The sequence below is a fragment of the Pristis pectinata genome, chromosome 2, assembly GCF_009764475.1.
Source record: "Pristis pectinata isolate sPriPec2 chromosome 2, sPriPec2.1.pri, whole genome shotgun sequence".
NCBI lineage: Eukaryota > Metazoa > Chordata > Chondrichthyes > Rhinopristiformes > Pristidae > Pristis > Pristis pectinata.
The window spans coordinates 130507849-130796206 of NC_067406.1; the positions used below are offsets into that span (position 1 = coordinate 130507849).

The 288358-nt window shown below is 41.6% G+C and overlaps 1 protein-coding gene across 2 annotated transcripts; it reads right to left on the minus strand.

Moving 5' to 3' along the window:
- Positions 1–26154: 26154 nt before the first annotated feature.
- Positions 26155–173561, minus strand: adamtsl7 (ADAMTS-like 7). 2 transcript variants are annotated; one of them, XM_052039164.1, is made up of 12 exons: positions 173365–173561; positions 93323–93527; positions 74572–74747; positions 72397–72502; positions 70090–70320; positions 56222–56351; positions 54636–54840; positions 51702–51875; positions 45421–45594; positions 44032–44211; positions 41838–41982; positions 26155–28819 (listed from the first exon to the last, which is right to left on the minus strand). In XM_052039164.1, the coding sequence occupies exons 1-12, from the start codon at positions 173479–173481 to the stop codon at positions 28680–28682; spliced, it is 1983 nt and encodes a 660-aa protein (XP_051895124.1). In that variant the 5' UTR covers positions 173482–173561; the 3' UTR covers positions 26155–28679. The 2 variants fall into 2 exon arrangements, with proteins under 2 accessions (XP_051895124.1, XP_051895114.1); XM_052039154.1 differs by having other exon boundaries at positions 70090–70323.
- Between the last annotated feature and the right edge of the window lie 114797 nt (positions 173562–288358).

The window sequence follows — 288358 nt, forward strand, 5'->3', positions numbered from 1 at the left end:
ACTAAGGCTCATAGCAGGAGGAATTTTAATGACATCGTTAAGCTCCGTTTTGCAACGACACCACAAATTCTTACAGAAATAAAATGCATTCATTGGTCAGGAGGCAGGAAGTGTGCATCATTACCACCACCAAGCATCAGTTTTAACTTCTGGCCATCAGACTGAAGACATTTTGCCTGTTCCTACATCAAAGAGGCCGGAGCATCTGCAGAATTTCTTGTGTCTCAAAGAAGCTGGAGCTATTTTGAGTCCTCACACCTCATAAATGGAACCAGCAGGTAGCCTCTCCCAAAATGGCACGCTGATCAGTGCTGGAGGAGTAAAGGAGTAAGGATTAGTTCTGTGAAGTGTTGATGGGATCTCCTGATTCTCTTCGCCTTTCAAAAATAATTTTAAAATTAAGTTAATATGGCCTCCATACCAGGGCTTTCTTTGCCACAAATGTCTTCTTTTAAATTGGGTTAACTTCTTCCAGTGAAATATCCAGTACTTCATCAATGAAGGGATTATTCATTGGCAAGGATGAACAAGGAACATTTGTACAGACCCTTTGTTTTACGACTAATGCAGGAAAGCATGGCAGCCAATCTACACTCAAAAAGGTCCTGTAGTCTAACGATGTCAAGGTCAAATGAGGGATAAATACTGAGCAGTAGATATGGACACCACACTCTGTTCTACATTTGCTGGTGCACACTTCCATTGCACCAGATAACGCAGACACCACACTTATCATCTTCCATTTCCAGCTGGGTTGTACCTCCCAAGTCTTTTGCTAACACTGAACTGGAGTGCTGGTGTTTATATCTCATTATGAAACAAAAGGAGGTCATTCAGCCCATTGAGTCAGAGCACACCCATTAGTCCCATTCTCCTATCTACCTTGCAACCTATTCTCCCTGACCCCCACCCTCCCTGATTCTTCCACCTAGACCTGGGGCGATTTACAGTGGCCAATTAACCTCCCAGCCTGACTTTGGGATGTGGGAGGAAACTGGGGTACCTGGGGGAAACCCACACAATCACAGGAAGAATGTGTAGACAGCACCCAAGGCCATGATCAAACTCAGGCTGCTGGAGCTGGACGGCAGCAACATTAACCGCTACACCACTGTGTCATTTTATCCCTGAACTTCATTATAATCCAAGGTTTGATGCAAGCTACTGGAGGAGTTTGCTTACCCTATGCTTATGGTAATACTTGTAATAAAATATTTTTCCACATTTCTGAAAGTTTTGTCAAAATATTTTTTGGAACATTTTTTGATCATTCCTTGAGGTGTTTGATTTTAAAGTATCTTTATTTCATGGTTTGTACAGATGAAAGGATAGGGATATCGTTTAAAAGACAATTGGACAGGTACATGGATAGGAAAGGTTCAGAGGGATATGGGTTGTCAGATCCGGTTATTTTCGAATCCGCGGTTTCTTTCAGGAGTCTAGGAATGAGTTGAAAACAACTTGGTGCTTCACAAAGTTTTATTGGAAAAGTTTAAAACAAAGAAGTAGTCACAAAGCACATGGCACTAGCTTTACTACTGGGAGATGAACCAAGACAAAAGGAACTAAAGATGAGCTAGGGCCAGTGGGGGAGGGAGGGAACAAGATTAACAAAAAAATGACACCTTTTATACCTGAAATAAGAAGTACTCCTTAGCTAACAGTAGTCCAATCAGGAAACCTATTAGATACCTGTGACAAAACCAACCAATGAGAACACACATATTCACCTGATGGACGAACCAATAAGCTAGGAAGCGGCCATTCCTTGTGCAGTCACTTGAGGTGTATTAAACACTATACATGTTAAAAAAACTAATTAAAACAGTTGAATCCAACAGGGCCAAAAGCGGGCAAATGGGACTTAGATGGGAATCTTGGTCGGCATGGACCAGTTGGGCCAAAGGGCCTGTTTCCGTGCTGCATGAATCTGTGACTCTATATCTGGAAACTATTTTGGAGTCACAGCATACAAAGAAAAAAGAAAAGAGAATTTAATTTATATACCACCCTTGCGAACCTCCTAAAGTGGTTTGCAGCCAATCTTTTTGCCTGAACTTTAGTTGCAATTATAACATAATAAATGTGGCACCTAATCTCTGTATAGCAAGCTTCCAGACACAGGCAGATAGTTGTTTCACAGGTGTTAATTGAGGGATGGATATTGGCCAGTATGCTGCCCTTCTTCAAAGTGGTATTGTGGGATTTCTTTTGCTACCTGATCTGATTGGATTTAATGTCTCACGAGAAGGACAGAATCTTTGACGGTATAGCACTCTTTGAGTACTGCCCAGGTATTAGATCCAGGCAGAAAGTGTGGGAGTCTTGCCCTGTGATTGGTGTTGTCTCTTTCAAATTGCGCTCCATCTCCCTGTTGAAGTGGTTCAATGTAGAACAGAGTAGGGTGTCCAGATCTTCTGGTCAGTATTTATTCCTCATTTGACCTTAACATCATTAGATTGTAGGATTTTGTTGACTGCCATCTTTTCTTGCATTACTTGTAAAACACCTTGAGATGTCGGGAGGCCATGCAAGCCTCTTACAAATGCAAGCTCCTTCTGTCAATTATTCAAGACAACCAACTCAACTGCTTCAGATCAGGAAGACTAAGGGTTCACACCTGTAGCAAAGATACCAGAGCCAGCTTGCAACATAAAGGTTACACTGTCAGTGATTGGCTAGGTCACCACTGTGTTCAGTTGACATCCATTTCCCAGTCCCAGTCTGTTGTGGTTTCAGGCTTTCTGTTTGTCACTGGGGGATCAGAAAGATGACTGCCGAGCTAGTGTCCATTGTTATTGTTTTCCAACCCCTTTTCCACCCAAGATCGATTGGTGGAGTTTGGAGTAATGCAGGAGATCTTTTTTTTCCAATCTTTTTATTAGTTTTCAAATTAATACAGATTGATATATAGCATCAATATTTATACATGTAATACCAAGAGATCAGGATAACAATCATAGCATATATAATCATAAAGAACAATAACATATAAAAAAATCTGTAGATCCAACGATCTCTTAGTAAATGAATATAATATAAAAGAAAGGAAAGAAAAAGATTTATTATATAAATTTAAAAAAAACCCAAATCAATAAAATAAATTATAAACAATATACACTAAACAAAAAAAAAACTTTTCAAAAGAAAAACAAACAACAAAAAGAAAGGGAAAAAAAAACTGGGCTAAGGTTTCTCAGTAGAAACAGAGCAATATTATGTCATCAAGTCCGTTCCTCCAAGTTGGAAAATTATTGAAAGCGGATCTACATCATGTGAAAATATTGAATAAATGGACTCCAAATATCTTCAAATTTAAGCGAAGGATCAACAGTACCACTCCTAATTTTTTTCAAAGTTTAAACATGATATAGTTTGAGAAAACCATTGAAAAGTAGTAGGGGGTATTGGATCCTTCCATTTAAGCAAAATGGATCGTTTGGCCATTAATGTAACAAAAGCAATCATACGGTTAGCGGAAGGAGATAAATGGCCAGACTCTATCCTTGGTAATCCAAAAATTGCAGTGATAGGGTGAGGTTGTAAATCAATCTTCAATACGTTTGAAATAATTTAAAAAATATCTTTCCAATATTTTTCCAGAAGAGGACAGGACCAAAACATATGTGTCAAAGAAGCCACATTCGATTTACATCTATCACATATAGGATTTATATGGTTATAGAAACGAGCTAGCTCATCTTTGGACATATGGGTCCTGTGGACTACCTTAAACTGTATCAACGAGTGTCTGGCACACATTGAAGATGTATTAACTAAATGAAGAATTTTCTTCCAAGTCTTTATAGGTAGAGATGTCTGGAGTTCACTTTCCCATTCATTCTTAATTTTGTCTAATGATTCTAGACGTGTTTTCATAATTAAATCATAAATTATCGCTATCAAGCCCTTCTGATAAGGATTAAGACCTAAAATTTTTTCCGTAGTTTCAATTTTGCAAAGTGTCGGAAAAGAGGGTATAGTAGTTTTTAAAAAATTTCTAATCTGCAAATATTGAAAAAAGTGTGATCTAGGCAAATTATATTTATTAGACAATTGTTCAAAAGATGAAGAACAGTTATCACTAAATAGATCTCGAAAACATACTATTCCCTTCCTTTTCTATATGGAAAAAGCTGAGTCAGCTCTAGATGGATGGAAGAAAAAATTAGATTGAATGGGACTTGACAAATTAAATTTATTCAATCCAAAAAATTTACGAAATTGAAACCATATTCGTATTGTATGTTTAACAATTGGGTTAGTCATATGTTTACTTAACTTGGTAAGTGCAAAAGGGAGAGAAGCACCTAAAATAGAAACTAATGAAAAGTCAGGAACTGATTGTTCTTCAAGGCATACCCATTTGGGGCATTGAATTACATCAGAATCTTGTATCCAAAAAATTAAATGTCTAATATTAATTGCCCAGTAGTATAATCTAAAGTTAGGCAAGGCCAAACCACCATCCTTTTTTACTTTTTGTAAATATTTCTTACTTAACTTTGGGTTTTTATTCTGCCAAATATATGAACGAGAGATCTTTGTTCACAATATACAACAAAGCTGCAATGATTGGGAATTGTGACCATGGCAAGGTTTTAGTTGCATGTGGCATGATGACTGTGTGTCTTGCTGGGACATGGCTGTGAGTTAAATTCTGTCAATGTTTTGTGTGGGAAAGCAAATGAACAGGTGACCCCCTTGCATCCTGTGCCACCTCCCCTGGTATCAAGTATTGTTGGCAATGTATTATTGTTATGTCAGTGTCCTTAAAGTGGAAGATTGATTATTACATTTCGTTTCAGGTGCTGCGAATGTTGTTCATTTCCCCACACCTGGATCATTGCTGTCTTCTGGAGAGAATACCCTTGAGTGCCAGTCACTGCCAACGTCCCCACTGCCACCTCCAACAGCTGCATGCGTCAGTTTCTGTTGGGTTCCTTTACAACTTGTCCGCCATTTATTCTTTCCCGTCCACCTACTCTGCAGTCTGTCACACTAACCAGCCTCCCCTCCATTGACTCTGTCTACACTTCCTGCTACCTCGGAAAGCAGCCAGCATAATTAAGGACTTCTCCCACCCTGGCCATTCTCCCTTCTCCCTTCTTCCATTCGGGCAGAATGTGGAAAAGCTTGAAAGCACGTACCACCAGGCTCAAAGACAGCTTTTATCCCACTGTCATCAGACTCTTGAACAGACATCTTATACGCTAAAGATGAACTCTTGATCTCACAGTCTACCTCGTAGCGGCCCTTGCACTTTATTTGTCAACCTGCACAACACTTTCTCTGTAACGTTAACACTTTATTCTGCATTCTGTTTTCCTTTTTACTACCTCGATGTACTTAAGTATGGAATGATCTGTCTGGATGGCATGTAAACAAAAGTTTTTCACTGTATTTTGGTACATGTGACATGTAATAATAAACCAATACCAGCTTGCTGCTTCATCTTGAGCCTTGAGAGAGGATCCAATCTTTTGTCCTTCAAAGGCAGCCTATTACCTATAAATAGGCACATGCTGTTTACATTGAGTGGTCATGTCTTCATCTGGTTCTTTTTAGGCCTTCTTTCAGCTCTATTGTGTAACTGGTTAATAGCTTTATCTACTTACAGAGCATCACGGACTGAGCTCGGATAAGAGGAAGCCATAGTGGGAACATGGAGAGAGAGTGATGCCAACAGCAACACTAAGGGCAAGCATGTACGAAACCATCTGAGCAAGATAAAGTACAATAACAGCATTAATAGTAGCTGGTGTTGATGCAGATAAAAGTTTTCCTGTAGAACTGGGTTCAGCTAACAGGATGACAGGTAAAACATATATCATGTGAATTTAGTGTAAGTCATTGAAGTGGGGTCCATTTTTTGCTGTCTAAGAGCAGACAGGTTTTGGTAGAGAACAACAGTACCGGCAGAAATAATCTTAAGAAATGGAGGTTTTAATAAAGGCTGGGATCTCACATAACTCGCACCAATTCTCGATGACATTAGTCACGTCATGGGGTTGAAACAGTGGCTGAGTGCATGGTACTGAACTTCCCACATGTCTTTACGTCCCATGATAAAAATTGGATGTACGATGATAACTTGTAAAGGTAGACATCAATGCATTGTCATGAGGTATTCCTGATCAAGAACACACCTGAATGTGTAACTAAGGATCCCTGATGAAAATCTTCTTTCTCATTATAATAGATGAAATTTTGCTTGTCACCACATTTGTGTTCAATGAATCTTGAATGTTAATTAGAGCCTCAGCCTTTCTCTGAATTGAACCAGATGGCCTTTATAGTATGAAACCAGTTAACTTGTCTTCATCTAACTCTTCAGTCTAGGAATGATGACCTCATCAAATATTACTATTTTTTTGGCATTACATCCATCTCAGTGCCAGCAGAAAATCACCAGCCGCCCTCTTGTTTTTATATCTCTGGGGGACCTTTCAGTGACCAGCTTCAGCACCTCCTTTGCTTTGATCTTGTATTGTTTGGTTCAATGTCTGGCCATTATATTTAAAGACCACTGCAATTTCTGTTGCAGTATGTTGGAGACAGGGAAGAGAGGGAATTGGTTGGCAATTATTCTTTTCCCTTAATGTACATAATATAGGTGACAAGCATCCTTGGCCTGTGGAGTTCAGGTGACCCAGGGTGTCCCTCCAGTACTGTCTGCAGGGATGGATGTTCCTGGGTTGACTCACAGAAGGCGGGGAGGTAGTGGGAAGAGGAGAGTCAAGTCCAGGGTGGGAAGGAGATACCTTATCGGCATGGGAGAGTTCAGGACCCAATAAATTCTGGCTTGAGTCTCTTCGGATTGACTTTCACCCAGGGAGGAAGCTGCAGTTGTTTCCTGTTGCAGAATTACAACCTATCACACCTGTTAGCAAATTAAAAAGGATCATCTCTGTTTTTGTGTGCACCTTCACGCATGTGCAGAAACACTGGTAAAATCCTGGCAAGATGACAGCAAATAAATAACTGGTAATTGCAAACTACCCATCTAGAAGAAATAGTGTTAAGTTTTTGTAAAGTATGGTGGGTTAACTCATGGACTAAATGCGCACTCTTCTATTCCCTCTCCCAGGCACCATCATGCAGAGTTAATCTGTTTTATTGCCTTTAGTAGTATTAAATCATGTTGTTACATCTATATCTTAATATATTTTCTCCTGCACTCTTTTTGATGGAACAAAATCATTATAATAGCTCCTTCATCAAATAATTTTGAGACAAATTTAACAATTTTTCACAAATTCTATTCAGACAGGACATACATGGTGAATGATTTGGGGAGTGTTGTAGAACAGAGAGACCTGGGGGTACAAGTACCTAGTTCCCTGAAAGTGGCGACACAGGTAGACAAGGTGGTGAAGAAGGCATATGATGTGCTTGCCTTCATCAGTCAGGGCACTGAGTACACGAGTTAGGTCATCATGTTACAGCTCTACAAGATGTTGGTGAGACTACATCTGGAATATTGTGTGCAGTTGTGGTCGCCATACTATAGGAAGGATGTGATTAAGCTGGAGAGGGTGCAAAAAAGTTTCACAAGGATGTTTCTGGGACTGGAGGGCTTGAGTTATCATGAGAAACTGGATAGGCTGTGACTGTTTTCCCTGGAATAAAAGAAGCTGAGAGGTAACCTTATAGCCTTATAACCTTGAGCATAGATAAGATGGATGACCACAGTCTTTTTTCCAGGTTTGGGGAGTCTAAAAATAGAGGCCATAGGTTTAAGGTGAGAAGGGAACAATTTAAGGGGGCCTGAGGGACAAGCTTTTCTACACATGGGATGGTGGATAAATGGAACGAGCTGCCAGAGGAAGTGGTAGAGGCAGATACAATTACAAGACATTTGGACAGGTTCATGGATAGGAAAGGTTTAGGTAGGAACTTGCAAGCGTAAATTGAGAACAGATGTTCTTGGGGAAGTGCACAACGGAAATGTGGAGGTTGTTTAGGGAGTACTTGCATGGGGTTCTGGATAGGTTTATCCCATTGAGGCAGGGTAAGGATGGTAGAGTGAAGGAACTGTGGTTGACAAGAGATGGAGAGTATCTTGTCAAGAGGAAGAAAGAAGCTTACCTAAGGTTTAGAAAGCATGGATCAGATAGGGCTCTGGAGAATTACAAGGTAGCCAGGAGGGAGCTTAAGAATGGGCTTAGGAGTGCTAGAAGGGGGCAAGAGAAGGCCTTGGCGAGTAGGATTCAGGAAAACCCCAAGGCATTCTACACGTACGTGAAGAATAGGAGGGTGACTAGAGTGAGGGTAGGACTTTTCAGGGATAAAAGAGGAAACATGCCTGGAGTCAGAAGATGTAGGGGAAGTCCTTAATGAATACTTTGCTTCAATATTCACCAGTGAGAGAGACCTTGACGATTGTGAGGATGGCGTACAACAGGCTGATACACTAGAGCTTGTCAACGTGAGGAAAGCGGATGTGCTAGAACTTTTGAAAAACATTAGGATAGATAAGTCACCTGGGCTGAACGGGATATATCCAAGGTTATTACGGGAAGCGAGGGAAGAGACTGCTGTGTCTTTGGCGATGATCTTTGCATCCTCACTGGCCACAGGGGTAGTGCCAGACGATTGGAGGGTGGCAAATATTGTTCATTTGTTCAAGAAAGGGAGTAGGGATAACCCTGGGAATTACAGGCCAGTGAGTCTTATTTCAGTGGTGGGCAAATTACTGGAGAAGATTCTTAGAGACAGGATTTATGAGAATTTGGAGAAGCATAGGCTAATTAGGGACAGTCAACATGGCTTTGTGAGGGGCAGGTCATGCCTCACGAGCCTGACTGAATTCTTTGAGGATGTGACAAAGCACATTGATGAAGGTAGAACAGTGAATGTGGTGTACATGGATTTTAGTAAGGCGTTTGATAAGGTTCCTCATGGAAGGCTCACTGAGAAAGTCAGGAGGCATGGGATCCAGGGAATCTTGGCTGTGTGGATTCAGAATTGGCTCACCCATAGAAGACAGAGGGTGGTTGTAGATGGAGCGTATTCTGACTGGTAGTCGGTGACCAGTGGTGTTCTGCAGGGATTTGTTCTGGGACTCCTGCTCTTTGTGATTGTTATAAATGAGTTGGTTGAGGATGTGGAAGGGTGGGTTAGTAAGTTTGCAGATGACATGAAGATTGGCGGTGTTGTGGATAGTGTAGAAGGTTGCTGTAAGTTACAACTGGACATTGATAGGATGCAGACCTGGGCTGAGAAGTGGCAGATGGAGTTCAACCCAGAAAAGTGTGAAGTGATACACTTTGGAAGGTTGAATTTGAAGGCAGAATACAAGGACTCTTAGCAGTGTGGAGGAACAGAGGGATCTTGGGGTCCACGTCCATAGATCCCTCAAAGTTGCCGTGCAGGTTGTAGGATTGTTAAGAAGGCATATGGTGTGTTGGCCTTCATTAATCGGGGTATTGAGTCCAAGAGCCGCGAGATAATGTTGCAGCTCTATAAAACTCTGGTTAGACCACACTTGGAGTATTGTGTTCAGTTCTGGTCACCTCATTATAGGAAGGATGTGAAAACTTTAGGGAGGGTGCAGAGGAGATTTACCAGGATGTTGCCTGGATTGGAGAGCATGTCTTATGAGGACAGGTTGAGTGAGCTAGGGCTTTTCTCTTTGGAGAGAAGGAGGATGAGAGGTGACTTGATGGAGGTGTACAAGATGGTAAGAGGCATAGATCGAGAGGACAGTCAGAGACTTTTTCCCAGGGCGACAATGGGTAACATGAGGAGGCATAATTTTAAGGTGATTGGAGGAAGATATAAGGGGGAAGTCAGGGGTAAGTTTTTACACAGAGAGTGGTGGGTGCGTGGAACGCACAGCCGGCAGAGGTGGTGGAGGCAGATTCATTAGGGACATTTAAGAGACTCTTGGATAGACACATGAATGATAGATAAATGGAGGGCTATGAGGGAGGGAAGGGTTAGATAGATCTTAGAGCAGGATAAAATGTCAGCACAACATAGTGGGCCGAAGGGCCTGTACTGTGCTGTCATGCTCTATGTTCTATGTTTAGAGGGATATGGGCCAAATGCAGGCAAATGGGATTAGCTCAGGAAGGCACCATGGTTCATGCATGAGTTGGGTTAAAGGGCCTGTTTCCATACCTTGTCATTCTATGACTCTTGTGACTAATTGTTTTCTTTCTCTGCAATGGACTTTGGTCTTCCTGTTCTAATTTTGTTCATGTATTATTTTGTATAATTTATGTTTAATTTATGTTTTTCTTATGAATGTTGTGTCTCTAGTGTTATATGCCTGTGATGCTGCTGCAAGTATTTCATTGCACCTGTGCATACATATGACAATGAACTCCACTTTGATTTTGACTCTCTAAAATAGTTTAGAAAAATAAACCATCATTCAACACCAGGTGGCGCGATTTGTACATTTTCTTAGCAAAAACCATAACCCTTTTTCTTGCTGCAATTAGGAGTCCCTGCTGCTCCCACTGAGCTTAATAAGCATCCTTAGTGTGCAAGGTATTGTAGTTGTTTCAGTATATACTCTACATTGAATTACTCACGCAAGAAACTGCAGAGAGTTGTGGACACAGCTCAGCACATCATGGAAACCTCCATGAACTCTGTCTACACTTCTTGCTGCCTTGGTCAAAGACCCCACCCTGGACATTCTCTCATCTTCCCCCCTCCCATCGGGCAGAAGATACAACAACCAGGCTCAAGGACAGCTTCTATCCTGCTGTTATAAGACTTTTGAACAGTTCCCTAGTATGATAAGGTGGACTCTTGACCTCACAATCTATTTTGTTATGACCTTGCACCTTACTGTCTATCTTCACTGCACTGTCTCTGTAACTGTAACACTTTATTCTGAACTCTGTCATTGTTTTACCTTGTACTATCTCAATGCACTATTATAATGAATTGATCTGTATGAATGATATGCAAGACACGTTTTTCACTGTACCTTGGTACATGTGACAATAATAAACCAATTTACCAATTTTTGTTCAAATAATAGGTCGAACCAAGCTCACCATTCAGACTTGCTTCCCAAGACACCCTATTTGCTAGCTCAGGTTGTCAACTGTTCTACCCAACTATGTCTTAAATATATTTAATGAGGTCGTCTCTACTGCTTCCCTGGGCAGAGAATTCCACAGATACGCTCTCTGGGAAAAGCAGTTTCTCCTCATCTCCATCCTAAATCTATTCCCCTGAATCTTGAGGCTATGTTCCCTAGTTCTAGTCTCACTTACCAGTGGAAACAACCTTCCTGCCTCTATCTTATCTATCCCTTTCATAATTTTATATATTTCTATATGATTCCCTCTCATTCTTCTGAATTCCAGTGAGTATAGTCCCAGGCGACTCAATCTCTCCTCACAGGCTAACCCCCTCATCTCTGGAATCAAGCTGGTGAACCTCTTCTGCACCGCTTCCAAAGCCAGTATATCCTTCCTCAAGTAAGGAGACTAGAACTGCACATAGTACTCCAGATGCAGCCTCACCAGTACCTTGTATAGTTGCAGCATAACCTCCCTGCTCTTAAATTCAATCCCTCCAGCAATGAAGGCCAACATTCCATTTGCCTTCTTGATAACCTGTTGCACCTGCAAACCAACCCACTCACTTAACCTATCTATATCTCTCTGCAGACTCTCCACATCCTCTGCACAATTTGCTTTTCCACTCAATTTAGTGTCATCAGCAAACTTAGATAAGCTACACTCTGTCCCCTCTTCCAAATCGTTAATGTATATCGTGAACAGTTGCGGGCCTAGCACTGACCCCTGTGGCACCCCACTCACCGCTGATTGCCAACCAGAGAAACACCCATTTATCCCCAACGCTCTGCCTTCTATTGGTTAACCAATCCTCTATCCATGCTAATTCATTACCCCCAACTCCATGCATCCTTATCTTATGGATAAGTCTTTTATGCAGCACCTTATCGAATGCCTTCTGGAAATCCAAGAATACAACAACTACCTGTTCCCCTCTATCCACTGTGCTCATTATATCTTCAAATGTCTCCAGTAAGTTTGTCAAACAGGACTTGCCCTTCCTGAATCCATGCTGTCTCTGCCTGATGGAACCACTTCTATCCAGATGTCTTGGTATTTCTTCCTTAATGATAGCTTCAAATATTTTCCAGACTACAGACATTAAGCTAACTGGCCTATAGTTACCTGCCTTTTGCCTACAACCTTTTTTAAACAGTGACGTGACATTCACTGTCTTCCAATCCATCGGGACCTGCCCAGAGTCCAGAGAATTTTGGTAAATTATCACAAATGCCTCTACTATAACTTCTGCCATTTCTTTCAGTACCCTGGGATGCATCCCATCAAGACCAGGGGACTTGTCTACCTTTAGACCAACTAGCTTGCTCATCACTACCTCTTTAGTGACAGCAATTGTATCAAGGTCCTCACCTCCCATCGCATCCATAACATCTTTATTTGGCATGCTAGACGTGTCCTCCACCATGAAGGCCGACACAAAATAGTCGTTCAAGGCCTTAGCCATTTATACATTACCCAATATTAATTCCCCCTTCTTGTCTTCCAAGGGACCTACGTTCACTTTAGCCACCCTCTTCTGCTTTATATAATTATAAAAACTCTTACTATCTGTTGTTATATTTTGTGCTAGTTTACTTTCATAATCTATCTTCCCTTCCCTTGTTGTTTGCTTAGTTGTTGCCTTTTAAAGTTTTCCCAATCTTCCAGTTTCCTACTACTCTTGGTGACTTTGTACGCATGAGCTTTTAGCTTGATGCCTGCTTTTATTTCCTTATCCAAGGCTGCCTCTCTCCACCCTTACTGTCCTTGCTTTTAACTGGAATATACTTTTGTTGAGCACCGTGAAAAATCTCTTTAAAAGTCTTCTACTGTTCCTCAACTGTCCCACCATATAGTCTGTGTTTCCAGTCTATGCAACATCATCCCGTTGTAGTCTCCCTGATTTAGGCATAATACACTGGCTTTAGATCGAACTATTGCACCCTCCATTTGTATGAGAAATTCAATCATACTATGATCACTCTTTCCAAGAGGATCTCTAACTGTAAGATGGTTAATTTTACCTGTCTCACTGCACAGGACCAGATCACATGACCGACTCATGGACACATGGCCTACTCATGGACGCATGACCTACGCAGGACACATGACTGGTTGAGGAAAAGGAGTGGAATTGCTAGAGTCCAATTCAGAATTGGAGTGATTTACAACGACTCAGGCTTTGGTTTCTTTCCAGTTATCCACTTACTGGTTGCCTTTTAGAAATACCCAGCAAAGAGTAGCTGTAGCTGGCTGATTTAGAGCTGATGAGGATATCCAGCAATTGTTTGAAGGATGAGAAAGTGGACTTTCTTCGGACTCGCTCATAAATTAAAGTGGAACAGTGCAGAGTAAATGCCATTTTTATGATGTTAACTCTTCTTAACTTTTGGACAGACAGATAACAAACCTGATTTGGCAACTTTTTTTGATGATCTGTAATTGCCATGTGTATTTCTACAGAAGTTTTGATTTTCCGTCTGCACATTCTGAGAATTGTGGTTGTTTATTACATTTTGCTTGAATGTAACTTTGAATATTTTGTTTTCAGGGGGACTTTCAACAATCCCAGATTTGTTAAAATGACCTGGATCTTGACCTGCCTCTCAAGGTCTCCATCCACGCTAAATTTTCGTGGCCACGTGTCTCCCAACGCAGAAAGTAAGGCCCTGCCCACAGATTGCCCTGATGCCTTCTGAGGGCACAAGCTGTCAGAAGCTCTTTTCCACTGCCTCGAGTGTGTCTGATGGTCTGAGACATATGGAAACAGTTGAAACAAAATATGAATAATTATTAACAAATGTTTAAAATTATGAATTTACTTAGAGATGAAACTGCTGTTAGTAAAAATATAAATGTACATTGAAATAGAGAAATATGAAAAAATACTTAACTTTCCCTTTCAATTAAAACCTGGCAGTCCTATTTAATGAAATGAAATTGTGCTGGATGCATCAACCTTGTCTAGTGGAAAGCAAGGGGTCACATCAGGAAGTGAGTCCAGGACCAAATGCGGGCAGATGGGAGTAGCTCGCTGGGCAATACAGTCTGCATGGACGAGTTGGGCTGAAGGGCCTGTTTCCATGCTGTATGACTGTGTGACTAGAACAGAGGTTGGGTGATTGAGCGTCTGACTTCCCGTCTGTTCTTGCCTTGGGTGCTGCAGAGAAGAGGTGTGGAGGTTCAGCTGGTGTGTGTGTGCTCTGTAGGTAGACAGCAATGCTCTGTGGAACCAACATCTAGCTATCAGTGTATTCTGGGCCAATATCTCTCATCCTTTGCAAAAACCTGTTCAATAAATCCTTTTTGTCTCTGTGCTATAATTCATATGTGCATTTCCTTTTATAGAATCATTTAGAATGTCATTGAGCAAAATCGACTTATGGAGCATAGGGACAGGTATGACCCCCCGGTCCATCAACACCCCACCCATTCATACTGACCCTACACTAATCCCATTTTATTCTCCCCACATTTCTATCAACCCCCCCCCCCCCCCCCGATTCTACTACACACCCACACATTAAGGGCAATTAACAGTGGCTATTTAATCTACCAACCCATGCGTCTTTGGGATGGGGGAAGTAAGTGAGAGCATCCAGCAGAAACCCTTGCAGTTGCATAGAGAATGGAGGTTGGGTGACTACTTTGCAGAACATTTCCACTTAGTCCACAAGGGTGACCCCGAGCTTCTAATCATCTGTCATTTTGATTCTCCATCCCACTCCCTCTCTGAACTCTCTTTCTTTTGGTTTCTACATTTGTCTTACGATTCCCAACCTGAGCTCAAGGAACTTAATCTTCCATCTAGACGTGTGGCAGCTCTTGGAACTCAATATTGAATTCAACAGTTTCAGATAAATAGCTTTCCTCATTGTGTCAGAACTGGCCAGTTCCAATGTAAAGACAAGGTTCCAGCATTTGCTTCTGTATTTTTTTATTCTCAAATAGCCCTTATTCACTTTTCAACAAGATTGTTCTGAAAGTATTGTGTCACCTGGACAACCTTGGTCTCCACCCTATGGTGGACATTCCTTTGTTCTCTCCACCCTCCTGCTCCCCTGTAAGTCAAAACACACCTTTTTCAGTCTTAAAAATACTTTTCTCACTTTTCCAGTTTGGATAAAGGATCATTGACTTGAAACATAGCCTCTACTTCTCTCTCTGCTGCCTGACCTGCTAAATATCTTCCAGTATTTTCTTCTTTTATTTCAGATTTCCAGTATTTGCAGTTTATTGATTTTTCAATCATGGGTGGCAAGTCCTTGTTCTAAAGTGAATAGGCATTCTGGAGAGAGATACACTGGTGCTGTTGTTAGCAGGTCCATTGGTAAATCCAAGGGTCATCACTGGACTGGGTGAATTGCACAGTGAAGGAGAATGGAAAGATCTGTTAAAGCAGGGTGAAATCTGCCACCTCCCCTGATTTTCCTCCTACCTATCCAATCTCCAAATGTGACGCACCAGCCAAGAGATGGTGATATGATTGCTTCATATCCTTCATCTATCCATTATATTTTCTTTGGTTCAGCTTCATGAAGCCCGAAGATAATATCAGGTCAAAGGATATACATTACCATTACATCAGTTTTCTTCTGTCTCTCCATAGTAGATGAAGGATGCATCAATTACTCAAGTTCAGAGAACTGAAATCTCAGGCTATAATGCTGTTATTACAGATCAAATGACAATTCAGGGCCATATTCAGTCTGAGAAGTGTATTCATGAACCTTTGTTTTATATAGTGGCAGAATTGAATGATCATTATTTGGCTGTACGAAAGGAGACCATTCAACTTGTCTTGTATATGCTGGATCTTTAATTCTGCCTCCCAGTTTAGTCTGAACCTTCTGCTTATAATTCTCTGAATTATTTCCCTTTACTTATGTCCCTTAAAGTTTCTGCAGGATCAATTTCTACCACTATTAACTTGAATATGGTTGGCATGGACTTGCTGGTTGGCATGCACTCGTTGGGCCAAAAGGCCTGTATTCGTGCTGTATTGCTCTATGACTACATGACTCCATGTGTAGAAACATTTCTCCTCTCTCACTCTCTAGTTGTGCAGTTAACTATTTTAAACTTCAATTTACTCTCTCAAAAGCACTCATGAATTTGAATACTTCTGCTGGGTCTTTCCTTAACCTTATAGGTTCTAAGGAGAAACTCTCATTTTCTCAAATCCTTTCATGTAGCTTAAATACATCATTTCAGGAAATGTAACACCTGCCTTTTCACCTCTCCTCAACATCCAGGGATCTTTAACAGTCTTTCCAAGTGAAGCAATGATTTACTTGCACTTCTTTCAATCTAGTGTACTGTACTGCGTTTGGTGTTCGCAATGTGGTCTCCTCTGCATTGGGGAAACCAAATGCACATCGGTGATCATTTTTTGGAACACCGACACTTAGTCTGTAGGAGTGAGCCTGAGCTTCCTGTTGCCTGTCACTTTAATTCTGAATCCAACTCCTTTTCTGACCCCTCTGTCTGTGGCCTTCTATGCTGTTACAATGAGGCCCGACCCAAGCTTGAGGAACAGCATCTCATCTTCCTTCCGAGCATGTTGCAGCCTGCAGGACTCACCATGGAATTCTCCAACTTTAGGTAAGTCACTTTGTCTGTGTAGAACTGGCGATTTTCAGCAGTCATCCATCTAGGCTCAGTTTTTCCTCTCTCCAGTAGTATAGCCTGACTTGTTTTGTATATCTCACAGCCCTGTTGCTAGCAACACATATCATGGATAACGAATCATAATCTGCCTTTAACTGTCACATAAATTCATTTGGTCCCATTCTATTAGAGACATTCCTTCTGTTCTACCCACTGACCCCTTCCCCCAACATTCTCTGCAATTAAAAATGAGCTTGTTTTCTCTTTTACCCAGTTCTCATGAAGGGTATGAAACACTAACTTATTAACTCTGTTTCTCTTTCCATAGATGTTGCCTGACATGCTGAGTGTTTCTGTTTTTATTTTAATTTCCTTAGTAGTGTAGTGGTTAGTGTAATGCTATTACAGCACGAGCGACCCGGGTTCAATTCCCACTGCTCTCTGTAAGGAGTTTGTATGTTCTCCCTGTGTCTGCGTGGGTTTCCTCCGGGTGCTCCGGTTTCCTCCCACATTCCAAAGACGTACGGGTTAGGAAGTTGTGGGCATGCTATGTTGGCGCCAGAAGCGTGGCGACACTTGCGGGCTGCCCCCAGAACACTCTACGCAAAAGATGCATTTCACTGTGTGTTTCGATGTACATCTCATCTCGTCTCGTCTCGTCTCATCTCATTCTTCCTAATAAATTAAGTAAAATCTGGAACTTAAAATAAAAATGCTAGTCTCAGTAACTAACCATGAAACTACTGGATTGATGTAAAAACCCATGGTTCAATAATGTCCTTCAGGACAGGGAATCTGCTGACGTACCCAGTCTGAACTGTATCTGACTTTAGATTCCACCATTGCCATTGAATCTTAATTCAGCTGAAGGTCGATCAGGGATGGACAATAAATGCTGGCATTGCCAGCAACAGTCACATCTTGTGAATTAATTTACGAAGAAATTTAATCTTCACTATACCCTTGCCGAGGCTTTAACAATTTTTTAAGGGTTGTGCTCATATTTGCACAAAATACTTAGCTGAATGTCCCAGAAAACCAGCTTCATGTTTGAAACTTTCACTCCTGCTCAGACTGGCTGTGTTGAAACGCCTCTGCATGGCTCTTGCCTCGTTACAATTAACATCAAAAACCACCAATGGTTCCTTAGCAAGTTGCGGCTGATTTGTCAGTCACCTGTGCATCCCATAATTTCCATCCTGGGCCTTGTCCCATCCTGTTGACCTGAGGAGCAATCTATAAAAATTACTGCCAGTCCTGGCTTGAATTTTCAGTGGAATTATAAAAAAATAGTTACGGGGAACAGCATTAAAAATGATTGGAACAGAGTGAGAATGGGGACTAAAATGTGAATGAATTATAAATTTCTGAAATGCTAAACAGAAACTTGGTGATTTAGCTGACATACCATTAATGTAAGACAATAGCATGAAGTTACAGATTTAAGAACAAGGCCATTCAGGCAGTGAATAAGTGGGCAATTTTTTCCCTTATATCTTGTGCTCCTCATGTATTCACAGGCTATAGAACAGCTGCCCTTTCACCTCCTGACAGGAGCTAAACATGCCTTCCATGTTAAACACAGCTTAAGTTTACCGACTCCTGCCCTATACGCCTGGTTCCTGTGGAGAGCAAGTAGTTCTTAGCTGATTGATTTGCCAAACACCTCTGTTCTGCCATCAGGTGTGACCCCCGCGTTCACTGTCTCTCATATATGTACTAATTTATGCCTCCTTTTCCCTTGGCTCTGTTTAATAAATATATATGGCTCATCAATAACTTCTCTTGTTTGAAGAGCGTACATTGAATTATTTATATATATATATGTAGGCCTTTAATGTTGTCCCAAGGTGCCATGCAGGAGGCATTGAAATAAAGAGACTAGGCTACATAAGGAGACTCTGGGGAAGAAAGCCCAAAGCCAGGGCTAAGCAGGATTTTAGGAGCATCATAAAGGAGGAGAGAAAGGCAGAGGCTTAGATAGGGAAAGCCAGGGCTTACAACAACAACCATTTCCATTTATGTGGCATCTTTAACATTGCAAAACACCTCCCAGCAGAGTAATCAGACAAAAAAATTGCCTCCAAACCTAAAAAGCAGGTAACTGGGAAGGTCTTCTGCTTTGCCCCCACTGCAAATGCTGGCACTTAGCTGCCAGTCTATGCAGACATGCCGTACTTCAGCTAAATCGATGATGGCATTTTCTGCCCTGCCTCTGCTGCTGTGGTGATCCGATGGATTCTCATGGAGTCGAACATGATGTCCAGCAGCCATCCCAGCTCTCAGGCTGGGTAATCTGTTCCTGAGCCTTCGCATAGTTAAGCATGGCAAAAGCACAGCATTCCCATCCAAATAAAAGGATGGGAACTTCTGAGAGAAATGTGACATTTTTTACTTATTTAACTAGTTGGTTTTTAATGTGTGTGTGTGTGTAAACATACAGATGATAAATTCAGTAGTTTAATTTTTTTCTACTGATTTTTTTTGTGAGTCTTGAGTATTACTGGACGTTTGCGAATGGCAAAGATGCCCTCAAACATTCATCGGTCCAGGAGGGCCCTTAATGGCATTCAATGCCATTCTGTGACAGCAGCTGCTACCTCTGCTGAGACGGCCACTACGCTGTTCTGGGTCAGCGGAAAACTGTGTTGTAGGTTCCACTAGAACAAACATCATGAGTCAGGGGCAGGCAGCCAGCAACTTTGTGGCATGGAAGATTACACTAATCATTAGCTGGAAGCCCAAAAGCTTGGTTGAAGAGTTGGGTTTTGAAGCGTACCGTTAAGATGGAAAGAGACAGGTGGAGAGATTTTGGAAGGGAATTCCAGACTTAGGGCCTTGGTACTTGAAGCTACCAATTGTGGAGTGTCCACAAGGATGCAATTAACTCCTTCATTCTTTTCACAGGTCCTGCCTGTTTCATCTGGTTATATTTTTTGTATCTTTGCATTTTTCAGATGAACTGGATTAATTTGGGACAATTTTACCAACAAAAAATTATTCTGAAAATGTTGCATTCCTTTTACTTTTTGCATCAAATGTTATATTTTCCAAATTTCAGGGTATTTGCACTGTAAAGATGGGCCTTACTCCAATTTATATGGAAGGAATTAACATAATTTCAACACTAAAGGTCATTGACCTGGAATGTTAGTTCTGTCTTTCTCCATAGATGTTGCATCACCTGCTGAACATTTCTGGCCTTTGCTGTTTTATTTCAGGTTTCCAGCATCTGCAGTATTTTTCTTTTGTGCAAAAGATCATGAGCACTGTCAAAACAACACATCCTAACTCAAACCTCAGATTTCTCCACGATGAATTGTTTTACTTCCTTCACAATCTATGGCTGAAGAAGACTGACAAGATGCTCCAAGCTTCTGCTTCTATTCCAGGGCACTTTGCTGCCTTGGATATGCAATGGCACGGCTGCAGTGTTAAAGCTCATTTTATGTAGGACTCATTGGTAGCGTAGACAGCAACTTGAATACCATTAATTCGGGCAGAAACCCAACATCTCTGAGGTGGTGTGTCCACTCAGTATCGTGCACCAAATCCCCAACTTCATATTCCTAATCAAAAACATACTTTACACAATTAATAGTAAATAATTTTCTTTTATTTAACAATGTAAAAGGAATAAACCTTATTAGCTGCTTATCAGCACAGATAGAGAAGTCCAAACATTTCAGTCCTAAATAGAACCTCCGTTATCCCTCCAGGCAGATAATGGGAATTAGCGGATATGTGACTTCACACATAGGTAAATACAAAACAAATAACAAAATAACATTAGATGTTCATTTCAGCAACATCTCACAAGGGGCTGTCCTATACACATTCTAATTACTAACTGGGAGGATCCACTACATATAAAATAAATTATTTCAAATAAAAACGGACCACACATTTTTACAATCTCCCAAAGGGATATTTTAATCTGTTATTCGATTAAAATTACAATTTTTTTACACATCAAACTGCAATCACAGCATTTTCATAGTGTTAAATACCCCCTGCTTTTTGTTTGTAATGAAACTTCAATCTTAGCTCCTTTACCAGGTAGCTCTATCACATGTTTTCTCACTTCCTGGACCTGTGAGGCAGTGACTGTGTAGCATTGTAGCTTCTTTGTAGCTTCATACCATTTGCTGCCTTCTCCAAAACTGTTGGAAGTGCCCTTTATAAAACCCAGTGGTATTAAATCATTCTACAGTGACTGCTGCAACCTATTTGATTGGCTGATATGATTAGAGGCTCCAGAAGTATGGCAAGATTATTATTTGTCTAAATGATTGAATATTGCATTAAACTGTAGTTGCAATTGGCTCCCCTGTAATCTCATTAGTCAGGGATCCCTGCAGTGTCTTAAGTCATCATCTATGGTTTTCACTTACAGTATCTTTTGCTGTTGTCCTTTAGCAAAAACAGCCATTTATAGCTCCACTGAATACAATGGCAATCTCACCGGCTTTTGACCAGTTTTCATGCTGATATCACTTAGATTAAAAATAATGGTGACAGTGGACAGGCAGTGATGTGATCCACAGCTGCTGGCTTCATTTGTTTTTAATAAAAGGTTGCTCACACAGTTGTACACGATGGATGCTTGCAACAGGATGATGTGCGCTAGTGGAGCCGCCATCCCCCAAACTTGTAACAATTCACAAAAATGATGTCAATCGAATCAGAGGCAAACTGCTGGAGGAACTCAGCGGGTCAGGCATCATCTGTGGAGGCAGAGGGATCACCGATGCTTTGGGTCAAGACCCTGCATCAGGACTGAGGGTGTAGAGGGGAGACAGCTGGTATAAAGAGGTGAGAGAGAGGGGTGAGGCAGGAGCTGGTAGGTTATAGGTGGAACTGGGCGAGGAGGGGGATGATGCGCAGATGCGGGACAGTTGGAGTTGGGAGACCATAGTTAGTAGGTGATTGTTAGAGACAGATAAGGAGAGAGAGAAAAAAGGGGCAGATAGAACCAGGTGGGGGGAGGGAACAAAACTGGGTGGGGAGATGGTGGTAAATCAAATCACGCTGACTGGTCCCATTGAGAAGAGACTAGGCTGGCAAGAATACCGCATTTGGCAGGCACTGTACATTGGGTTCATGCAAATACTGTATTAATACTTTACAGCATTTGGAATAAAATGGCTGTGCTGCTATGAGTGTCAATGCCTTCATATCACGGTTTAGTCTGATTGGAAAAGCAGCCAACTGATGAGCTCAATGACAGTGAAACTCCAAGGGGTATGTCATCGATCTTGCCAAAGCAGGACAATCTGGGCCATGGGGTTTATCCAGTCATCAGCTAAACCATACAAAGCAGGAAGGTCACTAGTCAGGACTGGAATTAGTTCAACTCAGTCAAAGTGGCAGCTGAGAAGCTGTAAGTGCCTTCAACACTTCCGGGAGAGTGAAATCAGTCAGGCCTGATCACTGGCTCCTTTTACGCTATTCCTAAGTACAGTGGTCCATCATTGCCCCCACTTTCTGAGCTCAGGTGTGAATAATGGGTACTTGGGAAGGTTACTACAGGGTAATCTGCATCTTCAGGACAGGAAGAGAGCAAACTGGCAAGTGAAATATAAAATAGTAATTGACACCAGGTTCTGAATGGCTCATTGAATAAATTCACTTTGTGGTCTGACACCATCGAACAAGACCAGGGAATAGCAAGTATCATGGACCACAGAATTCTAGGAAATACTGAGTAACACTGACTTAAGAGAACATAAGCACATAGCCTAGGAGTAAGGAATTAGGGGAACTGGCACAGTCATAGAATAAGTTTGTGGTCTGTGCTACAATAACAAGTAACAAAATCCAGGAAACTGAGTAATACTCAGAGGAAACACTGACTAACACAGATGAAGAAAATCACAGGCCCATGTTTGGGGAAAAATATGACTATTACTGGATGATACCTAACCCAACTGGCAACGTAAAAGTTTGAAGAAATGAACAACCTTTTAACCCCCTTAACTAATATTTTTCAATTCAAGCTCAACAACAACATTGATTAAAAGACTGCTTTGATGTAAATGTTTCCAAATGTATTCCGAGCTCCTGCAATAAGCCAGCACATGCATCTCCATACAGAGAATTATGCAAGAAACACATCTTGGCATAAACTTTTTGAAGGCAACACTATTAAAATCAGAACATGTTTCAAACACCACAGTCTGGAATACATTTAGATTGTTTGCTCAAACTGCCTGCTTTAATCAAAGGGTTCCAGTCAATAACTGGTGTCAGCACGGTGATTACATTAAAATGAAATAGATGTTGAGGACCAATTTGGCTCAGCTTATTTGAACAGTCACAGATTGCTTTTGATCAACAGACATCTGAATGTTTGAGCCGTGAACATATTCACAGCTTTTGAGAAATCAGTTGAGAATGAATGAATCACATCTTAATGATCAAGACAAACGGTGCTCAGAAACATAGTGCAGAGGGAAGTCCAAAATGACTTCTTCATAATCCAACCAAATCATAAGTCTTTGATAGGGTTGGTTTTAACCCTACCTGCTCTGGAAAAGTGGTATGGACAGCAGGCTAAGATGTAGTGGTTCTGTCTCGATAATTCCTGTCTCCCCCCCCTGTAACTCTTCTCAGAAAATGGCAGTGGATAGACCCACATTTCTCCCAGGCAGGGGCTGACTCTAGATTCTAATGTTGCAGCCCAAAGACATCAGCCCAAAGCACTGCAATGGCATTTGAACTAAATGATGTTTGGCTCGTGTCATCAAACACATAAGCAGTCAGTCAGATGCCAGAAACATTTATGCTGGCCTTTATTTGCAGGACTACTCTTACTCTGGTCCTCTGGATGTCCTTGAACCTTTCCAGCCTGGCCTTGCTTCTCCTTGGCACCAACATAACAGTAGGAAACTGCTCACCTTGCTGCTCTTCTTTTTCTTGGACCCTCTAGTATCCTAGGGCTTGTGTCAGCTTGGGGCAGAGACTGATGCTGTGGTATCTCAATGAAATACTGGCTGATAAAGTGGCCTGGGCTTCAGTTTCTAAAGGGATTTCATTGCCTCTTCTCGTTCCACTCAGTCACCCCACCCCACCCCACTCCCTAGTTAAAAAATCAAGGTGACTATGCAATTGAGAGTGTGCTGTGGCCAGTTGTAAGAACCCTTTATGTATCTTGTATTGGAAGTAGCCTTTATGCTGTGAGTAACTATTCCATTCCATACCAGAAACTAATTTCAGCAAAAGTGTCAGGATATGGAGATTTTAATGAACAAAAGCACTGTGTTAGAAATTAAAATGTTTAAAACTGCTGCCAAATCTACTGAAACAGACTTCAATTCCTGACATTCACAGTTGATTCTGTGGCTTGTGGCATCTTATCCCTAATTGGAATACTAATAAAAACATCACATCAGCTCACTTCAGCAATCCGGATTTCCATAAATAATTTGCCCTGCCCATTTTTATTGAGGACTGTATCCACACATTGCTAACATATCTTGAACAGCAGCTTACATTCACATAAATTCCCTACATAGAAATTTGCCTTGGAGCAATTAAGGAAATGCATGGAGGGAAAGTGTTAGTGGCCACGGTGGAAAAGAAAGATTTATAGGAGGTTTTTGTAGGCATGATAAAAGGCTGTGAAGTAGCTTTAGAAGGGAATTTCCAGAGGGGAGGGGTGCAACTGTTGAACAAATGGACTCCCTGACTGTACAATGGCAGTATGAATAGGACAGAAATTTGGTATAGGTTTTGGGACACTTTGGGCTGGAATGTACAGCTGAAGATGGTCATGTTGGTGAGGAGGAATAAAGCCATGGAGAATATAAAGGTGACGGTGAGCATCCTTACAATGATATCCTGGCATTTAAAGGTGCAGTGGTTTTGTGAAAAGACAAGTTACAGCAGGCTGGATCTACTATGGTTAGTAAGGGCTGTAGGATACTTCCTTATCCTTACACAATGGAAAGGACTGGCATTGGAAGCAAACACTATTGAGTTTGTTTATCATTTGCAGCCTGAGATATATTTCCCCTCTGTGGATGTAATAACTCAAACATTCAAATTAAACCTAACGAATGTCTACAGTGTAAAAAAATATTCTACAGGCGACTATTGGATAATCTTGATGACTGGGAAAAATGAGAACACTGTGTATCAGGTGGACTGGTTTTGCAACAGCATGACAAAAATGTAAAGAGCTTAGGCTCGCATTTGTGAGAATAATGCAGGAAAGTAGTCAATCTGCTAAACTAGAAATAGCGCAGTTACAAATGGAACACAGGGACTTGATAATACCCAAGCTCCGTTACATTAGATGAGAAAAGTTGGTCTAATTATTCCCAATTACAGTATTTTCCACAATACCCCTCTCATTCTCTTCTGTGCCTCACAAGTCTTGTCCACTGGATTCTTCCTCCACTCCATGACTCATTGGCGTGTTTGTATAATAAAGGTTTTCCCCTAGTTCTACAAGATTAGCCCTTCAATCTCCTTTCCAATCTGCTCCTTGGCAACTTTACCTTTTCCAAGATATAATGGAAAAGTATTGTGGGTCAGAGCATACTCAGGGTGAGAGATGGAAACAGATTCTGGTATATCCCCTTCTTATTTACTATCTCAGCCCACTGTGACAACAAAGACATAGAAATAACTTTGAGACCAGTAACCACATCCATACAACTTAAAAAAATGACAACCTGACAATTGCTTTGTTGCATCTAAAGATTGAAAATTACTTTTCCATTTGTACAAACACCAACCATTATGGCATGTTACTTATTTAAGAACACAAGAACATTAGGAAAGTAAGGAAAAAGGAACAGTAGTAGGCCATTCAGAACTTTGAACACGCTCCACTACACTAACTACGTTTGGAATTTGCTTACAGATATTGTAAAGCCAGGATCAACTGTGGCCGTCAAGAAGGAATTGCATAAAAATACGGTGAAGAAAATTTGGGCTGGAACTAGTGAATTGCTCAAGTAGCAAGCTGACGAGGACATAATGGGTTGAATGGCCTCCTTTTGTGCTATAACCATTCACTGATTCTATGGTTCAATGATTTCCCCTGTCTCTTAATACCCTAAAATCTACCAACCTCTTTTTGAAAATACTCAGTCACTGAACATCAATTGTCCTTTGAGGGAGAAAATTCCATTAATTCACAATATGAATGAAGATATTTCTCCTCCTCTTAGTCATATATATAGGCAACCTCTGATTCTGAAACTTTTCTGTTCTCACCACTTTAGGGTAGTATCTTCACAACATTTGATCTGTCAAGCCTCTTAAGAATTTTACCTGTTTTCAAACAAATCACTTTCTATACTTTGGGAAATATAGGCTGGTCTGAAACATCTTTTCTCAAAGAATAATCTCCTCATGCCAGAAATTAGTCTAATCAATTTTTTCTTAGACTCCTTCAAAGACAAATGTAATCTTGCATTTGACCTTGGAACAGAAATGTGTATTATACTCTATATATAGTCTCAGACTCCATAATTTTTAAACTCGTATTCTTTTGTAATAAAAGTAACAGACTATTTGGTGTGTCTGCATTTTAACTTCCTTTAGAACCAGGTGCATCTGAATGTCAATATTATCCAGTCTTCCACCTTTTTTTTATAAAGGAATCTGACTGTTCCCATTGGAAGTGGTTAACATCACATTTCTCTAACATTATATTGTTTTTGCCATGTCCATTTCCACTCAGTTAACCTCTCTAAGATTCTTTTGCAGCCTTTGTGCATCCTTACCTTCCCATCCACCTTTGCATTGTCAGCAAATGCAGTCACATTAAATTCACCCCTCTCATCCAAGTTGCTGGAAGGTAAGGATGGTGATCCTCGCAGTACACCAAGATTTCACACTGGCAACCTGTTTAATGTTTCCTATCTGTTAACCAATCCTCAATCCATGCTGTATATTATCTGCAAATCCATGAGAGCTATTTTTTTGTAAGAATCTCTTATGTGGCACATTATTCAAAGCATTTTGAAAGTCCAAACACATCACATTCACTGATTCCCCTTTATTAACCCCTATTATTTACAAACTCAAAGAGTTCTAACAAACGAATCAAATACAATTAACTTTTCACATTGACCCTGAAATCGTATTATGATTGAAGTGTCCTGTTACCATGTCCCTAATAATAAATTTGAGCGTTCTCCTTACTGCTTACGTCACACTTACTGGATTGTAATTTTTGGTTTCTTTTTCCCGTCTTTCATGATGAGTGAGATTATGCTACTTCCAATCTGTGGCAATCATTCCAAAGTTTAGGGAATTCTAGAAGATAGAACCAATCTCTTGGGCAAAAAGGTCAGATTGAAGTAGTGGGCTGAAGGGCCTGTCTCTGTGCTGTACAACTCTATGACTCTGTATATCTACATCTCTTCTAAAGCCCATCATTTTGGCCATCAGATGCAAGAAACTCATTTCATTTATTTCTTTAGTACTATTTTATTACTACTAGATTTGAATCACCAAGATTTTTGGATTAGTCTCCAACTGTGAAGACAGACATAAAGAATTTGATTAATGTCTCTGCCACTTCTTTATTCCCTAATATATTATCTCTTGCCAGGGATGTTGTTTATTTTTGTTAATCTCTTGCTTAAGATTTAATGCAAAGTAGCGTGAGTTAAAAAAAATATAAAGTTTGTCAAGCAAGGTAAATAGAAGTACAACATTGCAACTGTTCAGAATACCATCCAATGGTGTAATGGGAACGCTAATGTATTAGTAACATGGGCTTTGGCTGAAGAATTCATTTACTGGAGAGGTGAGCTTCAGTAGGGGATTTGCCAGAGGGATGACAGTTTAATTACAGCATTGAGACTCTTGGAGGCATGGGTTTTATGGCAAAGATGAACAATTATGGCTAATGAACTGTGGGATATAAAGTACCATAAGGATAAGGAAAATGGAACTTTCTCTGTCCTAAGTATGACATTCTTGGGGAAATTTGTTTAAATTAAATAAAACATTGGAATTTATATCTCACTCTTTACTCCCAACTCTTGACTACTCAATAAATGCACTGAAATACGAGCAAAGAAACCATCAGGTGACTTTAAACTTTTTTTTGCCTGGTTTAGTAAACAATGGGAGGTTTAGTTCCAACACCTGTTAGCTCTGTTGCCAACTGACCATATTGATGCTGACAATGCCATTGTTGTTTCAAACTGATATGATTGGCTCACATTGAAAGCCCGTGTTAGTAAATTTCTGATGAACATCCAGATATGGTTAAATGCTAATAGATGGAATGTGTACATAAAGGAAGGGCAGAAAGCAGGTTCTACTGTATAATTCCATAGAGTTGGAAAAGTTGCTTTAATGGGATAATTCTCTAGTCAATAGATGTAAGATACTGCATTAACACGATGTGAAGAAATTGTTTATCAGTTAAATTAAAAGCAAACCTACAAATGAACCTTGAATTGAAAACCATATTAAAGAAGAAATTTGGTCAAGGAATAGGAAAAGGTTATTGAAATGTGATGTATGCTTTCTCTAACCAGCCTTCTGAAACTTGAGATTTATCCTCTTCTGTTCTGTGTGATGTAGTAATGCTCTTTGAATCCCATTTTTCAAATTTTGTCCCAAGTACTTCAATGGGACTGGATTTCAAAACAGAAATTCAATTCAAATACATTACTACACTGCATGTTAATGCAAACAATGGAGGACAAATTTCTACACTGAGGTTTTACTTCTGCAAAGGAAGATCTCAAAACCTATTATGAATACATTTCATTCACTTGTAGAATGCATTTTATATATCTAAAACAGTAAATTAACAAAAAAAATCAGTATTTTGACCAAAGACCAGCATGATAATGGTATAAGATTATATTAATACTATACAGTATATTTCTTCTTTATAAACTAGCCACATCATACTAAATTTGACCATCTTTCTTTGCAATTATGATGTTGTCAACACAGTAGAGTTTGCAAGTGCTCCTATGGTTAATGTTACTGCATCACGATCTGTGAGGGAGTCTGGGTGGTGAAAGAGGGGAGTTATCTCCTTCTGAGCTGGGCAGCTCTTCTTCTAGCCTTGGCACAGGATGCACAGCACGCTGTTTTGTAGTATGTATAGACACAGAGTCTGGCTTGGACCACAACATTACAGTTGAAGTACATGTCCCTGCAATTTTCATCTGCAACGATAAAAGGAAAGGAAGCAAGACAGAATTAGATCTGCAGACTCAACAGCCCAAATATATCATTGCTTGCTGATGTGGGGAATATATGACATTTTCAGCAGGTTTACGACAAATGTGAGATGCTTGCAAGCACCCTGATAATACTAACAAGGTACAGATTTTCCTCAGCTTACGAATGCCCTACTTATGTACAGCCTGTAGATATGAATGAGTGTTTGAGAGACCAGAGGGATAGATTCGCCAGCTGCTGTGGAGCTGCGGGCATCTCCTGCCATGTGGGAACTCAGTCCGTGGCAGCATTTCCCACTTGCAACCTGTTTGGGTTCACAGGAACGGAACCCTGCCATAACCTGGCGAGGACCTGTACAATTTATACAGCCTTTTCACAAGGATAAAATGTTCCATTGAGCATCACCAGGGCATTCTAGTTTTATTATACTCAGACTCAAGGACACATACCTCAAGGGTATCCCAGTATTAACTAAGCAGTTTAATACTAAGAGCAGGAACATAAGAAAAGAGTACGAATTAAAAGATGATGCCTCATTAGTAGGTCAGACATGACAGAGTCATTAATTATGAAGGAAGTGGTAGCTCAGGCAGGTGCTCAAGAGAACTCAGGGAGTGATTTTTAATTTTAATAAACAGCTGGCAGGAAGTGAGCTGAAAGCCAGTTCAATAGGGAAACAAAAATCAATCCCTTAAAGTGACAATTCCATGCATATCTTATCAAGACTATGTGTATGGAAGACAAAAAGAGCCATCACATTTTATAACATAAAACTCACTCTTGAAAGCTCCATGTGTAGAACTAAATACTCAACTATTTTCTTCAGTTTGTGAAGTCATAGCTTTTTTTACTAGTCCCTTAACCATTCAGAGAGATGGTTTTCATTTTAACTGCTTTTTGAACATTTAATGTATCAACTAGAGGAAGTGATGCCTGATTTTCTGGGGTCACTTTGTCTGAAGCTACACTCAACCAAAGCGTGGAGTGCTTGTACCTCTGAATGTCATTTCTAATGATGGGTATTCTAATGATCTCTGGGGCAATCTCATCACAAAGAATTTTACAATTTGCAGATGAAGGTACTGATGCCTTAAGTATTGTGAACTTCCTAAAGAACACAAAGTAAGCATATGATTTATGCAATATAAAATGTTGCATAATGTAGTTTGCCTGTAGCTGTTTTTCATACAGATAAATTGCTCCTTGTCACATTCTGTGGAATCTTGATGAGTCATTTTATAAGATTATTTCTCTGCTACTTGCAAGCCTGTCATGTGGCCGTTCTTCATCTTGACAATACATTTGACAGGAAAATTTGAAGCTCACAACTGTTGCCCACAAAAAGGCAATACACCTCTCATATCCTTCCTTTTACATTTGTTTAAGTGTGTGGATAAACCCAAATTTACATATATTATTGTCCATGCAATTTAAATTATTTCTTAATATACCCCTGCATGTTCAGCATAGGAGTTAAAACTGGCTTTCTAATTGAATCACATTTATGCATATCTCCTCCAGCATAAAATCCTCAAACTGCCATTCTCCCCTGTATAATATGAGCATCTTTCTCCTCATTGCTGGAGAAAATTCTCCTATATCTGGTTATCACTGGCTGCTTTTCATCTTCGTCTGGTTGCACTCTACAGCAAGGGATGTAGTCCACCCCATTTTAGCTACTCATTGGCTTCAGTCTGCTGCACCTCTTCAGCAGACTTCCTCAGATGATGCCTATTCACGTGGCATGTGGCATTCACCTCACAGAACCTAGTTTGTACATCCCTGATGAATGCAGCTTTCTGCCTCCTTTCTTGTTGGTGTCATGGTTCAATTCCAACCAGCTGGTCTAAAGGGTGACATCTTCTTAGCTATCTTGTTGTTTTCAGAAGCTTGCTCTTCCTTCTCTCTCTCCCTCTCTCTCTCTTTCTCTCTCTCTCTTGCTCTCTGTCTGCTTATTCCAGCTGAAAGTTTAAGCTTCAGCAGCATTGCAGCTGTTGGCAGTATTGTTCTGGTTCAGCAGATCATTTGGGTTGGGCATTGATGTATTGTTATAAGCCAAGAGACTGAGGTATGTGTCCATGTGTGCTTATTTTCCCTTTCTCAGAAGTGACTTGGCTCCTTTTGCAGCTTTCTCTGTCTGGATTGTGGATAGTGTGCAGATGATGTTCTACAGGTCAATTCTCACTTGGCTACAAACTTTGAAAACTCACCTGCAGCGAATTGTGGGCCTTTGCCTGTTACCACCTCACCTGAAATACCACATAAAACAAACTGAGTCTTCAGCTTGTGAATGACAGCTGAAGAGGTGGTCGAATGAATGTATTGACCAAAGGACACTAAGAATGTAAAAAGTTTTTGTGATGTTTTTCTTTCTGTATATATATTTTATTATAAATAAAGTTTATTTTTGAAACAGAAAAAGGTGGTCGAATCAGTTGGTCATTTTCCTGTGCATTGGAAAAATAATTGACAGTCACCAGGTGGTTTTTAGCCTCACATGTGAAGAGATCCACCTCACCCAAGGTCCATTCAGCCCCCTCATGTTGGACTTCCTCCATAGATCTGCACACATCACAATTTTGTGTGAAGTCTCTGATTCCTGTGTTCATTCCCCGTTTTTCACAAGTTTTCCCCAAACTGCCACTCTCTCCCATTTCTCTCCTTAAACACTTCAGCACCACTACTCTCTCGCCTCTGAGAAATGTAGAGCTCATCGGGAAAGTGGAATCACGGGGAAAGACTGTGTCTTGCTCCTGTTGCTTTTGGCCATTCTCTTGGAGCAACTGCAGGCAATTCTTGCAGCATTGCATCAAGTGATGTGCCTTGCTGTGGTTCCTCCATAAACAGCTTTGCTATAGTTGGATCCTTCAGCACGTTCACCTTCTCCAATTCCCTGTGTCTGCAATCTGTCTTTTCTGCAGGAAGATTTGGATGACAGGGTGCTTGTGATGTACATCTGGATAGTAAGACAATCTGTGTATCATATGTCTTTGAAGCTTACAGGAGATTCATTACAATCACTTCAAGGTCTGTAATGAGTACATATCTCCCATATGTGTCCTGGTGCAACCTTTCAAGTCCAAATGTTGCAGCCAATAGCTACTTTACAATTTGAATGTATCATGTCTCATTATCTGTCAGGTCTCCTCTTGCATGTGCTATTGGTTGGCGATCTTTCATGGTTGCCGTTCTTTCGAACTTATCTGAGGTGGCTGCTAGTGATGTCAGCTTTTCTTTTGGTCCTCAAAACAGCATATCACTCGCTGTACCCTGATCTTTTATTTGATTCACTGCAATTCGTGCTCATGGATTTTTATGCAATATCTCCCAAAAGATGTGTTAAAAGTGATCAGAAACAAATTCTCCCTGTGAATCTCCACAAGCCAAAGTCCATTCTTGGCGGCCAGCATACTGAAGGTTTTTGCTCTGCTCACATCTGGCATGATATCTTCAATTGTCTTCACTGGATAATGGTTCCTCTTCATTGCCTTATTCAGATCACTTGGATCCAAAGAGATCATCAGCTTGCTTGGCTTATCCACACACACCAAGCTTGATACCCAAAGGGTAGGAATGTTCACTGGCACAATCACAAAATCACTGCAAGATTACAGTACAGGACAAGGCCACAGTAAAGAAGGAGGCCATTCAGCTTATTAGGATCTTACTGGCTCAATGCACTCCAGCTAGTCCCAGTGTTTCCTCAAGTCACATCCATACTTTTGCTGATCACTTTCACATCCCATGGTCTTGACCCTAGTACAATTGGGAAGTTATCCCCCCCCCTCCCCAATAACCCATTTTTGAAGGAGAACAACCCCAGTTCCTAGTGCAACTAGAGAACCTCATCCCTGGAATCAGTTTCATAAATCTCTTCTGTAATTTCTCTCAAGCTTTCACATCTTTTCCATATGGTGATGACCAGAACTACAGTTATTTCAAACCCCTTTGCATTATGACTTGCTTGCTCTTGTACGCTATCCCTCTCTTTATAAGAGTTTCGAATCCAGTATACTTTTAATCATCTTCTCAACCTAATCTGCCACTTCCTTCTTCCCTTTTAGAATTGTACCCTTCAAGTATTGACTCTCCTCATTCTTCTTATGTAAAATTTTACATTTTACTGCATTAAATTTGACCTGCCACATGTCTGCCCATTCTCACTGGCATGCCAAAATCTTGTCTGAATCTTATATCTGACTCTATCCTTCTCATGGTTCACCATGTTTCCAAATTTTGTGTCTTCTGAAAATTTTTATGTTGTACCAGCTATAGAAATGATGTCAATAAGCTGTAAAGGATGTAGAAAAGATTCATGGGGATGTTACCAGGACTGAAGGGCTTGAGATATAAGGAGACACTGCATAGGCTGGGACTTCTTTCCCTGAATTGTAGGAGGCTGAGGGGTGACCTTACAGAGGTATATAAAATCATGAGGGGCATAAGTAAGGTGGATGGTCACAGTCTTTTTCTTAGGCTAGGGGAGTCTAAAACCAGAGGGGGTGGATTTAAGGTGAGAGGGGAAAAATTTAAAGTGGACCTGAGGGGCAGGTTTTTCACTCAGAGGGTAGTGGGCATTTGGAATGAGCTGCTGGAGGAAGTTGCACAGGTGGGTGCAATTACAATGTTTAGAAGACTTTTAGACAGGTATATGGATAGGAAAGGTTTAGAGGGAACAATCTCCATCTCCATCATTCTTTCAAGCTCAGCTCAGTAGTTCTTAAAGGCTTTAAGGAGTCTTCCAGTGAATCATTAGATAGGCATGATTGTTCAGTACAGCTCTCTACCATGATGACCACCTTCACTTTTGTTTTCTCCTTTTTATTAGCCATCGTCAACTTGTATGGAGAGAAAGTTCCTCTGTTCATTGTTTCCAATCATTTGGCAAGTTCTTGTCTCTAAGTCCAGCCTTAACTGCTCTAATACACAAGTTCATAGTATTCAAACTAATGGATGAATCCCAGATCTGGTGTCTCCAGTCATTCTGTTGGGTGTTTACCACGTCCTTTGTCAATGGGGTCATATATGTCTAGTATTCAGTCACATGGTCAATTGCATCTCAGTCCAGTAGATGAATTCAAAATCTGTCCTTCTAATTCCTTATATTAAACCCTTTTTCTCTTCCAGTGATCTGCATTGTGTTTCTCAAAAGTAACTGGGTGTTGTAAGCAAAACCTCACTGAAGTTGAAAAAATATGTTCAAACTGCTTTCTGATACCATGCTGTGTTATACTGTTTGCCAATAACTGTTCTACCTGTAGGTAAAGTACTCCTTGTTACATCTGGTGGGTTCTTGGGGTGTCACGTTAGCAGGTTATTTCTGAGCTAATCACAAGCCTGAAATATGATCATCTTCCACCTTGGTACAACTTCAGGATGCGTCTGAAGTTCATAACAGTTGCACTACCATGAAATAGTGCCTGATGGTTCTAAATCTCTTGCAAAAGGCAGATTCTATCACTTTTGGCTTGAGTATTTCTACACCTCCCTCCTCTGCCCAACAAGGTCCACGGAACAGGGAACAAACATTGCAATGCAATCTGAGCTGAATTTACAAGTCTGCTGGGGGATGTGATTGGGGCCATGGTGTACGTGGATATGAATCTAATTACAGGTTCAATTACACTTACAGATGGCCCCAAAATTACATTATCCAATCTAGACTAAACGACCGGAGCACAACTGCCAGCGCTTGCTTGTGCTGTTCGTGATGCAGTCGAGGGGGCAGTCATTGCTTTCTACCAGCTATATGAACCTGACCTTCAGACAACATCCAGAGAAGGTTTGCAATCAAGTTCATATCTAAAAAAGTGCCAACCTGGTAAAATTGCAATACAGCATGTCATGTGTGCAAAACAGCAAAAGCAACCTGTTATAGACAGAGCTAACTGATCTCACAGGCAATGGATCAAATCAAAGCATCAAAGTGGTGAATGGTGACAGACAATGAAACAAATAATGGGGAGAGGAGTCTCTATCCTCATCCTTCATGATGACTGAAGCATTCAAGTGCCAAGTGGAGGAACTATCTTGGCTTCCCACCATCACAGAAAGCAGTCTTCAGGCAATTCAGTTCACCCCATGTGGTATCAAGAAATGGCTGAGTGCATTGGGTAGGGCAATAACATCCTGGCTGTTGTACTGAATGGACACTGCGCTCCAGAACTAACTGTGCTTCTAGACAAGCTGTTCCATTGTAGCTATTGACAACTCCCTGACAATATGGACATTTGCTGAGGTATGTCCTGTTCACAAAAGGCAGGGGAAATCCAATCTGACTAATTATCAATCATCAACAAAATAATGGAAGCTGTTGTTGACAATGCTATCAAGCAACACTTACCAATGCTTAGGCTAGTATTTTTCCCAGGGCCAATCGAGCCCAGACCAGGACCATTTGGGCCCAGACCTCAGAGACCAAAGAGGTGAGGTGATAGTGACTGCTCTTGACATCAAAACAGCATTTGACCAAATGTGGCATCAGGGAACCCTGGTAAAACTGAAGTCAATGGGCATCAAAGGAAAAATATTCGATTGGTTGGATGATATGGTTGTTGAGAGGTTAATTATCTTAGCACCATGATATTATTGCAGGAGTTCCTCAGGGTGGTGGTTTAGGCCCAACCATCTTCAGCTGCTTCATCAATGATCTTCCTTCCTTCAAAAGATTAAAAAGGTTTGTTTGCTGATGTTTGCACAATGTTCAATTCCATTTGCAACTCTTCAGCACCTGAAGCTACCCACAATGGCAGCAGTGAAGATGGTTCCCACTACACATCATCCTGCCTTGGAAATATATTGCTATTTCTTCATCGTTCCTATGTCAAAATCCTGGACTTTTCTCTCCAAAAGCATTGAGGGAGTACTTTCATCAAATGGACTGCAGCAGTTCAAGAAAGTGGCTCACCATAACCAAGTCCACAATGAACAGAATGGTCCCATCAAATGTGCAACTAATACTGAAGCATACCAGTTTGACTGCCATCATAATTAACTGTGCTTTCCCGGAGAGTGGGACAATGGAGGTAGGCAAATGAAGGGCTGGAGAGAATATTTGGTCTGTCTCCATTCACCACTGCATCAAAAATGCAAAAGAGCTGGCCCCATAAGTCAGAGGTAGAATCACCAAGAAGGAAGGTCTGGATCTTGGTTTAAGATTTCTTTGCAAAGGCATGAACCTAGTTATCGGGTGTCCATTAATCCAGAGTAAACAGAATCTAGCAATTAATACTTACAACGGTAACTTTTTGTGTTCAGGCATAAACAAATTTGTGTGGTCAAATACAAATCTCCAAAATATCAATTTTTCAAAAAAATGATAATTGGAGACGTCCAGCAATTCCCTGTTTTCTAATTACTAAATCATTAGAGAATACATTGCAAATCAAGGTTTGCAGTTGGCATCAGTGTCACAGAAAAGACACCATTCTTGACCTGATACCTGAAGGAAAACGATCACCTTCAGGATTTTTTCTTCCCACGTCAAAGAGAAAACACTCTTATGACTGAGAGAGTTGTTTGTGATTGTTGGTGTTCTATTCAGTTGGATTCTGAAATTCTGTGTGAGGTTTCCCAATGTATGAGTTTTCTGTGTGATAAACTGAGAGCCAATCAGCATAACACCTGTGGAAGTAGGTGCAGAAGACTGAAAATCAAAACCTTTAGGTATTTCCTTTGAAGCTCCAGTTGTGGCAGGAGATTGCAGTGGGATTTCAGGATCTTTATTACCTGTCTGAGAAGGGTGAAAACACCACAAGGAGTTGTTGAGGAAATCATCAAGGACTGATATCAAAGCAGTTACATGCAAACCTTTCCAGCAAAAATAAAATGGCCAACCTAACACTTCACACATGCCTACAAAGACAGCAGGTGGATTATTTTCTTTGTAAAAAATATTGAACTTGTTAATATTAGGGCCAGCTTCCAACTGTGAATCAAAGTAACCTGCCTGAATCTCTCGAAAGTGGAGTAAAAATAGCCCTCACTCTTCCCAGCTCCAGGGCAGGTGGAAGAGAGAGCCTTATTATTTATTTTTCTGTCTGGCCTGCTTTGTAAAGGCTTCTTGGAACTCATGCCAGCCCTTAGCTGTGGAGAACTCTGTTGAGTTTAATTGGTGTGCAATCTTCAGATAGTGTTGGATATAACCCTTTGAAGTGAGGAATGTTGGCTAATAATTGGCCTGTTCCTGACCACTAGAATTTTTGGGCAGTTGTTAAAACAGGGTGGAGGCCCTTTTAGAATTGGGATCTGCTGGAAATTCTCACCCTCAGCTGCCAATCCACCTATTTTCCATCATCCCAGCTGGCAGATTTTGAAGCCAGGAGAGCCTGCCCCTGTTCTTCCACATATTTATTATGCTCCAAGCCAAGTCTAGATAGCAATCTCTTCTCGAGTTTCTATTGTTTGAAAGCCAGCCTTCCTCATATTTCAGATTGTTAACCTCAATATTTTCAATGGCAGTGTTCTTCAGAAACTCTGTAAACTGCATGTGGTTTTAAACAAATGAGACAACAATTTTTACAATAGATGTATGCAAACTGACCCTCTGTGATACCTGTGCTTGTGCACCTTGTTCTTTCATGTGTATCAAGGGACTGAGGCAGATTTGTACTTTTGACACTGGTGGAACTTAAAACGAAATGGCAAGGGGAATAATGAATGTCCAATGCCTGTTTCTGCAGCATCTTTGAGAGTGCAAATCTACCTTACTCTCTTCACAACCCAGTAAGTTCTTGGGCCATGTCATACATGAAGGCATTTTTAAAGACGAAAGGGGGTTAATTTTCTGCAGGTTTCTCAAGTCATGAATCACCACACTGCTGCATGTTTTACCATATTCTTCAAGAACCATATCCATTGCTTAAGATGAAATGTAATGAGAAAAAAAAACGCACACATTGTTAGGCCCCGTTGAGTGAATTAGTTTGCTGGCTGATAATTGGCTGCTTGCTACTATCACTTCTTTTTGTGCATGAGGAGAGATAGTCAACAGACTTTGCTCAGTTGAGCCTACACATTAGATTGGAGCCTTTTTTTGGTGTGCAACATTGTCACTGCATTTCACACCAGTGCTGATTCTGGCTTGAAATTTGCCAAAATGGAATCTGAAACAGAGTTATAGTGTTTTACACCCAGAAAGATGCAGTAAAAGGGGACCCGCTTATTTTCTAATAAGGCCAGGCTCAATTGATTGCAGCTTCTGACATCTTGCTGTGCAACAATCACAGAAGGGCACACTCACCGTGGCTGTTGGACAGCAGCAACATACACTATGGCTGTGATGGAGGAGAGACAGGCTGTAGGGGAGAGAGAGAGAACTTCCAAATTCATTCACTGGGACATGGAAGTCATCATAAGAGGGATACATGCAAAGAGGGAGATGGAGGACGCTAAGAGGACTAGTGAGATCCACAAGGGCAACTATAAGGAGGAACCTGGAAGGCAGGAAAGCATGATAATACATCGATCACATCCAACTGTGGTGAACAGAGTGAAACACGGTACTTCTACTACAGAGGTTTCATCAATTCTTCCCCAGGTACATCTTGAAATAGTCAACTTCTACCTTGGCTTAGAAAGAAACTTACCCAGTGTTTCATGAGGGATTTCTCATCACTGGATGAGTGTGGAATTTATTGGCTTGAGATTTTAGCCCCTCAAGGTGTGTTCTTATCCATAGCAAGTCAAATCTGATCAATATATTGTGAGGTGCATTGCCCTCAGCTGCATTGGCTGCAATGTTGGATTGTCATCATCAACATTGAACAGCAAGTCCAAAGCGTTCATGCTTTTAAACACTGCAGATTGGTGTTCCTCCAAGGAAAGTGTATTTTGTGTGGAGATCAGAGTTCCTCCAGTGAGATGTCACTCATCAGGAAACCATGTTTCAGTAAGCCATTTCTGTAAAAGGATTAGATTCAGTCTTTCATGTGTTACAATCGGTGTAGGTGGACCTACAAAGCAGGATATCAGGGAATATTGAGTGTCATCTGGGCTCCCCTGCCTCATTATTGGTGTGCCATCCTGTCAGAAATGATTGGTGTGTAGAGAGGGTCACTTGGTTTGCAGTGGAGACTATTATCTTGAAGATTACTTTTTATAAGTATCTGTCAGGAAGTCCTCTCTAATCCTTACATCCAACGTCTGCCTCTCCATCTGTGAGGTGAGGCAGGAACACTCCAAGATCGAGCCTTCTTCCCTGTGCTCCTCTTGCTCTGGATGCTCTCCAGCTCTGCTTCATGGCTCCCCCCAGACTCTGGATGTCCCACTGCTCTTCCTTAGGCACCGGCTGCTTTCTTTGCTTGGAATGTCATGTAGCAAGCAGCATATGATGGTAAAGTCTCCACACTGGCATGGGGAATTCTGCAAGGCACCTCCAGACTAATGCAGGCAATAAAACTCTCATCATTACAAGCTAGCAGCATAGAAAATAGGAGCAGGAGTAGGCCAGTTGGCCTTCGAGCCTGCTCTGCCATTCAGTCTGATAGTGCCTGATCATCCAGCTTCCGTACCCTGCTCCTGCTTTCTCCCTGGGATGTCTGACACTTTCTGCTATGATTCTGGTCCTTTGGAGGCTCTTGCTATGCTCACATGAGCTGCTGCAGAAACAGAGGATAGTACTTGTCCTTGACATTCATCACTCAGGGTAGTGCCAACCGCTGAAAATGCCCAACGGTGCAGACTCCCAGCATGAAGGAGACGCATGTGCTCTAGAAAAGGTGGCACTCATGATCAGGAAATGATTCCCAACAACCTGCACGATGAGGTAGTGGAAACCTCTTCTGTTTTCCACAAAAAAGTCCGGGTTATTAACAAGATCCCTTCTGCTTTCATGAGTACAACCTGTGCTCGTGGGAAGCCAGCGAATCTGGGATCCTCCTGTGCCTGAGGTGCTACTACCTCTCCATCATATCAAGGTGGATGTGATTATTTCCTCATGGCTACAGTTGCAGTAGGTTGGTACACACAGCGAGATTTCCTCAGCCTGTTTGGAATGTTTCTGTGATGAGGAAGTTCAGAATCAACATGACCTCGATTCCCACGGACAGTGCAGTCCAGGTGTGAGAACATGGCTTCAGATCTTCCAGCAGGATGTCACAAACCTCAGTTCTGACAGTCTTGGAAAACCTGAGTCTTTAAATACGTTGTCTGTCAGAGGGGTCTGGCTGCGATACGGTATCTGGTGTATGGTGTATGGTGTGTTGGCCTTCATTAGTTGGGGTATTGAGTTTACGTTGCAGCTCTATAGAACTCTAGTTAGACCACACTTGGAGTATTGTGTTCAGTTCTGGTCGCCTCATTATAGGAAGGATGTGGAAGCTTTAGGGAGGGTGAAGAGGATATTTACCAGGATGCTGCCTGCATTGGAGAGCATGTCTTATGAGGATAGGTTGAGTGAGCTAGGGCTTTTCTCTTTGGAGAGGAGGAGGATGAGAGGTGACTTGATAGAGTGCACGAGATGATAAGAGGCATAGATTGGGTGGACAGTCAGAGAATTTTTCCCAGGGCAACAATGGCTAACATGAGGGAACATAAGTTTAAGGTGATTGGAGGAAGATATAAGGGGGATGTCAGGGGTAGGTTTTTTACACAGAGAGTGGTGGGTGCATGGAACGCACTGCCAGCAGAGGTTGTGGGGGCAGGTACATTAGGGACATTTAAGAGACTCTTAGATAGACACATGAATAATAGAGAAATGGGGAGCTATGTGGGAGGGAAGGGTTAGATAGATCTTGGAGCAGGATAAAATGTCGGCACAACATTGTGGCTGAAGGGTCTGTGTTATGCTGTAATGCTCTATGTTCTATGTTCTATCTCTGAAGTGGGGTATTCATAGATGGGCCTGTATTTACTGCCTAGTCCAAGGAGCCTGACCCACTCTGCATACCGATGGCTACTGAGACACTCAATGAACGAGTATCTCAAATACTAAAGGCCACAGAAAACCCTCACTGTTAGTTTAACATGCCCCTTGGACTTTGGAAGGTGTTTGAGCAGTCTGCAGTCAGTTCTCAAGCTGTCCAACCAGGTCTCACAGTGTGTAAATAGCAAGAAAATAGCAAGAAAAGCAACAAACTACTGCTACAGGCTCCTATTGTATTGAGATGTAGCATGAAGCTTTGAGCTCCAAATCATGTCTGTATGAGCAGGAATGGGTATTGCAGAAATAGTGATATCATTAGTTGAACTTGATACTGGGTAAAGATTAGACACACTTGCATGGATTACAACCAGACATGCTCAGTCCATAGATTCATAGAATTACATGGCAAGGAAACAGACTTTTTAGCCCAACTTGTCCATGCTGACCAAGATACCTATCTAAGCTAGTCCCATTTGCCTGCCCATATCCCTCCAAATCTTTCCAATCTATGTGCCTGTCCAAATGTGTTTTAAATATTGTATTTGTACCCGCTTCTACCATCTCCCCTGGCAGCTCGTTCCGCTTACCCACCACCCTCTGTGTGGAAAAACTTGCCCCAGAGAGTCCCTGTAAATCTTCCCCTCTCACCTTAAACTTATACCCTCTAGTTTTAGATTCCCTTATCCTGGGAAAAAGACTGCGACTATCTACTCCATCTACGCCACTCATTATTTTATAAACCTCTATAAGGTCACCCCTCAGCCTCCTTCACTCCAGGAAAAACAATCCCAGTTGTTCCAATCTCTCCTTATAACTCAAGCCTTCCAGTCCCATCAACAAACTTGTGAGTTTTTTCTGCACCCCCTGTAGCTTAATCACATCCTTTCATGATTGCTGCCTTCACCCAGAAAGAATCATTAACACAACGTATTCCAGGTAAAATCAAAATTGGATCATGCTAAGTTATCCAGTTTCTAGGTACATTTTCTATATAAACATATCTTAACATATGAAGCAGAACATGCACTGAAAAAAAACAAAAATTGTATTTTAACATATCAAGCTACACAAACAGTAAAACAAAACTGATTTTATAAAGGTTACGGACATCTGCTATAGTCAGTGCACTTATACTGTACCTATCTCTGGTATGCATGGGTCGGGGTTGCAAATTTCTCTATCAACTGGCATTAGGAAGGAATCACAATTGTTGCTTTGCGTCATGTCATCAGCAAGGCATCGAACCTCCCGAACCCGGTAACCACCTTCACAGGATTTAGAGCACTGAAAAAGAAAACCTGGCTGGAGTAAGATGGAAATGTGTGGCAGGTAAATTATGCTCATCTTCTAATACAGGTACTGAGAAACTAACATTGCACCATCAGATTCTGAGTGGTTGACTTACCTTGTTGATATGGTCATGGTCATGGTCATGGAGTGATACGGACTGGAAACAGGCCCTTTGGCCCAATGCAACCATATTGACCACCAAGCAACCACTTTACACTAATCCCATTTTATTCTCCCCACATTCCCATCACTCCTCTAGATCCTACCACTCACCTACACGCTTGGGACAATTTACGGGGGCCAATTATTCTACCAACCTTCATATCTTTAGGATGTGGAAGGAAACTGGAGAAACCCACACAAACACGGAAAACATGCAAACTGCACACAGACGGCATTGGGGGTCAGGACTGCACCTGGGTTACCGGTGCTGTGAGACAGCAGCTCTATTAGCTGTGCCACTGTGCCATCCAGTGAATAGTGTATTGTGTTTTGTAACGCTTCAAAATGTAATGTGAGAGTTTCTTTTCATTCAAATATGGGAGAATTCAACAGATAATTCACTCATGAAACAATTGGTTTATACAAGGGCTTGAAAAGACCCCTTATCACATTGGATGCTCAAAAAGAACCGAGTATTACATCTCATCAGTGTTCACACTGGTTACAACTGACTGAAAAGGAGACTGGTGGTTGGGATTGCCAGGAAAGAGAGCACCATTTCCAGCAGATCGTGTTAACCAGACTCCTGTTTTTTGCTCTGGTATTTGCCACACTTCATTCTGGTACAGATCTTTGTGATACTTAATCTATTCTGCTCTGGTACAGTCTTGTAGTTGTAGTAAATATTGTACTCTGCTTGTAATTGTTTTTATTTCTGAATCTGCACTGTGCTCTGGTACATGTTTAAGTTAAGATAAGATATCTTTATTAGTCACATGTACATCGAAACACACAGTGAAATACATCCTTTTGCGTAGGGTGTTCTGGGGGCAGCCCGCAAATGCCGCCACGCTTCCGGCGCCAACATAGCATGCCCATAACTTCCTAACCCGTACGTCTTTGGAATGTGGGAGGAAACCGGAGCACCCGGAGGAAACCCACGCAGACACGGGGAGAACGTACAAACTCCTTATAGGCAGTGGCCGGAATTGAACCCGGGTCGCTGGTGCTGTAATTGCGTAATGCTAACCGCTCAACTACCGTGCCTGGCCTCTGCACTACCGTGCCTGATGTAACTTCACATTTAAAATGTTGTAGCTCTGGTGCATACTGAACTAGTGCAGATTTTTTATTGTGATTTATATATTACTCCTGTTCAGGTATGGAGTCACTGCCAGGATGAGGCTAAACACAAGCTAGAGGAACAACACCTCATATTCCTCCTGGGTAGTCTGCAGTCTGATGGTATGAACACTGAGTTCTCCAATTTCAGATAACTTGCTCCCCACTGTCTCTTTCCTCTCTCTTCCTGATCTACCCAGTTCCTCCCACACCCACCCCAAACTGCACCCCCACAGGCCCCCATCACCCTGTTTCTTTCCCCACCTCCATCCACTCCATCTGCCCATCACCCACACACTCCCCCCACCATGTCTCCACCTCCTACTGTTCCCATCTGCCCACCCCACCTCCGTCATTTGGTTCCGTGCTCCACCTTCCTTTCCTATCAGATTCCATCATCTGCAGCCCTTTGTTGCCTCCACATATCACCTGCCAGCCTCTCTCGCTATCTCCACTCTTCCCCCCTCCATCTGTCTGTCACCCCTCCTCACCTGGATCCACCTATCGCTTGCCAGGTCTTGCTCCACCCCTTCCCCTCACCTCATTGTACTGGCTGTCTCTTTCAATCCTGAAACATCAACTGTCCATTTCCCTGTACAGATGCTGCCTGACCTGCTGAGTTCCTCTTTTCTTCACTCCAGATTTCAGCATCTGTAGTCTCTTGTGTCTCTATGGAGTTAATGCATTCCCCACTGATAGAATACTTCAGTTGTGATACTGCACCCACTACTGACAGAATCCTTTAGTTATTATACTTACTGCACTCCACTCTGTTGTGTACCATTTGACGTCACATTTCCTCAAATGACAGATTTGTTCTGAAGCTGGTCTCTCCAGGTGGGAGCACTGACCTTCTTCTACCACCGTAACTTTGTCATCAGTCTTCTTCAGGCAGACGACACTCCGGAGTTGTGTTCCATTACTACAATCTGCCGAGCACTTGGAAAGGACCAGAAGCAAAACAGGTTATTTAAGTGTTATGGAATAAAGGTAGATAAATATAGATACAAATCAGCTGTACTGTAACTGAACAGCAGACAAGGCTCGAGGGACTGGCTGGCATCCTCCAGCTCCTGTATCTCCTTATTTGTTGCCTCATGAATACAATAGAGCAGATTTAGGGGGGTAAATTTCTGTGCGGTTTCTCCAGCTCATCCAAAATTAACTGGCAGAAACCCTACAGAAGTACACAAACCCTACTAATAAAGCCTTTCCAGGATTTTTTAGGGATGTTCCTGCTAGTTACAGCAGATTAGCTAGAAAATCTCTGTGGAAATTCTCTCCTAGTTCTTCAGAAAAATAACTTAATTGAAGTGAGCAAAAGGAAATAGCCCAGATTCTTTCCCTATTTTTGGAAGTTTTGGAGCCAACTCGATGTCCTTGATTTGCACTAACAGATGGTCAGAATACTGCTGTATTCACTCTGGGCCTAAAATTCAAGCAGTTGTAAAATGGAGATGGCCACAGACAGGTTGTGAGTAACTTTCACCCATTCTGTGGTGTCTCTATGTATTGTCTGTGCTCCTGTGATCAGCCTTGATGTCTCTACCCACAGTCCAGATCCCTTTGATTCATCCTGCGATTTCTCCACAAACAGTCCAAGACCCTATGATCCACTCTTTGACGTTTCCATGTAGAATCCAAAGCTTTTTGACCCATCCTGTGATTTCCTGACAGACAGTCCATCACCTTTGATCCAACCTGTGATGTTTCCACATACAGTCAAGACTGTTTGATTCAGCCTGTGGTGTTTCTATGTAGTGTCCAGGCCCATGATCTAGCGTGGAATGTCCCCATACACAGTGCAGTTCCCTGCGATCAACCCTTGAAATCTCCAGTTACAGCCCAGCCCTGCATGCTTTGTTAACCAGCCTGTGACTTTATTGTTGGCTTTTCCATTTTTACTGATTTTTATCCTCTTCCCTCAACTTTTTAATCTCTGGGACTTCTTCAATGTAACAATCTGCTTCCTAATTGTTGGAATTCATACTATGTTTTGAATTTCTGACTGACCCTAGTTTATAGTAGACTTTAACATGCATCAGAATGTAGAGACATTTATTGATTGCTATCAATATTTTCTTTCCCACAATACTCAGTGATAATTTAATTGACATGACATGTTAAATAAATTAACTTGCATCGTACCTGGCTCCATGGCCCCGTAAACCAGCTAAAATTCTCATTGCAAGGACCAATGTTACAAGGCCGGACGTCTGCTGGCTTCTCATTTCCGCAGCCTTCCAAAGGTAAACTGCTGATGTGATTCATCAAACACACAACTGATCTTGTCTGGATACCATTCCCGCACTCTGCAGAACACTAAATTAAGACAAAAATCAAAAGTGTGGCAACCAAGCAATTACAACAATCATGCCAAAATAACAGTTTTTTCTCGGAGACACAAGAGACTGCAGATGTTGGAATCTGGAGCAATCTGCTGGAGGAACTCAGTGGGTCAGGCAGCATCTGTGGGAGGAAAGGAATTATCGACAGCTTTTACTTTCTTTCTCTTTCTTATACAGGGGATAAAGGCTATGGAAGCTAGGGCAGTGGTATGCAGGATGTGGGAAATCTGAGGCATCTCTAGTGTCCCTGGTGACTATACCTGCTGAAAGTGTGTCCAGCTGCAGCTCCTGTCAGACCACAAGTGTAGGTAGAGGAGCTGCTGTTGTACTTGCTACGGAACATTTAGGATGTGGAAAATGTGGTAGATAGTATGGTTAGTGAGTTGATCACACAACAGGTACACAAATAGGAGACCGGTGAATATGGAAAACATAATGGCAGTATTTAGAGAGGATATCCGGAGGTATCGTCAAATAGGGGCAGGCATGGTAGTGTCGTGGTTAACATAATGCTCTTACAGCACCAGTGACCTGGGTTCAATTCCAGCCGCTGTCTGTAAGGATTTTGTACGTTCTCCCCGTATCTGTGTGGGTTTCCTCCGGGTGCTCCAGTTTCCTCCCACATTCGAAAGATGTACATGTTAGGAAGTTGTGGGCATGCTATGTTGGCACCGGAAGCGTGGCGACACTTGCGGGCTGCCCCCAGAATACTCTATGCAAAAGATGCATTTCACTGTGTGTTTCGATGTACATGTGATGAATAAAGAAATCTTATCTTATCTTAAATAAGGCTTATGGATAGAACTTAGGAATAAGAGAAGGGCTGTCATTTGACTGGAGTTATACTGTAAGCCTCCCAACAGTGAGCAAACCACAGAAAGATGTAAGAGCAACAGGGTTAGAGAAGTGTGGGATTTTAACTTTCCCAACATTGACTGGGATTGTCTTAGTGCAAAGGGCTTGGATGGGGCCGAATTTGAGAAGTGCATCCAAGGAAGTTTTTTTTATATAGAGAGTCTAAATAGAGACAGGGCAGTACTTGACCTTATCTTAGAAAAAGAAACTGGGCCGGTGATGGAAATGTAGGTAGGGGAACACTTGGGGAACAGTGCCCATAATTCTGTAAGTTTCAAGGTTGTTATGGAAAGGGCTGGGTAGAGTGTTGTCAAATAAAATTTAATCCTGTCAAGTACAAGATGATGCATTTTGGGAAGTGATAATAGGAGGGGTAGGACATATACAATAAATGGTAGAGTGCTAAGGAATGTTGATGAACAGAGGATCCTTGGGATTCAAGTCCATAGATCCCTGAAAGTGGAAACACAGGTGGATAGGATGGTGAAGAAGGCATATGGTATGTTTGCCGTCATAAATGTTGGAATGTTATGTTGCAACTTACCCACCTGGGTCATTCTCTCTTCTCTCCTCTTCCATCGGGTAGAAGGTACAGGAGCCTGAGGGCACGTACCACCAGACTTAAGGACAGCTTCTACCCCACTGTGATAATACTATTGAACAGTTCCCTTATACGATAAGATGGACTCTGACCTCACGATCTACCTTGTTGTGACCTTGCCTCTTATTGCACTGCATTTTCTCTGTAGCTGTGACACTTTACTCTGTACTGTTATTGTTTTGACCTGTACTACATCAATGCACTCTGTACTACCTCAATACACTCTGTACTAACTCAATGTAACTGCACTGTGTAATGAATTGACCTGTAAGATCGGTATGCAAGGCAAGTTTTTCACAGTACCTCGGTACAATTGACAATAATAAGCCAATACCAATACCAATACCAATGCTGGTTAGACCTCACTTGGATTATTATGTGCAGTTCTGGTTACCACACTATAAGAAAGGTGTGGTTGTGCTAGAGAGGAAATTCACCAGGATGTTGCCCAGTTTGGAGGACTTTGCTTATGAGGAGAGATTGGATAGGTTGGGTTTGTTTTCCCTGGAGTGAAAGAAGCTGAGGAGTGACCTAATAGAGATGTATAAAATGATGAGGGGCATAGAAAGTCAGAATCTTTCTCCCATGGAAGGGGTATCAAAAACAAGAGGGCATATGTTTAAGCTGAGAGGAAGGAGTTTTAAAGGGGAGCTGGGGGAAAGATTTTTACACAGAGAGTGGTTGATGTCTGGAACTCGATGCCAGAGGAGGCGGTGGAATCAGATACATTCACTACCTTTCAGCGGCATTTAGATAGGCACTTGAATAGGCAAGGCATACAAGGAAACAGACCTAATGCAGGCTAATGAGAGCAGTGTAGATGGGCAAAAGGTTGGCACAGATATGGTGGGCTTGTTTCTGTGCTGTACAACTTTATGACTGAATGACTCTAATTGGCTATATTTATCACTACTGCATATAAGTAAACTTCTGAGAGATTAAATCTCCCACAATTTAAACCTTCAGAGATTAAAACTCCCACAGATCAATTTCCCAGAATTTAATTCTTCCAGAAATTAATCTTCCCATGGGAAAATTTTCCAAGAGTTGCAATGATCAAATCCCCCCACAGGTTAACCCTGCCAGAGATTAAACATCCTGGAGGTTAGTTTTTCCAGATATATCACATCGAAGATAATAAATGTTGTCCCTCACCTCCTCAACAAATTAAACCTCTTAGTGATAAAAACATTCCAAAATAAAGTGACCTAAGATAAAACCCTCAGAGGTAAAACCTGAAGATGAAATCACAGAGATAAAAAATCTCTATCATAAGACTGAGAAATTTTCACTGAACTGCTGTGATTCCACGTATGGGCCAAATGGAAGACGATCACTATTTTGACGAATCCTTCCCTTTAACTGGAAATTACAGGGAAGAATGCATAAAACCTTTATAATCTGGAAACGGGGAAATTTTGCAAAGATGGCAGATGGAGTTAATGCAAATTTGTTCTTTGAATCCTGCCCTCATAGTTTTGGTGAGCTGCAGTACACAATTGGACTTGACATAACTCGTCAGGCTGGATTTTTCAGGTCGGATCTGGCTTGAATGTTGAACTGGTCTACTGGCACCACTGGAGATGGTGAGGGGGTTGGGGCGGGTGAATGGTGCAGTATGGCCATTGACTAATAGAGATGTGCAAAGAGGAGCACTCCTCCTCTTCCTGGTTCTAACATCGTGGTAAGCAAAAATTGGAAAACTTCCCTCTTCCTTGGCAGAATTTAACAACCCCTTAAAGGACTACTTTATTTGCCAGAGTTTGGCCCATAACCTTCTAAACTTTTCCTATCCGTGAACCTGTCTAACTATCTTTTACAAGTTGTTATTTTACCTGCCTCAACCACTTCCTCTGGCAGCTCATTCCACATAGATACTACCTTTTGTGTAAAAAAGTTGCCCCTCAAGTTCCTATTAAATCTTTCCCCTCCCACCTTAAACATATGCCCTCTAGTTCTTGATTCCTCAACCCTGGGAAAAAGACTGTGGGTCACCCTGCAAGACTAAAGCTGCCCAGGCCAAACGTTGACAACTGATCTTCAGGCATAGATTCAGCAAGGGAAACTTCAATGCTATTTTAATATTAGTCTTTTGTTTTATGCCAGGAATCTGGTCCAAACAAGACTGAATTTCTCCATTAATTTTTTTTCTCTCCAACAATACTGCCCAATAGGTTGGGTGCAAACCTAATCAGTCATAGGGTCTCCACGGTTACATTCCTGACAGAAGAGTGAATCTTAGATTGTGGTTATTTACTGATCTCTATGGATAACCATGGAACAAGGTAACAACATCTGATAACCCACTGGACATTAAATGACTTCTGCATTACTTGATAAAGACTGCAGATGTTGGAAACCTTAAATAAAACCAGAAAATGCTGGAAATACTCATCAGACTAGGCAGCAACTGTGGACAGAGAAACAGAGTTAATGTCTCAGATCAATGAGCGGACAGCATCTATCAAAAGAAGCTGCCTGACCTGCTGAGTATTTCACAGAGTCATAGAGTTATACAGCACAAAACAGGTGCTTTGGCCAAACTGGTCCATGCTGACCAAGGTGCCTTCCTGAGCTCGTCCCATTTGCCTGCCTTTGGCCCATCTCCTTTTAAACCTTTTCTATTTATGTACCTGTCCAAATATCTTTTAAACATTGCAATTATGCCCGACTCTACCACTTCCTCTGGCATATATCCACCACACTCTGTGTGAAAAACTTGCCTCACAGATCCCCTTTAGTTGTTTCCCCTCTTACCTTAAACCTATGCTCTCTAGTTTTAGACTTCCCTATCCTGGGAAAAAGACAGTGGCCATCCACCTTATTTATGCTCCTCATGATTTTATAAACCTCTCTAAAGTCACCCCTCAGCCTCCTTCCCTCCAGGGAAAACAGTCCCAGCCTATCCTGTCTCTCCTTATTACTCACCCTCCAATCTGAGCAACATCCTCATGAATGTTTTCTGCACTGTCTCTGGCTTAATCACGTCCTATGGCAACCAGAATAGCACACAATACTCCAGGTGTGGTCTCATCAACGTCCCATACAGCTGTAACATGACTTCCCAACTCTTGTGCTCAGTGCCCATCCGATGAAGGCAAGCATACCATGTGCCTTCTTCACCACTTTGTGTACCTGTGCCCATCATTTTCAGTTTTAATTGATTACAGTGGTGTTGTTTAAAGGGGCAACGCTGGGCAACATCCCGGGAGAACTCACTTCTTTTTAAACAGTCCATTAGAAATCTATATTTCTACCTGAGCAGCAACTCAAGGCCAAAGTTTATCATCCCATCTGACTGTAGTAATTCATCAATGATACACGGAGATGGGGGTCAGGCCAGATTTTCTGCTTAAGTTCATTTTGGGGTTTGGATCAGCAAATGTATGACACATTGGCAAGATTATTACCGGCAATTTGAAAATCCTTCAAGGTTTTTAAGCCATAACTTTGTGATCTTTCTTTCCAACCTAAAAAAGTGTGAAGCTGAATTTTATCTCCTGGTCTCTTATCTCCAGACGCACTCTTGTAAATAGATCACCAATATCCTTCATAACTAAATTGAAAGATGTAGGCTTCCTCTACAGTTACGCAAAGGAAATGATGCCAATGCAATATTGGTTTTACTTCAGTGAGGTTTTTGACAAAGGTCCAACATGGCAAGCTGATCAAAAAGTACAAGCCCACAGGCTCCAAGTGAGAGTGGCAAAGAGAATCCAAAATTGGTGTTTTTTGTGACTGTAAGGCTGTCACCACTGACATTCCGCTACATCATGGTTGAAATCTTTAGTCTGTTGGACTGGTCAACCAGGCAGAGAAGTGGCAAGTGGCTTCTACCCTGGAGAAGTGTAAGATACTGCAGCTGGAGAGATGCAACAAGACAATGAATGGCAGGATACTGAGCAGTAAGGAAGAACAGAGGGAGCTTGGAGTGTATGTCCACATCAGACAGGCCAGATCGATAAGGTGGTTAAAAAGGTACATGGTTTGCACTGAGCCATAGAATACCAAGCAAGAACGTTATCCTAGACCTGCAAGAGTTAGAGCACAGCTTGAGTACATCATACACTTTTAGTCACCACATTACAGGAAAGGTATGATTGCACTGGAGACTGTGCAGAGGAAACTTACGAGGATGTTACCAGGACTGGAAAATTTTCGCTCTGAAGAAGGAGTGAACAGGCTGGAGTTGTTTACTTTGGAACAGAGGAGGTTGAAGAGAGACTTAATCGGGTTATGTAAAATTATGAGAGGCCCAGATTGAGTAAATAGAAAGGACATATTTCCCTGAGTGGAGAGATCAAAAATCAGGGGCATAGACAGAAAGGTAGAAGGATTAAAGGAGAAACGAGGAAAAATGTTTTCAATCAGAGGGTGACAAGGATCTAGAACTCATTGCCTGAGAGGGTGGTGGAGGCAGAAACTCTCAGCACATGAGAAAAGTAGTTGGAGGTGCACTTGAAGTGCTGAGACCTGCGGGGCTCCAGATCTAGTGATGGTAGGTGGGATTTCGGCTGGCTAGATTTTTTTTGACTAGCATTGATGTGATGGGTCAAATGGCTTCCATCTACCCGATGGTATGATTGTAGCATGAAGTGATGTGATTACAAAACAACGTTCTTTACCCTTGGACTCCAGTCTGTGTGGAACCAACTCTTTGCACATGGGCCCATGTCACAATTTTCGGTATCGGCAGGTTTCAGCTTCATGTTGCATTCTTCATCATCAACGATGTCGCCGAGGTTGTCAATGCACTTCACATCCCGGAGTCTCTGCCCCACACCACAAGGCACTGAGCACTGCCAGAGGGGAGAAGAATAGAATAAGCTGTAAATAACCTGACAGGAAGAAGTTCTTGAAAACAAGTAATGTCAGGACCAAACTATTCTGCTCTCACTGTTCTGACCAACCGCTAAGAATTTTACATTCATTTTAATTAGAAGAGGTTGACATTCCTGCGGCTCACTTCTCTGATAAAAATATGGCAGAGTAGAGGCTACAACTGCTTTAGACTCAGGGTGGAGACCCCAAACCACTCACTTTAATGTTAATTGACCAATGTAGATTGCCCTGAGTGCGCATGTGAGTGGTAGAATCTGGAGGGATTTGATGTGAATCTGGGAAGAATACAATAGGATGAGTGTTGGATTAGTATTAAAGGGTTCTTGGCAGTCAGTGTGGACTCAGTGGGGCTGAAAGGCTTATTTCAGTGCCATATGACTCTTGCGCTTGATTTCAATCTCAAAGGGTGGGGGCATGAAGGGGGAAGGGGTTTTGGGAATTGGGTTACTGTGAGAAGGAGGGAATTAATGGATGGGGCACTGAAGAAGAGAGATTGTGTGTGTGTGTGTGTGTGTGTGTGTGTGTGTGTGTGTGTGTGTGTGTGTGTGTGTGTGTGTGTGTGTGGTGTGTGTGTGTGTATATATGTGTGTGTGTGCCTGTCAGTTTGTGATCGGAATGCACCAACATGCAGGAGCATGAACACTGGCAGTACAAAATGTTCTCAATCTAAAGTTTGTTCTACCCAGAATTTTATTTTCATGGTCCAGCTTTCCCAGTCTTGTTCCTGCTGACCCACAATGTCTGCAGGTTTTCATTCAGATAGAGCTCTTGCATATTAAATTGAACCCTAAATTCAATAATTTCCTTTAGCAAAGGCAACTAAAATGCTTAATAATTGATCACACTATTAGTGCAAGTAATGGCAATTAAGTCATTGAAACTTTGGAAGGCAACCTGTGGATATAATTGGTTGGTAGGAAGATGATCAGTAAAGAGAGACACAAGCGACCGCAGATGCTGGAACAACAAACAATCTGCTGGAGGAACTCAGTGGGTCGAGCAGCATCTGCAGGAGGAAAGGAATTGTCAATGTTTCGGGTTGAAACCCTGCATCAGGACCAGTAAACCCTGACGTGGTCAAATGTACTATTGGTCTTCAGAAGGCAGTGAGCTATTGTTTTTGGGACCTGCAATCAAAAGGTTTAAGAATCTAAAATGTAACAAATTACAAGTTAATGCAAATACAAAGAGGAATTTAAGTCTCCTAGTGAATTCTAATCTCTAATATTGTCCCGAATGAAACTGTTAAATTTTTTGTACTCCACCCAACAGTACAGTTGTCATTAATTATCCTGTCAAATACTGTGCCTTATGTATGGTCTGCACACACCTCCTGTAAAGTACTCTGGATCATGATAATGGGGCCATAATGAGATAGTCAACCTCACCTAACCTCTTAAATACTGCGCTGCCTAGGCAGCTATCAGATTCAGGTAAGAGCCTCATCAATCTTGGAAAATATGGGCAGCACAATGTAACTAGAGCCCTTAAGCAGTTTTTGAGGGCCGACTGTGTGAATTGTGCAATGCACACACAATCATAATGATGGGTCCCAAAATGATATCTGAAATGTTGGGGTCAGAGGGACCAATAAAGGTTCAGGGTAATAATACAGGCTGCTGTTGATCTGGGCTCCCACCATGTGAAATACCCAGCTCTTTCTGGACCTACTGATGTGCAGGTAGGGATGAATTCAGGGCTAGCTAGTCCATTACTGGTTACCTGCAGTAGAATGACTATTTGGGAAGTATAGCTAGCTGGCGGCCTCTTAATTAAGTCTGACTTGTCAAATGGTCAAGGCCTACTCCAGGAGGGGTTAGCTGGCTGCCCATTTACTGGCTAACAACTCTCGTTTCCAGTCAGTTCCTCCCTGAAAATGCTTGAAAAATCCATTAACTCAGGACATTCCAGTTGTATCTCACTAAACTTAACCAAATTTCCACAGCTGCAAGAGATTATGGGATAGTAGTTGATAGTTGATTGGTAAGTGGATGCTTTCAGCAGTATGATGGCCTGCATAGGAATCAGGCTGGACTGATGGATGATAGGATACTGGTTCAGGTGCTTGAAAAGCATCCTGAGCATTGCCTTATCAAATTAACGCACCAATGTTGAAAAGGATCTTGCCTTCACAGTTTCAATGAAATATATGTTTGAGCCTCTGCTTGTCCATATTTTTGATATCTGTCTTTCCACTGAGTGTACAGTCCGCATTGTTTGTTTTCCCACCCAACCATTTTAGCTGCTGGGAGATTTATGGTAAGTGCACTGATTGGTGGCTTATGGGTATTCACGATTTTAAGTTGCTGGCTTTCATGAGCTGTGTGCATGTAAAAGGTGTCCTGGTATTGGATTGATGTCTCAAAATCAGACCCAGGACAGCCACGACTAAGTAAGTTGTGGCAGGAGTTGGAGCTGGGGTGTGGTGGACGTGATAATGGATGCATAGATCATAAGTGCAACTACCAAATTTGATTGGTATTTGAATGTTTTGCTGCTGCTTTCAGGTAAAACCCTGCACATGGGAGGCAAATCACTTGCCCTGGGCTCTGACCACTCTGGGCTTGGATTGACTTACGTTCAGTACCACTGAAAGAAAATGGTTCCTCGGTTAACGTACCCCAGAGGTTCAGCTAGAGATGATGTCGGTAGAAAACTTGGTGTGCCCTCTATTTATGCCAATTGCTTCTGCCCATCCTCCTATGAGGTTGCTTTACCTCGCTCCACTCTGTCCTGATGTGCCATTCACTGCAGATTTTCAACTGGCAAGTCGCTGTAGTTTCAGGTCTTTCCAGGTGCCGGCATCTCTCAGGTTGAACACTAGTCGTTCGATTGGCGTAGACCTGTCTGCAAAGAATTTGCCGATGTTGTATCCCAGGCCCACATGTTTTACTGCATTCAGACCATTCACCTAGGTCCCAGCTTTGATAAAAGCAATAATATGGGTTACATATGAGAGATCCCTCCACATCAGAAACTGTTGCTTCCAGCATTGTAATTATCATCAGTGGCAACAAGCAAGCAAATGCAAGGAAACCTAGGTGCACGTGAGTGAACATGAGATAATATTTCCAGCTCTCACTTGTCTGTGATGCATATAAAGTTAGGAAAGAAAGAACAACAGGAAATAGGAGCAGTGAAAAGGCAGATGGACAGTAAGCAGGCACTCTTTTCACATCCTCAAGAATCCTAACCTCTTTGATAGCCAATGGATGAAGTTTCTAAAACTGAATGGTTGATTTAAACACTTTTAAGCTAAATGGGTTCACATGGAGCTCAATCCTTGGTGCTCTTTTCAAGCTCGTACATTGCAGGACTGAAGGTTTCACCTTTCCACCAAAATTTTCAGGGATTCTGAAGAAAATCGTGCAGATGATGGGGAAAAGGCATGCAGGAAATCCATCCCCAGTATCTTTAAGACCTTCATGCCACATGCAAAAGTCAAAGCAGAGGAAAGGCATTGTTTTTCATACCTGAAGATTTCCCTGAGACCCGCTGAGTGATATAAACAATGCACAGAATCAAGAATGAAAAGCAGGTCATTCAAACCTATCTTTAAATGAGCGAGTGGGTTTTTGATTGAAGAGTTTTATTCCTGATTTTCATGAAAGTTGAGATTTACTGGTGGAAAAGTTTTGCAAGTTGCCCCAATTTGTGTCTTTGAAGATGCTAAGTACATTTTTTTATTTCAGATTATGGCTGATAGGGGAAATGGAAACTCCTTCAATGGTGTGGTGGCTAGGATTAAGGTATTTTACTGCACCACAGGAGAAAGAGAGCTTTAATTCTGCTCCCCTCCTCACCACCCCACCCCATGCTTATCCTGGGCAATAACAATTTTTCCATGCCTCCCCAAACCAGCCTACCAATCCTCAACTTAACGAGCAAGACACAGATCTTCCCAAAAGATCATATCAAGATTGTTTATGTCATGACCACTGTCATTCAATAGAACCACCAGTGAAGAACATTTGTTATATGTTTAAGCAGAAAACATTGCTTCCATTTTTACTACATCTGCTCAATCTCCAGTGGTTACTTGTTATTACATTGCAATTTCATAGCCTTCATGGGGCTTTGATTAAGTCTCTGTTTCTGCTGGCCCCTGGTTGGATTGCATCCAAACTGTGGAGACTGCTCTCCAGGTTTATGAAGGGTTCCATTTAAAGTAAAATTAAGTAAGGTTTATTCTGCGTGCGACTGCACTGCACTTCTCCTTCAGATCAACAGCAGATAAATACAAAACAGGTATATTTTTAACTTCAGACCATTTATGTAATAAGCAACGTCTCTGTGAACGTACTATGCTGGACATGGCTGGATGTTGCAAGCTTCTTCCTCTGGTGTTGGCCTCATTGCAATTTCACACAAGTTTTCTGATACTTCTTCATGAGTATTCCTGTTAACACACTTAAAAATGAGAACACGGCTCCCTAAAAGTCAAGAAAAGATATTTATTATTAACAGGAGCATTCCCTACTTGTTTAATGAATGCATTACAGCAGATTAAGCAGTCAACAAAAGTTCTTGGCTTCAGGGAAGAAGCAATTTTCTTCACACAGAGGGTGGTGCGTATATGGAAAGAGCTGCCAGAGGAAGTGGTTGAGGCAGGTGCAACAACAACATTTAAAAGACACTTGGATAAGTACGTGGATAGGAGGGGTTTAGCGGGATATGGGCCAAACGCGGGCAAACAGGACTAGATTGGTGGGCACCATGGTCTGCATGGACGAGTTGGGCCAAAGAGCCTGTTTCCATTTTGTATTAATCTATGACTCAATGCACCAGGACTGCCATTTTATGGAGGTAATTTTTGTTAATCTAGGTTATTGAGGTACCAGTCAGCCATGATCTAACTAAATGCAGGAGCAGATTTGAGAGCCTGTGTGATCTACTCTTGTTCCGATGTTCCTACATAATTTGGTGAGCATGTTTGCTTGGCAGGATACTTCATGGAAATTTCAACTACTGACTTTAATGATTGAGAATCAAGAGCAGCTGAAGCCCAAGTTTCCCAGTCGCTGCAGCAATATGGACTTCCATCACAAACACAAATAGGGAAAGTTTAGGAATTTCGGATGGAATCCAGCCTTATTACTGGAAATGAGTGATGAGGTTGTTGTCCAATTTGCAACCCGCGGTGTACTTTGCATTTTACACAGGTTTCTTATAATTTAGACAGGATTCTGAACTGCTACATTTGTTTATTATAAAGGAGTGTGCAGTGTGAGTCATACAGCACTGATCACTTCTCAGTGTGCTGAGTAAAATGGGTAGATGCACTCAATCCTCCAGATCATCTGAAATGTAATAATGGTTTTCTCTCTGTGGTTTTAGATTCTCAACCACCATTCAAAATATTCTACTTGTAGTCTTTTTGTACAATGACAATTGAGTTGGTTGCCCTATTTCCAAATCTGATTTACACCTGATATGATTAAAAGTAAGATCTTGATTTTACTCAGTCAAGAAGACATACAGCAGAGCTGTTCAGCCCTGGGTTAAAGCGTACCTTAATGCACTGTCAGGATCTCTACATTGCTAATTACTCCCTAGAACATTTGCCTGGTTTTATTTAGATTAAAAGGAAAAAAAAAACATAGTTCATAGACTAAACTGTATTTCAAGTTGGGTTGAATATAGGAAAGTAACTTTCACCTTTACATTTGGACTAATTCTTAGAAATGCACATTGTCCACTATACAGCAGAATGGCAGCTGCTTGGTATTTTCAACTGGATGTAGAAATATAGGGACAAATCACCTCACCTGCTGCTTGCCAGTTTTTTCCTCTGGAATTACTACAATTTGATGAACCCTCACAGGCTTTTGACGAGTTTCTGAGTGAGTTTGGCAGTCCGTTTCATTTGTGAATCTGGCACCATGCTGACCTCACAGGCACAAGTGGGAGGCCATGTGCCTGGCTCTCACAGTTGCTGATGATATACTTTATTTCACGTCATTGTTATTGCAGGCTTGATGCGTCTGAAGCAGATTATAGTTTATGGTGTATAACCCACTGCAGAATTCTGATAGTACTTCAGCTGAAGAAACCAGTGAATCATTTCATAAATGATTACATGTATACAGGCAGTCCCCAGGTTGCATAAAGGTTCCATTCCTGAGAACTGTCTGGAAAGTTATTTTTCCCTAAGTCAGAAGGGAACAAATTCATTGAGTTTCAGTTGAGGCGAACATTCATTTATTGTCCTCCCCTTTGTCGTTACAATGGTACAGAATCAGAATGTCCCACATCCAATGGCTAGTTTCGATAGCCTTGGGCAGGCATGGTAGTGTAGCGGTTAGCATAATGCTTTACAGCGCCAGCGACCCGGGTTCAATTCCCGCCACTGTCTGTAAGGAGTTTGTACGTTCTCCCCATGTGTCTGCGTGGGTTTCCTCTGGGTCCTCCGGTTTCCTCCCACGTTCCAAAGACGTACGGGTTAGGAAGTTGTGGGCATGCTATGTTGGCGCCGGAAGCGTGGCGACACTTGTGGGCTGCCCCCAGAACACTCTACACAAAAGATGTATTTCACTGTGTACTTCAATGTACATGTGATTGATAAAGATATCTTATCTTAATGGATGTTACATTTTTTGATCGAGTCTTTTACAAGTGTCAATAAGAGAGATTTGCCTGCAGACAAAAGAGGCTGCAGATGCTAGAATCTGGAGCAATAAACAAACTGATGGAGGAACTCAGCCAACTGAGTAGCATCTGTGGAGGAAAGGGGATAGTTGACGTTTCTGATCGAGATCCTGCACCAGGACTGGGAGTGTAGAGGGGAGATAGCCAACAGAAAGAGGTGAGAGAGAGGGGTGAGGCAGGGGCTGGCTGGCGATAGGTGGATCCAGGTGAGCAGGGAGATGATGGGCAGATGGAACCAAGTTTTTTGGGGGGGGGGTGGGTGGGGTTAGGAGGGATGGAGTCAGGAGACAGTGGTTAGGTAGGTAAGGAAAGAGAAAAAAGGGGGGCAGATGGGGAAGGGGAGGGGAGAGGTAGAGACAAGGCTGACAGGCTTAGTGATTTAGGAACAGCTTCTTCCCCTCTGCCATCAGATTTCTGAATGGTCCATGAACCCATGAACACTACCTCATTATTCCTTTTCTTTGTACTATTTATTTTGTAATTCATAGTAATTTTATGCCTTTGCACTGTACTGCTGCCACAGAACAACAAATTTCACAACATACAAGTCAGTGATAATAAACCTGATTCTGATTCTGAAGGTGATAAGAGGCTGCCGGTGTGGAATCTGATAAGTAAGGAAGTTGATACAGTGGAACCAGGTAAGGGAGGGGTGAGGGGCAAATTAAACCAGTTGCGGAAGTGGATAGGAGACCTGGAAGGTGTAGTTTGTGGGTGATACGTAGGTAGATGGAATCATGTGGAGTGAGGGGGATGAAACTGGGTGATGGGGGGGGGGGTGCAGGTCTGGGGTGGGGGACCAGAGGGAAAGAGAAAGGAGCATACTCCCTGGAGCCATTTGTTTTTTGGAAGAGATTTGCCTTGTCAGTTTCCAAAACAAATCTCTTAAGTGGCCTTGCACTGTGAACCACCAACTGCATTCTTAAAGACAAAGTATCTGTTTGATTACTGTGGGGAGGTTACATGTAAATAGTTATTTTTGAAGACTGGTTGTCTTTTGAATTAACTAACTGCTACCTCTGTTCCATAACTTCTGAAGATGTTTGCATTTCTGTAACTAACCTTGAAAAATGCTTTAAAAGTTTATGGGGGAATTTGCATAAAGTCGATTTCTCAGGTCTTCCATAACCCATGGAGCCTCTGTAATACCCTCTATGCTTGTACTTTAGTTGTCTGACATATATAATTATATGCAGACCACAATTAAATTGGGAGTAGTCTATCCAAGTCATCACCAGGACAACATTTAACTACAGAATGAAACATCATCACTTTATTATCATGACATCACCATTCCAATATATACAAAATAAAAAGTCCAGTAAAATGATTGCAGAAGGTTGGTAATTAATTTTCTTACCTTGCTAAAAATAATCTCTGGAATTAAAAGAAAATTCCAAATATCAGTAGTGATCCCCAACTTGTTGGTTTTATTAACTCCACTCAAGGCCCATAAAATTTTAACTTTTTGACTGAGCCAGGGATACCCTTCCTTCCTAAGGACTCACTCAGTCCATGACCTCCCTGCATTCAGCAGAACAGGTGCATTGAAAAATATCAGCACTGCCTGGGTTCATGGGAACTCAGCAATGCAGCAAGGGAAGGTGTGGTGAGAAGGTTAGCAGACTGGATATTGGTAATAACTGCCATTAATGAATTGTTCTCTACCGCATCCCAATGGAATGTTTTTGCAGGTGGATTGGCCACTGCAGATTGCGCCTAGTATGTACAAGTTGGTAGAGTTGATAGCAATGCAGACAGAATAAAGTGGGATTAGTGTAACTGGATGGTGATGCTTCATGCAGACTCATTCGGCTGATGGTCCTGTTTCTGTGCTGTGTGACCCTGACTCTATAAAGAATATTAATGAACACATGTAGCTTGCTTTTTATGGTAATGTACTGCAGTTATGTTATTACATGAATATGCACTGTTGTATAGTTTAAAACTAATTGATGTATATTCATTGTTAGTTTGAGTAATGTAAGACCAATGGATTTTGGTTGTATCCTAGCTAGTTGTTGCACGTCTTCATAATAGAAGCTGTATAAGGACTGGATGGGGGAAATTTGATCCATTTTACAGGAACCTCACAATATGAGAGAATCAATGTTCGCAAAGATTCCAAGCCCTTGAAAACCATAAATTGAAAAGTCTTGTTCCTCTGGAGGCAAGGTGAGAGCTGGGAAATAAAATAGAATTGTACCCAGTTAAATCCTGTAGCCTTAGACTTAGCTGTGTAATTCCAGTTTACATAAATTTACCCCTCCTTATCCCCTACACTAGTAATAATGTCTAGTGCCATGGTAATGTGATGTCAGGATGCTGAAAGCTTGTGTAAAACAACTTGGTGAGACCCTTAAAGATACTAAGATTCCCTTTCTGTGATCATGTGGAGTGGCTAGTGAAGGGCAATCATTTCAATATTAAAGGTTTTTAGTTGTTGGCGAATTATAAACTCACCCTGCCCTGGCCTCCCCATTATCAGGCCCTTCCTCTGTTGTTTTGATGCCCAGAGAAAAGCTGCTAGTTATCCTGAATGAGCTGGCAGTCCTTCTCTGGACACTCCTTCTTCTCTTGTTACATGCCAGAAATACCTGATAAACACTGGTATGAATCAATTTCACATTCTCAGACAAGGTCAGCTGCCCTATTTACAGGTGCAGGCAGGACTGATGCTGCCAGCAAGAAAAGACCTGCCTTCATATAGCATCTTTCATGACTTTAGGAAGTCCAATCTATTTTTCTGATAACATACTTTTGAAGTGTCATCACTTTCAATAGGTAGGGGAATACAGTAGGCAAATTGTGCACAGCAAGGTCCCATCATCACTAATAAGTGACCAAACAATGGCCATTATTGAAGGATATATTGTGGCCAGGACATCGGAAGGACTCAGTGTCAAAAGGTGGATGGGATCTTTTCTGTCTTACCTTGGAGGACAATGAGGATTCAGTCTAATATCTCATCCAAAAGACAGAAGCCTATTCTATCCATTGCGTGTGTATCTCACCCTTAGGATGGCATTTTTCATCCACTGCTTCTAAAACTTTGGTCAGCACTAGTGATAAGAATGCCATGTTTCCTGTCTTTGCAAACATTAACCCATTCTGCACACCACAGTTTCTACCACTTAGGTGTTCCTTGCACATTTCAGAAGGTCATAATATGAAAAGAAAGGCTTTGCATTTCAAGGACCAAGTACAAACAGATCTATTATTCTTTTGTAGGTCACCTATTTGTCAGGTATTTTGGAATGGCTTATTAGAATACTAGGGAAGAAGAGAAATCTCCCGTTATTAAAAACCATCGGCTGTTTTTTTTGGCAATGTGTGACCAGGTGCATTGTTCCACAGAATGTGAAGGATGCACTGTCTGAAAGGCAGCAGCTTCAAAATGTAAAAGTATATCTCTTATTATAGACCATCCATTGATCCTATTTTTTTTTTAAAAAGGGTTCCAAACAACCTGGCCTTTATTACAGGGAGTTTTGTCTGCAATGGTATTTGATTAAGTTTGTCCATCAACTTCCGACCTTGCTGCCTGCCCAAAAGAGCCCACTTCTCATACACAATGCACAATGTTATTTTTCACCATATTGATGTGGCTATCTCGAGATGCCTAAACAATTCCTTGCATCAGGTGACTCAAGAAGGTACTTGTATGGTGAAAATATGTTTATGGTACCACTCCAGAGTACCTCTGCAGAAAGACATGGAAGGTAATTTTCACCCAGCAGTAACTGGATAGAGAAGATCTCAACTGGATGAAAATTGTGTGGGTTCTACAACAGATGGATAATCTGATCCACCAGATCACCGTCCTGAAGCAGGATGAGTCTCATTGACTCTAAACTCTCTCTGTAACATTCTGTTGGATTGACCATTTTAAAATATATGGCCAGATACCATTGATAAAATAGCAGAATAAATTTTTTAATGAATGTGTACCATGTATAACTCTGGCCCCTATGGATTAACAAATTTTAGACAACAAATGTTCTTACTAATTTGCCAGTGATGTTTGTACTTTATCCTGATAGTAGAGTCTAAAATAGTTGCAACTTTGATTAATAGATTCAGGAGCTTACTAAAAGTTGCAGTTTATAAATTCAGCCATATTATATACATATTTGGATACATACATACCTGTATTGGCCCACTAGGTACCCAAAATGACTGACAGGAAGTGCTAGAATTGGATAAGTTGAAATTGCTGTAGTCAGAGGAGCAACTTGGAATTATTTAAATAGGAAAATAATTTATTTAAATTAGGTTCCGACACTACTTGGGCATTGCTGTTACTTCATGATAACATTAAAAGAAGCAACACCAAATTTGGAACAAAAACTCACTTAGCAATCAACAAGTTATATCTATACTTAATAACTAATGGAAAAGGTTAGAAATAACCTTCATGAGATCCTCAGTGCCAATCTTGCATGTTTGTTCCTCTTCCCTAATGCCCCAATGAAATGTTAGTCTGTGACTATTGGCTGAGGGAAGGTAGGCTTCTGGTCTTCCATAAGATGGACAACCTCAAGCGTTGGACACTGATAGCTTGGTTGTATGATGTATTGTAGGCAGAAGCAATATGGTGCTGTGGCATTAACAAGACACTGGCAGAATGGGTGTGGCAGGGTAGGCATACTGTCATATTAAAAGGACAGAGGGTGCCGCTACTATGGGACTAAGATCATCTCTTGGCTTGGTGATTCAGCATCTCTGTGGCTTTGTGTGAGAGAGTAGAGTTTAGGGCTATTGGCTGATAACCACTGGGTGGTAAATGTGAACATGACTGTTGTTGTCTTTATGTATTGTTAGAGTGGAAGGATATGCTGGAGGACTGCTAAAGAACTAATTATTTCTGAGAAAGCACCATGTACCACCAGGCTCAAGGACAGTTTCAATCCAGCCATTATCAGACTCTTGAATGGACCTCTCATATGCTAAAAGGTGAACTCTTGATATCCCAATCTACCTTGTAGTGGGCCTTACACTTTATATGTCTGCCTGCACTGCACTTTCTCTGTAAAGAAAAGCTTTTCACTGTATCTCTGTACATGTGACAATAATAAATCAATACCAATAATAAAACAATATTGAGTACCTAGATGCAAGAAATTCTGTCATCTTGATGCAGTTGTATTGGAGACAGAGCAGTGAAAGATAATTGTGCAGTTGGTTAAAAATAGCTTTTTATGGCAGGCAGTAAACTTTACAAAGTTGCCTTGTACATCTAACTCAGGCTTTGAAGCCCCTGATGACCTTGACAACCAGCACCAAGAAGGCAGTCACTTGAGCTTCCTTGGCACCAGTCATTGCTGCTGTTGTCTGCAGAGGCTGCTTCAAGGAATGTGTTGGAAAAGAAATATCAATGAGTAGCAAGGCATAACTTAATGCAGCCCTGTGTAAAATGCAACATAAATCTTAAAAGAATGCAAAAAATCTTAAAAGAATGTGAGAAATCTTAAAAGTAAAAAAGTTAAAAGAGACCTAGTAGTTTTATTCGACTTTACTCTAAATCTATTCACCCAATCAGCAGAAATTAACAAAGGCAATACAATGGTAACTGCACAGTTTGGACAGTAGAATATAAATCAGAGGAGATAGTGAGCCAGCTTTATACTTTGAATCTTGCATCTCATTCTGGTAAACAAGAAACAGAAAAGTATTCAAACTTTGCAGACAAAGAAACACAAGGATGTTCCTAGAATCAGAAATCTAGCTTATGAGGATATATGGGAGAAACTTGGAAATGGAACGCTTGTGAGGAGATATTAAAGGTACTGAAAAAAATTAACACAAATATTTAAGTATGATAATAGAGTAGAACAAAGGAACCCTCAGATTAGGAAATGAGAACTTTAAGAGTGACCATCAGGAAATTTTCTTCAAACTAATGGAGTAAATGTGACTGTGTGAAGGTCTAAGACTGGCTGTGAATTTGTTACGGCCAGATTTATCCAATCATAAATTATTTCAAAAGAGCAATTGAAGTATAAGAGAAAAACCCTGGAGTCCTTTAATGAAATAGCTGTAGGTATTGCTCTGGAAGGAAAATTATAGATGGGCCAAATGGCTTCCCTCATCCATAATTATGTGATCCCTGCAAATCCTGGTATCCTAATCTATGACTTTTACACCCATTAACACGAATGACCATAAAATCAGCTTGGCACCAGTTGATTTCCAGAGGCAGACCCCAGCACAAGGTCATTGAATATGCAATGGAAGTTATAGAAGCACTATGTTAAGATTAAGTTATGAAACTACTTGAAATCGAGGACACAAAATTAACGACAAATTAGACAGCTGGAAGAAAAATCGGTTGGGTACCGGAAGGAGGAATTGATACGTGGAAGCAAGCTCAAAATGAAGGGTGACTAGAATTCTAAAGGGAGCTATTCTGGACCCATTCTTATTCACATTATTCATAAAGAATACAGCAGAGAGACTTCTTGTAAGATTGTAAAATTTGTTGCCGACAGCTAGCTATGTTCAGGAATGACTTGTGCAGGGCAGTTTGCTAGACAGAAAATCTGGACAAATTTAACGGATGGGCCAAGGAATGTAGGAAGGATTCAATGAGGATAAAATGTACAAAGACAGCGGAAATCTGAAACATATGCATAGGGAAGGAATTGCAGTTTGGTTTTGATTAGTTAAGGCAAGCAGGATGATGATTTGGGCACAAATTATTCACCATAAACTTAAATACATAGGTGTGGATATTATTCATAAACCTGACTATGCAGTAGGATGCATAATGAAGCAATTAGTCAATAACTGAACACATTCTACTTTAACACAGCATTAGTTATAGTAAGGCTTAGATTTAATATGCAGGTTAGATTCTCAATGTAGATTGCTGGGCTACCCAAGCATTCATGCGTTGAAAAATGACATTCAAGCCAAGTTAGTTGGTATGTTAGTAATTATACTTACATTGCTATTTCATGATCTCAGGATATTCAAAGCACCTCCCAGTCAACTAATTACTTCTGACGAGTAGCCAGTTGCAAAGCCCCAAAACTAGATGGTGCATAGCAAGGTTCCACACAGAGCAATGAGGTAAATGAAATAGTGATACTTTGAGGCAAAGCTGTGTCTACTGAATCACTCCAGACACAATATCTTACAAAGAAGATTTTGGGTTCACTTAGAAATAACTAATCTTGAAATACTTAACCTGTGAGGATCATGGTGTGCGCAGAAAGCTCAGCTAGTCAAGAGTTGTAAAATCTCATGATCTTACAGCCCCGGTAGAGGGGAGGAAGAATTGACATATAATGTGCAATATATCCAACCTGGATATATGAAACAAGAGCCTGAAAGTTCTTCTGTGCTTCAAAAGACATGTTAAACCAGTGATGTGTTTGGGTCAATGCACATTTTGTTCCTGGACTCATCATTGCAACAGTCTAATGATGCTTAATTACACATTACACCTTTGAACCCCACTGCACACGTCCAAACATTTCCTTACATATGGACCCAGAGCAAATTTGAATTGTACAGTAACCACACAGTCAAGTTTCTGTTAAGTCTCTTGTGTAACAATTAACAACATTGAATCATGCAAAGATTTTCTAGGTCCTATTCTGTTTGCAAGGATCAATACATTTGTGAGCAAAGCTGAGATGGTACTGTATCAGAGCATATAAATACAGTTATATTTTCCACCCTTCTACAGATGACCATTAGAATGGAATGTGCCGTTTTCTGTTTCCATCTACGTGCTTATATTTTGATTCTGAATGGGCAGCAGAGTCATGTGGTCTGCCTACTTCTCAAACAAGGTAAGGTTTCATAGACATTGCAACAAAGCTGGAAGCAGGCACAGGAGACAGTGCCACACTATAAGGAACGTACAATCTACAAGGATTCCTAATTCCCATGTGTGTTAGGTACGATGCCAACAATTGCATGCCACAGAATACTGCCAGCCAGTATAACTCAGGTTCATCAGTCACCGAGCTTTCACACAGCCTCATAGATCACTTCTTACAAGAACATGTATTCTGGCTGCAACCTACATAATTGGATTTTCTAAACTGTTCTTTCTGTGACTTTTTGCAGGATTTTACTCATCCCCCTTTGAGTTGTCAAAAATAATTCAGGTTCAGGTAAAACAGAAGTGCTTCCCATGTTGTAGCTTCCGTTTCATTAACTTTTCTCACAATCAACATCTTTACACATTAATTCATTTAACCTCTCCATGTGTCAAAACCCTTTAAACCATCAAAAAGTGTTGATGTCCAGATCAAAAAACTTTCACACCAAAAATTATTCTACTGTCAAATCAGATTTTCTATTCCATGCTCGACTCCCTAACCACAAGACAATTGACCATGTGATTAAAGCCTTTGCATAAAGGGAGTGCTGCTAATTACTTTATCAGTATTTACATTATCCATCTCAAAACATAGAACATAGAAGAGTACAGCACAGGAACAGGCCCTTTGGCCCATGACGTTATGCTGAACTAATTAAGCTAATGACACCCAATCCCTTCTGTCTGCACATGGTCCATATCTCTCCATTCTCTGCATATTCACGTGTCTAAGAGCCTCTTAAGCACCTCTATCATATCTGCCTCCACCACCACCCATGGCAACGCATTCCAGGCACCCACCAACCTCTGTGTAAAAAAAATACTTGCCCCGCACATCTCCTTTGCACTTTCCCCCTCTCACTTTAAATGCACACCTTCTAGTATTAGATATTTCAACCCCGAGAAAAAGATACTGGCTGTCTACTTTATCTAGAAGTTTTATAAACTTTTATCAGGTCTCCCCTCAGCCTCCGCCATTCCAGAGAAAACAATCCAAGTTTGTCTAACCTCTCCTTATAGCACATGCCCTCTAATCCAGGCAGCATTCTAGTAAACCTCTTCAGAATCCTCTCCATAGCCTCCACATCCTTCCTATAATGGGGCAACCAGAACTGAATGCAATACCCCAGATGGAGCCTAAGCAGAGTTTTATAAAACTGCAACATATCTTCCTGACTCTTGAACTCAGTGTCTGGACTAAATGAAGGCATGCTTTACTCCTTCTTTACCATCCATTGACTTGTGTGGCCACTTTCAGGGAGCTATGGACTTGTACCTCAAGGTCCCTCTGTACATTAACACTGTTAAGTGTGATTAACTGTGTACTTTCCCTTTACAGCTGATCTCCCAAAGTGCAACACCTCACACTTGGTTGGATTAACTTCATCAGCCATTTCACCCCCTTATCTGCAACTCATTTATATCCCGCTGTATCCTTCAGCAACCTTCTGCACTATCCACAACGCCACCAATTTTTGTGTCATCAGCAAACTTACTAACGCACCCATCCATGTTTTCATCCAAGTTGTTCATATATACTATAAAGAGCAGAGGTCCCATTATGGATCAAAAAGGTGAAACATAAGTTTGCCAGTCAGCTCTGTGCTGCAGTGTAGCAAACATTATAATCAAAGGAGGTTGGTGCCAGCTAGTTTTTACTATAGAAATTCAAAATAAAAAAAAGTGCTGGAAATACTGAAAAGGCCACACAGCATGTAGAATGATAAAGGGAATGTTTCAAACTGATTACTTTTCGTCAGAGGATGAAAATCTCTTCATCAGTTCTACAAAACTCTGGTTAGACCACACTTAGAGTACTGTGTCCAGTTCTGGTCGCCTCATTATAGGAAGGATGTGGAAGCGTTGGAAAGGGTGCAGAGGAAATTTATCAGGATGCTGCCCGGTTCAGAGAGTATACATTATGAGGAGAGACTAACGGAGCTAGGGCTTTACTCTTTGGAGAGTAGGAGGATGAGAGGATACATGATAGAGGTATACAAAATATTAAGAGGAATAGATAGAGTAGACAGCCAGTGCCTCTTTCCCAGGGCACCAATGCTCAATACAAGAGGGCATGGCTTTAAAGTAATGGGTGGGAAGTTCAAGGGAGATATCAGAGGGAGGTTTTTTACCCAGAGAGTGGTTGGGGCATGGAATGCGCTGCCTGGGGTGGTGGTGGAGGCAGGTACATTGGTCAGATTCAAGAGATTACTAGATAAGCATATGGAGGAATTTAAAATAGAGGGATATGTGGGAGAAAAGGGTTAGATAGTCTTAGGCGAGGTTTAAAGTTTGGCACAACATTGTGGGTTGAAGGGCCTGTATTGTGCTGTACTATTCTATGATTCTATGATATGCTCGAGGGCTGGATGAAATGGGGTGGAAGGAAGTTTGTGGTGGAACACAATTCCCAGGATAGATCTGTTGGGTTTAATGGTTTGTCTCTACCAGTAACTCAATGCAAGTCTGTTGCTATCAGGAAAAAGCCAAATTTGTGGAATTTATTGTAAAGGTCACTTGAATATCAAGGCACCATGCAATGAAAATAGAATCAATGACATTCAGTTACTGTAAGTAAGTGCCATTGATGTTGCATCACACATAATCTGTGGTTTGGTTCAGAAGCTGTGGGCTGTGCAGCTGCTGAGATCATGAGGGGGGGAAATGGCAATTGGAAAACAGTCCTGAAGAGGGTGAGCGGCGATGGTTAGGGGTGTCCTCAGTCTGGGAGTGAGTGGGTGGCAGGCAGCTGGAGAAATGGGGAGGCTAGGGTGGTGGGGAGTGGGGGAGAGTACCTGTGAATGGAGAGGAAAAGGGTGCGGGAAGAGCTGTGTGAAGGGTGAGGGAGCCCGAGGAAGTGGGAGGTTGAAGGAGGTAGTTAGGAGATGGTGTTAGATATCGGGGGACTGAGGAAAGAGGTATTAAATGAGGGTGGTGTTAGGGTAGGGACGCCTGTAGAAATGGGTGTGTGCGTGGGTGCATATGTACGTATGTGTTGGGTGGGTGTGGGGAGGGGGTGTGATTGCCAAAGAATAATACACAAAATTTACAGCACAAGAACAGGCTTGTCAGTGTTAATGCTCCCTGTCAACATCTTCCCACTCTTTTCATTTTAACTTATTAAAGAACACTGTAAATCTTTTCTCCCTCAGCTACTATCAAACTTTACCTTGAATGTGCATGCGTTATCCCATTCAACCACACTTTATATTGGCAAGTTGCATATTTTCACCACCCTGACCGTATCCGATATCTATACTTGTTTCCTCAATTTCAGAATTTCCTCAATTTACAAATTCAAGGCAATTCCTTTGCTTGAGTGGCAAAATGATCGAGGATACAAGGAAACAAACAAGAACTGGAGCAGAATGACAGGGTCCACACTCAACCTGAAGAAACCAGCTTCATACAAAACACAGGGGAACTAAAACTAACAAAATCCTAACCCTGGCAACCGTGTTTTAAGGTGCCTCTAAGGTGCTGCCATTTCAGTATGGATTTTCCCATTGTAAAGCTATCCGATAGGCATTCACATCAGATGCACTTCGACCATTATGCAGTGTTTCAGAAAACCAAAAACTGGAAAATCCTAATAGCTCTGCTTATGCCAACATTATTCTGACAGGTCTCTGCCAACACTCAGAACTTTATTCCTGGATGGCAGTAAATTTGGAACGATTTCTCACCTGTACCGCAAGTGACGGTGCATTCTGTGCTTCCAACTTGTTTCCAGTTGAACTCCCTCTTTTTCCTTGGCCCCTCTCCCCAAGAGTTCACCCTTTCTTCAGGATTCTTCTGGTAATCTCTGGATTGCAGCTGATTTGCATGGACCCCACTTACAAAGTTTCCCACCTCTCTTTCGCGGAGAACATACACGTCACCGTCGACTCCATATGACAACTGACCATTGAGAGCTTCTTCTGGAACAGGGAAAAAGGTTTCAAAATTTGCATTGCAGGCTTTTATCAAAATCCAAAGTAAGTCATCTAAGTGGAGCATCTGGGTACAATGGTGGTGGAGTGGTTAGGTTCCTGGACTAGTAATACAGAGACATGGACTAACAACTGAGAGACACGAATTCAAATCCCACCATGGCAGCTGTAGAATTTGAATTAAATGAATCTGGAATTGAAACATAAACAGCTTGGCTCAGCCATGATGACCACACAACTATCAGATTTCTTTAAAAACTCATCTGGTTCACTACAGTCCTGCAAAATTGGAAATCTGTCATTCTTACCCAGTATGGGTGGGTCCAGAGCAATGTGATGGATTTTTAAAAATAATCCTCTGAAATGATTCAGTAAAGCACTTAGTTCAGGAGCACTGAGGGATGGGCAATAAACATTGGCTTAGCCAGCAATGCCCCATTCTGAGAAAGGAATAAATAGAAGTGAATGTGCTATTCAAACCAAGAGGGAAAAGCTCCACATTCCTCAGAACAGATCTCAGTTGTCAACAAAACAAGGTGTACATAAATCATCATTTATGATATATTAACCACCAAGACTATGAAGAAGCTGAAAAATCATTTAGCCCCAAGGTTTTTATGTTCTATAGCATTCCTACCCCAACCTTAGTAACTATTCTACATCACTGTTTTCACTTTCTCTTTGTAGGAAAGGACATAAAATGAAGTTTTTGACTTTGGACATACTGGCAAATAGAATAAGCGAAGGATGGCTCTCTGACGCAAGTATAAGCCTCCCTCTACAGTTCCGTGAAGTAGCTGGGAGAGGAAGAGGAGCTCTGAGAAACTGCATGGTCTACAATTAAGTTGGAAGTCGAGTTTATTGTCGTGTGCACAAATATGGTGAGGCACAGGTACAATGAAAATCTTGCTTGTAGCAGCATCACAGGCACATAGGTACAGACAAAACACAGAATATAAATTAAACAAGACAGTCGAGAGAGAGAGAGAAAACTGTGCAAAAACGAGACCTTAGTACAAAAATAAAATCCAGAGTCAGAGACAGGTCTATGGTAGTGCAAGAGGTAGTCCGTGGTGTTCCGTGCTGAGGTAGGGCTAGGGTTGTGCAGGTCGGTTCAAGAACTTGATGGTTGTAGGAAAGTAGCAGAAGATCACAATGTGAAAACAAACAAAATTTAAAACTAAATCATGAAATGGAAGCTTAGTGGATATACTGTATGGGTTGATAAGTACCCAGATAGCTATGCCAGACTGGTGCTGCCAATGGAGTGCCAAGGAACATGTTGATCATGAGATCCAAGGTGTAAACTTCAATTGCACTACAGCCAAAGGCTTTTGCCTCAGCTGGACAGCCATCTTATTTGAAAATGTGCCACCTGGGAATTTGGATTGAAGCTGGGTTGGAAGGATTTGAGGGGGTGGGAGTGGGATTGCATGGTAGGAATGGCCACAGGTCCTATTGGGTTGTAGAGGGTTGGGGATGGGGGTGAATGATGGGAACCAGTACTTTTAGTGGTAGGTGGGGAAAGAATGATTGCGGTCTGTGCTGTGAATTGGACTGCTGGGATGGGGAGGGTGGGGGAAGATTGATCATGACCAAGTTTGGATAAGGTGTTTAGGTGGGTGGGGCAGGGGTGGCGGGAAGGTATTGGAGATCAGGTTCCCCATCAGGGCCTCCTGGGACGAGGATGTTTGGAAGGACTGAAGGAGTCTATATGACTCCTTTTGTTAGTAAGTGCCTTAAATCTACACACCCGTTTATTAACCTTTCTGCTCAGGAAAACGTATCCTTATTATTTCTCCCAAACCCCTGCTGCTCTCCAGGAAACAACCACAACCTGGCAATCCTTTGCCTTAACTAAACTTATCTATCCCTGACAATATTCTTGTAAACCTCTACAATGGCCATTGGCAATGATTATGAACACATTCTATTTGCTTTTCTTTTGCCATTTTCTTTTGATTTTAGAGAACATATTCATGTACTCTCATGCAAATAGCATTATAGTAAAATATCCTAAAAGCAACATGGTCTTGGAAGGAAGGGAAAAAAGACTTTTACCTAGATGGTGACCTGATGTATGTGACAGTGAATGGCTGCTGACTACATTGTCAGTTGGCAAAACATATTCAAAATGCACCTTTGGGTTTGCTTGTTGATATATCACCTGAAAAAAATGTAAATAAAGTAAAATTGTGCATCTAAGTAATAAAGCAAAAGTTGTTTGATGAATCAGAAAGAGTTTGCAACATAAAAAAGTATAAAATTTTAGCAGCCAGAAAAGAAGACACAAGAGACTGCAGATGCTGGAATCTGGAGCAACAAACAATCAGCCAAGTAGCATCTGCTGCAGGGTTTCGACCTGAAACGTCGACAATTTCTTTCCTCCTGCAGATGCTGCTTGTCCCACTGAGTTCCTCTAGCAGACTGCTTGTTGCAGCCATAAATGAGTTTGATTTTTTTCAAATGAAAATTTACATTATTTTACAGTATTACATACTTAATACTTTCTTATATTTGTATTCTCTCTGCTTAATTTTCCAAAATGTCCAAGCATTTTGCTGTCTTTCTTTTCAATTGTCATTTGCATTTTAGAGAATTTGCTCATAGGTTGCTTGTCTCAATGCTCAGGGTTCTCTTTATGTGTTTAGTCGTCCTATGTGCTGATGAACATTTGCTACGATAAAGGCTTCTAAAGACGATAAATGTATAGAAACCTGTAGGATTTTTTTCCACGCTAAGATCTAATGTCATTTGGAACCAAACAAGGGCCTTAGAATTAGACATACAATGTGGTGATAGTCACTTGCATTATTTAGCATTCTCTGTGATAATAAACTTATGTTAATATCCTGTCCAAGAACAGATGGCATTCATTGCCTTGTTATAGCAATAAGGCCAATGACTTCCTCTCTAATTGCTGAAAGTGCTGTAACTTTTTCTCAGTACTTACTGTGATAATTTCATTTCTCCTGTTGCATTTAAAGGTCCCATTTACTGTTCATGAGAGAATTTGAATCAATAGCAAGGATGTATTTGTGAATACAGTCAATCTGGCAGCATCCATGATCACTGGTTTTATATTGATATTCACTTCCCTCACAATCAGTGACCTGCATTTTATGACAGGAATAATGCTGATGTGGTCATTGTCCCTTCTTGCCAGGAAAATTGGCCTACGTCTTCCAGAACTCTCACAAGTGTAATTAAATGCTTTGCCCAACCTGTCCAATGGCTGTGCTACATCTTACTGAAATCCATGGGAGGGTATGCTTGACATAGTCACCCACTTGATGTGACAGAAAAAGTTAGAGCAGGTGTATTAGATGTACATGAATTTGACACAATGTGATGTCTTAATTTCTGCCAAATAATCTTGCTGGCACTGAAAGTTTGCAAATGTGGAATATTTCCTTCTGAATTTAGTAAGTTACTGGAGAATTCGAAAAGAAATCTGGCTCTGTGATCACTGTTAATCACTCTCTGTATTCCACTTTACAATGAATTGAATGTTCTAACTTATTCTTCCAGGTTTACATCCTTTGTGTTCCAGTGAGGATATGATTGGTTGGGAGAGAAATTCATTCTCAGATCGGTATTGCTAAATGAGTGATACAAAAGCTTCCAAGAGTCGATCTTGCGGACAGTACTATATTGCACAATTTGGACAACTGATTCAAGGACAAATTTCTCGGTGATTCTGTTGCCTGCCTACTTACACACTCAAAAGTTCCCTTATATTGGGCATTGAAGTTAAAATGATCTCAAGTGACCATATAATTTTCTGCTCAAAAGCTCATGAAAGTCTGTGGGTAGCAGTAAGTTTGATGAATGGCAACTACCCACTGACCACAAAACGCAGGTTGTAAATTCAACACTCTCTCAAATGTTACAATACCAGTTTGTTCAATCACCAGAATCATATCAACATTCTTTCCAGTCATGGGCATCACACTGACAATCAATTTATCACTGATATTGTGCCAATATCCCTTTCTATCACTCATATGCTATTGACACTTTATGTTTCTTATTCCTTTTTATTTTTCTGGGGTTCTACAGCTGTTCCCTCCAGTTATTATTGACTGATTGCCAGATTTTTGCAGTTTTCGTTTGCTGGAAGTTTTCTATTCAAACCTCAGAGGATTATAGCCTTTGATTTATGAACAGAAGCATTGTGAAGCTTTGTTGGCATTTTGAAGGTATTGCCCGCTCCGAGCTGAAGTTTAGACTTACGTAGACATTCAGAATTTCACTGGTTGGCCCGTCAGCAATGAAGGATTCCCCCGCTGTGGTACTGATCTCGTTTGGCCTCTTGTACTTGAACAAAGTTCCTGCAGCCTCGTAAGAGCCCGGCCTATCGATGGCCCAGTTTCCATTAATGATAGGCTGGCCAAAGTGACTTCTCAAAGCTGCAAATATGTGCCAGTTAATAAAAGTCAGTTCACCAGATAACAGCACTATGCACTAACAGTCAGAAACAATCTTAGGTATTGCTGTGCATCTAATGCAATTCTAAACAAGATATCTGATTACTATGGGAATGACTGAGAAAATGAACAAGCAGAGAACCTTGAGCCTTCTTCAGATACTTATTGTGATAACACAGAAGGCAGCAATTAGCCACCACCCCATGCGGCTCCCAACAGAACAATACCATCCATTCTACTTACTTCTCTGTAGACCTGTAACTTATTCTCATTTACCTGCCCATTGATCTCCCATTGATTCTTTTGCCATTTACCTACACTAGGGCTAATTCACAGTGAACAATTAACCTACCAGCACCACCTTTGGAAGTGGAGGACCGAAATCCACCTAGTCTTAGAAAATGCAAACTCCACACAATATCGAACCTGGCTCCCCGCAGCTGTGAAGAAGTAGTTTCAACTGCTGTGTTACCACGATAAATATAAGGAGGAGCCGAGGATCAACCAGAGGTGCCCAGACTACTTATGGCCTCAGGCCCTGATATTTTGGCCTTTGAGACAGAAGCAACTTAATTCAAAGTGCCGATTTATTTTATCAATCTACAAAAGTGGAAAGAATACTTTAGATAGTTTTCTCTCTTTTTATTTTGCTTTATGTTTGCAATTTTACAATGAATTAAATATTCTAATTTCCTGATTTAGAAACTGTATGTCTCATCAGTAAAGAGAGGGAGTTGTTGCCTGGGTCAAAAACATTTAAAAATGTTGTCGTCAGCAATTTAAAATCTGTGAAGATCAATGGGAGCAGTCACACTGTTAAAATGAAAGTGGTCCTGAGACCCTATTGTGCACACGCACGCACACACACACACGCATGCACATACACACATGCGCACACACACGCATGCATGCATGCACACAAGGTGCAGATTAATAAAGTTCAGACACCCTTCATCTTTGCTCGTATAATATGGGAATCTCATACTATAAATTGAAATTTATTCTTCCACTTCATGTCTACAGGATCAACAATGTACCTTAAGTTATGCATTGGACACGAGATGCCAACTATTCCCTCTGATGCATCAATCATGCAGGCATGGCACTGACATATTGTGTTTAAAAATTGAGTTTATTGTGTAATAAAGTTAATCAGAAATAAAATAAATCAGCAGGTATAGGGAATAATAGTCTAAAGATAACAATAACAAAGATTACAAATTCTTTAGAGGCCTCCTTCTATTCTCTCGTTCGCAGACTCTGTCCACAAACTGCGGTGCAGGGCCAAAGAGTTGAAATGAGAGAAGTGATAGTTTTCCCAGGAAGCTTCTGACATCTTGTATCAACAGCAGATACATTACAACAGACAATTGTAGTTTAAAAAAATCAAACCCTTTCGAAAAAATCCAGTAATCAATTTGAATTATTTCTCTCTTATGGATGAAGAATCATTCCCTTGGGTTCTATCTAATGGCTTATTACTTCTTGTGAAGTGTCACATTTTGGAATTTCTGGCTTTGCTGCCAGTGGAGAGCCTTGGGATTATATGAAATAGGAATGTTAGCCCTCTGGCAATTAAATTCATTGGACGACAGGCCTGGGAGATGTAGACAGTTGAGGTTAAAATTCAGATGCACTGTTTAAGGCTGTGTGTTTCAAACAGATAACATTAGTGTGGATTTTCAGTGACAAATTCTGGCTGACATGGTTCCATTTTTTTGAAATTAGCAGCAGCTGTTGTTAAGTCAGTCTGATGAGGTTCCAGTTCTTGAGTTAATGAAGGAGGGTAGTTTTGCCCATATGGTCCAACCAAGTTGCAGAAAGGCTGGCATGCAGAATTGGCAGAATATGTTTTGTTCAAGCAAGAGATGTCTGTCACAATTTTCCTAGTCTTTTCAATTCCATTGATTGCATTCCACATCAAATTACCTTTAACGGTTTTATAGATAACTCCCCTTCTGTCATAAGTTCAGATGACAGACCATGTGCTGGTGAGTGCGTAACTCCATTCAGTACATCTCTAACAATGCAGCAATTGATGACCAGATACAGCAACATTTACAGACAAAATCCATGCTTTGGATGAGCAAACGTGCCACAAAATGAACAGTGTCAACAAGAATGGGTGATGCATAACCATTCCACGAGCCCCACCATCAACATCTTGGAATTGACCTGGACCAAAAACTCAAATGGAATAGCCATATTAAATCTGTATCTGCTATAGCAGGACAGAAGAGTCAGAGGCTCTCTTAAGCTGTAAGGCACAATAGAAGTGTGCTATAACACTCTACACATCTCATAAAAATTGTTGAGGAATTAATAGACAGAGCAGATGAGGAAAAGAGGAAGGGCGTTGGTCACGTAGAGATGAGGAATGTCTTGACAAGATATCATATGGAAGATTACTCATGAAGATTAAAGGCGGTGGGAGAGGCTAGCAAATGGAATTCAACATTGTTTGGAAGGAATGGTCTGTGTCATTATGAAATTTTCAGGATAGTTGAGTGCACCACTTACTACTTTCAAGAGTTCTGAAGCAGATTCAGTTCACTGTATATCACTGATTTGGGCATGGTTCTCAAAGAAATGGTGTTGAAGTTTGCAGATGATATCACAATGGAAAAGGCAGTTAGGTCTTTAAAACACTGTAAAAACTGCAAATAAACACTAATAACAATAATAAGAGGGAATAGAATAGAGTGTGACTGATGGACTTTAATGTCAACAAGTAAGATGTTACTTTATTTACTTTAAAAGGAAACAGCAACATTTATTTAATTAATGTGACTTTAGGTTGTGTAAGAGTAGGGGAGTTAGGGAGTTGGAGCATTAAAAGTAACAAAAAACAGAATTGTTGGTTATGTCACAAGATGCATAATCTATTAAAGCAAGAAATAATTATAAGCCTGTAATAAGATCTTGCATTCAATGTCTATAACAGTGTTCAATGCAGAATTGAGCTCCACACTACAGAATGGATGTTGAAGTATAGGTACAGTGCAGATACATTCAGATGCTGTCTTGACATAACACAAATAGCTCCATCACGGGCACAACCCTCCTAGCCATCAAGGACATCTTCAAGAGGTGGTACCTCAAGAAGGCAGCATCCATCATTAAGGACCCTCACCATCCGGCACATGCCCTCTTCATATTACTTCCATCAGGGAGGAGGTACAGGTGTCTGAAGACCCACACTCAACATTTCAGGAACAGCTTCTTCCCTTCTGCTATCTGATTTCTGAACCCATGAACACTACCTTGTTATTCCTCTTTGCACTATTTTTTTAATTTTTGTAACTTGTAGTAATTTTTATGTCTTTATGTCTTGCCCTTAAAAACAGCTCCTAGAATTTCATATGTGCTGTTTTTCCAGTGTTAAAACATCACTGTATCTCTCATCAATGCTGTTCCATGAAGGTCAATAATCTCTCTTATGCAATGGTGACCTTCAAACGGGGGCAGCACAGTGGTTTAGCTAGTAGAGCTATCACCTTACAGCACCAGGGACCTTGATTCAATCTTGACCTTGGGTGCGGTCTGTGTAGAATTTGCATGTTTGCTCTGTGACCACATGGGTTTCCTTCTGGTGCTCTATTTTCCTCCACATCTGAAAGATGTGAAGGTTAATTGGCCACTGTAAATTGTCTCTAGTATGTAGGTGAGTTGTAGACTCCAAGGGGAATTGATGAGAATGTTGGGAGAATAAAAAATGGGATTAATGTGGGATTACTATAAATGGGTGGTTGATAGTTGGGGTGGATTCAATGGGCCGAAGGAGCTGTTTCTGTGCTGTTATCTCTCTATGACTCTATTCATGACTAACTTGGCATTCACATCTATCCACATTAATCTTTCACCCCCTGTTAATCAAGTGTCTATTTACTTCAATCCTAAAAATATTCAGACTCTCTGGTTCCATCATCATTTCAGAAAGGTAGTTCCAAAGACTCAGGAACCTTTGGGAGTAAAAATTCACCCCACCTCTTAAATGCGTGGACCCTTATTTTTAAACAGTGATCCCTTGTTCTGGATTCTCTCACAAGAGGAAATATCCACAGCACAATCACACTGTCAGGATCAATCAGTTTCAATCAAATCCTGTCTCAACTATTCTAAACTCCAGCAGGTACAGGTGTAACCAGTCCAACATTTCCTCAGAAGACAACCTGCCCATTCCAGAGCTTCTCTGAACTGTTCCATCACTTTAACATCCTTCCTCAAATAAGAAGACCAGTCCTGTACACAGCAATCCAAATGTAGTCTCATTAATACCCAAAATAAGTGAAACACAACTTCTCTCGCAATAAATGAAAAGATTTTGTTAGCTTTCCTAACTATTTGCAGTATCTGCATACTATCCTTTTGTGAAGGATACACTGGGACACCTAGATTCCTCTACATCTCAGAGCTCTTGTCATTCAGATAATATGCTTCTCTTTTATTACTTCCTGTTGAAATGGACAACTTCACATTTTCCCACATTATACTCCTTTTGCCAGATCCTTGCCCACTCACTGAAGCTACTTAAGCTACTCACTTAAGCTACCGATATCATTGCTGGATTATATCTGCAGAAATGGGTTGCAATGGGGTAGGAAGTTGAAAGGAAGGGTGACTTTGGCTTCAACTGTGAAAGCAGTCCAGTTACATGCGAGAGCTTGTGCGTGCAGTTTTATGAGGTCACAGATATGACTGAGGGCTACCTTGTGGAAGTGTATGTTGCATAGATGTTGCTCCTCAGAAAGGTATTAGGTAAGAGTACAGCTCTCTCTGTTAAGCCTGGCTGAGCCCTTGTACACCTGAGGCACGCCCCCTATAGGTACCTGAAAAATGTCTTTTGCATTCTCACGTCATCCTTGAAAAGGAGCATTAGGTCCAGACAAATGGGTTTTGTGTGTCAGTTTTGGCTGCAGCAAAAGGTTTGAAGCAGCAAGGAGGGTTTAGTCTTCAGTATAAGCAGTGTGTGGAATATGTTGTCAGCTTGCAGAGTAGAATGTGAATGCAAGTCTAATAAACTTGGCTATTTAAATAATATTTTTGAGCCTAGCCCTAGTAAAAGCAGGTTCTTCCGGGAGTAAATAGTAGTTGGCACTTTAACAGGCCAAATTGGTTGAAAATCTTGCAGATATTGAAGTTTGGGTTAATGCTCACTGTGGCATCATTAGGGAAAACTTGATGTCCAAAAGTCAATGCTGGCGAACATGAAAACATTGCCTGAATATAAGTATGTGACGGTAACAACTAGTGTTAAGATGCTGAGAAGTGTGGGCAAAAGAACTTTACTCTGAGATAAAGCAATTTTCAATTTGCAATGCCTTTTTACAGTGTTACACGATTTTTGCCTGTGGACTCTTTTATTAGAGTAAGCAAATTACAGTGTGATAATCAGTAAAGGATTAAAAACTATGAAAGGATGGGACAGGGTTGATATAGAAGTAAACCATGATGTTCTGAGTGATGGAACTACTGAGCACATCACGAAAGCCAGCCTCCCCTCCGTACACTTTGTCTACACTTCCCGCTGCCTCGGTGAAGCAGCCAGCATAATCAAAGACCCCACCCACCCCCAACATTTTCTCTTCTACCCTCTCCCATTTGGCAGAAGATAGAAAAGCCTGAAAGCACGCACCACCAGGCTCAAGGACAGCTTCTATCCCGCTGTTATAAGACTATTGAATGGTTTCCTAGTATGATAAGATGGACTCTTGACCTCACAATTTACCTCATTATGACCTTGCACCTTTTCGCCTACCTGCACTGCACTCTGTACTGTTACACTTTATTCTGCATTCTGTTATTGTTTTACCTTGTACTACCTCAAAGTACTGTTGTAATGAATTGATCCGTAGGAACGGTATGCAAGACAGGATTTTCACTGTACTTCAGTACATGTGACAATAATGAACCATTTTACCAAACTATATCTATTTATTGACATATCCAGAACAAGGAGTAATAGATGTAAAATTAGGAGAAGAAGGTAATAAAGTAAGAGAGCACTGTGTGGCACAGAGGTGCAGCTCGTTTAGCTGCTACCTTGCAGTACCAGAGACCCCGGTTCGATCCTGACCTCAGGTGCTGTCTGTGTGGTGTTTGCCTGTTCTCCCTGTGACAGTGTGGGTTTCCCACGGGTGCTCCAGTTTCCTTCCACATCACATGTTGGTAGGTTAATCAGCCACTGTAAATTGTCCCTTATATGTAGGCAAGTTAAGTGGTAGAATCCAGGGGTAGGGGGTGATGAGAATGTGGGGAGAATCAAATGGGATTAGGGTAGGATTAGTGTAAAAATAGGTGCTCGCTGGTCGACATGGACTCGGTGGGCCCAAGGTCTGTTTCTGTGCTGCATGTCTCCGTGCCTTGATGAGAACAGGTGAGGCTATGGATTTACTTCCAGAGTTAGAGAATGAAGCAGAAACACTATCAGGATCTCAGATCACCTTTCAATAAGTGGATGGAGAGAATGGGATGCAAGGAGATCGGAAGAAAGCAGGCAAAAATAACCAAGGGTATTTGCACGCATGGTAGCCAAACACCGACTCAGACCAGTGGAGCAAATGGTCTGTCACTGTGTTGTATTCAGCATTTTTCTAAGCCTTTTCAATGTATTTCTATGTATTGCATGAAGTATCTGTGGAACACTAAGGACAGGGTGATGCTGGACTGGTAATGTATCTGCCAGTTTCCTCAGGTTCAACACCCCCTTGCCCTCCTGTACTCTCACCTACAGGGGGATGTGGAGGACTGATGGCGCTGGCCCTCTGTACCTTGGAAACCAGTGGTGTTGCCTTGGCAGTGGGAGGGTCTTAGGAAGACCAGGCCTGCCTATAAAACACTCCTGACAACCTCTGAAATTGTCAAAGCTGGGCAATGAGGCTTGGTCTCTAACATGTAAAAACTATTGAAACTAAAGTAAATAATTTAAAAAAAACATTAAAAATTACTTTTATTTTAAATAGAAAAAAGTTAACAAAAATCATAAAAGCACTTTTAAACAGTTACGTTACCTTCCCTTTTTCTCCTATAACTTTGCCCTACCATCCCTATTGAAGTGAATGGGATCACAGATCGTGCGGCAGCTTTGACCTGTTGTAGGCTCCAAGAGGCAATTCCCTGGTGCATTGCTGGGGAATCCCAGTAAGTCCAGGCTTTCCAAATCCATCAGTACATCTCAGACTTCTGTGTTTCACTAAGTGTGCACCCGAGTCCAACACTTACTTCAGTTTCTACGGCTGAGCGCCAGCAATTCTGATCAGAACCACCGGCAAAAGACAACATGATCCTGCCCGATTAAACATGAATGTGCAACCACCACTGCCTTTGTACCAACAGGAAATAAAAGGAGATGAGAAAGAAGGCTGGAGGAGGATGAAAAATGTGTGATAATTGCTAACAGCAGTGAGATGGCCTAGCTTGTGACCCTGATCTCTGTTTAGCACTACAAGTACAGTTGCCCAAGTCCTGGCCCCAGACACCCTGCTTTACCACGTATCATGATCAGGTCAATACAAAAATCAGTTAACTTGTTGAGATATTCATGGAATGCGAGGTGAAATTAACAAAACATGAAATTGTTTGGAAAATCACTGCTAAACATAACACAAGCTTAAATGACAAATGAAGTGTCAAATAATTAGAAAGGATACCATTGTTCAGTTTGGACAGGGACACTATTTTAAGATTCATGTGGTTTTCTTCAGATTTTTTCTTGGACAAATATTAACGAGTACTAAATCAAACAGTCTCTTCCACTCAGTCTAACTGCTCCTTTCATGGCTACATGACCATTATTTTCTAAAGGATGCTCAACTGGAGAGTGAGTATTCCCACGGCAACAATTAGTCATCCAACTTTAAGAAGCTAAATGACACTCAAAAGTTCATTACTTTGAATGATGTTTTCAGATGCTGCTGAAGCTTTTTCTTTAAAGCAAAGCTGAAAAATTACAGATAGAGATTAAACAAATAATCATGGTTTGCCTTGATATCTGATATTTCATGAGGGAAACCGGTCAGGCAATATGTCAACTGATGTTCTCATACAGTGTGGGAGGGGGGTGTGTGCAGTTATAGAGGGAACATGGGTCATTTTGTGAGGAAGGGTCCTGGTGTGGAGCCTTATTAGTTGGAAACGTGCATCGGCGGAATTGCCAACATTGTGATTATTCTAAATATGTGCTCATGCCTGAGTGAGCAGATCTCTGTAAGTATACCCACTGATAACACACTCTTGGTGGTGAGTGCTTGTAACACTTCTCAGTTGGTTTTCGACTGAAAACCTGGAATGTCGCATTTCTGATACTCCTGTCACCCAAGCACAGATCATTTACAACACTAATGCCAATGCATTTTCCAGCTCTTCTGCTGAGGTTGTGTCCAAAGTGCATTACAACCTTCACAGAATTCCCACTCCCAACCAAATAAAGCCCAGGTGATTGTCCAAGTGAAGGGAGAAAGCTGAAGAGGAAGGCGAGACCACTGCTTGTTCACTGCATAAGGGAGAAGATCCATAGGGAGTTAATTCCTGGAAAAACATCTAGCCCATTGCCTTACATTTGTTGGATGCTTTATGTTGGATATTAAAACATGCACCAAAGTCATTTGCTGTACAGGAACAACTGAAGTGGAGGTCTCTAAAACCTTGTATAAATCCTGGGGAATTATCCTCAGTGTGACTGATATTAGTCTGCACTCTCACCCTGTACTTAGTTCATTTCTGTTTGTTTCAATAAACTGCTTAAAATGAAAGAAAGTAGATGTAAGAATCCTGGTTATTATGCTTTAGAAATAAAACTAGAATGCACAAATTCTGAAATTATATTTACCTTGCCTCCTTGGTTAAATAAACAATAGAGGGGTATGCAGGTTTTATTTTAAATAGACCCTTTATTTACCACAAGCCTTCAGCAAGGCAGAAATCAGAATGTTTTTCCTCCACAGGAGAGAGGAAGTGGGGATCAAACTCCCACAGAAGGGCGTGGAATCAGAGTCAACCAACATGTTTAAAAGGAGCTGGATTGATGAATGTTGAGAGGCAGATAGAGGATCAGAGAGTTATTAACAACATCATCTGATGTTTTCTTTCAGAGAAGGAAATTAAAGGGTGGCTTTTTTCGAGTGGATGTGATTTCCTGCTATACGCTCTCAGTGGGTAGTGTTGAGGCTACATATTTGGAACATCATCCCTTCAGTGTTCTTTAAAATAAAGGATCAAAAGGGGCAAAAGATCAATGGAGGCTGGGGCGATGGTACAGGATATAATAATCAGTTGTGGCCTCTGGGCAAAGCAGGACAGGAAGAATCCTTATTTCAGTATTTAGACATGGACTCTGGGTGGAAGAAACAGAAGAGGCAAGTCCATGGCAAAGGACTTGCAATTATGTAGCACCTTTCACAATCCCTTCAAGTCATTCCAGATCACTTTACAGCCCTTGAAATACTTCTTGATGTACAGTTCCTATTGTAATGCAGGAAACACAGCAGTCAATTTACATGAAGCAAACTCCTGTAAACAGTAATGCAATAATGACTGTGTAATTTGTTTTAGAAATGTTGATTGAGGGAGAAACATTGGTCAGGGCACTGGGAAGTTTGTGCTTCTTTGAAGCAGTAACATTCGTTGTAGATGACACAAGGATCGGTGGCGTTGTGGATGGTGTAGAAGACTGCCAAAGGATAGAGTAGGATATAGATAAGTTGCAGATATGGGCAGAGAAATGGCAAATGGAGTTTAATCTGGGCAAGTGTGCAGTGTTGCACTTGAGGAGATCAAATGTAATGGAAAAGTACACAGTTAATGGTAGGACCCTTAAAAGTTGTTGATGTACAGAGGGATCTTGGGGTCCAAGTCCATAGATCCCTAAGAGTGGCCACACAAGTTGATAGGGTGGTAAAGAGAGTACCCTATCAGATTTGCCTGTATTAGTTGAGACATTGATTTCAAGAGTCAGGAAGTTATATTGCAGCTTTATAAAACTCTGGTTAGGCTGCAATATAACTTCCCATATAATGGTCACCCCATTATAGGAAGAATGTGGATGCATTGGAGAGGGTACAGAAGAAGTTTACCAGGATGATGCCTGGATTAGAGGTGATGTGCTATAAGGAGAGGATGGACAAACTTGGGTTGTTTTCTCTGGAGCAGCGGAGGCTGAGGGGAGACCTGATAGAAGTTTATAAAATTATGAGAGGCAAAGATAGAGCAGACAGTTGGTATCTTTTTCCCAGGGTCAAAATGTCTAATACTAGAAGGCATGCATTTAAGGTGATGGGGGGAATAATCGAAAAGAGATGTGTGGGGCAAGCTCTTTTGTTTTACACAGAGAGTGGTGGGTGCTTGGAATGCGCTGCCAGGGGTAGTAGTGGAGGCAGATATGACAGAGCCATAGATAGGCACATGAATATGAAGAGAATGGGGGGATATGGACCATGTGCAGGCAGAAGGGATTAGTATAATTAGGCATCATTAGTTTAATTAGTTCACCACAACATCATGGGCTGAAGGGCCCGTTTCTGTGCTGTGCTATGTTCTTTGTTCCAAAATGCGATCTTTTGCTTCTACCTGGGAGAGCAGGTAGTGCTTCAGTTTACAAAAAACACCAGCCTTTTTGCAGTTTTGGTGTAAAAAGAAGTCCACGATTCAATAGTCAGACCTGGCCACTGTGTAGTGCAGGGAAGAGAGAAAGGTTTAAGAATATGAGTGCTACTTGATGCATCCAGACATGTGGCAAGCATCAACTGGACGTTTTTCACCATAACACAGTAGGTGTTTTAACCAAAGTGCGCAATAGTAAGTATTTTCCAAAAATTATATTTTTACCTGTAGGGATGATGGCAAGACAAATGGGCCAAGTAACTGCATTGCTACCTGTTGATGTATTGGACAATGCTTTATATGCACCTTAGGTGAACTTGTTGTTTATTTAAAAGATGATCAGTGAAAAGATAAAATGGAACTCGTTGAGGGCAGATGGAAATTCACAAAAGGAACTGTCAACATTGCACAGGACAAAAGAAGTATCATTACGGTGGGGCTGTCAATACTAAGAATGATGAGGACCTTCTCTATACCTCTGACATTACAGTTTAATTTCATTTTTTTCTTTTCATTAACTTTTTGAAAAGAGGGTATAATGAGGGCAAGATCTCAGAAGATAAAACAATAAAGAGATATTAGATTGTTAACATTATGATAATTCTCAGTGATAATTTGCCAGTCAGTACAGAATGGACAATGTGGTTTGGCACAGATCAGAGCTATGATTTTGACTGTCTCCCCTGCCCAGAAAGAGGAGACTTCAAAAAGGTGTGTTCAAATAGGGACACCACATTTTCCTCATTAATCCTGCTGTAAGTCTGCCAGCTGCTATTTTATCTTCTGGGAATCATGCGTCAATGTCAGCAGTTTCTAATGTAATTTGGGGACCAACCTTCTTGCAACCCCAGAGCATGCACAGGTCACCAAGTGAAGGCAGGGCCAGGAGAAACCTGGTAAGGTAAGATTTTATAAACTTTAAATGGTCTCCTAGTGGGCCAGAAAGAGCCTCCCCACTTGACCTTGATTATCAGCCAAACCCATGCTCCTCCTAATGACATATCTTAGTACCAGACACCATACCTGTGGACCCTGGTAGTGGTGTCATTCCATCTGAAATTTTGCCTTCCCCTGACCTTGTTTCATTACCACTGACAATGGGTGGTACCAGAATACAGAGATGCTGGGCTGGGAGTTAAAGTGGTTGGAATGATCATGTGAGCTTCTTGCCCATACCTCACCCCACCCCACCTAACACCTTACCTGTGCCCCAAGTTAAACATGCTGCTCAAAATTTCTGCACATGCTGTAATTCAAAGGAAATGTGGTCAACCAACAGTTGGGTAATGTTGAGCAATTCTAAATAGTACCAATAGAGCATGGTTTAATATCCTAACATTATCAACAGCTAAAAAACGTAGTGCTAAAATACTCTAGGGTATGTTGATTTGTTTTTCTCTTCTGTCAACATCAGACCTGTAACGTATCGAGGTTGGATTTGCAATCTGGGCCTCCCATTGGAAATGGTGCACAAAAGAAATACAAGTTACTGGTGAATGTCAGTGCCAGAACTAAATTGTGCAATCAGTCTTAACATCATAGAGTCATGGAAGCAGGACCCTTGGCCCACCAAGTCTGCACTGAATATCACACCCAATTACATCAATACTATACCAGTCTCATTTTATTCCCCCACATACTCATCAACTTCCCCCAGATTCTACCACTCACTTACACAGTGGGGCAATTTACAGTGAGATATGGGAGGAAATCAGCACACTCAGAGGAAACTAAAGCAATCACAGGGAGAATGTGCAGAATCCATACAGGTAGCACCAGAGGTCAAGATTAAACCTGGATCACTGGAGGTGTGAGCCAGCAGCTCTACCAGCTGTGTCACTTTGCTAACCTGAGCATCTATAGATGCTTTAACACCAATAAAAATCAATGTTACATGTGCGATGGAGTTCATAGGTTAAAGACATTCTCATAGCAGTCAGAATGAAACTGTGCCAATTATTCAAGCTAACTCCAGCTGTTCTATCAGAAGACTGAAGCTGGAGCCTGTTTGCAGAAGCTGAAATAAATTAGGGTTTATTAAAACCATCATAAACCTCTTGCCTTGGCTTAGTAACACCTGTCTAGCCACTGAGGCAGATGATCATGGACCACAGGCCCCACAATAAGACTTGAGCACGTAATCTCGGATGAAGTAGGAAATACACCAGTGTTGGGGGTGTCATCTTTTGGATGAGATATCAAATTGAGGCCCAGTCCACACACTCAAGCGAATATAAATGCATCAAAGGTATTAATCAAAGATTAGTAATCAAACAATGGAGTTATCTTGATTTTACAGCCATATTTACTCATTAACTGACCTCACTAAAGAAAGATTACGTGACCATTTATTTCCTTACATGGGACGTTTGTTGGGAAAATCTGTTGCCATATTTCTTACATTATAACAGAGATTGCATTTCAAAGATACTTCATTGGCTATGAAGCATTTTGGGTTGCTCTGAAGCTGTAAAAAGTACTATAATTGAAGAAAAGTTTTACTTGTTTCTAATGTTACCTTTCCATTCAATCATGGATTTAAGTATTTGAAAGTTACCTAAACACAACATTATTTAGTCAGAATAAATGAATGGCAAAAGACAGACAGAAAAAAATATCACATTAAGTTAAAACAGAACCTTCTGCAGTTAAATTCAAAAGGCAAATGTAACTTTCACCTGGATTGCAAATCAGTGGGAACCCAGCCAAAAATTGGAACACTTTTAAGCAGCACTGTTTTGAATCACAGTAAAATGTCCTGGAATGGGGGATAGTGGGGAAAAGAAAGTGGAATACAAACACTAAACACCAAAAATTCAAAAAAGATGCATGGCAAGCGAGGTTGGATGATATAATATCCAAATTATGCAGATGAGTGTTAAGAGGTTGACTCTGATGCCAGATGAAAGGCAGGTTTTAATGTTTCAGAAGGTGAGTTTGAAGTTGTGTTCACCTCATATGCTGCTGTTTCTGAACCAGGTAAAGTAAGAGAACCACAGAATGGTTACAGTATGGAAAGAGGCCATTCGGCCAGCTAAGTTCATTTGGGCTTTATGGAAAAGCAATCCAGTCAGTCGCAACCTCCGGTCCTCTCCCCGTGGCCCTGAAATTCTTTCCTTTCAGAGACTTAACCAGCTCCCTTTTGAATGTTACAATTGAATCTGCCTCCACTTACTCCTGGCAGTGCATTCCAAACCTTAATCTCTTCCTGTTTGAAAAAAACTCATTTTACTTTTGTTTTTTCAGCCAATCATCTTCATTCTCTGTACCTTGGAGGACTTTGACCCTTCTGCCAATGGGAACAATTTCTCTCTATCTACTCTGTCTGTACCCTTGGCGAATCTAAGTACATTGAACTTTGCAGTAACCTCTGTTCCAAGAACAACCCCAGCATCTCCAGTCTATTCCCATGACTACTGTCCATCATCCTTGGAGTCATTTTGGTAAATCTCTTCCACACCATATCCAAATTTTTCACTACTTTCCTAAAGTATGGCATCTAGAATGGAGCACAATACTTCAGTTATAGCCAACTCAGGTTCATTCCAACTTCCTTGCTGTTGTATTCCACTTATAAAACCCTAGATCTTGTATGTTTTTCAACTACTATCTCAACCTGCACTTTCATTTTTAACGAACTATGCAAATATACTCCCAGATCTCTCCTTTCTTTCATCCATTTTAGAATTGTTCCCTTTAGTTTATATTCCCTCTTTTTATTCTTCACACCAAAATGTAACACTTCATATTTCTCAGCATTAAATTTCATCTGCCACCTTTCCACATATTCAATCAGCTTCCTTTAAGGTTATTAACATTCTCCTCACAGTTCACCATGCTTCCAAGTTTTGTGCCATCTGTGAACTTGGAAATTGTGTCCTGTACATCCAAGTCATAGAGTCATACAGTTATATAGCACAGAAACAGGCCCTTCAGCCCAAATCATCCATGTTGACCCAGGTGCCCATCTAAGCTAGTCCCATTCACTTGTGTTTGGCCTGTATCCCTCTGAACCTTTTCTATCTGTATCCTCATCCAAATCATTAATATATATTGAGAAAAATTGTGGTCCCAGAACCAGCTCATTAGGAACTCCATTGTATGCCCTCCTCCCCTCTGAAAAAGAACCAATCACTTCCTCTGTTTCCAGCTACTCAGAGCCAATTTTCTATCCCTGGTGCTACAACTTCTTTTATTCTATGGCCTTGAATATTGGTAACAAAGCTGTTATGAGGCACCCTATCAAATGTCTATTGGAAGACCATATGTGCAACATCAATTGCAATTCCTCTTGGTGCTCTCTGTTACTTCATAACAAAACTCATGTTAGCTGGAGACAATTTTCCTTTAACAAATCCATCCTGTGCTGCCCAAGGATGCTGAACTACCTTTAACGCAGAGTGTCTCCATCTTCTAAAACGTAATCTCATCATAAAGGTTTGAGTGACTATTAGATCCAGCTGCCCGGTTGGGTGGGCATTTAAAATTTCTGAAGTTGGTTAGCAATCTTGAAATTTGCTGGCTTTATATTTTATAGCAGATAGTGATCTCTGCATCATGCTCATGGGATCCTTTATTAACAGTGTGTCAGGTCTCAATGCCACCTATGGGCTCAGAGTGCAATTTTTACTGGACAACTGTAAAGGAAATTGGCAACAAGTTTCCCACCAGACCATTCCAGCATCCATTTTATGGGACTAGGAGAGTCACAAAACTATTAGTTTAAAAATATTTATTTTGTTTCCTATGAAGGCAGGAAGAAGTTCTCAGCATTCATTTTGAGTTCAGCTTTGTCCTCACTTTCTGTCGATCAGATAGACCGTTATGGAGTGGCCCCACCAGCCTATCAGTGCACGTTCTTGTCAGTCTCCATACTATATGAACTGCTATTTTGCATTGACTTCCCATCGAGAATGGCTACAAAAGTGGTTCATGCAACATCAATGAGGCACTGGATCTAAGATACCAGGATGTCTCAGTTTGGCTGTGGTGGCTAATCTTAAACTGACATGAAAATGCACCCATTTAAAAATTGTCCCCCAGTTAAAATCAGGGACATTGTGGAGAAGATCTATGTGATATAACGATAGGTTTCAAGGACTGGATTATTCACCAAGTCAACAGTGGATCCCAGCAATCAATGATCCATCCATGTAAGAAAACCCATCCTGAGAAAAAATGGAGCTGGGCAGCATAAAGGACTTAAATGTTACACAAATGAAAATGAAAACCTGTTAACAAGTGTGACAAAAAGGATGATAAATTGCAAGTGAACTTGGATCCCAGAAATGTTACAAGGCTATTAAAATACTATATTACAATTTTCCAACAGATTAGAAGTTTATGGCGGTTAAGTAAAATGTTTTAGCAGGTTAGATGCCTCCTATAGTTTCTGGCAAGGAAAGTGGATGATATAAGATCCAAGCTATGCATATTCAATATTCCTTATGGGAGGTACAGATTCCTACAGTTTTTCCTTGATCTTACTTCATACTGAAGGTGTTGACTCATTAGAAGGTGATGTAACTGTTCTCGTCCAAAGAGGAACAGAATGATGACCTTATGAAAGTAATTGAAGTTATTAGATGAGGTAATCAAGAAGTTAAAAAGGAGAACTATGCAGTTTTGGTACAAATGAGGGCTGTCATTTAACGATGATGTGATCATTAGTCAAAGCACTGGGTAGGTGTAGGATTAATGTCTCCGCTATTGACCCAAGATTAAAAAAACTTCTAGATTTAATCAATAAACAATCAGTTCCAACCCTTTGCAATGTCATCATGTTTAATGAAAGGCAAAATATGCACAGATTAATAAGATCACGATAAATATTTATACTTTCAAAAGCAAGCACAAACCTTTGGCACATGGACATATTACTGTCATTGAAACAAACCACATAGAGCTAATTGTTCTGTTGTATGTATAAGAGCTTTTGAAAGATTGCCCTTTGCAAATGCAAAGAATTGTACGCAGGATCCAGAAATATGACCCGAGGGTGTCGCATACACCAAGTGAATTTATGTACACTACTTAGTATGGGAGTGCCAAGAATCTGACACCATGGACTTGTCAGTAATGTAAAATGAAATTCAATGACCTCACCACAGCTGCTTGGGTAAGAGGCTCCTGTACAGCTTTCTTACAATTGTAACAAACCTGGACCACTCTACAGTGTAAGCCTTGTCACTCCATCTCCCATCTCTCCCCTTCAGTCACAAAACCACACTTTCTCTTGCAGACTCTGCACCTGCTGCTGCCCGCTCAATTGCTATCCAAATTTTCCCAACACCTGCTGCAACTTTCTCTCACAGTACACACAACATAAGCCGCCACAGGCATCATCACTGTGCTTCAGCAGGTCACATTGACATACTCCCACTCTCCTTCCAGAACAAGGTGTCACACAATAGGGGGAAGCCCTGCAGATTCAGAAAAGGGCCATCATCATTCCAAGAGGTTTCCTAATTACAGAAGGCACTGATCAAGAGTATTGACTGTAGCAGACACTGAAATTGGAGAAATCACTTCTTTGTATAGTCCTTCTCCATTACGTTATCATGCAGCTACTCAGAAAAAGTAGACGACCTCTGGGTTGTTGGTCTGGGTGAAAGAGAGCAAAGGACGTAGCTATCAGCAAACCTGGCAGAGATTCTACTACTTGTTTCACACTTGAATAGCACAGTGTAAATCAGACATTGTGTTAAATGGTCATGATATAAACTGGGAGTTGCCCTAATTTGCATAGTTCCTATTTTACACTGTACCTGAGTGAAGTTAATAGATAAAAAAAAACAAGCACATTGTAAAATGGACTGCCATCTGTTCAAAGCTCATTTCCCATTTCTATTGTAGACCAATTTCACTTACTTATTTGTGGATGTCTCCACTTCCTTTCCAGTTGGCAGTCTTCCAGTCATGTTCTTTTCTGCTCCATTCGGGTTTAAATTAAATTTTCTTTCCTTATTAAAATAATTGATTCTACCCCTTCTAATCTTGATTTTCATTCTTCAAACTTACTTACCTCTGGGGATAGTAATGAAAATTGAAAATAGTTGGTTGAATGTCTGCAACCTCCAAATGTGCTCAATCAACTAGCAAAACTTCTAGCTTATTGTAAGAGATCAGAAAATGGCCTCCCTGTTTCAATGGTGTGTGGGAGGACCCATTTGAAAATGATTACCTGATTAGCCAGAAAAGCAGCACTTATTTCAATGACAATTATCTAGGAGTTGACATCTGTCATAATACATTGATTGCCCTCTGTTATCGCGTAGTGCTCTTAAGAGTGGTCTTGATAGGAAGCAATTTATAGCAGCCTTGACAATTATTCAATAATACTGAGAAGTGCAAAGGGAAGGTACCCATAGCAATCAGTTAATTGAAGTACAGGTATCCTTGAGTAAATGCAAAGAACACATATTAACACTTATGTTTCAAAGACAATTACTTTCTGCCACTCTGAAATATTCTCTCTCAAATTTACTAGAGACTGTGATATGAATCCAGGATAATATCAAAACAGATTGGCAGGAACTGAGAACCTTATAACTATAGACTGTCACGGGTTCCCAGGTGGCAGAAGACGCCCACAGCCACGCAGCAGCTGAATGCCAACCTCTCACTCGTAAATGCGGGTGTTCGTAAGATGGGGAGGACCTGTATCTGGTGTGAACCCTTCAGATGAAATGCAGGAATCATTTTGGCTGGTTTAAAGGTGGACCGATTGAAACTTAGTAAGAAAATAGGGAACTTTGAAACAAAACCCTGGCCTTAAAATTCTGCATTGATGCCTCTGATTTTCCAGCATTACTTTGCCAGGATATATGTGGAGTACCCAGAGATATAACATGAAGCGCAAGTCCATTTGTGTCCAGTAGCAGGAAACTGGGACAAGCCTGGCACAAAATGCTGTGTATAAATCAAGCTCAGTTAATATATACAGAAGCCAGATAGCTTACCCAGATAGTTTCTGCTTTTGGTCATCTCAGTGACATTAATTTGTGTTGCTCCTTCAGGAATCTCAAGGATCTTGTGATATCCCACGGACATGATGGTTTGCTTGAAGATTCCAGATATCACTTTGCATGTGGTGTTGTCACCCCCACAAACACCACATCTATCCATGACTTTGTTGGAGCCCAGTATCTCATCGCAGCCAAGGCTCTATAAAGAATGGAGTGAAATGAGACATTAATATATTTATCGTTTAACATAACACCACTTACTTTAATATATTTATTCATGTGCCATGGGCATCAATAACAAGGCTGTCATTATTGTCCATGACCTAGGACGTTTCTAGGGCAGCTAAGAGCCAATCGCATTGGTGGGTAAGGACACCAGTAAGTCAGGTGTAGTGGTTTCTTAATCACCATTAATGATGCTAGCTTTTTAATTTGGGATTTTGTATTAACTTGAACTTAAATTCCACAGCTGTTGTTGCAAGACACAGACTCATATACAGTATCTGAATTGAAAGTCCAGGCCTCTGGTTATTAGTCTGATAAATTAACTACAAAGCTACTGTCCCATTTCTTAGCCTATCTACTGCACAGAGTCCTACAATTCTTCATCTCAGTATTTACTTACAATCAAGTCACAAATCTTTCTTTGTACATAATACTTTGTTAACTTGAGTATGTTTCTAATTCCAATTTCTAATTGTGTCTTTTTGGCATGCATTGGGATTTAACTTGCTGGATTTGGGATTTAACTTGTCATACATTTGGGATTTAACTCATTTAGTGTCTCATAATTTTCAATACAGTTTCTTTTCATCAATGTGTGAATGTTCCCTTTGCACCTTGTACCGAGAGGTAAATATAGTTCTCAGGTGTATCCAGATCAATGCCTGAGTTAATGATCTTGAAAGAGTGCAGAGAAAATTTATATGGATGTTGCCGGGACCTAAGGACCTGAGTTACAGGGATAGGTTGAATAGGTTAGGCCTTTATTCCCTGGAGCGCAGGAGAATGAGGGGAGATCTTATAGAGGTATACAAAATCATGAGGTGTATAGATAGGGTGAATGCATGCAGGCTCTTTCCCCTCAGGTTGGGTGAGACTAGAACTAGAGGTCATAGGTTTAAGGTGAAAGGTGAAATATTTAAGGGGAATCTGAAGGGAAACTTCTTCACTCAGAGGGTGGTGCAAGTGTGGAACGAGCTGCCAGCGGAAGTGGTGGATGTGGGTTCAATTATAAAATTTAAGAAAAATTTGGATAGGTGCATGGATGAGAGAGGTATGGAGGGCTATGGTCCGGGTGCAGGTAGATGGGACGAGGCAGTAAACCAGGCTGGCATGGACTAGATGGGCTGAAGGACCTGTTTCTGTGCTGTAGTTCTCTATGACTGTATGTTGCTATACTGGTAAAGATGTCCTTTCAAGCATTTACCCCTAAAAATGCCCGTCAGCAAATGCAATGTTGGAGGTGTCGCCACTTGGATGAACTGAGGTGTGTCTGGTTGATGCAAAAGATCCAATGGCACTATGCTGACATAAGGTAATGCAGCTCTCCTCGAGCCTTGACCAACATTATCAAAACAGATTATCCAATCATTATCACCCTGCTTTCTGCAGAAACTTGCTGGGTACAAACCGACTTAACGCAAAGCTCAAAAGCTGCTGCAGGAGGGAGGGCTTCAGGTATCTGGATCATTGAGGTCGCTTCTGGAGTATCTGGGAACTGTACAGGAAGGATGGGTTGCACCCAAACTGGAGGGGCACCAACATCCTTGCTGGGAAGTTTGCTCATGCTACTTGGGAGGGTTTAAACTAATTTCACAGGGGAGTGGGAGTAGCAAAGCAGCAAGTGGGGAGAAAAATGTAGAGGATAAATCAATCAGGTCTAGAGGACAGAGCTGACAGAGGCAGGTTAGGGAGCACGGGAGGGCTGGCAGGCTCAGCTGCATTTACTTTAATGCAAGGAGCCACACAGGAAAGTCAAATGCTTAGAGCATGGATCAGCACTTGGAAATACAATGTTATTGCAATCATGGAAGCATGGTTGAGGGAAGGGCAGGACTGGCGGCTTAATGTTCCAGGGTACAAAAGTCTCGGATATGACAGAGGGGAATGCAAAAAAGAAGGGGGAAGGGGGAGTCACGCCACTGATTAGGGAGAACATAATGGCAAGACTTAAAGAGGATCGTTCAATGAGGCCATATAGGTAGAACTTAGGAATAAGAGAGGGGCAATCACTTTGTTGGAGTTATACTATAGGCCTCCCAACAATTAGTGGGAATTAAAGGGACAGATATGGAACATAGAACATAGAACAGTTCAGCACAGAACAGGCCCTTCAGCCTGCAATGTTGTGCCGACGTAGCTATTCCCTCCTACCTACAGAATGCCCATATCCCCCTATTTTCCTCTCATTCATGTGCTCATCCTAGCCCCTCTTAAAAGACCCCAGTGAATTTGCCTCCACCACCCTATCAGGCAATGCATTCCAGGCATCCACCACTCTCTCAGTAAAAAACGTACTCCTCACATCTGTTCTGAACCTACCCCATCTCACCTTAAATGCAAGATATGTGAGCAAATCAGAGAAAGGTGGAAAAAAATCAAGAGCCTGCATTCATCTGTGCTCTTGTTTCAATGGAAAAGCTTTAAGAAATTAATGAGATGACAATAGTAATACTGGGGGCCTTTCACTTTGCCAAAGCAAGTATAGCCTTGGCCATCCTCAGACCACAGGGCAGAGTGATGCAGACAGTGAGCATGGGCACAGATGTTGCATCTCCAGATTATTCTGTTTCCTTGCTGACTGCTGTCGATTATATGGAATCTGCCAGAGACAAGGGCCTGCCATCGCAGCTGTGTATCTGATGTGCGTGTGTGTGTGTGTGCTCACAGAAGTGGTAGGGAATGTGACCATTCAGTACCAGCTGCTGTATCTTGGAACTGTTTCACAGTTTGAGGATAAATGATACCACTCTTAGAAAGAGGAATCATTATGGTGGAAAAAAGTTGGTTGAATACTGATGAGATGCTATTGTCCACCCAATAAATGGGATGGTGAGTTGTGTATGTGAGAGTATATTCCATTTTGTAACAGAGAACCTAAATCTTCGGAGTTGCTCCAATAATAGAGGTTGTTTCTATTGCAATTGATCATCTTCTGTGATGGAATATCAGATGAAGACATTGTATAATGCTGTTACATGGCTTGACAGGCAAGGAGTAGTAACAAAAATTGAATATTTAAATACTATCTGGGTTTTTCTCCATTATCTTGTATTATGATAGAACACAGTTGGTAGCTTGCACATGACTAGTGGCCATTGCTGAAGCAGGAATTAAATGTGCAAAATTCTAAAATACCTTGATAGGTTAAAGGCAGGAGAATGTTTCACCTGGCTGGGGAGTCTAGAACCAGGGGAACACGGTCTCAGAATAATGAGTTGAATAATGACTTAGAGCTGAGAATGATAGAGTTCTTTGTTCAGAGGCTTGTGAATCTTTGAAACTTTCTACTTCAGATTATTATGGAGTTGTTCAGTTTACTCAAGAGAGGAATTAAGCAATATATAGATGGCACAGGCAAATGCATGAGTAGCAGTGTCCTTATGCCCCTCTTGTATTCAGTAACTTGTCATCTGTTCCACCATTTAGTAATGTTTTGGTTAATCCTATATTTCGACGCTGAAAATCAGCCATGACTGTACTGAATCATGGAACAAGCTCGCAGAACCAAAAGACCTAACGCTGCTCTCAGTTCTTATGTTCTCATACAATCAGGTCACAGGTCATGATGACATCATATGTGGCTGAACAACTTTGTGCAGTTGTGTCCAATTCAGTCAAGGGCCTTGAGCCAAAGGACAACTTATAAATGGTATCGTCATACCAACAAATTTAACCTCTAGGCAGTGGTCTGATCTTACTGATGTATTAAATGGGATGAAGTCTCACTATTTCCTTACCTACTTACTTTTGAAAAGTGACATAAGCATTTTATAAGTGCAAGAAAAAAAACATAGCTCCTGTGGCTCTGTACGAGCTGAGACCCAGAGTTCCAGATTGCTACCTAAATTTCTGGTGCAGTCTGTTCAGATTCAACCAAATGTCAGTGTCAGAGAAATAAGTTTGGTAGACAGCCCTAGCCTTCCCAACGTTTGTTATTCTTGAACAGTTTCAATACAAAATGAGCAATAGGAATAGAGTCTTGACTACAATTAAGGCCTTGTAATTCTCTGCTAAATAAAAACCTTGTTCTAACTTGTGCTTAATATCTAAATCTGCATTCTTTTAATGATAATCAAGATAATTTTTCACCACATATGCAACTTCATACACTCAAGAGAGGTGCACAAGCTGGGAATGTTTGCTATTGGCAGTAAAAGAAACATTATAAATCATTTAAGATATAAAATCTCCATGCAACATACCAAGACAAACATTTTACTTCCCATTTCCACTGTTGCCTCATAGCACTGCGATCACTAAGGTCATTTTATTAGGTTAAAAGATTACCTTATGCCAACCTGCAATTATTAAAGTAAACCACACCAGCCTTTTTATTCAATACAAAACATTACACAGACTATTTATTCAGCAAATGCCAGCTCTACAGCTGCTGCATTGTTTAGTATCTGGACTGTTTTTGCAGTAGAGTTCCACGGAGAATTTTCAATTAAACATTTCACAACATTTTCCACCTCCCAGATGAACTGTTCGATTTGTATCCCATAGGTCATGTTACTCCCGAGGTTGGGCAAATTGACCTGGAAATCCCTGACGTCCCTGACTTTGTGTTTATACTTTTGCTGCCTTGCTCTGCTTTCACGTGTTGACCCAGGATGTTTGAAAAAGGCTGCTGGTGCTTTTGCCTCATTGAGTGACAAACTGGAAATTCAATGATAGTGCTCTCATCTATGTCATAGTCAAGCCCTTTTCAACAGACTCGAGCACATTAACCGGGTAGACATATGAATGCCATGCTGAAAGAATGCGGCAATGTTAGTGTTCCATTGTCAGTGTACATGCCTCGCCTCGATGTTGTACATAGAAAGTTTGAGGTATGTAAATTTAAAGGTACTGGTGTGAGTATTGACTGTAGCAGGATCTTCAGTCTTCAGGGTTCATATTCTTGTTTTCAGTTTGACTGATCATCAATTTGAAAGACTAGCCTAAGGAACAGACATGACAGAATTGGAAAAGATACTGAATATTTATACCAATCTCATTGCTGACTTCCTGTACCAATGGAACCAAAAGATGAGCTTCAATATATCATTATTGTAACAATTTCATCTGTGCAATTGTCATTCCAAAAGGATACTGAATGTCAGAGCAGCACATCCTTCCCCATGAGCACTCCTCACTCACCCAAGTATCATGTTAAATCACTCCCTTAACTGTAAACATCACAGTCAAAACTTCAGTGGTAAAGTCCCTGCACAGGTAGCTAGCTTAAGACGTTGAGTCACGTAACATAGGCTCCTGAATTAAAAGTACTCAGAATGATGACACAAGAGACTGCAGATGCTGGAATCTGGAGCAACAAATCATCTGCTGGAGGAACTCAGCAGGTCGAGCAGCATCTGTGGGAGGAAAGGAATTGTCGATGTTTCAGATTAAGACCCTGCATCAGGACTGAGAGTGGAGAGGGGATATAGCCTGTATAAAGAGGAGATGGGGTGGGGTGAGACAGGGGCCAGTAGATGATTGGTGGACCAAGGAGTGGTGAGAGATGATGGGCAGATGAAGTCAGGTGGGGGAGTAGGAGGGGTGGAGTTGGGAGTCAGGGGTGGTTAACAGCTGGAAGCAGGCAGAGAAGAAAAAGAAGGAAAAGGCAGGTGTGGAGCCAGGTGGAGCTTCACCCTTCCCTCCTCAATCTGTCTTTTTCTTCATTTTTTTGTCTGCTTCCACCTATCACCCACCTGCCTCTGTATCCCATTTCTACCCTCCCCCTCTCCCACCTTGCTCCATCTGTCCAGCATCCTTCATCCCTCCTTGGTCCACCAATGGCCCCTGTCTTAGCTGTCCCTCTCCTCTTTATACTGGCCATCTTCCCTCTCCACTCTCATTCCTGATGCATGGTCTCGACCCAGAACATCAGCAAACTCCTTTCCCTTCACAGATGCTGCTCAACCTGCTGAGTTCCTCCAGCAGATTGCTTATTGCTCAGAATGACCACGTTTGCCATGCTACATGCCCCAGCAGGATATTTGTTCTCGTCTGACCTAGACATTGTTACACTACTTACATGCACTCATGCACAGCTCATATACATGTTAAAACACTTCCTGTAATCCACCTGAATGAACGTGGTGAACCGCAAAGAGCACAGCATTTTACTGAAAGCTACAGTAGTCACATGAATAGATCAGGCGGAAAGAATCCACACACTGAACAAAAACATCAATAGCTGAAGGAACTGGAAGTTGAAGTCTGATTCTACACAGTGACTAAACGTACACTCATTTTATCTCTCAGGTAGACATATAAGATGCTATGACATTATTAAATGAGGAGAGTAGGGGTACATTTATTGGTAATTGATTTATTATTGTCACCTGTACTGATACACAGTGAAAAGCTTTGTTTTGCATTCCATCTAGACAGATCATTCCAAACATAAGTACATGGAGGTAGTACAAAAGGAATATAGTGCTACAATTACAGAGAAAGTGCAGTGCAGGTAGGCAGATGAGGTGCAAGGGCCACGACAAGGTAGATAGTGAAATCAAGGGTTCATCTTTATTCATCAATCAATGTCATTGAAAATAGCTTAACTGGTCACTTAACCCATTGTGAGACCTTTCTATGCACACTCTCAGCATGATTTCCATATAGGTGTGAGTACATTTTGAAAGTACTTCGTTAACTGTGAAAATGCTCTGGACAATCCTGAGATTGTACTCTTCCTTTATATGAATATGAACAGAATCTTTGATTAAGACTTAATGTTTGGTGATTCACATGGTCAAGGTTATTCTGTAAATGTTTGCTGCCCACTAGTTTTGGTGGGGTGAAATTGGCACCACTCTGTGTTAAGTGTCTAAGTACAAGGGACAGAGTTGCATAGATAGGAGAGGTGATGTGTGGAGGATTGCTTCTGGCCTCGGTTGACTGCTGGAATTGAGATGAAATAGTACAGTGCAGCTGTAACAGCTGTTGTGTTGAGAGCTATGCACCGTAACAGCTTGTTATTGTACGTAAGTAGACAGACAGGAAAGCAGCTGTTAATGCCAATACCACATGTGCAGATTCTTATAATAAGAGTAATTTTTAGAAGTCTTATAACTACCAAAGTCTACAATGAAGCAGAGCAGGGAAAAGAAGAATTAAAAATATGGAAATAGGTCCTGATAAGTATACCAGTCTGGAATTAATCTCTGCTGACTAAACAGGTGTCAACATTTATTTTAAACAGGTTAACACCTCATTTTGTGACAGCAAGAAGAATTTCAGATGAACATGTTGGACAATTAGAATGACTACTCCTCAAGGTGTAATTTAGAGCCATATTCTTTTCTCTTGTAAACAATGTTGCTTATAAATGCATTGTGTGACCATTTTTTTAAATTTTATGGTTCCCCTGGCTATTTCTGTTTTTTGTCATCTCACTGAAATTCATTCTTGTAATGGGCTGAGTAGGTTCTCTTGAATGCTCTGAATGAAACATATGATGTTGTCAAGTTGGACTAGTTTTCATCATATCATGGAATCATTCAGCTGAGTGAAGTCTGTTGCAAAGTATTTGGCTGAAATAAACCATTTGGCCCAAATGGGATCACATTCCATACCCTGCTTTATCTAACCCCATCAAAGTATTTCTTACTTCTTCCATTCCTTATCCAGCATCTTTAAATGTATCAGTGAACCATGTCCACTGGAGAAGAGACGGCTAAGTGGAGATTTTGAGCCTTTTGACACCATGGCTAAGGAAAAACTATTTTAACTCTATCGGGAATCAATGATGAAGGAATCATCAGTTTAACATTACCAAGAGGGTGAGAAGAGAACATAAGAAATTTCTTCTTGCAATAGCAGAGGTGACCAGTACATCTTTTATGAATTTTTGTATGCACTTGAAAAAGAAAACAGGGAATAATTGTTTGATTGCTCCAGCAAAGAGCTGGCATGTACACAGTGGGCTGAAGGGCCTCTGCCTTTGGTGCAAAGCTGTGTGATTCACAAAGAGGCACACATAGAAACATTTACAGTCAGACACACAGAGATACAGTCACACAAATGAATACAGGCAAATAAGTGCATATATGACTACATAAAGTTTGAGGATACACATTTTTTTTGCAATTAAATAACATTGGTTATGAATCATATCTGAATTTCCTTAGTTGGATTAGACTAACCAGCACAAAACAGGAGCCTGACTACACATGTTCTGAATGACATTCAATCTAGTTCTTTGCCACTATATCAAACCATTATCCCCCACTCATCACCATGCCTCATGTGCTGTTCAAGTGAGAACTCCAAACTGTCACTCTTACCTTTTGTATCCAACTAATATTGAAACTAGAGATCAGTTTGAGTATAACACGTGGTGCAGCTAGTAGAACAGCTGCCTCACAGTTCCTGCAACTTGAGTTCAATCCTGACCTCCGCTGCTACTCTGTGGCATTTGCATGTTCTCCCTTTGACCTTGTGGGTTTCCCTTGGATGCTCTGGTTTCTTCCTGCATTCCAAAGACTTTTGGTTCATTGGTTAATTGTTGCTAATGTGTAGTTGAGAAGCAGAATTGGTTGGTGGGTTGGGGTTATTGGGAATACAATGGGATTAGTGTAGGATTAAAGTAAATGAGGTGTTTGATGGTTGTTATGAACCTGCTGGTCTGAAGACCCTGTTTCTATGTGACTATGTGATTATGACTAAAACCCAAACTGAACCTGACCCCACTATGGTCAAACTGAAGCTGATTCAAGCCTGAGTACTTATAATTAACACATTAATTAAACATTATAATTAAATGCTGGTATTAGAATACCAATACAAATATGCTTTTCCTCGATTTAGGTTTGATTTATAAATTTTTGTTCTAACACTGTTGAGTCTTGGAGTTGTGTTTTGATTATGCAGCTACTTTTTGTTGTATTGAACAGTGCACCACACTTTGTAACCAAAACGCCAATAATGCATTTTTGAATTATGCAAATTGGTTTAATGAACTGTTATCTCAGAAAGTATTTCTTCTGTAAATCAAAGAACGGCTGTAGTTGGGCCTCATAAGAAAGCCAGGTTTTAATTTGAGGGCATTATAATGCCTTTACTATTCCACCGGCCACTTGATTATAGTTATTTCTTTTGACAATGGGCAGATGTGTGTCCTTACTTCTACTGATAGAAATGCTTATTTAAAGTATTTGAGCCCACTTTGAATTGGATATGTTATTCCCATCGAGGGAAGGGTTACCTCCCATCTTCTGTCTACACTGGGGGCTTTCAGATGACTTGAACAGAAATGTCAATGACCTTAGTGTGTCTGATAATGAGGACGAAGATGTTGAGAGATAGATGAAGACAAAAGACAAATTTGGTGTCTCTCTGCTGTGTCACCATTCAATAATTCATGGTTGGTCATCCACCCCAGTACCCCAGTAACACAAATTAATACAGCAGAAATGAATCTGGCTGAAAGGCAACAAATCCACAGGATCTGATGCTTGCATCTAAGATATTGAAGGAGGTGGCTAAGGACATAATGGATGCATTGGTTGTCATCTTTCAAAATTCCATAGATTCTAGAAGATTTCCCACAGATTGGAAGATAATTCCACTAGTTAAGAAAGGAGGGAGAGAGAAAACAGGGGACTACAGACCAGACAGCCTGACATCAGTAGCTGGAATCGACTATTGAGGCACTTCGAAAATAATAATCAGATTAGACAGAGTCAACGATAGATTTATGAAAGGAAAACAATATTTGACAAATTTATTAGGAGATTTTTGAGTTGTAACTAGCAGAATAGATAAGGTGGAATTGGTAGATATGGTGAATTTGGACTTTCAGAAGCTTTCAATAATTGGTTTATTATTGTCACAAATCAGAGGTACATCGAAAAGATTTTGTTTGTATGCCATCCAGACAAATTATTCCGTACATAAGTACATCAAGGTAGTACAAAAATGAAAAACAGAATGTAGAATATAGTGTTACAGTTAGAGAAAGTGCACTACAGGTAGACAAATAGAGTACAAGGGCCATGACGAAGTAGATTGAGAGATCAAAAGTTCACCTTTAGTGTATGAGGTCTGTTCAAGATTCTGATAACAGTGGGATAGAAGCTGTCCTTGAGCCTTGTGGTGTGTGTTCTTAAGCTTTTGTATCTTCTGCCCGATGGGAGGGGGGAGAAGCGAGAATGACCAGGGTGGGAGGGGTCCTTGATTATGTTGGCTGCTTTCCCAAGGCAGCAGGAAGTGTAGACAGAGTCAACAGAGGGGAGGCTGGTTTGTGTGATGAGCTGGACTGTGTTCACAACTCTCCGCAATTTTTTCGCAGTCTTGGGCAGAGCAGTTGCCATACTAAACTGTGATGCATCCAGATTGAATGCTCTCTATGGTGCATTTGTAAAAATTGGAGAGGGTCGTTGAGGACATGCCACACCAGAGGTTACTAAATATAATGACGGCATATGTGGTAGATATGTAAGTGAGTTTGAGAGATATAAGCAGGTGGAGCTATCACCCTATATATGGAACGTTGAAATGTTGCTGAAGGTGAGCAATAAACTTGAAGTCCTGAAGGATAGCACAGAAGAGGAAGATGATATTGTTGTTGGGGGAAGGACCAGAACCCTCTGAAACACTAGTGAATCTACTTGCCTCGGACAGTGGGCCACTTCTTACTTAAAGAGTCATCTTTGATTGGTGCCAACAGAGATCTTTAAGAGCTACAGATTTTGCATTTGTAAACAAGTGACCAGAGGGATGGCTGAGGCATTGAGCATAGGAGTTGGGACATCATGTTACTGTTGTACAATCATTGGTTAAGCTGCACTTGGAGTTTTGTGTGCAGTTCAGGTTGACACAAGATCACAAGACAAAGGAGCAGAAGTAGGCCATTCGGCCCATCGAGTCTGCTCCATGAGCTAAACTAAAAACTATTCCTATCTAGACCCAAATTCTGGCCTTATCCCCATATCCCTTGATACCATGACTAATTAGATAACTATCTATCTCCTCCTTAAACGCCCCCAACGATCTGGCCTCCACTGCTTACCTGGCAAGGAATTCCACAAATTCACCACCCTCTGGCTAAAGAAATTTCTCCTCATTTCTGTTTTAAACTGGTAACCTCTAATTCTAAGATTGTGCCATCTAGTCCTGGACTCACCCAACAAGGGAAACAGCTTAACCACATCTACTCTGTCCAGTTCTTTCAACATTCTAAATGTTTCTCTGAGGTCCCCTCTCATTCTTCTGTACTCCAGTGAGTACAGTCCAAGAGCCGACAAACGCTCATCATAAGTAAGTCCTTTCATTCCGGGAATCATCCCCGTAAATCTCTTCTGAACCCTCTCCAACATCAGTACATCCTTCCTAAGATATGGGGCCCAAAACTGCACACAGTTTTCCAAATGAGGCCTCACCAGTGCTCCATAGAGCCTCATCAACACTTCCCTACTTTTACACACTATACCTCTCGAAATGAATGCCAACATAGCATTTGCTTTCTTTACCGTTGATCCAACCTGGTGGTTAACCTTTAGGGTATCCAGCACGAGTACCCCCAAATCCCTTTGCACTTCTGTATTTTGAATTTTCTCCCCATCTAGGACACACTAGGAAGAATGTGATTAAGCTAGAGAGTGTGCAGAAAATGTTCATGGGAATGTTGCCTGGACGGGAGGGTTTGGGTTATAAGGAGTGATTAGATAGGCTGGGATTGTTTTCCTTGGAGTGAATGAGGCTGAGGGATGATCTGATAGAGGTAAAATTGTGAGGGACAATAGGGTAGATAGTCACAGTCTTTTTCCCAGGGTAGGGGAGTCCAAAACTGGAGGGAGTAGGTTTAAGGTGAGAGGGGAAAGATTTATAGGGGATCTGAGTGGCAAGTTTTTCCACACAGAAGGTGGTGGGTATATGGAAAGAGCTTCCAGAGAAGGTGGTAGAGGCAGGTACAATTACATTACTTAAAAGATAATTGGACAGATACATGGATTGGAAAGGTTTAGAGGGATATGGGTCAAACACAGGCAAATGGGATTAGCATAGATAGGAATCTTGATTGGCATGGACGAGTTGGGCCAAAGGGCCTGTCTCCAATCTGCATTATGAATCTATAAGGATAAGAAATGAGTGAACAGCATGGTACAACATTGATGCATTGTTGTACCTGCCAATGAAATCAGTTCAGTGTTTACTGCCTTCAATAAAGGATGTTCCACTGATAGTTCTACATCCATAATTTGTCTTGTAAACATCAACATTAAAGAGCATCCCATATTATCATGTTGTTTTTGTCCGTCATTTCTAAGATCAAGTGGACAGTCAGAGATTTTTTCACAGGGCGACAATGGCTCACACGAGGGAACATAATTTTAAGGTGATTGGAGGAAGGTATAAGGGGGATGTCAAGGGTAAGCTTTTTTACACAGAGAGTGGTGGGTGCATGGAACGCACTGCTGGCAGAGGTTGTGGGGGCAGATACATTAGGGACATTTAAGAGACTCTTAGATAGACACATGAATGATAAAGAAATCGGGAGCTATGTGGGAGGGAAGGGTTAGATAGATCTTAGAGCAGGATAAAATGTCGGCACAACATTGTGGGCCGAAGGGCCTGTACTGTGCTGTAGTGTTCTATGTTCTATACACTACAGATTCTTATCATCCCTCCACTGGTGACACATGTCAAGAAATATCACTAGCAGTAAATGGGGAAAGTGGGTGGGTCTCCTGGCCCTGCCCCCGACACTGTATCTCCAGGAAGGGGTCCAGTTGTTCATCTGATTGGATCATTGGAGGAAATCACAGTTCAAGGTGGGGAGGTGATGCCAGACCTCTCAATGGAATTATAGTATTGCCCTGGAATTTTCTACCTGTTTCAGGGTATCAAAGGAAAACCCAGTCCCTAAATTACGAAAGAGAAAAAAAGTAAAATAAAACGAATAATTCAATGACAAATCCATTTTAGGTATGTGATTTGGGAAAAGACTTTATAGACATGTAAATTATTTTACAGCAAACAATGTTTCAGGCAGGTTTGAAATTGATGCCATTGTGAACAGGGAGTTGTTATCTACCGGAATATTTCCATACACAGTCAGAACCTATTGACAAAAGTGCTCTCATGATTAATTCTAGCACCAGTGAAACTTCAGTATAAAAGCACATTTCGGAACAGGACATCTTCCCCTCTTAACCTCCATTATTTTGTCAAAAGAATGTTACAAAACAATTTAAAAGCTACAGACAAGATGTGCAAACTGTCACTTGACAAGGCCATTTACTTTGACAGGGATTAGCAAGGTCAGCCAGTTTTATGAAAATATGGTGCAGAACCAGGTGCAGAATTTATCGGCAATGTCAAGTATTAATCATTGTTCTTGGGAACTGGAAACCCAATGAAATCTCAACTGGAGTTTAAACTGACACAGTTTTTAGCTCCATTTCCCAGATATCCTGGAAGTCCACACCTTTAGGTCACAAACTAATGTGTTTACCATCTTTAAAAGAGTCAAAATGCCAAGATTGATTTAAAGTTATCGAATGCTCAATATGTCCCATCGGTACATCTCCATGATGAATCCAATGTATTAAACTGAGCTTCCATTTCCTCCCAACAAAGACCTTGATTTCCTGGCATTATTACTTAATGTTGCTGTAATGTTGATGGACATTTAGTGCATGTGACTCGGCAGCGGCAGGTTCACAGACTTTGCCCTCAGTTTCCGAGACTGTGCCTTTTGGAGCTCGGCAGGTTTAGATTGGTAGGCTGCCAGATGTGGTACAGTGCAAGATTTCCAACAGCTTGGAGACTTTGCAAAAACATTGGGAGCCTAATGACAGGATGTAGGTCCTGAATTTCCTCAGAACATTGGTAACTGCTTCATCAAAAAGTCTGAGGAAATTCAAGACCTTAATTTTAATTGATCGTGTGTAAATTAGTCCCATGCTAATGTCCATCACTTGTTCACTCTTTCAATGCTGACTGTCTCTTTAAAGCAGGTCCACAGATTTTCTCACTCTGGTCTCCCTGACCCATACCGCACTGTAATCCATCGATTCTTAAAAGCACTAATAGCAGTTTCTTTAGTGCTTAAAGATCTGTTTTCCATCCCTTTCTCATAGATGGTGCCCTGTAAGATTCCTTTTGCACACTTCTTTTCCCATGGCAGTCATTACAATAGCAGAAACCAACAATGATGGATTCATAGAAAGGGAACTCATGCTGAGGGAACAAAGACTGCTGATGACCATGCTGTGTCAAATCATGAGCTGAGCTAAACCCGCTACTGTAGGATGTCTGAAGTTATTTCAGAGGCTCAGTGGCTAATAGAGCTGTTGCCTCACAGCTCTAGTGACCTGGGTTCAATCCTGACTCTCCGTGTGGAGTTTATACATCCTCCCTGCGACTGTGTGGGTTTCTATTGGGTGTTATAGAGAAAGTTTCAGAGAACGTATACAGGACCTTTGGCCCATTGAGTCTACACCAACCAGCCATTTACACTAATCCTACACTAATCTCATTTTATGCAACCAACATTCTCATCAACACCCCTTCCCCCCATGATTCTGCTACTCACCTGTACGCTAGGGGCAACTTCCAGCAGCCAATTAACCTACCAACCTTCACGTCTTTGGGATGAGGAAGGAAACCAGAGCACCGGGAGGAAACCCACATGGTCACAGGGAGGACGAGCAAACTCCAAAACTCTAGTGCTCCTTTTCCTTCTAGATCCCAAAGACATGCAGGTTGGTGGGTTACTTGGCCACTGTAAATTGTCCCTAATGTGTAGGTGAGTGGCTTAATAGTGTAGGATTAAGGAAAATGAGGTGTTTGATGGTCGGCTTCGACTCAGTGGCCTGAAGAGTCTGTTTCTGTGCTGTGTAACTCTATGACATAATATTTGCTTCCTGTGTCATCTATTCCTTGTTAAGGTCACAGTTAGGGGACCGAAGTAGGAGACCTATCTAATTATGTGACTAATAAGCTCAACCAATTAATGGGCACCATGATGATAATGTCTCATTGTAGACACAATGATGATAATACATTGTCAAAGGACATTGTACCTGCACTTAAAGGTTCTGTGCAGTGCCTGAAGACACATACAGACCTTCAGGATTCTAAATCCATCTCACTGGACTTTGTACCCAGAACTTCTCACAGACAATGCAGAGAAGTCAAGCTATTAGAGGACTAGACAAAGATGTGATTCATTAATGCAGCCACTGCCCCTCACCCTCCATCTCCACCCTTACTCCCATTCGCAACAACTCTCACACCCTCCCTAACCCATAGTGTCACCCTTAGATAGCTGTCCTGGATAAAAATCCATGGCCCTATCTTATTACGGTAGTGTAGCAGTTATCATAACGCTATTACAGCGCCAGCGACCCAGGTTCAATTCCGACCGCTGCCTGTAAGGAGTTTGTACATTCTCCCCGTGTCTGTGTGGGTTTCCTCCGGGTGCTCCAGTTTTCTCCCACATTCCAAAGACGTACGGGTTAGGAAGTTGTGGGCGTGCTATGTTGCTGACAGAAGTGTAGTGACACTTGCGGGCTGCCCCCAGGACACTATGCAAAAGATGCATTTCACTGTGTGTTTCGATGTACATATGACTAATAAAGATATCTTATCTTATTAACTGGAAAGCCTGGGTCAGAGTCTCCATTCACCTTACCCCTGACACCTTTATTTTTGTGCTATGCACTTCATCTCTCTCTCTGTCTTGACCCCCCTCTCTTGGATTCACCTGGGTGTATATTTCTATGCTGGTGGCCCTGTGCTTCTGAATACCTGATGGATATGGTGAAAGGTCTCAGTTTCCTGTTAAAATCTGATGACAAGCCTATCAGGTTAGGGGTCTCCAACACAAAGGGAGAAGGAATGTTCTCACTATGTGTGCTTGAAATGATTCTGTGCACGGATCCCCGACTGCAGTACAAGTACTATGCTGTTTTTGTGAAGATATGCCTGAGTATGAATGACTAGCTGGGGCTGAGGCACTGTGTGACTAAGGGAAAGTGAGCTTCAGCAAGACTCTCCCTGGCATATGTTCTCTACTCCCAATATGTTGGCACAAAACAGAATCTAGGAACACAGGCTTATACTTAAGCAGGCTAGCTTGTGCAGGCATTTAAAGTTACAATCCCCAGTCTTTTATTGGATTCATTGGTGTTTATGCATTTTGGCTGCTATATGAAGTGGATGTTAAATGAATTGAGCTTCTCAAATATTCACCTGGCATTCAAGTCTCTGGTAAACATAATAAACCAGCAGGGATATTGGTTACAAGATCTTTTTCTGAAATGGCTTACTTTGGGTAAGTGTACCTCCAAACAGCCAATAGATTTTTGGATATTAAAGGATATGGAGTTAGTACAGAAAAGTAGAGACTAGGTAAAAGATCAGTCATGGTCTTAATGTGTAGAGGAGCAGCCTTATGGGCCGAGTGGCCTACTCAGCTTCCTTCCTTCCATTCAAGTTCTAAAAGATGTATTCTGCAACCGGTGATGAATTGCCTCCTTGGTTTTCCCTACCTTTCCCCAGATGTTTGTCTGGGTTTGATGTTCAGTACAGAGCTATTCTGGCAACACATATACAGAGACTCACTGCTGTGCTACTTTGCACTGGCCCCTCTCTGGCAGTGCATTCAATTTGTTTGGGGGGAGGAGTGATGTGGATATTTGGCTTGAGAATCAAGCAGTCATTTTCCCTGCAGACTAAGAGCTATTACTTCAAGCTGCAACCTGAAACTAACAAACGGCGGATAAGAAACAAAGCAATCCTACCTTAAAGAAATGCTAACAGTTGATTGTTCACAAAATAGCCAAACATTTAACATGGTATAAGTGGTGCTTTAGTTTTTAGCACTTACAGAAACATCCAGTGTTATCTACATGATGCTAGAAAAAAAATGACTTGCATTTATACGGCACCTTTCATGACACAAGGTCAACACAAAGCACATTACAGCCAACACAGTGAAGTACTTTTGAATCAATGTTACTATCGTCATGAAGGAAAGGCAACAAATGTTTGCACATCCCCACAAATAGCAATGGGCTAATGACGAGGAAATAAATGTTAGTCGTAAGTTGTGATATAATGGCCAGGACAATCATGAGAACTCTTATACTCTTTAAAATGGAACCATGGGATCTTTTACATTTACCTGAGACTGCAGGCAGAGTTTCAACGCAACATTTCATCAGGTGGATGACATGACTGATAGGTCAAAACTCCCTCAGTACCACTTGAAAGTTGGGGGGGGTCGGGCTCTGTGTTTGCACTCATTGCTTGAGCAATACTTTCACCCACACCTATTCATTCAATCATGGCTCGTATAATATAATCACCTGACTACAACAGCCTCAACCATTACTTTTCATGGACCAGAAAATGTGTGATATGGAGCCCACGGAAAACTGGGTTTGCATTAAGGTGGTCAGTGATAGAGAGATGGCCAATATTTGGAATGAGTTAGTTGGATTGCATATATTTTTCTGGATCTGTATTACAATTTTTCAGAATTTGAAGTTCCAACCCCTCATACTACAGACATGGAGACATACAGCATGGAAACAGGCCCTTTGGCCCTCAGAGTCCTTGTCGAACTAATCGAGAACTGAGGTTGGAAGGACCTCCAGTAGACTGGATTATCTGTTACTGTGCATCGACTTCTCCACAAACAACCAGAGCTGGGGAATAAATCTGGCCTAATATAGACATTTTTTTAAGCTTTTTAAAATACCTCTTTAGCTACATGAAGGATTGCGGGATCAAGGTGATCTGCATTTATTATTCCATCTTTGCTGAATTGACCCCATGATCTTTATGGACCCTTGACTTCACACTGTCATGTGCAAGCTTGACATTTTCCTGTGACTGACTTTTGCAATTGCAATATGGTTTGGGTTAGGACCTTTCCCCCAGCCCACCTCTGCAAGGTCTGCAGGATTTTTTCTCCATTACAAACCAGTCACCTCTTCTCCCCTATGCGCTACTTTCAAAAAAATAAATGATAGCACAAGTCTAGACCTGTGTGTAAATGACTTACACCTGTTTCAGTTTCAGTCCAGCCGCCACTGTTTGGAATGTGAGTGTTTGCTGAACTAGTGCAGAGTCTGGATGTATATCAACATCAGCATGGAAAGAAGGGACCTAGACACAAGTCTGCTGAGACTAACCAGAAGTACATTTGTTTTTCCACAACTTTAAATCCACTGAGAAAGTGGCTACTCTTGCAACTTAAGCATCAGTTACAGTTATTGAAAAAATTCCATGGAGAACAATCATTTATGAACCATAACCCTCTTTGGAAAGTTTTAACACCTCCATTAAGACTGCAAAGGGAGGAACCTGATACTTGTGTGATAACATGGCCATCATAATACAGTTTTATTATATTGCACAAAGGTTCTGTTTTTCAAGAAAAAAACCCTATAAGTCATGATTTTGCAAGAATGGTTAAAATGGAATGAAATGGCATTGACTTTAGTTAGGAGAGCAGATTGTATAAGATTTTATAACTACCTCCTCTCTAAATTGAAGGGTTGTTGAGTCATAAAATCATACAGAACAGAAATAGGTCTTCTGACCCTCTGAATCCATGCTAAACGATAAGCAGCCATCTATACTAATACCATTTTATTCTTTCCCTCAACTCCCCCCAGATTCTATACTCATCTACAACAAGGGACAATTTTCCTACCAATCCACATGTCCTTGGGATGTGGGAGGAAACCGGAACATCCGGGGGAAACCCACATGGCCACAGGGAGAATGCACAAACTCCACACAGACAGCACCTAAAGTCAGGGTTGAACCTGGATCGCTGGTGTTATGAGGTCACAGCACAACTAGCCACTGATGAAAAACCTGCCCAGAGAGTTTGCCCTGCAGCACACTTGCTATAAAGTATGGAGAGGGCAGTGCTACAACCTCTGATTAAATGAGAAGTTGCTTGTGGAGGCTTGAAAGTTATCTGCACAACAACCTACCTTACTCTTATCCAGTGCCTAGAGCAGACAAACAAGTCACTGATAACGTTGAGACAGCTAGGTTACACAATGCTGCATTCAACACTGGAGAACCAGAGGACAAACCACAGGAGGTATATAAAAGATGAGTGGCTCTACAACAGAGGACACAACCCTGTGGAAGCTGAGGGATGTGCTGTATTTATAGGGACAACTGAATGAATCAATACACTCACCTGGTCCTCTACATCACATAAGTACAGACCGTATAGATTTTATATATTGTGTGGGGCCTTGCTGTGTGTCAATTTACTGCCAAGTTTCTTACATTGTAACAGTGAATATCCTTCACAAAGCACATTGACTGGAAGTCCTGAGTTTAGGAAGGGTGCTATCTAACATGTCAATTACAAAGTCTTATTATTTTGTGTCACAGTTGGCATTTCCCAATATATGTGCATACATGTAATCGGCAAATATGAACTGTTACTCAAAATTACGAGACAAAGCAATAAGCAATGGTCTGGTTGTGTAATAGAGAGCCTGCACACCCTCAGCAGAACCATCCTTCATTGGTGTTGTGAACAGACAAATAAGAGGAGAAAGATCTATAAGAGAGAAAGAATATTTTCACCTAGTAGGTGGTTGGAGTCTGGAACATACTTCCTGAATGAATGGTAGTGGCCAGTACTCTCACAACACTTAAGAAGTATCTAAACAAGCACTTGAATCACCAATGCATTGAAGGTTACAGACCAGGTGCTGGCAAATGGGATTAGTATAGATGGGTATTTAATGGTTGGCTGGACATGGTGGGCTGAAGGGCCTGTTTCTGTGCTGTATGACTGTGACTCCATGATGCCAAAGAGATGTTAATTGTCTACTGTAAATGTTACCTGAAAGAGGTAAATGCAAAAAGAGTCAAAGGAAAGTTAATGGGCAGATATGACTATGATTCTAAGCTGGTACACCAAGTCAATGATATATATCAGACACTCTTTGAATGAATATCAGTATAACTTGTTGCTTCTAGCATGTTATAACTGTGAAAGAAAATGGCCTTGAATCAACTGTGCTCTGACAGTACTATTATTCATTCACTAGGAATGGAAAATGATGTTGCTAAAAGTCAAACCGTAATGGGATATACTACAGTCTATCAAGGACAGAGCACAGACTGGTAAATTCTGAAACTGACAGTCGGCAGACACCATCACACCTGCAAGTTATATGAAAATAGGAGATATTACAAAACTTAAGTATGTTATGCAGCACTTTTTTTCCAGTCTTTCTGGGACATTTCCAGTATATGTCCCAAATAACAGCACCAACAGAAGAAGGAACAAATAAAAATAAGTGAGTAATGTAATAAAAATCCTTCGTAGCACCAACCCATAGTTACGTTTTGCCAGATATTTCATTGTAAAAAGTGTGACCAGAAACTATTTTTAAAACATTAGGCTATAATTTACAGTCTGAAATATTGTTAGAAATTTTACCAATCAGTTTAACAACAAATAAAGGCCTCATTTAAGGCCATTCATCCTTCCGCAGCACTGACTAGAACTCCAAAACCCGGGCTATATTATGTTAAGCTCTGAATGTATTTGGCATCTAAAATCAATTATCAAAACAATCCATCTGCATTCCTTAGTTGCTCAGGGACCTCGAACAGGCCAAAGATTATAGAGTCGCAATACAGCTGCTTTGCCAAAGTGAAAAGAAACCTTAGTTTCTCACTTGTCATTTCTAAGATTGGCCTATAAACCCACTCCATGTTTCAAAACGTCATTTTCTTTCCTTAAACTTATGAGTCCCATATTAAAGAAATAATGTAGATTTTATTTGCCAGTTGGCCAATATCCCTAACACAAACCATTGGTTTTAAGTATACCATATATACACACACTTCTATAACAATGAATTGCATATCTTTTTTTCAATGTGTAAATGACAGCAACATTCAGAATAAGAGAACAATTGAATTGTCACTACGCTGATTCAGTAGGTAGGAACCCTACAGTGAGTCAATGATTTTTAAACTAAATATTATGTGTGGGAGTTTATGTTTAAAATGTGAAAGATGTGAAAACTCTGTAGCAAAATATTCCTCACAGATTTCAAGCTGTTAGACTATTAAGCAATAATCACATGCTACCTATTAAAAAATAGCATTCCAACACAACTTTTATCCCTTTTCAGACAATTATATTTTGCTTTCAGCCACATAAGTTGCAAACAAAGTGATATCAGGACCTCGCAATGTGCTTCACACCCAATAAATTAGTTTTGAATTGTGATGTCTGTTATTACATTGGCAAAGACCAATAACTTCACTTCCATCTACAGGGTCAATGTATTGTCCGAAGCCTACAATTCACTTGGTACATTTCAAGGTTTGCTTGTATATGAGAGAGGGAATCCCACACTTTCAGTAATCAAACTTTGGATTGTGATCACAGACAGGGTGAGTTGATGAAAGTCAGGGGCAGGGGAAAGCAAGTAGAAAAAAAACAGCTGTCTGTTTCCAAACTGTCATCAATAATTAAAATCTACTTCTAGAAAGAAGATTATCTCTCTCTCTCTCTCTCTCTCTCACACACACACACACACACACACACACACACACACACACACACACACACACACACACACACACACACACACACACACACACACACACACACACAACATTGACCCGACTCTGCTTGCCAGGAAATGGGTGGGTATAAATCTAAAGCATCCCGAATGCAAACATCCACAAGTAATCTAAGTGGGAAAACTGCAATGGATTTCCTGCCAAGTTAAAAGAACAGGAAGAAGATCCAGACTAGAAGAAGCTGTCAATATATTTTTAGAAAAAATGTTGCCTGTAGAGCCAGGAAGAGTGGCCAAACCCCTTTGGGTTCCATGTGGAAGGTTCATCACTTTTAGCAACTCCACTCTACCCAATCTCCCTCTGCCCTCAAACCTTCCCTTACACAAGACCCTCTGGTAACACTATCCACATGGCTTGTTTTATTACTGTTAACCATTTCTATTGTGCCAGCATTCTCCTTCCCTGGCACTCTGTTTCCTCTAGCTAACTGCCTCTCCATTTTGGGCAGGTAGATGACTACTGGCATGGAGGTTATGTATCAAGATCATCCAGGCCTCAGGCGGCTGATGACTATGGTCGCAACTGCAACCCCTGCCTCATTCACACCAGTTCCAGGTCCAGACTGCAATCGAGGCACCACACACACACACACACACACACACACACACACACACACAGAGGCAGACACATATGTGCACACAGACACAGACACACACATATAGGCTCAGAAACACAGACAGACACACACACACAGAGGCAGGCAGACAGACACATACACACAGACACACACACACATAGACAGGCAGACAGGCACATACACACAGACACAGGCAAACACATATGCGCACACAGACAGACACAAACACACACATATAGACATAGACACAGACACACACATATAGCCACAGACACAGACAGACAGACAGACAGACAGACACACACACACACACACACACACACACACACACACACACACACACACACACACACACACACACACAGAAGACATATTACAATGACATCATAACTCTCACAGAATCATATCTTTCAGCAAACATCCAAAATGTCCATCAGCATCCCGGGGTAAGTCTTGTCTGATGAGCGGGCCAGACTCACTAGAGGCGGCAGCACAATGGAGTACAGCTGGGAAGGACTGATCCTCAGAATCCTCAATATTGACTCCACGAAGTTTCAGGGTATCAGCTCAAACACAGACAAGAAAACACTTGCTGATTACCACGTATTACCCTCTGTCAACTCTGTGTCGAACACCATTTGGATGAAACTTTGAAGGGATCAAGAGCACTGGATGCTAATCAGCAAGTGTAGCATACAAATGACTGAGCTAAGCAATCTGTCGATCAGTGGAGCAGACCTAAGCTCTGTGGCCCTACCACAGTGGTGGACAATTAAACTCTCAATGAGAGAAGGAGAGTCCATGACAATCCCCATCCTTCATGATGATGAAGCTCAGAAAGTGAAGACCAAAAAATAAGACTGAAGAGTTAGCAAGCTTCTTCGATCAGAAGTTCCTCCTCCTAAGGGTCCTGCAAGTGTCAGGAAATTTGTTACTCCTTGTGAATGCAAAGTTTTAACTAATGGCAGAGCATGAACTTGCACATTTAAAATCTGACCACTAAAGTCATAACATGTGGGACCTGGCTCAGGACTGTATGTTCATTCATTTGGATGAGGTGACACGACTGCAGAGGACATGGGTAAATGTAACTTACAATTGCTTCGCTTTCTTATATGTTTAAACTGTTTAAAGGATTCACTGAAATGTTATTAAATATTTTAGTTATCAAGTCCTGTAGCTGTGCATGGTCTCGTCAATTCGGATCTGCATGTCTTTGCGAGCAATGGCATATTTGTAAAAGATAATTGTTATGTATGCCATTGGCAAGCACATGTGGCCCATTAAAAATAGACACTAGGGTGGCAGAAATAGCTTGAGCCTTCTGTCCACTCGATTCTCCCTGAAGAGGCTCCATAACACAGGGAGGAATCCTCCAGGATGGCACAGTGGCACAGCTAGTAGACTTGCTGCCCCACTGCTCCAGCAACCCAGGTTCAATCCTGATCTCCAATGCTATCTGTGTGGAGTTTTCTGTGACAGTGTGGGTTTCTCCCAGGTGCTCCAGTTTCCTCCCACATCCCAAAGACGTGCGGGTTGGTAGATAAATTGGCCAATGCAAATTGCTCCTCGTGTGTAGGTGAGTGGCAGAATCTGGGGGATTTGCTGGGAGTGTGGGGAGAATAAAATGGGATTAGTGTAGGACTAGTGTAGATGGGTTCTTGATGGTTATCGGATGTGGTAGGATGAACAGCTTGTTTCCATGCTGTATGACTTGATGATTCTATGACTATGACAAATTGTAAATTACTCAAAATGAGGAAATCCAGCTAGAGTCCCATCAAAAGCAGAATATTCAAGCCTGGAGGTTTCTCTGCAAGCAAGGGAAAGAATTGACCAACAATTTCCTGTCTTACCCCATTCCACTCTATTGAACTTAGGCTAACTTCTGTTTTCAGTGATTTGACACAATATTTGTTTCCAAGCATTCTTGGAAAACTATTGTTAGCTCCTCTGCCACCTTCTCCCAAACATTTCTTTTCAGACAAATACTTTTCTAAAAATTTTCTCTTCCTAAATTAATGGTTTGAGGATATTCTGGAGACATTATGTAACTTGGTGGCTATGCCTCATTATCCATAACCAAGTTCAGGAGCAGGTTGGTTCTTCATAGTACAACTTGCATACTAATTAAAGAAACAGCCAGAAAACATCTTAGAGCCATTAACATTTATTTAAACATAAATTAATTCCCACCTACTTTAGGATTATTAAAGTGCTTGTCCACCCCCTTATCTCCACCACATTGTTACAGTTATTCCTATAAACCTCTGCAAATTGCCTGTAAATTTTATCCTCTATTTTGTTCCCATTATTTTGTAATCTATAATGCATTTACCATATTGCAATGTACCTCCTTAACTATTAACTTAATGCAAGCAGACTTATCTGGGCACTACCGTCAATGAAGATTTAAATTTCCTTTTATCTTCATGATTCTGTTTAATGGAAACTCCATTGCTTTATGCTAAACTGCTCATTGCTTGTAACATCATTCTGTCAGAGCAGCTGTGAGCATTTCCTTCTGTTTAGAACTCTAAATCAGTTCTGGTGCTTATGGTGCAGACCCTAGCCTGAGTTTTTCTGTCCATTAAAATAAATTGATGAGGAATCCTGTACAGGGGCATTTGTGCTTATCAAGTATGTATTCTCAGCATGTTCTGGGGTGGCAGTGTACGACATCCCTTCTCTGTCGCTAGCTTTGAGTTTATCTCCATGAAGTTGTCCATTTAACATCCTTAAACTGAAGCATACTTGCTCCAGTTCTTGCAATCCTAACAATATTACATTAAGGCACGTTGTTGTTGAACAGAAATAAATAATGACAAATACCCAATATGCTTCACATTTATTAGTACTCAAAATAGCTAATTGTTAATCCTGTTGGATCACACAGGCTACGGTTAAAGAAAATATTTTCTCCCTCTCCTCAGGAGTTGACGTCACTTGCTCAGAATGTTTTTGCTCCCTGGAGGAGATCAGAAAGCCAACAGAAACTTTTAAAGTTTTGTTAACAAATTCTCTGAAAGTCTATGCAGCATCTTACTTTAGTAAAAAAATAATTTCAGGAATCTGCATCATTGTAAGAGATGAGAAAATTTTTCACTTGCCTTGACATACGTGAACTCCTCCTCCGGAGATCTGTGGCCTGGGATCAACCTTGAGAAACTGAGGTGAGAGAATGACAGTACAGCTGGTGACTATATGGCCTCACCCAGCCAATTGTCTGGCCTATTTACTTAGCTATCCATTATTGATGGGAAGGGGACATTTTAGCCTGGAATTAATGATTCTTGTTAGCAATGAAGCCAAGTATGTTGGCCTGACCAAGCGGAAAACTTGGCCAGTTTGTCTTATTTTATTGTTAGCACTTCATCTAGGTGAATTAAATTGCACGTTTTATAAGATATCTTCATTAGTCACATGTACATCGAAACACACAGTGAAATGCATCTTTTGCGTAGTGTTCTGGGGGCAGCCTGCAAGCATCGCCATGCTTCCGATGCCAACGTAGCATGCCCAGAACTTCCTAATCTGTACATCTTTGGAATGTGGGAGGAAACCGGAGCACCCGGAGGAAACCCACACAGACACGGGGAGGACACGTAGCACAAAGTGTAGTGTGCACTGTTTACAGAGTACTGACTTTGGTGAGTAAGGGACTTTGGTAAGGGCAACAATATTGTTTTATATTCAATACATTAAATAACTACATTAAATTACTTACATATATTAAATACATTAAGACAGATTTTGCAAGGCAGGTGATGTGCTGCAGCTGCAGTACATGGGAACTGATGAGAACCATGGTGATCCACCTGCAGTAAGCCTCAGCAGCTCGAGGAACTTCAGCTCAGAATTGATGAGCTAGAGTCTGAGCTTCAAAAATGTGATGCACTAGGGAGGAGGAAAGTTACCCTGAACACTTTGTCCCAGGAGACAGTCACACCCCTTACATTAATTACCACAGAATGATCAGTCAAGAGAGACAGGTGAGTGTGACTCCAAGTGAGGCAGATATGGGGACTAAGAATGAAGCACTGGAGGAGCTTCAGTTGCACTTGTCCAATAGGCATGAATTTCTTGCACCCTGTTTTAGAGCAACTACTGCAGGGAAGATAAACCAATTAACTACAGCATCTTTCTTGTTCAAGGAACCACTCAAGTTGAGGAAGTGAAAAGGTATTAGCAGTGTAGATAAGCTGGTAGATACTATTCTCTGCAGCCATGAACCTGGGCCCCTAAGGCTGTGTCAGGATTAAGGACAACAGGTCATCTGCTATTAAATGAGAAGCTAAATTAAATCAGCATTTGTAAAAAAAATGTTTGAAGAAATCAATGCATTTGAAAGCCAATAAATCCCCAGGAACTGATAGCCTGCTCTCAGGGGTGAAAGTAACTTCATTTCTTACTGCTCTGGTCATATCAGTGACATTATCGATTTAGCATTTAACGTTTAATCCAATTGTACCACTGTGTCAGACACTTTCATACTGGTAGCCATAGTGACCTGTGCCAGCTTACTTTCATCTCAGCATGTATCCCAAAGTTTTTAAAGAGGTGGCAATGGAGATTCTGGATGTCCTGGTTATTAACTTCCGAAACTCCATCGATTTTAAAATAATTCCCACAGACTGGAAGGTAGCAAACATTTAAGAAAGGAGAGAGAGAGAAAACAAGGAATGACTGACCATTTAGCCTGACACCAATAATTACCTTGCTGGTGGATGGAATGGGGATTTCATGCAGCAAGTTGCCGCCAAGGGAGCAGTTTTCAGCACACAGTTTAGCAGGCCAGAGAAGGAGGAGGACAGGTAGTTGGAGAGTGCTGTGGAAATGGCTGACAAAGCTAAGTCACTCATCACAGAAATGGCCAAAAACATTTAATGTGCTTTTGTGTAAATTCATTCTGCTGGCCAACTAGATTGTGCTTCCAAAATTCTTTCAAAAGAGATCTCTACAATAGTGCTAAGCTTATCCTAAGTGAGCATTTGGTGACAACCCTTCTCGGTGTGAGAGACTGATTGTGAATGAAATTTTCCCTATGAGACATCTAAGGGAAATCTTACCAGGAATACTATTACTAAATGCCATCAACTATGATATGAAAAGTGAAAGATTCAATTAGGGAATTTTTCCAGGCCTTTAGCCTTACTCATGACAGTAAATCTATCCGGACATCATCTTAATCCACATTTTCTAAATCATCCCATCCAGACATTACCCCAAAGGTGTCCCTCACTGTCTCAGCTTCAGTTCTCAGAAGGCATTTCGGTAATAAACGGTAAAGGTTACAAAATAAAACAGTGAATCTTTGATAAATTTCTTCTTCCACTAAAATTACCTAACATCGTAACCCCATTCTGGTTAGTATTTCCGTCCTTTGACTCGACAGCTATCTCTTTACTCCAAGTACAATGGGTCCATTTATAAAACCCTAGATGCCACTTGTTTTCTTCCTTCTCCTCTCACTTTTACACTGGTTAGCCTTAAACCTGTCTGCTTCTCTAAAGTAACTTGCATAGTTGAAATCGGGCAGGTTGTAAAACATACCACTGATGCAAATTGTGTTCCATTGGGCAATTTGGATTAAATTTGGGGCTTTAAATGTAAGTAAAAAGTGTGTTGTGTTCATTTGAATAAAATTAGGAAGCACTAAAGATATATATTAGAAGATGTATGTACGGTGCTGAAAAACACTTGTATAGGACACTCAATTATTTGAATGACACAAGGAGATATTTTGACCACATTATGTTGCCAAACAACGGAACAGGGAAGATAATTATGCTGGCTGCAGTGGAAGGGAAGAGAAGAGGAAGACAATCAACAAGGTGGAGACACAAGACACTGCATATGCTGGAAGCTGGAGCAACAAACAAGATGCTGGAGGAACTCAGTGGGTCAGGCAGCATCTGTGGAAGGAAATGGGCAGTCAACGTTTCAGGTCAAGACACTTAATCTGGACTGAAACACAGAGGGGAGATAGTATAAAAAGGTGGAGGGAAGGGGTGGAGCAAGAACTAGCAAGTGATATCCAGGTGAGGAGGGGTGATAGGCAGATGGAAGAGGGGAGAGTGGGAATAGAAACAGAAGCTGGAACGTATAGGCGGAGGCCTCAAGAGGGCTGAAGATGATGGAATCTGATAGGAGAGCAAGGTGGAGCATGGAATCAAGTGAGGGAGGTGGGGAGGGCAGATGGGAAGAGTGGGCGGAGGGCAATCAGTGGAAGGAGTGTGTGGGTGATGCGCGGATGGAGTGGGTGGAGGAGGGAAAGAAACAGGGTGATACGGGGTTGGGGTGACTGCAGGAAGAAGTGGGTGGATTAGGAGGAGAGAGAAAAGGGACAGAGGGGGCACAGTTTACCAGACACTGGAGAATTCAATGTTCATGCCAACAAGGCTGGTGGACAAAAATAAAGAAGCTAATGGTATGTTTCCACAACAGCTTTGGGATGTGTTGGTGACTGGTCATTCTGGACAGGTCCCACGCATCAGGTCAGCAGTAGCTGACATCAGCTCGAAAGCACTTGATTGACTGAGAGATATTTCAGCATGGAAGTTGTCGAGCCTGATACACTAACTCATGTTTCTCTCTCCACAGATGCTGCCTGATCTGCTGAATATTTACATCATTCTCTGTTTTTATTTCAAATTTCCAGCATCTGCAGTACTTTATTTTTGGTAAAGATATTTATACAGCTCTAGAAGTATTTTATTACTTCAAATTGTTGACTAAAAAATGAAGATAATCAAATAATTAATTTAGAAATCATTGTCTTCACTAAGAAGGAATGAAAGGATGATTAAAATTCTATATGGTCAAATGAGTTCTTATGACATCAGAAATGGTATTTGTTTGGCCACTACATTAATGTAACTTGACATTTTTCTCATTGGAAATATGATGTAAGCTGCAGAACTCTGGTGGAAGGAGCAGCAAGGACGTTATTGAGTACATGAAACCATCTGGAAAATGTTGGAATGAAGTGATTCTCTGTAGATTAGATTTCCATAAAGATAAGTAACATGACCATTGTGAAGGGAATAATTCCCTTAAAAACCTGTTTGTCATCATATGGTTTGCATTCGATCCCTGACATCACCCAATTGATTCTACACTGTACACTGCATGGCATTAACATGCTTTCTGTAAAAGGATGGCTTAATGGTAACAATCTTGTAGTTCTAGTCAGCAATGCCCTCAAACTGCTCCGGCTTCACCAACTCATACATTGTACTCAGCTGAGTGGAGATGGTCTTGCCAATCGACTGGATGTTGATCATAATAACCTTTATTTTATATTGGAAGTTGCCAATAAAGGAGAAAGAAGTTTACTCTGGGAATGTGGCATTCACTACTGCATATTGTGCTTGAGGTGAATAACACAGATGAACGAGGGAGAAAGGAACAGAAGAGTCTAGAGAATTGTCAGATGAAATAAGATGGGAGGAGGCTTGCATGTAACATAAGCACCCTATAGATTTCCCTGACCTTGAATGAATTAGTGAATAAATTTGATAAAATCAGGTATTTGCATGTTATAATATTTAAACATAATAAGAAGATACATCATTTTGCAGGGAGCAAATTAGATTACAAATGCTGTTTTTGTGCATTTGTACGCTCCTCTACCCTAATCCATGATCATGCAGCTAACAGAAATGAATGCAGTTTTATGGTCATACATGGGTATACTTATGTAATTCACCTTTCTAAGAAATCGTTACATCTATTTTGGAAACAACTTGTTGTACCTCTGAAATCCTGCAGCAGCACCAAGAGTTTTTACAATATTGATTTCCTTCCAAAGTAAGCATGAAAATTGAGCCAGCCTGCTTGGGCTGGGCTTCAGACAAAGATAAAATAACAACTGTTACACAAAAATTCATAGATTTCATGTATTGCTGGCATCCAATTATACTTTAATAGGTAAGTGAAAGCAAAAGTGGGAAGAAGACCAAACCCTCAGGAGAAGTTAAGAGATGTGCTTAAACCGTTACAGATGCACAATTAATGTTTCAGGATCACTCTGAAGGAAAACATGATTTTATCTAGTTTGATCTGAAATATATTAATCTGTCAATGAGATCATTGACTAATACTTCAAAACCCTATCTACTTTCCTCCCCATCCCACTTCCAAAAACCTAATCCATATGCTGGTCACCGGCAAAGTCGATGTTTCCAATATTTGCCTTGCCACTCTCCTTGCTTCCCCTCCGCTATACAATGAACCCAAGCAAAGAGGAGGTCATTAGAATAACTTTGCAGTTTGGGGTCCAATATATCTGTAATCTCCATGTTCTATGGATGCACAACAAACTGCCTGTCACTGCAGACTCCACTAAGCTTGAATGCGGCAGTTTTCATAAAGATTTAAAACCCTGGTCCCTTTGACTGCATGGATGAGAACATTATGTTGGCCGGTCCTTTTGCAGGACTTGATGTGGTTGTGCTGCTACTTCTGTGCCATGTTTGCTTAAGGAGTTCATCTTTCTTTTTGATGTGTGAGCCTTCTGTGATGGTGGGAGGAATCCAATCAGTCAGTAATTCTGGCTGAAGATGGCTGCAAGTACTTCAGACTTATCTTTGGCACTTACACGCTGAGCCACGCCATCATTGAGAATGGAATGTTCTTGGAGCCTCTTCCTTCTATGAACTGCTTAAGTGCTCACCACTATCCACAACCAGATGCGGAATGACTTCTAAGGTTTTTCCTGATATGTTAGTTATGTAGTACCAGGCATCAGCTTCACCATGTTGGGACCTAATTCTTAGTTAGTGTTTAGTGTTCTGACGTGTTCTTCTGTACTCCTCATTGAACCAGAATTGGTCCCTGGCTCATTTGCAATATTATAACGAGGGATATGCTGGGCATATTGTAGATTGTAAAGATTGTAGAAGGTGGTGGAAAGCAATATCCAGCATGTTTAGTGGTGGTGCAATGAAGACTCCCTTAGTCCTTCCAGCCAGAGTATGTTTTGTGTTCTTGTTCAGTACTTAATCCAAGTGCTCAGTACTTATTCCAAGTGTAGTTGACTATGGAGGAGCACTGATTCAGCAGCTGAGAAAAAATGATAGGTGGCAATCAGGACGAGATTTCCTTGCCATGTTTGACAGGATAACCAGGATAACATCAGACTTTCTGTAGTCTGGAGTCAATATTGAGGACATCCTGGGCCATTCCTGCCCACCTAAATCCCATTGTACTTAGTTGGGTCTGTCCTGTTGGTGGGACATGATGTATCCAGGGATGATGATAGAGAAGTTCTGGCATGTTGGTAGTAAGGTATGATTTATGGGATTTTGGGTCTATATCAGTCTGTTGTTTTACTAGTCTGTAGACAGCTGTTCTCATTTAGACACTATGGCCAGTTGATCGTAAGAAGGATTTTGCAAGGTTTAGTGAATAGCCCAATTCTGGTACTTAGATTAATACCAAAAGGTCTGTCAAGTTTTTTCTCATCACATTTCCAGGTGACAGTTTTTATACCACTGAATGGCTTGCTGGGTCATTTCTGAGGGCAACTAAGAGTCAACCACATTGCTGTGGGGCTCAAGTCAAAGGGAGGCCTGACCAATGAGATAAGAGTGGCAGATTTCCTTCCCTGTAGGACATAGTGAACCAGATAGGTTTTTGTTAATGAACCAAATGAGATTTTACAACCAGCTGGTGCTTTCATGGTCATCATTCCCGAGGTTATTTAATGAACTGAATTTAAATTTGTGGTGGGATTTGAATTTGTTGGTCCAGACTTCAAGATTAATAAGTCTCAGTTAACCACTGTACTATCATTACCAGGGGGATCACTGTTGTTACAAAATGATTCTCCTTCTTTGGCAGCAGGTTGCAGGGTCAGACTAATGGAACAAGTAAAGCAATAGTAGGGGATTGCAGTGGATTCCTCTGGTAACGACGGTGCAGTGGTCAAACCAGACTAGTAACCCAGAGGATTAGACAAACAAATTCAAAGCCCACCATGGAGACACAAGAGACTGAAGATGCCTTAGTGTGGAGCAAAAGAACAAACTGCCGGAGGAACTCAGTGGGTCAAGCAGCATCCGGGGAGGCAAAGGGATAGTTGCTGTTTTCTCAGCTCAAGACCCTGCATCAAGACCTTGATGCAGGATCTCAACCTAAAACATTGGCTATCCCTTTGTGTCCACAGATGCTACTTGACCTGCTGAGTTCCTCCAGTGGTTTGATTTTGTCTCAAAGCCCACTGTGACAGCTGTGAAATTTAAATGCAGTTGATTAAATAAACTGAAATATTTTAAAATATACTTATCCTGGGGATGGTGACTATGAAACCATTGTAAAAATCAATCTGGTTTACCAAAGTCCTTCAGGGAAGTAAACCTACACCCTTACCTGGACAGTCTGGCCCACATATATTTCTAGGCCCACAGCAATGTGGATGACTCCTGCCTCCCTCTGAAATGGCCCAGCAAGCCATCAAAGCCACCTCATTGAAATATAAGAAGAATGAAACTGGATGGACTCGTTGGCAGCTGCCCATATTCTACTCTGCTGTACCTCTGGTGACTCTGTGGAGCAACAGGATCCTGAGATAGAAACCGTGTCAAATTGGCAATATATGATAAATGGGCAGAAACTGTAAACTTCCTTCCCAAAGTTGCTATACTGTAAGTTGATATTAGTCCCCACTGTTGTATTTCAGGGGAAGCTAGACAGGCACATGAGAGAGAAAGGGATGTTAAGGACATGATGTTTTGGTGAGATGAAATAGCATGAATCAGATTCATATGCAGTATGAACACACGCTGTTTCAGTATAGCCTTAATACTGGTGTCTATCCAACAATGTGGAAAACTGCTTAAGTATCTGCTGTTCATAAGTAGGGCAAATCCAAACTGGCCAATTACTACCCCATCAACCCATTCACAGTCATCAGTAAATTAATAGAAGTTGTTGCTGAAGGTGATATCAAGGGCATACCAATACTCAGTTGGATTTCAGCAGGGCAACTCAATTCCAAACTACAATGGATTCCAAGTCAAAGAGTCATAGGTTTATAAAAGCACGTAAACAGGCCCTTTGGCTCATCTTATCCATGCCAACCACAGCGCTTACCTGAGCTACTCCCATTTGCCTGCATTGGCCCATATCCCCCTAAACCTTTCTCATCCGCGTACTTGTACAAATGTCTTTTAAATGTTGTAATTGTACCACTTCCTCTGGAAGCTTGTTCCACATACCCACCACCTTCTGTGTGGAAAAACTCACCTCTCAGGTCCCTTTTAAATCTTTCCCTTCTCACCTTAAACCTATGCCCTCCGGTTTTAGACTCCCCTACCCTGGGAAAAAGACCGTGACCATCCACCTTATCTATGCCCCTCATGATTTTATAAATCTCAATAAGGTCACCCCTCAGCCTCCTTCGCTGCAGGGAAAACAATCCCATCTTATCCTGTCTCTCCTTATAACTCAAGCCGTCCCATCCTGGCAACATTTTTGTGAATCTTTTCTGCACCTTCTGTAGCTTAATCATGTCCTTCCTATCATACGGGGACCAGAATTGCACACAACACTCCAGGTGCAGTCTCACCAACATCTTGTACACCTGTAACATGATGTCCCAACACTTGTACTCAATGCCATACACCTTCTTCACCATCCTGTCTACCTGGGTTGCCACTATTAAGGAACTATGTACTTGTACTGCTGTCTCTCTATTCTATAACACTCTAGGTTCCTGCCATTCACTGTGTATGTCCTGTCCTGGTTTAACTTCCCAAAATGAATCACCTCACACTTGTCTGAGTTAAATTCCATCTGCCATTCTTTTGCCCACTTTCCCAGTTGATCTAGAATCTGTTGTAACCTTAGACAACCTTCTTTACTGTCCACCACACCACCAATTTTGGTGTCACCCGCACCTTACTAATCAGTAAGTTTACTTACTAATCCAAACATGGCAAAATCTAGAGTTGAGGTGAGAAGGCCCACCCTTAACATCAAAGCAGCTTTTGACCAGATGAGATTTCCAGGAACCCCAGTAGGATTGAAGTCAATGGGAAAACTCTCCACTGGCTAAAGGAACATGGTTGTAGCTGTTAAAAGCCAATCACTTCTGGCCGAACACTGTTGCTACAGGAAATCCTCAGGGCCATATCCTTGACCCAACCTTTTTCAGCTGATTTTCTCTCCATTGTTAGGTTAAAAGTGGGGACATTCACTGTTGGAGTGCAGTGTTCAGTTTCATTCTCAGACAATGAAGTAATCTGTGCTTGGATACAGCAAGATCTTGGCAATGATTAAGAGTTGAGCTGGTAAGTAACATTCACACCATAGAAGTGCCAGGCAATGATCACTTTTAACAAGTAGGATCTTATTCTATCTACCTTAGCATTCAATGGTATTACAATCATAGGATGGATTGCCATCAACATCCTGAGGGTCACCATTGACCAGAACCTCAACAGGAGCAGCAATACTGTGACGATATGAGCAGGTCAGAGGTTGAGTATTCTATAGCAACTGACTCAGTTATTTACTTTTTGCTGCACAGAAGGAGGCCATTCAGCTCATCAGGTCCATGCCTGCTCCAACAGAGCAATCCCATCAGTTACATGAAGACATATGAGACTGCAGATTCTGGAATCTGGAGCAACAAACAATCCGCTGGAGAAAATCAACAGGACTGATGCACTGTTTCGACCCGAAACATTGACAATTCCTTTCCTTCCACAGATGCTGCTCGACCTGCTGATTTCCTCTATGCAGATTGTTTGTTGCCCCATCAGTTACATGCCCATCAATTCCCCTTTGGTTCTTTTTGCCACCCACATTTACTAAGAGGTAATTTACAGTGGCCATTTAACCTATCAGTACATTTCTGGGATGCGGGAGGAAACTGGAGCACCTGGCAGAAACCCACACTGTCACGGGGAGAATGTATAAGCTCCATACAGATGCACCGGAGGTTCCTTGAACCCATTTCCCTGGAGCTGTGAGAACTAACACACCACCATGTCACCATGTGTTGCACTCAGCTCATAACTTGCTAAAGCTTTTCCAGCATGTCCAGTACACAAGTTAGGAGAGTGAAAGAATACTTCACATTTGGCTGGTGAGCTTAGTTCCAGCAACACTCAAGAAGTTCAATGCCATTCAGGACAAAGCAGCTCAATTGATTGGTACCCCATCCACCACTCTAAATATTCACCTCTGCCACAATAGGCACAGTGAGGCTGCAGTGTGTACCACCTACAAAATTAATTTACTCACTAAAACTATTCTAACAGTACCTTTCAGACCCACAACATCTCTACCAAGGACATAGGTGCACAGAAACACCAAGTCCCACAACGTCCTGACTCGGACCTGGTTTGCCGTTTCTTCACCGTCCCTGAGTCCAAAATCCTGAAAAACCACTGAAGGAGCACTTTCGCTAGAAGGACTGCAGCAGTTTGAGAGAAGGCTAATAGCTCCACAGGGGATTTAGAGATTGGCATTAAATGCTGGCCTTCCCAGTGACATTCACATTCTTTAAATAAATATATTTTCAAAAAATTGGGGCTTGCAGCCCAACACAGGAAAAGCAGAAATCTAAAAGCAAATGTTAGCACTTTAGTTTAGAAGCACAAGGCCACAGGGCCTGGTTGAACAGAAAACAATTTGAAAAATATGGCATTCATCAAGGGACTAATGGAGAACTTTCAGAGAGGTGTAATGAATCAGAAGGCCTCCTCCTGTGCTGTAAAATTCTACAATTCGCTATTAACATTCCCAGGTACTTTACAAGAATTTTTTTATAAACATACTTGTACTTGCACACTGTGGACCTATGAACAGTATAATCAAGAACTAGTTTTAAGATAATCCAGTATTATATTTGACTCAGACAATAAGGCATACTCTTTAAACATGATAGCATTCAGATCAATCTTGGCCAATGTCAATCTTTCCCTGAGAATGTTTATGTAGTACTTAAATACCAACGCTTCAACATTGATGACCTTGTGTGAAACTTACTCGTTAAGCACGTGCCATATTAAAAAGGGTTTCTGAACATTAATTAGTTACTTCAAACTGCAATGACTTTGTTAATGTTGGGCGTTTCCTTTATAGCCAACTGGATGATCTTTGACACTATCCAATTAAGTCTGATGAATCTGTTTTGAATTTGCTTTATTATGGATTGGAGAAATTTAATTACTACTCTTAACAGCTGAAGCTACAGATTTTGAATTTTGTTTTGCTTTTCATTGCAGTTTTTTAAAATAACTTTGGACAATATAAAGGAACTATCTAAAGTCATAATTTTTTGTAATATTTTCCATCACTAACTCAGTCAAAAGTGTTCCTGGTGACTTTTGTGTTTTCAGACATTACAGAGCCACTAAACCTCCGTCAATTTACACTCAGCATCAGCTGTCAGAGTCAGCTCTTCAAATGCAAAGTGAGGTATTCCATAAGACCATAAGATATAGGAGCAGAATTAGGCCATTCAGCCCATCAAGTCTGCTCTGCTGTTCAATCACGGCTGATTTATTTTCCTCAACCTATTCTCCCACGTTCTCCTCATAACCCTTAACCCCCTTACCAATCAAGAACCTATCAATCTCTGCCTTAAATACACCCAATGACTTGGCCTCAACAGCCCTCCGTGGCAATGAAATCCACAGATTCACCACCCGCTGGCTGAAGAAATTCCTCCTCATTGGCTGAAGATCTTCAAAATTCTGCAGAAGACAAATATATTTTTAGCATGTCTTCCCCTTTGCATTCTGACTGCAAATAACAGCACTTCCTTCTGACTGTCTCTAATGTCTTGTTAATATGCAGGTCGATTTTTGGATTCCCACATCCACTATTTACCCAGGAGCAGGTGGCATTTCCTATGGGTTCCTCTAGGGGGCCACCAGTGAGGCAAGATTGCAGCTGACTTCTCATACCACACTGAAGAGCTTTGGGACTGGGATGATGTTAGGTGGATGGCAGCTGATTTCTGGCATGGAGCTGGTGCACCACCGGTAAGTGCTCTTAGCTTCACAGCCCATTGACATGGCTGTCAGGCCCAGAGGTCTGACTAATACTCTAAGGGATGGCAACACCATGGATCTGCAGATAGAACACAGAATGGTACAGTATAGAAACAAGCCCTTTGGCCTTAGATGTTGTGGTGAGCTAATTAAAGTAGTAACTAAATGCCTAACTAAATTACTCCCTTCTGCCTGCACAATGTCCATATCCCTCCATTCTCTGCACATTCATGTACCTAACCAAGAGCCTCTTGAATGCCTCTATCGTATTTGCCTCCACCATCACCTCTGGTAGCACAATCCAGGCACCCACCACTTTCTGTGTAAAAAATTGTCCCACACATCTCCTTTGAATTTACCCACTCTCACCTTAAACGCATGCCCTTTAGTATTAGACATTTCGACCCTGGGAAAAAGATACAGGCTGTCTACTCTATCTATATCTCTCATAACCTTATAGACTTCTATCAGGTCTCCCCTCAGCCTCTGCCGCTCAGAGAAAACAACCTAAGTTCGTCCAACCTCTCCTTATAGCACACACCCTCTAATCCAGGCAGCATCTTGGTAAATGTCTTCTGCACCTTCTCCAAAGCCTCCACATCCTTCCTATAATGGGGCAACCAGAGTTGAATGCAATAAAGGGTCTTGCCATTAACAGTGTACTGTCCCTTTACATTTGATCCCCCAAAGTGCAACACCTCACATTTGACTGGATTAAACCATCTGCTATTTCTCTGCCCATATTGGCAACTGATCTATATCCTGCTGTATCCTTTGGCAATCTTCTACACTGTCCACAACACCACCAAAAGATGCTGGCTGGGCTTGATTCTTATCAGCATCATCTTCTTCCTCCTACGTCACTATGCATAATGGCAGAAAGACACTTAGAACTGATGAGCCTCGTCCTCTTGGGACAAATGGGGACAGAAAGTGGAAACTCTGTTTTGTGGTAACTGTGTAGGTGCTGAGTCATCTACTGCACGTGTAAGAGGCAGGCACGGTAGTGTAGCAGTTAGCGTAACACTATTACAGCGCCAATGACCAGGGTTCAATTCCGGCCACTGTCTGTACGGAGTTTGTACGTTCTCCCCGTGTCTGTGTGGGTTTCTTCCGGGTGCTCTGGTTTCCTCCCACATTCCAAAGACGTACGGGTTAGGAAGTTGTGGGCGTGCTATGTTGGCGCCAGATGCGTGGCGACACTTGCGGGCTGCCCCCAGAACACTCTACGCAAAAGATGCATTTCACTCTCTGTTTCGATGTACATGTGACTAATAAAGATATCTTATCTTTTCCTTTGGCAAGAGCTCAGTGAATTCCAATAAACCATAGGACCTTGTGAGGGATTTAAAGGTGGTGATTGCAGGGGTGGAGAATCCCAACCGGTGGCCTGACTTGGCAGGCATTATGTGTTAGTTTTTCTTGCAAAGAGATAAGTAGTTGAGTCTCAGGAAGTTATGGCAAATGGTGAGGATGAAGTAACAAACAATGTGCTGGAGGAACTCAGCGGGTTATGCAGCAGTCCCGATGCAGGCTTTTGACCCAAATCATCAACACTTTCTTTCCTCCAACAGATGCTGCCTGACCTGCTGAGATCCTCCAGCACGTTGTTTGTTGCTCCAGATTCCAGCATCTCCAGCCTCTTGTGTCTCCATGGATGAAGTAAAATGATGTTGGACAGTGGAGGTCTTAAAGGGTAGGTGACCCTTGGTAGTTGTACCAGGCAGCTGCGTGTTCAAAGTTGTGCTAGTATGAGCTGGTTGGATAGCTGGTGATTGCCCTCACCAGAAGGGGTAGTGAATGGTTAGTCATTGATGGTGGTGCCTGAGTAGGAAAAGAGCTGCTCTCTTGCTTGTTCAGCTGCATTTGTGGGAGTTCTTACAGCTCTGTTCTTCAGTCTTTAATCTATTCCCACAATTCGGAGGTAAGTGTGTGTATTGCCCCTCTCCAGGTAGATCACGGAATCGTGGTGACACTTGCACCCAGCTGTCTGTTCATCCTTACTGAGGTCTGAATGAGTGAATTTGTGCATTCCTCACCTTTGGCTTGGTTCTACGACTCACTCTCCTCTGGGCACAGAAAGCTCTTGAACATGTAATAACTGTCCAAATTGTTTTATAGTATTTATAAGATGGGCAGCAAGTTTATTCGCGACAACAGCAAAAGTACCAGCCAGTACTTCTGTCTTCAGTTCTTCTCTCTCAGTACTGACATATTCGAGGTGAATATCCATGCAAACTGTGATGTGCAGGGTCAATGATGCAGTTAGCAAATACGCATACATTGCAGATTGGGTCGTTTGCATGGGTATTAAACCAATGCTTGCACCAATTATTATGCAATCCCCTATAAAGGCCAGTGGCACAAATTGTACTTAAGAGGTCTCAGAGCAACATGGAACTAGACCAGAACATTATCTCTTTGAACGAGGAGATAATATCTTAAAATTCTGTTTAGAACACAAATTTAAGGCAGCCATGAAAAAATGTTTGGAAAAGAAAATCAGCAAATTATTGCTTATTCTGCAAAGTCCATGATTTTCTCCTGGTTCCTCCATATGTCTCCTGTGCTAACATGAAGGCAGGACACACAGGCCACCCAAGCAGAAGCAGACCTTCATGGCACAGGTGAATCCTGGTTCAGTGATACTTAAGGGGAACCTGCCTGAGCATCTGAAAGTTGTCTTGATCATGGCACTTTAGATTGGCAAGTTGTCCACATAATGTGATCAGATTTGTCTGTATGAGAAGTAGGAACTGAAAGTAGAAAATTCTAAATAAAGGTAAATGTGAATTTTTAAGAGCTGGTAAACTTGGAGCTGGACTCTGCAAGTAGTTCGTGATTGTTTGCTGTAATGTCAGTGGGATACATGCCAGAGAAATGACGTGTGGAATTTTATACAGTTTCTCCAGGGTTCCCACTGATCTTCCACAGAACTTATAATGGATGTTTGGGAGAACCCCCTTGAGCATTCTGGCTGCTGATCAGTTTCTTGACTACACCATTCTGTGTTCATCAGAGCAGAGTATGCCAATACTGGGAAATGGAACAAAACCAGGAATTGTCACCAATAAACAATCATTCACTGGCTGGATTCAGAGTAAATTTCAGTCCAGGCTGTAGCTCTTATTGAAATAGCTTGGTATTTTTATCCAGTTTCTTTACCAACCAACCAACCTTACCTCCGTCTAAGTGACATTGGAAATTTGCAAACTATCAATTAGAAACAGCTCAAACTTCGTCAAAGAAAACGGCATGAGTTTGGAACATGCAGAAACATCTGCCCCATTGGAGAGGTTCATTGGCTGACTTCCATGATTTGCTTCCTGATAAAGCTTAGGCAAAGATAGACTCAAGCTGAGGTGCTCAAAATGAAGTATCTTCAGCACTTCAGCGCAGTACCTTACGGAATGCCCCAGACTCAAATGTTGAGTTTGGAGCAAAGCAAGATGTCAGATGCCTTTGCATATGATCTCCAGCACATTCCCACTTCCATGCTCCTGTGTGGAAGCCTGGAAGTCTAGATCACACTGTACAATGGGTAGATATTAGGGCATTCCAGCTCAATGTGATTCATACTAGAGATTTACTGGAGTGAGCCTTGATTCTTCTCTTAAGGACTGTTCTTGTAGTCTAGGCCCAAGGGTTTCCTCAGTGTGTGTGCCTGCTGTAACGTTGTAGCTGTTCCACCAAACATAATTCATACACCCTACGCAACATGATTCCAATTGATACCTCTACTGCACTCTCAGTGGCTTTCATGTATAGGCATGGCGCAAGCATGGAGGATACTGAAACAATGTCATATTGCAGGCTTGGAAGTGCCAGTCATGTATTATGGGTGAATTTGCACTCGTTCAATTATAAAGCACATAAACACAATGTGCTGAATGATTGAATTCCACTGTTTGCTTATTCATTTCACACAAATCTCAAAGGAACCACCACATATTTAAATTGTAATGACCATAATTTCCATTGTGAAGGTCTATGAGGAAGTCTAAGTATCATGACAAGCCAGCAATATATGATTGCCACCAAATGGAAAAGTTAGGCTATTATCACTAGTTCAGGTTACTTTAAAATAAGGCTCTGTGGTTTCAGAACAGAGCAGGAGTTAAAAATACTAGTGTGTGATTTATAAAGATGTCACATGATCAATTGTCCCCAAATTAAGGTTTTATATTTCCAAGTGCAGTAGTTAGATACTGGTGTTGCAAATTTCTCAGTCCAATGTGGTTTCTTCGACCCCACCTAAATAGTCCATCCAAGAGGCTGTGATTAGAAACTTGATATTTTTTATTTAAAAACTTAAATATGCTCTGCATGTGTTATTATTTTCTTCTATAAATTGGGAGATCTAAAAGAAAATTGCACCCAATAGGCTTCCCTTAATTCCACGTCCTCTCCTTTTAACAATAGCAGTGTGGGGAAGGGGCCCTTTATGGATTGGCTTTATGCTGTAAATATAACATTGTCGACATATTTCTGCACGGAATTTTGATATCATTTCATTAAACCAGTCAATGGGTTCAGCAAAAACGTACAAGATTGCCTATAGATATCACAGGGGAAGTAAAAACCAAACTGCAACTTTCTTGTGTGTAAAATGTATGTGTTCGGTAGAATTAGCAGAATTATTGGGAGTGGGGTGAACATTGATTGGGTAGAATAAAGCTTTTCCAGAGATTCTATAAGCGTTATGGACTGGAACCAGTTATTCATTTATCAACAAAGTGCATCTTTTTTTGATAATATAAATACTACTGCTTACAGTGCAATCAATATCTTCAACAACAATGTGTCCAAAACTACTGATAATGAAGGTCTGGATTTTTACACCAAGAATAATAGTGAGACTATTGTTGGTCAGTAATGGTGAGTCATCACATACTCGATCAGGCAACAAGATGGACCAGGCACAGAATCAGCTATTATCTCACTGAATGGCAAAGCAGGCTCAAGAGGGCATATGTTCAAATTCTGCTTCTACTTCTTATATTCTTATGATTTGGAGGCTGCATATGCACAGTTCAACATGAAAATCTGGAAACTGGTGTTCTACTAACCCTGTTCTCCATAATATACCCATACAGGTGCCTCACTGACAGAATCAACACTGAAAAAGCACTTGGGTATAAAGATGGTGTGCTAACTTATTGGTTAGTCACTAACCAGGGCAGAAAAGGTTAGGGCTGCTTGATCAGAGACAAACACATTGAAATAAAGTAATAAGAAGTAAACAAAAATAATTACCTTATCTTATTATTTAAACAAAGGCCTGCGCTGCCATTCAAATGAGCAGGTCCAGACTAGTTCAGCAGATAGTGCTGGTGTAAAGCTGAAGTTTTACCCTCTTGGCTCAGTACCTTATGGAATGACCCTGTACTCAATGGTGAATCCAGGGTAGAGTGAGAGGTCAGATGTGCATGTTAGCAGTCAGTGTGTTCTGTCCAGTGTAACCTGTAGCATTAGCCACAATGCAATTATTGCAAATGTCAATAACACTATCAAGGCTACTGTCAATAACGTAATGAAGGCTTCACTACTGTCAGCACAATCAACAATGTAAACTGCACCACTGTCAATAAGTAGTCATCACTGTGAACAATGAAATGAACACCAAATGAACACCAGCAGCATGGTAGTGTAGCGGTTAGCGTAACACTATTACAGTGCCAGCGACCTGGATTCAATTCCGGCCGCTGTCTGTAAGGAGTTTGTATGTTCTCCCCGTGTCTGCGTGGGTTTCCTCCGGGTGCTCTGGCTTCCTCCCACACTCCAAAGACGGGTTAGGAAGTTGTGGGCATGCTATGTTGGCGCCGGAAGCGTGGCGACACTTGCGGGCTGGCCCCAGAATACTCTACGCAAAAGATGCATTTCACTGTGTGTTTCCATGTACATGTGCCTAATAAAGAAATCTTATCTTATTGATTGCAATGTTGACAGCAATCTTAACGATGAAAACAATAATGCAGCCAATACTTTTGCCAACTGTACAACCATCAATTATTATTTCAATACAATTGCAATACAACCACTATTGCAGTCAACTGTGCAACTAGCAATATTACCAATATAACAATCATCACTATAATTAGCAATGGAACTAATATTACTGCCAAAATTATAGTCATCACCATGATCTACTACAATGATAAAGAAACTAACACTATAGTCAACAATGCAATCAATGCTGCTTTCAATAAAGCAAGTCATACTTGTGCCTACAACGTAATGCACACCATTGTCGATAATGTTACTCACATCATTGTCAATAATGTAATCCACACTATTGTCAGTAAGGTAACAAACAGAAATGGAAATAATCTAATAAAAAGTACTATAATATAACTAGGGCATTTTTTTTTTGTTTTTTACAAATAAAAACTGTAAAAATGCCCCTGGAGGCCTACTTGATTTTTTTTTACACCGATAAAACTCTCTGCCAACAATAAATGTCAACCATGAAGAATTTATATTTTGTTTCAGAAAGCTGTATGTGGCTTTCAAAACACACTAATCCCATTTGTCTGTGGGATGTGTTGCCCAATGGCCTGAGACTGGTTAAAAAAAAACAAATGTTTAAATGGCTGGGCAGAAATGGGGATAAGGAATAAAAGCTGTGTGTGATATTGGAAAGATAATGATGTTTTTACCAAAAAATAATTAAGGGCAGCCTGTACCACTGAAAATACAGCAGAAATGTCATTTCTGTTGTTATTGGCACAACTGTCTATTCGATTTCAAAGCACCTACACAGTGCAAGATACACACGATGAAAAAATCTAATCTGAAATAACAGAGATGTAACTAACAGAAACCGTCACTAAAATGAAAAGAAAGCATGAGGAAGAGGAGGATATCACTCATTTTGGTTGAGAGGCAATGGTGCGATCAGCAATCACAGTGAGTCAAATGGACAGCTTGCTAGTTAACCGTCTTGCGGCAGAGCACCTGGAAGGAGGATTCTGGCACAAGGGCACCAACTTTACAGCAAGTATTTGCTAGAGGTTTTTGAAAATTATTTGCAACACATGCTGGGTAGAAACAAAACAGCCCTCACCAAGGATGAAAGCCCCAAAACGAATAACCAACCTTTTGTACATATCTAGTTCATGTTCTATGACAATGAGAATTAAAACAGGAGGAATACTGTCATGGTCAACATGGAAATCTGCAAGGATGCAATTCCCTCTTGCTAGCAACATTCCTTGGAAAAGTTCTCAACACGCTGCACTAAAAAGAGACCAAATATTGATGCATCTCTTCACCGAAATTACTAGCTTTTGCCAACATTAATAAGTAACCAAAACACACCCAAACCCAACCGAAAACGAAAAACTGTAAAGTTCAAATATAACCTACAAAGTTGTAACTCTGTCAATAATGTTATGCAATACTGTCAACGATGTTACACACACTATCCTTATTAATGATGCACATAATACTTTGTGTTATTATTAGTTTATCAAATAGTGTAGGCTCCACTATTAATGGTGTGAGTTCTGGAGTCATAGGGTCATACAGTACAGAAACAGGCCTGTGCCGACCATCCAGCACCTAGTTATACTAATCCTACACAAATCCTATTTTTTTCTCCCTGCATTCCCATCAATTCCCACCCAAATTATTCTCCTTATCTACACACTAGAGGCAATTTATGATGGACAAGTAGCCTACTAACCTGCACGTCTTTGGGATGTGGGAGAAAACTGGAGCACCTGGAGGAAACCCATGTGGTCAGAAGGAGAAGGTGCAAACTCTACACAGACAGTACCAGAGGTCAGGTTTGAACCTGGGTCACTGGAGCTGTGAGGAGGCAATTTGACTGTCTGTGCCACTGTGCTGCCCTTAAGTTATTAGCTGTATGGTAGGTTATATTATTGACAATGGTATGGGTGAGATTGTGGACAACAATATGAGGTAATTTATTGACAGAAACGTGAGCCACATTATTGACAGTAATATGGGTTCTATTACTGTCAGTACTGTAGGTCACATTCTTGACAGTCATGTCGGTTACAGTAGTGTAGTAACATTATTGACAGTTGGGAAGAAATAACTTTGGGCAAGCAATTTTTCCCTGAAATTATGCAGCAGGAATTCATCAGTGGTTGCGAATAGTTTCTGATTATATTTACCACTAACTCAAAAACTGCGTAAACTTGTCTGTAGTGGTTAATTGCTGTTCAACTGTCTAGACTTATAGGAGGAGAGAGGTTATGGAATTATTTAACATATTTGACTCATGATCATTGTTGAATATCAACAATATTTGTGTCTGCATTCTACTAACATTGTATCTATTCTGGAATTAAGAGATGGTTAAAACACTTACCATGTGTTAAGGACTTTACTTTCTCCCTGATAATATAGAATATTTTGGAATAGGATGTGCAGGGAAGGTTGTGTGCAGTGGTTACCACTCATCATTCATATACTTGCTTTCTTGTGGATTTCATGCAGACACTGCATTGATGTACATGACAAGCTGTGCAAATTAAAAAAAATAACAATTTCTCTTCAGGATTCTAGCTTACAAACAAATGGGAGTGAAATTTAATAGGATAGGACATGAATTAAATCTTTGTGAAAATGGCATCCACTGCAAGAAGAATTCCAGACCAGCACAGAAGTTTGGGATTGATTTTACCATTTGAGCAGCTGGTCTACAAAGAGCGTGGCAGCATTTTTGTATCTGGGTTCCATTGATATTGGACTTCTGAGCAGCCTGCCCAAATAAGCATCTCCAAGGCACTCAGTGATTTAACTAATAAGAAAGCCTGGGAGAAGGGTCAGATATACTAACACAAAACCAGCTGCCGGAGCAGGTTCAAGGCTGGTTATTCTGCCAAGAGGAGCTAACTCCTGAACTCCTGACCCCTAACTCCTAAAATCCTTCCCCAACTACAGGCCAAAAAATTAGGAACGTGATGGAGTATGGTCTGCTTGCACAAGAAGCCCAATACCACCCAGGTCAGGACAGTGTGCTTTACTGGCACATCATCCACTCCTCTCCAACCTCCTGCTGCGTTGTAATGCATATTGTCCAAAGAATGGATTGCAGCTTCCAAACACAAAACCTCCACGAGCCAGAAGGACAGGAACAGCAGGTGCAAAGAGCCACCATCCCCTCTGGTTTTCCCCATCACACCATGCTAAATTGAACATACTTCACCATTCCTTAATTCTTGGTTCACCACTTACACAGCAGTGCATCGTGGAGAAGTCCTGTCAATAGGAACGTGCAACAAATACTGACTTAATATAACTCAAGCATCAGGTAGATCAGATGCATTAGTTCACTTATTGCTCAATCATACTGACACCATGCATCTAATTGGTTAAACATATACAATAAGTGATCAGGAAAAGTAGTATTGTGAGATAAACCTGGTACAGTGGGTATACATGTAAAAAGTGATACCACAGGGGTGAAATCTGTCTTTTTTGTGTTTGTTTTTTGATCCAGGTTACACCTGCAGTCTCTTGTGTCTCGAAATGTGTCTTTGATCAGTTGTGCTATGTGTGCAATTTCAGATGACTTCTTTTTAGGCAGTGGCCTGAGGCTGAGGAAGATTTGCTTCCACTCTAGTTCTGTGGGTTCTGAGGTGACTGAAAGGCCAGTGTGGAACCTGTAGATTCTGCCACAGGTGATGCAGGAGGTACTGACAAGCAGATGGGCTGTAGCTTGGGAGGTGGTAAACTACTTTGTGCTTGGCTTCTGTGTGTTCCTGACAAACGGACAAGAGTTTCTAAATGACTTTGACTCTCACCAACTTCTATCGATGCACGATAGAAAGCATCCTATCTGGATGTATCACAGCCTGGTAGGGCAACTGTTCTGCCCAGGACCGCAAGAAACTGCAGAGAGTTGTGGACACAGCCCAGTGCGTCACGGACACCAGCCTCCCCTCCTTGGACTCTGTCTTTACCTCTCATTGTCTTGGCGAAGCAGCCGGCATAATCAAAGACCCCACCCACCCAAGACATTCTCTCTTCTTTCCCCTTCCATCAGGTAGAAGATACAGGACCCTGAGGGCACGTACCACCAGACTTAAGGACAGCTTCTATCCAACTGTGATAAGACTATTGAATGGTTCCCGCATGCAATGAGAATGGACTATGACCTCACGATCTACCTTGTTGTGGCCTTGCACCTTATTGCACTGCACTTTCTCTGTAGCTGTGACACTTTACTCTGTACTGTTATTGTTTTTACCTGTACTACCTCAATGCACTCTGTACTAAATCAATGTAACTGCACTGTGTAATGAATTGACCTGTACGATTGGTATGCAAGACAAGTTTTTCTCTGGACCTCAGTACAAGTGACAATAATAGACCAATACCAATGTCATCCCTAATTCACCTTCTCCATTTTGAGCAGTCATGGGTCAGGAATTCCCATGAGGAGGTGGGGATACTGTGCATTCGTAAGGAAGCTTTGAGAACATCCTTGCTTCCTCTGTATCATGATGGAGCTCAAAATTAGGATTCTGTTTGGGGATCCTGGTGTCAGGCAGACAAATGAGATGACATGTCACTCAGAGATGACAGGGTAAAATTGTGGCCTCAGTGCTAGGGATGTTGACCTGGGAGAGGACACTGATAATGGTTTGCTTATCCTCCCAATGAGTTTGAAGGATTTTACAGAGACAGTGCTAGGGGTATCTCTCCAGAGTTTTGAGGTGGCCACAATAGGTAGCTTGTGACTATGCAGGAGAGCAGAGATCATTGTTGCCCAGTAGAAGAATGAGCTTTTCAGCATGTTTGATGTTCAAGTACTTCACTTTCTCTGATGTACAACGACTGAGTTGATGCAGTGACAGTGGTGAATTTCACTGAGAGGTGGTTCTTGAGAGAGGGAAACTTTAGAGCATCACATCTCGGATGTGCATTGTCAGAGGACAGTTTAGAACAGTGGGGGTAGCTTGTAGAGGAACCTTGTGGATGTTCAGAGGATGTTCTTTCATTTATTTCAGAAAATGAGCTGATGATGACACCGAACATAAACATATGCAAGGGTTGTCTGCATACCAGACTGAAGTTGGGGGTGACCTTAGTTCTGGAATGGAGGCAATGCAGTTTGAACAGTTTTCTATTTGCTCTGTAGATTAGTTCTATCCAGTGGCAGGCTAGCCAGTAATGAGGTGCAGTATTGTGGTGAGAAAGATTGGGGAAAGTGTTGAGCGATGACTCAGCTTTGCTTGACACCATTCTGCACGGAGATTGGATCTGTTGTGGACCAATTGGGTAAGATCATGGATTGCATGTCATCACATGGCTGACTTAATATGGAGACCAAATTTGAGAAGATTGCTCTACCATTCTCTTAATTGATTGCATTTGTATAATGGTTGTCCTTACATTTCTCTTGAAGATGATGTACACAGAAGCTTATGTTTGTTCATGCCTCTAAATGGACAACATCCTTATAGCAATTCAGGGAGCAGTTGTTCAGCAAGTAGAAGGAGGTGGCTGAGAAAGATCCTGGTGATGTTGCTGGCAGATAGCAGGAGACCTCTTCGCAAAGGTGAAACTAAGATGGTAAGGCCCAGTACAGTGCACTGGTATGAAAGTGGCTGATACAATCAACACAAGTGTGTTAAATCGGCAATGTCAATGATACGGCTATGTCGCTAAGAAATTTAAGTTACTTTCATACTTTCTCCAATGTTGTTACTGCAATCAGATTTGTCTTCTTTCTTGAAGAAGGTCACACCTGTGGTGTTTCTGGGCTCCCCTAGGATGTCAATCCTCTCCAGTCGTGGCAGATGAGGTTATGAAACTGAGACTGAAATTCCTCTTCACCAGTTTTAGAACTTTGGCAGGGATATTGTCTGCTCCTGAGGCCTTGTTGTTTCTCAGTTGGCATGAGGCCTTTCCAAACTGTTTGTCATTCATGGGTGACAGCAGAGTAGGACCGGACATTTTGCTATGGAATCTAGTTAAAGGATTGCCGTCAAGGACAGGGTCACGGTTTACAAGTTCTTCAACAGGTACTGACCACCTCTCTGTTTTTGATCAGTTCGCATTCACTTGAGGTTCTCAGCTGAGCAGGCCCTTGGATATTTGGGCCATGGATGGGTTTGATAGTGCTGAATAATCCACATATATCACGGCTATCAACAAGTTGCTGCTGCTGTACCTCTTGTACTCTTTCCACCCATCAACTGTTCTTCAGGTCATGGATGTTCTTTTAGACTTCTACCTGTTAATGCAATTTTAGCAGTGCCTGTATATAGTACTCCTCTCTCAAAATTTGGGTGTACTGAAGTCAATATTGCCAAATTTCAGGAATGGAGAATTGCTATATCCATCCATTTGGTACAATTGATCAAAGGCAAACCTCGAGGCCTAATAGATGGCACTGGAGCGTGGCGACTTGTTGCAAACTGCTCTCGGTAGAGCTACCCATTACTTTTACTACAAATGTTCTACACTTTTGAATTTAAATTCTATGTCACTAACTATTACTAATAATGTTCTTTTAAATCTTCTTACCTTGTTTGACCTTGCACCTTATTGTCTACCTGCAATGCACTTCCTTGTAGCTGTGATACTTTACTCTGTATTTTGTTATTGTTTTTACCCTGTATTACCTCAATGCACTGTGTAATGAATTGATCTGTACGAACAGTACGCAATACAAGTTTTTCACTGTACCTCAGTACAAGTGACGATAATAAACCAATACCAATGTATCTAATAATGTGAATACAGAAGAGGAGACCAAAGTTATATCCTGGTGGCTCGAGTGGTAACAATGAAGGAGTAACAGTTAAATTGTTGGAGACAATGAGATGTGTAAGATTAGAACAAGGGAAGGCAATTATCCTGAAATGGATAATGTAGCAGAGTTCTAGAGGACAATGGTGTGGTTCCAGAGAGACCAAAGGTGTTGGGGAAGGATGAGTGTATGTGGTGACATCATGGACGTCATTGTGGTCTTGATAGAGCTGCTTCAGTGTAGTGGTAGAAATTTAAATAAAGATTCACAGGAAATGTCTGGACAAATCCTTGATTCAACATGGTGTTTACGATTTTTAGAGGGATAAGAAAATTTGGAGATGCAATGGTGGTTAGAAAGTGGAAGGACACTCAGATGCTTTTATTTGAGGCCAAAAGTGATGACAGAAATTTTTCAAAAGAGAATATGACAGTAACCAGTGAAGAAATCTTTTAAAATATCACATAGCATGGGGTCAAGGAAGCAAAGTCAGGGGATTGGTAGTTTAATGGGAATGGAGTCAAGAGTCAGGAGACAAGCATCATTGGTCAGTTGAACATAGAGGCTTGCATCACACATCACCTTGGCATGAGGCCCTTTCAACTCTGACTCTCAGGATGCCCCCAGCCAGTGAAATATAGTCATTCTTGTAATTAGGAAGTGCAGAAGTCAATTTGCATGCAGTAAGCTCCCATGAAAAATACAACAATTAGGCAATCTGATTTTAGTAATGCTGTGAGGCATGAGGCTAGATGGGGGAAGAAAAACGAGGGAGTGACACATTCAGGGGTGATATATTAGGGAGAGCCTGAAGGTTGGCTTGATTTGTTAGAAAAGGGGAAGAGGGAAAAGAACACAAGCAGCAGTATAGATGGAAAGAAGCCCATCAGTCTTTGCTCTTGTTTACTTTGGTGAGGTTGCAAGGTAGACAGGTTAAACAAGATGGTTACCATCAGTTACCACTGCTCTCCTGGAGTAACCGAAGACTCTCACTACAGGGAAGTTGATACGGTTCATCCAGCTAAAGTAATGGGTAATGGGATTAATTCTTCCTCAGAAATATGTGTTAGTATTGAAATCAATGGCTTACATTTGCACAAATCCAGAGCTCCAAATCCACAAAACAATCAGCAACCCTCGACAACTCCAATTTAAGTCAAGAACGCTCTGTATCAGTAGTTCAGTGCCATTGAGGCTAAGCACAGATCCGATGCCACATACAAATTCGCTGACAACACCACTGTTGCTGGATGAGTCACAGGTGGTGATGAGTCAGCGTAAAGGAGCGACATAGGACACCTGGTTGAGTGGTGCCACAACAACCTCTCGGTCAACGTCGGTAAAACTAAGGAGCTGATTGTTGACTTCAGGAATGGGAAGGATGGTGAAGATGCAGCCATAAAACAGGGATACCAAGATGAAAAATTCTCAGCAGTTCTGTAAATAACCATCAAGGGAAACCTGAAACTAGAACTGCCTTCAGAACCTGGACACATCATTTCATCATTGGGGATCTAATCAGCAAAATTACTGGGAATGCACTGGCACATAGAACAAATACTTAGGTACTTAACTAACACACAGGTTAGTAGGATGATGGCACACACTTCAGTACAACTAATAATACAGTCTGTTTCTTGCCTTTATTTTCTAGCTTGGCTGGATAGGAATGCTCACAGTATTGTGAAGGCCGCATTTTAATTTTCTATCTGTAAATGCTCTATGATTTTCTCGTTTCCTCTTTTGAAATCATGCCTTCTGGTTGAATAGTTTGTTAGCTGGTTGAATGGATGTGCATGAGAATGGGGCAGCTCTTGCCTCCTTTGTGGTAGAACTTCAAGAATTATGAATGGAGTCTCGAATTCCAAATGCAAGTTTGTATTGTGCCGTGTGTACTACCATGGCCTGCTAGTACTAAGACTAACACCTTTATAAGAAAATTATGCTGGCTTGGCACCCCAGAGCAACAGTGGAGGTAATAACACTGGGTCCTCCTATTGCACTCCCCAGCTACTCTCACTAACTAGCTACAGGGGCTTTAGTGGAAGGACCTTGGAGAAAACTAATCTGCAAATACTGAGTGGGGCTGAGAGTGAGCAGTACTGATTGAGCCATAAATATTTTTAACTATGCTGTAGGAGGCACTTTTTCTTCTCTGTGTAACATTGGATATCAGCTTCACTAGTGTGGATGTAGTTGGATAATTTATAATTTCTATAAATATGATTATAAGGAAAATGAGTACAATTGAGGACTCTAGGTGATTTATGGTAAATAAACTTAAAAATAGCATGGGCCAGAAAATGCTAAACCTACTCATTCTTTCGTCTTAGGACAATACTTTATCTCAGGAATTAATACAATGAACCTTCTCTGAATTATTTCCAACACAGTGCAGTTGACATCAAAATGCTTTAGCCTGCTGCTGGGCCCTCTAAGCTCAGAGCTGCTTGAGACCATCTCCCAACACCACCTGAAGTGTTGTCAGTGGGAGGTCCTAAGCTGCAACACTGCAGAAAAACCATTATAGAGAAATGAACACACAAGATGGAAACAAGGACCACGGAATAGGGTAACTTGTTCATGCTTTCAATGTTAACATGATTTGATTATGATTGCTTGGAAAATTTACATTTGTTTCTGATCTGAAGTGAAGGAAAAGTATTGTGGTTGTAAGCAATATATAATTATTGCATGATATTGCTGGTAAGGGGGCCTTTCTACTGACAAGTACTTTACTGTACTGTGGAACATAGCATATGGAAGTTACATGCTGGGCTATCGAGAAATAAATGGGCTCTGCCTGGTGCATAGCCCAATTTACATAAATTATTGCTCACTTTTAACATTGCTCATGAGTGCTCCTTTGTGTAAATCTTTATGCCAGTGTGATTGGAATCGTACCTTTGCCAGAAATGAGCATATACTTCCTAGCTCTTGTAAAGAAAGCTTGGTAGGCAGTCAGCATGTTACACTGCTTGGCAGCAAAACTTATAAATCAAAATATTCCTCTTGATGCTCAAAACTAAACTGTTCTCCAAATGGTATCCGATCAAGACTCTGTACAACTAAAGCAGAATTTTCCTCTGCACCCCCGTAACTCTACCCTCAGTCCAATCCTCTTGATATTGGCTAACATCAAGGATCCCCACCATCCAGACCATGCCCTCTTCTCACTGCTGCTGTCAGGCAGGAGGTACAGAAGCCTGAAGTCTCACACACCAGGATCAGGAACAGTTTCTTTCCTACAACCATCAGGTTCTTGAATTGACCTGCACAACCCTAATCCTATCTCAGCAATGGAACACTAAGGACCACCCCTTGGACTTGTTTCTAATTGCATGTTTGCACTAATGTCTTGTTTTGCACAGTATTTTTCTTCACTGTCTTTTATAATTTATGTACAATTTATGTTCTGTGTGTTGTCTGAATCTATGTGCCTGTGATGCTACTGCAAGCATGTTTTTCATTATACCTGTACCTCACCGTACTTGTGCAAATGATAATAAACTCGACGACTTCTTATCCTATTAGCCTTTTTTTTATTATATTATGTGTGAACTAGTGGTTAGTAACTCATGTTCATGTACATCTGAATTTCTTTGCTTTTCCATAGCTCTTACTCTGTCAGCATAAAGAAAACAGTCTTGATTTTTCTTTTAGACTTAAAGTGGATAGCTTCACTCTTCCCAACACTGAACTGCATCTACCATAGCTTTGTCCATTCACCAAATCTGTCTGCATTCTTTTGTAAACTCCTCTCATCGCTTCAACACACTGTGCCTCCTTTCAGTCTGCATAAGGCTGTTATCGTAACATATACAAAACTAAAACTTATATAAATAGTAGAAAGATCAATCTGTCTTAAATTTAATACTAAATTAAACTCAATCGTGCCATTTGGAAGATACACAATTCAGATTAGTGGTTTACTTGGCAGTAATATGTATCAAATTTAAAAGGAAGGGAATGTACAAAATGAAGTGACATTAGAAATATTTGACTTATTAGAAATAGCAGCAATGATGGAAATTATGATTTATCACCTAATGAGTGCTCTCAATTTGGACAGCATCCAGTAAAAGCTTTCACAGTAACATATCCTTTTCTTTCACAGGGTTTACAACATGGCAGGCACAGAATAAGTGAAATAACAAATTACAGTAAGTCAGAAGAGTCAAATAGCATTTTAAAAATATGCCCTTCAAAATGTTATTTACAAGTGGACTTCTGCTAAAGTAAATGAATAGGGTGCTGTGTGGGGGTAGGTGGGACTGGTGAGGGTCCAGGAGAAATAACCATGATAAATTAGATTAGGGACTTTAAGTTTCTATCAGATATTTAATTTTTAAACTTTTTTTTCTTATTTATAGAAAAAAAATGACTGAAGCTGATAGTTAAAACATACTACAAAGACTGAATAGGATAAAACAGAGTTGGTAACTTAGGGAATGGTGTATAGGTGGGACCAAACTTAAGATTTAAAATCTTGAAGGCCACAGGAGGGAAGTATGGGAAGATTATGTTTTATTTATTTCTGTGGGATGGGATCTCCATTGCACTGGATCGCAAAAGGCTGCAGAGGGTTGTAGACTCAGCTAGCTCCATCACAGGCACAACCCTCCCCACCATCGAGGACATCTTCAAGAAGTGGTGCCTCAGGAAGGCGGCATCCATCATTAAGGACCCTCACCATCAGGACATGCCTTCTTCTTGTTACTACCTTTGGGGAGGAGGCACAGGAGCCTGAAGACCCACACTCAATGATTTAGGAACAGCTTATTCCCCTCCGCCATCAGATTTCTGAATGGTCCATGAACCCATGAACACTACTTCGTTATTCTTTTTTTTGCACTATTTATTTATTTTGTAATTTATAATCATTTTATGTCTTTGCGCTGTACTGCTGCCGCAAAACGACAAATTTCACGTCATATAAGTCAGTGACAATAAACCTGATTCTGATCGGGTGCTGATGGCAAGGCCAGCATTTATTGAACATCCCTAGTTGTTCCTGAGCTGCTTTTTTTAACCACTACAGGGCTTCCAGTATTCCCACAATATCCTTAGGTAGGCATTCCCTGGATTTGGATTTGATGAAAGAATGGCAATATATTTTCAAGTTGGGATGGCGTGTGATTTGGAGGGGAATCTGCAGATGGTGGAGTTCCCCATGTATCTACTTTATGTTGCTGGTGGTAAAGGAAATGAATATTTCAGGTGATTTTGCAATACCTGAGTAGGCTGCTTTGTCCTGGATGATGTCGAGCTTTGTGAATATTATTGGCATTGCATTCATCCAGGCAAGTGCCTAATCACATTCCCAAAATGCACCTTTTAGATGGTAAAACACGAGGTGAGTCAGTTCCCACAGGATTCTGAGCCTCTGACCTGATCTTGTAGCCACAGTATATAGTTGAATTTCTAGTGAAGAAATTGGTTAATGCAGGATTTGACAAGTTTTGAGCAGGTAGAAGAGAGTGGGAGTGATTATTTACCCCTGAAAGAAAGGCCGAAAAAGAGGCAGGGTATTTTTACATGGTAAGGTAAGAGATTGGTATGTGTTGGTCTTCAGAGAGATCTTGGTGTCCTTGTACATAAATCACTCAAAGTTGACATGCAAGTTCAGCAAGATATTAGAAAGGCAAATAATATGCTGGGCTTTATTGCAAGAGGATTTCAGTACAAGAATACAAGCACCTTGCTCCAATTACACGAAGCCCTGGTGAAACCGCATCTAGAATATTGCATACAGATTTGGTTTCTCTACTAAAGGAAGGATATACTTGTGATAGAGGAAGTATAGTGAAGGTTCACCAGATTGATTTCTGAGATGGAGGCTTTGACATATGAGGCGAGATTAAGTAGACTGGGCTTACTCTCCTGGTGTTCAGAGAAATGAGAAGTGATCTCATTGAAACGTACAAAATTCTTAAAGGGCTTGATGTTGTAGATATGGAGTTGATGCTTCACCTGGATGGAGTGTCTGGAACTAGGGGTTACAGTCTCACTATAATAGGTCAGCCATTCAGGACCGAGATGAGGACAAATTCTGTCCCTCATAGGGTGGAGAATCTTTGAAATTTTCTGCCCCAGACAGCTAATGAAGGCTCAGTCACTGCATATATTCAAGACAGAAATCAACAAATGTTTAGATATTGTGATTTGCTTCTGGAGTTAGTGCAAGAAAATGGGACTGAGGTAAAAGATCAGCCATGACATTATTGCATGCCAGAGCAGGCACAAGCGTCCAAGTGTCCTAGTCTGGCTCCTATTTCTTATGTTCCCGGGAAGCACTTTATCAATATGGTGCTCACAGAAGATAAACAGACAAGAAAGTTTGATTCAGAAATAAAGTTTTAAGCATGATTAAGATGGAGACTGATTCCTTATTTAACGGTTGTAACATTTCAAACTGCTTCCCAGGTGTGGTGGGAATATTCATACCCTGTATAGACATGCTTCATGGGACCAAGTATTCTTGATCAGAAATATGAACATGTTATCCCTAATGTGTAGAATTCATGATAAACAAACTAATTAATCCCTAGACATGCTTTTGCTGTGGATGATACTGTGCAGAAACAAATCAGGATTTAGCAGTCATATTGCTACTAGATTACTACATACTGAATATCTGTGATGGATAATACATTCTTCCTACTGTGGGCTTCACAATATTTGGAAAATGCAGCTCAAGAGTTCAGTAGAATCCATTTTACTGCTCAGCATCTGGAGACCATGAGAAAGAACTTCCCAGAAAACCGCGATTACATTTTCAGATGGAACAGTAGTACATGTTACAAGCCAGATTAAGGCTAATTCAGTTACCATGAAGCCCTGTGAGAAGTCTGAAGGAAGATTCATACCTTAAATAAAACACTCAGGTGTGGCCTAAGTATTATCAAAGTGTGGAAATGAGGAATATGTATGTCAAAGTAAGCAACATAGCAGAGTAAAGGTTCCGAAAGTTGTAATTTATATGATTAGCTGGCTTCAATCCCATTGGGGCATAAAAACAACCTATTGGGAAGAATTATGCCAGGAAACATAGAAATTCTGCCAGACCTATCGTGTTGGGGGGGGGGGGGGTGAGATGAGATGGTAGTGTGGGGGTGAAAGTTGAATGTCTTCTTTATTCTTCCCATTCTTGCCACTGAACAAGGTTCCAACTCATCCCCCTCTCTTCACAAGATCACAAGACAAGGGAGCAGAAGCAGGCCATTTGGCCCATCGAGTCTGCTCCAAGGAAAGGGAAATAGAAATGAGAAATGGGGAATGGGGGAAGAAGAAGAAGAAAAAAAAAACTATTCTAATCCCAATTACCGGCCTTATCCCCATATCCCTTGATATCCTGACTATTTAGATATCTATCTATCTCCTCCTTGAACGCCCCCACTGATCTGGCTTCCACTGCTGTACGTGGCAAGGAGTTCCACAAATTCACCACCCTCTGGCTAAAGAAATTTTTCCTCATCTCTGTTTTGAAACTGTACCCTCTAATTCTAAGATTGTGCCCTCTGGTCCTGGACTCACCCACCAAGGGAAACAGCCTAGCCACACTTACTCTGTCCTTTCCTATCAATATTTTAAATGTCGCTATGAGGTCCCCTCTCATTCTTCTGTACTCCAGCGAGTACAGTCCAACAGCCAACAAACGCTCCTCATATTTAAGCCCTTTCATTCCTGGAATCATCCTCGTAAATCTCCTCTGAACCCTCTCCAACGTCAACACATCCCTCCTAAGATGTGGGGCCCAAAACGGCGCACAATATTCCAAATGAGGCCTTACTAGTGCCCCGTAGAGCCTCATCAACACTTCCTTACTTTTATACACTATACCTCTCGAAATGAATGCCAACATAGCATTCGCTTTCTTTACCACCGATCCGACCTGGTGGTTAACCTTTAAGGTATCCTGCACGAGTACCCCCAAGTCCCTTTGTACTTCCGTGCTTTGGATTTTCTCTCCTCGTAGATAATAATCTGCCCGCTTATTTCTGCTTCCAAAGTGTACAACTGCACATTTCCCTACATTGAATCTCATCTGCCATTTCCTTGCCCATTCTCCTAAACTGTCTAGGTCCCTCTGCAACCTTCCTATCTCTTCAATACTCCCTACTCCTCCCCCTATCTTGGTGTCATCCGCAAACTTAGCCACGAAACCATTTATTCCATTCCATTTATTCTTGCTCCACTCAATCCTGAGAGTTATTCTGTAAATCCACCTGCGGCAGAATTTTCTCATATTTCTCGACAACACAAGGCTATTAAGCCCATTGAGTGTATGCTGATTCCCAGAGTCCACACATCAGTGCCATTCCTCCACTTATCTCCTTACAACCTATTCTTTCTCACATGGCCATCAAGGTCTTCTGATTCCCCTGCCACCTTCCAGCACCGACTGCAAGTTACAATGGCCAATGAAACTACCAGTAAGGCTTTGAGATGTGAGAAGAAACTATTGACTTCAGGAAAGGGGCGGAGTATATGTATTGATGGTGCTGAGGTGTACTTGATTGAGAGCTTCAAGTTCTTAGGTGTAAACATCGCCAATAGCCTGTCCTGGTCCAACCACATAGATGCTATAGCCAAGGAAACACACCAGAACCTCTACTTCCTCAGAAGGCTAAGGAAATTTGGCATTGTCCCCAATGACCCTCACCAATTTTTATAGATGTACCATAGAGACCATTCTATCTGGATCCGTCACAGCTTGGTTTGGCAATTGCTCTGCCCAAGACAGCAAGACATTGCAGAGAGTTGTGGACACAGCCAAGTATATGACGAAAACCAACCTCCCCTCCTTTGACTCTGTCTACACTTCCCGCTGCCTTGGGAAATTGGCCAACATAATCAAAGACTCCTCCCACTCTGTTCGTTCTTTCTTTTCCCTCCTTCCATTGCGCAGAAGATACAAAAGCTTGAAAACCTGCAACACCAGCTTCTATCCCACTATTATAGTAGTCTTGAATGGACCTCTTGTATGATAAAGATGAACTCTGCTCAACCTACCTTGTCATGGCCATTGCACCTTATTTGTTTACCTGCACTGCATTTTCTCTGTAACTGCAACACTATATTCTGCATTCTGTTATTGCTTTTCCCTTTGTACTACCACAATGTGGTTATGTTTGGAAGGATCTGTCTGGATGGCGAGCAAAACAAGTTTTTTCACTGTATCTTGGTACATGTGACAATAATAAACCAATTACCAATGACTAAACCCACACTGTCACAGAGAGAAAGTGGGTCCAAGGTCAGCATGAAAGCATGGCCACTAGAACTGATTGCCAGTAGCACTAAGTGCTGTGCCACTGTGATGCCAGACAGGAAGCTTGGCCTTAACAAACTTTCTTCTTTATGTTGTATTTGAATACAAGGAAAAATCACAAAGAAAATCAAGATGAAATACTTAAAAGACCTCAGTAAGTTTCTGCTAGACAAGAATATGCCACTTTAATATATATGAAAATGACTCATTGCTAAATATTATAGTTTACCTGCCTATTCTTTGCAATGTTTTAGCTATAGAAACATTACTTCATTTTAATGTGGGAGCCACATGTGTGTACTTGAGAGATTTCAGGGCATTTGGAAAACTTGACATCTCACAAAGTCAATGTCCAAGTAATGCAAAGAACAAAGTAATAAGCAACTGGCCAATAATAGTCTTGGATGGCCCATTTACACAGTAGCCAAGAAAATAGGAGACAAATATTGAAAGCAGTGCTCTGCAAAATAGTTTTGTTTTGCAACAGAAAAGTGTTTCAATAAAAAGTTAGGCTGTGAAAATCACACATCTGCAATATGTCAAATGTCACCATATTTGGAAAAATTGTAGATGCAATTAGAAAACCACGTTTTATTTTATAAATAATAGAAGATTTTGTGAACAGTGGAATCATTTAGGAGCAAACTGGAAACATGTTATATAATTGTTCTTATCAAAATAAGTGGATATGGCTGTTGCTACAGTAGTCAGAGTTAATGTGACCTTTATATAACTGAACCATAAAAGACAGCTCAGGCAGACAATCAACAATGGCCAGACCGCTCTGTAGGATATAGAATAGATCGAGAAAGATGATTGGATAGATATTTAAAGCCAACCTGGTACTAACCCACCCTATTTAATTCATTATTAAGTGCAAAGATTTAATGGAATGTTTGTCACCAGTGGCAGTCTCATCTAAAAGTAACTTGGCAATCAAGTGCATTTTATTATTACCATGTACTAGTTTAAAATGTGAAGAGATGAACATTTTATATTGAAGGGTGCATGTATCAAATATTAACTAACTGTGGAAATTTGCAACACAGGCTGTCCCTAGGTTACTAACGCCCAAGTTACTGAAAGCAGTATGAACAAGCTCTCATAATCTTATTAAATTCAAAAGTCCTACGTACATACATACATTTGTTCCTATGGACAGAAGAACTAGTTTTCTCTCTCTCTCCACTTTTGGTAATTGTTCTTTCTTATCAGTCTTAAGTGCTTTTGACACTATTCATTACAATACTGGGGAGGTGTGGTTACCAATTTTTGTGCATCCATCAACTTATGGACATCAATAAAAACAGAACTCATTCAGAACCTGAGGATGGCCTGTAAAATTCCATTTTTATAAATGACTAATTTCAACTATTCAGCATTCACCTCAATCCCTTCCTCAAATGGAAACACTGACATTCAGCGCTGACTGCTCCTGATCCTTATAGTAAAAGCCACCTCTGTTATTTTGTTCTGAGGGCTTCTCTTGGCTGTCTCACACAGTTCTGCTGCTTCCATTCATGGGGACCCTGAATTGCCACTCCATTGCACTAAGCACAAAGATCACATTGGATGTCACTCATTAAAGAAACACCCAATTGTTGAAGTACAAATTTGGACTAATTTGTACAAATTTGGACAAATTCATTCTTTAAATTGATTAAAAGGCAGAATGGCAGTAAAAATAAGTGAACATTTGTTAGTGAAGTACATAGAACATAGAACAGTACAGCACAATACAGGCCCTTCGGCCCACAATGTTGTGCTGAACTTTAAACCTCGCCTAAGACTATCTAACCCCTTCCTCCCACATATCCATCTATTTTAAATTCCTCCATATGCTTATCTAGTAATCTCTTGAATTTGACCAATGTACCTGCCTCCACCACCACCCAAGGCAGCGCATTCCATGCCCCAACCACTCTCTGGTAAAAGACCTTCCTCTGATATCTCTCTTGAACTTCCCACCCATTACTTTAAAGCCATGCCCTCTTGTATTGAGCATTGGTGCCCTGGGAAAGAGGCGCTGGCTGTCCACTCTATCTATTTCTCTTAATATTTTGTATACCTCTATCATGTCTCATCTCATCCTCCTTCTCTCTAAAGAGTAAAGCCCTAGCTCCCTTAGTCTCTCCTCATAATGCATACTCTCTGAACCAGGCAGCATCCTGGTAAATCTCCTCTGCACCCTTTCCAATGCTTCCACATCCTTCCTATAATGAGGCGACCAGTAATGGAGTTTGATTATCTCTTTAGTGAGCAGTTCTAATTGTGAATGCATTTATATTGCAGTATTACAGTAGTTTTTGAAGAATTGTTTCTGGTGAATACTTCTCGAATTTATCAGAAACTTCAATATGTTTACACGGCTATTCTATGAAGTCATAGAGATTGTTAATCTACAAAAAAAGAAGCATTGAGATATGAAAGGTACAGGAAATAACCAAATCTATCTCTTCTATTAACTTTAGTGTGAGTGGGGCCTGAACTTAGGCTATTGCAGCTCTATTTATTCCAGACTAATCATTAAGAAGAAAGAGGTCTAATGGTCAATTAATAGGCTCAGCTTCAAATTAAGACCTGAATGGCTGTGACAAGTTGCATTGGACATTCCAACGGGTTCCTTCAGATCACCAAGTAGATTCTGAAGAGCTAGATGTCAAAGTTAGAAGCCTTTGGACTTCCCCTTTCAGGAACGTGAGTGCACTGTTTGCCCAAGATTTTATGCCTGTCATTGGGCACCATTTGATTTAGTCCCAAATGAGCCAAATGGCTCTATGGAGATGTAAATTCTATGAGAAATACAGATGTGCAAATACACCTATGAAGATGCAAATTTTCTGAATTACTGATGGGGAGAGGATATGAGACCCAATACTGATCTAACCTTGCATGCAGAGAAGATTAACATTTGATTGGTGTTTACAGCCATGGTGAGTTTAGACAAACTTACTCCAGCAATTAAAGAGTCAATAACTAAAGAACACTGATTTATGGTTACTGTTTAGAGAACGAGAAATTCCATGATGAAGAAGATTTTCTGCACAACAGTTCGTTAGGGTTTGAAATGCGCTACCAGAAAGGGTTAGTGATGCAAGATTCAATAGCTAATTTCAAAAGGTCATTTGACAAAGAGAAAGCATTGCTGAGTTATGGAGAATGATCAGAGGAATTGGAGTATTTTGGATTGTAGTTCGAAAGAACTGAGGATAGATTTGTTGGGCTAATTGGCCTCCTTTATATCATTCTCTGAACCACAGCAATTATTCTTGCAATTAGGAGAAACCTTAATACAACTAGTCGTGTGGCCCAGACTAATAACAAATGACGAAACTAACCAAAAGCAGCTACGGAATAATCACTGTTTTGGATTAAAAAATATTTAATGTACCTACCAACATGTGGTCCTGGGTTTAATTGTTGTTTCCTAGTCTGCAACAGTAGGAGGCCACAGTGGAATGGAACAATGAGGGACAATGGAACCTCTGACATTTTCTGTTTATAGAATATCTACTGGCATGGGTCCAGCTTGACCTTTGTTCCACCCTGGCCTCTGAACTCTAATGTGGACAAAGTCCTGAGCACAATTGGTAATTCACCAGACATGTATTTAAACTCCGTTGGAAGAAGGGATAAAATACATTTTTCAGAGTTGGTTGATACATACTCCTTGTGCACAATCCTCGTGCAGACTTTCCTTTGCGTGACAATCGGAAAGCTTTTAAAAGCCGAGGTTTCAAATTTTGGATTGCAGTGAATTTTTTCCCCTGGATTCCAAATCACCAGTTGTTCCCATGTGCAGACCCGTCTCACCAGTCTCTAATTAGATGATGGTGTAACTCAGGAAATCTAACAGCGACAGATCTCATTCTGTGTATCCAATATTATGGCTTCTACCCTCTGGTCTATCTGGCAGGATGATTAAAAAGCATTCTCATGAGGCATCCAATAAACAGCTTTATATTCACATGAAATGAGTGAATAGCCTTTCAGTAAAATGTATCATTTCCTGTTGCTTCTCATGAATAACAAATTTTTATTTCTATGCATCACAGGCCAAATACACTCACAAATTAGTCTTAGGCTTAGAAATTGCTCCACATCATATTTTTGACTTAAAACAGCTTTGTGTAACACTCTGATGCTGTTTGTAAGGGTCACGCAAAGAGTGAAAGATTCAATTGTGAAGGTCACAGAATAGCATTGTTAGGTTTTCCTGTTCTCAGTTACAGCCTGGCTTTCCATATTAGTATCTTGCAAGTTCTCACAGTAATCACAATGTAGCACAACAGGTGTGATCTTTGCAGGCTGCTCTTAAATAGACATACCACAATACAAGCGAGACTCTTCCAGTAACTGGGGAGTGTTGCTACTGAATAAATACATTCTGCAATAATGGGGGAAGGTAGGAGAGTGCTCTTAGGGAGAAGGATTTGGGCAGGTTGATGAAGAACAGTTACTTTAGGAGATATGTTTTTGTGCATGGGGGCCAAGGAGATCCTCCAGCACAACAGCAAGTTGCTTGTGGCAGACGAGTACCAGAGGGCTTCCTTTAAGGACATGAATGCAGTTTCTGAATGCCTGCACTTGGGGAAAGCCTGAAATACAGGCAAATGGCTGTACTGCACTGCTTACTCCTGTAGAATGAAGAAGAAGGAAATGAATTCTATGCTCTTTTATGTGCAAACCACATGTAATAGGCTTCTGTGGGTTAAATCGCACCAGCGCTCATTGCTGACACTTGTAGAGAAATTAGCCCAGGCAATTCCTCTCAGCGTGGATGATGTTTGCCCAGTGTCAGTTGCTCAGTTAATGATGTCACCTTGTGTGTAGCAGCCATTTCCATGATTACTGGATTAAATTAAGCTGTGACATATGACCTTCACTTATTAGACACAGAGAAAGAAACAGCAAACCCCACAGCAGGTTAGCAAAGAGATCTGAATTGAAGAGCAGTTGTGAGCTGTCCACACAGCTCCCTGTGAGAACTGTACACAGCCCATTTTAGTACATGAAACAGCACAAAATGGATCCTAACTCCACTTTTAACACATATTTGTCCAATTTTGCAATTTTTTTCCGGAGGATTTGCTGATTAGCTGTTAGCACTATACACAGCCTATTTAGAGCAACAAAAGAAGACAAAATCCAGTTTCTTGACAAAGGACTGTTGTTTTCCAGAAGGGTGTAGTTGAAAACTCACTTCAGACCAACAGTGTGTGTTGCACTATTGTCGACATCATTTGGAGGAGTTTCACACCAGAAAAAGGGCTAGGAAGAATGCAAATCCTACCAAGAAACATGGGTAAGCCACCCAGAAATGTGTAAAAAGTTGTTCTACTCCTGGTAAACCCAACTTTTATTTTGGATTTGTGTGAATGTATTTCTAGCTCAATGCACCAACTGGTGTTACCTGTGTGTAATCTTTCTATCTGACTGTTCCAGGCTCAAGGAGGAGAAATTAATTTTGGGCAGAGGTGAAAGCATGTGGTAGCAAACTGGAAGCATGTTTTCCACCTCTTCTACTGATGTCAATGTTAAAGGAAATCAGCTGGGGTATATAATGGTCTCTCAGATTGTTTTGACCTGTTTTGTGTAATAGCCTATGACTAATATTACTTTCATGTCCTGCCTTACTTTCTTATTCAGAGGTAAAAGCCAATCTTTGGCCTTCCTGTAGACCAGAGCCATAAACCAAAATTAATTTGGAATGAGAGTTCCAGCATAGACTCAAAGAAGTGAAGGGCTGCATTCTATGCCATTATCATTTTATGACTCTATGATTGATCCTACAATCACCAACTGCAATCCCAAACACGCTCCCCATCCTAACAACACCAGCATCCACTCTCCCCGTCCTAACACCAGTCTCCACTTCACCCCATTACATATATAAAAATAACAAGGCATCTTTTCTAGAAATTCATCCTCGGTCGGTAGCTTCAAACATATTGCATAGATGTATTGCAGAATAAATATGTCTTGGAGAGAATTGCAAACTGCATGATTAAAAAAACCCAGCATTTTGTACTGCATTCTGCCTGGTTTTCTTTTTAAATGTGGCTATGGTGCGGTGGTTGAAGTGGGGTTGGGAGTGACTCGGCTAGGATGAACAGAAATGTGGCAACACATCTCCAGCAAATTTCCTGTCTGCTCCAGATCTGCCTGTAACTTGGTGGGAGGGAAAGGGCTGGAGACCCCAGGCTGATGCCGAGCAAGGAACTGATCAGAATTTGTACAAGACAAACAGATTATTCCCTCCATGTTATGAAGAGATCTGAAGTGGGAAGGATATTCAGAAAGAATTCATAGAATGATATCGTTTAAGAGGTTATGGTTAAAAAAGAAGCTGAAAAATATGGCGTTTTCACTGAAATTGAAAAATATGAGGTGGCATGGTGGTGCAGCAAGGTAGTACTGCTGCCTCACAGCTCCAGTGGCTAGGGTTTGATCCTGATTCCTGGTGCTGTCTTTGTGGAGTTTGTATGTTTTTCCTGTCACTGCTTGGGTTTTCCCAGGGTGCTTCAGTTTCCTCCCATCTTCTAAAGATTGGTTGGTGGGTTAATTGACTGCTGTAAATTATCCCTAGTCTAGGTCTGTGATAAGAGAGAGCATGGGTTGTAGGGGAACAAGTAGGGGGATGGGATTGACAGGTTTGCTCTGAGAGCTGGCAAAGATTTGATGGGCTGAGATCTGACCCTCTTCTGCGTCATGAGAAATATGAGAATAAGTGAGACTTCAGGAGGGGGAAATGCTGAAGCATTCATTTCACTTTTTGGTGAATTGATAACTGGATGGAAGTGTATCAGAATGAGAAGGAAGGTTAAAAAGTTGCTGAAGCATAGCTATGAGGCAGAACATATAATGTAGTTTGAAAGATATTTGGATTAAATTTACAAAAGAAAAAAATAGACGATTGAGAGGAAAGGGCAGCAAATTGAGACCAGCACTGATGGGTCCATGAGTCCAGTTGAAGAACTATTACTGTAGAAACAGAATAGGTCAAACAGTCTTTTTCAGCTGTCTCTATTATGGTTCTACTTCTTAATTCTACATTTCTGTACTTCAGAACTTTATAATGATCCTTGAGACTTTGAATTTGTATGTGATTATCAATGATTTCCTGCAACAACATCAGTTAAAGATTACGGTGTGGGTCTAAAATCAATGTCCATCAAGGATGAAAGGTTTTTCTTATGAAAAGAGTCAACTATAACTGGGGCTCTTTTTATGAGAAGAGAAAATTAAGTGATGATCTGATCAAGCTGGGAAATAAGATGTAAGGGTTGCTGCATTTCATTAATTGTGTTGATTGGTAATGAAAGCATTTTCTTATTTTTGGCTGCAACTAATTGGAGCAAACATAATACTATGAGCTTGGCACAAAATTAAGAATTAGCAGCCTATTTATTTTGCCGTCCTGACTTTCAACAGCTTTCCTTAGATGAACAGATCTTTTAAGTTACACATCTCTCAATCTAAAAGACAACTGCAACCAGATCTAAATTTACGTGGCCAATTAACAGGAAGACAAATCCACGGTGGATATCAGGAATTAGTTATATTTAGACTGTCAGCTGCTTACCCTGGGATAGTAAGATTCCTTGGCAAAATAAATTGTCAACAAAGCCATTTTAAACTGCAGCCAAATCCACATGTATGCAGCCATGATTTCAGTGTTGTTGCCAGTCCTGTCTGTGAAATGGAAATTGTTACAAAGGGCTGTTTTTCCCCATAATTTCCCATCTGTGGCCCATTTGTAGAATGCAATTTAAGCATGCCAGGTTACATATTGTGTTCTCAGCAATATTTTACAAGTAGGACTGAAGGGGATTTCAGGAGCATGGTGGGATGCTGGGTAGTTCTGTCTGATTCAGGAAACAGTTTTACCTCAATTGCTTACACTCTTGGATTTGAGTTTTCTTTCTTGCAGAAGGAGTCTTTTTCCCAGGGTTGGGGAATCAAGAACTAAAGGGCATAGGTTTAAGGTGCAAGGAGAAAGATTTAATAGGAACTCGAGGGGCAAATATTTTACACAAAGGTGATATGTAAATGGAATGAGCTGCCAGAGGAGGTGCTTGAGGCAGGTACAATAACAACTTCTAAAAGACATTTGGACAGGTACATGGATAGGAAAAGTTCAGAAGGTTATGGGCCAAATGCTGGTATATGGGACTAGCTTGGATGGGCATCTTAGTTGGCATGGACCAGTTGGGCTGAAGGGCCTGTTTGCTTGCTGTATGACTCTGTGACTCTAAGGAGGTTGAACCCTATTCAAGGCAGTAGCTCGCATTAAGGAGGTAGATACCCACTTAAAGAAGGCACTCTGGCAATCATGGCCAGGAGAGTCGGGGAGGGGGACAAAGACAAGGTCACATGGGCTGCCAGCACTGGTTTGTCTCCCTTTGGCCTTTCCTCACTCCATGCACTCTGCATGGCGCACTTGATCCAGCTTACACCAGGATACTGTAGTCTGCAGCCAGACTAGGGTTTAGTAAATTCGCAAATGATACGAAGATTGGTGGTGTTGTTGATAGTGTAGAAGACTGGCAAAGGATACAGCGAGATACAGATCAGTTGCAGATATGGGCGGAGAAATGGCAGATGGAGTTTAATCCAGCCAAACGTGTTGCACTTTGGGAGATCAAATGTAAAGGGACAGTACACTGTTAATGACAAGACCTTTAACAGTGTTGATGTACAGCGGGCTCTCGGTCTAAGTCCATAGCTCCATGGAAGTAAGGTTGCTAGGGTGGTAAAGAAGGGGTTTGGCATGCTTGCCTTTATTAGTCGAGGCAATGAGTTCAAGAGTCAGGAAGTTATGTTGCAGCTTTATAAGACTCTAGTTAGGCCGCATCTGGAGTATTGCATTCAGTTCTGGTCACCCCATTATAGGAAGGATGTGGAGGCTTTGGAGAGGGTGCAGAAGACATTTACCAGGATGCTGCATGGATTTGAGGGTATGTGCTATGAGGAGAGGTTCGACAGACTTGGGTTGTTTTCTCTGGAGCAGCAGAAGCTGAGGGGAGACCTAATAGAAGTTTATAAGATTATGAAAGACATAGATAGAATTGGTGTCTTTCTCCCAGGGACAAAATGTCTAATACTAGAGGGCATGCATTTAAGGTGAGGGGGGGGTAAGTTCAAAGGAGATGTGTGGAGCAAGTTTTTTACACAGAGAGTGGCAGGTGCCTGGAATGTGCTGCCTGGGGTGGTGATGGAGGCAGATACGATAGTGGCATTTAAGAGTCTCTTAGGCAGATGATTATGCAGAGAATGGAGGGATTGGGACATTGTGTAGGTGGAAGGGATTAGTTTAGTTAGGCATTTAATTGCTAGTTTAATTAGTTCAGTGTAACATTGTGGGCCTGTTCCTGTGCTGTACTGTTCTATGTTCTATTTTCCAGATGCCTGAGACCCAAAGGTGCTCCATTGTCATTTGAGGCCCTTGATCTCCCAATCTAAAGGCACCAGGGAAATAACTGATTGGAAGATAAAAGAAAAGTATATAAAATGCTGAAAATACTCAGAAGACAGGCAGCATCTGCAGAGAGAGAAACTGAGAGAAAGAGAGTTAATGGTTCAGGTTAATGCCCCTTCACCTGAACTGGGAAAAGTTAAAAATCAAACATGTTTAAGTTGAAGAGGAGTGGGGTGGAGAGAACAAAGGACGTATCTGTGATAGTGGGGAGATTGAGGGAGACTGAACCAGGTGAAAGGTTGTGGTGCTGCCTGAGTGAAGGTGACAGAAGCTTAACTACAGCTGATCAGACTGGAGCAGATGAAATTAGAAGGGGATAAATAAGAGAGTAAAAACTTCTAGATACAGTATATGAGAAAAATAAAAACAGAGTAGTTGCTGAAAACCTGAAACAAAAGAGAGTGCTGGAAATACTCAGCAGGTCAGGCAGCATCTGTGAAGAGAGAAGAACTGAGTTAATGATACAGGCTGATGACCCTTCATCAATACTGGCCAACTCTGACACAGACTGGTTATCTGAAATTGTTGTATTCAATGTTAAGTCCTGAGAGCTGTAGTGTACCTGGAGAGCAGATGAGATGGTGTTCCTCAAGCTTATGATGAGCTTTGCTTGAACAGTGTAAGAGTCCAAAGACAGATATCTGTTTGAAGAATTTATTTTTTGTCAGGTAGCAAAGTGAGAGTAAACACCATGTAACTGGAGAGAAGAAGGGGAAGTGTGGGGCTGCTGGTGACTGAGGAACGGAGAGGTGGTTTACATGGTATTGTTTGTTGAACTGGCCCCTGAAAGCTCTGGGGAGGCAGGGGTGCTGGTGGTTGTCATGTTTTCACCTCTTCTTCCTGTACCCCGCCCCCCCCCCCCAAGCCCCCAACCTCTTTGTGCTCCTGCTCCTTGTTGTTGCTATTCTGATGATAGTGAAGTTCACCCTTCACGTTTCTGAAGTAGTGCAAAAGCAACAAGTATTTCCATTGATATAATGTCTTTCACAGGATAAAATATCCCAAGGCATTTCTCTGGATTGTCATCAATCAAAACTTGACACAAGGCCATACAAAGCAAAGAAGTGAAGGTAGTGAGGAAGAATTCAGAGCTTGCGCACTTGGCACTGAAAGCATCATTGCCGAGATGGAGCAAGGTTATGCACAATAGTGAGAATACAAAGATTCTAGATGATTTTAAGCATGGAGGAGATACATAGATAAAGGCACAAGGTCATGAAGCCATTTGAAAACAAAGATTCTTTTTAAATTAAGTATAACATCATGGATCCTGTTGTAGACCTGTTCTGTACTTTGCTTTTGTGTTCTCTTTGCTTGTCTCTTCACATTCTCCTTCTTTGTCTGCCCTTTCCTTTGGGGTGGGAAGTGATGTCTTGCAGTGGGAAATTTAGTCACCAACTGGGGGCAGTATCTTGCCCTTACACCTCCCCAGTTACTCACTTCTAATACACATCCTTAACTCACCCTAACCACGCTCCTTCTCGAAATGCTGTTTGCTCTTTGAACTACCAAGCCAAAACCAATTCCTTTCCTCGCCTCTGCTTTACTGTCAAACCCCTTGCCCTTAACCATCCATCCACTCACACCCATTCATTGTACCAGAAGCAGCTACTGGAAAGCAGAAGAGCATTCATCTTCGACCTTACAATCTCTGTATTTCTCATATATTCTTACACTTCCATTAGGAGTACAATTGCTACAAAAAAAACTGACATCTATGTGCTTTTTGACATTGAATTCCACCTGCTACCTTTTAGACTGTTCCACCATTTTCCAGTTTCCTTTGCTATTCCAAAAAAATGCAAGAGGTTCAGTCGGGGCAGAAGCATAATGATGAATGTCCTGGACTGTAATCCAAAGACCTGTACTTTTGATCAGTTTACATGAATTCAAGTCACATCATGAGCAGCTGGGAAACTTATATTCAGTTATGTACATAATTTGGAATTATAAAAAAAACTGTAATTGATAATGGGTATATCAAGGCATACAGAATTAGTGCAAGAAAGTGGCACTGAGTTAAAGGTGATCAGCCATGATCTTACCGAATGGTGGAGTAGGCTCAAGGGGGCGAATGTCCTACTCCTGTTTCTCTTATGCCCTTAATGATGTATGAGAAATAAAGGATTGTTGTTACGATCTGTCTGAATCACAAATGCCCTTTAGGACAGAAAATCCGCGATCTTTACCAAATATGTGACTCCAAATGCATAGTCATGAAATGGCCTAGGTAGCAAATTAGTTTACCAAAACTACTACCAGCAAGGATAATACCTGGCAGACCACCTGGCTTTGATCTCTGTCCCTGGTTTTTCAATGGGAAAGGCACCATCAGTCCTGTCACAGTATTCTTCATAAAGATAAGGAGCTGCCCTTAAGTTGGGAGAGCTGCCTCACAGATTATTTGAGTCACACTCAGAGCCAACATCCCAGGCTCCTCCATGATCATTCCACCAGCAGGACAGATGCCACAGTGGTGTACAGTCAGGAGGGGAAGCCCTGGGAGTCCCCAACATTGATGGCTAGCCCCATGAAGTGTAGAGGTAACAAATCTGACACAGGCAAGGAAAGTTGCTGAGCATCACATCCTTCAGCTGATAAGAACATAAAAAAATAGAGAATCAGTACTCCTCCATGCTCTGAAGACACAAGGACATGAAATGTATTCTGAACAAGAGACTTTGATGTCCATCACTGAGAGTGGGCTTGGTAGCACCTCCACTCTGCTGGCTAACTCTGAGAGGAAAAAGTTGTCAGCCTGGGTTTGCAGTTGGTGGTGAGAGAACCAACATAAAGTCACAAGCTATTCATCTTCACCAATCAAGTTTAGAACATCAAACACTACAGCACAGTACAGGCCCTGTGGCCCACAATGTTGTGCTGATATTTAATTCTGCTCTAAGGATAAGTCTGTTGCCAATAGATCTGTCCATGACTGTATTTGTGGGTAATCACTGTGCAGACTGTGGTCCTGCCCTCACAATGAGGACATTTCCTCATTATGTAATGTGTCACTGTGTGAAAGTAAGTAGATTCAGAACATATTTAGCAGCTCAGAGCAACAAACAATCCGCTGGAGGGAATCAGCGGGTCGAGCAACATCTGTGTGGGGGAGGAAAGGAATTGTCGATGTTTTGTGTTGAAACCCTGCATCATGTCAGGACTCAGCTCAAGATTCCAGCATCTGCAGTCTCTTATGGCTCCAATTCCTTTCCCTCCACAGATGCTGCTCGGACCCGCTGAGTACCTCCAGCAGATTGTTGCTCCAGATTCCAGCATCCACAGTCTCTTGTGTATCTTTTAGCAGTTTGGACCTGGGTATCTAGGAGGGGCCATGAACCATCAGCAACAGCAAAACCTGTAACCTCAGTCTGCAATTATCATCAGGAGACCAACCCAGTTTCAGTGAGGAGGTTAGAAGAAATGCCAAACCATCGAGGGAGTACCTTCTCCAGAAAGACTGCAGCAGATCGAGGATGTGGCTCTCCAACACAGAGCAATTAGGGATGGAGGATAAATGCTGGTCTTGACAGTGATACCCACATCACATGAGTGAATTGAGGAAAAATGGAAGTATGTGAAATCTGAAGCAAGGAGATAGCACATTTGGCCCAACCAGTCCATGCTGGTGTATATATTCCTCAAGTTCTTCCTCTACTCTTCCCTCCCTGACCCTAATTCCATTCTCTATCATGCATGCATCAAGTCATTCTTAAAATACATTAATACTATCTGCTTCAGCCATTTTACGTAGCAATGACTTTATCACATCACCCTCTGGGTGAAGAAACTTATGTTAAATTCTTCATTTCATTTGGTGATGGCTAGCTTTTCTTGTGAAGCTGAATGACCTACTGACAACTCCTCAAGAGTCTAGACAGGTACCACTAACAATGCTTCCAGAAGATCCACTGGAAGATCTTTGAAGTCACTATCACCAAAACTGACAGAATAATCCTCAGGCATCAACTCTGCTGAACCGGATATTGAGTGTGGAGGCCAGAATTTTGTCTCTTGATCAAGCCTTCTACACCCAGCTTGACCATGGTCAGAGTACCCATGGTGGTCAGAAGAAGTGTTGCAAGGACCTGCTGAAAGAGGAAAAGCACTCTGTCCTCGAAACTGAAAAGAGAGGAATGGAAAGGGGAAACCCCTCCTGCTAGCAGGCAGATGACCTGTGAGGAAACGTCTAGACCTTCTGCAGCTGGGTTTGTGGTTCCAGGATCGGTCTCCTGAGTCATCTTTGAAGACATAAGTAAATCTGTGGTAAAGATCATCTTTGAATTGAGGGATTTCCGATGACAGCTATCTTATATTTATGGCCCCTTGATCTTGGATTCAACATCTAGTGGAAATAGTTTCTGCACATTTATCCTATCAAACCCATTTATAATTTTTAAGACCTCAGTCCACCATTTTCAAGGAAAATAGTCCCTACTTGACAAACCTTCCTTGCTAGTCCAATCCTCTTAACTGTAGTAACATCCTTGCAGATCTTTTCACTCTCTTCACTGTTTCAATATTCTTTTCTGTTGCCTAGAGAGCAGAACCGCACAAAATGTTCCAAAAGTAGTCTAACCAAGGCACAAAATAAATTTAATTTTACCTCCTTGCATTTGTATTCTATTCAACTGTAAATGAATTCCAGTGCTTTGTTTGTATTCCAATGCCTTGTGTTGCTAGTTTTATCAATTGGCATTTCAAGTTCCCTTTGCTGTTCTTACCTATTTAGTTTCTTATTTCCAATACATTAATGGCTCCCCTATTCTTCCTGTTACAGTATATCACATCACACTTTTCTATATTGAATTTCACTTGACATTTATCAGCTCAATCTGCAAGCCAATTCATGTCTTCCTGTGGTTTGTGGTAGTGTCCCCATGTTTACCGCAACCATAATATTGTCTATAACTTTCAACACCATATCACCAAATCATTTATGCAAATAGGAAATGACACATGTCCAGAACAGAGCTCGGCAAGACAATATCTCCCACTCTCTGACAAATGGAAACAACTGAGGTTAAGTCCCATTCCAGGAACTTGAGCACAAAATTTCAGATGGATAATCCAAGCCTGTACTGAGGGGAGCATTGCACCACTGCAAGTGTCCATTTTGGGATGAAATTTTAAACCAAGGATGCTATTCTGAAGAACAAGAGAGTTTTCTCTGGTATCTTTTCTCATGATTCTTTTGTAGGATACGCACATTGCTGGCAAGGAGGCAGTTGGGAGTCAACCACCTGGTCCTGGAGTCACATAGAGGCCAGACTGGGTGTAGACAGCACATTTTTTTTCACTGATGGACATGAATTAACGAGACTGCCAATATTACCCGCTCAAACATTAGTTCTTAAAAAAAACTGATTGTCCATACACTCTCCCAATGCTGTTTGTGTGAACTGGCTGTGTACATAGCAGCTATTATACTTCCTGCATTACAACAGTGATCACTGTCCAATAGTAACTAACAATCTGCTGGAGGAAGTTAGCGGGTCAAGCAGCATCTGTGGGGGGAGAGGAATTGTCCACATTTCAGGTCGAAACCCTGCATCAGGACTGGTAGCAACAAACAATACGCTGGAGGAACTCAGAGGGTCGAGCAGCATCTGCAGGGAGAAAGGAAATGTTGATGTTTCGAGTCAAAACCCTGCATCAGGACTGGAATATCAACCATTCCTTTCCCCCTACAGATACTGCTCAATGCGCTGAGTTCCTCCAGCAGATTGTTTGTTGCTTCAGATTCCAGCATCTGTAACTTTCTTATGTCACGATCCAATAGTACTTCATTGTATGTAAAATATTTGGGAATAATCGGAAAGGGATGTGAAAGGTGCTTCATAAATGCACAACTTTACTTTCTTTCCACTCCCTCCCCCAGTTTTCACTTTGTTAGCTATGTTTCTGCCCCTCTGCACACCAACCCCTTACTTTCCACACTTTAATTTTCATAATGAGCCTCTTCTGTGCACTTTATCCTTATTTGTAAAGTTTGCACAAAGGCACACATCCTAATATGTGAATTGATCTGTAAGCCCGAGCAAGTTCATGGAATTAAGATATAATATCAGTGCAACCAATAATTCTGACAGGATATATTTATTTTTATATTCTAAAAAAAAGGTTATCTGTTTTACTTATCCAGTCACTGGCATTTTATTGCTCATCCCTTGAACTGGGGCAGTTAAGAATCGGCCACATTGTTGAGTTTGCCTCTGTCCAAATGTGGATAATAATAGCAGATTTCCTTCATTACTGAAGTGGATGGATGGTTACAGCAAACTGGTAAGATCCTGGTCACCATCACTGATTCTAGCTTTTCCGTTCAAATTCAAGTAATCACTTGAATTCCGTTTAAATTCAATAATCACTTGAATTTAATTTCTCAGCTGCTGTGGTGGGATTTGAACTCACATCTCTGGATAAATAATCCAGAAACATGAGCACTTTGTTACCATACCCTGACAACTAAATAAAGGCAAAGTCAATTTACCAATTTAAAGTTTGAAATCTTAAATTGTACACAAGATTTATTTTTGGGAGAAGCAGGAGTTGACCTTGAATCCATTCCATCAAAGGTCACAATCTATGTACTCATGAGAATCATGAAAAGCCAAGCAGGGAGGGTTGATGAAAAGTAGGAAGTACGAGGGAGCTGCCACAAAACATTGCTACCTCTCCCCGAGACCGGTGTACAGAAGCACTTCTTGTTTCTGCCTTAATGCATCTGAGCTCTTCCTGTACACCTGATGGGTGTTTTTAGCCAGCGTTGTAAGCACTGACTATGAACCTTTTACGAGGAACTGGACTCTGTCCAACCTTCTGGAATGAGAACAGTGTTGATAGTTTTCAGAGGCCAAAACGGCTGCTCAAAATGGGTCATTAGCTTCCAGCATGCAGAGGCACCGGTGGGTGGAGCACCAGAGACTCTTTTGAAAGGGGGAAAGCAGGTTTGTGAATTGTCACCAAATGCCTCTTCCTACAATCGCAATTCTGCAAAACATCTTCCAGTCTCCACATCTGGAACTGTAAAATAAAAGCTAGCAAATAAGTTGCTTTCATTAGTCTCCTAAAATAAACTAACATATATAAATATTTATTAAATATAAGGCAGTTGCAGAGAAAACATACCAGCAATGAACAGAATGAGTGGCTGGATTTCCAGTTATATCCAACCATTACAGGCAAGAAATTGCATTGGCAGTATATATTCAGAATCATATCAATGTTTTCACTTTAACTTCCTTTTCCTCCCTCACTCCTCCTTCATTCCCTTTCCTTACCCCTTTTTATTTGTCTCCCAGCTTCATCTTCCCTTGGCCTTTCTTTTTGTCTCCTATCCCTTCATTTAGTCACTTCACTCCCTTAAACTTACTTACTCTTTCTCTCCCTTTATTTTCACACCCTTCTACTTCTCTCCCTCTCTTATACCCTCTTGGGTACTTCCTTTCCACACCTCTCATTTCTCCTACTTCCCTTTTCCTCCTCCATTCTCCTGTAAAGATACCAAAAGATGGTTAGGGCATAATTCCAAGGGTTCTGGCTGCACCCTGCCTCTTCACCCAAGTATTTATAAGTGATCCATAGGAGAGCTTGTTGCTTGTCTACTCTGTTCATTCACAGGAGTGATCACTGCATAACCCTAATTCTAATGTAATTCAGTAAGAACCTGACCCATGTTACCACTTAGTCAACCCACTGGTCTTGATGAGTTAAGGCCCACGAATCCATGCTGCTTTAGGTAGGACTACTTTATGTCTCTTTCAGCTTATGCCATGCGTCATGTTGACCTTTACTACAGAATCTTGTCTGTGTAAAACTGGGAGAGCAATGGGACTATATGAAGACAAACAAGGGCCTTCTCCCAACTGACTTAATCAATATTTTTCCCTCAGTCAACATCACCCTAACAGAGATCATCAGGTCAACATCACGTTGCTGATTGTGGGTGTTGCCTTTTGCCTACATTGCACACGTGACTGCACTTCAGAAAGTATTCAATTGACTGTTAAGTGCTTTGGGACATCCTGAGGTTATGAAAGGCGCTATATAAATGCCTTTCTTTCTTCTTTCCTATTATTTTGGCAAACTGCCCATAGCTTTATAATGTAGAAGAATGGTGGGCAGGACTCTATTTGATTTGTCTGTGCATTCTGTTGTTGGAATGTCAGGTGCCTTCATGTTACCACTCAAGAAAATCCTCAAGATAAAGTTTTGAAGACAGCCTGCCTCCTATCCAAGCAGATAGGAACCATTTTGCTGAAATTTGGAGAGCTTCCAGTAAGACACAATTTAAATCAGTGTTAGTATTACAAACAGTCTAAATATTTGCAGACCTGTAGATTTTTCATCAAGCATCTTCTGAAACATGCTTCAGGTTTAATTAACATTTCTGTGGTGCAAATCACATTTGTAGAGAGATGTTAGTTGCTAGCCGCTGACTGTCAGTGAATAGGGCCCTTGTGCATTGTGAAGTCCCACAGCTTGATTTCTGTGTTTATTTAGGAAATGCACATGTATGGCAAGCCAGGGGAAAGGAGAGAGCATGTACTGTAATTTACCACCTGAGCACAGGATGTATAAAGTCCATAATTATTTAAAGATACAAACCGCCAGTCTATTTATTTAATTTCATTCCTCACGAGCACTGTTGGTAGAAACCCAACTTTCATATATTGAATTTGTTTTATGAATTTTATACATTGAAATAAATAAAAGAAAAACTTCTACAGTGAGTTCTAATTCAGGAATTTTAATTAATTACAGATAATTTCACAGAACAGTATCTAGAGATAGGATCACTTTGGTTAAAGCACACTGACAACTATTTCTATAACTCCAGGGATGGGCAAAGGAATTTAAGTTTGGAAGGTCACTTGCACATGTCCTTAATGTCATACAGCCAACATGTGCACACACCTCATTATTGTTATGGAGCCAACTTCGGCATATACATTGCTAATGTTATTTGGCAAACAAATGCAAGTGTCCATAATCTCATTATTTATTTTTAGATGATTACTGAGGGGCCAGGACCTCTGCTTGCCCCCTCCCTCTATATAAATCCTCTTTCCATTTGTTCAGTCATCATTCTCCATTATGGAAAATGTCTGCATTTGTTTTCACTTGGTCTCATCTAGCCTCAAATGGATCAGATGACAGTGAAAAATTGTTGCACATTAAATCTCTTAAATGTGATATTTCAGTCCAGCTGCCTTGTGTCTCCTCACAAATACACTGCAAAATTAACTCATATATTCCTCTTGGAAAACAGAAAATACTGGAAGTCCTCAGCAGGTCAGTCAGCAATTGTAAAGAGGGAAGGTTAACCTGTGGATTCTGGTGGAGAGCCTACACCTGAAACATTAACCTCTCATCCCTCAAACATGCTGAAAGACTGCTGCATAATTTCTGAGTTTACTTCAGGTTTTCAATTTCCATTTATTTATTCTTTCTGTGAACTGGTTGAAGGAACCTTGAGATTGTGAATCAAACTAAATTGCAAATGAACTATTTGCTACAATTTCAATGAAGTTTGACTTGTTCTTTCAGCAAGCAGCATATGGCTTGTTTCCAGTTAACATCAGCAGATTTAACAACTATTATCTCTATCACAGTTCCGGATTAACTGATTATATAAAACCAAAAGTGACCATTGTTGTAGATAGCCATTACTGATTATTACTGAGATGAAGTTTAATGGAAAATAGGACGGGCATCATTATTGTGGCCATAAGAGTGACATTTGAGAAATACTTCTGCTCTGTATATCTTGAGATTCTGTTGCTACAAATTAATAAGCATGAATGAACCTCACATAAACACAAACTTCCCAAGTTCTAGAACATGGTAGTTAAAGGAAAATGTCACACGGATTCATTCATTGCAAACCTCAATATAAATCTTGTGATAAAATGTCTTCACGTGCTCTGAATGGGAGGTAATCCAACTCAGAAGCTTCCCTGGTAAATCTTTCATGTGAGCCCGGTAAAGCTCTGTTAAAGTCTGTGGAGTTCAGCAAATGTAACACAGAGTTCCTTATAATTTCAGCAGCCTCCCATGGCATGTTTATAATGCACAAAAAAGCAAAATACTGCAGATACAGGACATCTGCAATAAAAACAGAAATAGCTTCTGTTTTCATTTGCATATGATAAATATTAGTTCTGGTAAAACACAGTGAATAAGTGAGAATCATTATGATCAGAATTACTTTGATTCAATTTTCACAGAGACTCAAGTGCAGTTCTCAACTCTCAATCAAAAAGCTGGAAGAGGAGCTGTACCTTGTTAAAAGGAACTCAAGAAAACTAAATTTACCACATTCTAAGTGACAAGGTAGGGCTGGTCTACTGCAACATTTAAACTGGTCCATACAACGTAATCCACTGTTGTTGGTAATAGAGGGTTCTGTCAATTAAACATGGTTTCAATAGAATTAGTAAACTAAGAAATCAAGAGGCTTACAAACAAGGCTGAACATTTGGGCATTCCTACGCAATACCTCCCAGCAGGTCGGTAACTGTTTAAGACTCACAATGTGCAGGAAACACAGCATTGTTCAGAAAGGAGAAAAGGTAATTGACCAGAGGAGGTCAAACTGCAGCTTGTCCAAGTTTAAAAGCAATTCATTATTTTCAATTGCTCTCTTTCTGTGGTCAATTACACCTCATTGCTTTGCACAAATATTGCAAAATAATAATTAGCTGAAACTTTGCTACATTCTTAAAAATGAGAAAGCTGATTACTTCTGAAGGGCTCAATCATTTCAACATTCCAAACAATACTGAATCAACTGACACTCATGCTATCTGCTGCCCTACATTTGTCTCATTTATTCTTTACCTTTCTGTTGGCATGTAAAAAAACTGTTAATTAAATACAAGCAGGCAGCTGCAATTACATTCTAATGCTTGTATCTGAAAGAGGAATTATTATTACTCCCAGCAACAAAATACTTTTAACTGCAGCTTCGACAATTTGAAAAAATACTTTTCAGCTGTAAGTTTAACAACTCAGAACACTGATTTCTTCTAGAAATGTAACCTCTTCCTGTTGCCATTATGCCTTATTACAAATAAAACAGTAATTGCATGGACTTACATCAGTTAAGTAATGGTATAATCTATCTCACCACTTACCTCTCTCATAAAACTGAAATTTGGAGGTAGTGACACACAAGGTTTAAAACAAATTAGCAAAGTTTCCAACAGCACAGCAAGGGAAATTCCAGCAGTAGCCTTCATTCTCACAGTCATAATACACTTCACTTTATCTTACTGATTTGCATTGGCAGTAGCAACCATCAAGGAAGCAAGCTCTCTGTTAGGAAAAGCTGAGGGGGACTGCAGCAGAAAGCCTGTGCAATATAAATGATGCCAATTTTAGATGCCTGTAGGCTTTTAACACTGCGGTAGTGGGAGGAACAGTAATACCAGCTTCTAAAAACTGCAAGGTAACCTTCCCACCCCCTTGCGTAGAGACACACCTCCCACAGTTTTTGACTGTCCCAATAGAAACACCTAGTCCACTTTCCAAAACAACAAAGTAAAAGAACAGGAATGGATAAAGGGAAACTGTGGGCAATTAATTCCCTTCAAAACAACTGGGTATGAAGCAGCTGACTTTCTCGGGTCATATTTCATTTGCTTTGCTAGAAACGTAAAATAGAAAGTGGCAACAATGCAAGCAAAATGGTGAGAGTCACAATTTGTGACGGTACTGAACTGAACCTGCTTTGAATAAATCTGAGCATTCGTTAAAGGACACAGCTGTATTCTGATGATTTTACCGAGAGAAAAAGATTTCACCCACAATGTTTATTGAGCTTTATTAACACTGCACAAACATTGGGAAAAGCAAGGAAAGATGTAAAGAAACAGATTTTCAATGTTGATTTGATTTATCAGACAGTTCACTAGTGCCATTTCCAAAAGGTGAGAATTTACAATGTTCTCATTTCAGTGCAAAGACATTATCAGGTGAAATAAGGAGAAAAGGATAGAACTAATATGGTTCGGCTAAACTTCTTCATTAAAATCGACCCGTTCTGACGAGAGGTTACACCCGGTATGTACTCTCTCCAGATGGTGACAGACTCTGCTGAGTGCTTCCAGCAGTTTTAGTTTTCATTTTAAATTAAACCAACATTCCGTTTCTTTCAGAGGAATGTAACAGAAGTTCCAAAAGGATTAATAATTTAGATCAGTAAAAAAAAGGAAGTAATAGCAATGTTAACCAATAAAAGTGGTACTTTAAGTGAGATTCAGTTGGTGACCTGCAGGAATGAAAGCAGCAATAAAAAGGGGGCATTCAATCTATGATCTGAGATCACATCGGTTACTCGTAAAACTCATTTTATTATGCGACTGTAGAAAGATCACTAGCAAATGATCGCTCCAGATTACATCTGATACAAGAAGTGAAAGGAGAGGTTGATGAACTAATGCATTCTATTCACAAAGTAATGACCAAAGCAAAGCTTTGTTATATGATTACCCCACTGTGCCAAGAATACATTTGTGCAGCAAACAGTGCTGCCTAACTTGCAACATTTGTGTATCTTTTATCGCAGGCAAAATAAGGCAGGCAGGAGCCCAAGATGTGCCACTGCGCCTAAACAAAAACAGTACCTCAGTACCTTATAATGAGCCAGCAAATACTGGCTGGGTCACTGTGGGACAGGACAGGTTAGCCTACCATCAGATTCCCATGTTATGTACAACACAGGGGTGTTCTGTAACTGGACTCTGTAGTGCCTGTTTTAGAATTCCAAAATGGTGTAAACACTTGCGAGCCGAACCACCCTGCATGGTATTTTGGAGACTTCATTTGCAGCGAGTGCTTTATTTGAACATGCAGAGCAGACAGGTTATGATGTTAATTGGTTTGCAGTGTTGATTTGGCTCCTGTCCTGCCGTTTTGGAGCTTAGTCCTCCAGCTAATATCTTCTATAACCTTCATGTGGCTAAATACAAGTTCAGCAGCAAACCATCATGAGAGCTACTTAAAGAGACCATCTACTGTTGGTTGATTTCTTCTGGCTGTTACTTTGATTCTACATGTGTTTGTTGTTGTTTTTTGTGGTTATTTCATGTCACAAGAGCCTAGAAGGAGTTGTGCAGTGGGTACTGATTGATTGTTGCTGACCTGCACAGTTCAGATTCTCCCTCACACGGTGCATAGGTAGTCCCTTGGAGTGCAGCATTACCAGTTGATTGAGTAGAGAACAGGCATAGCAGGATGAGATGGTATAAGGGAAGTGAGGATGGGGAAGGTTGGAAACAATGGCTCTTAGCAGGAGACCACGTCTTCTTAGGATATTCAAGAAGCAACTATCTGATGGAACCTCAGTGAAAAGGAGATAACTGCACTTCCAAAAGGACTTCCTTGAAAAAGGACTTCCTCCTTCAGTCACAGCTGCATCCTCAGAGTGGGCCAATGACTATATTGTCAACTGGCAACCCTGTGTGCTCTGCCTTCTTCCCACATCCCAAACGTGTGCTGGTAGGTTAACTGGCAACTGTAAAAGAATCAAAGGGGAGTTGATGGATACGTGTGAGAGAAAATACGTTGGAAAGGTACAGGGAAGTAAGGAGATGGGGAATGGGACTCCTTTGGAAACCGAGATTGACCTAATGGGCCAAATGGCCTCCTTCCTTGTCATTATAAGGTGAAAACATGTGTTAGTCTCCTTTCAGGCTAGAGTAGGAAATCTTTGCACTTGTGCATCCACTGATGTGTCAGAAGGACACTGAAGCTCTCTATTCAAAGAGAGTTCTACACTTCATTTGCTCCTGCAAGATGCCAGTGAGTGGAAACGACATGGCTTCACATGGAATGTAGGAATTGAAATGCTACATAATGAACCTAACTGCATGCACATTGCTCTGTATTGCATGCACATTGTGCCTTATAGTGGGGCTGGAAAGGATCTCACTTCCTTAGCATCTGATGATGTGTGAACATATTGAGGGAATACTGCAGATCAATGCCCAGTGTTCCAGCAGGAGTCAAGGCATCTTCAACTGCAACAAATGCTGCATTTAGCAAACGAACAGAGACTGATGAGTGACAGGACTCTACTCTTCTGGGATGTCTGATGACTTTGGTGTGAGCCATATATACATTTGAGCAGCAGACATACAATGAAAGCTCTGCTGTGAAGTGAAATGTGTTGGAGCAGATTACTGTTTATGCTGCGTTAATCTTTCTGTGGCCTGCAGCAGTCTGGGAGAACTCTGCAGTACTTGGTAGAACGGTTGTCAAGTTTTTTGACGGTCTGCTGCTTGCTACACAACTCTGGTGCCACGAGAGGACACTCTTGTCTCCAGCTATAGAGGGAGCAACTGAGGATCACAAAAAGGCATGAAGAACTTCTCTTAGTCACAATGTAAACTAATAGCAACCAAACAAAAAACATTCCAAAAGTCAATCACCTGTATCTCCTCCATTTCCTGTACGTCTGCCCTCAGGCCATTCCCCCCCCCCCCCCGACATAGCAAGGACAGAGTTCCCCTTGTCCTCACCTACCACCACACGAGCATCTGCATCCAACACATCCAACACAACTCTGTAACTTCCACCATCTCCAACGGGATCCCAATGCCAGGCACATCTTCCCCTCCCCCCTCCACTTTCCATAGGGATTGCTCTCTCAGCGACTCCCTCGTCCACTTGTCCCTCCCCACTGATCACCCTCAAGGCACTTATCCCTGCAACCACGCTAAGTGCTACACCTGTCCCTACACCTCCTCCCTCACCATCATTCAGGGCTCTAGACAGTCCTCCCAGGTGAGGCACCACATCACCTGTGAACCTGAGGGTGTCATTTATTGCATCTGGTGCTCCCACTGCGGCCTCCTCTACATCGGTGAGACCAGGCGCAGATTGGGTGACCTCTTCATCGAGCGCCTTCGCTCCGTCTGCTGCAACAGCCAGGGCCTCCTGGTGGCCAGCCACTTCAATTCCACATCTCATTCCCATACTCTCATGTCTATCCATGGCCTCCTTTATCGCCACATTTAGGCCAGATGCAGGTTGGAGGAATAACACCTCATATTCTGCTTGGGAGTCTCCAACCCGACGACCTCAACATCGATTTCTCTAACTTCCAGTAACTCCTCCCCTCTTTCCCCCCCGCCTTCCTCCCCCTGTTGTTTTCCCTCATTCCTCTGGCCCCTCATCCCTTCTACCCTCCCCCGCACTCATGACCTGCCCATCTGTTCCCCACCCCCTTCCCTTTATTCCATGGTCCACTGCCCTCTCCTACCGGATTCCTTCTTCTTCAGCCCTTTGCCTCTTCTACCTATCACCTCTCAGCTTCTTACATCACTACCTTTCATTACCCCCTCCCCCACCCACCTACCTTCCCCCTCTCACCTGAACTCCCCTATCACCTGCCAGCCTGTGCTCCTCCCGCTCCCCGACCTTTTTATTCTGGCCTCTGCCCTCCTCCTTTCCAGTCCTGATGAAGGGTCTTGACCCGAAATGTTGACTATTTATTTCCCTCCATAGATGCTGCCTGACCTGCTGAGTTCCTCCAGCATTTTGTGTGTGTTGCTATAAAGTTAATCATGTTATATTGTTTATAAATCCATCTACTCGTCCTTGGGATGTTCCTTGGTAGCTGGCTTCTGTGTGTCTTTGCCTATCCTAGTGGTTTGATGCCATGCCCCACTGCAAATGCAAATAATTTTGAGCAGCCCTGGCCTCAGATGCAGCCTGAAACATTTTGGCATGAGCAGCGGTTGTCTGGGCTGGCTGGCTGATGAGTAAAACTGCCATTCCCCTGGCAGAGTGCTTCAGGAATCCTACTGATCTGTTGGAGGGCAGATTACTGGTCTGTTGTGAGACCATGGAAGCCTTTTTGTGCACTGCAGCCCACAGCCACTATTCTGCACTTGCATGGCAGCAAGCTAACCTTACATGACAGTGGAATGAGGCTTGCGTGTGGCACTCTGACACTGGCCTACCACCACTTGTGTGACAATGGAAGCTGAGACATCAATTGTTCGGCAAAATATTACTGCTGGGACACTTGCTAATGGCATTGGAAAGGGTGGACTCCAGGCTCTGCACAAAACTTTGTCTGAGATTGGTGCTGGACACCTTCTGGAGACAACGCAGACTTTCTAATGGGCTCCTCAAGATAGCAAGCATTTCATTGTGTGTGCCTATCAACTTTTTTCTGTTGCCTGTTGCATCAAAATCCTCATCCCTCCTTGGCAGCACGGTAGTGTAGCAGTTAGCGAGACGCTATTACAGCGCCAGCGACCCGGGTTCAATTCCGACTGCTGTCTGTAAGGAGCTTGTATGTTCTTCCCATGTCTGCGTGGGATTCCTCCGGATGCTCTGGTTTCCTCCCACATTGCAAAGATGTACGGGTTAGGAAGTTGTGGGCATGCTACGTTGGCACTGGAAGTGTGGTGACACTTTGCGGACTGCCCCCAGAACACTCTATGCAAAAGATGCATTTCACTGTGTGTTTCGATGTACATGTGACTAATAAAGATATCTTATCTTATCGTAGTGTTCAAATTTGCCTTCTGGCAAGCTGGCACCTAATTAACCTCTCTTTCTATCCTGTGTGCCCAACATCTGACTAAATACAGATACATCTTTAAACTAACTTTTCCATTGAGTTTAGAATCAGGGGATGGTGTTTATTCCTCTTTACCAACTTCAGGTTGTTCCTCCATTGCCTGCCCAGATTGCAGGAGATGGTGAAAGGACGGGTGTCCAAGCTGATGTTGGTGCACTTGAGAGGATGTAGTGCTTGAAAATGCATTCACTGACCTTGACACAGAAGGAGACCATTCAGCCCATTAGGTACATTCTGGGTCCCAGCCACAGTAATCCCATCAGTCCCCTTCCTCTCCTTATTTAACGTACCAGGTTCCAACTTATTTTCTCTCGTATGCCCATCAACTCTCCTTTGAGCCATTTGCTACTGATCTTCATCAAGGGGTAAGCTACAATAGCCAATTAACCTACCAGTATGTCTTACACCACTTGTGTAATCACTGAAGTTCTTACTGCATTGCATCTAACTCTTTGGGTCTTGACTCCTAGAACTGACCCCCGGGGTTATCTGCTCCATCTGTGTCTGGAGGGCCTTTGGGCCCTTGCAAGACAGGACCTCTCTCTTTTCCTTTCCACCTTCTTTACCAAGGCCTCCGGTGAAGCATCTGTAAACCGTGCAGCTCCCTCTTTCCCGTGTTTCTTCATTTTCCCATGGCAGTTTTGGTTTTAGAAAGCCTGCCAGCACTTGCTTCAGCTATACTGCATGTCTACATTAAGAGTTGCAGGCTAAATAAGCAGTGTATCTGGCCTTAACTGCAGCTAGCTACTATTGGTTCACTGCTAGTACTTCCAGCCAATCAATGGTAAAGTTAATGTTGGCTGGGTATTGAAGTATTTAAATAAATGCTATTTTGGGAGATAATGAATTTAACTTCTGTTGCATTCTTAAATATAACTCCCAACCCTAACTGTCCCAAAACTACATTTCAGAACCAAGCTTTACAAAACAAGTAACATATTCGATTATTTCCTTCCCACCTCTTTGACTGTAACTGAGGGCCAGGTTACTGACATTTTAAATATGATTTCTACAAGGTAACAAGTGTTTCTGTTTCTTCTCCTTTAATGGCCAGTGCTGTGGATGAGCTTGTCGTCACTTCTTCAACAATGTTGTGTTTGGAATCAAAATACTATTCTTTACAAGGACTGCGTGTGCCAGGGGCTTGTCAGTCACTGTCGTGTCAGTTTGATTAATGCTCTCTGGCACATTTTACAGGTGATCAGTAAACGTACTCTGGAGAATGTCAATATATACTGACCAGCTTCAATTGCAAAAATAAACACGATGTAACATTTAAACAGCAGGCCCTTCAATGGTGTCACTATGTCAGAGGACTTTGTTAGAAAGAAAATGTGACACTGCAGCTTTAAGAATCAAGACAACTATTGAAAGAGTGAATTTGAGCACTTTATCTTAAACTTGTATGCTTTTATATACTTTGAACTGTCATGCAGTGTGGGCAAGAGGGAGTACTTCAAGATGCAAGAGGCAGATGACTGTGCTCTGCCAATATAAGCTGGGTCAATGTCCATTCAAAGCTTTGTGCAATGTAGACAGAAAATAACACCAGGCACATGAACAAACAAAGCTGCAAGAAAATAATTGATGGATAAATTGGAACTTTCTTTTGGGACAGTCGCTATCCAAGTGAGCTCTTTGTCACTAAAGTGCATTGTAAGGAATGGTACATGTGACACTTTTAATGAAGATTTATATTTCTGCTTAACATGACTTATATTGGGTCTGCCGGGCACATTCTTGGAATTGCTGCCTGGCATTTCAAAGGCAGAACTGTACTTATGTACAAACTCTTATAATTCCCTGTTTTTGCCAGTATTACTAACATCTGGACAGGCCGGTAATTAGAGGTTTTCTTTCTGCTACATTTACCATTCACCACATGCTCACTGTTAAATTATCTTTGTGTATGTCATTCCTGTTTAGAATTCTGTAGACTGCAGCAACGTTATGACAGAGCTCTTTGATGAAATCATGCAGGTTTCCCCACATAAGAGGAACTTTGTTTATTCCTAGAATTATTAACTGTTTTAGTCACTGTCAAAATATGATTTGCTCCATAAATCATTTGCCATGTGTTCATAATTCATGATTTCCTCAAATTCCAGCAATGGAGAGGCAGAAATTGTGGAATACCACTTTTCTTGATAGTAGATAGAAATGATCAGCACACGGAATGAAGTCACCGGTGACTGCTGAAAATTCTTTTTCACACATGATGAAAATGCCCTTTGCTGGAAAAAGCTCAGGCTTCTCTGAGAAGCCTGGTTAGTTCAGTTCCTAGTTATAACCATTTAGAACCTCATTTGATTTAACAACTGCATTTCACCAAGTAATATATGTGCCTGTAACAGCTAATGACAAACTCCAAACATCCCAGGCTCCTCATACCCAAAGAAGATTTAATGAGTGGGGAAAGACAGTAGCCAACATGCATAGAGCAAGGTTCCAAAGACAGCAAATGCTGATGTTGATCAAAGAAATAGTGCTGTCAAGGACATAAGGAGAGTTGTCCTCTCTTCTTCAGATATGGTCAGGACAACTTTTATATTCCTCTGAGCATGGAGACTGCACCATATATTTATTGTCCAACCAGATACAGAGAATCAGTGAGGCAAAAGAAAGAATTACAGCAAAAACTAGGGAAAGCTTCTTGCTTGATTGTCTGGAACTCCTTCTTTGCACTTTCACTTCCTGCTTTGTCACTTAGAAGGGACAACAAATTACTGGGGCCTTATCCTGTGACCTTCCTGTTAGCTGCCACTTAGGTCTGCTTGCAATGTGAGAAGTTGGGAGGTGCAAGTTCCTCGGTATTGCAATGAGTGATTGTGCGTTCAAGTCTTGGAGGGAACTTTTACTTACTATTTTCTGAACATACTAAGGTATGTTGTAAAAAAAGGCAGCCATCATGAACCTGATCATAGTGCCTGAGTAACAAAAGAAAGTCAGGCTGCAAAGACATTGTTGCGACATGTTTGGGTGACAAAGAAGGGCCTGATAGGAAGAGTTACACTAAAGACAATGAGAGAGCTTCTACCTTCTGTGGGTAGGCATGTACCACACATTAGATGGTTTTATTATTGATGTTAAGGGTGATGTGACATGTCCTGGTTCTAAGGAGCAGAGGAAGCAGCTGGGGCCAGGCGTTGGTGTTTGTGGTAAAAGTTGAGCTTAAGTACAGTTAGACCCGAGGCTAGAAACTGCTCTTAAAGACGTTACAGTCATTTATTTTGGTGCATATCAATATCAGTCTCTGTAAGTTTTTCTTGCACTGTACATGTGGCATCTGTCCAATAGCTAAGATTTTCTCATTATCCATTCTAATGCCTTTACCAGTGAAGATTTCACCAAGAAATGACAGCTCGATGACTTGAAACACATATTTGCCTTTATTAAAGTTTTGGCTTGTCTCTTCCAGTAATTTCAAGTATCTTTTGAAGTATGTCGTCATTGTTCCTCTTTGGATGAATCCAACACTATTATGCCAGGCACTAGTGTCAACACCTTCAACTTGTTCATATATAATATGGGTGTTTTTCTATAGCTGAAGCAATGCCAAGGGAAAGCTGTAAGAATCGATACCTCCCATAAGGAATATTGAACTTGCATAACTTGGAACTTGGCTATCCGATTGCAGTTGCTAGAAACATTGGATGCAACTCGCTTGTTAAAATATTATACTTTGGCAAACAGTGCCACAAAATGTTTTCATGAGTTGGAGTCTTGTTGTCCCATTTACATTTTTGGAATACAAGCAATCTCATTCTTTTCTTCAACAATTATTAATCTAGCATTCCATGGATTTGCTTTCGTCTGTGGCCCCTTCATTCCATCAGACTTCTATTTTTAATAATACCTGCAGTAAAAATGGTATTTTTCTGTGGGAATAAATTACTTTGCACTTGCTGAACAAACAGCCCACACTTTCGAACAAGCTCCTTTATTCACAGTTTGAGTATTAGTATTCTTTCATTAAATCATCCTTTATCACCTTGTCTGCTGCAAATAAATTGGATGCCAAGGTTGGTATAGTAGCCCATTAACAAAATAAATATGGAATTAAAAAAAAGCAGGCATTGGTAACAATGACTATAAATCTAGCAGATTGATGTAAAAATCCTTCTGGTTCACAAATGCCTTTTAGGTAAGGAAATCTGCTGTTTGCCCCAGTCCTGCTCCAGACTCACAATTATGAGGTTTTGACTTTCAACAGACTAGTGAGTAAATTCCTGACATCTTCGTACTCACAGGTTCATATTGTTCAACTCATGTCCCAGGTTCCACTATCATCAACACTGAGCATGTCTTGTTTCTCTTGCAGGATAGACACCACAGTTAGGAATGCGTGCTCCTGGAAGTCATCACCATTGATTTTCAATCCCATAGCATCAGGTTACAAAGCCTTTTCAGATATTAATAGCTATCACTCTCCCTCAGCTCATGATTTAACCCTGCTTCATGTAGAACATCATGAAGAATACCAGGAGCGTGTCTAACCGTCTCCCCTGAACATTTATTTAGGATTATTCCTTGAAGAGGCATTAATATTAGCAAGGGCGCAGAAGGTACCCTGGGTGGGTGAAAGTGTGTAGCAGTGCCATTGCTGAATCCTGCCTGATTGGACTTGCAATGGGGAGTGAGAAAACCAGTGGGGGTAAAGCCTCTGACTCTGGCATCGAGAAGCCCTGATAAAATTGAAATAAATGGGAATTGAGGGAAAATTCACCATAGACTGAAGCCATACCCAGTGTAAATAACAAATTGGCGCTGATGAAGGCTACTCATCCCAGCCACGTAACACGGACTTCTCAGGGCATGGTCTTCAACTCAACCATCTTTAGCTGCTTCATCAATGCCAGATACAGTGACGAAATGCCAAGCAATGGCCATCTTCAACAAGCGAGAGTCTAACCACCTCCTCCTTTTTGAAATTACCATTACTTCAACGTCCTGGTGGGGTCACCATACACCAAATGGGGAGGCACAGTGGTGCAGCTAGTAGAGTGGCTGCCTCACAGTGCCAGGGACCTGGGTTCTATCCTGACTTCAGCTGCTGTCTGCATGGAGTTTGCATGTTCTCCCTGTGACAGTGTGGATATCCTCCGGATGCTCCAGTTTCCTCCCACATCCCAAAGACATATGGGTTGGTAGGTTTAATAGCCACTGTAAATTGCCCCTAGTTTGTAGGTGAGAGGTAGAAGCTAGGGGGAGTTGGCAAGAATGTGGGGAGAATAAAAATTGGGATTAATGTAGGATTAGTGTAAATAGGTGGTGATAGTTGGTGTGGACCCAGGTAGACCGAAGGGTCTGTTTCTGTGCTGTATGTCTCTATGACTTGAAGAATTGAACTGGACCAGGCATGTAGATGCAGTGGCTACAAGAGCAGGTGAGAGGCAGAGTATCCTGTGGTAAGTGGCCCACCTCATAAATACCCTGTGCCTTTTCATCATTTATAAATCATAAGTGCAATGGAATATGTTCCACTTGTCTGGTTGATTACAGCCCCAACACTCAAGAGCTCCAACAGCAACCAGGATAAAAGTGACTTCTTGACTGACACCTCATCCACCACCCAGGTATCAATCCTTCCACCACCGATAAACCTTAGACTAACTTGTGAGGGTCAGTACTAAACTCTGTACTTTTGGCATCAATTCTCAATTCTGGTACAAGGCCTGCTGTGTGTCTTCAGTGTTCCATCTCTCAGCCACACATTTTAATGCAATTCTGAGCTAATTCTGAAGACATACCATGTCAGCCCACCATGGCTTCAGTGCAGCCTGTCTGCAGAATGCATTGCAGCCACTTCAAGAGCCCTTCCCAAATCTGTGATTTCTACTGCTGGCCATCCTGGGTAATGATCAGGTTCTGGTTTTACAGATATCCATAAATTGATTTTGTCTATGTCAGAAAATGCACAAAAAACACTCAATTTGGTAACCGTACCTCAATTCTGACGAATGGCATCAAAAACACATATGACTAATTTGAAAGAAAGGGTAGATGAGTATAGGGCAGTGGATGTTGCCTAAATGGAATTTAGCAAGGCCTTTGACAAGGTCCCTGTTGGATTAGGGTCTAAATTGTTATTTTTCTTGTAGTTTAACTTTCTTTATGCTTGCTTATATGTTTCTATAATCACCTGTTTGTAAATGTTCAGTAGATTTTCAGTAATTTGTAGTATGGCTGGTTTTGTACTTCTGTAGTTTCTTTGTCTGTAAGCCTGAGATGTCATGGCAGAGTAAATCAAGACTGTCCTTGTTGCTTCACAGACTGTTCTTACCAGAGAAGACTCCCTTATCTATCCAGCTTGAACCAGTTTTCAGTATAAAGAAAGACCACGAGGCAGGTTCTGAGTGAGTTACTCTTAGAGTTAGTTACGAGGCAGGTTCTGAGTGAGTTACTCTTAGAGTTAGTTACTCTGAGTTATTTGCTGCTGTGTTACTTGCTTGCTGTTTTTTACTGTCATTTCTTTGTTATAAATATCTAATAAAACGGTTGAAACCACAAGATTTTTGCCTCATTCTTGACTTCCAAAGAACCTTCTGAACAGTATCATTTCCAGATCCAACATCCCTCATGGCAGACTGGTCTGGAAGGTTAGATGGCATGGGATCCAGGGGGTAACAGTGGATTGGATTCATTATTGGTTCAGTGGTAGGAAGCAGAGGGAGATGATCAAGGGTTGTTTCTCAGACTGGAGGCGTGCATCTAGTGTTTTGCCCCGGGGTCAGTGTGGGGACCTTTGTTGTTTGTAACTTATATAACTGATTTGGATGTGAATGTAAAAGGCATGGTTAGTAAGTTTCCTGATGATACTAAAATAGGTAGTGTTGTAGATAGTGTAGAAGGTTATGAAAAATTACAGAGGCATCTTAATCAGCAAAATATGTGGGCTGAGGATTGGCAAATGGCTCTCAATCCAGATAAATGTGAAGTACTGCATTTTGAGAGATCAAATCAGGGCAGGACTTATACAGTGAATGGTAGGGCCCTGGGAGTGTTATGGAACAGAGGGGCTTAGTAGTATAAGTGCACAGTTTGCTGAAAGCAGTGTCATAGGTAGATAGGGTGGTGTAGAAGGCATTTGGCACGTTGGCCTTCATCAGTCAGGGCACTGAGTATAGTTGGGAAGTTATGTTGCAGTCATATAAGACATTGGTAAGGCAGCACTTAGAGTATTGTGTACAGTTTTGTTCCCCCGGTTATAGGAAAGATGTTATTAAACTAGAAAGAGTGCAGAAAAGATTTACCAGGATGTTGCCTGGACTTGGGGGTCTGAGTTACGAGGAGAGGTTACGTGGACTAGGACTTTATTCCGTTGAACGTTGGAGATAGAGGGGTGACCTGACAGAGGTATATAAGATCACGAGGGGCATAGGCAGGGTGAAAGCACATAGTTGTTTTCCCAGGGAGGGGGTGCTAAAAACAAGAGGGCACAGGTTTAAGATCAGAGGCGAGAGATTTAAAAGGGACATCAGGGGCAGCTTCTTCACACAAAGGGTGGTGCATATTTGGAATGAGCTGCCAGAATTAATGGTTGAGGCAGGCACATTAGCAACATTTAAAAGCCATCTAGATAAGTACATGGATAGGAGAGGTTTAGAGGGCTATGGGCCAAATGAGGGCAGATGGGACTAGCTCTGAGTAACACAGTTGGCATGGACAAGTTGCGCCGAAGGGCCTGTTTCCATGCTGTGTGACTCTATGACTAACAACTACTAAAAGTGGAGGGAGAGAAGAAACTAGTTCTGCCATTCAGGGGCACAGACATATGTACGTACATCGGAATTTAATAATGTGGGAGCTTGTTCTTATGTAGAGCTGTCCATAAGTCAGGTGATCATAACCTGGGGATGGCTTGTACGTAAGAGAACAGACACAACAGGCAAATTCTTTTTCAAGTCCAACACTGTCCTCTCTTGGAAGTATATTGCAGTTCTTCATATCATCTAAAAACAGGAAACTATTTAACTAACAGCATTGTGGGAATACCATCACCACATGGTCCAAGTAGGTATGGTCACAGGAGGAGTGGGGGAGATCACCATCACCTTCAGAAGGGAAACTAGAGATGGCACATGGAAATACCATTTCATGAGACAATATAGATTCTGGTCCCTGGCACTCCTTCTTTCCAGAAGGTGCCAAGGAAAACCTTACTACTTGCAACAGATCGCTCCTAAAAATTTTCCAGAATATGAGTTGATCACGAATTCACATGCCCAGAGCAAGTCACCTTAAGGAAACAAGTCAGAGTTAGCTTATTATTGTGCCAGGCAGACAGACAATGTAAGACACAGCAGAAGGCCAGACACCAGGATACAGATTTCACAGAAAACAGCATTGACCTCAGAAGTCTCCCAAAGGTCCAGAAGGAGCAGGAAATGGACTTCAGACCGGGAGGAATAGATTCAGGGCCGAGACCGGCACAATAGAAAAATATAGCTGCAAAGGCAGCTGAAAGCAATGAAGCATCATCTGAAGCTCAGGAGACACCAAAGTCGGGACATGGGGATGGGCTGAAGGCTAGAACAAAAAAATGTTTTCAAAATGAGCGTCTTTTTCCAACAAAGGCATGTCTCCAGAGCTCCAATTCCACAACTCTTATCCCAATGTGTATTTATAGCTGCATCAACTTTGAGATGTGAGAGGGTGAGGTGGAACTAGTGTAGATGATGTTATTCCCGCAGCACTGCTTCCTTTAATAATGTCTGCAGAAATGGCTGGATTGCAGGAAGCCCCCACCAAGCTTCCAGATGAATTTCATAACTAAAAGAAATCAAGAGTGAGTTGACACCTGGCAGAATTGGATGTCGACCCAATTTCCAGTTGACCTCTTGGACTTCTGTTGACACAATTCCCTCCTGGGGTCAGGAATTTCAAAGTGCCTTTCTATTTATTATTGCTGGCAAAACTTCTCCATTCCAAAGCTGAAACCTCTTCCTTAATAAGTAATGCTCTGTCCATTTCCTTTCCTGAGAATACGTAATGTTTAGTCTCCTTATGCCCTGGGTGATTCGAGTTATAGCTAAATTAATGATGGTACATTTCTCTCCTGATTTTATTGTTTCTAATTCTCCCTTTTCACTCCTACTGCTTTGTAAAATGTTGTACACCATTTTTTTTCCTTTTTGCTCTTAGTTCAATCCTATTCTTTATTTTACTATTACACTTTTGCTTTCCCACTTCGACTCCCCATGAGCTACAACTCCAAGGGGTAGAAATTCGTCCCTAATTTCATGCACAATTTGTAAAATAAAGTAATATAAAGCTTTGTTGTTGAAATTCAGTTCCATTGACTTCAATGGCGGTGAATGGTGGTGGTCAATTAAAGAGTTACCAGAAGGTGACATCGATAAACATCCCACCCTGAGCATTGGTGGAGCCCAACATGAGAGTGCCAAAGATAAGACCAAAGCTTTTGCAATCATCTTCATCCAATAATACTAAGTGAATAATCATCTTAGGGTTCTCCTGAGGTCCCCAGTTATAGATGTCAGTTTTCAGCCCCACCTGGTCAATGGATAAAGCAAAGGCTATGATGATGGCACAGCTGTTCATAAACTATTAATCCAGAGATTCCGATTCACATTCCATAGTTCAATCCCCACCAAGGCATCTGTGGAGTTTAAATTCAGTTAATAATTTGGACAGGAATAAAAACACCAAAAAGCCTCAGTAATTGTTAGCATGAAAATATTATATTGTCATAAAAATTCTCCTGGCTCTTTAGTGTCCTGTAGTGGAGGAAATCTGCCGTCCTTTCTTGGACTGGCTGATAGGTAGTTGAGTCTTAAATACACTTGTCCCTCTAGCTCACAAGTTTGGAAGAACCTCTTAGTTTTACCATTACTACTACATTCAAAAAAAGAAGGAAGAAAACTGGGCAGACCACTTGACATTGACCTTGATGAGGTACCAACCTAAAGATTTTGCAACAGAGGACTACATGTGTGCTATACATCAAAAACAACATGCAATAGCCAGATCTCTCAGAACCAACAGAGCAGATGGAATCTCTGCTGTACCACCACAACTAGACAGGAATGCTGATGGACAATTAATAGTGAACATAAGGAAGAAACTTCAAGAGCATCCTCATCCTCAAGGAAGGGAGGCCCGACATGTGTGTGCAAAAGAAAAGGCTGAAGCACCTGCAATCATGTTGAGCCACAAGTGCCAAACTGATGATCCATCTCGGCTTCCTCCTGAGATCCCCACCAATACAGAAACCAAACTCCAGCCATTTTGATTCATTCTTCAAAATATTAAGAAACTGATGAGAACGCAGTATACAGAAAAAGTTACAGGGCCAGATGTAGTACTGAAGATCTTCCTTTCTGAACTAACTGTGCCTTTAGCCAAGCTATTCCAGTATAGTTACAACACCAGCAACAGAGTGGAATATTACCTACACGTGTCCTATTCATACAAAGCTGGATAATCCAATCTAGTTATTTACTGCTCAATCATTCTACTTTCAATCACAAGTGAAGTGATGGAAGCTGTTGTCAACAGTGTCATCAAGTGACACCTATTCATGAATAACCTACTTACCGACCCCCAGATAGGGTTTCATCAAGACCACTAAACTACAGACTTCATCATTGTCTTAGTCCAAACATGAACGAAAGAACTAAATTAAACAGGTGAGGTGAGTGTGACTGCCTTTAACATCAAGGCACCATTTGACTGAGTATGGCATCTAGATCCAATGGTAAAACTGAAGTCATGGATGTCAAACATTCCAATGTTTGGAGTCATAATTTCACAAAGGAAGATGGTTGTTGGTGCTGGAGGTCTGTCAACCCTATTACAGTATATCACTGCAGGAGAAGCATTGTCCTACGCCTAAACATATTCAACTGTTTTGTCAATGACCTTCCTTTTATCAAAAGTGGGGATGTTTGCCAATGTTTGCACAATGTTCAATTCCATCTGCGACCCCTCAGCAAATGAAGCAGCCCATGCCCACGTGTGGCAAGATCGAGACAACATTCAGGCATTGGCTGATGAGTGGCAAATAACATTTCTGCCACAAAAGCACCACACAATGCCCATCACCAACAGTAGAGAATATAACTACCAACTCTTAACATTCAATGATATTACCATACCATGTCTCCCACCATCAATATCCTGGGGAATCACAACCAACCACATAAACACTGTGACCACAACAGCATGCTGGGTATTGTGCAGTAAGTGACTCACTTCCTGACATCCCAAGGTCACCTCAAGGACACCAGTCAGGAGCATAATAGAATTCTCTTGACAGAATGCTCTCCACTTGCCTGGATGAGTGCAGCACCAAAAACTCTCAAAAAGCTCAACACAATCCAGGACAAAGCAGCTTGCTTGATTAACACCCCATTCACCACCCTAAACATTCACTTCCTCCACCAGCAGGATGCAGTGGCTGCAGTGTCTACTGTCCACAAAATACACTGCCATTAGACACCCACATGACTCTGACGGGACTTCCCAATCTCACAGACCAGACCACAAGTGAATGGGAAAACCATCATCTGTGAGTCTCTCTCCAAGTCACACAGCACCCTGACTTGGAAATATATTGCTAGTCCTTCATCGTCACTGGGTCTACATGCTGGAATTTCCAACCCAACGACACTGAGGGACTGTCTTCACTGGTAGGACTGCAGCAGTTCAAGAAGATTGATCACCACCACCTTAGGAGTTACGGCTATTTCTACAAGGGCAATTTGTGATGGGCAAGGAACACTGGTCTTGCCAGCAACACCCAGATCCCAAAGATAAATTAAATAAAAAAGAAAAACGTTGGCTATAGTTCTGAATATTTATGCTCCAGAACAAGCCACACTTCTGGCTAAGTTGATAACCTGATAATGTGGAAATTGCCAGGTGTATCCTGTCCACAAATTGCAAGACAAATACAATCTGGCTAACTACCACCCAATCAGTCTACTCTGAGTCATCAGCAAAGTGCTGGAAGATGTCTTTGACAGTGCTATTAGACAACACTTACTCACAAATAACCTGACCATGGGGTTGAAGATTATAGTGAAATTCAATTCTACTCCTGTTCATAATCCATTGCACCGCATGGATTTCCTGCTTTAGGTTGTTAGATCTTTTCTGAAGCTATCTTATTCAGTGGGTAGTAATGCCACACAACATTGCTGAAGGTCATCCTTGGTGTGAAGGAGTTAGGACTATTTTCACAAGTACTTGAATGGACCCTCCTGGCATTGCTTGACCCTGTCATTGATGGATGTAGCTGCAACAGGGAAATTATGAGGGTGAGTAGGTTTTTCCCGTGTCAGTCCTCTCACTAACTGCCACAGGCCCTATCTGGCAACTATATCCATTGGGACTGATCATTTCAACCTACAGCAGTGGAGCCAAGCAATACTTAATGATGATGGAAGTTGGAGTCTCTGTAACGTTACCAAATTTTCTGTCCCCACATATGCTGCCTGACTTGCTGGGTAGTTCCAGCATCTCTTTTATTTCAAATTTCCAGCAGGTGTACCATGAGTTCACCAACCACTGACCTACCAGGAGTCCAGAACATTTTTCCCAATTAATCTATCAGAGGACTGTATCTCACAGTTCCAACACTGTTTTTATCCCTCTCTCCTCTGTCCTCGTCTCCTCTTCTATTTACATCTCTTCCAGAAAGGTCAACTGGAATTAAAAAACCTTCTTTGCCTCTCCCAGTTGGCACCACTGACATTTGCATCAGTCTCTCTCTTGGTCTCTGCCCAATCACAGGCATTCCCTTCTTTCTCCCCACTCCACCCCCTTTGTTGCAGATAGCATGCATCTGTTTTAACTAGTTCTGATGAAAGGTCATTGACCTGGAACTTTAATTCTGTTTCTCTCTCTCCGCAGATGCTGCCTGACCAGCTGGGTATTTTCAGCATTTTCTGTTTCCATTTCAGTTCCCCAGCATTTGCATTTCCTGCTTTTTGAAGTCCCCCATCTGATTGTGTGTTTCTTCTTGATACCTTTAGTACTTTTCCCAAGAGCGTGGAAGAATACTGATTCATCAGCTGAAAGATAGCGGAAGGAAGTAATCAACAGGAAAAAGCTTGCTTGATCTAATGCGACGATACTTCATTGTGTCCTGAGTTAATGCTGAGAATACCTACAGCTATTCCCTCCTGACAGTCCACCACCTCTGGTAGGACTATCCAGCTGATAGGACAGGACATACCCAGGGTGGCAATGGAAGAGTCTGCAAGTTTGATTCTGCAAGTCTGTTAGTCATTTGGACAGGTGCAAGGATAGGAAAGGGTCTGGAGAGACATAGGCCAAACATGGGCAAATGGGACTTGCTTACATGGGCATCTTGGTCAGCATGTACGTTGGGTCAATGGACCTGTTTCCATGCTGTATTACTCTATGACTCTTTTAGATTTCTTTATTAGTCACATGTACATTGAGACACACAGTGAAATGCATCTTTTTTACATAGAGTGTTCTGGGGGGATAGCCCGCAAGTGTTGCCACGCTTCCGGCGCCAACATAGCATGCCCACAACTTCCTAACCCGTACGTCTTTGGAATGTGGAGCACCTGGAGGAAACCCACACAAACACGGGGAGAACGTACAAACTCCTTACAGACAGCAGCCGGAATTGAACCCGGGTCGCTGGCGCTGCAAAGCCTTATGCTAACCGCTACACTACCATGCCTGCCAACTACTGTCAGACAGAAACATAGGGATAGCGTGGTAGTGCAACAGTTAGTGCTGCTGCCTCAGAGCTCCAGGGACCTGTCTCGATTCCAACCTCAGGTGTTGTCTATGTGAGGTCTGTACAGTCTCCCCGTGACCACTTGGATTTCTGCCTCACGCTTCAGTTCCCTCCCACATTCGAAAGATGTGCTGATATGTTAAATGGCTCCTGAAAATTAACCTTAATGTAGTGAAATGGTAAAAAGAATAAAAGGTTAATCAATGGGCATGTGGGGAAGAGAAAATATGTTGTGGGGGAATGGGACAGAAGGGATTACATGTGCTGGGAGCTGACATATATTTGATGGGCCCAATGGCCTCCTGCTGTGTTGTGATAAGAAAGGTAACATTCTGTGGGTACGACAGTGTGAAGCTGCTATCTGTCCAGCCTGTGAGACCATTTTCATTTGGTCAAATTTCCAGATATTCTTGAGGAGAGCCTTGTCACGCCCAGTTGCTGAGGTCAATATCTGCTTTTATTTTTAATACTTATTTTCATTATGGTTTCAGTGTGGTCGAGTGACTTGTTCAGCCGCTAGATGTCAACCACGTTTCTGAGTCAACAGGCACTTGCAGGCTGGAAAAGGTTGGGAGATTCCTTTCTCTAAATTAGATGAGATTTACAACAATTGGTTAGATAGTCAATGGATTGTTTTGTAGAAGCCACATGGTCAACCTAATCCACAGAGGAATTTAAATGGTATTTGAATGAGGATCATTCATACAAATCAAAAAAGAATCTTGGATTGGGCCCATTTAGACGATGGATCCATGGTGTGTCAGAAAGAAGACTGAAATATGATCACACTGAGGGGGCACGAGTAATAAACCTACCAGGATGATCCAACCAGGAGGTCAAGAATAACCTTAAATCCTATAAAAGGGATCATTTTAGAAATGAATATTAAAATAATCACTTAAATTGCAGCTGACAATGTTGCAGCATTATTTAGCACCAGAAAGTGCCCAATGGATTTCCCTTTAGTGGTCAGACAGACTTTTCCTGGTTAGGTGCTCTTTTCCTCAATCATTTCTCTGCAGCTTCCTGAACTTTTGAGACTCTCCAATGAAGACTCTTCTGCCACTGCTGCTGAATGTTTCTAAAGACGAGACTTCTGTGCAGCAGAGTGCGGGATCTATCAGAGCTGTCTATTGAGCCCAGTGACAACAGCAGGCACTACTGACCTCAGTGACATCAAAAAAACTACATTTGTTGGAAATCTAAAATAAAAATACTGGAAATACTCAGCAGATCAGATCGCATCTGTGGGAAGAGAAACAGAGTCAATATTTCAGGTCAGAGACCCTTTGTCAGAACCGAAAAGGAGACGAAAGAAGCTTGTAAAGCTGCAGGAAGGGTGGGAGAGGGGGATGTCTCTGACCGGGGTGACCATGGTCAATTGGTATTGGTATTGGTTTATTATTGACATTTGTACCAAGGTACAGTGAAAAACTTGTCTTGCATACCGATTGTACAGGTCAATTCATTACACAGTGCAGTTACATTGAGTTAGTACAGAGTGCATTGATGTAGTACAGGTAAAAACAATAACAGTACAGAGTAAAGTGTCACAGCTACAGAGAAAGTGCAGTGCAATAAGCTGCAAGGTCACAACAAGGTAGATTGTGAGGTCAGAGTCTATCTCATCGTATAAGGGAACTGTTCAATAGTCTTATCACAGTGGGATAGAAGCTGTCCTTAAGCCTGGTGGTACGTGCCCTCAGGCTCCTGTATCTTCTACCTGATGGAAGAGGAGAGAAGAGAGAATGACCCAGATGGGTAGGGTCTTTGATTATGCTGGCTGCTTCGCCAAGGCAGCGAGAGGTAAAGACAGAGTCCAAGGAGGGGAGGCTGGTTTCCGTGACACGCTGGGCTGTGTCCACAACTCTCTGCAGTTGAGAAGTTAGAGGTTGAGAATATAGACAAAAGAAACTACACACAAGAATGTGGGACTTGCAAAATGCAGAGCAGGAGGAATTGCCTGGCAGGTCAGGCTGGGCATGTCCTCCATTCCCAGAGAGAAGAAAAAAGGAAATAAAAAAGATGAGCTAATGTTACAGAATGACAACCGATACGGGCTGACAAGTCAAGTTACCTGAAGTTGTAGAATTCAATATTGAGTCCAGAAGACTGCAAAGAGCCCTGATGGAAAATGAGGAGCTGTTCCTCAAGCTTGTGTTGGGCTTCACAGGAGTCCACAGACTGATAGGTCAGAGTAGGAGCGGGATGAGGAATTTAAGCGGCAGGCAACATAAGCTCTGGATCACCCCTCGGACTGAACTTGTTCTGCATAGCGATCAACCAATCTGCATTTGGTTTCTCCAATGTGGAAGAGACGACACTGTGAACATTGAATGCAGTAGACTAGATTGGAAGAAGTGCACAAATGAATCGCTGCTGCACCTGGTAGGACTGTTTGACTCCCTGGATGAAGAGGTGAAAGGTCAAGTGCTGCATTGCCTGAAAGGGAAAGTGCCGTAGGAAGGGGAATGTTTGGTGGGAACAGAAGAGCGGACCAGGCAGCCATGATGGGAATGATCCCTGCAAAATGCTGAACAGGGAGGAGAGGGGAAGATGTGTCTGCTGGTGAAAGCTCTTTGCAAGTGGTGGAAATTGCGGAGAATGCTCTGTTTAATGCAGGTGCTAGCTGGGTGGAAGGTGAGGACAAGGGGCACTCTATCCTTCTTCTGTTCTGTAGGAGAGGGGATGAAAGCAGAGGGATGGGAAATGGATGAGATGTGGTCAAAGGCTTTGTTCATGATGAGAGAAGGGAATCCGTGATTCAGAAAGAAAGGAGACATTTCAGAGGCACCTGTATGGAACGTCTCATCATTGCAGGAAATACGGCAGAGAGGGAGGAAATGGGAGAATGGAATAGAATGCTTATGGGAGGCAGGGCGGACAAAGAGTAGTGGCAGTCAGTAGGCTTGTAATGGATGGTAGTAGCTAGCCTACCCCTTGAGATGGAGACAAAGAGATCCAAAAAAGAAAGGGAAGAGTCAGAGACTGACCATGTGAGGGTGAAGGCAGAGTGGAAATTTGCAGCAAAACTAATGAAACTGTTGAGTTCTGCATGAGTGCAGGAGGTGGCACCAATGCAGTTGTCAGCATACCGGAAAAACAGTGGAGGGAGTGGTAGGAATGAAACAAAGACTGTTCCACATATCCCACAAAATGACAGGCATAGCTTGGACCCATGCGAGTGCCCATAGCTACACCTTCTATCTGGAGGAAGTGAGTGGAGTTGAAGGAACAGTTGATCAACGTGAGAACAAGTTCAGCCAGGCAAACAAGTGTGTTGGTGGAGGGAAACTGTTTGGGTCTCTGCTCAGGGAAGAAGTGGCAGGTCCTCAGACCATCCTGATGTGGGAGAGAGGCATAAGGAGATTGTATGTCCATGGTAAAGATGAGTCTGTTGGGACCAGGGAATTGGAAACAGTCAAAATGGCAAAGGGCATGGGAGGTGTCACGGATATAAGTGGGAAGGGACTGGACCAGAGAGAAAGGATAGAGTCAAAGTAGAAAGAAATAAGTCCAGTGGGACAAGAACAGGTTGGAACAATGGGTCTGCCAGGGCAGTCCTGCTTGTGGATTTTGGGCAAGAGGTAGAAGTGGGCTGTGCAGGGCTGGGACACTATAGAACTGGAAGTTGTGGAGGGAAGATCTCTCAAGGAAATGAGGTCCATGACTGTCTGGCTGACCATGGCTTGACATTCGCTGGTGGGGTCATGATCCCAAGGGAGGTATGAGGAGGCGTCTGAGAGCTGATGTCCGGCCTCTTATGAAAAAAGGTTAGTTTGCCAGACAGACGTTTCCTGGTTAGATGCTCTTTTCCTCAATCAGTTCTCTGCAGCTTCCTGAACTTTTGAGACTCTCCAATGAAGACAATTCTGCCACTGTGGTTGAATGTTTCTAAAGACGAGACTTCTGTGCAGCAGAGTGAAGGATCTATCAGAGATGTCTATCGAGCCCAGTGAATTCTACAACTTCAGGTAACTTGACTTCTCGGTCTGCGTCAGTCATCTGCAATATTAGCTCAGCTTGTTTCTTTTTCCTTCCTTTTTTCCCTCTGGGAGTGGAGGACATGCCTCACCTGACCTGCTGGGCTTGTCCTCCTGCAATTCCCACATTCTTTTGTCTAGGTTCTTCTGTCTATGCTCTCACCTATCAACTGGCTCCATTCATTCACTGACCAGATAACCTTGTTTACAGCTTATCACCATGGTTACTCTGGTTTTACCCTATCCCCTCCTTCACTATCCCTATGGTTTTACAAACTTCTTTTGTCTCCTTTTCAGTTCTGATGAAGGGTCTCTGAGCTGAAATGTTGGCTCTATTTTTCTTCCCGCAGATGCCGCCTGACCTGCTGAGATTTTACAACATTTTCTGTTTTTGTTTCAATTACAGCAGGGGTCAGTCAAACCAGCCTTGTTGGTCCATTGCCTGCTGCCAGCCCTAGCAACAGAAATGCATGTGCCAGTCAAAACAGCCCCCTGATGTATGTGCAAAGCAATGGCTTCACCTTGGTCTCTGACAGCTCTCGCAATGGTGAGCCAATCAGCACAAGTTGACCACTTCCTCATTTCCCTCCTGGTTTGAGGGACCATAAAGGTTAACAGCATTTTAACTCTTGATTCCTTTCCTTTAAATTCCATGTCCCTGGGTTATTGTTGCTGTAATTTAACTGCTATGCAACCATATCCTACTTTTAATTCCATTGTTATTGCTTTCAGCGATTTCTGTATTTTTATTACATATCTATGTTTCCTCTGTACTTGCAGTCCATTCTCCACATTGTTAAAGTTCATTTCAATTTTAATCAGATTTTGTACGCAATTGCCTGAAAAGATGCTTTGAAAACTTGCAAAAGGGAATTTGGATATATACTTGAATATACAGGGCTGTGGTTTAAGAGCAGGATGAGCGAGCTTAATTTGGGCAACTTTTCCAAACAGCAAACATGATGGGCCTAATGATGTGTTGTATCATTCTGTGAAGTGTGGTGTGAACATACACACTTCCACAGCACTTGTTAAATGCTAAAATGTTGACATTGGACAAAGTATGCCACTTTTGTTACGCTCGTCTTGTATGCCACTATAAAAGAAAGAATGTGCTTAGGAGATTGTTTTAGTTAGTTTCCTGTTTTGCATTTTACATTTCTTCACTCCAGCTCCTTATTTTCTCATTCTCTTCCTCCTTGCATGCTTTCCTTAATTCTGTAATGATCATGTTCCACAGATTTCCAGTGTCCTGACTTGTAATCAGCTTTTGCCACTTCCTTCATCATCTGTCGTAGGAGGAGAGCCGTAGGCCGAGTATTTACTTGTAGTTTTGTTTTAAAGTAGAGTCATACATTTCAGCAAATTTGTATCCTTAATAGCTTCCCATGAGCTAGATTTTACCATTTAATTTTGAATATCACTTGGTTTTGTGCATTTTGACTATATTTAGTCTTAGCAAATGATACTGGTAATCTTAAACTTTTTGGAAGCTTGATTGAAATTTAAGTATGGTATTTATTTTTATGTCTGTCATTTAGTCTCAGAGCTGATCAATGATTTCTTTCCAGGTTTGACTTTATCACTTGGACTCTTGGCTTCAGACTGCCATCGAAGTAAGTCACATACGGAAGCTACTTTTTTGCAAGATCACTTCCTAAATGGCAGCAGTTAAATTAACACTCACCTACCTACTATCTGTAGTGACTTTGAAACCACAACCTTGCTTACACCAGTGAATAATTCATACAAATTGGTGTGCAGAGTCAGTTTTCTTGCAGTGCCAGTTCCCACCAAAGGGCCACTTTTTCATGAGCCAAGAAACTGGTGGACAAACTCAGTGGGTCGAGCAGCATCTGTGGGGGAAAGGAATTGTCGATGAAACCCTGCATCAGGACTTTTGGCGAGCTAACATTTTTCATATTTTCTTACAATGTAGTAGGAGGCCTTTTGGCCCATCAAGCCCATCTGGACTGTCCTGATGAAGACTGTCCAATTCCCCCCACAGATGCTGCCTGACCTGCTGAGTTCCTTCAGCAGTTTGTTTTTTGCTTCAGCTTCCAGCATCTGCAGTCTCTTGTGTCTCCCTCTCTCACATGCTCATCAACTGCAACCACTCAACAATACCAGGGGTAATTTACAAAAGCCAATGAACTTACCAACTGCCATTCTTTGGGATATGGGATGAAACTGGAATACATAGGGGAAACCTACACAGTCACAGGGAGAAAGTGCAAACTCCACACTGATAGCAACCGAGGCCAGGATTGAACCCAGGTTGCTAAAGCTGTGAGGCGTCTGTTCTGAACTTAATTTTCTCAGTCTCAAGACGTCAGTCATCATCCCCATGTCTCTTGACTTAATGACTGCAATACTTGGTGCCTGTGGAATTTTTGAGCTTGCCCAAAGCTGCAGAAATCAGACAGGAGCATGTTAACAGCTAGGACTCACTGTCATACCACTGGTCGACCTGCTGCCTGTATTGGAAGAATCTGGAAAGTTGACAGGAAGCAGTAGCAAATAATATTTCTCGTAGTTCTTCTGCAATGATGAAAATATCAGAACTAGGTCAACAAGAACTCAATAAGAATATGGAAAGGACACTCTTGGTTTGGGTGAGTGCCATTATAGGCCAAGGAAGAGCTAAGTAACCTGAGAAAATGTTACTGCGTACCCAGCTATTGCCTTTGGGTGGAGACATAAAATTTTGCTTGATATTTTGATACTTTACTGTTACCCAACCATCCTTTTAATTCCTTCTATTCCACTGGTTCTTATCCAACCTCACTGAAGTAATCCATACCTTCAAGGCGATTAGATGTTTCCACAATAGGTCTACCTTTTGGTTAGCTAACATATCACTTCATGCATGCTTTATATATTAACTGACAGGATATTCAAATCACAGAAAAATGTGGCAGCAGTCCCAACCTCGGCTATTTTCTCGATTCATCTAAAATCTTTAACCCCCATTTAATGATAAAATCATTTCATTATCCTGGAAAGGAAGAATTATATTTATATACAAATCAGTCCACTTCACCGAGTAGTTGAAGCCAAAAACACTCTGCATTTCATGAAGGTAACTCCAAATGCATCATTATTTAAAGGCCAAATAAATGAGCATGTGTCTTATGTAAATCTTGAGCCTACCTTTAAATGTTATATGCAATGTAAAATCAACCCTAAAGGTTTGTATCATCTCATATGAAACTAGCTCAAACTGCTGGTGTTGTGCTGCGATATATAAAAGTTCTGCTCTTGATTAGACAGGAATGTCACTTGGCTGAAACGCATACCACACGCAAGTTGGATCAAAATATATTTGTGACAGTGGATTTCACTTCTGACAGCAATGAAAAATTTCTGCAGAGATTACAATCTTAAAAAACATCATTTCTCATAACACAAGCAGAAACTCTGTACGTGAATTGTATGTCACTACCACTGGTGAATCTTAGAAAAATACAGGCTGTTCTGTTTGTCAATAGTATGCCCTAATTCTGAGCGAAGAAAATCACATTCAATTGCAAATGTACAAGTCTCAAGATTTTATATTAGCAAGTAAGATCTAACAGCCAATTCATAATAATTAAACCATCTAGCATGTGGAAATGATTTTCAATATTTACTAAAAAACTTAAACAAAAATATTTATATTTCTATTCTTGAGTATAAGAGTAAGTGATCTCAAAATAGCTTAATGTACATTTTTAAAATTTTTTATCGAGTTAGCAAATTACTTTAATGGCAGAATCTCACAAAGCAGACGTTTTCCTTGGCCAATGTTTACAGCTCAGATAAGTGCAGTTCAAGTGTCACATTGAGTATCACAGAGAACTATTAATCAAATTAACTGCACAGATTGCTCACAGCATCATGCTGCATTCAGTTCAGAGTTTTTTTTAACTTTCAGACACTGCTTGTGGGTCACACCATACTGCAAGTATATGATAAGATATCTTTATTAGTCACATGTACATCGAAACACACAGTGAAGTGCATCTCTTGCGTAGAGTGTTCTGCCTGCAAATGTTGCCACACTTCCGGCGCCAACATAGCATGCCCACAACTTCCTAACCCGTACACCTTTGGAATGTAGGAGGAAACCGGAGCACCTGGAGGAAACCCATGCAGTCACGGGGAGAACGTATAAACTCCTTACAGACAACAGCCGGAATTGAAGCCGGGTCACTGGTGCTGTAAAGCGTTACGCTAACCGCTACACTACTGCGCCAGTGCAAACCAGTGCGAACTTCTCTCTCACCACCTATGCAATTATAGCAGAAGCACAATAATATTCTGTATTTCTTGTAAGGACATCTAAATCCCTCTTTGCAGTAATGTCAAAAATATTAATTTTCAAATAATATTCTGCTTTTCTGTTTTGCCTAAGTATTTGCAAAACATTTTCCCACATTACAATCCACTCACAACCATTATTCATTTGTCGACTTGTTGTGTCCTGCTGGCAACTTACTTTCTCCTGGTGTAAGAGCAGAGAATGCTGGCATACTTGGCAGCTGGGCAGTGTCTGAAAGGAGGTGTGCTAGACTGGCATTTGGGGTTAGTGACCCTTCATGGTGTTGGGGATGGGGTGCATGTTGATGCCTTGGTTATTGGTTGCATGGCCTGCTGAATGTTTCCAGGATGTCCAGTTTTACTTCAGTTTTACCTGCCCAATGGAGGGGGGAGAGGGGAGAATGACCGGGGTTGTAGGAGTCTTTGATTGTGTTGGCTGCTTTCCCGAGGCAGTAGGATGTGTAGGCAGAGTCCATGGAGGGGAGGCTGGTTTTCACGTTGGGCTGGGCTGAGTTCATGGCTCTCTGCACTTTCTTGTGGCCTTGGGCAGAAGAACAGTTGCCATATGAAGCTGTGATGCATCCAGACGGGGTGCTCTCTATGGTGCATCTATATAAGTTGGCAAGGGTCATTGGGGAGATGCTGAACTTCCTGGGCCTTCTGAGGAAGTCAAGGCACTGCTGTGCCTTCTTGACCGCAGGTTGGACCGGGACAAGCTAGGTATTTATGTGCTTGAAGTGACATAAGCTCTCTATAAGGTAGATTGAGGTTATCATGAATGAAAGCAAAGACATAGTGGTGAAGTTACTGAAAAAGCAGCCAGAATTCTAAACCAATGATCCATGAGTTCAAATCCATCCACAGCAGGTGAGGAAGTTAAATGAAGAGAATATTTTTCAAAAAAGGTGGTTTCATTGATGTTGGCCAAGAAACCACTTGTTAATGAGCTAGTATTGCTATTGCACTGTTCCAGTGACTTTGGTACAATCCTTACTTCCAGTGCTCTTTGTGACAAGTTTACACATTCTCCCAGGAGCTACAATTACAAAGCTATGCTGGCTGGTAGGCTAGTTGAACACTGTAAATAGGGGAGAAACTCAGAGTCTTTTTCCCAGGGGAGGGGAGTTTAAAACTAGATGACATAGGTTCAAGGTGAGAGGGGAAATATTGATGGGGGATCTGAGGGGCATGTTTTTCACACAGTGGGTGTTGGGTATATTGAATGAGCTGCTAAAGGAGGCGGTAGAGGTGGACACAATTTTAATATTTAAAAACATTTAGGCAGGTACATTGACAGGAAAGGTGTAGAGGGATATAGGCTAAATGCAGGCAAGTGGGATTAGCGTAGATAGGCATCTTGGTTGGTATGAATGGGTTGGGACAAAGGGCCTGTTTCCATGCTGTATAACTCTATGAATCTACAAAATTTCAGATTTCCAGCTCCACAGTCATTTATTTTTCAATTTCTGGCCAACTTTGATGTAAAATTATCAGCCTGTAACATTCAACAGATATTGGCTGACCTGCTATATTTTCCTGGATTTCTTCTTTATTTCAGATTTCCAGCACCTACAAAGATGGACTCTTGACCTCACAATCTACCTCGTTATGAATTTGCACCTTATTGTCTAGCTGCACTTCATTTTCTCTGCAGCTATTACACTTTATTCTGCATTGTTATTGTTTTACCTTGTACTACCTCAATGCACTGTTGTAATGAAGTGATCTGTATGAATGGTATGCGAAACAAGCTTTTCACTGTAGCTCGGTACATGTGACAATAATAAACCAATACTGTGTTCTGTGTCTCATAATTCCAGCATTGTTTATTTGCTTGCTTTTGTCTCTCTCTTGTTTTCTCTCTACTTACACCTCCTCCAGACAGATTAGCTGCATTAACAAATCTTTATCACCCTCTCTCAGCTGACACCAATCTTTGTCAGTCATTTCCGTTGGTCTCCACCCTATCATAGACATTCCCTTTGTTTAACCCACCCTCTCCCCCTTCTCTGCAACTTAAAACATGCTTGATTTGTACATTTTCTTTTCTGATGATTTTGTTTCTCTCTACATAGATGCTACCTGATTTGCTGAGTATTTCCAGCATTTTCTGTTTTTTATTAAAACTTATTTTCCCACTTATCATTGTATTATCAGCAAACTTGGAAGCAACATCTTAAGTTTTTTCATAAATTTTAAATAGCTGAAGCCCCAGCATTGACCCGTCTGGCATCAAATTAGCTGTAACTTTCCAACCTGAAAACGATCCATTTATCCCAACACTCTTTTCTGGCAGTTAACCAATCTTCAATCCATGCTAACATATTACCATAACCTTTCACCCTGTGCAATGAACTTTTATGTGGCACCTTATAGTACGCCTTATGAAAACCCAAATACACCACATCTCCTGGTTTCATCTACTCTAAATCCTCAAAAAACTCTTATAAATTTCCAACATTATCTGTTTTTATAAAATTGTGTTTAATCTGCCTAAAATTTTGTAAACAAGCATCTACTGCTTTATTAATAATAAACTCCCACACTTTCCTAATGACAGATGTTGGTCTAACTGGCCTATAGTTCCTTGCAGCATGTGTATGTCTCTCTCTCTCTCTATCTTGAATAGTGCAGTCATTTGCAATTTTTGAATTTGTTGGTAACTTGCTGGAACCTTGAAAAGTCATAACCAATCATCACAACTAAAGCATTGTGCAAGCAAGACCTTGCTCTTTCACATTGTACTTATATAATTTCTGTCTTCACTAGACAATCCAGATAACAGATAGAGAGGGAGGAGGGAGGGAGGGAAAATAGGTTGTATCTATACACCATCAGTACAAATTATTCACAGATCCTCAAAAGCATAGGTGATTAACAAGGGCTTGAAAATTTATTGTGGATATTGAGGATCGTGCCTCACAAGATATCTTTATTATTCACAAGTACATCGAAACACAGTGAAATGCATCTTTTGCATAGAATGTTCTGGAGGCAGCCCACAAGTGTCACCACACTTCCAGCACCAACATAGCATGCCCACAGCTTCCTAACCCGCAAGTTTTTTTGGAACGTGGGAGAAAACCAGAGCACCCGGAGGAAACCCACACAGACACGGGGAGAATGTACAAACTCCTTGCAGACAGTGGCCAGAATTGAACTTGGGTTGCTGGCGCTGCAATAGTGTAACAATAACTGCTACACTACCATGCATAGTATCTCAGAACCTTCCATGGTGAATCTAGACTTTATAGAACCTATCCTGGAAGGATGTGCAATGAGTTGATGGCATTTCCTGCCACCGCAACTTTTAAAACAATCACTGACAGTTGCTCCAGTTACTGGATGTACCGAGGCAGGTGCAACCCCCTTTAAATAGTCACCAAGGGAAGGAAGAACTGCTGAGGGAGTGCCAGAGCAAGAAGCTGTGCTCTGAATGTCAGTGTGTCATAGATACTTTCTCAGGGTCAATGCCACTAGTTGTTCACTTAATTTTAATAGGTGACAACTCACACCATCCAATAAACAATGGTGCAACACAGGACTACAATAATAGCTGCTCCCTCTGGGCCAAGCTTTTGTGTCATTTGCCCATAACTGAGTTAACACGAGAAGATGGCAGATTTGATTCAAATTATAAGCTGCCTTTTGCCAAAGAAAGGTGAAATTTATTGAGCAATGGCAATGATCAGACTTGCTTAATGTAATCAATACAAATTATGTATTGTGATACAAGGTAAAAATACTTTACCTTCACCTCAGAGGGTCAGCTTAATCTAAACAGCAAAAAATCCCTTGGCTGCCTCTCCTATCATCCTCTCTCCATGTGCCAGTATTTTCCAGAGCATTTTAATATCTGTTTACGTAATATTTTCTTTCCAAAGGCCCAGCTGCCTTTCTATTCTGTCACAGAGCCTGACCCTCTCCCAGTGAAGCAGAAGAGTGTTTGACAATCTTTCTGACTAATTGCTTGAAGTCTGTTAAGAACTACTTATAATTAGCATATTAACTAATTATAAGATACCTTTATTAGTCACACATACATTGAAATGCACAGTGAAATACAACTTCTGCATAGAGTGTTCTGGGGCAGTCCGCAAGTGTTGCCACACTTCCAGCGCCAACATAACATGCCCATAACTTCCTAACCCATACACCTTTTTGGAATGTGGGAGGAAACCTGAGCACCCAGAGGAAACCCACGCAGACACAGGGAGAATGTACAAACTCCTTACAGACAGTGGCCAGAATTGAACCCAGGTCGCTGGTGCTGAAATAGCATTACGCTAACCGCTACACTACCGTGCCTACCAGTTAACCTACTGTGGTTAAAAAATACAATGGTGAATACAAGCAACACACAAGATGCTGGAGGACTTCAGCAGGTCAGGCAGCATCTATGGAGGGACATGGACAGTTGACATGGAGTCGAGAACCTTCATCTGGTCCAGAGGGAGGGAGGATTGGGTGATCAGGACAGTGATCAAAGGGATAAACAGGTTGGTAATCAGAACCTCCTGTCACAATGTCGAGCGAAGAGCGAGCGCGCAAGAACCCAAATGCAGTGCACTGGTATGGGACTGGAGTCAGGATACTTCCTCAGAACCAAATGCAGGCAGCAACCAGAAGGAATCTTGCCTCGGGGCTCTGAAGTGGGGTCCCAACATGAAAACTAGATATCCTCAGAGGAACAGTGAAACCAGGACTGCTCTAGAGTTGACAACTCTAAGCAGCCAGGAAACAAAGTATACACAAAGGTTGACCAAAACTCTGCCAACCAGTGCTAGTGAAACCAGGGCTCTTATGCTAGTCTTCTGATGGGGCTCAGGTGTGTGTTGTTATGCAATTAGTAGTGCATGGAATCCATGTGCTGCACAACGAGGCACCATCAATGGAGCCGAATTGAGGGCCAGCACTCGGAACCATGACAGTAACCTCCAACCCACCCAAACACGCCCCCCCCCGGGAGCCTCCAGGTGACCCACCGGGCTTATCTGGATGGTTCTGATGGAATTCCTGAATGAGGGAGGAGTCCAAACTGAAGGAATAAGGAAGAGAGGAACTTTCCTCCGGACCGTATCCCTCCCAAGCCACTAAGTACTGCAGGCCCCTACCCTGGCAGCGTACATCCAGTAAACGCTGGACGGTGCACGCTGGGTGGTCGTCAACAATCTGGGGGGTGGAGGGGGCTTGGCTGGAGGGCACAAGGGACTGCTAGCCACTGGCTTCACCTGAGACATGTGGAAAGTGGGATGTATCCTCAGAGTCGTAGGCAATCTGAGCCAGACCGTTGTGGGATTGACGATCCACTCAATTTCAAAAGGTCCCACTAAGTGATGAGCTAGTTTCTTGGGCTCATCCTTGAGAGGGATGCCCTTAGCCGAGAGCCAAACCTTCTGCCCAGGCTGGTACACTGGTGTGGGAACCCACCGACGATCAGTGAATCTCCAGTTGTGGTCGGCGGTACGGAGCAGGGCTGCGCGTGTCCTCCCAGACCTTGAGGCAATGGCGGAGATGGTCCTGAACTGAGGGCATGGCGATGTGCTCCTCATGGATGGAGAAGAGGAGGTTGGTAACCAAGTGAGCATCCGAAGGGGGATCTTCCAGTGGTGGTGCAGACCAGAGAGTTGTGGACGTACTCAACCCAAGTGAGGTGGGTGTTCCATGTCGAAGGGTTGTTCACCGTTATGCAGCGTAGTGCTGTTTCCAAATCTTGATTCGCCCGTTCCGTCTGGCTGTTCGTCTGTGGATGGAAACTGGACGATAGGCTTACAGATGTTCCAAGGGCCTGACAGAAGGACCTCCATACTGCAGAGACAAACTGGGGACCCCGGTTGGAGACAATGTCTGCAGGGATTCCATGGAGGCGGAAGACGTGTTGGACGACCAGGCCGGCTGTCTCCCAAGCTCTAGGGAGTTTGGGAAGGGCCACAAAATCCACTGCTTTGGAAAAGCGGTCCACTATTGTGAGGACAGCAGTGTTCCCATGACAAAATCCAGGGTGATATGGGACCACGGACAGCTAGGTATGGGTGCGGGACAAAACAGTCCAGCAGGTGGTCAGTGGGAGGCTTTTCCACAGGCGCAGACAGTACAGGCAGAAACAAAGGAACAAGTATCAGCATCCATGGAGGGCCACCAGAAATGTTTCTTCAGGACAAAAAGCGTCCTATCAATTCCTGGATGGCAGGAAAAATGAGAAGAATGTCCCCATTGCAGAACCTGAGACCGCACAGACTCTGGTACAAAAAGGCGGTTGGGTGGTCCGTTACCTGGGTCAGGTTGTGCTTCCTTCACTACAGCCTCGATCTCCCAGGTGAGGGCTGCCACCACACAGGACTGGGGAAGGATGGTCTCGGGGTTAGGATGGTCCTCCTCAGTAGTGTATTGCTGGGAGAGAGCATCGGGCTTCCCACTCTTGGACCCAGGACGATATGTTAGCATAAACCAGAACCTGCCAAAGAATAATGCCTACCGGGCTTGACGGGAATTCAGGCGTTTAGTGGTTTGTATATATTCCAAGTTCTTGTGGTCTGTCCAAACGATAAACGGATGTTCCGCTCCCTCTAGCCAGTGCCTCCACTCCTCTAACGCAAACTTGACTGCCAGTAACTCCCAGTTCCCCACGTCGTAATTATGTTCAGCAGGGGACAACCGGCGAGAAATAAAAAACACAGGGGTGCAGTTTCTGATCCAAACCAGAGCGTTGAGAGAGGACCACTCCCACCCAGGACTCAGAGGCGTCGACCTCTGCAACGAATTGGCTGGAGGGGTCTGGTTGGACTGGGATGGGGGAGGACCTGAAGAAACACTTCATATCGGTGAACACTGAGTCAGCTTCAGGGTTCCACAGAAAAGGGGTCTTAGGTGAAGTGAGTTGAGTAAGGGCTGCCGCCACCTGACTATAATCCCTAATGAAATGGCGATAGAAATACACAAACCCCGGAAACCATTGGAGTTGCTTGCGTGTCATGGGTCGAGGCCATTCTGCCACCACCCGGATCTTCTCGGGATCTGCCCTTACTCGTCAGCTCTCAATGACGTAACCTAAGAAGCAGATGGAGGGGACATGGAATTCACCTTTCTCGGCCTTGACAAAGAGCTTGTTCTTCCAAAGCCTCTGGAGAACCTGATGGACATGCTGGGTGTGTTCCTGGAGACTAATGGAGAAGATTAGGATGTCATCCAGATAGACAAACACAAATCGATTTATGAAGTCCCGTAGGACATCGTTGATGAGAGCTTGGAAGACGGTGGAAGCATTGGTGAGGCTGAATGGCGTTACTAGGTATTCAAAGTGGTCGAGAGGGGTATTAAATGCTGTTTTCTACTCGTCTCCCTCCCTTATCCTGGCCAGATAGTAAGCGCTTTGTAAATCAAGTTTAGAGAATATGGTGGCCCCGTTAAGAAGTTCAAATGCGGAATTGATGAGCGGCAGTGGGTACTTGTTCTCGACGGTTATGTTATTTAGGCCCTGGTAGTCAACACACAGACGCAGTGAGCCATCCTTCTTCCTCACAAAGAACAACCCTGCGCCTACTGGGGAGGATGAGGGACAAATAATGCCTACCGAGAGAGATTCATTGATATACTCCTCCATTGCTTCCATCTCTGGTCAGGACAAGTTATATAGTAGACTGGTAGGTAGCGGAGCTCCGGGGAGAATGTCGATTGCGCAATTGTATGGCTGGTGTGGAGGCAGGGAACGAGCCCTTTGTTTGCTAAATACTTGCCCCAGGTCATGATACTCTGCTGGGACCCTGGACAAGTCTGGGGTTTCGGCAGCTGGTGAACTAGCAGTAACCTGTACCAGAGAAAGGGCCGACTGGAGACAAGCGGAATGGCAGAACGGACTCCAACTGACTATCCTACCCATGGCCCAATTGAGGTAGGGATTGTTGTGGCTCAGCCAGGGGTACCCAAGGACCATCAGCGTCTGTGGGGAGTTTATCAGGTGAAATTCGACCGGTTCCCTATGGTTTCCAGAGATCAGCAATGACAGCGGAGGTGTACAGTGCGCGACTTGGGTCAACAGTCTGCCATCTAGTGCCCAAACTTCTAGAGGGGTACTCAGTGGCTCCCAAGGAATCCTTGCCCAGGAGGCTACGTCTTCATCCAACAGATTTCCCTTGGCGCTGGAGTCCACCAAGGCAGAAAGGGACAGGGACTGTTGGAGGTGTCTTATGGTAGCTGGGATCAGCATCCAGTTCTGGGAGACCATAGGGAAAGCTGCCTGGCTCACCAGGATCCCCCTCTCTACTGGTGAGCCCTCTCTTCTTGGTCGAAGGGCACAAGTGGCAAGAAAATGGCCAGGCTGGCCGCAATAGAGGCAACTCCCAGCTCTTAACCTCTGACGTCATTCAGAGGGAGAAAGGCGGTTCCGTCCCAGTTGCACTGATTGCTCCTCCACGGTGGTGCAATCGGCTGGGTCGGGAGCGCCTCTAGGGGTGGAAGGAGAAGGAGCAGAGGGGCTCGGGTCAGGAGAGGCTGGGAAGGTGACCCGTGGGGTGAATGGAGGTGTTGGACGAACCGTCCTCTCTCTCTGCCGTTTCCAGAGTCGGTTGTCCAGTCTGGTAGCTAGGGAGATCAACGCATCCAGGCTGGTTGTCTCATCTCATGCCACCAACTCATCCTTTATCCTGTTGCAGAGGCCTTGCCAAAAAACCCCTGGAGAGCCTCCTCATTCCACCCCGAGTCAGCCACCAACGTCCAGAACTCCACGGAGTATTCTGCGACGCTGCGGGAGCCCTGATGGAGGGTGAGTAGTCGTTTGGCTGCCTCCTTATCCCTGATGGGATGGTCGATGACCTTTCTCACTTCCTCAATGAAGGCGTGAAATGAGGAGCAGGTCTCTGGCTGATTGTCCCAGATGGCGGTGGCCCATTCCAGCGCACTTCCTTGCAACAACCCCACAATAAATGAGATCTTGGATCTCTCAGTGGTGTACGTGGAGGGCCGCCTCTCAAATACTAACAAGCATTGTAGTAGGAAGGACCAGCATTTTTCCAGATCCCTAGTGTAGGTTTCTGGGTCAGGTACGTGCAGTTCCTTGGGTGGTCAGGTCATCGAACTGTAGGATGATGCTCCTACGGATTGTCCAGGCTGGTCAGACAGAGTTCTCAGAGTGGAGGAGGTAAGAAGAGCAGAGACTCAGCTGATCCATTCGCTGACCTGCCCAACATTCACTGCTAGGGTACAGCAGTCTGCCATAACCTCCCAGAGCTGCTGGTCATGCCAGCCCAGAAGTGAGCCCTGGCTGGTGAGGGCTTCGTACAGGGGATTCATGTCTGCTGGGTTCATGGGGGCCAGAGTATTCTGTCACAATGTCGAGCAAAGAGCAAGCTCATGGAGAACCTAAATGCAGCTCCAGTACAAGACTGGAGTCAGGCTGCTTCCTCAGAACCAAATGCAGGCAGCAAACAGAAGGAATCTTGCCTCAGGGCTCTGAGGTGGGGTCCCAACATGAAAACTGGATATCCTAAGAGGAACAGTGAAACCAGGACTGCTCTAGCATTGACAACACTAAGCAGCCAGGGAAGAAAGTATACCTAAAGGTTGGCCAATACTCTGGCAACCAGTGCTAGTGAAACCAGGGCTGTTATGCTAGTCTCCTGATGGGGCTCAGGTGTGTGTTGTTATGCGATCAGTAGTGCATGGACTCCATGTGCTGCACAACGAGGCACCATCAATGGAGCTGAATCGAGGGTCAGCACTCGGAACCATGACACCTCCAGTAAATAACCAAGGGTTTCAACCTGAAATGTCGACTGTCCATTTCCCTCCATAGATGCTGCCTGACCAGCTGAGTTCCTCCAGCAACTTGTGTGTTGCGCCAGATTCTAGCATATGCAGTCTCTTGTGTCTCCATGGTGAATACCTGTTTCTTTGAAGAAAACGTAGATTCAAAGGTATTTTTTTCTCTCGATTCATCTCTGTGTAATGTTCTAAAAAAATCAAGTAATCTTATAGTCTCGCCATAGTTACTCATGGAAGGAAGTTTAAGCAAATGCAATCTTTGTAAAAGCTGACAGGTTCCAGTGCAAGGTTGATTTTTACATCCTCCCCCATTTAGTGATGTCAGTGCGGCATAATTTTGTGCACTATGTGAAGCAAAGAGTCCATCTGATCCTATGGGATTCCCACTCAGCTAATCAAAGTAGTATCCTAGCCGACCATGATCATCTTGAGATGCGGTCAGGTACAACGATGAAGTTGGAGGTTCCCCCATGCCACATCTGTGAAGTGGTGCACAATCATTCCTCAGCACTGCAATCCACTCTGGATCTGCTGTAACCTCTATGGCTAAGGCTGCAGCAATCCAGGCTCTTCCCACAATCCAACTCTCCCTTGCTAATGCATAGATCAACAAGGAAGACTTAGTTAATGGACCTTCCAGTCATACTTCTCCAGGTTGACAATCTACTTCTGAGTGCTATTAATCAAGGTTTCTCTTCTCTCATTGCTTGCTGGTTGCCTGCTCCCACACCAAGTATAGATGCATTGAGAGAGTATCCAGCAGTAGGAGATGCATTCAGCATAATTGAGGCTGTTGAGGTAATTTACAGTCCGTCTCCTTTACCTACTCAAATGTCAGCAGATTTTCCCTGGATAATAAGCATCAACATCCAGATGTGGACAAGTGGAAGAGCCATCCCACTTGTCCACGTGCAAGACAAAGAAAGAACAACCTCAATTTCGGGGAGATCCCACTGAGACCCAGTTTATGTCAGCTTATGAGCTGGGCTAGTATAAACTGACTTGAGTGCAATACTAAGGGAATGCTGTACTATGGGACAGATCCAAAGGTCTTTTTGGATAACACATATAAAATGTCATGTCTGTCCTCTCAGGTGAACATGAAAAATCCCATGGGACTATCTAAGGAAGAACAGGAATATGCTTCCTGATGGGACCGTGTTTCCATGAACACGGCTGCTGTTTTCCTACACTGCAATGGTAGCCGTATCTCAAAAACATTTAATTGGGTCTTAAGTGCTTTTGGGAAGTCCTGAGATCTCAAATGTCTTTTTTACTCTCTACTGTGGAAGTACCCAGAAGAGACGTGAAATAGGTTGTAAAAAATACACATCAAACACCATCTCAAGTATGGGCCGACAGAATAAGACATGCACTGCTTACTTATGAGGAAATCATTAGAACTGACCGCATGATTCCACACCCCTACATTAGACTGGTACTCACAGGGGACATATGTTTGGGAGTCGCTGGCGTGTAATCTGTGTAATATTCCCTTCCGCTATAATGAAAGGGCTTGCTTCAATTACCACCCCCCGCTTGGAGCAGGATTTCAGATTTTTTATTTCAACATTATTAAGAGAATTTACTTCTGCTAGTGTGTAATAAGACATTAGCAGATCACAGGATAAGCAATATGGAGAGGACTGTGAAATAGTCATGAGGCCACTGTTCATGATATGTAGGTCTGTGAATTTACCATCAGAGGCAATTAGAGAAGACCTCAGGCACAAAAACCTAGAACAATATCTTTCCTAGCAAGAGGAGTGTTCCCTAACTTGGATTTTCCCCTGGGTGATCGGATTCCCCGTAAAGATATTTGATTCTCCTCCTGGTGTGTGCTAACTTCTCTCTGGGTGGTAAAGCTGCGTCTGAGGCAACCAATATCTTAAAGTCTTGGGTGGCATGAGATATGCTCCCTTATCCATTCACTGCTACTTTGGTTTTATGGGTTTATTGTGTATGTATTTTCTCAGCATTCATTAGCAGCATTGTTCTTGAACTCTGGTTGATAAGAATAGTTTCGCTCACCTTAGGATTCCTCTCACTAATCTGCTTTCCCCTTCAGAGAAATAAAGGGATTGTACCTGCTAACTTTAAAGAGAGTACAGACCTGCAAATCACTAAGCACCAGTACACTGCTGGATTCCTACAGTAACATGAAGTATAATGTGGGGATGTGTAACAATATCCACTTTGGTAGAAAGAATGGAAAAGCAGAATATTTTAAAAAGATGAAGACTGTTAGATGTTGGAACTCAGAGACATTTGGTTGCAAAGTTAATACATAGTTACAACAATCATATAGGAAGGAGAATCAAGAACCAGAATTATTTTGATAGAAATGTTTCCTGGATTGCAAAAAATGCATGTGAGCATTCAGGCTGAACTTCCACCCCACAACCTTAAGGTAAAGCGTCAATCATTTGGGACATTGAGGAGTAACCTCTTCATTCAAAGGGCTGTGAATCTTTGAAATTCTGGCTCCAGAGAGTTGGGGTTAGGGTTAGAGGTGTGGATGCTTAGTATTGTGTGTATTTAAGATTGGGATCAATAAATATCAGGGAAAAAGGGAATCACAGGATCTAGGGTAGGGTAGGAAAGCAATGTAACAGTTCAACCATTTTCTTGTTGAATGACAGATCTGTCTGTAGGGGTCATATGGTCTACATATGCTCCTATTTCTTATGTGGTTATGCTTGATTAATTTCTAGTTTGAAAAATCCTTCATAAACTGCTGTTGAAATATAGATTTAAACTCCATGGCTGGGAAAGCTAATGCCTGTGGTTCAAAAATCAGGAATGCCAATTTCTAAGTTGGCACTGTGATGGGGAGCTTAGTTTGCTTGTTGCTCTGCTGAGAATCTTGGACCTGGTGGTCTTGATTTTCTTTCCATTAAAATTAATGGTGCAAAAAACTATAATCTGCTCAAAAAGCATGACTAATGCAGAATCATAGACTTTTATATTTTGGAAAGAGGCCATTTGGCCCATTATGCTCTTTGAAATAACAATCCAATTAGTCCCACTCTCTTGTTCTTTTCCCATAGTCATCCAATTTTCTTCTCTTTTTCAATTAGTTATCCAATTCTCTTTTGAAAGGTACAATTGATCTGTTTCCATCTTGTGGTTTCTACTAATTAGTCGTAGTAAATCAGCACTATCAGTTCAATGCCATAACTGTCACTTTCAAGTCAGCCAGCTTTCTAATGTGGACAAACTTTTATTTATATATCTTCATGCTTTCTGGCTAGCCTAACATGCTAGATCATCTTTGTAGTAGGGTGATTTTTGTTTGGTTGCTCAAGAATATATCCCTGAAACAAACAAAAAATGCATGTTTACAATGCCAGACAGGAGTTGGGGTGCTCCAATATGTTTTACAGTCAATGTAGTTCTCTTTGAGGTGCAGTGACCGTAATAGGGCAATTCGTGCATAGCATGGAGGAGGTAAGTGGGGTTAAAGGGTGAGCTGTTGAATGTGAGAACAAGTTCAGCCAGGTGAAGGAGGGTGGTAGAGCTCTGCAGATTTTTGAGCCCTTGTTCAAGGAAGAAGCAAAAGTCCCTCACATGAAACTCTCACATAATTCTTCCAATCTAGTGCAATGCATTCGGTGTTCATGGTGTGGTCTCCATTATACTGGAGAACCCAAATGCAGATTGGGTAACTGTTTCATGGAGCACCTCCTTCATCCGCTGGAGTGGCCCTGAGCTTCCAGATGCCTGTTGCTTTAATGGTCCATCCCACTCTGACCTACCTGTGGGCACCTCCACAGTTCCAACAAAGCGCAATGTAAGCTCAAGGCAGAGCACCTCACTTTAGATCTGAGCGCATTGCAGCCTTCAGGACTTGATATTGAATTCAGCAATTTTAGAGAATTCTCTTTTTTCTATTTGTATCAGAACCAGCCACTTCTGCTGATTATTGATAGACAATATAATTTAGTTTTTCTCTCTTTGCGGACACTGTCTGATTTTCTGGGCCTTTCCAATATTCTTCTTTTCATTTCAGGTTACAGCAACAGATCAGACCTGAATTTCACAGCTTTCACATGTCCCTTTGTTATTTTTTCTCTCAATAACTACCAATCAACTCTGTAAACCCTGTCACCCTTGGCCTCACCCAATCAGAAGTATTCCCTTTGTCCTATCTATTCCCACCTCCCCCCCACCACACAAACCTTCTTTACAACTTAAAACTAATTTGTATTCTTGCTTTCTCATTAATCATGAATGGTCTTTGACCTGACATATAAACTTTGCTTCTCTCTCCCCAGGCGCTGGCTGACTTGCTGAGAATTTTCAGGATTTTCTGTTTTTCTTTTAAATTTCCAGCATCTGCAGTTTTTTTTTGTTATTTGATTACTCTTGTGTCGAAAAATCTTGACAGTGCATCTGTAGCTCATTATGGCAAAGAATTCCAAAGATTCTCTGTCAACCTTATCAAAGCCCTCAATGCTGAGAGTACAACCCAAGGCTCTAAACTCTTGAGCCAGAAGGAATAAGCTCCTTCAGCACTCACCCTGTCAATCCCTTTCAGACTCTTGTATGTCCCAAAGAGATCACTGCTCATTTTTCTAAACTCCATCAAGCATGGGCCAATCTTACTCAGTTTAACTTCACAGGACAATCCCCTCACTCCATGAATTAATCCAGTGAATCTGCATTGCATTGCTTCCATTGTAAGTATATTCACCTCAAAATGCAATCACATAACAGTGTTTATTTCAGCTTTATATAGTTGAAAATTTACTTTGCTCAGACTGAAATGCAATAGCCACTATTTCCATCATTTTTTTCATGACTCTAGAAATTTGATTGGACATTTCCTGGAAAGATTCACCAATGTGTGACAGATGTGATCCCTGTGTCCATCACAGGATCATGTCTATTTCTGGAGTGAGGATCAAATTGCACCACTCTAGAAATTCAACAGGGCATTGGTGGATGTAGTTCATCCTAGTGTACCGGTTGCAATTTTGGAGCACTGCATGTAAAATTTGCTGAAACTGTTCTGAGGACCTCTAATTAAAGAAAGTCACTGGAAGCACTGGAAAAGGTTAGGTTTACCTGTTATCTGTTATAAACTTTTAAGCAGAAAAACTAGGGGGAAAAAAGGAATTAGATCAGATGGAGGACATGGTGGTGTGCTGCAGTTGCTTGATGTGGGAGCTAGTGGACCTTGCTGCGGCCCACGATGGCCACATCTGCAGTAAGTGCTTGAGGCTGGAGGAACTTCGGCTCACAATCGATGAGCTGGAGTTGCAGCTTCAAACACTTCGCAGCATCAGGGAAGGGGAGAGTTATGTAGATACTGTACATCAGGAGACGGTCACCCCCCCTTAGAGCAGGTACTACTGGAGTCCAGGAAGTAGATAGAAGGGTGACTGTCAGGGGAGGGAAAAGGAAAAAGAAAACGAACAGGCAGATAGAGCAGAGGACCCCGGAGGCTGTTCCCCTCAGTAACACGTTTTCCGCTTTGGAGGCTGTTGAGGGAGATGACCTGCCAGGGCCTAGCAGCAGTAGCCAGGTCTATGGCACTGGGACTGGTCCTGCTGCTCAGAAGGGAAGGGAGGAGAAGAGGAAGGCAGTAGTGATAGGGGACTTGATAGTCAGGGAAACAGATAGGAGGTTCTGTGGCAGTGAGCATGAATCCCGGATGGTATGTTGCCTCCCAGGTGCCAGGGATTGGGATGTCACTGATCGGGTCCACAGGATTCTAGAGCGGGAGGGAGAACAGCCTGAAGTCGTGGTTCATGTTGGTACCAATGACATAGGTGGGAAGAGGGATGAGGTCCTGAAAAGTGAGTTTAGTGAGCTAGGCAGAAGGCTGAAGGACAGGACCTCGAGGGTAGCGATCTCGGGATTGCTGCCAGTGCCAAGTGATAGTGAAGGTAGGAATAGGAGGACATGGCAAATAAATGCGTGGCTGAGAAGTTGGTGCAGGAGGGAGGGTTTTAGATTTTTGGATCATTGGGATTTCTTCTGGGGAATGTGGGATCTGTACAGAGAGGACGGGTTACACCCGAACCTGAGGGGGGCCAATATCCTTGCGGCCAGGTTTGCTAGGGTGGTTCAGGAGGGTTTAAACTAGATTGCGAGGGGGAAGGGTATCGGAGGAGTAGGTCAGAGGAAGAAGGGGATGGGGAAAAGTCAGATCTGACAGGTAGAGAGGCTTTGAGGAAGGAGAAGCAGAGTACAGGTTATAAAAGTAGTAAGGTGGATGGGCTAAAGTGCATTTACTTCAATGCGAGAAGCATCAGGAATGAGGGAGATGAACTGAGAGCTTGGATTAGTATATGGGACTATGATATTGTGGCTATTACAGAGACATGGGTGACATCAGGGCAGGAACGGATATTGAATATTCCTGCTTTTCACTGTTTTAAAAGGGCAGAAGAGGAGGAGGGGTGGCGATACTGGTCAGGGACACTGTTACAGCTGCAGAAGGGGTAGATACCCTCCTGGGAGTATTCTATAGGCCCCCCGGTAGCAGTAGGGATACTGAGGAGCAGATTGGGAGGCAGTTTTTGGAAAGGTGCGAAAATAACAGGGTAATTATAATGGGAGACTTCAACTTTCCAAATATAGATTGGCACCTACTTAGTGCCAAGGGTTTAGACGGGGCGCAGTTTGTTAGGTGTGTCCAGGACGGATTCCTGACACAGTATGTTGACAGGCTGCCTAGAGGGAATGCCATATTAGATCTAGTTTTAGGTAATGAACCGGGACAGGTGAAAGATCTATCGGTGGGTGAGCATTTGGGGGACAGTGACCATTGCTCCATAACCTTTAGAATTGTCATGGACAGGGATAGGAGCAAAGAGGACGGGAAGATATTTAAGTGGGGAAAGGTGAATTATGAGGCCAGAAGGTGAGAACTTGGGAGTGTAAATTGGGGTGACATTTTTGAAGGGAAATGTACTATGGAGATGTGGTCAATGTTCAGGGATCTTTTGCAGGATGTTAGGGATAAATTTGTCCCGGTGAGGCAGAGAAGGAATAGTAGGGTGAAGGAACCGTGGGTGACGAGAGAGGTGGAACAACTAGTTAGGAAGAAGAAGGCAGCATACATAAGGTGTAAGCAGCAAGGATCCGACAGGGCTCATGAGGAATATAGAGCAGCAAGGAAGGAACTTAAGAAAGGGCTGAGGAAAGCGAGAAGGGGACATGAAAAGGCTTTGGCGAGTAGGGTTAAGGAGAATCCCAAGGCTTTTATGTACGTGAAGAGCAGAAGGATGGCTAGGTTAAAGGTAGGTCAGAATAAAGACAAAGGTGGGAGGATGTGCCTGGAAGCTGTGGAAGTGGGTGAGGTTCTCAATGAATACTTCTCTTCAGTATTCACCAAGGAGAGGGGTCTTGATGATGCTGAGGACAGTGTTGGTGAGGGTAATGTTCTAGAGTATGTAGATATTAAGAGAGAGAATGCGTTGGAGTTGTTAGAAAATATTAGGACAGATAAGTCCCCGGGGCCTGACGGAATATTCCCCAGGCTGCTTCGTGAGGCAAGGGAGGAGATTGCTGAACTGTTGGTTAGGATCTTTGAGTCCTCGTTGTCCACGGGGATGGTACCGGAGGATTGGAGGGTGGCGAATGTTGTCCCCTTATTCAAGAAAGGTAGTAGGGATAGTCCAGGAAATTACAGGCTGGTGAGCCTTACGTCTGTGGTGGGTAAGCTGTTAGAAAGGATTCTAAGAGATAGGATCTATGAACATTTAGAGAATCATGGATTGATTAGGGACAGCCAGCATGGCTTTGTGAAGGGAAGATCTTGCCTCACAAGCCTGATAGGGTTCTTTGAGGAGATGACCAGGAAGATTGATGAGGGTAGTGTAGTGGATGTGGTCTACATGGATTTTAGTAAGGCGTTTGACAAGGTTCAGCATGGTAGGCTTCTTCAGAAGGTCAGAGGCCAAGGGATCCAAGGAGGCTTGGCTGTATGGATTCAGAATTGGCTTGCCTGTAGAAAGCAGAGGGTTGTGGTGGAGGGAGTGCATTTGGATTGGAGGGCTGTGACTAGTGGTGTCCCACAGGGATCGGTTCTGGGACCTCTACTTTTTGTAATATTTATTAACGACTTAGATGAGGGGGTGGAAGGCTGGGTTAGCAAGTTTGCAGATGACACAAAGATCGGTGGTGTTGTGGATAGTGTGGATGGCTGTCGAAGCTTGCAGAGGGATATTGATAGGATGCAGAGCTGGGCTGACAAGTGGCAGATGGAGTTCAATCCAGAGAAGTGTGAGGTTGTACTTTGGAAGGACAAACTCCAAGGCGGAGTACAAGGTAAATGGCAGGATTCTGGGCAGTGTGGAGGAGCAGAGGGATCTGGGGGTTCATATCCACAAATCACTGAAAGTTGCCTCACAGGTAGATAAGAAAGTTTATGGGATGTTAGCTTTCATAAGTTGGGGAATCGAATTTAAGAGCCGAGAAGTGATGATGCAGCTTTACAAAACTCTGGTTAGGCCACACTTAGAGTACTGTGTCCAGTTCTGGTCGCCTCATTATAGGAAGGATATGGAGGCGTTGGAAAGGGTGCAGAAGAGATTTACCAGGATGTTGCCTGGATTAGAGAGTATGGATTATGAGGAGAGACTAAAGGAGCTCAGGCTGTTCTCATTGGAGAGAAGGAGGATGAGGGAAGACATGATAGAGGTATACAAGATATTGAGAGGAACAGATAGAGTGGACAGCCAGCACCTCTTTCCCATGGCACCAATGCTCAAAACAAGAGGACATGGCTTTAAGGTAATGGGTGGGAAGTTCAAGGGAGATGTCAGAGGGAGGTTTTTCACTCAGAGAGTGGTTGGTGCATGGAATGTGCTGCCTGGGGGGGTGGTGGAGGCTGATACATTGGACAAGTTCAAGAGATTGTTAGATAAGCATATGGAGGAATTTAAGATAGAGGGATATGTGGGAGGAAGGGGTTAGATATTCTTAGGTGTGGTTTGAAGGGCGGCACAACATGGTGGGCCAAAGGGTCTGTATTGTGCTGTATTGTTCTATGGTTCTATGATTCTATGGTTCAGGTCCAAGCCGAGCTCTAGGATCCCAAACCAGGTAGGTCTCCATTAACGTTTGCAGCAAACTTGCTTTCTATTGTTTCCCAGAATTGACCAAGAACCACCATGTTCAATTTTACTTCTTATCCCATAACACAAGTGGTAACAAATCAGCCAGATAATATAGACAATTATCATGGGTGACAGACTTTAACAGAACCATATTATTTTACTCTAACAGCCCTCCTGTTTATTCGTTCACTGCTTGCAGTTCTGGAAAACCTCTATTCATTTGCACTTCCAGTCTATGGGGTTTCCTTAACATTATTACTCTTTATGAACAAATTACATTTGTTTGTACAGCTGATGTACATGAAAATGTACGTTTTTTTTCCCACATGGGCCTGCCGTCTGTATTGCTGTACTTCTTCAAAGATTACCTCAGTTGACATACTCTCCAAAAAATCTGGAAGTTATTTTCTGCCTGTATGCAATTAGTTTCAAAATTATCTCAAGTAAAACCTGAACAGATTAAAAAAAAGGAACCACAATCAACTTTTTAACATCTGCATCAGTTAACCTTGACAACGTGAATAGAGTTTGAATATACAGTCTGCCATGCCACTCAATTACATGTAGAAGTAGGGGTAGGGTGATAAGGGGCATTGGGCCAGCAACGTACCACACAACATACCAGCAGGAAATAACGTAGGCCCCAGGGAACAATTGTGGTCATTACTAAGGAGTCAATTTTCTCCCAGGTCAGTGATTCCATTGTAAGGACATCGCACCCAAATTCTTGAAGTTAAGCTCCAAACTCAGCAACAAGAGCACAAAACACTAATGTTTACATCTATGTTTAGCAAATGTAGAACCATGTTATACACATTGTGCTTGGAGTAATTCTTCCTTTCCTGTGAGTTGCAAACATGATAAGGGCACGAGAAACAGGGAGAGGAACCGCACTGCTACATGGTCTTCCAGCTGGCCATGTGCAGAGAGTGTCTGCCAACAGGAAGGAAACTGAAGATAGGTCTCCATTGATCAGATTTCCCTGCTTTTGCAGCCCATGATCTCCCAAAGCACCTTAAAGCAAAATAAATACATTTAAACAGCAGTCACGTTGTAATGTAGGAAACATGGAAGTCAGTTTGCACATAGCAAGTTACCTCCTACAGGTATATGAAAATTACCAGATAACTTGTTTTACTGATGCTGATTGAGGGATAAATATTGGTCAGGACATAATGTCATTGCAGGTCCAGATGAGGGCTTGGTATAATGACTCATCTGAAAGATACACCTCCAACACTCGCACAGTGAGCACTACAGTGTTGGCCTGGGTTACTCTGTCATAGATACATACTGCAGAGAAACAGACCCATCATGTCCACGCTAACCATCAAGTACCCATCTACATTAATCCCATTTACCAGCATTTCATGGTAGCCTTCTATGCCTTGGCGATTCAAGAACTAAATGCTGAGAAAAAATTTGCCTCCACTATCTCCTCAGGCAGTGCATTCCATATTCCAGTGACTCTCTGGGTGAAAAAAATCCCTTCTAAACCTCTTGCCCCTTCCTTTAAATTGGTGTCCTCTAGTTTTAGACTCCTCTGTACTGTACTTGAGTAACTGGAGAGGGACTTGAACCAATGACACTCTGGCTCAGAGGTGAGACCAACCAAGCCACTGTCAACACACCACACTTCCTCCTTCCCCTCCAGTTGGCAATGTAGCCTAATATTGGTATTGGTTTATTATTGTCACTTGTACCGAGGTACAGTGAAAAACTTGTCATGCATACCGATCATACAGGTCAATTCATTACACAGTGCAGTTACATTGAGTTAGTACAGAGTGCATTGAGGTAGTACAGGTAAAAACAATAACAGTACAGAGTAAAGTGTCACAGCTGCAGAGAAAGTGCAGTGCAGGTAGACAATAAGGTGCAAGGTCACAAGGTAGATCATGAGGTCAGAGTCCATCTCATCGTATAAGGGAACCGTTCAATAGTCTTATCACGGTGGGGTAGAAGCTGTCCTTACGCCTGGTAGTACGTGCCCTCAGGCTCCTGTATCTTCTGCCTGATGGGAGAAGAGAGAATGACCCGGGTGGATGGGGTCTTTGATTATGCTGAGAAATAATGAGGAATCTGTAGACAGAAGATCAGTCATGCTATTATTCCAATGCAGATTCTTCCTGGAAGCACAGATCAGAAATTCAAACAAAGAATTGAGCAAGGAAATTGAAGGTGTTCAAGAATCTTTTATTTAGGGAGGAAAACGGATTATTTGTGAGAGGTATAAGGACAGAGGGGTCAATATCTGAAAACCCTCGTTTCTATTCCAGCTAAATGACGTAGGTATTGGAAGCAGCTACAAACAGACCAAATTTACCAATGATGCACAAACAGAGGAAGCTATATTGGGAATGATCATGGTCACTAAGCTTCAAGGCCCTCATCTCAATGCTTGGCCCACAATGCCACAACAGCTTGAAGTTCATATGTGGTCTTTAGTCCCTTTCTAGGTGTGAATGGAAGATAAAAGAAATGCACATAGGTTTTGAACAGCAAACTCTGATCATCTGGGAATTCATTCATAAAATGCTATTTATTTCAATGTTATCTGATTGAAAGTCAACTTTCCCAGGGTGAAATAAGGTAATGATTACTTCTGAGTTATTTAACATCACCTTCTGGAGTGATTCACCCTTCCACGGCTGACAGAATTTCCATATCAGTTACCTACAGGACAACATAAATCATGGTACAATGCTCATTTCAGGGTATTGTGGGGGAACTTAGACCACATTATCCCAGGTGGGCATATCTGTGGAAACTAGTATTTAATACCAGTGTTGGTGTGGGACCAATGTTGTGACCTATTTACCTTTGATCATCAGTTGGGAGCACCACCATGTAGCACAGATGTGCCATTCCCTGCAACTCAGTCTCACTGCAGACCCCTCTGAGGCCAACAACTTCTGATTTCCCTGACGTTCAAGCCTCTTAACTCCAGCATTCAAAGCCTTCAAATCTCCAATCCACAAATGTTCAAAGACCTCCAGTGATTCCAACCTCCCAACATTTTTGCCCCAACCACTTTCCCCCAATTTCTCATATACCCCGTGATACACTACAACCTCAACTGGAGGTTCTGATTACCAACCTCTCTATCCCCTTGATCACAGGCCTGTTCACCACCCCTGACCTGGTCCCTGATCCTTTCTGAAGACTGTTGTCCTCAGCATCACACCCCTTTAAAAGACATTCTCTACTCACAATGCAGTTTGAAGACATTGTCTTCCCCACTGGTGGTTACTCACCTTTGTCAGCACCCCTTCCCCACACCTCAGCCTCTGACTGCCAGTCCTTCCTTTCCCTGAAACCTCAAACCTGGTCTCATTTGTCCTGATGGAAATCACAATCTCCTGTCCGAGGCCCAACTTGCAGTGGAGGGTGACGGGGTGGGGTAGAGATCACGATCAAAACAGTTTAGTGTCCTGAAGGTCATAGATAGGGTGAATACACTCAGTCATTTTTCCAGGATTGGGGAATCAAGAACTTGAGGGCATAGGTTTAAGGTGAGAGAGCAGAGATTTAATTGGAACCTGAGGGGCAACCTTTTTACACAGAGGGTGGTGCGTATAGACGGAACATAGAAGAGTAGAGGACAGAAATAGGCCCTCCGGCCCCTGATGTTGTGTCGAACTAATTAAACTAGTAATTAAAAGCCAACTAAACTAGTCCCTTCTGCGTACACAGTGTTCATATCCCTCCATTCTCTGCACATTCATGTGCCTATCTAAGAGACTCTTAAATGCCTCCACCACCACCCCTGGCAGCACATTCCAGGCACCCGCCACTCTCTGTGCAAAAGACTTACCCTGCACATCTCCTTTGAACTTAACCCCTCTCACCTTTTATGCATGCCCTCTCGTATTAGACATTTCAATCCTAGGAGAAAGATACCAACTGTCTTCTCTATCTAAGCCTCTAAAAATCTTATAAACTTCTATCAGGTCTCTTCTCAGCCTCCGCTGCTCCAGGGAGAACAACTCAAGTTTGTCAAACCTCTCCTTATATAGCACATACCCTCTAATTCAGACAGCATCCTGGTAAACCTCTCCTGCACCTTTCTCCAGTGCTTCCACATCCTTCCTATAATGGAATGAACAGAATTGAATGAGCTGCCAGAGAAAGTGGTTGAGGCAAGTACAATAACAACTTTTAAAAGACAATTGGTCAGGTACACGAATGGGAAAGGTTTAGAAGGTAAGGGACAAATGCAGGCAAGGGGGACTAACTTGGATTTGCATCTTAGTCAGCATGTACCAGTTGGGCCGAAGGGCCTGTTTCTGTGCTGTATGAGTCTATGCTGCAACTCCCATCCAATGCCCATATGGATGAACTGGTCTTTCTTGGTGGATCTTTTGGTGAGCCTAATATGTAAGGCATGCTGAAAGCAAGTAAGACAACCCACTGATGTAGGGGAAATGTTGGGTCACCATTCAGGAGAAAGAATGTTGATTTAATTGAGGTAGAATTTAATTGCATGGCTCTTATTGAGGAGCTATGACAGCATTGGGCTCTGCTTAAACTGTATTAGTATTTACGTGGTGGGACATTAGATCTGATGGTGGCTGTGTATCCTTGTTCTTTCCTTGGACAACCTCCTTCCAAGGCATTTTGCTTTGCTCTTCTCATCTTGATCCAGTTTCTGAAATTGTGCCTGAATTGCATTGCTGGAATTGTTTACTTGAGTACTTTTTTTTATTTCTCAACCGGGAAAAAGACAAAGAGGCCATTGTGATGGGAACATAGGAACAGGAGTCATTCGCCGAACCCCTCAAGCCTCTTCTACCATTCAACTCGATCGTTGCTGAATTGTACCTCAACTCTGTTTAGACCCCTTTGCTCTACATCCCTTGGTATCTTGGTCTAACAAAAACCTATTGATCAATATTTTAATTGACCCAGCAAAATGGTCTTTTGAGAGAATGAGTTTCAGATTTCTGTTACTCTTTGTGTGGAAAAGTACTTCCTGATTTCACTCCTAATTGGCCCAGCTCCAATCCCATTGTTAATGCCCCCTTGTTCTGGTTTCCCCACCAGAGGAAATAGTTTCTTTGCTTCACATGTACCATTTCTAAGGCCAGTTCAGTTTTATACTCACAGACAATTACTTTAAGCTGACTTAAGGAGGGTTTTCATATGAAAAACCCATTCATCAAAAGCCATGTAGCTGTTTACTATAAAACTGTTCAGAATGTTTAACCATGGTCTGTCTAAGCTTATTGCCCCCACAGAATAAAACTGATGATTCTGCCTCTGATACTGAGCTAAACAGAAATATCAGTTAGTGACTGATTATTTTAGTTCTTCTAAAGCTGATAACTAACCACCAGCTGCTCCCTTGAGCAAGCATGAGGTGCCATCAAAGACAAATTACCTTCCAACTGTGGTTTGATGGAAATTACAACCCTATTTATCCCCAGGTACAGGTTCTCACTGGACTCGTTCAAGAAGCAGGTTGATTTTTAACATGTACCATTTCAGTGAAATAGCTCAATCCAGATAGTCTCAGCCTGTCGAACTTCCCAGCCCTGTTGAACTGAACTGGACGTCTGGTTTTAGACAATGCTGGTTGTTTTCTGTTTGAATTCAGCAAAAATGAACCACTAGCTTTTTTGATAATGCAGAATGTAATATTGATCTGGAACTCATTACCCGTAAGCTTGCTGGAAACAGAATCAATCAAGATGGAACTAGACAGGTGTACGAGGGAACGTAAGTTGTAGGGCTTGGGAAAAGAACAGGTTAGTGGGACTGAAGGGATGCTCTACCAAGAGCTGGTATAGATTCAATGGGCCAAAAAGCCTACTTTGGTGCTGTTAACAATCTATTATTTGATGAGAACAAAAGAATAGCATTGGAAATTTGTAGGTGAGGTATTTCACTCTTGGCAAAGTTTAGAAGAAGAATCAGAAACAAGATCTCTGGAAAGTGTGTACATCAGGTCTTTGGTGGGGGGTGGGTGTAGGCTGGTTTGCGTCAAAAAATACTGTTCACCCTAACAGCGCATGACTAGATGGAACTTCTGCGGCAGTAACTGCATCAACACCCAGAGACATGGATGTTGCAATAAGGTTGGTGAGAGGAACAGAGAAGCTGAGGCTCTATATCTGGATCTATCCTGAATCCTAACTAAAATACCAGTCTGTGTGTTTTTTCCACCCGCCCCCACTTATGAGGCCAGTGGCAATGACAACAATCATATTACATCTTTAACATGGTAATGTTAAATGTTAACCTTCATAGCAAGAGGATTTGAGTACAGGAGAAACGACAGATGTCACTACAATTATACAGGGCCTTGGTGAGACCACACTTGCAGTATTCAAGTTCAAGTTACTTTATTGTCATTCATCCATGCTATAAAAACACATGGCGGAACAAAATGTCATTTCCCCCAGACTCACACAACAGAGGACACACATAGAGCAGAAGACATACAATAAACACAAACAAAAAACAAAAAAAAATCCAAAAAAAATAGTGCAAGTACAAATAGTACAAAAAAATGGTATATACAAAATACAAATTTAGTGCAGAGTTAGTGCAAAACCGAGTTGGACAAGAGAAATACAAGCTCAGTGTGTTGTACTCATTGTATAAACATGTTCAGTAGCAGCCAAAGTTCTTATACGCCGTTGTGCAAACCAGAGCTTTTAACGCGGCATTTTTCTACCAGGGTATTCAGGAGCCTGACAGCCTGGGGGAAAAAACTGTTGTGCAATCTAGTAGTTCTGGCCTGGATGCTCCAGTACCGCTTGCCAGACGGCAGTGGGACAAATAGGTCATGGGAGGGATGAGAAGGGTCGTCTATGATTCTATAAACCTTACGTGTACATCGTGTATTGTAAGTATCTGAGATGGAGGGAAGAGGTACTCCAATGATCTTTCTCGCTGTACTTGCAATTCTCTGCAAAGACTTACGGTCAGAGATGTTACAGTTGCCATACCAGGCAGAGATACAGCTAGTCAGGACACTCTCAATGGTACCCCTGTAGAATATGGTGAAGGTGGGGGAGGGCAGGTTTGCTCTTTTCAGCCGCCATAAAAAGTAGAGACGCTTCTGTGCCTTCTTAGTGAGGGAAGAGATGTTAGTTGACCAGGACAGGTCGTCTGCTATATGTATTCCCAAGAACTTATAACAGCTGACTCTCTGTACAATGATGCCATTGATGCACAGGGGTAAGTGGTCAGCCTGAGCCTTTCTAAAATCCACAATCATCTCTCTTGTTTTGTTCACGTTCAAGGAGAGATTGTTGACTGAGCGCCAATCCGCCAGCCTCGCCACCTCCTCTCTGTAAGCTGCTTCATCATTCCTGCTGATGAGGCCCACCACTGTTGTATCATCAGCAAACTTGATGACATGGTTGGAGCTTGAGTTGGCAGAAAAGTCATGGATCAGCGGTGTGAACAGCAGTGGACTGAGCACCCAGCCCTGGGGGGCTCCAGTGCTCAGCCTGGTGATTTTTGAGATGGTATTTCCAATACGAACTGACTGTGGCCTTTCAGAGAGGAAGTGCAGAATCCAATTGCAGGTGGAGGTGCTAAGGCCCAGTAGGTGTAGCTTCCTTATAAGGCTCTGTGGGATGATAGTGTTAAAGGTGGAGCTGAAGTCTATAAAGAGCATCCTAACATAAGTGTCCTTTTGATCTTGGTGAGACAAAGCCAGGTGGAGGGCAAAGGTATTGTGCATAGTTTTGGTCTTCTTACCTAAGAAATTATTTACTTTCCAAAGAGGGGGTGCAACAAAGGTTCAGCAGACTGATTCCTAAGAGGGGACTTTCTATGAGGAGAAGGTAGATTAATTCCTTTTGTACCCACTGGAGCTTAGAAGAATGATAGGTAATTCAAATTTACAAAATCCTGATGGGACTATGCAGACTGGAAGCAGGAGGGATATTTTCCCTAGATGGAGTATCCAGAACAAGTGGTCAGTATCATGTTGCAGGGCAAGAGATTTAGGACAGATTAGGAGATATTTCTTTACTCAAAGTCATAGTCACAGAGTCATACAGCCTGGAAACAGGTCCTTCAGCCCAACTTGTCCATGCCAACTGTGTTGCCCAGTGAGCTAGTTCCATCCGCCTGCGTTTGGCCCATAGCCCTCTGAACCTCACCTATACATGTACTTATCTAGAATTCATTTAACTGTTGCTAATGTGCCCACCTCATCCACTATTTCTGGCAGCTCATTCCAAATATGCACCACTTTTTGCATGAAGAAGCTGCCCCTGATGTCCCTTTTAAATCTCTCAAAAGGTAATGAAACTCTAGTTCACTTAAGCAATAATAGAAAAGCAGCTGCAGTGATCCATAATGACAATAAACTTGAACGAACCTGAATGATCCAGAGAGAAACATTGAAGGTGTCACTCAGTCATTCCAGTAAAGAGGAGAGCAGGAAAAAGAAACAGTTTAAAGCATCAGATCTGGACTCTCTGTTAGCACTGGGAAAGAGAAAAGCAGGTTAAATTTCAATAGCAGAGAAGGTTGAGTAGAACAAAGGGAATACCTCTGATATGGTGAGACCAAATGGGTTAATGCAGACAATTAGAATAGCAGTTAGAAGCATCAGAACATCAGAAAAGTCCTGGAACAAATGATCTGTTCGAATTAATTGGGAACATAATAGGGAGAAACCTCTTTTTCTTTGGTCAATAGCATTAAAATCAGGCAAGTCTTGTCCACCAGTCACCTGCACATTCCTTTTTGCAATGGAGCTGAATGGGGAATGACAATACTCCAGCAAAAATAAAGTACTGCAGATGCTGGAAATCTGAAATAAAAACAGAAAATACTGTATTCAGGCAGCATCTGTGGAGAGAGAATCAGGGTTAATGTTTCATGTTTCATTTTATCTGAACTCTTGAACCTGTTTAGTGATTTCTCTCCAACTTTTGCATGCATTCTGACTATTAGCCTGATTTCTTTTTAACTGGAAAAATGTATAAAGGACATCATCCAATTAAGATGATGTTTGTTACATGTTGGACAAAGCCTCATTTCCAGGAATGAAATCTCACCTCTGTGGCATTCTAGTTTACATCAATGAATCACCATTGTACTTGAAGGAATGAAGCAACAGTGTGAATTCAGTCCTGTTGCCAGCTCATCAAGATATTAAGTGACTGGATGGTTAATATCATGGAAGTTACTTTTCCAGAACCCTGACAGAGAGCCTGACTGTGCTCCTTATCACTGATACATTGAGACACTCAACAGCTTAGTAGTTCAAGACTGGAGCAGCACAGCGGCTGGTAGAGCTGCTACCTCACAGCTCCAGCGACCCAGGTTCAATCCTGACCTCTGGTGCTGTCTGTGCAGAGTTTGCACATTGTACCTGTGCCTGCTTGGACTTCTTCTGGATGCTCACGTTTCCTCCCTCAACTCAAAGAGGTGCAGGTTGGTAGGTTAATTGGCCACTGTAAATTGGCTGGGTGGTAGAATCTGGATGGAACAGATGGGAATATGGGGTGAATAGGTTTCATGGAAAATTAGTGGGAGAATGGGATTGCTTCGTGCACACCCATTGACACAATGGGCGAAATGACCTTCTTTGTTGTTGAAAGGAAAAATGGAAAAAAGACTATTATCTTACTGATCTATGCAGTGAGACTTCTGGAAAAGAGACTAATAAGTAAATAAAAAGACAAAATTATACTTCAGATAGTGCAAACAAGATAAGTCCTACAATAAAAATATCAGCTGGTGATTATCAGCGATTGATGTTTGAAACCAGTTGCGACTATAAAGCTCTCATTAACACGATGAACAACAAGCCAATAATATGGATAATAAAGACTGATAGAACAGATAAAAATGTAACAGTAGACTGGTTAGTTGATCTGCTCTAGAATTGATCTAGATTTTATCCTGTTTGATGGTGAGTATTCATTTTAGCAAGTTCTTTTTTTGAGAAATTCTTCAATTTTGCATCATTCATTAAATCCAAGAGGCTCCTTTAATTTGAAAATTATTTTAAAATTAATCTTACACAATAACATGTTGTTCAATTCTGCAATCTTTTGCTGTTCCTTCTTGACTGAACATAGCAAACAGCATTTGACTGATAATTGATCAGATTTGTTCTTATTTTAGCTAGTTCCTATTTTTTAAATACATGAATATCAGGAGCAACCTACAATTGTGTACAATTCAATTTCCCAGGCAGTGAAGGTGAAAATCACCTCGACATATTACTGCTATTGTCTACTATGCAGTGAATCACAGAGGGAAGCTAGTCTACCCATTGCACCTGCACATTGGCTCGACAACAGGAATTCTATAATGCGATTTTCTCCAAATCGTTCACATCCCTTTTTTAAAAAAATAATTATCCAATTCAACTTCAAATTAAATACAGAGAAAGTACTGCAGCTGCTACAGGAAATCTGAAATAAAGAAAACAGAAATTGCTGGAAATGCTCTGTGAGTTAGGCAATGTCTGTGCAAAGTGTATGCTTGAAACACACAATGCGGTATTTAACTCTCTTCTGAAATTCAGTTGTATTGAATTCAGACAAGTTGAACTGCAGAAACTGAGTTCAAAGCTCAGATGTCACCTCTCTGTCTGTTTACTGCACACATGAAAGGACAAATTTCTAGCCAGCAGAATTAATATTTTAGATTAATGAGATATGATGAAACATTACTCTCTCTGCTGATACTCACTGATCTCCTGAGTATTTCCAGCAACTTTTACTTTAAATAATGCCTCAACAATGGGCCTCAGCACTGAAGTTATGCAAGTAGTGTCTACATTTATAATTTATGTGACGAACATCATCTTAATTGGTAACATTTGTAGACGGTTTTATGCAATCATTCCACACTTTTCCCATTCTGAAGAAAGCCTTTATGATTGGAATGAGACTCAGAAGAGAGTAAACTTATAAAAACCCCTCAGTTGAGCACAAAAATTACACTGCCCTTTATGGCTTCCAAAGAGACAGGAAGCAGGACATCTGTAATTAAATGACGATGTGTTTTCTCTCCTCCTTTCCTCCTCCCTTGCCATTAACAGCCTGGACTGCTGATTTATCTTTACCAAGTACTGACTGTTCATTTCCTTTCCAGTGAACATTATTTCCTGCGTATTGTGGTTTTTGTCTTCTAGTACTGTTACTCAGCTGCACTCATATAATTCTGGGTTTATAATATCATTATCTGACTCTTGTGTCCTAAAACATTCTCCAAGTGTGAAGTCATGCTCAGTGATAGCATTTAATAGTTAAATTAGATAACACAGTTTGAGCATGGACATCCTTAAAGGCTCATGGTGCTTTACAGACAGAAAACTGCAGGTATTGGTATTGGTTTATTATTGTCACTTGCACCGAGGTACAGTGAAAAACTTGTCTTGCATACCGATCGTACAGGTCAATTCATTACACAGTGCAGTTACATCGAGTTAGTGACGTAGTAACAGGTAAAAACAATAACAGTACAGAGTAAAGTGTCACAGCTACAGAGAAAGTGCAGTGCAATAAGGTGCAAGGTCAAAACAAGGTAGATCGTGAGGTCAGAGTCCATCTCATCGTATGAGGGAACCGTTCAATAGTCTTATCACAGTGGGGTAGAAGCTGTCCTTAAGTCTGGTGGTACGTGCCCTCAGGCTCCTGTATCTTCTACCCGATGGAAGAGGAGAGAAGAGAGAATGACCCGGGTGGGTGGGGTCTCTGATTATGTTTTGTGTGTTATATTTTGTGTGCACTGACCTCTGTTCTCAAACCTGCCCTTCTGTTGAACAAGACTCTGCACCAGAAGTGCAGTCTGATAGTTTCAAGATTCTAAAGCACGCACAGAACCAATTTCATAACAGAATCTCTGAGAAGATCTCGGTGTCAGCCTACAAGTTGGATTTGGGAAGGGGAATATATATGGGCTAACAATAAGCAGTTGATTGTACAGCTGATGATGTTAACACACAATGAAAACGTTCTGCTTAAGGAGTGTCATGGAGTCACAGAGTTAAACAGCATAGAAACAGGCCCTTTGGCCCAACCCATCCATGCCGACCAAGTTGCCTACTTGGTTAGTGAGTCTTATTTGCCTGCTTTTGACCCATATCCTTCTAAACCTTTCCTATCCATGTACCAGTCCAAATGTCTTTTAAAACATTGCAGTTGTTCCCACCTCTACCACTTCCTCCGACTGTTCGTTCCACATACCCACCACGCTCTGTGTGAAAAACTTGCCCCTCACATCCCCTTTAAATTTTTCCCCAGTGAAGGTAATTAAACATAGGAAACGACAATAACATTTCCCAATTTAAGCAGGATATTTTCAGCAGAAATGCAGGGAGTGGAGGGGAACCACTTAGAAATTTCGTGTTTCAATTCAACCTTGGTAATTTATACACTTAATTGACAGTGGAATTATCCAATCACCCAACAGATTCTAAGCAAAGCATTGCCACTGTTCTCATCCATTTACAAATGTGTGCTACTGCTAACAAACTGAATCTGAAAACTGTTCATACCATGGTCAGTGATGGATAAAACTAACGTGGCTCTATTGTTCATTATAAGTATAGGTTGTATAGACTGCCTTCATATTCCCTGGAATGTACAAGAATAAGCAATGATCCAGCTGAAATAAAAACAATTCAGATGAAAGCTCATTAATCTGAATTAATTTAGATTCTCTTTCCATAGACACTGTCTGACTTGCCGAATATTTCCAGCATTTTCTGATTTTATTGCCAATTTCCAGCATTGCAGTATTTTATTTCCAAGTGAAGTAAATGAAAATTTTACAAAGATTGATAAAGAAGAGCATTTTCTCTCGATAGAAAGAACAGAATGAGATGACATTCTCCCCGTGTCTGCGTGGGTTTCCTCCGGGTGCTCTGGTTTTCTCCCACATTCCAAAAGATGTACAGGTTAGGAAGTTGTGGGCATGCTATGTTGGCGCCAGAAGTGTGGTGACACTTGCAGGCTGCCCCCAGAATACCTTACGCAAAAAAGATGTATTTCACTGTGTGTTTCGATGTACCTGTGACTAATAAAGATATCTTATTAAAGCAACTCATTCAGGATTGATGCTGGAAAGCATTTCACACAGAGGACTCACTTCTGTCACTGACAATTATTTTGGGCACCATCTTGTCTTCTTCCAGATTTATATTGATTCCTGGAAGGGCAGGTTTGTCATAGGAGGAGAGATTAAGCAAATTAGGCCTTTAATCTTCTGAACGTAAAAGAATGAAGCAATATTTTTGTTGACAATGTACAAAATTGTTACAGGGCTTGACAGGATAGATGTTTCTCCTGGTTGGGTGTCTGGAACCAGGGGTTATAATTTTAAAATAGGGTGACAGCCGTTCAGGACAAAGAAGAAATTTCTTCACCCGAAAGGTGCTGATTCTTTTTCATTCACTTCCCAAAAGGGCTGTGGAGGTTCAGTTGCTATCTGTTCAGAGACTGATAAATTTTTAGACATTAACAAAGTCAAGGGATATGGGATTAGGTCAGGAAACTGTTGCTGAGTTAAATGATCATACATGATCTTATTGAATAGAGAAGTATGAACAAGGGGCCAAGTAATCTATTCCTGCTTCCACTTTGTTTGTTCTCTTCTCCAAAAAACTATTGAGGTTTAGGGGTCTATTTCAAAACTTTTCTTTGGCAAAGCTCAAAAGGGTGAAAGGCATATTCCCATTCCTGGGTCCCTTCCTAAAAGATGGAAAATTTGAATAATTCTTGCAATTTTGGCTAGTTGTAGGTTTGCACTTAAAAATTCCACCTCCATATATTTTCAGAAATAAATTGGAGGAAGGCCAATTTTGTGGAAATGAGAAAGGATCTAGGAAAAGTGGATTGGGATAAGTTGTTTTCTGGCAAGGATGTGTTCAGTAAATGGAAGGCCTTCAAAGGCGAAATTTTGAGAGTGCAGAGTTTGCATGTTCCTGCCAGGATTAAAGGCAAAGTTAACTAGCATAGGGAACCTTGGTTTTCAAAAGATATTGGTGCTCTGGTTAAGAAAAAGAGAGAGGCGTATAGCAGGTATAGGCAACTAGGAACAAATGAGGTACTTGAAGAGTATAGAAAATGTAAGAAAATACTAAAAAAGGAAATCAGGAAGGCAAAAAGATGACATGAGGCTGCTTTGGCAAATAATGTAAAGGTAAACCCAAAGGGTTTCTACAAGTATATGAAGAGTAAAAGGATAGTAAAGGACAAAATTGGTCCCCTAGAAGATCAGAGTGGATGTCTATGTGTGGAGCCTCAGGAGATGGGGGAGATCTTAAACAGTTTTTTTGCATCAGTATTTACTCAGGAAACAGGCATAGAGGATATGGTAGGAAGGGAAACAAGCAGTAGGGTCATGGAACATATAGAGATTAAAGAGGAGGAGGTGCTCGCTGCTTTACAGCGAATAAAGGTAGATAAATCCCCCGGGCCTGACAAGATATTTCCTCGGACCTTGAGAGAGACTGGTGTAGAAATTGCAGGGACCCTGGCAGATATATTTAAAATGTCCTTAGCCACGGGTGCAGTGCCGGAGGACTAGAGGGTGGCTCATGTTGTTCCGTTGTTTAAAAAAGGATCTAAAAGTAAACCAGGTAATTACAGGCCGGTGAGCCTGACATCAGTAGTAGGTAAATTATTGGAAGGTGTTCTGAGAGTTCGGATATACAAGTATTTGGACAGCCAAGGGCTGATTAAGGATAGTCAGCATGGCTTTGTGCGCGGTAGATCGTGCTTAACGAATCTTGTAGAGCTTTTTGAGGAGGTTACCAAGAAAGTAGATGAAGGAAAGGCAGTGGATATTGTCTACATGGACTTTAGTAAGGCCTTTGACAAGGTCCCACATGGGAGGTTAGTTCATAAGGTTCAGTCACTAGGTATCCATGGAAAGGTTGTAAACTGGATTCGAAATTGGCTGTGTGGGAGAAGACAGAGAGTGGTAGTGGATGATTGTTTCTCAGACTGGAGGCCTGTGACTAGTGGTGTGCCTCAGGGATCTGTGCTGGGGCCATTGTTGTTTGTTGTCTATATCAATGATCTACATGATAATGCGGTAAATTGGATCAGCAAGTTTGCTGATGACACTAAGATTGGAGGCGTAGTGGACAGCGAGGAAGGATTTCAAAGCTTGCAGAGGGATCTGAACCAACTGGAAGAATGGGCCAGAAAATGGCAGATGGAATTTAATGCAGACAAGTGTGAGGTGTTGCATTTTGGAAGGACAAGTCAAGGTAGGACATACACAGTAAATGGTAGGGCACTGAGGAGTGCGGAGGAACAAAGGGATCTGGGAGTTCAGATACATAATTCCCTGAAAGTGGCATCACAGGTAGACAGGGTTGTAAAGAAGGCTTTTGGCATCCTGGCATTCATAAATCAAAGTATTGAATATAGGAGTTGGGATGTTATGGTGAGGTTGTATAAATCACTGGTGAGGCCAAATTTGGAGTATTGTGTGCAGTTCTGGTCACCTACCTATAGGAAGGATATCAGTAAGATTGAAAGAGTGCAGAGGAGATTTACTAGAATGTTGCTGGATCTTCAGGAGTTGAGATACAGGGAAAGATTGAACAGGTTAGGACTTTATTCCTTGGAGCGTAGAAGAATGAGGGGAGATTTGATAGAGGTTTACAAAATTATGAGGGGCACAGATAGAGTTAATGCAAGTAGGCTCTTTCCACCTAGATTAGGAGAGATAAGTACAAGAGGACATGGCTTTAGGGTGAAAGGGGAAAGGTTTGGGGGAACAATAGGGGGAACTTCTTCACTCAGAGAGTGGTGGGAGTGTGGAATGGGCTGCCATATGATGTAGTAAATGCGGGCTCGCTCTTAAGCTTTAAGAATAAATTGCATAGATAGACGGATGGGAGAGGTCTGGAGGGTTATGCACTGGATGCGGGGAAGTGGGACTAGCGGAATAACGTTTCGGCACAGACTAGAAGGGTCGAATGGCCTGTTTTCTGTGCTGTATTGTTCTGTGGTTCTATGGTTCTAAATCCTGAAATCCCACACCTAACAATCAAATGGCTGAGCCAAAGATTAATAGGTGTTTAGAAGCAGTAAAGTGTTCCACAGTCAGTTAACACTTCGAAAGCCCAGCAAAGGTACTCGACCCAAAACTGTGCAAAAACTTCTGCCACCATGGAAATTTCAACCTCAAACTCAGTGAAGTGAGACCATGACAAAGATCACAGCTGCTGTCTGCACTGTCTGAAGTTTCAAAAGCACGCAAAAGTTTCCAGATTTAATTTTATATTCCCATAGTGGAACAAAAATCAAGTAAATGGTACGACATACAGGAGCAAACTCATCCAGTAAGGTGACGTTGCAATGGGTTTATTCTCTGTTGCAAATTTGTTAAATTGTGCAACACTTCTTCACACATGATTAACCTTTATTTAATTTCAAAACAACCAGATGATTTCCTCCTGTCCTTTTATAATATTTAAGGCTAAGTGTCAGATTTTCTCATTCCAATAACTTGAAAATGATTGCCAGCATGTTTTTTTACTTAGTTTTATTTCTTCCCAATGTAAAAAAACTTATTTTACCTCCACCAATGATAAAACCTTTTCCTTTGGGCTCAATTAAAATATAAACTAAATGTCGCTTACTGGAGTCATTCAGCACAGAAACAGGCACTTGGGCCTACCATGTTCATGCTGAGCAGATTCTGAAAGTTATTTTACTCCAGCTCAACCTGTATACTCTAATTTGCTGATACTGTTTCGTATTTCCAGCACAGCAAATTCAAATAATGCAGGGTTAACCCAATAAGGCAGATGGGGCCTTTGTTTAATATCTTTTCCAAGAAAGCTTATCTTTGACAATACTGCACGGAGAGTCAGGCAAATTTCAGAGAGATTCAGAGCAAATTTCAGAGAGATTCAGAACAAATTTCCTATAATATACAGACACAAGAGATAATGCAGATGCTGGAAATCTGGAGCAATGCACACAAAACTTCACCTGCAAATCTATCAGTTTCATTTATTGTATCCGGTGCTCCCGGTGCGGCCTCCTCTACATCAATGAGACCTGATGCAGATTGGGTGACTGCTTCGTCGAGCACTTTTGCTCCATCCGCCACAACAACCAGGATCTCCCGGTGGCCAGCCACTGCAATTCCACTTCCCATTCCCACACTGACATGTCTGTCCACGGCCTCCTCTACTGCCACATTGAGGCCAGACGCTGGTTGGAGGAGCAACACCTCATATTCTGTCTTGGTAGTCTCCAACCTGATGGCATCAACATCGATTTCTCTAACTTCTGGTAACCTGTCCCTTCTGTTTCCCCTTTCCACTCCCTTTGTTTTCCATTATTCCAGTGGCCTCTTCACCACTTCTCTTTCCCCACCCCCATCCTCACAACCTGCCCACTTCCTTCCCTTTATTCCATGGTCTACCGTCCTCTCCTATCAGATTCCTTCCTCTTCAGCCCTTTGCCTCTTCCACCTCTCACCTCCCAGCTTCTCACACCAGTCCGTTTCACTCCCCCCCCCCCCCCCCCCACCCACCTACCTACCTTCCCCCTCTCACCTGGACTCACCTATCACTTGCAAGCTCATGCTTCTCCCCATCCCCCTGTCCTTTTATTCTGGCTTCTGCCCTCCTCCAGTCCTGATGAAAGGTCTTGGCCTGAAACATCAACTGTTCATTTCCCTCCATACATGCTGCCTGACCTGCTGAATTCCTCCAGTACTTTGTGTTTGTTGCTCCTACAACATACAGAATTGGTTCAGCAGCTGACAATTATGAGCAGCAACAGATAGTAACCATATAGGGCAAACCCTTATATTTGACTCGGATTCTCCAGTATCACAGAATCATAGAAACGTACAACACAAAATTGGACCTTTCCACCCACCCTGTCCATGTCGTCTGTGATGCCTACCTATGTTCATCCCATCTGCCCACATTAGTCCCATATCCTTCTACACCTTTCCTATCCAAGTACCTGTCCACATGCATTTTAACTGTTGTATAAAAATTACAAGCTCTGGGAATCTCTGAGTGTAATTCCAATACTTGTCTTCTTTCGCATCTTCTCCAAAGTAGACAGAAAAGTTCCTGAGATAATGACTGATGTGCTGCCTACTTTCAATCAGTCTGTGCACCAGGCATCACTCAGTGAGGTTCCTGAATAGGTGGGAATGGTGGGGTTGGGGGGGAGGAAAGTTAATCTCCCACATGGTCATTGGGAGAAACACTGCATTGAAGTGTTCTTTGTTCAGCAGTTCATGTACTTTCCTTGTAAATCTCTTATTGTATAAACAATGCCAAAGTATGACAGCTGAAGTAAAGACAATGCTAATTTTTAAAACTTAAGAACACTTAAAACAGAAAATTCATCGACTTTCATTAGCCCAATGTGCAGAGCTGAGTGCATCCAGCTCCCCTGGCAACTAAAGACAAGTTTTTCCCCTGTTACCACATAATTGTAAAGTTTTGAATGCAAACGATGTGGGATTGCATAGATCTGCAGCCTTTGTAGGAAGGAATGAAATCACTGCTTCAGGTGGGAGCAACAGTGGTTCCATGTTTGCAAGCTCTGACAGAGCTCACTCAAAGTAGGCATAATGAGAAATCCCTGGGATTTGCCCAAGTCATTAAAGGAGCGATATAAATGCAAGATGTTGTTACAGAAGCAGGAACCTCAGTGTAAAGGGTCTCTGGTTCAGCCAAATGCAAAAATTCTTAGTTGCTGAAGTCCCTCTGCCACCACCACAGTTTATAAAACCAACACCGAATTGAACTGATGTCTCGCAATGCCCTTCCTCCATTTCTCGTGTGTCATTGTGGCTTTGCAACATTTTTCTCTGGTGCTAAGTCTACATTTCAATCGAAGAAGGAATGGAAACTTTAGGGAAGTTAAGTCTGTTGGCATAGACTTAACTCTTTCTGCTCAAAACAAACAGAGCACACAAGACTCCACAAACAGTGACTCTGATGTTAATGTAGGTCGATAATGATCATCTCTTTTTTGGTTGATATGAGAACTTCCAAAAGGTGGATTGTGAATTCAAAATTAAAGCAAATGACTGACAATAACAAGCATTTTTTTGTCATACAGCATGGAAACAGGTCCTTCAGCCCAACTTGTCTGTGCTCACCAAAATGCCCATCTAAGCTAGTCTCATTTGCCCACATTTGACCCATTTCCCTTGAAACCTTTCCTATCCAAGTACCTGCCTCAACTACTTCCTCTGGTAGCTCCTTCCATGATACGTACCACCCCCTGTGTGAAAAAGTTGCTTCTCAGGTTCCCATTATTCCTTAATTCAAAATCAAAGCAAACGACTGACAGTAACTAGCATTCTTTTGTCACACAAGCAAAGAAATTACAGGCACTTCCTTAGGATGCAGAGGTGGAAGGCAAAACTGGGGATTGCTTCATCTTGTGGCACAGGAAAGACTCACAGGAGAGTGTGCACCACAGGTGTTCTGTGCTTAAGCGACTATTGGTTAAAGATCGAAAATTGTTTCTTTTTTTTGAGCTTATCCTCTGAGAGATATTTAAATGAGACTAATAGGCAAGTAAATTTGACATCAGAAAACTCACTTTTTCTTGGGGGCTGCAGCGGCTGAACAAAAGAACCTGTAAGGAGAGAGGAAGCACCAGTGCCAGAACCTTCAAAATCAGGCAATGCCTGCAGAAAATGACTAACCATCATGAACCCTATCAACCTACACTCAGCAAGGTAGAAGAGAAATTGACTCAATTCAAGAGGTAGCAAGGGTTTTTGCTGGTAGAGCCTAAGTATTGGATTAGATGTCCAGCATTAAATGATTGCAGGGTCCTAGCATGAATACATAAGTGTTTGCAGAACAATAGAAGCCTAAAAAAGTACTATGGGGACTCTGCAAAGATGTATGAAAAGCGACATGGATAGTGGTATCCTTTGCAATACTACACATAGAACATAGAACACTACAGCACAATACAGGCCGTTTGGCCCACAATGTTGTGCTGACATTTTATCCTACTCTAAGATCTATCTAAGCCTTCCCTCCCACATAGCCCCCCCATTTCTCTATCATTCATGTGTCTAAGAATCTCTTCAATGTCCCTAATGTATCTGCCTCCACCACCTCTGCTGGCAGTGCGTTCCACACACCCACCACTCTCTGTGTAAAAAAAAAACTTACCTCTGATATCCTCCTTATATCTTCCTCCAATCACCTTAAAATTATGTCCCCTCGAGTTAGCCATTGTCACCCTGGGAAAAAGTCTCTGACTGTCCACTCGATCTATGCCTCTTATCATCTTGTACACCTCTATTAAGTCACCTTTCATCCTCCTTCTCTCCAAAGAGAAAAGCCCGAGCTCACTCAACCTATCTTCATAAGGCATACACATCTGGTGCTGTGCAATGCATAGCATCCTGAAGTGACTGAGAGATCCAGAACTTCTGCACACATCCCACAGAACAGAGAGGCCACTCATCACATAACCAAGTGGGGACATTGAGTAATATTTTCTGGGATGACATATCCTGCTGGCTGGTCACTTGTGGTGCTCCCATATTGGCTTGGCTGCTGTTGAACATTTTCTTTCTTTTCCAAGGATTAATGATAATGGTATTGGTATTGGTTTATTATTGTCACTTGTACCGAGGTACAGTGAAAAACTTGTCTTACAAACTGATCTTACAGGTCAATTCATTACACAGTGCAGTTACATCAAGTTAGTACAGAGTGCATTGATGTAGTACAGGTAAAAAAAAACAATAACAGTACAGAGTAAAGTGTCACAGCTACAAGAAAGTGCAGTGCAATAAGGTGCAAGGTAACAACAAGGTAGATCATGAGGTCATGAGGTCATAGGTCATAGTCCATCTCATTGTATAAGGGAACTGTTCAATAGTCTTATCACAGTGGGGTAGAAGCTGTCCTTAAGTCTAGTGGTACATGCCCTCAGGCTCCTGTATCTTCTATCCGATGGAAGAGGAGAGAAGAGAGAATGTCCCGGGTGGGTGGGGTCTTTGATTATGCTGGCTACTACACCAAGACAACGAGAGGTAAAGACGGAGTCCAAGGAGGGGAGACTGGTGTCTGTAATGCGCTGGGCTGTGTCCACAACACTCTGCAGCTTCTTGCGATCTTGGGCAGAGCAGTTGCCATACCAAGCCGTGATACATCCAGATAGGATGCTTGAGGAAACAATTTTGCAACCTTTCCCTTCATTTTAGCAAATTCCCCAAAGAAATAAAAGCCCAGAATTTCATGAAAATTACTCAATCTTCAGTTCCTGTGGTGATCTTGCCACCATTACACCTACACAAACATTAACTGCTAAACTGAAAAATAGATAGTAAAGAACCAAAAATTAGTATTATCAAGCTGGGCCATAGAATCTTAAAAACATAGAAATTGTGCCATCTTTATCTCTGAGTCCTCTTTAATGTTTGAAAATTAAGATTAAGACTATCATAACATTGTTTTTGTATATGTTATTGGTAAGAGAATGCAGTGGATGTGTTTCAACTTTTAATACAAATAATACTGTTGCTATAAAGATGCAAAGATGAAGAATGTGTAGAATGGGTCACATAGGAGATATTTATTCTTAAGCTACATATATAAAACAATGAAACATGACTTTGAATACAGCTGCACTTAAAATTTTAAATGGAAGTTTACCAACTGTTGAAACTTGGTGCGAATACAGGAAGGTTGTATTCTAGGGTCATCTGTATGAAAAGCACGGAGCCACATTAGTGAGTGCATGAAGTTTTGGCAGAGGGTTTGCTGAATTGGTGCAAAAGGTCACCAAACCTCAGACACAGCTGAAAAACTGTTGTAAGTCACTGAATAGCAAATTACCTTGCTTTTCTCATGTGCTGGAAATTAGTACTACAGTGCACTTATGCCCTTGTTTTGACACAAGTACTGTGGTACCTCTGGGAAGTCATCAGTTGAAGTTGGGAGCCTCAAAAGCATATTAAAAATAACTTTTTTTATTCATTAAATCATTTACAATCTGGTGGTTTAAGTTATTCATATTTAATATCAATTATTCTTTTATTTTCAGGATGATGGTATCAATAGCAAGGTCATCATTTATTGTCCACCCCATTTTCCACTAAACTGAACAGTTTTCCAGGCCATTAGAGAGGGCAGTTAAGAGTCAACCACGTTGTTGGGAATCTGGAGTCATATAATAGGCAGACTGAGCAAGAACAACAGATTTCCCTCCCTAATAGGCCTCAATGAATGAAGTAAGTTAGGAGAAGGAAAAATTACAACATTATCTCATACGTCTGTGAAGTAAGTCTTTTTTCTTTAATGAATCATAGAATCATAGAAGAGTGCAGCAGAATACAGGCCCTTCAGCCCACAATGTTGTGCCGACCTTTAAACCATGCCTAAGACTATCTAACCCCTTCCCCCCACATATCCCTCTATTTTAAATTCCTCCATATGCTTATCTAACAATCTCTTGAATTAGACCAATGTACCTGCCTCCACCACCGCCCCAAGGCAGCGCATTCCATGCCCCAACTACTCTCTGGGTAAAAAACCTCCCTCTGATATCTCCCTTGAACTTCCCACCCATTACTTCCAAGCCATGCCCTCCTGGGAAAGAGGCACTGGCTGTCTACTCTATCTATTAATAATTTGTATACCTCTATCATGTCTCCTCTCATCCTCCTTCTCTCCAATGAGTAACGCCCTAGCTCCCTTAATCTCTCCTCATAAATACATACTCTCTAAACCGGGCAGCATCCTGGTAAATCTCCTGTGCACCCTTTCCAACGCTTCCACATCCTTCCTATAATGAGGAAACCAGAACTGGACGCAGTACTCTAGTATGGTCTAACCAGAGTTTTGCAGAGCTGCATCATTACCTCGCGGCTCTTAAATTCGATCCCACGATTTATGAATGCTAACATCCCATAAGCTTTCTTAACTACCCTATCCACCTGTGAGGCAACTTTCAGGGATCTGTGGATATGAGCCCCCAGATCCCTCTGCTCCTCCACAATACCCAGAATCCTGCCATTAACTTTGTACTCTGTCTTGGAGTTTGTCCTTCCAAAGTGTACCACCTCACACTTCTCCGGATTGAACTCCATCTGCCACTTCTCAGCCCAGCTCTGCATCCTATCAACGTCCCTCTGCAATCTTCGACAGTCCTCCACACTATCCACAGCACCACCGACCTTTGTGTCATCTGCAAACTTGGCAACACACCCTTCTAACCCCTCATCCAAGTCATTAATAAAAATCACCAAAAGTAGAGGTCCCAGAACCGATCCTTGTGGGACACCGCTAGTCACAGCCCTCCAATCTGAATGCACTCCCTCCACCACAACCCTCTGCTTTCTACAGGCAAGCCAATTCTGAATGAGAATCAAAAAACTGCGGATGCTGTAAACCTGAAATAAAAAAACAAGAACACCCAGGTCTGGCAGCATCTGTGGAAAAAGCAACAGAACTTTTCAGGTCCAGAACCCTTCATCAGAACTGAGTGTTGAACCTAAAATATTAATTGTTTCTCTTTCCACAGACACTGCCTGACCTGTTGAGTGTTTCAGGCATTTTCTGTTTATGCTTTAATATTGTGTACTGACCAAACCTGGCGTCAACCAGTTGGGTTTTTACAACTATCAGTAAGTTTTGTGGTCACCATTACGGACATAATATCTTTAATCTGGATTAGTTAATTAATTGAATTTAACTTCTCCACCTGTTCCGATAGGGTTTGACCTCCCGTCTCAGCATCTTTGGTCCAGTCCCTTTGACTGGCAGTCCAGTGAAAAAAAAACATTATACTACTGTTTCCCTAAATGATAATTTTGACTCGATGGCCCACTTTACACAGCTCCCTTTGATCATTTCTGTTGAAGTCAACTTAAAGATTGTGTAAAACTAATGCACCCATCAAAATCTAAAATTCCAGCACTGGGCTAATTTTGTACCCTCTCAAGCCATTGTGAACTTTGAATAAGCAAGGTTTTCAGAATTGAGGCACTGATTTCAAAAAATACTAGAGCAGAGGATTCTTCCATTCTTAAAACATATTCTAATTTGCATTAAAATAATTAAATTTGCACTCCATTCACCAAATATACTTCAGGCCCTGTGATTAATGATTGCAATACAAATACATATATGGTATAAAAATATTATTGGTAAAATGGAAAGAAATCCTTGATGCGTTACGCTGCAATAGATTCCAGAGACAAGGATTTAATCCGATCAGACCCTGGAGGTGGTCTTCATACCCAAACTCACTGAGGAGGCTTCTTCCAGCTGATACAAACAGTGAAGCCAAGACTTGACATGAAGCAAAATGCTTACTGGAAAGAGAGAGTCATAACACTGACTGGAGCAACTTTGAGCGCATAAGCCAACACTGAACACAATACTGTAGGGAAAAGGCTTCCTTCCATAGTTATGTGAACAATGTTTTAATGCATTTTCTCTACCTTACCTCATTCCACGTGCAAAGTGACAGCAATGGACGATTTAATTCACTTAGCCCATGGTGTACAATGTTGGCGCCGGAAGAGTGGCGACGCTTGCGGGCTGCTCCCCAGCACATTCTCAGTAGTGCAAAAAGAAGCATCTCACTGTGTGTTTCAATGTACATGTGACTAATAAATAAATATATTATCTTATCCAATGATATACATGTATTTACACATCTAATTGCAACTCCCATCTCTTTGTATAACCTGATTATCAGCAGTCAGGTTTTTGCCACATTGATCATAACTTGTCAGTCTGCATCCAGAATGGAGATACAGGAGACTGCAGATGTTGGAACCTGGGTCAACACGCAACACACAGGAGGAACTTAGCAGGTTCCTTCCCCTTCTCTCCACCTTTTTGTACTGGCTATCTCCCCTCTCTCTTTCAATCCAGGTGAAGGGTCTTGACCTGAAATGTTGATGCACCATTTCCCTCCATAGAAGCTGCCTGTCCTGCTCAGTTCCTCCAGCATTTTGTGTGTTGCACCCAGAATGGGTTTTATCATGGTCAAAACATCACTCAGGTTGAGTAATCTAGACTTTGGAATCCCGCTATTGTTTCTTATGCTTTATCCAGAACTAAACTTCCCAATGCACAAAGTTAGGACTTAAACAAAATAAATTATTAAAGTGCAGTATTCTGAGATGGATTCCACATTTGAAGAGCTTGTTACATCTGCAACAGCTGAAACAAGGTTTTGCTTTCTTGCCTGCTATTGCCAAACACCTGCCATGACAGTGAGACAAGGAGCTGCACTCTTCCTTTCAATGAATTGTTGTTAATGACTAATGGAATCCCTTGTCAGATGAAATGGGTTCACAGAGTAACTGAGAGTTCAGTTGATGGTTGAGGGTTTGTAGAGTTCCAATTTAGCACCAGAAAGTTCCAATAACAGAGAAAGACCATGGGTGGTGAGGAAGAGAGTTCTTCTCAATTGCTTCCATACTACCCTTTCACATGGTTTCCTGCCCTCGATGCACAACAGACAAATTCTTTTTACCTTGACCTCTGTGAATGTATCTGTGCTCTGAGAGTCCCTCCTGCTCCAAAGACTCCTCTGATGCTCTTGCAACCACGCTACCAGCAGCCATTCTCACTGCTAAATAAGGCACATCTTTTTTTAATTGGCTGTAACCTCTAAAAGACCACACCAATTGCTCTGCTCCTTCTGGCTCAGTTAGAACTGCTGTTGTGGTCATCAATTCACACTCTCTGCAGTTAATGACTGGTCCGGGAGAAAAAGTCTGTGGATTAGCAACAACGCCGCAGAGGCAGGCAGAAGTCCCTGCTCAACAACCAATGGAATGATTATTCAGCACAAATAGCCATGAGAATCTAAGCAGAAGAATGTTTTAAAGTTCAATGAACCAAAACAAAAATGATGCACTTATTTGCTGAACCTTTAAAGTTCCTCCACCTCTACCATCCTCTGATCTTGCCTAACCCAAATGGAAAACAATGTATACACAGACCCAATTATATACTGAAGAGGATGGATCTCAGGCTAATGCCTATAATCGATCAAAACATAGAATGCCAGCCAGCAACAGAAAATCAGGGTGTCAAACCCTCTGAATTTGTACAATCACTTATCAAAGGGTAGGGTGATGGATGTGAGGCTCAAGCATGTTACTGACTCATAATCCTTAATAAACAGATGTTCCCAGATCCTGCACTACATCTCAGGACTCTTTCTCCTTAATTTGGTATGCCCAAATGCAACACCTCACCTGTACTAACCATGGTTTGCTCAATATTGCAGACATCTGTTGCACTCAACACATTAGTTCCACAGTTACATTATTATTTGGAATTTTATTTCAGGAAATTGACTCCATGAGCAAAGATTGTTAAATACTCTGCTAACCTTACACAGGATTGCTCCCTGAAGCTTGGGTAATAAATAAATACATTGCTTGGGGAATATGCTAAACATAAGCTGACTGTATTTCAGATGAGCATAACTTCTGAAATGTGGTAGCCGAATAAAGATTCTTGTGGTTTTCAGGAACAGATAACAGCTTTAAGTAAATGTAAAAAAAATTATGACAGAAAGAAATAAATAAATTCTTCACCCACCAATAAATAAATACAGCATGGAGTGAAATGAGTAAATATATTGCTTGGTGTAAACTAAGTAAAGAATTTGTAGCATAATTAATCTTACAGTTAAATTCTTACTGAATGAATCACACAGTCTTCCACTAACATACCAGACACTGAATGGTGTATTTTCCTGAATGTTGTATGGTCATTTGTTTACAATAGTTTGCATTTTTTATGGTGCCTTAATGTATCCCAAGGAAGTTCATGGAGAGAAGATTTAAAGTAAAAGCTGACTCAGGAAATCAGAGAGGAAGCACTGAGATATGATGGAGTGCTGGTAAAAAGGTCAGTATTAGGACGGCAGGAAACCAGCATCAGTCAACAAGAGTCATCAGACAGATCAACTGCACCACTTTTGTAGAATGGAATGTGCACATCTGAGCTTTGAAGCAATTGGAACACAAAGAGGTTGGATGATAGACGGCTGGGCAAGAGGATTCCTTCAGGTTGATTACTCATCATCTACACCATTTCTTGGTTTCCACCCATGCTTGGTCTCTTCCTTCTGTCTTTTAAAGGCTGCTCCCCATGCCAGAATGGTACAAATTGGATTCATTAATGCCTCTGTACTGCAACATTGGAGCTACATCTTCACTGAAACCATCTGTCCTGAGTGGCATATCCGCCTTTAGTTTGGCTCTTTTCTGCTTCTTATCATCTCTCTGATCTGAAATGCTGATTAGAGAGAACATGAGGCCACAGCAAGACCACCCACAATGCAGCCCCAGGAGAGTTCTGACTGCGGATCCTGCCTTCACCTTTCAGAAATAAATTATGACCAAACCAATGGCTTTGGTGGATGGACCTGAGAAAACAGCAAGTTATTGAAAGAATGAAGACAAGGATATCTATGGTATCACTTCTTTTTAGCAATTTCAATTCAGCCAATAGTAACTTTGATTAAATACAGACCAGTGAATGTTTAAATATCAGCATGGAGCTTTGTTTCACTAAACATGCAGGATGCTCTGCAGTATGTCACTAAGAAGTGATCTCCTATTCCTGATTTTGAGAAAATTTGGGAAAATCTCCATTACCGATCAAAAACACGAAGTCTATTCCATGAGAAAAAGCCACGTAAGCAGGATGATTTAACTTTTGCTTGTACAAGCACTGGACAAACCGACCTCTCTAGTTACAGAAGATCATCCTTCATCTAGAACACAGCCAACTGTATCTACTTTATCTTCCCCAGAGAGCTTGGAGTTATTAAGATAAATGTTTTGGCAAATCCGTTGCTTCATGTTAGAATGTTTCTTATTCAAATTGGCATCAAAGCATTCCTAAAAATGAACACACGGATATCCAAATTACATGGAATGGGAGTCATTGTCGGCTAACATTTAATTGGTTGAATATTCCAAAGGAAACAGGAGAAACTGGTTGCCCCACTGTATTATACATCTTACATAAAATATGTAGCAGATGTCAACTCCATCTGGATGCCTTTCTTTCTTTCTGGTTCAATGTGGACATAGTTGCTGTTTGCCTATTTCCTAAAGGTATGAGCTGATGCTTGTGATTCCACAGCATATTTCTGGGGGTTCACAGAATACACAGGAGTTGGATTAGAGTTTACAGACTTGGGAATAGAAAAGGCATATATCAGCTGTCTGATTCTCAGGAACTCTCCGTTATGTTTGACTGATCAATGCAACAGAAGTTGAATTTGTCTAAACTATGTATTGTCCCTCTCTAATTACGGTGTGAACTTATTTCAGAATAAAATAGTCACAAGGTTGGTCCCAATGCCCGCAGTTTTTGAAATGTTACTTTTATTTTACTTATTCATGGCTTGTGGGATTTGCAGGCTGAGCCAGCATTTAATTACCCATCCCGAATCACAAGAAGGTGGTGGTAAGCTGTCTTCTTGAACCACTGTAGTCCTTGAGGTGTTAGGGCTGCTGTTAGGTTGGGAGTTCCAGGATTTTGACCCAGTGACAATGAAGCCACAGCAATAAATTTTCAAATCAGGATGGCATGCGGCTTGGAGGGCAACTTTTACGTGGTTGTGTTCCCATGTTTTTGCTGCAGATCCTTCCAGCTGGTAATTGGCTTGGAAAGGTGCTGTTGTGACTATGACTGAGGCACTAGAAACTAGAAGATGATAGATGCAGAAGGTCTTTATTCATCACAACAAGCAGGCATTCTCTTGGATACCCTCTCAGTAGAATCTCTCCAACCTCAAAGTATATCAAGTTTTTTATACACTTAAGAACAAAGATAACAGCAGGTGATTCAATACAATTTCAATAGCTTTAATGACATCATTTACTTCACTATCTGTGTCTGACAAATGGTTCCATTGAATTATATATTTACAATGGGAGCACATTGTAAATGACAAAACACCTCCGGATGTTCAGAGGTGTACTTTACTGGGACAAAGTAATTCACGTGGATGGTCTAAAGCTTCTTAGCACAGAGAACCAAGACACCCAAAATTGGTGTTGGTGAGGCTGAGTCTCTGGGTACACAAAAATCCCAATTATTGATAGAGCAAATATGACTATGACAATGTTTAATGTGCTAAGTGACAAAATAAGTTTGGTCTGGAAACTTCCTTGATCTCAGTCACAATGATGCAAAATAACTTAGCTAAAGAAGTCTGATCCTGAGGGACACTTGTCTACCTGCAATGCACTTCCCTGTAGCTGTGACACCTTACTCTGTATTCTTTTATTGCTTTTACCCTGTACTACCTCAATGCACTGTGTAATGAACTGATCTGTACGAACAGTATGCAAGACAAGTTTTTCACTGTACCTCAGTACATGTGGCATTAATAAACCAATACCAATACAAGAGACTGTGGCTGGAATCTGGAGCAACAAACAATCTGCTGGAGGAACTCAGTGGGTCGATCAGCATCTGTGGGAGGAAAGGAATTGTCGAAGTTTCAGGTCCAAACCCTGCAGCAGGACTAATGCCTGGTTTGATGTTGGTCATTTAACACAGCCCCATTGTCTTACGAGTATGTCTCATGGTCATGTCAGTTTACAAACCATATCTCTTGAGTAGTCAGCCTCCTGTTGTGGCCCAGTAGCCTATGGTCTGTTGATATTTCTGAGTTCTTTTTTTCATAGCTGTCTTTTTAACTTAAAAATTGATTACCACTTGTAGTTACATTTGAACAGGTTGTTTTTTGAAGACTGGTTCTCGTTTGTATTAATGCCTGCTATCCACAAAATTCTTGAAAGATGTATGTTTAACAATCCCTAACAGTACTGTATAACGAGTCTTGGTGAGTTGCCGCAGTGCACCCTGTAGATGGTACAAACTAAAGCTACTGTGTGTTGCTGGTGGGCTGAGTGAATGGTTGTGGGTGGCATGCCCATTGAATGGGCTGGTATGTCCTGTATGGTGTTAATCTTCTTGAGTGTTGTTGAAGTTGTACACATCCCAGCAAGTGGAGAATATTCCATCACACTTCTGACTTGAACTTTGTGGATGCTGAATGGGCATTGGGGTGTTAGGAGGTGAGTTAACTACCACAGGATTCCCTGCTTCTGACCTGTGCTTGCAGCCAATTGTGTACATGGCTACTCCAGTTCCATTTCTGGTCAATGGTAAGCATTAGGATATTGATAGTGGGAGATTCAGTGATGGTAATGCCATTTAATGTCAGAGGGTTAATGATTGATAATTTTGGGATAATACATTTTCTGGAGTTTTACCTGAAGAACATACATCAAAACGGCACAATCCCAGCTGGTGATCTTCCATTTATTCATTTAGAAAATGATGTGACTGCAGTACTTAATTTCATAATATATACTTCAGGCATAACAATATAAGAACATAAGAAACAGGAGCAGGAGGAGTCCATCTGGCCCGTCGAGCCTGCTCCACCATTCAATAAGATCATGGCTGATCTGGCTGTGGACTCAGATCCACCTACCTGCCTTTTCCTCATAACCCTTAATTCCCCTACCATGCAAAAATCTATCCAACTGTGTCTTAAATGTATTTAACGAGGTAGCCTCTGCTGCTTTCCTGGGCAGAGAATTCCACAGGTTCTCTACTCTCTGGGAAAAGCAGTTTCTCCTCATCTCCATCCTAAATCTATTCCCCCAAATCTTGAGGCTATGTCCCCTAGTTCTTGTCTCACCTACCAGTAGAAACAACCTTCCTGTCTCTATCTTATCTATCCCTTTCAGAATTTTGTATGTTTCTCTAAGATTCCCTCTCATTCTTCTGAATTCCAGCGAGTATAGTCCCAGGCGACTCAATCTCTCCTCACAGGCTAACCCCCTCATCTCCAGAATCAACCTGGTGAACCTCCTCTGCACTGCCTCCAAAGCCAGTATATCTTTCCTTAAGTAAGGACACCAGAACTGCACGCAGTACTCCAGGTGCGGCCTCAAGAGTACCCTGTACAGTTGCAGCATAACCTCCCTGCTCTTAAGTTCAATCCCTCTAGTAATGAAGGCCAACATTCCATTTGCCTTCTTGATAACCTGTTGCACCTGCAAACCAACCTTTTGCGATTCATGCACATGCATTCCCAAGTCCCTCTGCACAACAGCATGCTGCAATCTTTCATCATTTAAATAATAATCTGATCTTCTGTTTTTCCTTCCAAAGTGGATGACCTCGCATTTACCAACATTGTACTCCATCTGCCAGACCCTTGCCCACTCACTTAACCTAGCTATATCTCTCTGCAGACTCTCCGCATCCTCTGCACAATTTGCTTTTCCACTCAATTTAGTGTCATCAGCATCTGTTGGCAACCTTGTACTGTCACGAAACTACGTTTGCCCATTCTTTTCTGTCTACTTTTTAAATGTTATTAAGTTACCACAGAGGGAATATTTTAGTTCAGCATACTAAGGGAAATAGGTTTTTCTTAATTGTTCTATCTAGGTATCTCAAGTAAATTTCCCCTCTGCCTCCTCTATTCCAAAGCAAATATGCCTTTTGTCATAACCAAAATTCTTCAGCCCTGACAGCATCCTCAAAAATTCTCTCTAATGCTGTCACAATCTTCTTGCAACGTGGCACCCAGAAATAATTGGAGTACCTTACTGTGGCCTAACTATTGTTTAATGGAGTCCAAGGATGGCTGGCATTGTCTTATAAAGGAAAACATCCATGTAGACAACATCAAACATGCCACACCTATCATCCTTCCATGTTACCTCCTCAAAGTGTTCAATCCATTTGGATACTTGCTCCAGTTTACACTAACTTCTCACTGCAAATTCCTTCAATCTGTTTGGTTGTGGAGAATTGCAATTGCTTTTCCTATTGACTCAGATCCCAGACACCCTATGTTTCTTGCTGCAACATTATCAGCTCACTTTCAGTGTCTTGCAAGAGGTAGTGTCAATGATTCATTGTCACAGCCAATTATCGCTCAATATATCACTTACAAGTATTTTTTGACCACAATTAAAATTATGTCAATAATTTGTGACCCTTCTATATTTTTATTGGTAGAAAGCATTTTGGGATTATACTTCAAATTAGTTTATCATTTGTAATAGCGAGGTTATGAAAGGTAAATTCCATGTACTGTGTTCTTGATGGAGGATCAGTAAAAGTGGCCACTGATGCTGGAGGCAATAGTTAAACTGAATGCAGGAAAACACAACTAATTAAAATCCCCAAGGATGTTTATTTCAATAAACAGTACTTACTGTAGATAGAATGCTAATATTGCAGATTCACCTGAGGAACAGCTTGTTAGTATGACATAAATGTTTATATTACCTGTCTAAGATTTTATGCTAATGGTACAGTGAAGAGTTAGGCTGTAAAATTGGAATAGCAATCGCTTAATTATCCATGCCTAATTAACTCCACTCCTTTCTGGTCCTTTATGGGTTTGATAAGGATGATTGACACCAAAGGAAATCTGGTGACTCTATGCAGATATAAAATGGAAGAAAGCCAGAAAGGTTGAGAAGCTACTGAACAGCAAAATTTCCTGCACAAGTGTACTCGGAACAAAAACGATTTACCATTTTGCAATCTGGTGATTCCAGTCTGTTTAAGGATTGCTGGTCGAACCATTGATGGCCTGGTACTGAAAGATGAAAACAGAGTGCAATAGCCAACACAGGATGCTGTGTTTTCATCTTCTGATTTCAAATTCTGTCTGGTGTTAAATGATGTGTGACTGATAAAGATTCAACTTCTGGCTACTCCATTTTCCAGTGCTAATAGGGCAGATGATTCCAAAAATTAATTCTTCCCCACCCTTCCACGAATCATTCCAGCACCCCAAACCTTATCGCCCACCTTTATAATCTAACTGGATAATTCTTGATTACCAGATCTGTAAGTGTTATGAAATCAGAAAGCAAGATTAACCCTGAAGACCAAATAAACCACCCCAGAAAGACACACAAAGCTAGCAAATACAGCAGGCTGATACCAGCTGGAACTGAGAATAGAGAAATACAAGGGAATTATTTAGGAACAAGGAGAGAATGTGCGACCAAATGGTAAAAGTTCAGAAGGAGTACTAATGTAGATGAAGATGTAGTGGTTGAGTTACTGCTCTAGCAGCCAATGTTCTGGACTATTGATCCATAGACAGGAGCTCATATCTCAACATAGCAGCTGGGAAATGTAAGTTCCAGTAATTAAATAAATCTGGATGTAAAGCTAGCCCTGGTAATGGTAAGCATTGAAACCACCAGATTGTTGTAAAAACCCATCTGGTTCTCTGGGAAAGGTGATGGGAAGCAGAAAACGGATACAGCTGCGAGAAATTGAGATACCTAGGTTAAAACCAAAGTATCTGAAAATTCCACTGCAGCCATTAGGTGTGCACAAATGGTGCTGATGTGGTGGGCTAACAACTGTTTTGGGCATTGACCCTCTGCATTAAACTTCAGCTGCAGCCAAGGACTGTACATGTTTTGCAGGAGAAAATATGTCACGTGGTCCTCCTCTCCAATGTGTGGAGATTGGCAACAGACCTGATCGGAAGGCAATAGATCAGGCAGTCTGGGTGGCCATCAAGTAATCAGGAGAGATGGCAGGTTGGGGTGCCAGGAAGGGGCGGGGCTGCTTCAACCTAAGAGGGAGAAAGGGTAGAGTTAATGCAAGGATGCAGGTTTTGAGGGGGGAGGGGGGGTGTGGCGAAGATCTATGTAAATATTTTGCCTACTTTGCAATTTTGCAAGTAGATACACCCAGGATAATGTGGTGCAAGTTCCTTTACAATGTTCCAAAAGGAGCGTAAAGTGAGGGATGATATTCTCATGTGGTCCTGACATGGGAATAGCAAGAGTAACTGCACAAAGTGATCAGTCAAGTTTTCTGACTCCAAAAATGCTTCTTTTGCTCAAAGCATTCCTGGTGGTTTCATGGTTACCGTTACCAAAACTATCAATTTTCAGTTGTATAATGCTCAGAAAAATGTTACGCAATTGAATCTAAAAAGAACTGCAGTGGCTGGTAATCTGAAATAAAACAGAAAATGCTGGAAACATTCAGCAGGTCAGGCAGCATCTGTGAAAAGAGGAACAGAATTAACATTTCAGGTTCAGGCAACAATGCTGTTCTGATGAAGTGTCTTGGACCTGAAATGTTAATTCTGTTTCTCTTTTCACTAGTGCCATCCAATCTGCTGAGCATTTCCAGCATTGCCTGTTTTATTAGATTATTGAATTACCAGGCAAAGGGATACAATGAAAAAACAAAATACTGATACCGAACAAATCACTGGTTAGCTGTCCCCTAGTGTTGTGTGTTTTGGCCTCTTCATTAGGAAGAGTTCAATCCTGATTTCTGATGTTGTCTGTGTGGAGTTTGCGCTGCCTTGTATAACTTATGTATAATTTATGTTCTATGTGATGTCTGAACCTACATGCCTGTGATGCTGCTTTAAGCAAGATTTTCATTGTACCTGTGCCTCACTGTACTTGTGCATATGACAATAAACTCGACGACATTTACCTGTTAACTGTGCAGGTTCCCCCTGGTGCTCCAGTTTCTTCCCATATCTCAAAGACGTGCTGATTGATAGGGCCACTGTAGATTAGCCCTAATGTAGGTGGGTGGTAGTAAAATCAGGATAGAGTTGATGGGCATGTGAGATAGAAATGGGTTGAGAGAATGAGATTGGGTTTGCTCTCAGAATGGGTACAGACACAATGGGATTAATGACTACTTTCTATGTCATAAAGAAGTAAATGAAATATGAATGAAATATGAAATATTATTCAATGCCATAGAGGGAGTGCAAAGAGATCCACTGATGTGATAAGAGAAATGAGAGGCATTAGCTATCAGGAAATCTTAAAGAACATTTTTTCCGGAGGTGGACACAGAAATGTGATCAATGGGGGGGAGAGGAAGCACCCACTGAAGCGGTGATGGGAATCTGGAGATGTTACTATGGCGAATTCTGAAAGATTGTTTCTAATAATGGATGAATAAAAAGAAAAGAGGATTCCTACTGAAACGGGGGAAGGGGAATACAGCTTTTTCAACAAGGTTACTGGTTAAAGCCATGCTTCATTATATGAGCTCCTGACAATCTGGGCATCAAACTGGCTCTCCTTCTGCTGCAATCTCTACCATTCATTAAGTGTGTTGGAGTGAAGCCACATGCAATGATACTCCACCACAGAGGATCCAGATACCATGTGGCATGCCTTTTGATACACTATTGTACTAGCCACCATTGTGAATAAGTGCTGCCTGGGCTTAATTAATGATGTTTATTGAGTCGTTCTACCCTTGTTTCATGCCTAACACCAACAAAAAAAGAGCCTACGGATGCTCTACCAAGGTGATAGCAAAGTATTTCTGGATTCCTGACAGCAATCCTTTTCCTTCCCATGTAAATTGGGGAAACTGAGTTTGTTCCCACTTCCCCTCCACCCCCCTTAGTTTCTGTTATTTTATGTATCTTTGCAAAATTGGACCCAATCCACTTTCAGATGGCAACCTGCCTTCTGCCTTAAGAGCCACAAATAACAGAGAATTCCTTGTATGAACAATCCTCTTGTGAAAAGAAATCGTCATTCATCAAGTGATAACTCTCAGCCTATACTCTTCATTATTGATTCATCAGCCAGTAGTTCCAACCACTTACTGCTCTCCCCCATACCTTCCATAATCAAAAACAAATCTATTTTAATGTTGGGTCTAAACAATGGCCAAATACAATTCCCTCCCGTCCCACTCCCCATTGTGTGATTGCCTTATTTTCCATTTTGAACCAGAATCAGAAATGAAAAACATTATTTAAAAAGCCTGGAATCAGCATGTAGGCAATTTTGAGATAAAGGAAACTGTCTGTCTCATGCTGAAAATAAAGGTGATGCCATCCTATGAGACACACTGTGACATTCAGCACATTGTCTATGAGGTACAATGATGGTCCTTGGCTTGTCGAGTTATTTGTTTGGTAACAGATGACTTTGCGCATCGGGTCAAGTGCTCTATTGCTGCTGAGTTTAAATTGTCTGCCTGCCTACAGAGGGAAAACTGATTTGTGAAGATGGCCTCTAACAAGTGTTATCTTAGGGACTGAACAGATCCAGGGTCTAAAACAATCATCATTCTGTTTAAATTGTTCTGCTACAAGCCACATTAGAAAATGTGAAATGGGATCATTTTGCAGTATTTGATTTTTGGCTGGGAAAAGACCAGATGATTGAAAACACTGGACTGAGTAGATTTCTTAAAATGTATAAAATTACAACACATCGTTTTTATTGCAAAATCCTCAAATGTCAAATTGTGTTGGATATTATCCTTTGATAGTAACAGGTATAAGAAGAAAATTTTGATTAGATACAGAATAATATTAGTTAAAAAGTCTGTGTTGTGGTTAGTAATATACAATGACCTACTTCATGGATTGTAATGTTTTCTTTTAAGCTAACTTGGTATGCATTGATATCAAAAGCCATCAGAATGCCTAATGGGTAGATTGCCAGTTTTGAAAACTTGGAGACCAATACAGTGCTGGCAGTTCTTTTATGTTCTATATGCTTGCCTGATGTTTTAGGTTTACATTCCCTACAGTATGCCTGATTCTCTTTTGACCTAACTCACTTTTAGACCCTCTTGCCAATTCCTTACCAACTCTACATTCAATGCTAATACTAAAAAGAGACAGATAGGGAGCAGTAAAGGAGAAGGGAATATGAAAGCAAAATTCAAATATCTTTGGATATGCACAAAACTACACCTCCATTGTAATGGTTTCATGTGCTACACTAGACTTATAACTTTTCATAGAATTAAGAAACAGCCCAGTTATATTGCAGTCCCAAAAGCTTTTATGACCAATTAAGTGTTTTTGAATTATAGTCACTTGATATATAGGGAAATACAACAGTCATTTTGCAAACAGTGAACTTCCACATGACCAGAAATCCTGTTTCTTCCTATCCAGGCTGAAAGCAGGTAAAGATAGGGCAGTCATTGATTGCAGGAAGATAGTATAAGGTCATACTATGGTGGGAAGGAGATGAGAGTCCCGGAATATGGGAGGTCAATTTTGCTCTTGGAGAGTAGGGGAACAGTCCTGTGCTCTCTGGCTGTGCTAACTGGTATTTATATTAGAGAGCCACTTATGTTCACAAATCAAAAGCAGATTTAGTTTTAATGGGAAGACAGCAGTTGCTTTCCTGTTCAGTCCCTGGTTAAGGAGCAACCATTGACGTAACAGGCTCTTAGCTTCAAACCTGACGACGTGCTCTAGGCTGTTGGTGAGTACCTCACCAATCCAGAGAATCCTGCAGCTTAAAACTGGAAATATATTGATGGATTTGTCCTCAAACTGGTAATTAACTCCAAGCCAGCCTGCATTTATATATTGCCTTAAATGTGATGAAATATCCGAAGGCATTTCCAATAAAGATGAGTAAAGCAGGTAAGCAAAAATGGTTAAAGAGAAAGGCTTTAAGGAGATGATAGAGAGGCTTAGGGATGAATTTAAGAGTTTAGAATCTAGCTGAAGGTGCAACTGCCAGTGATGGGGTAATTAAAACCAGGGACACATACAAGAAACTAGAATTTGGGGGAGGCAGAGTTTGTAGGGCTGGAGGATGTTATAGAAAGAAGGAGCAGCGAGGCCGTGGAGGGATTTGAAAACAAGGATGAGAATTTAAAAACAAAATGCTGAGTTTTTAGCAATCAATCAACCCTAAAGAATTTGTCCACAACAATCCTGAGATTAACTCTCGATGGTTATCTGTCTTTCCTGGCTTACTCTAACTATGTTACGTTAACAACTCCCATCCACTTCACCTTTTAACTCACTAACTGGATACAGTTTGTCGGAGAGCCAGTAACTTCTTAGCATGCATTTTAGCACATATCTTTTTCTATAGTCACCTCCGGCAATTATGCCAGTTCTTTTCTGGAATCTTGCATCATCATTTGCAAAAACTGGTATCATACTGATTTAAGGTCCTTTTTTTCTTATTCATTCGCAGGATGTAGATGCTACCTGCAATACTTTTCATCCCTAGTTACCTACTTGAACTTAGTCAACCACAGTTGAGGATAAGCAGTCACATACAGGCCATACAACATAAGGGGAGCAAATTATCTTCCCACTGAGGGTAGTAGACACAATTAGATGTTGACCTTCATCTCTTGTTAATCCTACCCTTTCTCTAAATAGGTAGTCATTGCAGAGTGGCCCAGGACAACTCCGGACTCCAAAGCCATCATCTTGGTTGACACATCAGCACAATTTTGGGAGACTTGCTGGTGCTAGTGCTGACTTAAGATTGAGTTATTAAACTGAAACTCATTTGAATCCCCAGATCCAGGTAAAAGATCTCATGGAATGATTCCAAAGAGGAGAGGAAGTGTCTTGACCGCATTTATCCCATGATAACTTTAATTGGTAATTGGTTTATTATTGTCATATGTACCAATATACAGTGAAAAACTTTGTTTTGCATGCCATCTATACAGTTAATTTCAAAACATAAATACATCGAGGTTGTACAAAGGGAAGAGTAATAACAGAATGCAGAATATAGTGTTACAATTACAGAGAAAGTGCAGCGTATGCAGACAATAAGGTGCAAGGGCCATGACGAGGTAGATTATGAGGTCAAGAGTTCATTTTTATCGTACAAGAAATCCGTTCAAGAGTTTTATAACAGCGGGATAGAAGTTCTCCTTATGGTGCATGTTTTCAAGCCTTTGTATCTTCTGTCTGATGGAAGGAACGAGGAGAGAGAATGTCCGGGGTGGGAGGGGTTTTTGATTATGTTGGCTGCTTTCCCAAGGCAGCGGGAAGTGTAGGTGGAGGGGAGGCTTTCACAATAAAAATGTCTTAAGCTTGTTTTAAAAGCTAATTCTACCAAACAAATATAGCTTGAACTGTCATACATTCCGGAGAAATGGCTCCACTTACTAAGTGATACATGTAATCATTCATTTTTTAAAGTTTAATGCAAGCTACTAGTATGAAAATATCACTCTCAAATTGCAAATGATCCCTACTTTATAAACATTTATGGCAAGATTTTAGAACTAAATTAAACTAAAGTTTTATGGATAATGTTATAGGTCAGGAGTTGGTAGCTCAAAGCCACTGTTGTTTATCATGGTGCAGCAATGTTTATCTTGACAGTAACCCTAATTTATTGCACTCTGTCAATGTTTTAATTAAAGCTGAGAAATATAAATTGATTTACTGAGTTCAAGCAAACTGAAGAACACTTACTGAGTTTAGTTGACACCAAATCAACAAAGGATGGACTATAATGCTCTACCTCAGTGAACAAGAAAGTTACAAAGAACATAGAACACTACAGCACAGGAACAGGCCCTTCGGCCCACAATATCTGCACTGAACACGATGCCAAATTAAACTAAATCTGTTCTGCCTGCACATGATCCGTATCCCTCCATTCCCTAAATATTCATACGTCTATCTAAAAGCCTCTTAAACACCAATATCATATCTGCTTCCACCACTATCCCTGGCAGCCCATTCCAGGCAACTACCACTCCCCGCATATCTCCCTTAAACTTTTCCCCTCTCATCATAAATGCACGTACTCCATTATTTAGCATTTCTACCCTGGGAAAAAGATTCTGACTGTCTACCCTATCTCTGCCTCTCATAATCTTATAAACTTCTATCAGGTCTTCCCTCAGTCTCCAAGGGTCCAGAGAAAACAACCCAAGATTGCCCAACCTCCCCTGACAGCACAGACCCTATAATCCAAGCAGCATCCTGGTAAACTTCTTCTGTAGCCTTTCTGAAGCCTCCACATCTTTCCTGTAATGGGGCAACCACAATTGTACACAATACTCCAAGTGCAGCCTAACCAAAGTTTTATACAGCTTCAGCATAACTTCCTTACTCTTATACTCAATGCCCCAACGATGAAGGCAAGCATGCCATATGCCTTCTTTACCACCCTATCTGCTTGCATGGCCTTTTTCAGGGAGTTATGAACTTGGACCCCAAGATCCCTCTGTACATCAATACTGTTAAGCATCCTGCCATTGACTGTATACTTTCTCCATTTTGTGCAACTTGCAAGGAAAAACAATGAATTGGAGAAGGAGTGGAAAAATCATTGCTATCAGTTTAAGTCAACTTTGGCTCATGCTTCTAGGTTGCATCATTGAATAAAAGCTTCCATTAGCTGCCTTTCATCCCTCGTTTAATGGTTATTTTTATCTTAGATGTAATTTTGCAGTTATTGCTTTCAACCATTTGATAGTGACCCAGTGACATTACGTAATGAAATGCTTAATAGTTATGGCCTGGATTTTATGCCAGGCAGTGTTTCTTTGGAGGAACTGGTTTTGTCTTTCATTACAGCAGTAACACTGTCAGCAGTAACAAGTCATCCAGAAAAACAGAAATTTATCAATGGAAATCAACTGTCAGGAGTACATTATCTGACTACCTAGCTACCTGTCTGATGTCAGTTCAAAGAGTGTGGCAGGTGTTTCACAGCGGAGAAAGAAACTGCATAATGTTACACCTGCTTTTCTGATGCTGTCTGGACCCCCATGACCCCAAAAATAGGAATCAGGAAACGTGTGAATGTACATTTATGGCTGCGAATGTGGAGCCTGTCAAACTGGGAAAGGATAAATAGAAAAGCATTCAATAACCAAGCCTGAAGCAGTATGAGCATTTTCTGCAGATATAAATAAACACCTGCTGGAGAGCACTCCCGAGACTGGTTACCACCACCAGCCACATTCAGCAATCGCCTGAAACAAAGCAGGGAAGTAAAGTCCTGAATCCTGACTCCCAAATGTGCCTAAAACTAGCAACATTTTGTGCCGAGGAGAAATCTATTTGACAAAATGGTTGGTAAACAAGTAGATGGCACAGTGGTGCAGCGGATTGAGCTGTTGCCCTGCAGCTTTAGTTTGACCCCGACTTCTGGTGCTTTCCGTGTGCAGTTTACATGTGCTGCCTCTGAACACGCAGGATTCATCTAGTGCTCTGGTTTCCTCCCACATCCCAAATATGTTCAAGCTGGTAGGTTAGTTGGTTGCCAAAATTGCCCCTTCGGTGAAAGAATTGGGGGGGATAATGCGCATTTGAAAGAGACTAGGTTACACGAAAATAAGTGGGCATATGGACTTGATGGGATTGTTCTGAGACCATAGATTTCATGGGTCAAATGGCCTCCTTCTAGTCATGAGAAATATGGAAATAATATGAGAAATATTACTAAGAAAAGCAATTGAAGCAAATAGTGAAAATGGACTCAAGAGAAAGTAAGATCCTAGAAATTTGAGCAAGTAGCACACTTCATTTCAATGTTACACAACTTCCCAGGACTGAAATATGTTACTGACCACTTAGAAGCATAAAGCATAGAGACTGGAGCAAAAATAGGCCAGCTGGCCCTTTGAACCTGCTCTGCTATTCAGTATAATCATGGCTAATCCTCCCCCTCAACAGCAAATTTCTGCTCTCTCCCTCTACCCCTTGATGCCTTTTGTGTCTAGAAATCTACCTCCTAAAATATATTCAGTGATTTGGTCTCCATGGCCTACTGTGGTAGAGAATTTTTACAGGTTTACCACTCCTTGAATAAAGAAAGTTCTCTTCATCTCTGTGCTAAGGGTATTACCCATTTCCTGAGATTGTGACTCCTAGTTCTAAATCCCTCAGTCAGGGGAAACATTCTCCCCACATCTAGTCTGCCAAGCCCTGTCAGAATGTTGTAAGTTTCAAGGAGATTCCTTCTCGTTCTCCTAAACTCCAGTGAATGCAGGCCAAGTCGCTCCAATATCTCCTCTTGCTACAGTCCTTTCATCTCTGGAATCAGTCTAGTGTTCCATTGCCTCTATCGCAAGTTTATCCTTTCTTAGATAAGCAGATCAAAAATACAGATGTGGTCTCATCTAGGCCCTGCATAATTTATGTAAGACTTCCATGTTCTTGTCCTCAAATTCTCTTGCAATGAAGGCCAACACACTATTTGCCTTTTTATTTGCTTGCTGCAACTATATGTTTGCTTTCAGTCACGAGTGTACAAAATACCCAGATCCCTTTGTATAACAACATTTCCTAACCTATCACCATTTAAATATACCAAAATGGATAGCTTCACATTTATCCACACTATTACCACAGGTGCCATGTACATCTGGGACATTTTGTTTCACTGCAGAAATTCAGCTGACCTGAGTCACATTCGGAAGTCCAACACAATTTCCACATCAGATGGACAAGTTGGGCCAAAGGGCCTGTTTCTGTGCTAGAACATAGAAAGAGAAACATAGAAAAACTACAGCACAATTCAGGCCCTTCGGCCCACAAAGTTGTGCCGAACATGTCCCTACCCTAGAAATTACTAGGCTTACCCATAGCCTTCTATTTTACTCAGCTCCATGTACCTATCTAACAGTCTCTTGAAAGACCCTATCGTATCTGCCTCCACCACCGTTTCCGGCAGCCCATTCCATGCACTCACCGCTCTCTGAGTAAAAAACTTACCCCTGACATCTCCTCTATACCTACTCTCCAGCACCTTAAACCTATGTCCTCTTGTAGCCACCAATTCAGCCCTGGGGAAAAGCCTCTGACTATCTACCCGATCAATACCTCTCATCATCTCATACACCTCTATCAGGTCCCCCCTCATCCTCCGTCTCTCCAAGGAGAAAAGGCCGAGTTCCCTCAACCTGCTTTCATAAGGCATGCTCTGCATTCCAGGCAGCATCCTTGTAAATCTGCTCTGCACCCTTTCTATGGCTTCCACATCTTTCCTGTAGTGAGGCGATCAGAACTGAGCACAATACTCCAAGTGGAGTCTGACCAGGGACCTATATAGCTGCAACAATACCTCACAGCTCCTAAATTCAATTCCCCGATTGATGAAGGACAATATACCAAATGCCTTTTTAACCACAGAGTCAACCTGGGCAGCCGCTTTGAGCGTCCTATGGACTCGGACCCAAAGATCCCTCTGGTTCTCCACACTGCCAAGAGCCCTACCATTAATACTATACTCTGCCAACATATTTGACCTACCAAAATGAACCACTTCACACTTATCTGGGTTGAACTGCATCTGCCACTTCTCAGCCCAACTCTGCATCCTATCTATGTCCCTCTGTAACCTCTGACAGCCCTCCAAACTATCCACAATACCCCCCAACCTTCGTGTCATCTGCAAACTTACTAACCCACCCCTCCACTTCCTCATCCAGGCCATTTATAAAAATCACAAAGAGTAAGGGTCCCAGTATAGATCCCTGAGGTACACCACTGGTCACCGACCTCCACTCAGAATACGACCCTTCAACAACCACTCTTTGCCTTCTGTGGGCCAGCCAGTTCTGGATCCACACTGCAATGTCCCCTTGGATCCCATGGCTCCTCACCTTCTCCATAAGCCTTGCATGGGGTACCTTATCAAACGCCTTGCTGAAATCCATATACACTACGTCTACTGCTCTCTCTTCATCGATGTGCTTAGTCACATCCTCAAAAAATTCAATCAGGCTCGTATGACAGGACCTGCCCTTGACAAAGCCATGCTGACTATTCCTAATCATATTATACCGCTCCAAATGTTCATAAATCCTGCCTCTCAGGATCTTCTCCATCAGCTTACCAACCACTGAGGTAAGACTCACTGGTCTATAATTCCCTGGGCTATCCCTACTCTGCTTCTTGAATAAGAGAACAACATCGGCAACCCTCCAACTTTCCAGAACCTCTCCCGTCTCCATTGATGATGCAAAGATCATCGTCAGAGGCTCTGCAATCTCCTCCCTCGCCTCCCACAGCAACCTGGGGTACATTTCATCTGGTCCTGGTGACTTATCTAACTTGATGCTTTCCAAAAGCTTCAGCACCACCTCTTTTCTAGTATCTACATGGTCAAGCTTTTCAGGCCGCTGCAAGTCCCCACTACAATCCCCCAGATCTTTTCCCATGGTGAATACTGACGTAAAGTATGACTCTATGTTGCCATTCCCTTTGCAACACGCCTTTTGTACTTTCCTGAGAGCCCCAGGTCCCAATCCGTGCCCCCTTGACTGTACCTGCCCCTAACCTTCCAATCATGACCTCCCCCACCACACTTCCTCCCTGCCGCGCCCCCACCCCGCCAACCATGTCCTCTTAAATTCATTGAATGAGGCCCCAATCTCCATCTGCCAACATTATAGATCTCTAGTTAAATTACCAGGTCCTGATTGTCCAAACTCCAGGGACAGACTGGATACTCAATGCCAAAACTCTCCCTTTCTGAAATACCAAACAGGCTTCAGACTGCTACACCCATTTCATTTTCTCCCTAACCCCCAATTCCCTGGACTCAGTCTCAACCCCTGATGTCTATTGTTCCTTTTGTCACTTGCCCTTTCTTTTACAATTAATCAAATGGGTTTCCCCATGGATGAATCCTGTTATGTTGACTTTGACACTCTGTGCCTTATGTGGGAAGAGGGAATCTAAGAGGTATAAAAGATAACTGGGAATGAAAGGGTTAATGACTGGCAATGTAAGGGTTAATGGTATGTAGCTGGTCTCCTGATAGTTAGCTATTCTTCCGATGGTAAAGAATTACCTCAGCCATGGGGTGACTATAGTTATGGCTGGATTTGAGGCCAGGTGTGGGTAGTAAAGAAATAGTTATTTTAGACAGATCTTGTTTTGCTAAAGCTTGTTGTAAGCAATTGCTGTAGTAAGTGCAGCTTCCCACGAAGGTTTCTCATGAAGTTGGTATAAAAGGTACATACTAACCGAGGCATCTCCGAGTGGGATCAGAACAGAGCTCGGGTTACACTGTTTACTCTTTCTCTGTATCCCCCACTCCCGCTAGTGTTAAACTAATAAAACATTAATCGTAAGTTCTTTGGTTCTGCTGTTGTCTGATTATTACAGAGCGCGGGTTGACTTTCACACAGGAAGATTCAATATAGGTCAGGCAGCATTATGAATGCTCTCCATCCAGTGAAATGGCACATCTTCTACTGATGATCTCCCACCATGGGAGGAACAAAATTATCCTGAGGATCTCACAACTGCTCGGTCTGAGGGAATTTCAATGCTCTCCAGGAGAAGGAAAAATATTGCTCGAAAATCATTCCTGTTTTCAATTCCCAGTCAGGAGCTCAAGTTCAACCTGTGTTTTGGATTGCATGATACCAATTTCTCTCAGCTGATCCCAGCAACAGGAATAACTAATTCTAAGTTATCCTTATTTCAATAGGAGCATAACTCCCTGAAATTCAGACTGGCCTTATTTAAAATACCCAATGAAGATGAACCCACATTATCACTGTATCAGGCATTCCATTTCACAAGTACAGTGTTGGTTAAAGAAACCATCTGCCTCTGAATGGAGGCCCTGATGATGTCAAACATACTGTATAATTTCAAGGTCTGAGTGTCAGTCCACCTGACATTGCCAGCAAATGTGGAGTCAGACAGCTGTTCAAAGTGCTCTCGGCTATATCTGACAGGAAACGTGCTGAGAAGTTTGAACATTAATTGATGCTTATTTGTGAATGAAAGATGTGCTTTCAAGCAGTAGTGCATTAAATTGGGGGGTTAACAAAACATTAAACGCTGGTTCGAGTTTAGAAAAATTATGTTGCATTGAAAAACCATGCAAAAGACAGCTGTAATGGGAAGTCATATGGTGCTACTCTAAATACTGACTGTGTCCTTTATTTTCAGGTGTTCTACATGTAATTTGTCTGAGAATAATTCTTACAAGTTAATGTGCCAGTGCAGATGAGAGAACGCATCATATAATTGGGTACAAGGGTCAATGCATCTGGCTTGTAACCTTCTAATTATAACACTGGAATTATGAAGCCTGTTCTACATATGTGGAAAAATAAGGAATTCAATAATCAGAACACACTGGAAGAAGATATATGAGAATAGTACCTAAAGAGTAATAGTTAGTATGTTTCAAAAGGTGAAGTTACTTGACTCTTTCTCAGAAGGCAGCATTAAATGATGATACAGCTAGATAACATTTAACACCCTGGGCTCTGAAGAACCTTGAAACATCTTTAAAAGCCAAGGATTGTAAGTAAGTATCAGGGAAATGCATGAATGTGGATAGAAATTGATTGAATAGAAAGAGTCAGAGAGTAGAGAAACAAAGGACTGCAGATGCTGGAATCTAGATGAAAAACATGTTGATGCTGGAGGAACTCAGCAGGCCAGGCAGCATCTGAAGAAGGGTCTTGGCCCCAGTCCTGAAGAAGGGTCCTGACCCGAAACGCTGACCGCCTGATTTTCTCCATGGATGCTGCCTGGCCTGCTGAGTTCCTTCAGCATCAAGAGTCAGGGGGTAGCTGTAACCTACAAAATCAAGGAATGTCCCACTGTATTGCTGGATCCAGAGTTTAGATCCAGAGATGCCTGGTTTAGAGAGTATGCATTATGAGGAGAGACTAAGGGAACTAGGGCTTTACCCTTTGGAGAGAAGGAGGATGAGAGGAGACATGATAGATGTGTACAAAATATTAAGAGGAATAGATAGAGTGGACAGCCAGTGCCTCTTTCTCAGGGCACCAATGCTCAATACAAAAGGGCATGGCTTTAAAGTAATGGGTGAGAAGTTCAAGGGAGATATCAGAGGAAGGTTTTTTACCCAGAGAGTGGCTGGGGCATGGAATGTGCTGCCTGGGGTGGTGGTGGAGGCAGGTACATTGGTCAAATTCAAGAGATTACTAGATAAACATATGGAGGAATTTAAATTAGAGGGATATGTGGGAGGAAGGGTTTAAATAGTCTTAGGCGAGGTTTAAAAGTCGGCACAACATTGTGGGCTGAAGGGCCTGTATTGTGCTGTACTGTTCTATGAAAATAATGAGCGTAGCTCCTTATAATTAAGAATGGCATTACTTAAAATACCTGATGGTGAAATCACAGGAAGAAATCATGCTCTCAGTAAATCAGTCATTCTGTTTTGGAGGTAAAATTCATGGGAAATGGCTCACTTTTCAATTTCTGGGTTAAAACCATTTACCACTGAATGGAGGCCCTGATGATGTTAAATATGAGCTGTGTGTCCTGCCAGTCTGCTGCACCAGAAGCAGAGGAGCCTTCTATTGAAGCTGCCATTTTGGATGCTACCCAGGGAGGCACAGTGGCACAGACAGGAGAGCCGCTACCTCACAGCGCCAGAGACCTGGTTCAATCCTGACATCAGGTGCTGCCTGTGTAAGAGTTTTCATGTTCTCCTTGTGGCCGTGTGAGCTTCCTCCAGATGTTCCCGTTTCCTTCCATATCCCAAGACCTGTGGGTCAATAGGTTAATTGGCCTCTGCAAAATGTACCTAGTGTGTAGGTATCTGGGAGGAGTTGATAGAATGTAGGAAGAACGGGATTAACATAGGATTAGTGTAAATGGGTACTTGATGGTCAGTATGCCCTTGGAGGGCTGAAGGGCCTGTTTCTGTGCAGTATCTCTCTATCATATTTATTGTTGCCACTCATTGACAGGTCCTGTGTATATGAGAATGAAGATTTCAGTAAGGCCCAACAACTGAAATACATTTCAAAATCAAAACACTGACACATGCTGCTGGTATACGAATGTTGGAGACATGTCTTATCAAACAATTCCTTCTCATTATATCTGAGATCCAACTGAGAAACCACTCAATGAATGTAAATGAAGGTTTGTCCAAACACTTTACTGCGTAGTCTGTACGGGAGTCGATTTACTTTCCCACTGCATTTCTAAGTCCTGCATCAACCACAAACATCCAAGTGCAGATCACTGACCTATCTAAAATAGCAATACCCTAATAGCAACCTCTAGGGGTACCTTTGTCCAGTCTGAGAGACACATGCTCTCCACTCCTGCTTTGCAATCCATAGCCTACCTTCTGTCCTTGTTCACCTTCTCCCTTTCATAATATGAGCTTTAATTTAGGTAATGTTCAATTATGTGGCACCTTCATAATTCCATATACAGAACTTCAGCCAAAGTACTCTCATCAACCCTATCCCTTCATTCTGAACAGCTTCATAAAGGTAAGCAAATCCAATTTTCATTCAGTATATCTGTAATTGCTTTAATTTATTGATTCATGTTTTTCCAATACTAGTTAGTTTTGACCTTAAGTATTTTTCCAAAACCAATGTTAGGCCAACTGGCCTTAATTCTTTGGTACAACTTTATTTTGTATATAGTCGAGTAACATTTGCAATTCCTCCCTCTTTTATCCTAAAACTCATATCCAAAAGGAGTGGTAGATATTGAGTAGAGTCTCTGACCTTCTATCCTTAACCAAGGCAAATAATTAGAGCTGGAAAATGTTCTGTTCTGTAGGCCATCAGCCATCAAAACAGATCCTTTGCCAATTTTTTACCCTTTCCAATATTGTCGTTGACTCCTTCTTTCCTGTTGCATTTGCCTCCACTGAAGGCAGATGCAAAGTCTTCATTTTGCACCTATTGCCTTCACAAAACATTTCCTTTTTTATCCTTGACTGGTTTTACCTTTCCTTTGATTTGATTTTCACTACTGACCTATTTATTAATGAGAAGGTATGGATATAAATGATTCACTGGCAAGACACTAACTTATTTTCATACCTTCTCTTAGCGGCTTGTATTTCCTCTATTTTCTATATTTAACAGGCTCTTCTGCTGCATTACCCCGATAAATGTCTTGTTTTCTTCTTACATCACAATTTGACTTCTACATCTTTAATCACACATAGAGCTCTACCCAGAATTGCCCTTCTTTCCTCTGTCACGGATATCTACAAGTACTCAACGTGTGCATAGTTAACAACAGCGCATCCCTTCCTGATGAGCTTAATGCATTCTATGTGCACTTTGAACAGAAGGGGAGTGGATTGTCACCACCCACCCTGACAGCCGCCAATGCAACTGAACCCATGGTCACCATCAAGGACGTAAGATCAGTCTTCCGGAGAGTGAACCTGTGGAAAGCATCTGGCCTGGATGGTGTCCCTGGCCGTGTGCTCAGATCTTGTGCTGATCAGCTGGCGGGGGTATTTGCAGACATACTTAACCTCTCCCTGCTTCAATCTGAGGTTCCCACCTGTTTTAAGAAGATCACTGTCATCCCGGTACTGAAGAAAAACAAGGTGACATGCCTTAATGACTACCGACCAGTGGCTCTGACATCCACCATCATGAAGTGCTTCGAGAGGCTGGTCATGGCACACATTAACTCCAGCCTCCCAGACAACCTCAATCCACTGCAATTCACCTACCACCGAAACATTTCTACAGTGGATGCCATCTCCTTGGCCCTACACTCATCCCTGGAGCATCTGGACAGTAAAGACACCTACATGAGACTATTGTTTATTGACTACAGCTCTAACTTCAATACTATAATTCCAAGCAAACTCACCACCAAACTCTGAGACCTAGGACTCAACACCTTCCTCTGCAACTGGATCCTTGACTTTCTGACCAACAGACCGCAATCAGTGAGGATAGGCAGCAATACCTATGGCATGATTATTCTCAACACTGGTGCCCCACAAGGCTGTGTGCTCAGCCCTCTACTCTACTCCCTATATACTCATGACTGTGTGGCCAGATTCTGCTCTAACTCCATCTACAAGTTTGCAGATGATACCACCGTAGTAGGCCGTATCTCAAGTAACGATGAGGGAGTACAGGAAGGAGAAAAAGAGCTTAGTGACATGGTGTCATGACAACAATCTTTCCCTCAATATCAGTAAAACAAAAGAGCTGGTCAGTAACTTCAGGAAAGGGGGCGGTGTACATGTACCTGTATACATCAATGGTGCTGAGGTCAAGGGGGTTGAGAGCTTCATGTTCCTAGGAGTGAACATCACCAATAGCCTGTCCTGGTCCAATGCCATAGACACCATGGCCAAGGAAGCTCACCAGCGCCTCTACTTCCTCAGGAGGCTAAAGAAATTTGGCATGTCCCCTTTGATCCTCACCAATTTTTATTGATGCACCATAGAAAGCATCCTATCTGGATGCATCACAGCTTGGCATGGCAACTGCTCTGCCCAGGACCGCAAGAAACTGCAGAGAGTTATGGACACAGCCCAGTGCATCACAGAAACCAGCCTTCCCTCCATGGACCGTCTATACCTCTCGCTGCCTTGGTGAAGGAGCCACCATAATCAAAGACCCCACCCACCCGAGTCATTCCCTCTTCTCTCCTCTCCCATCTGGCAGAAGATATAGGAGCCTGAGGGCACGTACCACCAGGCTCAAGGACAGCTTCTATCCCACTGTGATAAGACTATTGAACGGCTCCCTTATATGATGAGATGGACTTTTGACCTCACAATTTACCTTGTTTGACCTTGCACCTTATTGTCTACCTGCACTGCAGTTTCCTGTAGCTGTGACACTTTACTCTGTATTCTGTTATTGTTTTTACCCTGTACTACCTCAGTGCACTCTATACTACCTCAATGCACTGTGTAATGAATTGATCTGTACGAACAGTATGCAAGACAAGTTTTTCATTGTACCTTGGTACAAGTGACAATAATAAACCAATACCAATACCAATCTCTTCTCGGAAGGTCTTCCATGATCAGCATAAGGTTGAGTCTATAATTTACTAATTCCAATTTATGTGGATCATGTCCATTTTCAGCTCACTGAGTAAGTGGTCCTCCAGCAATAAGCTCATTTTGATGTTCGATTACCTTGTTCTTCTTGACAATAATTCGAATACTGATTGCATGATGATCACTATTTCCCAAATGCTCCCCAATGTAGTATGCCTGATGTCCCAAATTATTCCCTGGAACTAAATCTAGCAAACCTTTCTCTCTCATTGGGCTTTTCAGGAGTTCCTTCTCCCTTTTCCTTTTACACTGACACTATCCCAGTCATTAATACAATGATTGTAACTACTCAACATAGTCACTCTTTATTCGTTTTTCTGTAATCCAACTCAATTTTGCTCCTTTGATTCCTTCCTACTATTTAGCGGCATGTTATATATGTCCAGAAGTGTAACAACTCCCCTTGTATTGTTGCAACAATAATGCATTAGTTCAATGTTATCAGCAATTTTATCAGAGGCAATATTACTGTACCGCACTAGGAACAAGCTACTTTTTCACTATTTGCAGTTATGAACATTTCGCATAGATCCGTAGTTAAATATTGCTGTAAGCAGATGTGTGCTGGTATTGCAACATATACACCCCACTCCAGCAGACGTATAGCATAAGACCTCCTGGATGAGGCAGGCTCCTAACACCTTACACCACATGGAGTAGAGCTTTATTAGTATGAAACTCAATACTAAAACATGAAGAGGTTCTGTTTGGAACTCCTGTGGACACTTGAAATTTGTCTAAGTTTTGTTTGAATGTTTTGTATTTTTAAATGTTAAGTGATACGATTTTTCCTGCTTGCATTCTCCAAACATTTGAAACGAGTGTAAAGGCATCTGCCTCAAGAAGTTGAGACATGATTTAACGAGAAAGCTTTGCCTACTAAATGTTGTTAACCCAAAAGTGCAAGGTAAATAGTGTAGTATTGGATAGAGAGAACCAGGGTAACAAATCCAATCATGGATGGGTGATTGAGCATGGGAGAGGAATTATAAACAAATGCATGTGTCTACATGAGTGAGCAACAATCTTAAAGCAATGCCTGTAAGTGAATCTAGTAAAAGTTTTCAGCAGGACATACTTTCTGGAAGCTGATGGTTCACATACTCTTTATATAGAACATGGAGGACAGTGCAGTATAGCACAGGAACAGGCCCTTCAGCCCACAATGTTGTGCTGAAATAATTAAGCTAATGATGCACAATTAAACTAATTCCTTTTGCCTGCACATGGTCCATATCCCTCCATTCTCTGCATATTCTTGTGCCTATCTAAGAGCCTCTTCAATGCACCTATCGTATCTACCTCCACCAACCGTCCTGGCAGCAGATTCCAGGCACCTGCCACTCTGTGTAAAAAAAACTTGCCCCACACATCTCCTTTGAGCTGCCCCCCTCTCACCTTAAATGCATGCCCTCTAGCATTAGACATTTCGACCCTGGGAAAAAGATATCAGCTGTCTATCTATAAACTTCTATTTGGTCTCCCCTTAGCCTCCACTAGAAAAAAATCAACCCTAGTTTGTCCAACTTCTCCTTGTAGCACATGCCCTCTAATCCAGGCAGCATCCTGGTAAAACTCTTTTGCACTGTCTCTGAAGCTTTCAGTTATTTCAGTTCTTTTTTCCTGTAATACCAAAACTAAGAGCAAACCTATATCGATGGCATCACTAACCGAGCAAGCACCAATCTCAGCAAGTGGGAGAGAATCATGGTAGTGGTGGATGGTGCATCAAAAGGTTCTCCATTAGCCCATTGCTGGTATTGATGTGTGCTTCTTAGATAATGCCAGCTTTTCCAAAGCTCCATGAGTAATGTGTGATCATAAAGGTGGCAGTTGGAATTTGAGAATTTGGACTGGCCACCCTATCCCTTTAATTCTGCAAGTTGGCCTTGTGGAAAATGGGACAGTGAAAAGATGGGTAGATTCCCAGCAATAATTTGGGGAGATGGCAAGGGGTGGTGGTGCTGATCTGAGGAGTCAGGTTGCTGCCACAGTTCACATACTACTCCTAGAAACACGGGCATATTTTCACTAAACAATAAACTCTCAATTATCCAGCATTCATGCAATCAGAAGTCTCATGCAACTGGCAAAAATGTGTTTTTATAAAAGTAAGTTCAAATGATTAATTTTATTTTGAGGGTTATGCAAAATAAATGTGAAAAGGCATTTTTAGTTTATTTACGCTTATACACAAGGGCAGTACAGTTGTGGGCTGATTGGCAGTAATATTCTCTTTCAAGATCTGACACTTCATGTGATGGTGAGAACAGTCATTCATTTGATTTATTTCTGCTGTATTTCATTTTAATGCTGTTTTGCCTTAAAATATAAAATTGCAGAGTAAAACATTGTTATTTAAAAGGAGAAGGAGGTGACATACAATAACTTGGCAATTTATTCAAAGGCTTATGCATTGAATACAAGTGTGTGAGGTACAGTAATGCTTTTACTTCAGTGATTCTCAATGCAACCAACATATTCATGAAACTGGCGCGCCCCCACTCCCATTCCCCATGGATGCTGGATGGCTGAGAACATACTGTAATTTTAAATCTAAAACCATATCTAAAACCATTGAATATCACAGGCCATTGTGCCCATCAGCTAACAGTTTTTGTTTCTGTATCAGCTGCTAATCATTACACCAGAAATAGGTTTTTTAAAAAATTAACCCCAGTCACAAATATGTGTGTGTTGAAATAATTCCAATATAAAGTTTTCTAAGAAACATTAACTGACTCACCACTATTTCCCTTGCAACAGTGTCTTGTTTTACAGGAGCTGAGGTCAACGGGGCTATTGACAAATACTGATGCAACCTTGGATCTCACCACTCTCCCTTCTATCCCCATTTTGTCCTGGCACTATTTCAATGGAGCTCAACACAAGCATCATGAACTACAACAGCTTTCTCAGAAAAATTATGCAACCATCTGGTCTGAACACTAATTTCAGTACTTTTGGAGATTACGTCTATTCATATTTTTAACTCTTGTTTTAATTCCATAACCAATCTCAGATTTTCCATGTTTTGCATCACTCTCATTTTTCAAGTTTCTCCAAAGCTGCCACTTATTTTACAATTTAAACATTGCTTGATTTGTTAATAACTCAGCTCCCTACTCTACTCCCTATACACTCTCGACTGTGTGGCCAGATTCTGCTCTACCTCCATCTATAAGTTTGCAGATGATACCACCGTAGTGGGCCGTATCTCAAATAACGATGAGTCACAGTACAGGAAGGAGATAGAGAGCTCAGTGACATGGTGTCATGACAACAACCTTTCCCTCAATGTCAGCAAAACAAAAGAGCTGGTCATTGACTTGGTGGGGGGGTGGTGCTGGAGTACATGCTCCTGTTTACATCAATGATGCTGAGGTCAAGAGGGTTGAGAGCTTCAAGTTCCTTGGAGTTAACATCACCAATAGCCTGTCCTGGTTCAATCATGTATATGCCATGGACAACAAAGCTCATCAGCATCTTAGAGTAATACAGCACGGAAACAGGCCCTTCAGCCCAACCCGTCCACGCCGACCAAGATGCCCACCTAAGCTGGTCCTATTTGCCCATGCCTGGCCCATATCCTACTAAACATTTCCTATCCGCGCACCTGTCCGTGTGTCTTTTTAAATGTTGTTATTGTACCTGCCCTCAACCACTTCCTCTGGCAGCTCATTCCACACATACGCCACCCTCTGCGTGAAGGAGTGGCCCCTGAGATCCCTTTTAAATCTCTCCCCCTCACCTTAAACCTATGCCCCCTAGTTTTTGATTCCTTTTCCCGGGGTGGGGGGGGGAGTACTTTGTGCATTCATCTATGCCCCTCATGATTTTGTACACCTTTATAAGGTCATCCCTCAGTCTCCTACGCTCTAAGGAATAAAGCCCTAGTCTGTCCAACCTATCCCTATAACTCAGGCCCTCGAGGCCTGGAAACATCCTCTCTAATTCCTCAGGAGGCTAAAGGAATTTGGCATGCCCCCTTTGATCCTCACCAAGTTTTATCAATGCATCATAGAAAGCATCCTATCTGGATGCATCATGGCTTGGTATGGCAACTGTTCTGCCTGTGACCTCAAGAAACTGCAGACAGTTGTGGACACAGCTCAGCACATCACGGAAACCAGCCTCCCCTTCATGAAATCTGTCTACACTTCCAGTTGCCTCGGTAAAGCAGACAGCATAATCAAAGACTCCACCCCCCTCCAGACATTCTCTCTTCTCCCCTCTCCCATTGGGCAGAAGATACAAAAGCCTGAAAGCACGTATCACCAGGCTCAAGGACAGCTTTTATCCTGCTGTTATAAGACTATTGAATGGTTCCCTCGTACAATAAGATGGACTCTTGACCTCACAATCTACTTCATTGTGACCTTGCACCTTATTGTCTACCTGCACTGCACTTTCTCTGTAAGTGTAACACTTTATTCTGCATTCCGTTATTGTTTTATCTTGTTCTACCTCAACGCACTGTTGTAATGGATTGATCTGTATGAATGGTATGCAAGACATGTTTTTCACTGTAACTCGGTAATAAGTAATAATAAACCAATTTACCAATTTAATTGCCTTTTTCCTTCTTGGTAGAGATGCTTGGCTGCTCTTTTATATTTCTCTATTCTCTACTTTTTCATTTTAATATACCCCTCTGCCTCCTATTTTTCACTTTCGCTGTAGGGTGCAAACCTTAAATGATAACTTGCATTCTTCCTCTGTACATGCTGTTGAGTCCACCCAATAAGTTTGCTTTTTAGATTTCAAGCACCTTATATGCTAACAGTTCCATTTTAATCCACATAATTCATTAACTTCCATGGTCTTTTGAACATTAGAAATTTGCAAAAATAGAGACTTTACCAATAAACTGAGTGCCAAAGTTTCAATGAACATTCAAAGGATAAGTCTTTGAGGTGAATAGGTTCAACTCACCAAAGTAGCATAGAGTAGCCTCAAGGACCCAGTCTGCTTGTTGCACGTTTTACTGAAATGTTTGTGTTCTTCAGACTCAGTTTAGGTGTTCTGGGATTTTTTTGGGAACAATAGTTAAACTGTGGAAACGTGGAATGTTTCTTAACAGTGCTTCAGTATTGCCTAACTGCGTGCTGAAGGTCATCCAAGTAACTTTAAACCAATGCTGAGTTTTCAGTCCAAATCAAGGTTTGGTGCTTTTCTTTGGTCTTTCTGGTGGATTTTATTCTTCTGATCAATTTCTAACTGTAAATATTTTACAATCAGCACTCCCATTAAGCACTATACCACCCCCTACCTCTAATTCAACACATCCAGATGTGCATGACAAACTGTATCTTCCTCTACATTTCGTGGTAAATGCTAACAGACGGCATGGTCATTTGATATAGATGGTGATCAGTCACATCAAATGCCAGACTCCCAAAACTTTTTAAGATTCTTGGCACTGACCACGTCTCTCTGAGGAAGTGTTTGTTCGGTTGTTACCATTTCATAGCAGCAAGTGGGACAGAACTCAGATCCAACTAGCTGCAAGCATTCTCTGCTTTCCTGTTATTATAAATCTTCCAGCTAACTGTCTATTGTATGTTTGACTTGAACATTCTATAAGTGTTTGCGATAACACAAAACATGTCTAAAATAACATCTGCTCAGTGCATTCCACCCTCTTTATACCAGATAATCCAAATAATAGAAATTCCTTGCAATCTGAGACAGAACAAAGAGCAAACAATGGCATTTCTAAAATCCAAGCAATGGTAATTAAAGACTCCACACATAAGGAAAATATCAGAGATTTTGTGACAAGCTCAAGTAACACACAGCAATAGCATTAAAGAGGAATCATTCCTATTATCAGAATTTATATGCAAATTAGTTATGTGTTTGCAATTATTATACTAACCACTGTGTTACACAAGATACATACTTTGTAAAGTGTTCCTGTCAATGAAGGCAATGCTGTAAGGATATCAACAATAAGTAGTGTGTCACACATGAACGTGTGCAAATTAAATGGAGGTGGCAGCAAAGATTCAAATAGCTGGGAAATGATCAGAGTTGATAGATGTTTTCTGGTTATTTCTGATAGTACACAATATAAATAATTCCAAATGATCCTTTACAGCACCAAATGGCAAAATAAGTATGCATCTGAGCAAGGGAAGGACTCATTGGACAGGTGGCCACAGTCTAGTACAGAGAGAGAGAGAGAGAAAGAGAGAGAGCTTTGTTACTATGTATCATGCATTGTTTCCCAAAGATGAAGCAGCTTTCAGGTAACTTTGAAGCCTCCTGCTGTTTGCAATCAAGTTGCCCTAGGGGACAGAAGCTCTCTGTAATCACAGGAGCAGCCGTGCACACACAAGAACGCTACGCCGTGATTTTCATTTCGCTGGATTTGATGCTAATAATGAACTGAAGATGAATATGCCTCTTTTTGCTACACATAGGTTTTCTTCCTTTGTTAATTTATAATAATGTAATAATGCAACTGAAAAAAATATTGTAATAAAAGTACTTGATTATCAGTTACGTAGCCATTTTCAGTTAATAGCAATCCTAAACATTTAAATTAAGCAATTTTTAAAAAATGGAAAACATTTAAATAATTAGATTTGCTGATTCAGTTGTCTCTTTCTTCACTCACACCCTTTTGTTTACTCACTATACGCTTATCGTTCTGATTTTTTTTAAGCAAAAGCAAATTCTCATTCAGATATTTGTACTATGTTTTGATCTTAAGAATCATTTTAGTTTGGATTCCCTGCATTTTGGGAGTAGCATCTCCTTGACTGAAAATTCCCCTCAAAGGCAGTTTTCTTTCATCAATTGAGGCTAAGAATTCCTCTGATTAACATCAATGCATTACATGTTGTACATATTAATTTCTCACTGTAATTACCTTGGGTACTGGATTAAAATATTACCTTGTTACTTAGTGTGCAGCAGTGCAGAACTTCAGAAAAATTGCAAGCTCGTAGAAAAAAACTTTGACAAATTAAAATCAGTGACACTTTATGAAAGGAATGTTGAAAAATTCAGAAATGTGGACAAATGGGATCAAGCATTTGGTCTCAAAATACCTGATTGCACATCAAAAATAAAATTACTGAGACTGTACTGTTCTACTGCCCAGTTAATACTAATAAAAACAGCAAGAAATATGGGAAAGAAGGTTAAAGGAAACGGTGTTAAAAAATAGTTCAGAAAAACACTTCCAAAGTGCGCCAGTACCCACACAACTTCCCTTGCTCCCGTTCCAATTATGTGCATAAAGACTGAAGAATGCAGTAGGTAATGGTAAAATAGATATGTGTTAAATCAAGAAGCTTACATGTAGACACGCACCAAACACAAAGCAAGCAGTTCAGCTCACTATTAACAGAAGAAAGAAGCATGTACTCTCTCCTGCACCACCTGCACACTTGCTTTCCTATTTACACACTTCCTCTCTGCAGTAATAGCATACATTTGCTCTTATTTAGACATTCTCCCTGCACCAAATGTACAGCTTCAAAGCCATTTACACATACTTTCTGCATCAGTTATAAACCTTTGTGTCAAATTCCACATTCCTCCCACACCAACTGTACACCTTCTTTCCCACTTACACACTTCCTGCACTAATTGCACACCTGCTCGCCTTATGGGCAGGAAGTTGAAATTAGCCCACAAATTTTAACATTGCATACAGTTAAAAAAATCTGTTAATCCTTTGGAAATTCTTTAAAAATATGGTTAATATTGTTGAAAAGTGAATATTATTTGTAAAATCCCTCCAAGTAATATTGAGAGTCAACTGACATGTATTCACTGAGAAAGTGGCACAATGGTGTTACGGGTTGAACAGCTCATAATGTTATAAATCTCTGTAAGTCTCTGGACACTCCCAGAACAGCCAGGTTTTAATGACATTACTCTGAGATGGGACAACGTTAAGTGAGGGAAGTCCAATTAACTACCTTCTCTCTTTCAGACCAGTTCACCATACCAATCCCCATCCCAGAAAACAATCTCACTTTCCTGAATCTCTAATTAATCCAGGCTCTGACTCCTAACTCACCAACTCCTCTACTGCCTGATTCCTATACTCCCCAATTGCTGGGCACTCCAAATACACCTGACTCCATCTGTCTAACTCCCCTATCAAGGCCCTGATTGCCAGCTCCCACAAGGCGTCAGTCTCCAGACCTCCAACTCACATGGGCCCTGATCATGCTTGAGGTCATTGTCATGCTATGTATCCACTCTATAATGGTCACAATTATTTTCCCAGGGCAGAGAAGTCTAAAACTAGAGGGCACAGATTTAAGATGAGAGGGGAAAGATTTAAAAGGGACATGAAGGGCAACTTTTCACACGGGGGTGGTGGGTATATGGAACGAACTGCCAGAAGAAGCCTTATTGGCAGGTACAATTACAATCTTTAAAAGACACTTGGACAAGTAAATTAGTAAAGAAATTAGTCTATTATTGTCACATGTACCGGGGTACAGTGAAAAACTTTGTTTTGCATGCTATCCAGACCATTTCATCACATCAGTACATTAAGGTCATACAAGGGAAAACAGTAAAAGAATGCAGAATAAAGTGTTACAGTTACAGAGAAAGTGCAGTGCAAGGCTATTGCGAGGTAGATTGTGAGGTCAAGAGTCCCTTATCGTACTAGGAGATCATACAGCAGTCTTATAACAGTGGGATAGAGGCCGTCCTTGAGCCCGGTGGTACAGGCTTTCAGGCTTTTGAATCTTCTGTTCAATAGGAGGTGGGTGAAGAGAGAATGACCATGGTGGGTGGGATCTTTGATTATGTTGGCTGTTTTACTGAGGTAGTGAGAAGTGTAGACAGATTCCATGGCGGGGAGGCTGGTACATGGAGAGTAAAGGATTAGAGGGATTTGGGCCAAACACTGGCAAATGAGACTAGCTCAGTTAGAAATCTTGGCCAGCATGGACGAGTTGGGCTAAAGGGCCTGTTTCCATGTTGCATAACTCTATCACTCTATAAAACATAAGAAATAGGAGTGTAGGCCATTCAACCCCTCAACCCTGCTCTGCCATTCAATAAGGCCATGAGTGATCTTCTACCTCATCAAAGATTCACCATCCTTTGAGTGAAGGCAGTTTTCCTCATTTCGGACCTAAATGGCCTAACTCATTATTTTGAGATTGTGACCCTTAGTTTTATACTCCTCAGCCAGGGGAAACATCTAATGGAAGAATAGAGGTCTATCACTCCATATATGACTGACCTACCATTCCAGGAAAGAGTGTGGTGAATCTTCGCCATAGTCACTTCATAGAAAGTATATCATTTTTTTATATCAAGAGACTGGAATTGTACACAATATACCAACTTCCTATGCCATTTTACAACAGCATATCTTTTAGGGTGCACAATGAATTTAGAGTACTTTTCCACTAATTCTCTGGGCAAAAGCATTTCTTCTAACCTCTCCCTTTGTTACTGCAGTGATAATTCTGTGTCTATGCCTGCTTGTTATTCATTGAAATCTGTAATGCTATATTCCAGGACCTAGAGACAATTTGCAGCACAATTTGCAATAAAAGTAACAGCTAGTTATTGCAACCTCCATGCAACGAGGGACAGAATTACATATTCTGTGAATAAGACTCATCCACATAAATTGCAAAGGGTCCAAAAAGTATAGAGTCAAGGAAATCCCATGGCAGAGCTAAGGTGGAGTGTACATGAACTATCTCAAGCTCCATCTGTTAGATTCACATGTGGTTAAGAATACAACATAACGATCTTCAGAACAGTTACGTATGGGGCACAGAAGAATAATCTTGATGGGTTTAAATGACCTTACCTCAACGTAAGTTATATGTTCTCCAAATGTAATCACAGTAAAGTGAAATAATATATAAAAAGTACACAGAAGGGCAATCATCAACAGTAAAGCCACCTAAAACTCCTATCCCATCTTTTCCCCTTACAGATCACAGACCTATAGCTCATTTCTTTGGTTGGCTATGACTGCTTCTTTTCCACTTATTTTGTTTTTATTCAACATTTTGCTTCATGGAATCATACAATGATACAGACTAACAAGAGGCAATTTGGTGTATTGTTCCTGTGACAGTTCCATGAAAGGGTTATCTAGTTAGTCCCTTCTCTTCTTTCCACCTAGTCCTGATTTCTTTTTCTTTCAAGTATTTATCCAGTTCCCTTTTTGAAAGTTATTATTGAATCTGCTTCCAATATCCTTCCGGGCAATGCATTACAGATCAAATCTACTTGCTGCATGAAAGAAAACGTATCCTCATGTCACCTCCAGTTCTTTATCCAACAACCTTAAAGCTGGGTCTTCTGGTGAGTTACTCCGTCAGTGAAAACAGTTTTCTTTATTTACTTTATCAAAGTACTTCATAAAAAAAACCTTCACCTCTTCCAAATCTCCTTATAACTTTCTGCTATTTGGGTCAAGTTTATACGAGTATAGAATGCACCATTAACATTGTTTATTATAAACTAAAAAGAACATCCTTGCAGATGAAAAGTAAAGAGTATGGTGAAATGGTCACTGTATTTGCCTTGTAGCAGATATTGTAAAGCCCTGGCTTACAGCAAATATGCATCAGAGTTCCTGTACATCCTTGCCTTATTATAGACATTGTAAATCCCTGCCTCATGATAGGCAATTTCAAAAGCTACTGTAAATGCTTACCCAGTAACAGGTACTCTTGAAGGTGCATGTATGTATCCCTTCCCTGTAGCAGGCAAGTTCAAGAATTAATCTATATCCCTGCCTCAAGCAGTACATTATAGCCTTGACTTGTAGCAAAGGGTCTTGAGGGTTACTGTATATTCCTGAAGGAACAGGAGTCTCAAGGGTGGAGGAATATCCTTCCCTTGTAGCAGGCAGTTTCGAGAGTCAATGTATATCTCTGCTTTGTAGCAGGCAGTCTCGAGGGCTATTGTGTGTGCTTACCATACAGCAGGCAGTCTCAAAGGGTACTATATATTCCTGCTTAATGGCAAACAGCCTGACTGTTACTGGCAGTGGTGATTTGTTAACAGAAAGGCATTTTTATTTTTGGAAAGTGAATTGAGGCAGTCTGCAGTTCACAGAACAGCCTCCCCAAAAACCACAATTGCTAACAGAATAATCATTTTTTTGTTAACTTAATTAGATTTTGTGAACAGAAGTAGATCCCAAATCTGAACAGATTTATACTTACAATGGAACCAATGGTGTGAATTTTCCCATTAATTATTCCCGACTACAGGCCTGGAAGTAGATATTTATTATTAGCACATCTGTGCAATGTACGTAAGCCGAGGATATCAAAAGATATCCTAGCACTGTGAAGCTTTGCTTATGGTAGATGTGCGTCCAAAAACATGGCTCTGGACCTCCCAGACCTTATTTATTAGATGCCCAATTTTCCATGGTACAAATCAAAGATGAAGAGACCTTATTTTTGTCAGAAAATTCACCCAAATCAGATTCCATACTGAGCAAGAACTCCTCACACAACAGTAAAGCAAAAAAATTCATCAAGACTTATGCCAGGATTCAAATCTCTGTATAGCAAGGACAAAGAAGGAAAGAGAGAGAAATAAACTGAAGCAATGTCTCTGTCATTTGGACCACACAGAGAGGGTGCCTTCAAAATCATCACCATCTGTGCAATTCTACCATTTAATAAGGAGAGTGTGCACAACAGACCAAGGGGTATACCCATGGCACTACAGACCCAAGAAGAGAATGGTATTACAGTTATGTTGGAAGGATTGTGGTTCATTTGTGGCAGAGAGGATGTTTGCAGTAAAGAGCAAACAAGTTCTGTGGGAAAGTATATACTTAGTAGCTGGTACAAAACTCTGGTTTCATATTGTGTAGTTTGTAGCTCTCATTTGCCAATGAGCCCCAAACTCTTATCATCCAAGCAACAGACAAATCGCACAAAAAACCAACCTGAGAAAGACCAGCTGGTCCATCATGTTTTTCTTGTTCAGGAGCATTGAAATTACTCCACATTTTCTTTTGAATCTCCTCACGCAGCAGCTACTTTGTCTTCTGAGTGCAGCAAATCTAAATTGAAGATAAAGTCTCAGGCCTATTCAAGGCAATGATATTCCAAACAAAATTTTATGAATAGACATCCATGGAACTAAATTTCCAAAGCAGAATGGAACATATTCTCACCATTGATTGTGTACTTGGCACAAACGACCATTGATGAATTTCTGCTAAACAATGTCTACAAAATTAGCCCTATCTATCAATCTACTACCTTCTTCAAAGAATTAAACAAGACACTTACAGCATTTTCCCAGAAGCCATGGCTGCAAGGTCTCTAATAACTCCATAACAGCCATGCAGATTATACTACAAAGTCCCTTTTAATAGCTTCTTTTTAATAACTCATATAAACCTAATGGACTAAGCCTTCAGCTTCTAGTCAATGGAAATAAAAGCTGAGAGATCCATTGAAAAATTGCAGATGACATGAAAAGTGATGGTGTTGATTGTGAGGAGGATGGTCTTAGGTTACAGAATGATATTGATCAGCTGGTAAATTCAGCAGAGCAATGGCAAATGGAATTTAATCCCAATAAGTGCAAGGCCATTTTGGGAGATCTAATAGGGTAAAACATATGCCATGAATGATAGGCCCCCAGGGAGAATTGGGGAACAATGAGACCTTGGCGTACAAGTCCATAGATCCCTAAAGGTGGCAGCACAGGTGGTAAAGTTGGCATACCGAATGGTGGCATTCATTGGCCAGGCTATAGAGCATAAGAAAATGGAGGTAATGGTACAAATTTATAAATCTTTGGTCAGGCCACTGCTGGAGTATTGTATGCAGTTTTGGTCAGCACACCTGAGGAAGGACATAATTTCATTAGAGAGAGCACAGAGGAGACTTACAAGGATTTTGATCGGTATGTTTCAGTAATAAGGAGAGACTGGATCGGCTGGATTTGTTTTCCTTGGAGCACAGGAGGCTGATAGAGGTATAAAAAATTATAAGAGGCATAGAGAGTCAAAATCTTTTTTCCATGGTAGGGGTATCAAAATCAAAAGGGCATAAATTTAAGGTGAGAGGAAGGAGTTTGAAATGGGATTTGAGGGAAATTTTTTTTTAACAGAGAGTGGTTGATATCTGGAACTTGCTGCCAGAGGAGGTGGTAGGATCAGCCACAATCACTACATTTAAGAGACATTTAGACAGACATGAATAAGCAAGACATAGAAGGATATGAACCTAATGTGGGCAAATATGGTTAGTGTAGATGGGCAAAAAGGTTGGTGTGAATGTTGTGAGCTGAAGGGCTCAGTTCTGTGTTGTACAATTCTACGACTATATGAAAAACTATGAAGGGCCTAGATAAGGTGGATAGTGAGAAATATTTCCTCTTAACAGAGAAATCTAAAACCAGAGGGCATAGTTTTAAAGTTTAGAGGGGACCGGAGGAATATATTTTTCTCGAGGTGGTTGAAATCTAGACATATTACTTCAAAAAGTGGTGGAGGCAGTTCCTCGCATAATATTTTAAAAGTATCTGGACGAGCACTTGAATCGCCAAGGCATAGAAGGCCATGGACCAAGTGCTGATAAATGGAATTAGTATATTATGGATGCTAGATGTCAGCATGGACACAGTGAGACAAAGGGCCAGCTTCTGTGCAGTATGACTCTATGAGATGTAAAATGGGCTGTCACCTCACAAGCAGGAACTCTACATTATCACACAAAGTCAAGATCTACCCTGCTGTGCCCTCTCCAGAGGTTTGGACCAGGGGATGGCAGCCGTACAGTATTAATGTAGTTGCCATCTATTCAAGCAATGCCAGCAATTCAAAAATCAAATGGAGCCTTCAATCTTTTTATAAATCTTTAGAAAACCACATATTCAGGCTTTCAAATGCACGTTTGCCTTTTGTGCTTTGCTAGTGCTGGGCATCACAGAAAAACTTTTAAGAGCTACAGAACCATAGAATAGACCTATGCAGCAGAATCTATTTGTCACATTGAGTCTGTGACAGATCCTTTGCAAAGCAATCCAGTTAATTCCACTTCTTCAAACTTTCCCTGCAATTTTTCTCCTTGTCAGGTATTTACCCATTTATTGTGAAGACCAATGATCCTGTTCCCACCAGTCAATCAGGCAGTGCATTCTAAATCCAAACAACTCATTATGTAACAAAGTGTAACAAGCTCATTGTGTGCCAATCACCTTAAATCTGTGCCCTCTGGTTAGTGACCCACTTGCTACTTATCGAGATCTTTTTTGATTTTAAATAACTCTATCAAATCTCCAAGGTCTTCTCTACTTGAACAAAACAGTAACCTCTCATCCCTGGAGCCATTTTGATAAATCTCTTCTTTACCCTCTCCAAAGCTTTTAAATGTGCAGTGCCCAGAATAAAACACAAAACTCCAGTTGGGGCCGCACTAGTGTTTTATAAAGGCTTAGCACAATATCTTGGCTTTCTTTACTCTATGCCTCAATTTATACATCTCGTGCTTTACTAACTGCTATGAAACCTATTCTGTCAAAGATTTGTGCTCAGACATTCCCTGGCCTTCTTGCACCCTTTTAAAAAATGCACCATTTAGCTTGAATTGTCTCTCCTCATTCTTTATACCAGAATATCTCACCTGACACATTACTATGTCAACTTCTGTCTGCCAGCTGTCTACCCATTCCACCAGCATGCTTGTGGTAAATTGAAGCCGACTATATCTACCCCTTCATTTACTACAATTCAAGGGTATGTACCATTGCACAAAATTGTGTTTTGTACCCTGAAATCCAAGTCATTAACTTGGCAAAAACTGGAAGTGGTCTTAAAACCAATCTTTGAAGAACTTCTCTGCAGACCTCTTTCCAGTCTGATAAACAACCAGACATCACCTATTTTGTCTTCTTCTCCTTATTTTGTAGCCCAGTTGTGCCTGATCCTTTCATTCCATGCGCTTCAATTCAATGACAAGCCTATTACGTGGTACTTCATTGGAAAATCCATATATACAACTGGAACTACATTTCCAATCCCTCTGTCACTCTCTCATTAAAAACTCAATCAAATAATTTGCCCTTTGTGAATCAGTACAGAATCTTCATTTTGGTTCATGTTTGTCCAAATGCTTGTTAACTCCGTCCAGGTGTTTTGTTTCTGCAGTCTTCCCCACCATTGATGTTAAGCTGTCTGTAATTACCAGGCTAATCCTTCTTCCTTGTCAATGCAGATGTCATTGCTACTGCGTGTAAATAAAACAAAATATTGACAGAAAATTGGACCGTTGTATTTAGATAACCTGTCCATTCTGTGGAAAACACCCTTTCTATCCCTTGGACAGAATGGTGGAAGAATGTGCAGGTGCTCAAGTGGATGGGCAGTATTGGTGGGAAAATCTGGGTTTAATTCTGATTTCATATTGCAGCTCAATAAAAAAAATGATGAGGTGCAAAATTTTACTTAGTCTGTGAATGAGAAGACCTTTAACACTTTCAAAATGTGTTTCAGCTGGCTTCACCATTCCTTGTGGAAAGTATGCCTAATATTCATAGCATGCTGTATATCTTATAAAACATTGCCAGCTCTTCTGGGGTGGAGGTACTCTTGAAGAGGGTGTAACTAATCAATCTGTAGTCAAAATTAAAAAGCAACAAAACTTTGAGTCACATGTTTCCATGCAAGCCAAAAATGCAAGACCAAGCCAATTAACATATACCTGCTAAATAAGTGTAAATATTCCACTGCATTCACCCTTTGTTTACGTTATGCCAGACTGGAAGTGTTTGATTTCCTGATGTATGGATCAGATTAGTGTATCAAATCAGATTAGATTGATTTATTGTCATATACACCAGGGTGCAATGAAATTCCTTGCTTGCGTGAATCTCACAGAGTAAACAGTACACATGGTAATAATAAATACAATAATATAGCAGCGCACCCAGAACAACAGAATGGTGCAAAGTTCAACAGAATGATGCAAAGATAGTAATGCAATCTGAAGTAGTGCAAAAAGAAATGTTAAAGAGACAATAACAGAATAATCAAGGGAGGTAGAATTAAGAGACCAATAAAGTGGCAGCTTCACTGGGAAGGGAGATGTGAAAGAGGTGATTGGTTTAGAAGTCTGATAGCAGTGGGGAAGAAGCTGTTCTCGAGTCTGGTCATCTGGGCTTTCAAGTTCTTGTATCTTCTCCCAGAAGGTAGAAGAGAAAAAAGGGAATGGCCAGGGTGGCAGGCATGCACCAACAGTGGGAGATGGGAGTTTGACAAGTTGTTGTCACAGTGATTTTGAGATCAAGCATGCAGGACTTAAATAGGGTAAAAATTCCTCACTCTGAAGATGGTGAATCTTTAGAATTCTCTACTTCAAGTTGTTGAACATATTTACAACTGGGATATCTCTTTGGACCACAAGGGAATAAAAGTATTGATGGATCTGTAATTCAAACTAACAGAAGTGTCCCATGGTAAATAAAAGCATAAGCTCACAGTCTCAGGACAGCTTCTGGCAAGTTCCACACTAAACAATATTGCAACAAAGAGAGCAGTGAGTCACATAACACAAAGTGTTTCAGCCTTAAAACAGCAATAGAACATGAAATAAACCAGTTGGCTCCTGAAGCCTGTCCACCATTCAATATCTATGACCATAGATGATCTGCCCCAGGCCTCTTCTCTGCTGTGCCAGTTCCCCATAGCCCTCAATTCAAAATGCATCTAATTCCTCTTGAAATAATCCCCCATGATCTCATCTCTCCAACCCTCCGGGGTAGAGAATATCAGAGATTCAATATCCTTGGTGAGAATTTGTTCCCATACAGTTTTAAATGACTGGCTTGTAAACATGTCACTTCATTCAAGATTTGCCAATGAATGGAAATAGTTCAACATCTACTCTGTCATGCCCCCTGAGGAGATTATATGTTTCAATAAGATCACCTCTCACTTCTTTGTTTTTCGCTGCTCAATGATTGTTAACAACCAATAATACAAATGATACATTTCTTCTTAGGCAATTCCTGTGATTGAGGATGACTTCCTTCCACTCCGGCTTTGTGGGTTCTGAGGTGACTGAAGAGGTCAATGTAGGAACTGCAGATTCTTCCATAGATGTGGCTAGAAGTGGCTGATGGATGGGTAGTTTGTGAAGTCGTCCACTCTTTCCACTGCTTACACAGAGCTTCTGATGCTTGGCTTCAAGGTTCTCAGTCATACTCCACTTTGAGCAGTCACGTGCCAGAGATTCCCAGGAGTTAGTGGAAACAATGCTCTTCTTCAAGGGAGCTTTGACATCCTTGAATCTTTGTCTCTGTTCATTTGGTAATCTGCCACAGCAGACTCCCAAATGAGTGTAAATTTCTGGGTGCTGGTACTGGGCGTATGAGCAATGTGGCCTAATGTAGTTGACAGAATAGAGTCATAGAACTAGGGTCTCAATACAGGGGATGTTGGCCTGGGAGAAGACTTGGATATTGGTTTGCTTATCTTGCCACTGAACTTGTAGGAGGTTGCAGAAACAGTGGTGGTGATGTTTTTCCAGTGTATTAAGATTTTCAAAAAACAGTTTTTTTTTACCTCTATGGTCTTTGAACTAACACCCATTTCTTTTCCCAAGAAGATGGACATGTCTACACCTTCAGGAGGACAAAAAGATGGACATGATGGCTGTCAGTTTGTGGTGACATTTTGCTTCCGAAAGCATGAAACCATTGTGATATATCCATTGAAAGAGACATGCAAATTCTTCTTAGGAGGCCGTTGAAAAAGATGAGAGCAAGGAGAAACAATTAGTGGGGCAGGGGGAGAGTGGGAAGCGGAAAACAAAGGAGAGAGTGGAGTCAGGGAGCGAGATGGGGCCATGCAGATAGATAGGGGACAACTGACCAGGACAAATTCTGCAATGGCAATGGGAAATGGGGGGGTGGGAAATGTAAGTAACGGTGGGTAATTAGAAATGATAAGGAGAGAAGTGATTAGGAGGGAGGGTGTATGTCAGTGAGATGGAGAGAGGAGGCAAGGCAATGGAATTTGCTACTCCAAGTGAACATATTTAAAGCCAACAGGTTAAATATGTAGATACCTTTAAAGGTGCAACAACAGCACCACTTCCTTTT

Coding starts and splice junctions, on each gene's coding strand:
- adamtsl7 (XM_052039154.1), bottom strand. CDS start 173,481: ATGACTGTGAGAATGAAGGCTACTGCTGGAATTTCCCTTGCTGTGCTG. Junction 54,841..56,221: donor ATCCAGCCATGTCCAGCATA/GTACGTTCACAG, acceptor CTTTTATCAAAG/CTGGGACCTAGGTGAATGGT. Junction 44,212..45,420: donor TTACGGGGCCATGGAGCCAG/GTACGATGCAAG, acceptor GTCCTTTCCAAG/TGCTCGGCAGATTGTAGTAA.